This window comes from Meriones unguiculatus, chromosome 2, assembly GCF_030254825.1.
Source record: "Meriones unguiculatus strain TT.TT164.6M chromosome 2, Bangor_MerUng_6.1, whole genome shotgun sequence".
Lineage (NCBI taxonomy): Eukaryota > Metazoa > Chordata > Mammalia > Rodentia > Muridae > Meriones > Meriones unguiculatus.
The window spans coordinates 71791133-72059722 of record NC_083350.1 but is presented as its reverse complement, the minus strand read 5'-3'; the positions used below and the strand labels follow the sequence as shown (position 1 = coordinate 72059722).

The following is a 268590-nucleotide window of genomic DNA, read 5'->3' as shown; positions in this document are numbered from 1 at the left end:
CAAGTGGGGTTCCTAGTAAGGGGAACAAGGACTTTCTCTGGCATGAACTCACTGGCAGGCTCGCTGATCACCTCCCCCTGGGGGGTACAGCCTTGTCAGTCCACAGGAAGACAATGCAACCAGTCCTGATGAGACCTCATAGGCTAGGGTCAAACAGAAGGGGAGGAGAACCTCCCCTGTCAGTGGACTATGGGAGGGACATAGGGGGAGAAGAGGGAGGGAGGATGGGATGGGGAGGAAATGGAGGGGCCACAGCTGGGATACAAATTGAATAAAGTATAATAAATGATAATTTCTTTTTAAAAGTATCTGACCTATGGGGTGACTGAGAATTTAGTAAATGTATGTGAAGCACTCAGACCAGCATATCACAGTGTAATGAAGGAATAATGTTATTGTTATTTGGAGTTTTAAGTGACAGCTTTACTTCCTGCCTAACTGTGGTACTTGGCTAAATGCACAGCCTTAGTGTATTATTTAAATCTAACCTAAGATTTATAAATTTCTGTGTGTGCCATTGGAAGCCACAAGAAGATTGTGACTAACATAGAGACGTTTAACAGCCTCTCCCCAACCCTCTCTTTGTGTGTTTGGTGCTGAAGATTGAACTTAGACTTGCCATATGAAGATTCTACCACAGTACAGCTGTATCCCTGTATGAGTTTGTTGATGCAACAAAATACCCAACAAGAGGTCACTTAAGGGAGGAAGGTTTATTCTGGCTCATGGTATAAGAGATAACAGCAATCCATCAAGGTTGGGAAGATGTGGCAGTAGGAATGTGAAATAGATGGTCACTCGGTGTTTGCAGTCAAAACAGATGGATGCGGTGCTCATCTCGGTCTCCCCTTATTCAGTTCAGTGCCCCCAGCAAGTGTGAGGATGCAGCCCATAACAAGTCTGGATCTTCCCTGCTCAGTTTAAAAATTTCTGAAAATTCTTTTATAGACACACAGAGAAGTGTATAAACCCAGTCAGGTTGACAACATTTACTGTCACAACCCTTATCCATTGTTCTGGAGAGTTTTATGTCAACTTGACATCTGAGAGGAGGGAATCTCAATAAGATCAGTCTGTGGCTAAGTCTGTAATGCAGTTTCTTAATTAGTGATTGATGTGTGAGGACCTAGCTAATTGTGGACATCGCCATCCCTGGCCTGGTGGTCCTGGGTCCTGTAAGAAAGTGGGCTGAACAAGCCAGTAAGCATGGCCTCTGCAACAGCTCCTGCCTACAGGTTCCTGAACTTTTGAGTTCTTGTCCTGACTTCCTCCAGTGATGGACTACAATGTGGAAGTGTAAGCCAATAAACTTTTCCTCTCCAACTTGTTTTTGGTTGTGGCACTTCATCACAGCAATAGAAATCCTAACAAAGACATCAACGTTCATGATTTTGTCTACTAAGTTTCGTGTCGGGTTGGGAACAATAATTGCCATCCCTTTCAAATGTTTAATTGAAAACGTTACAGAAACATATAGGGCACATTGCAACAGTATAAAATGGCACACAAAATGCCTCCATCCCTTCTCAAGATCCATCCATGTTTGTCAGTTTCATACATCTCACTGTGCAGTCACTATGTTCTTACCCTCTTACTTGCAAATGAGAGCATACTGATTTATCTTAACCTGTCTTCACAATTCATTTATTCATAATTCCACCTGTCCTATTTTCCAGACCAAGTGTGTTGGTAGAATCTTGCTATAATCTTTATGGGGAAACAATTTCACTTGAGGGATTCAGTTGTTTGTTTGTTTTTTAAACTATTTTGTAAATATCACATCTGTTGACTTTTATAAACACTATTTCACTAGAAAAAATCCACCAAAATATGTCTATGGATTCCACTATTCCCCCACCAAATAATTACTATAAGAACAACAAGAGAAGAGGAATATCCTATGCATATTATTCTGGCGGTGGTGAGGATAGGGAAAGAAGAAAAATCATTTACAGGAAGGACCCACTATGTTGGTTATAACTCTGAAGACTCATTGAGCCAACCTGAATTCAAAATCACTCCAACATCATACATACATACATGTATACCATCATCTCATGGAGGCATATACATAATACATACATAATATACATACACACACACACACACACACATATATATATACATTGTATGTGTGGTGTGGTGAGTATATTTGGTTTTTCAAGACAGCGTTTCTTTGTGTAACCTTGGCTATCCTGGACTCATTTTGTAGACCAAGCTGGCTTCAAACTCAGAGATCCACCTGTCTCTGCTTCCAGAGTTCTGGGATTAAAGACATGCATCACCATGCCCAGCTGAGATTTATATTTAAAAAAAAAACAAGTGGGTCAGAGCAGGAATGATATAAAAATTTGTCATTCATAGGCATCATAGATGGGTTTGCCTGGACACCCAAACTACTCATTAAACAAGCCTCTAATAATCTTCTGTTGGTGAGGTGACGTGTATGATAAAGAAGCAGGATGCAGTGGGGTCCTGGAAGTGTGCTCTTTTCAGAAATGCGAAGCACCTGCCTAAACACTAACACATGGCCAGGTGCACTCTTCTCCAAAAAATGGTGAGGAGGTTTTCACAGAACCTTCAGGACGAAGTACTAAGTGGAACACTCATGTGCAGTGAAAAATAAAAGTTGGTCTCAGCTTTGGAAAGAGACACTTTATAAAATGTGTACCACAATGATTATAGGAAAGGCAAAGGACAACACTCTGGGGTCCATCCTTTCTTTTCATCTTTACACGGGTTCCGGGGATCAAACTCAGGTTATCAAGGCTTGCTTGGCTGAACCATTTCACCTGCCCTCATAAGAGTTTTAAGTCATATGTTTTGGGCTTTCTGCAAAGCAGAATAAAAAAAAAAATTAAAAAATAAATAAATAAATAAAACATTAAGGTAAAGAAAACATTTACTTTGGCTGATTTTTTTAGAATCATGGAGGGGAGAGAGGCGAGATAACATTGGAAATGAATGGAAGGTTCAAGTCATATATTCATACTGTCCAAATTGTTCCAAAAATCAAAGAGTACATGAGACTGCTAATGAATCCACCTTGGTCTAGATAAAGTCTTTACAATTTGTGTTTCAAAGAAATTATAACAAAAGAACTAGAAGTGTCACCTGTAAGCTTTTTACCTCTCAAAGATTTTTCCTTGATTATAAGAACAATATAGTCTTACTTAGGAAATTTGGCAAATAAAAATATAAGAGAAATGGAAACTCATGACTGTCATCGCTTTGGCGCATTTCTCTCTAGGCTCCTCTCATGTTAACCATAGGTATTTTCAATCTATCGATGCAGCACTCTGTCCTTGTGTACATACCACAGGAGACACTAGGGGAAGAGTGAGGACCAGTACCAGAAAGAGAGAGAAATAAAGCTGTGCAGATCCATCACTCAGTATAATATGGAGGGCATGTTTCTTGTTCCCTCAAGGAGCACATAGATCTGCTTAAACTATTTCATCTTTCTGACCTGAGGACAAGACGAATGTCTTTCCTGTGTCATTAATAACAGTGGTCCCTTACATGTTGAGGTAATGTGGGAGAAAAAAATACTATAATTCTGTGCAAATTATTTAGCATATTGAAAGCTAGTATAGAAATATAAGTCTTGAGGTTGATGCCATAGGACCCAGAACTTTCTCTATAATATTAATGAAGGCTTTTCATGAAAAGGAAAGAAAGGGACTCTGCTTAGCTTTTTGAAGCTTTTTTGTTAGGACACCAATCCTAAGGCTGAGAGGGTCTCTGTGGTGGTTTGAATGAAACTACCACAAGCTCCCATATTTGATTATTTGGTCCTCGGTTCTTAGGACTGTTTGGGAAGGCTCGGGAGGTGTGGCTTTTTTGGAGGTGTGTCACTGGGGCTTTGAAATTTCAAAAGCACAGGCCATGAAAAGTTAGCTCTTTCTCTCTTCCTTGTGCTTATGGATCCAATGAAAGCGCTCATCTCTTACCCCTCGACCATGACTGTACTCTCCAAAGAAACTAACTTTCAGTTGGTGATATAAATATCTCTTACCATACAGCTCTTAGTAATGCCAATTTTTATAAAATTATATCTTTACTGCTACTCCCAAAGGGAGGAAAACAGTTGATAAATGGTAAATGAAGTCTTTTCTGTGACTTCTTTCAGCAAGGCTTCTGGTCATAAAAGTTCCGTGACTTCTACAGAGTCACCAGCTGTTGACTAAGTGTTCAAATACATGAGCTTTAGCAGATATTTCTCATTCAAATACCACAGCTGGTTAGTATTAATTGTCAGCTTCATAGAATCTTGAATCATCTGGAAGATACAGCTTGAGGCGTGCCTATGGGGGATGATATTGATGGCATTAACGTGGGAAGACCCACCCATCATGGATGGCACCATTCCCTGGATGAGATCCTGGACCCTGGAAGTGGAGGGAGGGAGCTGAGAGCAGGAGTGTGCATTTGTCACTCTCCAAATCCTGAATGTGGGTGGGATGTTTCCAGTGGCTTCAAGCCAGTGCCTTCTTGGCTTCCCTGGACTACTCCCTTGAGCTGAGGGCCACAATAAACTCTTTCTCCCTTAAGCTGCTTTTGTCAGAATATGTTATTACAGCAACAGGAAAAGAAGCCACGTGAGATAGCATAAAGAAACTTGTTCTCTCGTTGGATTTGGGGCTGTGCTTGTTCCAGTATGACATCATCCTGAAGGAACATCTGCAAGCACTCTCTTTTATTTCCAGTAATGTATTCTGAGGTTCCAGTAGACATAACTTTTGCAAGAACACTCTTCAGCCAACTGTAGAAGCACACTATATATGATTTTGTATATCTTATAGGTCTGTACCTTCAATCTCTGACTTCAGAAATAGATAGTGAAATATCTAAAGTTTGTTAAGATAAGACTAGGTTGATTTTGTGTCTCCGTAGGCTGGAAGCCTAAAATTTTAAGGTCTGCAAAGATGATAGCCATTGCTTTTTGTACCTTTCTGTTCCTAAAGCCAGACCCAAATGTTTTCCTAAATGGATCTTTTCTGAGAAATGTCTTTGTTGTGGTTAAAACAGTGCCTTCTTTGTGTTTATAGTCATATATATAGTTATACATCTTCAATTGATCATCCTCAGAAAACTTTTCCTATCTTACATGAACCTTATGTTCTTAAGGAAGTTCTTCATCAGTCACCATTTAGTGTTTGTATAATCTTAGTAAGGGGGGGGGGTTGTGAATTTTATAAATTTCAGAAACTTCCTGAGACTTGTGAGTTGTTCACTGAGGTTTGTAAGATTTGTTTACTTTTACTTTTTGGGTCTTAATGGGTGTCTCTCTAGGATAAAATGCTTCAATTCAAAGGAAATTGCTGCACAACACCTCCTCTTCTAGCTCTTACATTTTTTTTCTGCCCCATCTTCCATGATGTTACCTGAGTCTTGGAGAAAGTGATATAAATGTCTGAGTATTTTTCTCTGTCTGTAGCTGAGCACCAGACCCTGCTGTCACTGCAGTGATCATTTCTTCTCAGGAATTTGACTAGTTAAGAAGCCTTGTAGTAAACCTTTCACTGCAAAATAAGAGTTTTCTTCCATGACCAGTTGAGGCTGACGGTTTCAGTGGACTATGGGCATAAACATATGTATAGAAGGCAGTTTGACAGGTTTATCACGTTCACTTGAAGAAATAGCCGTGGTCTCCCTACTGGGACCTATGACATTCCCAGCCACATGCTTATACCCTGAATACAGCATCAAGTGTGAGTTCTCTCCTGGGAAGCAAACCTCAAATTTCTTAAGAAAACTCTTGGCTGCACCCACAGCAGTTATGCCCCTATTTCACCAGTAGGTGCCTATTGCCTGACATGTTGCTACTGTAGCCACGCAGGACACAGAGCCAAGAAGAACTACGGGTGAAAGTTCTCCCTGAGCAACCCACTTGGTGCCCTGCAGCACTATGGAGGCCACGTAGGAGGAAGTAAGCATCTAGTTCTCTCTCGGGGCGATTTTTAAAGTATCCTGCAGCTGCAGCTGCTAGTGCCCTCAGCAACAGGGTTCATCTCCCAGTTCTGGCATGAATCTAATAGCAGTGTCGCTAACTCTGCTGAAGACTGATGAATCTTCAGCAGCCCACCCGATACTGGGGTTTCCACACAACAACCTTTTCCCACTCCTATGAAGTGCCTATATTTAAACTCTTTTAATGGCTTTTGTTCATCCACACGCTTTTACAAATATACAAGACACCCACAACAACATCATTTTAAAAACTTTTTAGACACTCTGAATGTTCACCATTGTCTATTCAAGTTGGCTTTGGATGGCTAAGAGGATATTAAAAATAAATGTTATATGGGCCCAATATAGTCTCAGGAGCTATGCTGTTATAGGAGCTTTCATTGCTTATTATAAAATCTTTTTCAATTCAAGTAGTTCAGGTGCCAAATATTCCCTGATCAGCATAGTTTCTTGTATTGGGTCATTGTTAAGGCTCCTGTCTACATATTCAATATGGATTTTCCTTCTCTGTTGAAGCTGAGGTGTTTCTTTGTCAACTTCACCATGTTCTGTTCTCGCTGTCTGATTCTTGATTCCAAGTTTTTGGGTCCCAGGAGGGGCTTCTTAAGAGATCTAATCTGACCTTTCTTTCCCATTCACTCTCTCAGCTGTAAGACACAGCAGACCAACACCTCCTCTTCCTCCTCATCCAATTTACAGGCTGAGTCAGAGGCTTCTGTGAAGAGTGCAAGGTGCAAGTCCCATTTCCATTGTAATTCCTTCCTTAAGTGGTCACGTTCTTCCTGGCATGACAGCTGAGCCTCTGGTACGTGTATTGTGGCCCACAGCAAAAGCCATGCGCCTGACACCACTGCCTGCTTACAGTCCCGGCACATACTTGGCACACTTCCTGGAATCACAATTTAATCCTTATTTTAGAGGATGTGCTCAGGACGTCCCACTGTCACTGATGAGGACATCTGAGTTAAGCTAGTCAGGCAACTACGTGCTTCATTGGCCTCTCAGCCAAAAGTTGTGGTTGTTTTGACATAGAGACTCACATAACTCAGACTGGCTTTAAACTTACCGACTGCTGACGTTGTCCTTAAACTCCTAATTCTCCCTCTCAACCTTCTGAGTGCTAGGACTGCAAGCATGCACCGCCATACCCAGCTTCAGCCTCATGTCTTCCAGAGTCTTCGGAAGGATGCCTGCTGTGTTCACTCCTTGTCCATAAATGTGTTGAACAAGACAGGGCCAGTAATAAAACCACAAGGCATGTCATTGCCCTCCAACATTAATCCACTAATTACCACTGCTATCCCTTCATGGCCAACTGTGACTGTATCTAATTGACCATACTATTGCAGAGTTCACAGAGTTGTCATGGCAATTGCTACAGTGATACCTAGCCCAGTGATGGTTTTCCAGCCCAACAGCCATCTCAAAGAAGGACATGACAAGGTGAGGGGCTGAATTGTGACACATACAGCCAATCCTATGTTGAAAGCCCAACTCCCCAAGTAACTCAGAATTTGACTGTATTTGGAGATAGAGGGTTTAAAGAGTAGACTTAACTGAAGCCATGAGAACAGATCCTAATCTATTATGACTGATGTATTCTTAAGATGAGATTAGGATGCAGATACACAGAGGGAAGGTCACATGGAGACAAGTAAGGTGATGGCCATCCTAAGCCAAGCCAAGGACAGTTGGGTTGGTTCATCCCGGCCCAGCTTGGGTCTTAACTTTGGGTTTCTAATGTCTAGAACTATAGGAATTAATTTCTACTCTTAAGCTGCCAGGCCTATTGTACTTTAAGGGATAGTACCCTATCCATTCCATTTTCTTCTATTTGGTGGCACTGGCCACCCTAAGTGTGACAGGATGATCTGGAATGAGATCTTACTCTCTGTGAGGGAAGCATGACCATAAATGATTCTACACTTAAACCTTTTAAATTTAGATTTTTTTTGTTTTGCCCTATTTTCTATAGCAAAATCATATCTAAAGTAAAAGACTGCCTCAATGTGAGGTCCTTCACTGGGGTTTCAAAGTACAGTGGGATAGGCAGGGTGTCTGTAGTCACGGGATTTAGCGAAAGGTTACAGAATATACCATTCTTGAACAGTTTCTATACTTCTAAGCCAGGTGTCAAAGACAACAAAAACCTTTCATCAAAGAGCAAAAATTGTAGCCACCTGTCATGTTTTTGTTTGTTTGTCTGTTTGTTTAGTATGTTATGAAGCTTAGCATGCATGTGGCTGTCAGAGAAAAACCTTTGGGAGTCATTTCTCTCCTTTCACAATGTGGGTTCTAAGGGATGAAACTCAGGTCCCCAGTCTTGGTAGCAAGTATCTGTACCTGCCGAGCCACCTTGCTGGCCCAGCTTGCTTGTTAGCTATCATTTGTCCCTGCAGTATCGGAATCTCTTCCTTGAACTCTGGTGTCCTAGGTGCTTGGTCTCTGTCTATGACCAGGTTTTTGGCTGCTGCCTTTGTTCTCTATTGAGTATTTTGGCCTGTGTGTCTCATCTTCAATTCTTGACCTGTGAAATGTTCTTCCTCTTGAATACTCGTGCTTTAGAGAGTGCACTCCTGCTAGACTATCTCTTCGGTATCTGGCCAGGCTAAAGATGACTGTTTTGGAGTCAACTTTGGAGCCAATGGACAATTCCCACTGCAGACAACTTGGCCAGATGGCAGTGTCACAGGTATAAGGAAAGGCTGACCACAGAGAAAGGCACATCTTGTGTTTGGTGGAGAGTCTTTTGCCTAGCAGATAGGTTACTTTGATGAACCATGGGCCATCACCTCATCACCTAGAAGACTGTTATAAATGCAGGCGCTGGGCCACGCTATCAGAATCTGAATTTTAGCAAGATGTCCAGATGATCTGCATGTGTGTTATAAGTGCTAAGATCTTCAGTGCAAATACACTCTCACTAACGTATAGTAAACCTGGACTTCTCAAGATGAGAGAGTTGTCGATAACTATATAACCTCATGGGTCAGACCACATCCAGGCTTAGGAATCTTAAAGCACAACTGACCTTTGGCCATTATCACTTTTCAGACCCAGGAACGGATACCCAGAGAGATAAGATCACTGGCCTAATGACATAGCGCTAGTATGCATTTTGATTTATGAACAAATTCTAGAAACACAAGCACTGTTTAAAAAGATTCAGTAGCGACCTAGCAACACAAGTCAGTTTCCAAACCAGCCATGTTTAGGAAGTGGTTCTAGACCTAAAGTAAAGGATGAAGTAGCTGAATGCCTTCTTCACCTTCATGCAAAGTGCGCTGAGAGCTCAGGTGAAGAAAGGACCATCTCACAAGGAGACATACTGCCTGTTGCCAGCTGGGGGGTTCAACACTCACCTGTGAACTTTTGTCATCTTTCTGTCAGAAGAGACATTAGCATTATTTGTCCTGTTTCTAAGCAATTCCTCTCGTCTTTTATTATTTTCAACTTCCATTTTTCTCACATTTATTTGCACATGTCTATGTGTACCTGTGTGTTTGTGTGTCTGTCTGTTCATGCCATGGTATGTGTGTGGAGGTCAGAGGACAGTTTATGGGAGGTGCTTCTCTTCTACTTTGTGGGTCACACAAATTGAACTTAGATCATCATGCTTGGCAGCAAGCGCCATTACCTACTCAACCATCTTACCTGCTCAATCTCCATTTTATTTATTTATTATGTATACAGTGTTCTGCCTGCATGTAGGCCTGCAGGCCAGAAGAGGGCACCAGATCTCATGATAGATGGTTGTGAGCCACCATGTGGTTGCTGGGAATTGAACTCAGGACCTTTGGGAAGAGCACCCAATGCTCTTCACCTGTAAGCCATCTCTCCAGCCTCTCTTCAATTTCCATTTTAATTCCCATCAGAATATCTTTGGGCTCGTGTGGAGGCCATGGGTGGATGTCCATTATTCAATCATTATCACTCTCTGCTTCTTCCTTTGAGACAGGATTTCTCACTGGGACCCAGGGATCCTCCTGCCCCTCCCCACATGCATCCCAGCACTGGGACTGCAGGCTCACACAGCCATGCCCAGCTTTTCCAGTGAAGGCTGGGGATCTGAACACAGGTCTTCACACTGTTATTGCAAGCAGTTTGACCTGTTTGCCATCTCTCCAACCCCTTATATATTTCCTGCCCAACTTTTCATTCAAATCAGCCATCGTGAAAATAAAAGCAATTGTAGTAGTAACTGTTAGCATACAGAGGTCCCGCTGGCCTGCCTTTAGGGGCCTGCCAGTGTCATCACCTGCTAGGTGTAGATGACCAGTAAAAAGGACCTGCCCACCAGCCTGCACTCTCTTACTTCTCTTTCTATCACTCTGTCTTGTTCTGTCTCACTGTCAGTTTCTCTTGGTCTGTCTTTCTGTCTCTTTTGCTCTCTGCCCTCTTCTCTTAAATAAACCTCCTTGTATCAGACCTGTTGCATGGCATGCAGTTCCTCATATATAAGAGTATCACTTGAAAGGGTTAAACTAACTTTGTAACCTATATGTCTTCTAAAGCCTATAGTTTTGAGTTTTAGGTCCAGGTTAAGCCAAAGCCTCTTAGTACCTTTCCAGAGAACGGAGGGATGTGACCCTATCTGTGAGGACAGATGTAAAAAAAGGCTAGCAATGACCTTCACTCAGCAAAAAGAACAACCAGACCCTTGTCTTCGAGATATGTTTGTTAACAACAAACCCAGACGGCCTCAATCCTTCTTCTGGGTAGCTCCTGACCTCCAGCCAAAAGCCAGCCTTAATCTTCAAGGATGAGCTAACCACCCCACCTTCAATTGCAGCTGCATCCACACTTGGCAGGACTGGCCAAGCTTGAGCACCGAAGACTAACCAATTATCTTACTTTATAGCTTCCTCATCCAATCCTAAATTGCCAAGACTGCAACTTCAAATTTACCTGCATTTTGTTTTTTAAAAACCTAAAGGCTTTGTCTCCTGGGGCCACTCTTTGCTGACCATCAGGGGTGACCCCACTGCGCAATGGTTAAAATAAACCTCTTGCTTTTGCAATGAGTCTTGGTCTGGGGGAGTTTCTGGGAAGGGCGTGATCTTGAACTCCTGAGCTGTGAGACCCCAGGTCTTACACACGAATAGTGATAAAATAACTAAAGATTTTCATTTTTGAATGGGCTTTTGGGGAGTTATTAGCATGGCATCATGATTGTGAAAAAACTGTTATGTTCTTGTTAAGTTTTCTCCACTGCATTTTCTGTTTGATTCATAAGTTGATCTAATTTTTAAAAACTCTTCTTCTTGTGTTTCGTAGAGGTCCTAGTCATTCATTATTAGCCACAGAATTTTATGGGGCTTTTGAGGTGGTACAATGCATATGTATCCAAATGAGTTTTAGACCCTGACACAAGCAACTCATTTCATAGGTGAGCAAATGATGCCTGTGTGTGTTAGCTTTGTAAGAGAACACCTAAGATAATTTAAAAACAGAAAAGCTTTATATTAGCTCATATTCCGAGTGTCAGTCCTTGACTAGCTGCCATGTTGCTTGGGACCAGTGCAAGGAGGTCCACCATACTAGGAGCACATCATAGAAGCACCAGCTCTCAGCATGACTGCCAGGGAGTGAAGAGAAGCGGAGAGCTTCTGGGGGAGGTCCCAGAGTTCCCTTCAAGGCCAGATCCCATCCCCTTACTTCCTCCCAGAAGGTACTGTCTCTTAAAAACCATATCAACTGATCTCATCACATGCTGGCAAGCAAGCTTGGAGGACATGGGACACAGGGGGCAATGATCCAAGCCAAAGCACTATATGAGGTCACATACATGTGGCCACAACAAAGCAAAGACTGGCCCAGCAAGGTCTGGATCACCCCCTGGGGCTCCTCACATGCCCTGGGCCCTCAGGACCAGGCTTGGAAGCTGCCTGACCCTGAGCATTTGTTCAAGCCACCTGGTAAAGCATTGACCACCCTCCTTCCTTCCCCAGCTACAGGGCTTAGCTTCAGCAGCCCTCCTTCCCCACTCGCAGTCTGTAGGTTTCTGATTTGTGAGCTGGATGGATTTCACAGCCTTCTTCCACTGACCCTCCAAGTGTGGGACTACCATTCTCATTCCCCAAATTCTCATGTTCATTGGTTTCACACGAATGTAGCACACTTTAATAAGCACTGTACCAGATGGTACATTTCATACGACAGAGCCCAGGAGAAAGAGCAGGGCTGCCCCCAAGGTACACCTCACAGTGGGGGCTTAGAATAGAGTGTCTCAGGAGTAAAGCAAAAACCAAGCGTCAGGAGATATGTTTGCCTCGAATGCCGTCCCTGTGACTGTCTGCCTTCTTTCTCCTTCTTCTTCAGACAGAATGAAGGCTTATTAAACTTAGGCCTGGGCTCAGCAGTTAAAGGCACATGCTGTCAAGCCTGATGACCTGAGTTTGAATTCTGGAGCCCATATGGTAAAAGAGGAGAACGAACTTCCTCAAGTTGTGCTCTAACAACACACACACACACACACACACACACAATCAAGCAAGAAGTGTAATTTTAAAAAATGAATAGCTTTCACATATAATGTCTTTAAAAAACTCTTATCACATGCCTGTCACCATTTTGAGGAGTATTCAGATGACCCACATCAGGCAGACGAATGCCTTGCTGAATCTCTACGGGAGAAGAACCGCTACCCATTTGACTGGATGTGGAGATACGTGATAGGGGTGTGCTCTTAAAAAGACAGAGCCTCCGTGCTTTTGTGCTGCCAAGAAGAGGAACACACACAGGTCAGTTGTTTAGAATGAGCCTGATTTCGCAGGCATGGCAAGGAGCCATGATGTAGCTTATGGGGGGGCGGTTTTCTTACGAAGGCTGGGACATATCTGGTGCAGTTTGGAGAGACTGCTTTTTGTAAGCCATGAACTAGGTTGAGTTATCAGACATGTACAGAACGCTTACCTTAAATTCTCTTGATCCTAGACACTCTCACATCCTAGCATGTTGACCAGAAGGAACAGTACCTAGAGCCCCTTCTGTCCTGTGATTTCTTATCATTCATGCTGGGTTACCCAGTGGATCTGGTCTTTGCTAGGTTGCAGTAAGCTGCTTGGACATTTCCCAGCAGCCCTGCAACCTACCAGGAAGCAACTCGTGGTTTTGCCTATTCAGTGTCCTTAGAAGGAAGAAGAAAATCGGAGCACTTTCGACTAAGGCTGAGATTCAGAGCTGTAATCTTCAAAGCCATCATGGTAACGATGGAGGAAGATGAGGGAAGGCCTTAGCCAATTGTGAAAGAAACATCAGGTCAGGCAGTTGAGGTGTTCTCTAGGTTTATGAATTCTAGGTTTGCATGTGAAGGTCAGGTAAGAGCGGACTTCTCACTGAAGTGCTGTTGGAGAACACGGTACTCTATACCATCCTTGGCTATCTCGCTCCTCATCCCCTTCTCCATGCCCCACCCCTGCCCCTCTGCCCTGTTCTTTTAGGGGTAGTCTGTTTCCGCCACTTGACTGCCGCTGGAAGCGTCTTCTTCTCTTTCAGAAGCAAACTCACATGGTTCCTCTGTTCACGACTGAGTCTTTAGGTGACCCCCTCTTGCTCCCAGTCCATATCATTCATGATTCCGTCTCTCAGTGAGTCAGGGCGTTTGAAGGGTCACCCTGCGGAGCCCACGGCATCGTAGAATTCTTAACCTTCTTTCTGGGACTCTTCCACCTCACTCCATGGTCCCCTCCTGGGTGGTTTAAACACAAGGAGTTGGGCAATTGCTGCCCCAGGGGACTGGTGTTTGGTAATATACAACAGTACAACCCACAGGGGACAACACATCTCCCTTAGGGATCAGGACGGGACAGGGTCAGAGGTCCTGGCACCTGCAGGGCTCCTTGGAGGAGCGCACTCAGACTCTCAGCTCTCAGGGAGCTGGAGGCTGGTGTGGGGGAGGACACAGAGCCGTGGTCAGGAACTTCGTTAACTTTTGTTTAGCTTTGGAATAGTTCTGAACTCAGCAGGAGTCAAGCCGGAGCTGCAAGGGCCTGGCAGCTGTCCCCTGACTGTTGGTGGCAGCACAGGCCACCTTTCCGAACACAAGCTCCTAACCCAGGGCGCCTCGCCAGCGTGGCTGGGTAGGAACTCCAGGTGCAGAACCATTTTTATTTGCTTTATAAACCTCACAGCCAGCAAGCTCACGTGAGCCATTTAAACCAGGCTCCCCGATGATGCCTGTCCCGGCGAGTTCTCTAGTAAGATTCCCCGGAGCTCTTAAGTCCCAGCGGTACTTCCCAGAACACAGGCTGCCTTGGTGTCTAACCTCCCAATAGCAACATAGGAAGCCACTCCTCACTTCACACCGGATGGGGCGTGCCCACGGCGGAAAGACGACCAGTGGTCCTCATAGGCCTTTCATTCCCCAAGCCAAGCCACACAGCCCACGGTCAAAATGCGCAGACCTTTTCCTTTAGACCCTCCTACCCCAGACCCCAGGGTTTCCGGTGTGATCCCCTGGCACCACGGGACCACTGACCGACAGCTGGCTAACCGCAGCATTGCCGGGGGGACTAGCTTGTACTCTAGGAGCCTCCTCTGCCCGCTGTGGAAGCGGAAGCTGAGAGAAGGCATCCCCTCTGAGACTCCTGAATGAGTGGGGTCCCGGGCCTGCAGATCCCCACACGTGTGGCACTCACTGTGCAAGCTGGTAGAAAAGGCCTGAGCGACGGTCAGGCTGTAGGCCAGCCTGCAGAGGGCAGAGACTATCAGAGAACCAGCTGTCTACCTTGGGGCCTCTTCTGAGGTGGGGCTGGACTGCCAGTTAGGTGCCAGCCAAGTCACTCACGGCTCAGCCTTGTGAGCCCAGAGCACAGGAGGGTAAAGAAATGTCACTTCTGTGCCACCTCTCCGGACGGGCCCCGGCGGTAGCTGCTCTGGAGTGTTCCAGCCAGGGTCTCCAAGTCGAGGATCCACCCCAAAGGCAGATGGGTGGTCTCTGTGGCCACACCCCTTGCTCCATCCCTATAGAATGAGGTGTTCCCACCCGGATCGCATCCGTGTGTGTAGGGGGAAATCATAATTCCTGGACGTGCTTCTCAGGTTTCGCCAACCTGGTTGGTAAGGGGCCCCAGGACGGAGACCAGAAAGAGTGTTTTGGGGAAAGAGCAGGAGGAGGGCTATGGACACCAAGGGGACATCCTCCGCGCAGGACACACACTGATGAGAACTGAGCTTCGAGGATGAACAGGGAGTCTTGCCTGACAAAGAACGGAAACACTCGGCCTGCCGTGGCCTCACTTCCGGGGCGGTGCTGGGGCCGGGTCTGAAGGAACCAGGTCCAGCCTCTTGTCTAAAGCAGAGGCCTGGAGTCTTGTCTTCATCCTGGTTCCAACCATCTCAGACTTTCCTCTGAAGTTTTCTCAGAAATGGAAGGATTAGGGCATTAATACAGCGGACTGCCATGTCCTCCTAAGAGCCAAGGCCTGGGGCGCCTGAGCTCCTGCGCACTTAGTGTAAACATCAGGGCCGCCAGAACCCCTTACTGAAAGAGAGGCCTCTCGAGGTGTAGAGAGTAAGCTTGTCACTTGTTGCTCCTCACAGAGTCCTGCTGAGACCGAAGCAATCGTGGAATGTTGGTAGTCCTGTGAAATAACCTTAGTTTTGCCTGGAGATATTTATAATAAAGCATGTGGACACTGATTCTTGCCGATTAAAACTTTAATTTCCCTCCAAAAGACTAATGTATTAAAACAAACAAAGAGTCTCCACAGCCGGAACTCTGAGGACTCTGAGTTAGTCATGGCGGCTCCTGCACTCTTTTATACAGATACAGAGCCTGCACTGGGAAGCCGAGTAGGCCTGGCTCCTGGAGGTGCCTCAGGCACCACCTCCCTGCCCTGCTCCAGCCTAGTAGAGGATGAGTGGCCTGGGAGGGGTGGGCTTGTCTTTCTGCCAAGAGAGAGACAGATGTCAAGCTTTGCTTTAGGATGAATGAAGGCAAAGCAATGACTGGTATTAGGTGAGGCAAACACCCTCTAGACAGGCCCAGCAGGATGGAGGCATTTGTAATTTGTGCAAGACACTTACAAGGATACCAGGCTGGCGGAGCCACAGAAGCCTTGCTCTTTCCTTCCCAGGTGCTCATTTAGCAGGCGCATTCCGGGGCACCATGAAAGAGGGTTCTCTTCCCCACATCCACTGCTGGTGCAGTGAGCATTTTCTTGGGGTGCTATGGTGAGCTTTCTTGTGACTCCATACATTCTGGGCCTGTTGTTTGGGGCATTAATCAATGTCTCATCGTCTCTATTCCCTTTTCTTCAACACTAGCCCTGGTACCACATATGCTCAAACGGAAATCATTCTTGAGCAATCAGTGAGAGTTTCCCTGAATGTGCTTCAGATGGAAGACATGTTGAAGAAAAGAAAGACAGAGGAAAGGGAGCAAATGGGTCCTTTCTTGTTTCTGAGAGGCAAAGAATGCTATAACCCTGTCTCCCAAGGCCACCTGGCAATGCTTAGACCAGAGAGGTGTCCTGTGGTGGCACTTCTGACCATGCCAACTGCCAATCTTGGGGAAACAAAGCAATTATGACTCAGTGCATGCCTGAATCACAATGAGCATCCAGTGTCCAAGATTAATACATGACCATTGCTTGTTGAGACAAGGTTTTGCTATGTAGGCTAGGTTGGCCTTGAACTCGCGATCCTTGCCTCAGCCTCCCAAGTGCTGACATTACAGGCATGCACCACTATGCCCAGAAGTCAGCTTTGTATCTCATGAGTGCCCCTTATGTGTTTTTATACAGAATATAGATTTATGTACCAAAACCAAAACAGAAGAACACTGTGCTGGTCGTAGTGGCACATGAATGTGGTCCCTGAACTAGGGAAGCTGAGGCAGGAGACAATAAGTGTGAGTTCGGTCCTCTAGCACCCACAAGTACCCAGAGGTGACTAAAAGACCATCGGAAAATGGTCTAGGTTGATCTTGAACTCCTGAGCTGAAACTATTCTCCTGCCTCAGCTGCCCAAATGGCTGGACTATCGGCATGTCCCACTGCACCCCAATAACAAGCCCTTTTATGTAAGGAACTAGAGCACCCACTGATTTCAGTCGTCCTTGGGTCGGAGGCTTCTTGGCCATAGTGTCCCTCAGGAACGGAGGAACAACTGTCCTTTCCATTGGCATACTGTTTCAGAACTCACTGGCTTTGACCTGTGAAATTTCCAGTCTTTCCCTTTATAGTTTATAGGATTGTGTTTAGTTTCTGGAATCCTACCACACACACACATAGAGACACTGAGTGTCTCTATGTCTTGGTCAAAACTCTACTTCAAGACACTGGCAACTACTTTCCAGCCATAAATCTTGGGGTTGGGATTTAACTGAGTGATGTGGAGTATGCCTAGCAATCGCAAGTCCCTGAGTTCTGGGATAAAAAAGAAAAAATAAGTTACAAATCTCATCCCCTAGGACATTGCTTTGGAAAACTCCACGTGATGATGGTGAACTTGAGTGCTGCAGACAGGTTTCAGGCCTGGATGGAGGTGGAGCTGGAAGGCATCTGGTGACATCACAGGCCTAGTGCCTCACTTAGATGAGCTGATGGTGGAGTAAGGAGAGCACACAGCCGCACACAGAAAGAAGGAAGGGGAGGGCACATCCATTCATGACACGGGCCTGTCACCTTGCCGCTTGGGGCCTCGTATGCTGCTGTTTGACCAACCCTGACAGCTATGTGGCTTTAATCTAGTGCCCTTTAGGCTCTTTTGCGCTGGGATCTGTGCTTTTTCTCCTTTGCTTCAAATCGTCCGGATCTGTGGCTCAAGGTAACTTCTCCTCCATTCTCGGAAGCCCCAGGTAAACCACAGAGAACTGCAGGTGAGGGGTGGGGAGAGCTTGCCCTTCCCAGAGGCGCATGGTGAGGGCCAATAGTGGAGACCGAAAATCTTTTGAGTGAATGGCTGTCAGAATCAGGCCAGTGGTTCTTGGGTTGTCCCTCAGAAACAGTCAGGCTTAAGGAGTGATAAACCCCTTTCTCCAGATGGTTCCTCTTGTTATTATTTTGGGGGGTAGCTCACTACAGACTACTTGGCATGTCTGTGGGAGGGGACTCTCCATTCCAAAATGCTCAGGACCAAGAGCTTTTATATATGCGTGTCTAAAACCTCTTGGTCCTGAGCAGTTCTAAGACCAAGAGGTCTTAGACACGCATATCTAAAACCTCAGTGTTTTTCTTTCCTACTCATTCCTCATTACAGTAGTTGGGAAGTCCACTGCTGTGCGTTGCTGGACACACCTCTGTCAGTTTGACCATAGCTTGCGGTCTGGTGATGGCCAGCCTGAGGCAGCATGTTTGAGAACAGTGTCTGCTGCTGTGCTATGGGTGGAAGGGTGCATGGCAGGCACGCTCTAGAGATTCTCCAAGAGTCTCGCCAGGACCAAGGACGTAGACAAATCCACGGGAGTGCATTCACATAAGAAAGCCTGGCAGGCATTTTCCAAAAGGGTTTGTGGGGGTGAGAAATAAGTGGATAGGCATTTTGCTGATTTCTTGACTGATATCACTTGCCCCTTTGAAGAAAAAGAAAAGAGATGGGGTCTCATGTAGTCGATGGTGGCCTTAAACTTACTGCATTTGAGGACGGCCTAGACTTCTCAATCCTGCTGCCTCAACCTTCCAAGTGCTGGGATTGCATGTATGAATTATGACATCCATCTCTTTGTTCTAATTATAGATCAAGGCAGAAACATTAATTATATTCTCCAGTGTGCTGGACACGGGACTGTAAGGGGATTTTTCAAGCAGGGAAAAGGTATGTGCAGGTGGATACATGTATGAACGCCCAGGCTGAGGCTGATATTGGAAGTCCTTCTTGATTGCTTTCCAATTTATGTACTGAGACTGGATGTCCCAGCTGAGCCCGGGTCTCACTGATCCAGGTGAGTCTAGCCAGCTTGTTACAGGTGTCCTGTCCTCAGTTTCCAAGCACTGAGATTATGGGTGGGCTGCCGTGCTCACCCAGCCATTTGTCTGAGTTCTGGGATCCCGAACTCTGGAACTCAGGCTTGCCCTGTAAGCGCTTTAACGACTTCCACATCTCCTCATTCCCTGGCCATGAGTTTAAAGGTTGAATTACCTTCGTCTTCCTATTTTCCTATTTGTGGCAAGGGAATGGTGCTCCTTTGTTACAGAGCTGCAAATTGAGGCTGAGTAAGGCTAAGTCCTATTTTCTGTGTGACCTGAGAAGGATCCTGGCCCAGCACATTGAGTCATCTCCCTTGCCCAAACTCTTTCCTGGATAATTTAGGGAGTGGATTTCTCTGTGAAGTCCTGGCTAAATCTGGATTATGTTGCTATTAAATAAGCATACGTCGGATTCTAGGCCGTGGCGGCTACTGCTCCGTCTTGTTCCTTGGCTCCAGTGGGGCGCTTCAGGCCTTCTCTTGGCACAGCAGGAGGCAGATTCAGAGAACAGGCCTGTGGAGCTTGTTTCTGTCAGCTGATCGATTTATAGATGGAATGACATGTAACATTAAAGGAACAGAAATTTTGCAATATCCCATTGATGCGTTTAATAGATATTATATTTAGTATTATATGTATTTACATATATATAATATATATTATTCATTTATTATATAATATCCATTACATATATATTATATATCTTCTATTTGAGGAAAAAGTAAAATATCAGCTATATAACAGTACAAGTGTAAGGTCTGTGCTGGTCTAGACAGTGAGAACAATGATTGGTTGGACTACCCTCAGCTACCCCCAAAGGTGGCTTCCCAGGCGTTCAGTCACGCTTTGACGCGGGCCCCAGGGCAGGCTATACTTGGCCTACCCCTTCACTTTTATGAAGTGCTGAGCTTTTTGAACAAGTCCTTTTACTTTCATTTGCTCTGCGGATCACGTAGGTCTCCTTCGCTGCATAGGCACATGCCCGTCTGGGGAGCCCATCTGGGCATGCTCTGAACGGCAGCCAGCCTCACCCCATGAGACGCGTACGGCAAGAGAGCCCAGCGGCACCGGGCCTGGGGAGACTCCACAGAGTCACGCCTTCTCTCTAGCTAAGCCAAGGCTTTACTTTTTCTTCCTCACACGCCCTCCTTAAGCCAAATGCCTCTCCTAGCCCAGAGCAGACATCAACTACCCGGCACTTGTGCCGGGGTGCACCTGTGTGTGTTCCTAAGAAGCCCAGAGATTGAAGGCTTTTCTTCTCCGCCCTGCCTCCTTCCTTCTCTTGACGTTACACTTGTAGGGGTGCGTCAGTCGCTCTGCAGACAGCGCATCTCTCATTTATCCTTTCAGCCCTAACACGGAGGGTTTGTTTTGTTTGAACCACTGAACACCGGAGGGGAAGTGGTTGGCTCAGGCTCAGAGGACTAGCTTTGGACTGTGACGGTCTCCAGGCTCTTTGAGCGGTCTGGTCCCAGGGCCAACTTCTTCAGCATCAGCAGGCGCAGGGCTGAGGGCCCACAAAAGTGTTTGTTTTAATTGCTTTCCGTCCAGGAAACAAAATGGATAAAGTTCATATACTCAGTGTGTACCGTGTCATAATTCCATTCATTCAAATTTGGTTTGTGCGTGCAGACAGACACACACATTGTGTACTATATGCCAAGTCTGATTGTGTTTGTTTTCACGCTAGTAGAAACATAAAACATTGTGTGCGTGTGTGTGTAGATGCATGTATGTGTGCATTTTTTTTTTTTAATTGAGGAAGGACTGATTAGTAAAGATGGCTTGCACTACCGGAAGTCAGTGTGGCCCGTATGTACAGCCTGACCTAAGGTATGAGGTGCCTCAAAACTTCTGCTTCAGGCTCACTTAGTGCATGGTGAAGCTCACCAGTGTTGAAGGCTTGGTAAGACGCGATAGGGGAAGTGTCTTCTGACTCTGAGCCCAGAGAAATGCTATGATGTGCCTGTGCCACTGCAGACTCCACAGGTGTGTGTTTCACAGCGTGGCTGGCACTCCATGGGCTGGGCTATGTTGCTTGGTACTGTTTGTTAGCTTCATTGGGTCTTAGCATCCTTAAGAGATAATCCTTATGGCCATGTCTATAAGGAGTGCTAGGTTTAGATTAATTGATGTGGGAGGGACAGCCCTAAGTGTGCCCAGCCATTCCATGAGCTTAGCGCCCAGAGCAAACAAACACTAGAACATGAGCTTGTCAGGATCACTGCCTGACTGTGGGTGCAGTGTGGCTGGTCATCTTGCACTCCGCTGGCCCTGGCAGGCTGAGCTGTACCCTCCCACTGGGAGCCTAGCTAAACCCATCCCCTCCTTACATTGTTCTTATCAGGTATTTGTCACATCCCCAAGGAAACTAATGAAAACAGGTGCCTGTCCTTGGACCACACCAGCCTGTGGGCAAGGCATGGAACAAACACTCCTCTCCCAAAAATATTTTCTGTAGTATGTACCTCTTGGGCAAGCTTTGTGCTTTATCTGTATATATATATATATTTTTTTTTCAGGAGATTTTCTTTTAACCCTTGGGATAGTGAAGTAGGAAGAAGGAGCTGGATGGAGAAGGTTCTCCATGCCTCCTGGGTAAATCCCTTGACTCACCTTCATCCCAAAGTATCAGCCGTCTTGGGACAGATGTCCACTAGTGAGACTGAAAGCGTGTCTGTGTCTGAGGTCTAGTGAACAGAGTCAGCAGGACACAGCAAGATAGCCTTGTGTCCCTGAAGAGCTATTGGATGAGTGCCAGGCTGTGGCATGAAGTCCAGTGTCTGCACATCCAGCTGTGGACAGGGCAGGACAATCCATTCAGTGCCTGCAATAGAACTTCTGGGCAGACTCTCCATTGCCATTGCTACAGGGTTCTGAGGAAGGCACCAGCACACCCATTTACAGAAGGAACAGAAACTTGGGTATGCTAAACTAGTTGTTCAGTGGCAAGTTGCCCGGGGCAGGTATATTTTCCTATCTCTGTACTCAGACTACCCAGGACCCCTATGAGATTTGTCCCTTGCCCTTAGTCCAGCTCACTCTACGCTGTATAAGAAGGGGAGTACTGGGAGGTGGGATCTCTGTCTGGGATACAGTGATGTCATTGCCAGGCAGTGTTTTAAGCAGGATGCCAGAGACAAGGCAGGCAAGCCCTGAAACTCACTGAGCCTTCTCCTGGTGATGTCCACTGGTTTCTTGTGTCCCTTAGAATAACCAAGGTCAAAGAGTGTTGACAACGATACAGCTGTAAGGGATCCAGTGCAGGCTGGAGCATTGCACTCCACCTGAGGCTTTCTTCAACAAAGAACAGCCTAAAGAATCCTCTTCTGGCTTCTAGAAAGGTCTAATGACAGAAGGGATGCAGAAGCACCCTGTGCCAGCTTTAGGAACTGGTCCAAGCAGCCCCCACACTTCTTCAATGTGCTTCAAACTTTCCATTCTCAAGTCTTTATGTTTTGGAAGTTTAGGGGTTATTTCATCAAGGGATGATAATGTCTTAGCTAGGCTTTCTATTGCTGTGAAGAGATACCATGATCACGGCGACTCTTATAAAGGAAAACAGTTAATTGGGGCTGGCTTACAGTTCAGAGGTTTAGTCTATTGTCATCATGGTGGGAAGCATGGTGGCCCACAGGTGGAAATGGTGCTGGAGAAGGAGCTGAGAGTTCTACATCTTGATCCATAGAGCTGAGACACACTTCCTCCAACAAGGCCACTCCTATTCCAACAAGGCCACACCTCCAAATAGTGCCACTTCCTGTGGGCGTATGGGGGCCATTTTAATGTAAACTACCACAGATTATAACAGGAAGGTTGATTTCTAGCTTCTCTTCCCTCTCCCCACTTTTTACTCCTTTTCTCCCTCTTTCCCTTCCTTTCTGTTTCTTCTCTGTGTTTTACTCTTTCTTGACTTTTCTTTCAGAAAATACTCTTTGAACCGGTACTGTCCACACCATGACATTCCGTGGCACTGTTCCAGGTTTCCGTGAATGAAGAATATTAGAAAGCTCCTCTACAGATATCCAGGCAAGAAGAGCAGAAGTTGCCAACACATTCTCCCTTCTGATCATTTCCCAGACCATACACATGGCTACTTATGTTAACTCAACACACGATACTCCAGAAAGATGTGTGAACATTGTGTCTCGGTAAACAAGCAGGGAGCAGCCCTCCCAGGAGGCTGGGAGAATGGTATGATGTGAGGAAGCAGGAAACAGCCCCCATCTGTTAGCATCTTACTAATGCACAGAAATCTGAAACATTGATATGATATTATTTTCTCAATTGCTAAGGACTGAGTCTGTGTGTACACATAGGAAGTATTTATAAGAGAAGATGGTGGAAAGAGAATGTCACTAAGATTTTTCTAGACAAGCTCTCTGAGCTTATCAGACTAGGCTCTGGACTTCTAAGGTTGAAGCCAGAATGGGAATAAACGATCATTAAGATCCTTTCATCCACAAAGTGATCCTAGGGAGACGGGAGAATGAATTACTGTCCTGAAGGAAAGTTAGACTTAGCAAGGAGCTGCCAGATGCAAGGAAGATATCTTTGAAATAAATCTTTTGTGATTTAAAATGAGCCTACTCTCCTGACTGCTTTTCATAGCAGAACTATTCGTTTCCATGTAAAAATTATTCCTGCAAAACCACATATTCATGATTTCATCTGTGTGAAATGTTCAAAAGAGACAAACCTAGAGAGGCAGAAAGCAGACGAGTGGTTGCCAAGGCAGGAGGACTGGAAGACCCTGGGAGGTGGTGGGTGAAGGAACTGTTATTACTCCCTTGAAGAGTTACAGCTCTGATCTAGAGCAGTCACACACCGGGGAGAGCACTCAGAACCATCTGGTTGCATGTTTCAAGTGAGTGGATCATATAGGATGTGAACCCAGAAAACTGTTTTGGAAAGTGAAAAGCTGTTTGCTACCTTCTAACTCCCAAGTAAATGTAGCATTTCTGGAAGATGAGTCATTCGCTGTTGGTCACTGCTGGGGAAGCTGGGGTCAGATGTGCTCAGTGGAAAAGCAGGATTCTGCCCAACCCCATCAATTTAGGGTTTTATAGAGGCCTGAGGAAGTAGAAGGACTTGGCCACCCCGGGGAGAGAAGACAGCTGGGTCTCCTAAAACCCTGGTTTGGGGCCATGGCACAGAGCTGTGGGTGGCGTTGGCACTGCCCTTGCATTTTCCTTGGGCTTCCCTAAATCAGACTTAGCAAGCCACGGCCTCCAGGTGCATTCAACCCTCCCTCTTGGACTTTCTCTGGCACTCCACAGACCAGACACCCCAGCTTCTACCTGTAATCCTCATACCTGCTGTCCACTGGAGGGCTGGCCAGTGTGGCGGACACAGATTCGCCACACCCATCCTGCCTGAGCCTCCCCTGAGCTGGAGGCCAGCTGTGCGAGGGGGAAACTGTGGGAGTGAGATCTGCTATCTGCTTCATCACGGAAGAACCTGAGGTATCTGGATGGAATCTCAGCCAGGACGCTTTCATGCCAGTCTGCCTGGTGTTGGGCAAGCTGCGAAAGCGGATGGCTGGGAGCAGATGTGAGGACAGATCGTGTAGAAACCTGCCAGCCCATGCCAGGGACACCATAAGTGTGTCCAGAGAGTAGTGGCTCCCAGCCAGGCCAGGCCTTCTCAGTGCCCCGCAGGTACAGAGGCTCTCTGGTGATGTTCCCCTCCACCCCCACCGTCTGGTGGCTCTATTCAGCTCTAACATCCAGCTTTGCCTATGACCACCACTGGGTCCTATGAGGTAAGGGATCTGGACACTTTAGGGATTGTCAGTTTATCTGCCAACCAACGAAGGAGCAGGTCTGCTCTCTACTCCTGGGCCAGCCTATTTCTACCGCATCCTGAGCTCTGTGGCCCATGAAGAGTGCTCTAGGAGGCTGCCTGTGGCCTGTGATGGCAGCATGAGTATTCCTCCTCGTCTGTCACACCTTAGGGATAATGTCATTTCCAACCCATGCCGAGGGCAGTGTCGATGAAGAGCTGTGCAATAACAGCTCTTCATTCACACAGAAGAGTCTCTTAGCCACTGCTTCGCTCCACTCCTGCCCCTTAGAGGCTAAATGGTCAAGCATCTGGAAGGTGAGCAGCCAGCTCAGGAAGACCGTGGAACCTTCTTCCTCACGGAGCCCAGAAGGAAGCCTGGGCAGTGTGGGCTCCAGAACATGAGGTCAGGTGCCGTTATACTCCCCCTGTTAAGTGAGATTGCCTGCCCTTCTGATTCAAGGACTAGCTGCTGTTAGGTTCACGGGCTTTAAAATGATCTATTTCAGAATGTTATGCATGTATAAAAATATACAGTATGTCAACATAGAAATGTAGATGGGGAAAATTTCGTAAGGCCCCCATGCTTAACGAAGAGCTACAGGCAATCAATGGCTGCTGAGAGAGGGAGAATCAGTTTGTTTTCCCCCAGGGATTATTCCATGATAGGTTGTCCCATCTCAAGTGGTCAGCCCTAGACTCATGTATATATGAGCAATTCCAAGTGGGCTCAGTGGTGTGTGTGTGTGTTTATGCCTAAAAAGATTATAGACAGATTATGAACTTGAGAGGGGTCATAGAGGAGTTGGAGAGGGGAAGAGAGAAGGGTAGAAACAATATAAACAGTATTCATGTATGAAATTCTCAAAAAATAGAAATTTAAATTTAATGATGTACATCACCCCTTTTCTCCCACTGCACCCCACGCTGCAACTCTAAGATGAAAGGAACTCAGAAAGGAAGCTTGGAAGATGAGCTACCTAATAGCTCTGGCAGCTTCTGAGAATTCTGGACTTTCTCTTCAAACCACTGATTCAGACTCCCGTTTTCTAAGTAGGAAATGAAATAATAACAGTAGTCAAGACAATGTTTTATCAAAGTTTGAAGACATACACAGATATTTATTCTTACAACCTTCCAAATGCTGCTTTCTTGGGTAACCAGAAGAAGAAGAAGGTCAGGAAGGTTTAGAAAAAAAGTCCTAGGTTACCTGACTTCTGTCTTCTCCATGCCACACCTACACACATAGACTACAACACACACACACACACACACACACACACACACACACACACAGAGCGTTCTTAGGGAAAATTAGGACATTTGAAAGCATTCTGCCCAATGCCCTGGTTTTATAAACTTAAAGAAAATACTGTAGGAAGATGTAGAGAAGAGAAGAGAAAGGGAAAGAAGGGAGGAAAGAGAGGAGAAGGCAGGGAGGAGCAGTAAGGGGAGGAGAGAAGGGGGCTCCAGAATAGGTTCATGAAGTTGCGGCATGTTGGCACTTGCTTTCAGGACAGTTCTGTAGATAGTCCATGACCGCCAGTAAGAAGCCGCTGTCTGTCAGCAGGGTTTGGCGATATGAGCCACATATGTGAAAAACACATCAAAAGACCTTCGGCCATGGACTCAGACTAGTGGGGTGATTTGGACATGAGAAAATAATCCCGGGTTGGGGCTCAGTCTAGAAGGCTTGCTTAGCATGCAAAGAGGCCCAGGTTGCATCCCCAGCACCACGTGGGTGAAACCTGGTGGCACACACCTGTAATCTCAGTACTGGGAAGTAGAAGCTGTAGGATCAGAAGTTCAAGGTCATCTTCATCTACTCGGGAATACAGGGCCAGCCAAGAATACATGAAATCTGTCTAAAAAAATTATCACCAAACAGTGGTCTTCAAGTGTGTAGGGTCAGTGATGGAACTCAATTGCTAGAATACTTGCCCAGGAAGACCTAGGCCCAGGCTTTGCTCTCTGACACCACACAGGGTAATCAGTCATAGTGCATGCTTGCAATCCCAGCACTCACAAGGTAGAGAGAGAGCAGCTCAAGGCCATTCTCAGATATACGAGTTCAAAGCCAGTCTTGGAGATATAAGACTCTTTCTCAAAAAAGTTTGTAAACCATGCAACAGGGGAGCACCGTTGTTTTAACGATGCTCCCCAGGGCAAATCTCTTTGTTTCTAAATTATAGGCATGTGTTTTTTTATAAGTCTCTTCAACTAGGTTAAAGCTATTCTTCAAAGTAGGAAATATTTTATAAAAAAAAATGCATACGGAACTCCTAATTTTCCCTCTTCCCAGTCGAATGTGTTTCGGGATGCCCTCTTGAGGGAAATCTGGGCCAACTGCTCTGCCAGCTGGGATAGTTAGGCACTCCACTGGACTGCATTGCGAGCTCTGCGGACAGAAGTTCAGTCCAGGTCATTTTAAAATTCATAGCCACAGCCTCCTCTTTTCTATGATCGCTTAGTCAGTTTTTTGTTGTTGGTGGTAAAATAGTCATAAGACAGAATGTAATACTTTTAAGCAGACAGTTCACGGCATTAAGCACTCACACCCCCTTCACCTCCAGGACTTCATTCTCTCACACTGAAGCTCTCTGTCACCAAACAACCTCCCTTCTCCTTGGTCCCTCCTAGCCCCCTTCTTCTCTGACTCTGAATGGGGTGGCTCGTGCTCTGTTCTTGCTAGGGAGGTCCTATGACAATCACAGTGAGTCAGCACTGGAGACGCAGTGCTGAGCAAGGCAAATGAATGCCCTTTCAGCTGCTAGCCCGCTCTGCCTGCAGCCTCGCCTAACCCAGCTTGTGCTCTCACTGAGGAAGAGGTTGACTGTTCCAGCTGTGGCTGAGCTTAGAGACATGAAAGCCACAGAAGGTGAGATACAAGCAAGAGACGGGAGTGCTGAGCCTGGAACTCAGTGAGCTATGACAGGTGACTATAGGAGAAAAAGGGAAACAGCTTTCAAGGAGTCCTGAACAACTTGGAGGAGATTCTTTGTGTTGTATAGGCTGGGAATATTTATCTTAAAAATAGGCCCTCTGCACATGTGTAGCTGATGGGTGGCTTGGTCTTCATGTTGGTCACCTGGCGAGTGTGTGTGTGTGTGGGGGGGGCTGTTTCTAACATGAACTCTATTGCCTGCTTTTGGATCACTTCCCCCTGGCAGGGCTGCCTTGCCTGGCCTCAGGGGATGAGGATATGCTCAGTCCTGATGTGACCTGATGTGCCAGGAAAGGTTGCTATGGGGGAGGAGGGCTCCCCTTTTCCTGGGAGGAGAGGAGGACGGGGCCACCCTTGGGATATAAAATAAATAAAAAAAGAAAAGAAAAATAAACAAATTTAATTACATTTATTTATTTGTTTTGTGCACGGAATGCACACATATCACAGTGTACACATACAGGTCAAAGGACAACTCTTGAGAGTCAGTTCTCTCCTTCCATCACATGGGCCCCGATCAGACTCAGATCATTAGGTTTGGCAGCAAGCGCCACTACCCACCGATCCATCTTACAGGACCATATTTGCTTTCTGAATATTATCAGAAGAGTGACTCTTATCAAGCTCGTGTGCCTGCTTATCATTATAAGCCACGACCTTAAAGAACTGAGGACTCAAGGCTTGGGAAAGTCAGGCTCCAGGGCAAGAGTGGGAGAGGGAAGTAGGTTGGCCTGCCTGGGTCAAGCTTTGCTGTAAGCTGAGAGCTGCCGCGAGAGCTGTCCAGATTCCACTGTGCTGCCTTAGCCTGCATCCTCAGATAAAATTATACATTTCTAATTATGGGTCTGGCTAAAACCAACACAAACGTGGGATAAACTCATTTTCTTATGGCAGTGTCCACTTGTATTAATTGTTCAGTCGTGCTGGTTGCTATCCATCACTGGCAAGGCTTTGAGGTGCCTATCAGCATTGAGCATGCTGGTTGATTCAAGAGAAACTGGCTCGTAAGGCCTGCTGTTGACTTTTAGAGGTTCTGCCTGTTGAACAGGCTTCCACATTCTTGTTGGTTAAAGTGTGCTTTGAAGCATCATGTTTCTATTGCCCAAAGCTAAGTCCTGACTCTATTGTGGAAATTCTACTTTCAGTTTAAGCACATGCTGAACTTCCATTGTGTGCGTCTTCAGGTGTAGGGGTGGGCTGTTTTGGCGTTCTCTGATAGTATAGTTTGTTTGGCTGTGTGCTTTGTGAAGGGGGCCAGTTTTCGGGCTCTGCAGCTTGAGGTCTGGGATAGAAGCTGGGCAGGACCTGTTTCTTGGCGCATGATCTGCCTGCACTTTCTGTGTCACTGGTTTGTTCTTAATCTTCTCCCGTGGCTCCTGACCTTAGCCGCTTCATTCTTTCAGAAGCCGAAGCATCTCAGTGATGCTTTCTCAACACTTGCTGGGAAGAGTGTCCTCAGATGGTCCATTGATAATGAGCTCATCCCCAGGGCAGTAGCACTGGGAGATTTTGTAGTTCACTGGCTAGCGGGGTCTGGATCTGAGCCGTGTACAGTGCCTTGTTTAGATTGGACACGGCCTGAAAATGCCACCTCTGATGAGTCTGTTTCAGTCCTCTCTCTGACCATCCTTTTGCAAGCCCATGTTTGTGCAGGTACCCCTGTGTGAGTGGGTACGCCCACATGCATGTACGAGTGTGTGAACAGCAGAGGTCAAACTTGGCTGTCTTCTTTAGCCTCTGACTACCTCTCTGAGACAGAATTGCTTAGCTGAACCTGGTCCTTACTGACTAGGCTAGACTGGCTGGGAAATCTCCAGTGCCCCCCTGGTGCTGGGATTCAAGAGTGCACCATCCCAACCAGCTTTTTAAATTACTTCTAGGGACTGAACTCTGATCAGGATGTATTGTAAGACCTGGGGTCTCACAGCTCAGGAGTTCAAGATCACGCCCTTCCCAGAAACTCTCCCAGACCACGACTAGTTGCAAAAGCAAGAGGTTTATTAACCATTGCGCAATGGGGTCACCCCTGCCAGTCAGCAAAGAATGGCACCGGGAGACAAAGGCCTTTAGGTTTTTTAAAAGAAAAATTGTTGGAAATTTGAAGTTGCAGTTTTGGCAATTTAGGATTGGATGAGGAAGCTATAAAGTAAGATAATTGGTTAGTCTTTGGTGCTCAAGCTTGGCCAGTCCTGCCAAGTGTGGATGCAGCTGCAATTGAAGGTGGAGGTAGTTAGCTCATCCTTGAAGATTAGGGGCTGCGGACTTTTGGCTGGAGGTCAAAAGCTACTCAGAAGAAGAATTGGGGCCATCTGGGTTGGTTGCTAAGAAACAGTATCTCGAAAACAAGGGTCTGGTCCTTTTTTTTGCTGAGTGAAGGTCATTGCTTGCTCGCTTTTTTTTTATCTGTCCTCACAGATAGGGTCACATTTCTCCATTCTCTGGAAAGGTACTAAGAGGCTTTAGCTTAACCTGAACCTAAAACTCAAAACTATAGGCTTTAGAAGACATATAGGTTACAAAGTTAGTCTGACCCTTTCAGTATGTATCTCAGTACTTTCCTAACTCAGTCGTCTGCCCAGCCCCGTATTATATGCTGGGTGCTGTAATTCTCTTATTGAAATTCCTGCTCCCCATATTACTCCTCTTCCGTGCTGTTTTCTTCCTCGATCTCAGATGTTCCTTTTGGGTCTCCGTTTCTGGAGTTGGCAGCCTTTCTAGGCATAAGCCACTCCCCTTCTGAGCTCTCCCAATTGCTTGTCCATCACCACTCTACATCCCCCGTAGTTAGCGACCACTCCTCCTCCGCTCCAACATCTGACTCCCTAAGTTTCCTCACATCTAGTTGCCCATAGCCTCACGTACCGCATCCAAGTACATCCACATCTGAGTACCAGCTGCTTCTTGCATTCATTTCCTTTTTCCTAGAAGTGGTCCCAACTGTGTAAGAGCCCAAGGTGGCAACTTTCGAATCCTTTCTGCCTGTCACCAGCCACATCTAATTGCTCATTAAAGTCTGTTGTTTTTCCACCTTGGAAGGATCCCATGCATTCACCCTTCTCCTCCCTCCCAATTGCTTCCATTTATCATCTCTCTGTAAGACGGTTTGAATAATCTCCTGTCTGTTCTACTTCCTTCTCCATACTCTCAGAAATAGCATATATATACATATATATATATATATATATATATATATATATATATATATGAATCTAGTTACATCACATTAAAATGTCCAGGGCTCCTTATTGCCAGTTTCTGGTTTCTATGCTGGGTCTCAGAGGTACCTGGGTGTAGATTTCTGGGATGTACTCAGGATCCTAAGTCAGTGGGTAGGGTCTAAAAGTCTACATTCAAAAGAGTTTCTTTTAGCTGGACATAGTAGCATAAACATGCAACCCAGCACTTGGGAGACTGAGTCAGGAGGATCATGAGTTCAAGGCCAGCCTGGGCTCCCTTCCTAACTTCTTCCCATAGGTTTCCTGTCCCTGCCCCACAGGGAACTTGCTATTGGCATGCTCAGCACCATGCTTGCTCAAGTGCCTATGTGCTGCAAGAGGCACTTTGGGGTAAAGAGTGTCTGAGAGTGGCCACAGGGGAACTGTGTCTCTTCATTTGGTCTCAGCCATCCTGCCCAGCAAGCTTCAGCCACTCTGCCATGACAGCCTAGAAGTGCAGACCAAGGGTCAAGAAGTGATGGGATGGAGAAGGGCTAGGTCTGTGAAGGAAATGCTACTGTCTCTGAACCCTTTGCTTCCCCATCATATTCCCTTGTGTCCTTGATAGGATCATTTTAGATTCCCACTTCAGCCCCTGCAAGGTCTTCTCTGACCTCCTACTACCAACAAGAGCCTCTCTCCCTGTGTCCCAGAGCTGTCTGAACAGCTATGGCCAATGCATGGCTATTGAATCCGTATGTTCTTCTGGTTGAGGGACTTTCTTGGGGAGTTGTGAGCATATATCTCTTCACCCCACCTAGGTTACCGATGATAGACCAAAGGTATGATTCCCCCAAATCTAGCTTGTGCCAGTAAATCTGATGGAGTCGCTTCTAGGAGCATGGGCAACGGTTATTTCTGGAAGCTTGCTGACTCAGGCAGCCGTATCACAGGCAGCCTGCCCATTAGCCGCATCCCTGGAGCTCTGTACATGGTTTACAGGCAGCTCCACCAGGAAGCCCCACCCAAAAATCGTTTACTGTATGGATAAGCTAGGGATGGACTTTGTGACTCTGGTTCTTTTCCAGTGCGTTTGCTAAAACCTGAACTAGGTGCTTACACATCCACTGTTAAAGAAAGCAGATGTCGCAGGCCTGGATAAGAAGCCCTCTCATCCCTGATGGACTTGCTGAGCGTTGAATTGGTATTTTTGTGGCCAAATAACCTGAAGAGAAACGCCTTCCAGAGGGTGTGCTCCCTTTCACATGTCTTGAGGTTACGGTCCTCCACGGTCCGGAGGGCACTGTGAGAGCAGTTGGCAGTTGCGGCAGCAGTCACGTGAGGTGACTTGTTCGCATCTCAGTGAACCAGAAATCAGGGGCAAAGGGATGTTGGTGCCCAGTTTGCTTTTTCATTTTCCCTTTTCTTCAGTTTGGGACTCCAACCCATCAGCTGCTGCTACCCATGCTCATGATAAGTCTTCCCAGGTAACTTAATCCTCTCTGAAAATATGCTTGCAGACACACCCAAAGGCGTGCCTCATTCATGTCCTAAGTGTTTCTTGATTCAGTTGGGTCAGCAAAGTTAACTGGTACAGCATCTGGCCGTGGAAACACAGTAAGGACACTGGCTGTCTCTTCATCATTGAGGGCCCGGTGTCAGAGGGCAGTGGTCACAATAGATGCTCTGTAACCTAAACCAGTGAATGAGGACATGGCTGTGTAGAGGGACAGCTGATTCCTGTGAGTCATAGGTTCTGGGAATGCTTGTAGTCAGAGCAATTAAGCTAGTGGCTGGGGTGAGGCTGGACATGGCCATAGCATCCTCAGGGGACTCAAGTCTTGAAGGAGCCAATAGCCTGCTGGGAGACAGGTGTAAGCTTTCAAAGCACCCAGTGGGCACATATTAAAGACAAATTGTGTGAATTTCACTGGGAACCATAGTGTGATCCTTGTTTCCTCTCAATTGTCATTTTTCCAGATAAGACCCTGAAGTTGAGGCTGAGATGATGTCTGCTCCTTGGCCATCAGGCTAGGTATAGTGTCCAGATTGAAGCCATACTTTAAAAGGCAGAGGATTTGTCTACTGTGGGGATAAAACAATACTGAGAGCAGTGGCAATATGCCGCGGTGGAGTGCAGGCTTAGGCTGGCCTGTATGTGTGCTTTCTTCTTTGTTCCCCCGAACAGCTGAAGCTGAAGGAAATAGTGACTAAGTGTTCCTAGAGAGAGCAGAGAGGTGTGAAAATCGACAAGCAGTAACTTCTGCAACTGTCTAGAAGCGGATTTGGGGCAGATGATGTGGTCTCCTTAGTTAAATACAGCACATAGTTGTGAGCACTCTGCCAGTGTGGCTACGCTCAAAATTAGTTCAGAAGCAGCAAAGCCAAGACCCAACCATTCTGGCTTCTAAACGGAGGGACCCTAAACCCTAAAGGGGAAACTGGGACAGGGATCCCAGGAATCCCAGGGTAGATGTTAGTTTACAGTGCACTGTGGAAGGCATTGTGTCAGGAGAGGCTCAAGGCTGTGGCAATCAGAGAGGGAAGCTGTGCGTTCACACCTTAGCTGACCAGGAAGTAGGGAGGAGGAGTGCTGGTTTTCAGCTGGCTTCCTCCTGGGGCACTACCACCCACACTCTTAGGTCTTCCTCCAGATAATTCTCCTCTGGAAACAATGCTGTCTGTGTCTGCATTCATGATGAGCAGTTGCAAGCAGCCACCCAGAAAACAGCACTCATAAGGGAAATGGATGATTTTCTCCATCATTTCGGAATGGCTCGAATCCCTTATTCAAAAGGATGGTCTGGGGCCATGACCTATGGCTTTGGAATTAGCAAGACGTTGATTCGGCGCTTTACTTTTTAGATTGTTACTTTTGAATTAAGTAGAGAACCAAGCTTTCATTTATCTGAGGTTTATTAATTCAGAGTTATCAGTTCAAACACCCACACTTAAATGTGGGCTGAAAGTTCTCGACAACCTGACAGTGAAATGCGTAATCCTTGACTGATTCCAGAATCAGCAAACAGAGCAAAGCCGTTCTGAAAAGCGGAGGTCTGGATATTAGCCATTTGTGCGTCTGCATTAATATTAAACTCCTGTCAGTGTTTTAGAAGCACGTCCTTGCTCTAAGGAGATGCCATCTAAAAGTACCTTGGACCGGACTGTCATGATGGTTGTAATTTACTTCCCAGTAGTTCAGCGAAACCAGAACACAACAAATAGAAAATGTGGTTGGATCTGGGTGAACAGTGTGTGGGGTTACTTGTAACACTTTGGTTTTTCTGTTGGTTTGAACGTTTTCAGAAGGAGGTTGGTGTGGAATGGGTAGGCCCTGAAGTAAAACTTTAGTCAGAAACGGCTTTCCTTGTATGGTCAGTCTGACAATGGGGAACTTCTTTGTCAAGCCGGCAAGTTGAGGCAGAGCATACTGGTGCCTTCCTTCTCCTGATCGTGGGAAGCCAGCAGCTGGAGAAGAAAGCAGAGGCAGTTTTACATGGCAGGTCAACTCATTCATCAGGCACATTTCAGACAGAAGGCGCCCAGAGAGAGATTAACCTGTTAAAGGTTCTTTTTTCCTATCTCACCAATTCTTACCTAGTCAGAAACAGCAGCCCAACCTAAAACTGTAACACAACCAGAATTACTGGGTTTTCTTCTTTTCCTCCCCTTCCCTTCTGTTCCCTTTCTTCTCTCCCTCTGTCCTTTTCTTTCTTCCTTCCTTTCTTCTTCCCTTCCTTTTTCCACTCCTTCTTTTTTTTTTTTGACAAATACTTGTCTTTGGAAAGAAGTACAAAGTGGCTATAGTAGCCCATGCTTAAAATTCTAGCAGCTGAGGCAGAAGAATTGCCATGCATTGAGACCATTACGGGCTACATGGAAAGTACCAGGCTAGTCTGGGCTATAGAGTGAGGCAGGCTGTTGAAACTTTTCTTTCTCTCTCTCTCTCTTTCTCTCTTTCTTTCTCTCTCTCACACACATACATACATGCACTACAAAAGTAAGAATCTGTTTTTAAAAGTTATTTTAATGTTAAAGTCAGGGGACACCTCAAAAAAAAGTATAGTGCTTGGTAAAAATGTATTACAATAAATAGAAAAAGAGAAACAAAATAAACATATTACAAATTCATCTACCAAATAACAAAATAACAAGATTCTTTATACATATGTTGCTGGGAAACATTTGGATTGAAATGTGTTAAAGTCATAAGTGCTAGAGACACTTCTGCAGACTCAGAAAAACTTTAAATCAGGCCTGCCCTGGTCTGTCTGGCCTGTGTCCCTGAATTCCTGGGAGTTCCTGTAGGTCTGGGCTACACAGCTGGCCAGGGCTGGGTTATAGCAGAACTCCATCAGCTCAGTTTGACTTGGTCCTGCCACATACATCCCTGTCACTTGCCTTTTTCCTTTGCCATTATTGATCTCACTGATTTTATCCAAGAGCCAGGATCACAACTCTACTTTTTCTCTATTTTTAAAACTTTTACTGATTTCCATTCTAATCTTAATTGAGTCCTGCTCTCTGTAGATTTCCACTGTGCTTCTGTTTCCAGTTTCTTAAGGAAGAAGCTGGGGCTATTTATTTGAAAAATTTCTTCTTTTCCTAATCAAGACATTGGGTTTGGAAAGCTCTCTACAGATCCTTGCTAGCACAATGCCACTCATTAAAATTTGTTTTCAGATTGATTTCATTTCTGTGTGCTTTTTCTACATGTATGACCACATACCATATGTGTGCTGGTGCTTGTGGAGGCCACCAGAGGGTGTTGGATCCTCTGTGGCTGGAATTGTGGATGATGGAGCCAGGATGTGGGTGCTAGGAACTGAACCCAGGTCTTCTGAAAGGATGAGTGCTTTTAACCAGAGCCATCTCTCCAGCTTCATACTGATACAATTTATGATATGATATGATATGATATATGATATGATATTCTATGATATGATATATATTTGAGACAGTGTGTCCCTATGTAGACCAGACTTGCCTCAAAGTCACAGAGCTCTGACTGCCTCTACCTCCCAAGGTCTCGATTAAAGGTGTGTGTCATTGAGCCCAGCCATTATATCACATTTTCATTCCATTCAAAATACTTCCCATCTTGGTTTCTGTTTTTGTTACTGTGATGGAAGATCTGACAAGAATCAACCTGAGAAGGGAAGGCTTTCCTTTGACTCACAGTTTGGTTTGAAGGTGTATTTCATCATGGCAGGGAAGTCAGGGCATGGGGGCAAGAGGCAGCTGCTTACATGAATTCCACAGCTGGGCAGCTAAGAGTGATGAATGCTTATGTTCAGCTTGTTTGCGCCTTTCCATTTAGTCCAGGACCCCAGTCTGTAGAATGGTATGCCTGTGTTTAAGTCTTCTCAGTTTAACCTAATCTAAATAATCCCTCACAGAGAGGCAGGCAAAGAAAGATTCTGTCAAGTGAGAGTATCATTCCTCTAAATCATCTTGTTAATTTCTTCTTTAACATGCAAATCATTTGGAATTGCATTATTTAGTTTTAAATGTTTCTATCCTTTTTTTTTTCTGTCACAGTATCTTTCTATACATCCTAAGTGTGGGAGTTTAAATGTGAAACGTCCTCCATAGACTCCTATGTTAGAGTGCTTTGTTCCCTGGCCCAGGGAAGACTTCAGCTAGCTCAGCTCCACTTCCTGTCCTCCCTTCACTCCTTTACTGCAAATGAAAGTTGACCAGCTTCCTCATGCTCTTGCCACCATGTCCTTTTGCCAGGATGGGCGGTATTCCCTTGAAGTGTAAGCCAAAATAAGGTGTTTTTGTTTTATTTTTTTTCTTAAGTCCTTTCACTTCAGGCATTTAATTGGTCACAGCAATGAAAAAAGGAACTGATACCCCAGGGCTGTCCTCAGACATGCTATGTATCATACTTACTATCTTCCTGCCTTGACTACCTGAGTGCTGAGATTATGGGCATAGGCTACTGCTTCCAGGTTGAATGCTGGGTGTTTGTGTGTATTCCAACTATCTTTTGGAATAAAGTTGAGTTTTCTAGAGTTTGGTTCTTTGGGGACATGCATTAAAGCATTCTAGGTGAGCCCAGAACTATGCATAATCCAGGGTTAATTTTTTCCCCACTACTGTGGCATTCTGGGCACTTTAGCCAATGACTGTGACTTGTGAACGTTTCACTTGGCCTGGTGGGAACAGGACTAATATGAGTATCACTGTCCTTAGTTTCTCTCCGTGGTTGTTTGCCTAACCTTGGACCATTTCCATGTATCGATTGAAGGCTCCAGGGAGATTCTGTTTGTGTAATTCTCCACTCTCCACTGCATGGCTGTTGTGCTTTGGATTTTGATGGGCATAAAAGAAACAAGTGTGGTAAGATAGCAGCTGGAGAAAAAACTTCTTCAACTGCTGATAACAGGCTGTCTGTCCAAACTGTGAACGAGCAGGACAGTGGGAAACTGACTGTCCAACTTTGCAGAGACTAAGCGGTCAGCCCATCAGAATTCCTGCGTTATAGAAAGTCTGTCAGATTTCTGGGCTGAAAGGCTGAAGATGCGATGCCCCAATGATACAGAGGAACCTCTGGCGACTGTCCAGGAATTCAGCTGTCTCTGTCATTTCTATAATTCTGGAAGCTGCTCACGCTCTGCTTCCTACATACTTAGGTAATATTATTTCCTCCTCAAGTCTCTGAGGGGGTTGAAGACTAAATAGTTATGGTCTCACTACAAGTAAGCTTAGTTGTTTAGGAACTAAGACAACATTTTAGGTATAAAAAGATGTTTTAAGGTCTAGACAGATGTTTTAGGTTGATAAATGTAAGACATGATGAGAAAGTGATTTAGGTATACAACTTTGGACTCCCCAGGATAAAATAGATAGTGGAATATTTTTTCTAAGGGTACAAAATACTACAAATGGACTGGACGTTGTAAATGCAATTCTTAATTAATAATTCTAATAGTTAATCATATTGCATATAGTTTATTGGTGTTGGGGAAAGGTCATTTAAAAGGGGGGGATATAAAATGGAAGTTTCTGGTTTCTTTGGAAACTCGATTGTGTCATGTGACTATGTTTTTTGTTTGGGTCCCACGTGTGGGATATGGGAATGGTTTGCTCCCTGTGAAAAGGTATGTGGTGTTGGTCAGCTGAAAACTACCTTTTTAAGGGAGTGCTTTTTGTGAGCTGGGAAACACCATTATGTGGACTCTGAGAAGGGATAAATAGAAGCCCACAGACTGTGAGACAAAGCTTTCCGCATCTCTACACTTCTGTATTGCTACTCTTTGCAGCAGTTTGTAACCTTTGCTGGTCTTCACAGAGAGAAACACTCCAGAGAACTTCCCGGGAAGTTTTGGCAGAGTTTTGCCACTTCTGTGGACTTGTGCCATTTGGGTGGAATCTAACTGATTCTCCTGAGTCATTCTGCTGCCGCTGACCCATGTTGTGGCTGCTGCTTTGCTGTTTGACTAGAGTGTATTTCGTCTGACTTGCTTACAGCTTCAGAGCTTGAGTTCATGACCACGGGAGCATGGTAGGAGCATGGAAGTGGGCAGGCAGGGTGCCGGAGCAATAGCTAAGACCTTATATTTCATTTATAAGTTGGAGGTAGAGAGAGAGAGAGGTAATTGAGGATGGCATGAGCATCAAAGCCTGCCACATACACCTTCCTCAGTAAGCCTGACCCTTTCTAAACTCTTCCACAAACTAGGGGTCAAGTCTTCAACCATAGGAACCTATGTAAGTCATTCTCATCCAGACCACCACAGCTGACTGAACCAAGTTGGGGGAGTGTGGGGAATGGCCCCTGATGCGGAAGGGGGTAGAGACAGAGATCTGAAAGCAGCAAGGGAAGACCCCAGGGTTCTGGGCACTTCATGAAAATTCGCGGCAAATCCGACACGTGCCATTGCTTCTGACACAGGGTGTTGCAATGGTGAAATCGTATGCTTCATCCTCTTGCTTGCCAAAAGGTGACTGTCAAGGCTACATCTCCTCACCTCTCTGTATTGTCAGGGTGGGCACCATGACTGAAGCTCTGGGGATAGATTGGCCACTGCACACATGATGGGGAGGCCATAGATGCAGATTACCCAGAGAGGGAGAAAGGGATAGGCTTCAAGGATCACGAAATGACATTCACACTGGAACAAGAGTTTGAGAATTGAGTGAGCCTGTGGTCTCCGGTTGTCATGCTGGTCCTCCATGGGCTGATGAAATGTCCTTCTCACTGCCTTTGTTACTGCTTAGGGAAGTCATTTCCTATGACCATTTTCAGTAAGAATACAAAGATGTTCAGTGACTGCACCGAAGCCACTTCCATTCACTCTTTGGGTGATTGTGTAGAAGCAAAGTGAGGACTGGGTTGCAGAGATTGGTTTATTGAGGTTTATTGGATGGAGGCAGAAAGCTATTGGGAGGATTCATCGTGTGTGTGTGTGTGTGTGTGTGTGTGTGTGTGCATGTGTTTAGCTTTTTCCCCTCTCACCTAGAACTATGAGAAAATAACCCTGATTTTGAGATTCTAATGACAGTAAAGTTATGCAGGTCCACATTCTGTTATAGAAACCCATCTAACTCTGTTTAAAGTAAGAGCCATACTGAGTTGTTTTCATGAATATGCAACCAACTTAGACTTTCAAATTCTCTCTACGTCCATACTTCAGAGGCCAAACATTTGAGGATATGACTTACAGAACAATTGCCTCCCCTCCCCCACGCGTGCAGGGCCTCACTGTGTCGAGCACGCTGGCCTCAGATTCAGAGAGATCTGCCTGTGTCAAGAGCGCTGGGATCAAGGCACTCTTACAGTCGCACCACACAGCGCCAGAACACTACCTTAAACACTGAAACATTTTCAGTGAAAAGCAGCAATAGATAAAAATTACATTCTGGTGCTTTTGCTCCATCTGTGTCTTACCGTTTCTCTCACCAGCTGCTCGTCATGCTGACTAATCAACGCCTGCTGTGAGCTGAGTTTCGGACCTCTGATGAGCCTTTCCGTCTCCCTCACACCGGAATCAGCTCTCCCTGCCGCTCTTACTTCTCTTCCAACTAATTCCATTCTTCCATGACAAGGATTTGATCTTTGGCTCCTAGGACCTGCTTTCCCTGTTGACTTCTCAAGTTTACAATAGAATGTACTTTTTTTTTCCCTCTGCCCTTTTCAGTCCTATTAGTCAGCAGTCTGATCTAATGCTCGCACACTCTGTTCTTCCTCCTGACAAGTGGATTTGAAATCAAGACAGATCACTGCGTGAGTCACACTCAGAGGCTGTGTGGAGAGGCTGCAGGTGGGGCTGTGTGAGATGAGCCTGGCTGAGTCTAATGTGCATGAAAGGATAGCAAAGGAGTCTGTCATAAAACCATAAGATTATAGATTTACACACCCCTGCAAACTCTGAGAGTTTGAAATTGCGTTTAAGTTTCAAAGCAACTCCAAACAGATGGTTCTAGGTGGATCTCTGCTCACCCACTAAAGGCGTAGGGGCATTTAGTTCTTTTCCGTGCTGGCGTCAAGCAAGTGGAATGATTCTGTAACCAGGCTATTGCCTCATGGCAGTTTGTTCTCAACCTAGTTTGGAAGGGGTGAAGACTCTTGGGTTAAATTTTGGCTGAGTACAACCCCAAATCATACCACCCCACCAAAACCTCCTTGGAAACACTCAATTCAATATGGCCTTCAAAAGAATGAGAGGGACCATCTGGCTTGAATGAGCCTCAAAGGTCAGGTGTTGCTGATTTGGTCACCAGCCTGTGGCACTATTGGGAGAATGTGGGACATTTATGAGGTGGGGTCTGGAGAAAAGAAGTCAGGTCCCTGGAAGTGTACAGTGAGTGAAATGTGGGGACACGGTGTCTTTTTTGGTTTTGCTTCCTGGCTGTTGCTGCCAGGTGACAAGCTCACTCATGCAGTCCAAAGCAACAGGGCCCAGTGTTATGGACTGACCCGTGAAACAAAATAAGCCTTTTCCTTCACTAAGCTGTCGGGAACACTGATATCGCTTTTGTAAAACAGCAAAGAAGAGTCAGCACCCAGTCTCTTCAGAGCTTTCAGTGCAGGTTTACATTTGCTGCTCAAGAACGTAATTCTTATCTGGACACTTTCCTCTAGTGTCATATAGTGACAGACAACAGAGTTGCTGGCAAAGGACAAAAAAAATCACCTTTTCATGAATTGGGAAATAAGAGTTAAGTCCAAAAGGTGTGTATGTGTGTGTCTGTGTCTGTGAAAGAGAGAGAGAGAAAGAGATCATGTAATCATTGTTCCAAGTTTCTTGTGGACTTGGGCAATTTTTGTTTTTAACATACCAGTGTTCTCACACATAAAACTGAAATAATAAGGCTAAAGTTCATGAGACTCCTAGGAGGACTAAAGGAGCCCAGATGTGCAAATCCTTTCGACAGTGCCTTTCAGGTCACACACCTAATGGGGCAGCAGATTATGATGGCTGTCAGTAACAGGCCAGGATCCAAATATATGTGATTAAATAGTAAATGATAAAAGTTTCGCATAGGTTTTTTTCCTCTTTTTATGAAAGTCATGCCCTCGGACAAGTTAGTTCCTATGTGTCATCATATACTTCCACTCAAATGGGATTTTTATGGACTGTCTAAAATTGTTTTATTATTCATAACTACATTACAAGCTGGGAGTCTGCAGGTGCCTTGCTTGGCCGATATATTTTAAAGAAGAGTTTGTTCCTGTCTTTATTTATCTAGATATTTCACACACACAAAAATAGATTTCTAGGTATAAGAAATATCTTTTGCAATGTTATTATTTATTATTATTTTATGAGTATGGGTATTTTGCTTGCGGGTATGTCTGTGCATCATGTGTGTGCAGTTCCCATGGAGGCCAAAAGAGGGCGTCAAATCTCCTGGAACTGAAGTTATAGACTGTTGTGAGTTTTAGACTGTGTGTGCTGGGAATCAAACCTGGGTCGTCTTCCAGAGCAGCCAGTGCTTTTAACTGCTGAGCCGTCTCTCTAGCCCTGGTTTCTTGGTTTTGCCAAAAAGAAGTTTGAATTGCGGCTCCCTGCAGTTCGGGAGGGGCTGACTCTCTGAAGGTGATACCTGCCACAGGTTTCTGCCCCCTGCTAATGTAAGACCTGGGGTCTCACAGCTCAGGAGTTCAATCGCGCCCTTCCCAGAAACTCCCCCAGACCAAGACTCGTTGCAAAAGCAAGAGGTTTATTAACCATTGTACAATGGGGTCACCCCCGCTGGTCAGCAAAGAGTGGCACCGGGAGACAAAGGCCTTTAGGTTTTTAAAAGAAAAATTGCGGGAAATTTGAAGTTGGAGTTTTGGCAATTTAGGATTGGATGAGGAAGCTATGAAGTAAGATAATTGGTTAGTCTTAGGTGCTCAAGCTTGGCCAGTCCTGCCAAGTGTGGATGCAGCTGCAATTGAAGGTGGGGGTGGTTAGCTCATCCTTGAAGATTAGGGCTGCGGGCTCTTGGCTGGAGGTCAAAAGCTACTCAGAAGAAGTCTAGGTTTGTTGCTAAGAAACGCTATCTCAAGGACAAGGGTCTGGTCGTTCTTTTGCTGAGTGAAGGTCATTGCTTGCTTGCTCTTTTTTATATCTGTCCTCACAGATAGGGTCACATTTCTTCACTCTCTGGAAAGGTACTAAGAGGCTTTAGCTTAACCTGGACCTAAAACTCAAAACTATAGGCTTTAGAAGACAGATAGGTTACAAAGTTAGCCTAACCCTTTCACTAACAGTTGGTGTGGTTTGCCTGAGCCCCGAAGACTTCGTTTCTCATGTGTCTTAACGGTCTCCAGCTCTGAGACTGTTTTTGCAGATTATGGATGTGTGGATGGAGAAGGCGGCCACTTAATTGTCCTTTCCACCAGGAGACGCCTCCTAGTCTGTCAGACTTGGTTCTAGACCTCCTCCTGGGCCACGGGTTCTCAACCTTCCTCACACTTCGGCCCTTTAACGTAGTTCCTCATGCTGTGGTGCCCCCAAACATAAAATTATTCTGCTGCTGCTTCCTAACTGTAATTTTTCTGTTGTTTTGAATAGTAACGTACACATCTGGCAATGCAGGACAGCTGATCTGTGACCCCCGAAGGGGTTACAACCCACAGGTTGGGAGCTGCTGCCGCCTTAGGTGAATATCGGTAGGGCCTCTTTCCATGACTTTCCAGCAGGTGGGGTTTGGACTCAAGTTCAACCCCACCTCCCCTAGTAGGTTCTACTTCTCTTTTCTAGTCTGTGTGTCTTGTCTCCTGTGCAGCTGAGCTTCACCCTACGGTGTTTTACCCCGACTTCTCTGAAGCTCGGGGGCAGCCTTCCTCTACACCCTTTGCAGAGCCTACATACCTTTCCCTCCTCCCACCTCCCTGAGGATGTTTTCCTTGATTTTTTTCTCTCCCCTGTGACCCCTGATAATTTGGCACCCTTCTAGTTCATGGTTTGTAAATAAGAAGTGATCCACATCCCAGTGTGCTTTGGACCATGGTTAGGTCTGTAGACAGCCCCATTCTGCCATGGTCGTGAGAAGCCTGCTTACCATGCCCCAGCAACCCAGGGCAGAAAGCATGTCAGAGTCATCAGGTATAACCCAAACCAAGGGTCCAGTCCACCATACAGGATGCTCGAAGTGTTTGTCTCTGGGAGTACATTTCCAATCTCAGGACCCACCTGATAGGCAAGAACTGGTTCCCACAATTTATTCACCGACCTCCACACAGCATGGCACCAGTATGCACACAACATATAAATAAATAAATGTAATACTTTTTTTTTTTTTTTAAAGAAGCTTTTATACTCCTTTGGTGTTACACCTTGAAACTTATGATCCCTCAATGGTATGGTCTCCTTTGGCCCCTCCTGTAAAAGCCCAGTGGACACTAACTTCCTCTATGCTGTTTACTGGATCTCTCCGTCTTAGTGACTTGGGAAGCAATGTAACACCTGTGGGCTCATGAAGACAAAATGAACCACCAGAGTTAAAAGATTCAGCTTAGCTCCTGGCACACAGCACATGCTCAGTGCATGGCTCTTATTTCTATGTGGAAAAAACTCACCCACGATTTGGAAACCAGTTTAGGCTTGCTCTAGTTTTCCAAAGTATTTCTTAAGAAAGAACAGGTCAGAGATTGTAGTTTGTCTGCCCCAGGCTAAACAAATGTATTTTTCTTTTTTAAAGAAAAAGTTATTTTAAGAATCAATGGTTTAGCCATTCAAAGAAGTCCACTTTTAAGATTTTTTTTTTTTTATATAAGCAACAAGGTAAAGATTAATTGAAAATCCTGCCAATGAATGGTAAAACCATCAGACATACATGTGGAGGAAAAGGAGATTCACACAGTCTTATACTATCACCCTGTGGATTAATTAATTATGAAGAGGAAAACTAAGTTTTCTAGTTCGTGGAGGTCACTTTATCCAAGAGGCAAAAGCTGGCCAGCCATGGTAGCATATATCTCCATTCAAGGTTCTTAGGAGGCAGAGGCAGGCTCTACATAGTAATTTCCAGGACAGCGAAGGCTATACAGTGAGGCCTTGTCTCAAATTATAACAAGCAAAACAAAACAAACAAAACAATAGCTACAACAAGATGGACATCAAGATGGACCAAGCCAACTCTTAGGATGTGAGGCAGTAAGAACATGACATCAGCGATGCAGTGTTTCTGCAGGAACAGAAAATTACCTCAGCCAACTCTACCAACTAGGGAGCAGTTAGGCGAATCCAAGCCTTTATACCATGTTACAAATCAAATGAGCTAGAGTCTTCAGGTGAGTCCATATGGGGACTTTTTGAGAGTCCTCCCCTCAGAGGAGAGCTCAGGAGTCTAAAGAGTCATCATTAACTCTCATAGGCAATCCTTGATCAGACCTTCAGGGGGGGGGGGGAAAGCCACAGCTGTCCAAATTGCCACCAACCCAGCTCGTCAGATTTGTGTATGAACTATATGTGGGATAGTGAAAAGGGGGTGAGAAGTTGAGGGTGTGGCCAGCTTACCTTTTTGTTTCTGAAGCAGTCAGTACCCGGGAATCTTCCTGGAGCTAAGAACGTGGAGAGCACAGCGGGAATCTTCCACTGCGCTGATCAGTCTCCTGGCGTGGGGATCTCATGAACTGTCTTAAGGACTTAGAAAGGACCATGAAGTTACAGTTGGGGGACACTATTCTGTGGGGGCACATGTACTTAATTCTAACTGTACAGACGGGGTGCTGGGTAAATATCGACTCTCCCGTTCATGTGTGTGCAGGTGCGTGTGTGCCCTGCATGTGAGGGCCGTGTCATCTCCCCCTGTCATCTTCTGCTTTCTGTTTGAGGGTTTCCCCATAGCCTGGAACTTTGCTGAGCTGACTAGGCCAGCGAGGTCTAGGAGTCCTCCTGTCTCTACCTCCCATCTCATTGTGGTACTGGCACCAAGCCCAGCTTTTTGCATGGGGTCTGGGGTTCAAACTCACATCCTCACGTTTGCAAGGCACACCGACCGAGCCATTTCCCCAGCACTAAGTACAAACTTGATTGTAACCAGTGCAGGGTCCTTGTTTTACTGGTTTGGGGCTGTCTTGCCTAATGAAAATAGATGGCTAGAAAAAAAAAAAAAGCAAAAGTTCATTCTTCAGTAGGATAGGGATGGTAGAGCAGCTGGCGGGGCAGCTCTGGCTGGCTACGTCAGATTCTGTGGTTTATTCGTCTCATGTGAAGAGACGTTATGGGAAGAATGTGGCAGCCTGGTTGGCAGTCCCCAAAGAAATTCAGTGTTAAGGCTGCCTCTGTGTTTCAGAGAGGGGCATCGGACATGAACGGCTTGCTTTTAGTTCTAGTAGCAATGATATTTTCATTACTGGTGTCCTCAGGCACAGACTTTTTAATTTCAAACGGGAAGGTAGGTTCAGGATGGAAATAGCCCATCACCACGGGAGTGTCGCTGCACCAAAACCACATTTAGCTTACCTGCCAATCTTAGCAGCATTTCAGGTGGCTTGGGGTGTCTGAAAGGAGGGGCTGAGAAAGAAAGGTAGCCAGGTGCAGTGGCACAGGCCTGTAAACCCAGCACTCAGGAAGGCAGAGCAGAGACGTCTGTGAGCTCAAAGCCAAACTGGCCTCCAGAGTGAGTCCAGGACAGCCAAGGCTACAGAGAAACCTTGTTTTGGAAAAAACAAAAACAAAAACAAAAAACAAAACAAAACAAAAAAACAAAGATAGAAAGAGAGAGACACACACACAAGGGGCGGGGAGAGGAGAAAGGTATTGGGAAAGAGGCTGGAGTCACCATCACCCTGAAAGCTGAGGACTCAGGTGTTTTTTTTTTTTTTTTTGTTTGTTTTGTTTTTTGAGGACTCAGTTTTGAACTAAGATGGACATCTCAGGCTTTATACCTTCCTGACTAGTAGGAAAGTGATTTTTTTTTTTTTTTTTGGTTCCAACATTTCCCTTATCACTTGTAGTTATAACACCCTTCGTTGAAGGCCTTTTGGCTAATACTATAGCAGATTCAAGTTGGCTGCAGGTTTGTTGTTACTCTCCTCAGCAGGTGGGGTTTATGGCCTTCTCCGCAGTCTGAACTGGTTATGTCTGTTCAGAAAACAGAACAAAGCCACAGCACAGGTTGGGTGTGGCCTCTTACAGGACTGCCCTTTCCACAGCTGGCTTCTCAGAGCACTTAGAGTGGCAAGTTGCTGAAGAGGTCTGTGCCACAGGGAGTCTGAGGGCCCTATGATTGGCAGCTACCTGGGTTAGCTGCCTTGGACAGCAAAGCCCTGCCACTCCCCTGGATGACATCATACGGAACAGGATCAGACCAGCCAAGGCCAGTGTGCGCTTGAGGATCCTAGAATCACAAGCGCGCGTTAAGCTACCCAATATTTCTCTGGTCACCTCTGCAGCAAATAACCTAAGAGTGACTGAAACATTTGCAGGACTAAAGATTAGAGTCTAGGTGTGGTGATGCAAACCTATAATCCCAGAACTTGAGGTGGAGGCAGGAAGATCAGCAGTTAAGACCTCTTGGGTGACAGTGACTCTGAGCCCTGCAGGGGCTACAAGAGGGGAGGAGGCAGGAGGCAGGAGCCACAGACTTGGAGTAGCTCAGTGGCAGAATTCTTGCTTCGCTTGAGCCACGCCCTGGTTTCAATCCTCTGCCTCCTCCTCAAGAAGAGACAAAGTGATTTACCTCATTCAACAAGGCAGAATAACAAAGGGCAGGGAACAGTGGCTGAGTTGGAAGAACTCTTTAGGACAGGTGGCTACAGCCTTATCTTTTTGTGGGCTTTTGACTTTAAAGCCAGCTCCAGCTGTTAAGACCGCTTTTTGATGCTCAACACAGAAGGAAGGGGAAAAAGAGGGGGAAAAATTTTTTCATTTTAATTCATCTTTATCCCAACAGGTGTGTTCTACACAGAGCTCATTTTTTAAACAGAGTTTATTGTATTTAATACATTATAAAATCTGAAAAAATTGTAGGAAAGCAGCAGACTGAAACTGGAGATCTCTAGCAGGTAATAACTCTGGCCCCTCTGCTGAACGATCAGCATAAAAACAAAGGAAAGGTCGCGTCTGAGGTGGACAAAAAAAGCGTCAGTCCTATACAAACTACAGTTCCGGTGTCCGGTCTACTGTACTTCCGGTGCAGTGTGCTCTTGAGCCGTCCTCTGAATTCCCTCCTGGTCCCTACCTGACCAAACACGAAGCCTCCACTTGCAAAGACACACCAGCCAAGGTGTTTCGTTAAAAAAAAAAGAAAGAAAGAAAGAAAAGAAAGAAGATAAAGGGAAAAGAAACAGTGGGTGGCTGCCGGCAATTGAAACCATAAGGAGACTCTGCCCTCCCTGTTCATGGCTTATTGACTGGGCAGAGACCTCAGAGGCCCGGGACACCCACGGCCATCACAGCCCCCACTGTTTCTCTCTCTCTCTCCCTCTGCATTTCCTACCTTTTGACATATATATATTTATTTATATATATTTTTTTACATCTTGAGGATATCATGATTCCAATTGTTCCCATATGAATACAGGTGTGATTTCTAGTGGATATAAATGTCTTTTATTCAATTTTAGGTTCAGAGCTTGGTTTACTGTCCCAGCTGCACACAAATGTCCCTTTTCTCGTATTGTTATCGGTTGTGTTATGTTTTCTTTTTGCATAAGAAATATGTCTGTTTAGTCCAGCGGCTCCTGTTTTATCCGGATGACAGAAGGTACTCGCGGTGTCCGCCTCAGCTCCCGCCGCAGGACGTATTCACTGAACTGGGACGAGTCCACTCCTCCCCCACAGGAACCCACGATTTCAAACCCTCTTTGCTGCAACCGCTCGAGGACCTGTGAAAAACAAAACAGATATCTGCTTAGGGGCAAGGCAAGTTTGTCAGCCACATAAACATACTGAAGGAGCGTTCCAAGGCGCAATTCCTGCACATTCAAGGAAGAAAACAACGTTTGTTTTTTTTTTATTAGAAAATATATTCCAAATTAAGATACTTCTAGCTGGGGCTGCCACTCGGTTGAAGGGTGCTTACCCAGCATGCACAACGCCCTGGTTTTTGACCTCCAGTACCGCAGACAAGAAGATACCATGAAGGTCTGGTTTAGGCTAAAGGATTTGTTGTTGAATTCTAAAGTCAAACACTAGCCAGATCCTTGCATCTGAGACATGTCTGACACTCTTCAATGCAGGAAGCCATCCCTGCAACTCTGAGATAGAGAAAGGCCGGAAGCTGAGGGCCGTCTGTTTCGTTAGCAATCTAGCAGAGAGTTCACTGGATACAGTTAAATTCCACACAGCTCTAAAGGAAAGGGACACCGTAAATCGTAACTCAGAAAATAAGCTCGTTTTTGTTTTCTTTTTAAGTGGCGTGAAATGTTGCTAAATACTCCCAAAATGTCAATAATATGGGAGGCCGAGGCAGGAGGATCAAGAGTGTGGGACCAGCCTGGGTTACACAGTAACAGGCTGGCTGAAAACAAGCAAGCAAAACCCAGTTATCACTAAGCAAGACAATCCCAGTTATTTTAAGTAAATAAATTACTTACAATTAATTAATTAATTAATTACAGTGCTGGGGATTGAGCCCAGCATCTTGTGCGTGCTAGTCTTTGGACTACAGTTCTTGCTTCTTAAATTATTGTGTGTTTTGTTTTTTTTTTTTTTAATTTTATCACCACCTTTTATACGGAGCACAGAAGCAAAATAATGCATTAGAAGAGACTGGAGACACAGAAGAGTGTGGGCTCCAAACATGCAGACTGAGAACAGTCTCGAGCCCCCCCTACAGGTGGCGCCCAGTTGGCACGGGTGAATTCACATCAGTGCTCACTGGCCGAGGGACAGGGTGATGGGAGCCATCCCTAGGTTCACTTAAGATGCTCTGGTGGGTGGTGAATACAGGAGTGAGAAACAGCTCTCTGAGTGGAACCCTCTAGCACAGGGAATGGAGCCCGGCAGTGGGAGCCGCCTCAGTTGGCTTTGAGAGGATCTTCTGCCCCGTAAGGAGGGGGAATGTGAGCATGAGGAACCATCGGACGGTAATGAACCCTATTTTCATGCTTCCTTTCCCCAGGGATATGATGGACACCGAGCTGTCTTCCTCCCTAGAGGTTATGATGCACAGAGCATGTCGAGTAGCTGGTGCGATCCGGTGCTGGCTGGATGTGGTCAGAGCTGGTTTCAAGGCCATGAAAACAGCTTAGGTATCATTGCCTTTTGTTCTACTTATTTATTTACTCATGCATTCAGTGTTTGTGTGTGTGTGTGTGTGTGTGTGTGTGTCTGTGTCCATGGAGGCCAGATAACAGCCTGTGGGGAGTCACCTCTCTCCTACCACGTGGGTCCCAGGAACTGAACTCAAGTTATCAGGTGTGAAGGCAGGCACCTCTTCCAGCTCAGCTAACCGACAGGCCTGGACTCATTCCTGGACAGACACCATAGCAAAGTCCATTGGTTTTAGAAACCTATTGAGAATGTATAAATGACTGAATGCAGCAGCAGCAGCAGCAGCAGCAGGTGTCTGGGGTCCTGTCCCTGAGTCTCTGTGTACGGGCGGATGGGTGTCTGTCTCTTGGTGGTGGACAGCGTGGAAAGCGAGAACAGGTTGGGGCTGGGCTGAGTGGTGACGGTGATACAGGTGGAACATCCACAGCTGATGTGGCCAGTCAGGCGTAGGAAGGGTGTTCCCTGGCCAAGGGGTCGGGCTGAGATCTTCTTACTCTGGCTCTCGATGCTATGGTTGGCTCTAAGGGGCACCTGGCAGGGTGTGTGGGACGGAGAAGGCTTTCAGGCTTCACAGGCATTTAGAAGCCACATAGCCACTCAGGACTGCGTCTGTGTGTCGTCCTGTAGGACCACCTCACACCTCCAGGAGGTGCCATTCACACAGGTGAGATGCAGCTGTTGCCCTCTGGAACCCTGGTAAGATGGGGTGACTTTCTCTGGATGCTGGCAGATCTCATTTTCTGTGCATTTCCTGCTATCCTGCTCTGGGACAACTGTTCATACATTTTAAAAATTATAAACAGTGTGTAACAGTTCCCTGGAGGCAGCACGATCCCGGGGGCGTTTCTAGCCTTTATAAACTCCTGGACAGCGGGTGGTGGTGCTGGGGAGGGAACAGAGACAGGTGTTGCGGGAGCCAGAGAAGCACATGGCCACTGAGCTGCATCCCAGCTCTGCAGACTACATAGTAAGTCGTGGGCCAATTCCAGCTCAAGAGGCAGGAGGTTCTCAGCCTGCCCCCTTCTATCAGAGCTCGGCAGCACAGAGCTCCATGGGGAAGACTCAGGGGTGCCTCTGACAGGCACACGAGCAAAGCTTACCTCCTCCAGTTGTCAGAGGACACTGACCCACTGGCCATAGTCCAGGGAGGCAGAACTTATGCTCAGAGCACCGAGCTATGGAAACAACATCCATCAGCATCAAACGCACACAGTACCGCATGTGGCCTAAACCAAAATCCTGAATCCCACCTCGATGTTTTCTTCTCCCAAAGATGTCTCCGACTCAGAACAATGACAATCCCACTCCAGTTCTGTCGAGAACCTGTAGGGCTGCTTCCAAAAGCTTGAGACTTTCAAGTGTCTTCAGACTACTTTGCATCCTGCCTCCTCCTTTCTCGACTTTCATTTACTGTTAGAGGTTTTTGTTTTGTTTTGGTTTGGTTTTTTTTGAGACAGAGTCTCAAGTAGATAAAGTCGGCCTTGGTCTTGCTAATTTAATTAGCTGAGGATGGCTTGAATTTCTTTTCTTAATTTTATTTGTTTTTATTTATATGTATATGCATGTCTGATTCTTAGTCTGTGCATCATTATGAATAGTTGCCCAAGGAGGCCAGAAGAGAAGATCCCCAGGAAGGGAGTTGCAGACAGTTGTGAGCCAGTCAGTGTGAGTGCTGGGCACGGAACCTGGGTGGTCCTGACCATTTCTGTAGCCCTGACCTGGAATTTCTGATCCTCCTGCCTCGACCTCCCAAGTGCTAGATTTATAGGTATGTACCACAGCTTATGCAGTACAAAGAATCAAACTCAGTGCCTAGTGCATGCTGGGTAAGCACTCTACAACGCATCTACCTTCTTGGGCCCTGGAATATTTGTTTTAAAACACAAGATCGAGTGGCTCACATTTCTGTTCAAAGTCCCCCATTGGCTTTCTGCTTGTCTCACACAAGCAAATGAACCCTAACCCCTCAATAAGACCCACCACAAGACCCAGAGTGCTGACAGCTCTCTCTGAGGCTCACCAGGCTTGTCTCTCACCAGCCCTGACCCCATGCCCTTCTATATACTCACTCTGACTCCCTCTCTTCATATGGCATTCCTGGCAGAACTAACATGCCATCCCACTGAGGGCTCTTTACAGTTAATCGTTCTGCCTAGAGGCCCACTGGGGAGTTGTGTGGGCATTGAAAGCTTGGTCTGCAGCTGGTGGACAGTCTTTGAGGATACTCACCTCGTTGATTCACTGATGATGTCACACTATCAGGAGGAAGTAGCTCGCCTGAGGGTGCACCTCTAAGGAATACATCTTGCCCAAGCCCCTTTCTATTTCTCTGCCCTCTTTTTGTCCAGGCCATGACGAGATGAGCAACTTTTCTCTACCACTCCTGTCAGCCACGATGTTCTACCACAGCCCAAGATACAACAGAGCCAAGTGACCACCTCTGAGACCATGAGCCAGAATAAATCACTTTAAGTGGCTTTGCTCAGATGTTTGTTACCGTGAAAAACACGGACAGGCTCTGTGACCCAGGTGTCCTCTTACTACTATTTGGACAACATTTGTGTTGGTTATGATGTCTGGGACACAACCTCCACAAACACAGAGCTACTGTCTAGGTTGTTCTTTTCTGTATCCCCTGCAATCAGAGTCAGTAGCACACAGTATGTGCTCAATAAAGACTTGTGGATTTATGGGATGGAGGTAGAGGCTGAGAAGCCAGATACCCAATGCAAGCCCTGCACATCACAGTTCCTTAGCTCCCTTGAGGAAAGGCACTAGTTGAAGCAGTGTTAAGTAACAGCATTAAGAATGGCATCAAAGGGGCTGGAAAGATGGCTGCTCTCCCAGAGGACCCAGGTTCAATTCCCAGCACCCACATGACAGCTCCCAACTGTCTGTAACTCCTGTTCCGGGGGATCTGACACCTCACACAAACATAGTTGAAGTCAAAAGCCCAAGGTATAGCAAATGAAAATAAATAAATTAAAAATAAAAAATGGCATAAAAAAAGAGAATGACCATACACATCAGCGGTCACATCGATGCCACACGGTTCTCGGTGCCTTACCTGGACTGAGTTGAGGTGACAGTAGCCATTGAGAGGGAACCTGATGACGTGCGTGGAGTCGTGATTCCAGCCTGCATTGACGGAGTTGCACATCACGTCGCCGATCTCCGGAAACACTTCTTCTATCAAGGACTTGTCCCCGCTGAGCGTGATCCTTTCTCCAAGGTCCGGGGCCACACGCACCACGAGGCACTCGCAGGGCCGCGAAAAGCGGCCAGTTTCTCTGTCCTGTTTCCATCGTTCCATCTCCAACAACATTGGCTGGAGTTGAAAATATTTTGCCTCTTCATATAACAAAGTATAGTCCTGGAGGAATAAAAAGGCATTTCACAGTGGAAAACAGGTGTGTAAGGTGCTAAAAACAGTCATGTCTTGTTTGCTTAGGATCATTCTAGGCAGACCAGGTTGGTCTCGAACTCATGATCTTCCACCTCACCCCTGCCCCTGCAAATGCTGAGACTACAGACGTGGGTCACATGTACACATTAGAAACAGATGCTTTTTAGTGTCTTCTGGACATGACAGGACCACTGTAGTCTCAAACTCACAGCAGCTGTGGCTTGGCTGCACATTCTAGCAGGGAGGGGAAAAGGCTCAAAGGGCCCCACCCTAGCTGAGGAGCTGTTGAAAACTGATGGCTGCGAGGAGAGCAAGACTGTGCTCCAGTGGGCAACTCCACATTCCTGTGTGTGTGGACAACACAGCCTGGACTCCGTGGGTTACAAACACAAACCAAAACAAAAATGAGAAACAAAAAACAAACACCCAAAACCCATGAAATTGGAGTAGGCTGTAGGGAGTGGATTTATGAGGAGTTAGAGGAAGGACTGAAGCAGTAAGATCTTTTTACATTGTAGTTTGCATGTATGAAATTTCCCAATGACTAATTAAATGTCATATTAAAAAGAAATTGTTGTTTGTTTACTTCTGTTGTATTTCAATAATCAAACCTAAATGCAAACTTAAAACACATTGGTAAAGACTCACTGTGCACTCATTCATTCATTCATTCATTCATTCATTCATTCACTGTGCTGGCTAGACTTATGTCAACTTGTCACAAACTATAGTCCTTCGAGAGGAGGGCACCTCAGTTGAGAAAAATGCCTCCATAGATTGGGCTGTGGGCCAGCCTGTAAGGCATTTTCTTAGTTAATGATTGGTGGGGGAGGGTGCACCCATTGTGGGTGGTGTCAGCCCCAGGGTGGTGGTCCTGGGCTCTTTAATAGGCTGAGCAAGCCTTGGGGAGCAGGCCAGCAAGCAGCACTTTTCCATGGCCTCTGCCTCAGCTCCTGCCTCCAGGTTCCTGCCCTGCTTGAGTTCCTGACTTCCTTTGTTGATGAGCTGTGCTGTGGAAGTCTAAGCTGAATGAATCCTTTTTCCCCCCCGAAGGTGCTTTGGTCATGGTGTTTCATTACAGCAATAGAAACCCGAACCAAGACATTCACTCATTTTGTTGATGATACAGGGGACTAAGGGTCAGCAGACAGGTCTGTTTAAGCGCTTTCCATGAATTGAGTCCTCAAGTCCCCTGCGAAATCAGGCACCATCATTATTCCCATTTCAAAAGTGAAGAACAGAGATGAATTCACTTTCTTCTTTTAGCTCAGAAGCGCACCTCGGCGTTTCCAAGCTTCCTGGTGATGGTGGGATTCCAAATCCATTCCTCTCTGCTGGAGACCATGCGTGGGGTTAGGCTCAACTGCAGAGACACTCACTCATGGGAGCCTGTGACACACGTGAGGTTAGGCACAGCTGCAGATAACCTTCCGGGAGCCTTGCATCCTTGCCACCTTCAGAACTTGTGGTGGGAAGGTGGGGGTAGCAACGTAGCCTGGGAAAAGGCGTGAGTGGGTGTCCGGAGGGTGTTGGTATGTGATGGTTTAGGCGAGGCTGACAGAGATTTGGAAGTTCTCACCCTGCCCCTGGACAGGGTCCAGGGTTCGCATCTCAGAGATGCGAACATGCAGCTCTGACTCCGGGGGACTGGGTAAGAAAAGGGAGACCTGTCCATTTCTGAAAGATACAGCAACTGTACACAGCTTGAATTAAAGCCTCGCATCTATGGAATAGGTCCTGAAGCACACACAGGAGCTACTGAAAGAGCAGACAAAAGAGAGTGGGGCCAAGGGGAGGACGGACAGGCAGTGTGAGAAGCGATGTTGACGAGTAGGTCAATGTTATGTCTCAGCGTAGCTATGGTCACAATCATCCCTGGGTGTGAGGTAAGTGGATACTTGTCCAGACACGTTGGTTGAGAACGCTTTAATCAACTGACAAAGCCATTTCTGCCTTCCTTCCGTAGGCCCAGGCTGACGAGTGGTGCTTGCTGTTTCCTGTAAATACATGGCCTCCTGCTTCTAAGATCAAGGAACAGCTCAGAAGCAGAGGATGGCCCAGAATTGCTTTTACAGTTCTTTCTCTGTCTTCTCTCTCTCTCTCTCTCTCTCTCTCTCTCTCTCTCTCTCAGAATTGCTTTTACAGTTCTTTCTCTGTCTTTCTCTCTCTCTCTCTTTCTCTCTCTCTCTCTCTTTCTCAGCAGTAACCATGTCAGCAGCTTCATTCACATCTTCCTGAGAGACCAGGGGAGTGGTTCAATGGTTGGTAACAGTGGGCCTCTCACTGGACAGTCCATTTGCCATATGGGGAAGCGGGGGCAGGTGTGAGAGGCAGTCAAAGACTCATCTCGGCAGGAGCTGCTACTTCTCCACTCTGCCTTTCACCGGGCACCCCGGAAGAGTCAGTCCTCCCCAGCAGAGGAAGCCGAGGCTCCCATAATCTGCCCAGCACATGTTCCTAGCTGCATGGCCCCCTGACCCTCAGGGATATGGCTTGGTTTTAGGGAATTGAGAATTAGCTGAGGTGTGCCTGCTCTCAACATAGGGCAAACCCAAGCTGGGCATATTTGCATAGCTACAATCACAGACTTTTTTTTTTTGAGGTGGAGGCAGGAGGATCAGGTGTTCAAAGCCAGCCTAGGCTACGTGAGACTTTTACAAGACACAAGAACAAAAGAACATCAGTAACAAAATGCCCATCCTTAAAGCTAGGAGACAGGAGAGATGGGTTTTTGCCTGGCGACCAGGGATCTCCACTCTGGAGCTTTGTCATTTCTAGATTATAATGCCTGCAAGATACTGACCTTACATACTTATGAAGAGGAGCGTTCTCAAGGAGATTTGAAAACAGTGTGGAGGGCTTAGGGGATGCCCTGCCAGGAAAATGCCTGTGGGAGGACTGAATTCACCCCCCAGAACACAAGTGAGTGAGCCAGGCAGCACTTGTCACTCCAGCTCTGGGCACGTAGATACACAGGGATCCCTGAGGCTCACCGGCCTACTGGCCTGACGCCAGCCAGTTTCAGGACAGTGAGAGCCCTGCCTCAGTGACGTAAATAAATAAGGCGGACAACACCTGAGGAACAGCTGAGGCTGATCGCTGGCTTCCAAGTGAGGATGTGTTCCTGCGCGCGCGCGCACGCACAACCCCCCTAAAGACACCGTAACTGAGTCACACAGGTCTTGGGAGAGCTGCCTCCACTGCCTGTCTGCCCATATGCACACGTGTGTGTGTGTGAGGAAGAACCTGCACATGAGCTTTCTAGAGCCACCAGGCCTTCCCGCCGAGTAAAGTGGGAACAGCCTGCTTGCCCAGCCTTGGCCCCAGGGAGAGTTCTGCCTCATACCACTGCACAGTGGTCCTGGGGCTCTGACTGAAAGCTCCCATCAGCGGGCAGCCGGCTCTCTGACAGGGCAGGGCAGGGCACTTCCAGGTTTTGGCAGCTTTGGTTGTCATAAATGGCGGCATTAGACAGACCTGAATTTTCCCGTGCTACTAACTTTTTTTCTAAATTCTCTCTGTAGTTATGGAAATTAAGAAATGTTTTAGTTTAAAAAGTAACGGAGTTCACTGTGACATTTCCAGGCAGATCCCTCTCCATGTGGGGATGGTACTTGTCCCCTGCAGGACCCCCTCCCCACTTCCTGCCCTCTTACATGTCTCCCTTTGCCCCACAAACGGTGCGCCTCGTGCTTCCATTTCCTTCCACTCCATTCAGACTTCCTTCCTCTCCCAAAGCCCTTCTCCCTCTCGCAAACCCCTAGAACCTGCGAGTGAGAGAAAATGAGCTTAATTCGCTTAACGTGACAATTTCTAGTTCCACCTGTCCTCCTTGCACGCTTTTGTGCCTCTTTTCAGCTGAATACAGTTTTATTGTTGCGTTCGTACTACACTTTCTTCATTTTTTTTTTTTTTTATGGTGGGTTTATGCGTGGGGCACAATGTGTGTATGGGATCAGAGGACGATTTTGTGGAGTCGGCGGGTCTGGGGATGGAACTTTCTCAGTTCGGGGCTGGCATCCTGGCGACCGTGAGGCCTAGCATGGGTGAGCAGATTCCTTGGGGAGCTGACAGAGGCTCCTTTAGCTGCTCGAGCAGGTCAGGCGTAGTGGTCTCCTCTGGTAGTGGTAGTTTTAGTTTTTGGTGCCTGCGCAGTGATTTCCACAGCGGCTACAGCCACAGTGTAGCCGCTGTGGAAATCATTGCCTTCCCCCAGCAGTAAACTCTGGCTTTTCTCACCCCCACATCCTCACTGGCATTTGTTGACAGGCATTCAGACAGGGCTGAGATGGGACTCTAAAGCAATTTTTAACCACGTTTCTCTGACAGCTCAGGATGTTGAACGTGATTCCAAATGAATAGCTTTTATCTTATTTAAAAAAAAAATCCATTAAAATGCACAAAAACCTGACTATAAGACCCAAAACTCTAAAATTGCTAGAGGAAAACATAGGCAAAATGCTTTGAGAAATGGACTGGAAGGGCTTTCTGAAAATGTCCAGGATTACACAGATAGAACCGTCAGAACTGACCACTAGGACTACATGATGTCAAAAGATGTCTGCACAGCCCGGAAGACAGCAGAGGCAGCCATGACGTGGGAGTGACAGAGGATTAATGCCTAAAATAGGTAAAGAGTTATAAAAAGGCTGACGAACTGAGTAGATAGGTCTCAAATGGCCAAAAAAAAAAAAGCAGAAAGAGTGTTCCCCACCCTCAGCTGTCGGAGCCTAAGGGATCTGACCTTTTCCTGACCTGCCCTTTAAACACTGCAGCCTTGCCCCACACAGGCTGAAACTAACCTTCCCGCTCTCTTGCACTTGCTGTGGCTCCCACGGGCTTCATCGGCCACCTGCGGTTTGCTTGCTGATATGCGCCCTAACACCCCAATGGCATAGGGCACTGAAGGTGTCACTCAGGAACGTGCAGCCTCCCTCTGCTCAGCGGGAGGCTTTGTCACTGTTAGGGACACTGTGTTTCCAGTTGCTGCTGGCCAGCACGGAGGAGGGGAAAGGGAGAGCCAGATGGCCGCTAGCCTCCCCTTTGTCTCCGGCCTGCACGATGTGAACTGGGCCATGCATTCTCCACCACGCTGAATGAAGCCTTCTAACGCCGTGAGCCAAAACAAATCTTTCCTTAGTGAAAAGAACATACAAACACTGTAATAAAGGTCATTCTCATCGTCCTGGCCATGGGCTGAGTAGAGTCTACAATGGTGTATTAAGGATGAGTCTTTCCAGCTTCCAGAGGCTGTCTGAAGTCTGTGGCTGAGACCTCTCAATCACACCTCCCTCTCTCATTGCCACACATCCCCTTCTGACTCTGACCTTCCTGTTTCCTCTTGTACTTTTAAGACCCCCCCCCCCCCAACACAGCCCACCCAGGTAACATGGATCCTTTCACCAGCTCGGCTGCCTTACTTGGAAAGTTTTTCTTTGCCATGGAAAGGAGTTAGGGTTCGGCTACCAATGGTGCTGTTCTGCCTGCCCCGCCCCCGCCCCGCGTGCCCCAGTGCAAAGCTTATCTTCTCTTGGCACCCCGCCTCTGTTTGCTTTCTTTTTGCTTATAGAGGAAATCTCTGACCCCCTTTGACAAGGGCTGCTGTGGTCTAGGTCCTCATTTGGTGTCTGGGAGTGTTCTGAGATCCTGAATAATTTACCCATTCCAATCTCCATGCTGTAGGCTTTGAATTTGTTCTAACTGAAAACCTCGATTCCCTCTTTCATGCCCTGAGTTTTTCCTGTTTCCATGTTGTTCTGAACTGCATGGTCAGTGTGAATCATTGTATAAAGGAACCAGACAGCAGGGATGGATCCAGCCCTCTGTGGGCTGGACTGGCTAGTCCAGCCGTTATCAAACTATCATTCTTTAAGACCATAGGCTCACTCACAGTTACGGCATTTGGTAGAGGGCCTGTTGGAATGCTACTGTTTAAAGTGGGATTCTGAGGGGGGACAGAAGACATTCTGGAATGGGGTCACATCTCCACACTGCCCCAGGCTTCTCCTTGACCTCAGCCTCTGTCGGAAAACCGGGGGGAACAAATTATAGTAAATCCACTCCCCGCCCTGAAGTGCTGTATCTACAGCGAAACCACAACGTAGCTCTCTATCACAACCCAAAGGTGATAAAGCTGAGGGTGATAACACACTTGAGTTCATCATTATCTTCATTTTCTCTTGAAATGTGTGAGAATCAATCGCTGCTTTGATATTTCTAGCCTTTCTGGCTAACTTCTGAAGGATTTCTGTTGCTGGTGAAGAATCAGAATGCCCCCTGCCCCTTCATCTTGAGTCGTAGGACATTGTCCTGTGGCCTACACTGAACTGTGCATCCTTGTGAGGAGAGAAGTGGGCGTGGGCAAGAGTGACATGGTCTCTGGAACAGGGTGCATATTCAAGGTGGCAGTGACTGGTGGGCTGGCAGAGGTGCCCTGAGCGGGCGTGAGGTCCCTCAGCTCGCTCTGCTGGCTTCTCTGAGAACGTTCTAACCACGGAAGTAACTAGAAAATTGTTTGTGTCACCACAGTTGACTAACTTGAGAGTATCTCAGTGGAACCAGGGTGGAAGAGAGATCCTGCTCACTGCTGGGGTGGATCCAGGACAGTGACAGCATTTTAGGAGAAGCCAGAAAGTTCTAACAACCAGTCCTCCAAACTGACCGGCTGCTCTTACTGGTGCGAGAAGGCTTTCAAAATTTCCAGGAGATAAACTAGCAAAACTCTGTCCCCCTCTCCCATAAACACTCCCTTTTCATGAGCTAGACCACTTTAAGCTGGGGTCATTCTCATATGTGATGGTCTTTAGCAATGCTATAGCCGGCGGGTAGGAACACTGCTGCCTCATGGTGGGAAGAGGCTAGGAAAAACCATCAAAGCCCTACCCTGTACAGGACAGTCCAACCTCAGAGAACTATTTGGCCACAAATGTTGGCAGGGTTGAAAACTAGGCCTCACATGGCTCCTTTCGCTGCAGCCTCGGCACCTGGCAATGTTCAAGTCCAGCATCATAGGCCGGCCACATGCAGAGGGTATGTGTTCTTGGTAAGACATTTAACCTACAGGGCCTTCAGATGTGACTTCCAGGTCAAATGAAAGAGCAAATGGCCGAATGAACAAAACTGTATGAATGGCAAAGCTAGATGACAAGCCATTCCGTGGGACAGCTGGCCCAGCCTCGTTGCTAAGTGAGTGGGAACCATACTAGACAGTTCAGAGAGCAATGAGCTGCAGTGTCTCAGAAACACTACGTGTTCAGGGCATTTTTGGAATCAACCAAGTAAACTTCTATGTGATCATGGTATTACACAAAATAAAATTTAGTTAAAAAAAAAAGATGGTAGAAAATTGTTAAAATGAGTACAGAAAGTACAGGAAAAGGTCCAGAGGGCTATTAAAGGTTCTGTCATCATTCCCTTCTGTTGTCCACTTGACATACCTGGAATGAGGGGTATTAGGAATTGCCTCCCTCAGACAGGAGTTTGGGCTGGGAGAATTTTCTTAATTGTTAATTGATGCAAGGGGGCCTATCCTACTATGGGTAGTGCCATTCCTGGGATGGTCCTGGCGCCGTATAAGCTGAGCAAGCTAGAGGAAGAAAGCCCGTGAGCAGCACTCCTCCATCATCCCTGCTTCATTTCCTGCATCCAGGCTCCTGCCTTTGTAGTGGAAGTTTTGGTGTCTTTAAAAACTCAGTTATGTTATGTAAACCCACTTTTTTTTTTGTTTTGTTTTAATCCCAGGTATGGGATAGGGGGCTGATTTAGATTGTCCATGGCAGCCAACTATTTGCCTCCTTCGGGTTCTGAGATGAGCTCTTTGCCAGCTGCAGATAGTTTAATTCTGAGGACCCTAGAGAGGGAATAAAAATCAGAGCCCAGAGAGAAAGGGGGCTCTAAGAGAGAAGGCTGCTTCCTGTTGCTCTTGGCTGCTTTTGATGCAGCTTAAGGAGAAGTTAGAGATATCCTGAAGCAAAAATTGGTATTGCCCCAAAGTACCCAATGATCCTAACCAACAGGAAGTAGCCAAAGAGAACTATGTCCCCTTTCCCTTCTACCGATTGTCTCCTACCTGGTATTGGGGTGCTGGAAGGATTTGGGCTGGAGTACAGAGAAAGAAGCATTAAGGAATGCAAATAAAAAAAGTTTTAAAAAGTACGTCAACGTGCCTTGAGTTCTTGGCTTCCCTTCATGATGGACTGTGACCTGTGAGCTAAGCAACTCCCCCCCCCCCACAACCTCAACCCCAACTGCCAAGATGCTTTTGATAACGGTGTTTATCACAACAACACAGATGAAAACTAGGACAGGTTTAACATTGGCCGTCTGAGTGGGGCCAATGGGTGGGGATACAGTGCATAAATGGTTTTTGCTTCTTTATATTTTCAATGTTTCTACAGTATATGCATGCTTCTATAATATTAAAGAGCATCAGAGTTTTGAATATGGTGTAGATAGATAAGCTAGGCCAGCCTTACAGTGGATTTGTCTAAATCTAGGAAGGGTGGATGGATATTCAGAGAGCAACCTCAGCCTCAGCTGTTGCCAGAAGAAGATGTTAAAAATAACAAGTTGGAGGGAGAGAGAATCGTAAGGATCCCTATGAATAAAAGGAAAGCTCCCGACTTCCGGAGGATTGGGAATTACAGTCACACATCCGTGTTTGCATGCAGGCACTGCAGTAGCAATGAGCAAATCATTATAATTGAGGACAGAATTAGGAAAGTAAGGGCAGTTAAATCCGCATAGAAACACTTAGAGAAGTTCTGCAATCATGTACACAGATAACTGGCTTTCAGTGGAAGCTAGAGCACAAGCTTCTGGAATATGAAATTATCAAAATTGCTAAGTGGGTATTTAGCACACACAACATTATTTGTGCAATTGGATTTTAATGGGTGCAGGATACTAATACTGCAAGATTTCACACCCTTGTTTGCCCAGCACTAAGTGGCTGGAGCCAGAAGGAAGCAGTCAGAAGCTGTTCTCCCTAGCCAACCTGTAAAAGCAATTCTTTCCACATGAAAAGGATAACGTCCCATTTGCCAGGGTCGGGAGGAAGGCTCTGGCACACTGACCGCTCACGTGGGCACCTGTGATTGCGATTCCCAGGAACTGAGCTGCTGTTTGTGGTTTAATTCCACCAGGGCCACACAGCTGAATGTCCAACTCAGCTCCCAGTCTTCTTCCAACTGCTTTCCATCAGTTCCAGAACACTCTGTGTAGACAGCCCATCACACAGCAGTCCCCAAGGAAGCATTTTAAGGGCCCAGGACACATGGATTTCTTTTGACAAGTGTTTTTTTTTTTTTTTTTTTTTTCTGTCCAAGATTGGACAATGACCAACTAAAGAATGTGTTCTTTACTTAAAGTTGATGAACAGCTGATACTTAGGGTCCAGGAATCCTCAGTGAACACCCAAAGGTGTGGTGGAGCAATGGGCCCAGTCCTCGGTGACTGGGTGAGGCCCCAGGGCTGCCTTCTGGGACTGGCCACATCAGCATCTAATTTGAATGCTCTTGGATGTATACCAATGCTTCCCATGGGAGCTTGTGATGGAGGTTAAGCCAAAGTATGCGTTTAAAATACCGAGCTCCTTTCTTGGAATATGCTGCCATTAAAAAAAAAAAAAAAAAAGCTATATCTTGTTCTAACAGTTACTCCCAATTGACTATCTTATGGTTCCCTGGAGTTGCACCCCTGTTAGAAATGAGAGTTATAAATAAGGACATTATATAGATGCAAGCTTTTGCTTTTCAGTTTAGGCCCCTATGATTTTAAGGGAAATGTATAGAGTCTACTGATACTCAGCATTTGGCCTGCCATGACTCCTGTAGCTAAGTAAGCAATTATCATACTGTGCAATATCCTTTAGAGAAAACATATGTCTCAGTCTGTAAACATATTACCATGCGGCAAGTTAGCCAGGCGAGTACAACATACTTAGGATTATATGCAAGAAGGTATGTGGCTGGGGTTTCTCTCTTTGTTTCATGTGTTTACTGCGTGTTTGGGAGTGGACATGTGTGCATGTGTGGGTATATATACAGAAGGCAGAGGGCAATGCTGATTGTCTTCTATCAGTCTCGACATTACTATAGTTATTGGCAGTTTCTTGAGACAGGGTCTGTCACTGAACCTAGCACTCACCACTGTAGCTAGCTCAGCTGGCCACTGTGCCCTCAGCTCTCTCTGTGCCCCTCTGTGCCTGGCATCTATGTGGAAACTTCTACGGGAACTCAGGTCTTCATGTGATCACCCACTCGGCCTCCTCTCCAGCCCATACGAACCAGGTAAGGGGCTAAGGGGCCTTTCTTTCACCTTCTCTTTTCTGAATCGGAAGCAGAGCCCACGTGCCAAGGGTTACCAGACAAATGGACAAGAGTACGGAGGAGCTACGCCAGGGCATGTTTGCTTTCCATCAAAAACTAGGCCCCTTTCATAAGAAAACAAGGAGGGTGATGGCACCTGTACAGTGAACCCAAGGACGACTCATGAGCCTGCTGCTCGTGGGCCAGCAACGAACTCTGAGGGTCGCTCAAGGGCGCTAACTTCACTTTAGACTCCAGGCTCTGAAGACTTGGCTGACACCTCACAGCTCTAAAGTGCAAGTGAACGACTTCTGTGTCTTGAGAAGATGCCATTTCAAATATTCACAACATATATAATTCTTTTACTTAAAAAGAAACATATTACATATCACTTTATAACTTGCTATTGTCATTGAATAATAAAGATTCGGTTTTCACCCTATATGTCAAGGGATAGAGATGAACCACACTATTCTGAATTATTCCATAATATGGATATTCTATATTATTTCCAACCATCAACTATCTTTGAACTCCCTTTAGGTACGTTAAGTTTGCCTCCTATAAACATGACTATCAGACATCCTATGTACAGACACGTTTATATACCTATGTGAATATCTATAGAAAATAAATTCATAAACATGAAATTGCTAGATAGCTTGCATGATTCAAATTTTAATAGCTATGGCTGAATTATCCTCCAAAACCATTTACTCATTTTCCCTCCCAACCACACTGTACATTCCTCCATACTCTGTCTTTAAAATTGTAGTCAAATTAATGTATAAAAAGGAGTATATCATTTTATTTTTGTACCTTTGATACTAGAGGGAGATTGACGATCATTTTAAATATTTACTGGCAAAATCTTTCTTTCTCCCTTTCGGAAAATCTTGTTTATAGATAGAAGTTTCCCCTCAATTGTTTATATACTTTTATAGGTTTGGAGGAACTCTTTTATGATGGGTATTAATCTTTTGTTGCAAATATTTCTTCTACTAAGACATCTTTTATTTAAATACGATCTGTTTGCTTCATAAAGATCTTTTTAAAAAAATCTCTCTGTGTATAAAAAAATCTTAACTATACCCTTTCTGCCTCAAAATAGAAAGTCCTTTTAAGAAATGTACTCTGCCCACTTCTCATGATGCTTAGTACGACCTGGTCATTACAGTTTGTTAGACTGACTCTTGCTCTTTCTATGACTGATCCTTGCTGTTCTGTAGGCAGCACAATGACAGTAGCACATTGATTCTGAATTTAGATACTTTAATCAGTTCTCTATTAGCTCTAATAGTATTCAGAATTCGTAGTTTAAAAAAATTCTATTTAGGGAGTCATTACCAGCCATACAAATTCTATTTTCGTGGATTCCCTTCTAATACTAACTTTCTATACATTGCTGTGTTCCAATTCCATTGCCTTCCGGGATCCTCTCACTGCGCTTAATACCAGCACTTGCTGCTCAGTTTACAGGGAACAATTCTAAAAGCGTATTGCTAATATCAACCTTAGATTTCTGGGAGACAAATTTCCATTGAGTTAAGAAGTTCCTCTTACTCCCTCTAGCTTGTTAATACATAGCAGAAATTAAATTTGAATTTAACCAACTTCTTTTCAATTTACTAAAAGAAAGTATAATTCGATTATTTAAATTAAAAGCAAATGTTCCCTGATCCTGTAAAACGTAAACACTCATCTATTCTGCTTCATGAAGACAGTAAAGCCATGCCAAGAGGGTTACTGGTACCGTTAGGGTTGGTCTATGTGGCAAGGGTATAGAGCTAGAAATAGTTTTTGGAGAACATCAAAATAAATAATATATTTAATTGTTAACACGGATTTCCTCACCTTGAAATCATCAGGAATGAGGAGTTTTGATGTTCGTAGAAAATTCAAGATATATCTGAACATCTGCCCGTCTCTGTCAATGAAATAGTGCTGTTTGAGGCTGTCCAGAACAATGGGCTCTGTCCCATCAAAAAGTCTTCCGATTCTGTGACGAGAAAGAAGGAACAGTGAAGACAGTTAGATCAACTGTTTGGTGGCTTCAGCTTCGAGTCAGTCAATGGCAGCACTTCAAAGATAGCTGATCGTGGAAATCATCTGCTCAGCAGTGATGGGCCTCTGAGAAGTGTTGGTCCCTACTTGATAAATCTCTTAGGATGAGAAAACTCAGAATCATCTCAGTTTGTTTAAACATGCACCTCTGTTTCCCATCTCTCACCTGCAGAGGAAATGTTCCTGACATGGCGATCATGGCAAGGGGCTGTCACTGCGACTGGAGATCCTGTTTTTTTTCCCCAGTGGCACTCATTCTCTGTTCCTTGCAAAGTGTTGCATTTCCCATGTGTCTGTTAAACCTATTCTGCTCTAGAAAGGTGCCGTTTTAAAGAAATGTATTTTAGCATTTTCACAACTCCTAAGTCCCAGGCTTCTTAAAGTACAGTAATAGAGAGTGCTAGCATCTATTCTAAGAGTGAGCAGAGGGCTAGCGACACTGCAGCACACCAGAAAACAGGACTCTATGTCCTTTACCAGTGGCTCATTTGGCTTCTCACTAATAGTATAGCTGGACGGATGCTCCATTTTCTTAAATACTCTTTTTCTCTCATGATCTCATAACATGCCTGTCTCTGTTTTGGAATGTTCTTTACTGCTTTAAAGATTATTTTAAAATAATGCATTATCTAATCCTATGTTAAAATGTGACCAGGGTCACAGAAAACCAAGTGTTCTACCCCTTAAACCATGACAAATCATATTTTCCTCTCCTCTGAAATCAGTCATGTGAATTTTTGTTTCAACAACGATATTTTAAAGATAATTCTAAACCTCTCACCCTACCTAAAGGTAAATCAGAGAAATCAAAGACAGGTTGCATTTCCCAAGCCTGGTCAATTTTTTTTTTTTTTTTTTTTTTTAGGGTGCAGATGACAATCACCCTGGGACTCTTTCACTCTGTGACTTCTCATTCATTTCTCATTGACACATCAATCAAACAGACAAATCCACCAAGTCACTTATGTGTAGTCTTTCCGGGACAGCCTGCTGCAGGATGGAAAAGAATGAGACCTGTTTGCTTCTCACTGAAACATTTTACTCTTCCCTTAATAACATGATAAATGTACGGTTGACAGGGAAAGAAAGGAGGCTGCATTAATTAAGCGCTTTCCCGGCGCCTTTCACTGTCCTCAGCACTTTCTACAGGTAAGAAATCCATTATCCTCTTCTTAGTGATGAAGAAATCGGCTCGAAAGTATGAGGAACTGGCCCGACTAGTTAAGTAGTGACGGGGGTGGGGGGGGGTGGGGGGGGTGGGGGGGGGTGGGGGGTGTTGGCGGTGGTGGCGGTGGTGGTGGTTTGGCGGCTGCTTAAGGAGGAAGGGCCCTCCTTACGCTCTCGAGAATCAAAGAGTTGCCACTGTGCAATGAATGCTTTCGTTTTAGAGTTGTTTCTGTCAATATTTGTTAAACAAGAACTTTACAGTGAAGCCCAATCCCCTCTACTGATTCATTTAGGGGCCTGAAATAAGTCAGTATCGTATCGATGGTTCCATCATTTTAGTAAACAGAGATGGACTGTACTCTGTTTTAGTGAAGTACTATGCTTCAGGACTCTCCAACACTCACTTCCAGCCTCCACCTGGAAGTGCAGGGGCACAGGATGAGCCACTAGTACCACGTGGATGGAGCAGGGACCTGCTCACTCTTGTATGAGCACAGTGGAGCAGAACTGTGGCTGCCAGTTACTTGCTATAATCAGGATGCATAGCCTTACTTGTATCTCCATTTTTTTTTTAATTAATCTCATTTTTTTAAAAACAAGCTTTTCCCCACTCCAGGTTAGTGAGAAAAGCCCAGAAAAGCTCAGAGAGTGCACAGGGAGAGATATTCCAAGACATCAAATGTTTCTATACTTATTAACATTAGTAAATCAATACATTAACTTAATAAATTTAGAAATATAGATACAATTCTCTATTAATTTATTAAGCTGGACATAAGAAAGAAAAGGGACATCGTTGGCTTTTGACTTCTGCAAATTAGGAAAAAAGTGGCAGTGAAATAGTTTTGGGGGTGTAAAAACCAAAACCAACCAAAACAGGAAGTGTGGCATGGATGCAACAAAAGGTATCTTGGGAACACGAGAAAACAAAAGAGGGAAGAAGAGCTGAGCGGCCGCAGCCCAGCCAGCACAGAATCTAAAGGCTGCTGGGCCTGAGGCAAGGTGGCGGGCAGCCAGAGTGGGTTTCTGGAAACAGAAGGAACTGACCACCACAGAAGACGAGGAAAGCCAGCCAGGGCTGCAAGGGGCACGAGCCAAGTCCAGCACCAAGGCTCTCATCCTTTGTGACCCACCAGGTCAAGTCACGGGCTCCTGGCCTCGGAACCTTTATCCAGACCTATGATCATGATGTGGAAGAGCACGAGGCAACTGGAGCACTGGGCAAAAGGAAGTGGAAGGGAATAGGGCCACTGCTGGGAAGGACCAGGCAGAGCTGGAGTGCCCCCAAGGAACCGGAAGCAGCAAAGGCCAGGCCGATGGAAGTGCTCCCAGGAGTCTGGGGCAAAGAAGGGCATGAACCTTTGGGTGGAGGAAGGTGATGAGAAACTGTGGGCTGTTTAGGAGAAAAAAGGCTATGGAGCAAGGGTCAGGACTGTGGAAAGCGTGTGCGGGAACTGTAAAGAGTGTTGGGGCCTGGACACACATTCCTGACCAAGGTGAAAGCCCTTGAGAGAGGAAGGAAGTTCCCTATTTCAGCAACAAGTTTTGGAAGTAAAAAGAGATTGCAAGGCTTCACTTTCTGCCAGCCTTAGAGGAGGAATGTTGTGAAACAGAGCAGAAGGGAGGGGAAGGAGGTGCCGAGATGTTGTCTCCCGGTGGGTTTTGAGATGGGGTAGTTTGTGCTGTGGAAAAGTATGGTTTGGCTGAGTAAATAAAGGGGAAACTGACAGGCTATATTTCTTATGGACACATGAATGGGGCTACAAATCACCCTGCAGTGACGTGGACGCTGCTGCCTGGAAAGTATGTGGGACTGATTACAGTGTAGAGGCCTTGGAGAACATTCCTGGTTTCCAACTGACCAGGACGGAGCTGGCTCCAGATGACATACGGCTGGCGTTTTCTTCCTTTCCCTTTTAAAAATATATATATCCACCGAACCAAATGGCAACGCTGGGAACGACCTCTATGATGTTTTAAAGGCTGATAGCTATTTCAGCTGGCATTTTGTGTCTTCCTTAAAAAACAAATTTAACTTGGACAATTTCAATGTCACACCAGAGCAGACAAAATAATGTAACGGATCTTGCAAGGGAAGACACCGGCTTCAAAATCTATCAGTGCTTAACTAATCCTTTTTTATGTCTACCTTCATGCCTCGCTGCCCCTCACCAGGAGTTTTGAAGTAAATCTCAATCATCTTATCATTTTATCTGAATATTTGTTTCATTAATTACTAGAGTTATAAAGAGCTGCTAAAATCTGAATAAATAATGTTGAATATTATACTTCTTTGGTGCTTTTTTAATATGAGCATTGTCGATGCCTCTTGCTTATCGCTCAGGGGAGAGCCTGCTGCTGAAGTCAGGCTCCTCCGGGTGAAAAGTCAGTCTGGTTTCCAGCTCTGATGGGTTCCCCCTTTACTTGGCATAGTTGTGTTACCACAGTGTGCCCATGAATATGAAAGGGCTAAAATCTGATTTACCTGGCTCTGTATGGATCTATTCTTGTGTATTCACTCATACTCAGGACCTGGTTTCTGTAATTTACTGACTTGGTCTCTTAAGAATTTCCCTTTCCTTCATTCTTGTGTAATCATCTAGTTATTCATTCAATATCCGCTGAGCCTGACTATACCAGTAATGGGTATGGGGGTGGGGGAGGGTGTGAGCAAGACACAGCCCTTGCTTTTGTGGAATTTGATAGTCTGTGTGGTGGAAGCACAGGGTAACTACAGCATGGCTGAGTGAATCATTATGTGTGGTGTGGACAGTAAGGATATAAAGGAGGCACACCTAACTCATTAGACTCAACTGTGGGCTGTCAGAGAAGAAAGAAAGGGCCCGCACAAGTCCTGAAGGGGGAGGAAGTTAGCCAAGCACAGGGTAGGAGGTAAGGGTGGGAGAGGGAGCAAGAGATAGGAATAGGGAGGCTTGAAGCTGAAAAGGCTTCCCATGTGACCTCTGTGGTGGGTCAGGCTGACCGAAGCAGCAGAAGACAAACAGTGGAGAGCGTGGTACATCAGGTGATGGAACGTAGATGTTCTGAGGGTGATGGGAACTGAGGGCTGACTGTTCTCTTGGGAATCTTACGGAAAAGAGCAAATTTTGAAGTGAGACACCATTTTTGAAGCCACATCACCTCACAGCCACAGCTCCTCCAAACCCTGGGTCCTGTGCCTGCTTTTCACTCTGTCCTGTGAGGTGGATCTCAGCCCTCGCTGATAACGGAGATCCCTAGGGAGCCTTTACAAATACTGATCTCAGTCCTTCCACCCCCAGTTATTCTGATGCAGTTAAGAATAGGCCTAGGTTGTTTCCAGGTTCTGGCTATTACGGATAAAGCGGCTACAAACATGGTTGAGCAAATGTCCTTGTTGTGTACTTGAGCCTCTTTTGGATATATGCCTAGGAGTGGAATAGCTGGATCTTGAGGAAGCACTATTCCTAATTGTCTGAGAAAGTGCCAGATTGATTTCCAAACTGGATGTACAAGTTTACATTCCCACCAGCAATGGAGGAGGGTTCGCCTTTCTCCACATCCTCTCCAGCATGTGTTGTCACTTGCGTTATTCATCTTAGCCATTCTGATAGGTGTAAGGTGAAATCTCAGGGTTGTTTTGATTTGCATCTCTCTGATGGCTAAGGATGTTGAGCATCTCTTTAAGTGTTTCTCTGTCATTCTATATTCCTCTACAGAGAATTTACTGTTTAGCTCCATACCCCCTTTTTTAATTGGATGGCTTTATTTATCGCTTTTTAACTTCTTTAGTTCTTTATATATTCTGGATATCAGCCCTCTGTCAGATGTAGGGTTGGTGAAGATCCTTTCCCAGTCAATAGGCTGTCGTTTTGTTCTGACAACAGTGTCTTTTGCTTTACAGAAGCTTTTCAGTTTCATGCCCAGATGTCCATCAATAGAGGAATGGATACAGAAATTATGGTACTTTTACACAATGGAATACTACTCAGCAATTGAAAACAAGAAAATCATGAAATTTGCAGGCAAATGGTAGATCTAGAAAAGATCATCCTGAGTGAGGTATTCCAGAAGCAGAAAGACACACACGGTATATACTCACAAGTGGGTACACTAGACCTATAAGATAGGATAAACATACTAAAATCTGTACATCTAAAGAAGATAAACAAGAAAGAGGACCCAGGGTAAGATGATCAATCCTCACTTAGAAAGACAAATGGAATGGACATTGGAAGTAGGAGAAAACGAGTAACAGGACAGGAGCTTACCACAGAGGGCCTCTGAAAGATTCTACCTAGCAGTGTATCAAAGTAGATGCTGAGACTCATAACCAAACCTTCGGCAGAGTGCAGGGAATCATATGAAAGAAGGGGGAGTTAATATGACCTGGAGAGGACGGGAGCTCTACAAGGACCAAATATATCTGGGCACAGGGTTCTTTTCTGAGAGTGATTCTTCAACCAAGGACCATGCATGGATATAACCTAGAATCATGTCAGAAATAGTCCCTGTTCCCCTTACTAGGGAAACCCACTTGGATACTGATGGTAGCTCAGTATCCAAGTGGGTTTCCCTAGTAAGGGGAACAGGGACTATTTCTGACATGAACTCAATGGCTGGCTCTTTGACCTTCCTTTCCCCCACCCCCGAGGGAAAAGCAGCCTTGCTAGGCCACAGAGGTGGACACTGCAGCCAATACTGAAGAAACCTGATAAGCTAGGGTCAGATGGAAGTAGAGGAGGACCTCCCCTATCTGTGGACTTGGAAAGGGGCAGGGAGGAGATGAGGGAGGGTAGGATTGGGAGGGAATGAAGGAGGGGGCTACAGCTGGGATACAAAGTTAATAAACTGTAACTAATATTTAAAAAATCAAATAAAAAAAAGAATATGGCCTAAATGCCTGTAGTTTTTAAAAGCTTTCCAAGTTCGTGTGTTTATTTGTTTGTGAGACAGGATCTCACCATATGGTCCCAGCTGGTCTCAGACTCGGAGATCCGCCTGCCTCTGCCTCTCCTCCCAAGGGCTGGGATTATAAAGGTGTGTGCCACCATAACCACACCGGGCCACCCTGAACTTTTGGCGTTCCTTTCCTTCCTTTTTCCATTTCCCAAGTGCTAAAATGACAGGTGTGCACACCACAGCTGGTGTCACTGAGCTGAGACTTAGTGTGAAGGAGGAGGCGCAGAGACTTCTCGGAAAGCAGGTCACATCCACCTGCAGCTCATTCAGTTAGTCATGGTTATCTTCAGCCCTCAGTCAGAGAGCCGACCACACTTTTGAAAAGTAAAGACTTGAGCCCATTCAACCTCTTGTTTTACAAATGTAGCGGCAGTCCTGAGTACATCCTCCAAGAGGCACCGCTGGGGAGACACAGGATTTCTCTAAATCTCATCTTGCTGTCCTGTGGTGGCCCGCAGAAATGGGCACATTCAAGGCTGGTTACTAGGAATGGGTGCCATCCCTCAATAACCTACATGTCTTACAAGCCTTAGCTTGGTCCATCTCACAATAACCCCTACAGGTGGCCTAGCATCTCATCTCACAGGTAAGGAGCCCTTCTGGCCAAAGGGACATATTTAAATGATGGAACTCAGGTGACAATCTGGGTCTGACTTAAGAGCTTTTCTTGATCACTACATAGACGACCTCCTCATTTGTGCTTTTAAAAAAAAAATCTGAGAGATTCTTTTAGGAAATGTACAATTTTTATAGTTTGATAAGGCATGACAGCCCAAGACAATATGTTATCTGGTAATTATCTATTGTGTAGGGAAACTAGTTTATTTGATATTTGGCATATAAAAAGCTGAGATCTAGGGCTTCTAGTGAAGATCAGTGGAAGAGATGATATGCTACAAAGCCACCACATTCCAAGTCAAACCCACCGAAATGAAACATTCCAGGACATCGGAGGTTACTGTCAGAACAGTTAGCAGACTTGTCTAGGAGGGCACAAAGGGAGGGGCCTGAGCACTGGCAGGGCAGTGAACGCTGCTCCTGGAAAGCAGAATACACAGTCGACGCCATGACTCACCTACTTTGTCACTGTGATCCCTGGACACCACCAACTCTGGAATATCTACGGGACTTATGGCTTCACAGCATGAAAACGCAACTTGGGGAGATTTCCAGCCCTCCTGAGGCCACCTTCTGTCCCCACCTCTCTACACTTTTCCCACAATGCCTGTAGACGCCTGGTCGTGTCCTGTTACCAGACATAGAACAGGACACCATGCTCTGTTTACCAAGGGACAAATGGAATAACCCTTCTAGCTCTCCTAACCCCGACTGCCATGGTAGCTAGCGGGAGTAGTTATCTGCAGTTTCTGTAGGATGGACTTGAACATGGAGGATGAGAAAGACTGATGGGGTATGAAATGCTAAGACTGACCAAGGAGCAATGGGGAGAAAAGGAAGGAAAGGACACTAGGTGGACATTTACACCTAGACGGAAGCTTTTTTTTTTTTTTTTTTTTTTTTTTTGCCAAAAAATGCCCTCACCTCTCAGTTCTAAGAAAAACAAGGTTTGGACTTGGGAGAAAGATTCCATTTGGTTTCTGTTCCAGATTTATTTTGCTGGCTGGCAGGTTCAGAGGCAGCTCCCAAATGATCTCTTTAGCATTTAGGGCTATTTCAAAGTTCTACGAGGTACCTCTTAGCTGAAAACTGGGGAAGTACAGAGGGTGGAAATGTACATTAACAGAAAATCTGTCATGAGCCTACCACCTAATGGGGCATTAAAAACGAAATCCCATTTTGGATATGAAAAAGTCCACCCACCTCCCACCTCCATGTGCACCCCAAAGGTGCACGTGCTGAAGGCTTGGTCCCCAGCTGGTGGTGGAAGTATGGGGTCCTAAATTCATCAACATATTAATGAGCTCACGGCCAAATAGAGTATTAGGAAGAAGGACCCAGTTGGAGGAAACAACCAGTCACTGGGGATGTGGCTTTGAAGAGGGACATTTGTCCCTGGGCCCTTCTTCTTTCTGTGCCCCTGGGTACCAGGAGGTGACTGGTTTTTGTTCCATCACATGTTCCTCGCTAAGATTCCAGGCCTCTCCTCAGCTTAAAAACAATGGTGCTGGCTACTGTCCGCCAAAATAAGCCTTTCAGCCTATGAGATGATGTGATTCCGGCCAGGCGTTCTGACGGCATGGAGGACATGAAGCTTTACATTCTTTTTATGTCTTCTCTCTTGCCTTCCCAACCAAGTTTCTTTCCTAATATTTGAAATCTGAGATAGATGGCAAACGGGGTAGAGGGATGGGTAAGGTGTGTCCATGCACAGTTGTGTGTGTGTGTGTGTGTGTGTGTGTGTGTGTGTGAAATGTAGTGGGAACTGTCAGCACAGGGGTTAGCTAGCCTCAGACCATCGGGGGAGATGCACACACATGAGCAGAGGGGATGACATGCAATCACAGGATTCCTTCTGCTCTTCTCTGCAGAAACTAGAGAGGAGGGAAAGCGGGAGTGAATGAAGTGCAATTCTGCATTAACGATGGATATGCCTGAAACATGCTGTTCAACTGATCGAGGACTCCATGGCACCTTCTCTGCCATGGTGGACTCCGTTTCTTGAAACTGTGAGCCCAAATAAGCCTTTCTTTAAGGCTGGAAGGAAGGGAGGAAGGGGAAGGAAACCCTGAATGATCAGAAGCAACATTTAATTTCAAGCAAATAAAATGTTGTTTCCTGATCATTCAGGGTTCTGGAATAATTCTTTAACGTTTCCATTCTCGGGGAATTTCTTGTTTCGTGACTACAGATAAAAACTGATTTAGATCTTGTTATAGAAATTGATAGAAGTAATTTAAGGGAAGAGAAAAAATAATTTAAATAAAAACAAAGCAAATTGCATCCACCTATGGGAAGCTCTGCTTCCAGGACCTGTTCCCTGGGGCAGCATCATTTTCTTATGTGATACACGGAACTGGAGACAATAGGGGAGAAAGAAAGGCGCATTTAAAGCAGGGTCTGTGCAGTGCCTGCATGCTCAGCACTTCAGAGAACTGGTCCCCAAACTGATGGCTCAGGGTAGGCCAAGACCACCGAGATAGGACTTAGTCTACAAGAATCTTTAAACGCTTTTACTGTCGTTGCATTCACATGCACACACAGGTGCCTAAGGGTCCTCAGCTGCAAAGTGAGGATAACGGTACAAGGTCAGCGCCAGGAGGCTTCCTCAGGTGCTCTTCACCTCACTTTTTGAGGCGGGGTCTCCCACGGAGCCTTGAGTTCGCTGACTAGGCTGGCTGGTGAGCAGGCTCTAGGCGCCTGGCTCTCTTTACTTCCTAGTGCTCGTACTGCAGGTGCACACCAGCACGCTGGGTTTGGTGTGTGGGCACCGAGGGTCCAAATTTAGGCCCTCATGGCTGTGCAGCAGGTGCTCTAGCCACCTTCCCAGTACGTCAGAGAGTTCTAATTTGTTGTTGCTTTAACTAGAGAAATGGGATCCTCTCAGACGTTGAATTCTTATAAGGAACACATGGACGCGCAGTAAAGCGTTCAGTGTTCTATTTGCGGCACATGCTATCAAGTCTACATAACTCTGTGAGGCTCCCTACTCTGCAGGCAAGGTACTGTACTAACCTGTTAGAATAATGATGCCAGAACTCCCATAGGGCAGCCGGACTACAGGGCCTGGCCTGGACCTTCTCCTTTTACTGCCCACAGGTCATTTTGTTCCTCTGCACGGCACTGGGTGCTCCTGCCGCAGGCTCGGTCACTGCTGGCAGATGCTCATTCTCGGAAGATGAAGTGCTGTGGCCCCCAATGAGAATGTTTCTTGTCTATAGGATCAGGCTGGACCGGATGAAACAAGTTAGGGTCACGTGTGCTTGCTCCTGGTTCAAGCAAGTTTTCCCTGGTTTCTAGAACCGGTGGCTATTTTTCTCAGATGAGCCCAGGACAAAATCATCACGCCTTTTCCTGGAGCCCAGCTGGGTATTTTCAGTGAACACAGTCTGTTGAGGTTTTTGTCTTGCTTTCTATGTGAGCAGGCAAGCATGAACATGTGTGCAGGAGCCTGCCTCCGCAGCCACCCCCTTCCTCCTCCCGACAGTCTGTTCTATATTTAGAGGTATTTTTGACACACTCCTTAGGCTTTTCCCTTGATTTAAGAACTCTAGAATATGTTTTCCATTTTACAGTAATAATCCCTATTCAGAGGGGAAAACGCTCTAAGAGCTAACGTTTATTGAGAGTGTGTTCAACACTGCTGAAATTTTTACAGATTATCTGCCTGAATTCTCACCATGGTAATACTACATATATACATATATATATATATATATATATATATATATATATATATATGCTTAATACAAGGAACATCTTGATTGGAGCAGTGAAGAAACTGAGCTAGTGGGTCTGCTTTCCCTAAGAGTGGGGGCCAGTCCAGTTTTGAACTGTCCCAAGCCCTTCCACTGCCCAAATCGTTCCAGCACACTAAAATGTCAAGTGGGGGATACAGATCAGAGGTTGAGTCCTTGCTCAGTCAGTATCTGCAAGGACCAGGGTTCTTCAGTTCCCAGCACTACGGAACAAACAAAAGACAAGAGCAGAAATGCAGGCCTGCAGGGCTGTCCCAGCTCTGTGCACCTGCCTCAGAGCCCTGGCTTCTCCGCCTGTACCTCTTGTAATTGTGTTTTTTCTTCTTCCCTCTCCCTCCCTCCTTCTCTTTTTCCATTCCTTCTCATTTTCCTGTCTCGGATCCTCCATCTCCTATTCCTCCTTTCCCCTCTTTCTCTGTGCTTTCTTATGGTGTCAAATCCTCAACCCCAGCATGTACCGCATGCTAGCCAAGCACTCTACCTCCAAACTGTACTGCTAGGCCTTCACATGTCTCGTGACAGGAAACTTTCGAATGTGTCCTGGGTGAATCCGAGTTGCACCTGACTTCTACCCTTACACCTGGGCTGCTTCGTCATGACAAACCGGACGGTCGGACTATAGAATGTGATGCAACAGTCTTGAGTCCTCCCCCAAGTCTAGCAGATCCCTGGGGCTGTCCCCGGGAACTGCTGTTTCGCAGGTGGCCCCCTCTCCCCGGACTCTGCGGCGAGGGTAGGCTGTGGAGCAGCGTGCGCCCGCGCTGCCTTTGTTGCTTCACTCTTCCAGACTGTTGGGAACCACTGACAATCTGCCACAGTCACCGCTCCACATAAACGCGCATCATATTGATTACACAAGAGGACGATGGCCAAGCCAGCATTTCTATTTCCAACTTAACAGTTTTCCCCACTTGTGATCATGCCAGCAAAACAGTGGCTTGTAATGAAAGTATTTAAATCTTTTGCTTAGTATGTTTAAATAAAAAAATCCAGAATTTTTTAATGAAAAAGAATGAAAAGAACAAGAAACTACAAAGAAACCAGGTTAATGCTTTGTTGACATCTTCAGGAAGATGGATGGAATAACTGAATCCACCCTGACCCTTTGCACTGCTTTCTTATGCTCCCATGTTCAGGGACACAAATGCAGGAACCTACCATATGCATAAATACCACACATGTACACAATTGCATGTACAGCATACACGCCACACACATACACAAACACACGCACAACTTATCCACTAATTTACACACAGCAAAAATACCGCATACAAAAGCATGCACACTCACATGCAGACATGTCACACACATACACAAAAGCACACACCATATATATATATAAACACCACACTCACTTACGTAAAATAATGCACATGGACATGCATGGTTGTCATAAACATACACAAATGCACATACACACTTGCATATGTGCCACATGCATACATAAAGGCACACAGATACATGCATACATGTCACATATACAGATTCATGCAAACAGACAAATGTGCGCGCGCGGGTGCTCACAGACACACACACGCGCACACACACAGAGACACTGGCTTAGTTAAGGTTACTATAGCTGTGATGAAACACCATGACCAAAACAACTTGGCATAGAAATGGTTTATTTGGCTGATACTTCCATCATCAGAGGAAGTCAGGACAGGAACTCAAGCAGGGCAGAACTTGGAGGCAGGAGCTGTCTCAGAGGCCATGGAGGGTGCTGTTTATGGGCTTGCTTCTCATGGTTGCTCAGCCTGCTTTCTTATAGAACTCAGGACCACCAGCCCAGGGATGGCACCACCCACAGTGGGCTGAGAATTAAGAAAATGCTCAGTCGAGAATTAAGAAAATGCCTTACAGCTGGATCTTATGGAGGCATCTTCTCAAACTGAGGTTCCCTCTTCAGGTAACTCTAGCTTATGTCAGGTTGACATAAAACTATCCAGTATATACAATGCACCCACACACAAAACTTTATTACTACCACCATTCAAAACTTTATATAGCAGAAGTCTCAAAAGGTGGTTGTTGAATGAATGGAAATAAATTCATTCTGTGATTGTGTGACTTTAGAGTGAAGAAGTTAAAAACCCATCCAAGAAATGGGCTCCCCAATGAAAAGTGAAATTCCTGTCACAGAGTCAGTAGCACACAGGCACGTTAAAGGGCATGCTGAACATCCCTGTCACCCCACAGCCTTCTCAGAATGTCCCACTGCTTCTTCTGACCACAGTGGGGTGTGCCTTTTTGGCTAGAGCTCTGAAGCTCTGTGTTTCCAGGTTATGTTGTGCATGAACTTGGTAGTTACCAACTCAAAGCCTCATGTGCAAAAAAATATGACCCACAGGGCCAGGCACAGTGGGCCAAGCCTGTAATCTCGGCACTTGGGAGGCCAGCCTGAGATACAGAACAAGTTCAAGCTGTCGTTAACTAATAATGAGACCTTCTGTTAACTGCCCCTCACACACACACACACACACACACACACACACACACACACACACACACAAATCCCTATCTGCTCATGACTTAAAGACAAGTCTTACTATTGTGTGCCAGGAAATACCCAAGGAGGCCGCTGACAGCTCTCTGCGGAGCCAACAGCGCCTGCTCGGGAGGTGTCCGTCTGGGGCTATCGCTTGCTCCCTGCTGGGCCCACGCTTTCCCCACATAGTTCAAGAATTCCCCCAGAGGCAGCGTGTCGGTCCTACAGCACACGGGACGACTGATGCCTCTCCAGATATTTCTCCCCAAGCCCTCCAACACCAAAACCCAGAGCCAAGCCCCAACCTGCAGGTCAGCTAGAGACGTGTTAGGTGCTGACACGGCTGCTTCCCTGGACGTGTGCTACCACCTCCCTGTGCAGAAGTCCCAAGGAGAAAGGAAGTTTTTGTGCTACGCTGGGAACCTCTGAGGCAGCGAGCTCCTGAGCCTGCCCAGCATGCTGTGCCCTGGGGAGGGCAAGCTGCTGCTCTTCTGTCCAGCTTTCTGATCACTGCAGACACCTCAATGGGGTGGAGAAAGGCAGGTGTTTATTCGCACACGGTTCCATGAGTTGCTTGGTTGTTATGACCTTTAGCTCAATAACTTAACGCGTCTTAGTAATTCTCTTTCTGGATTCTCCCTTAGGCCAGCTCATTCCTTACAGGATAAATTATCAAAATGCTGAGGTTTCGGTGAGGCCTCTTACCTAAGGAGTTTCAGCTTATAGATTAATGGGCCAGTCTTATGCTATTCCTTAAAGAGAGAAGGGGGAGGTGGTCACCTACGCATATAACTCGGTTTGTTTGTGCTTACCCAGCATTCCCAAGGGCCTAGCTCAATCCCTGGTCCCACGTACACACCTCTAATCCCAACACTCCGGTAGAGGCTGGAAGATCAGGGGTTATCCTGGGATACGCAGCCTACTTTACCTGAGGCCCTGAAGAGGGAGAAATGGAAGAGGATTTTTTTTTCTTTTCTTTTCTATGGATGGAGCTGTTTTGAGATCAGGAGTGGTTGAATTTTGGGGTGAACTCGGAAGTCCTTCAGGCCTTCTAGGTTGCTTTTCAAATGTCGATTTTGGGATGGGGGTACACACTGAGCTTAATGAGGCTGGGCGTGGATCCTAGAGCTCACCAAGTTCAAATCAAACAAATAAGATGAAATGAGCTCAAGTTCACCTTTCTGTGATGAAGCATGCCTTGCCCGAACACTCTGCCATTGTTGAAAAGTCATGGTTCACTGTGAGACTCTCAGCTGAGCCCCTCAACAAAAAGGGTCATTAGAGATAAAGTGTGATGCCATTGCTAAGCCGCCTGACACTGGCATTTATGAGCAACCTGAAGCTATGTTTCAGGGCCGTCATCCCTTCCAGGGACATGGTGTTGGAGCTGTTGTTTTGTTGCAGTGTGCATGAGCACACACTCACAGATTTAATCGTGGGTGTGCACAGAGGTCAGAAGAAAACCTTGATGTTAGTTCTCACGTCCACACTGTGTGAGATGGGTCTTTTTGTTAGCTTCCACTGTGGACGCCAGGCTAGCTGGCTGGACAGCTTGCTGGATTCTCCCGTCTCGGCTTAGCATCTCAGGTACACGCACTGAAATTAAGGTACAAACTACCACACCTGTCAGCTGTTGGCACAAAGTACTGCCACTCTGTAGGCATCTTGCAATTAATCTCTCAAGAGCAGAGCACTGATAACATATCCAATCAAGGCAACACGTTCTAAATTCTGGATTAAATGTTTTAAACAGGTGCTCTATATGACAACAGACAACTATATGGCTGATATACTGTGTGGGTGCTTCTTTCTCTCTACAGTCTGAATGTGTCCAGTCTTGTCTTATACATATACGGTAAAAATTTTACAAAGGACTATTTATACATATATATTATAAAGGACTAAATATATATTTAAATATTAAATATATATATATTATAAAGGACTAAATATATATATATATAAATATATATATTTAGACTGGCCCATGAATCTATAAGCTTAAACTCCTTTGGTAAGAGGCCTCACCGAAACCTCAGCATTTTGATAATCTAGCCTGTAAGGAATGAGCTGGCCTAAAGGAGAATCCAGAAAGAGAATTACTAAGACGCGTTAAGTTATTGAGCTAAAGGTCGTGACAACCAAGCAACTCATGGAACAATACTACATAAGAACCCTGTCCACAGGATATAGTGGTGTGTTGGATATATTCTCCCTAGCCACACCCCCACCCTTCCCCTCACTCACCCTCCTCTTAAGTCCCCTCTGCTCCCCTAGACAGTGTTGCTTCTACTTTCGTGTCATCTACACATACACGATTTTATGTATCTAGAATCCAAAAAACCCAGTGACGGAAAACATATATTAGTCTGCAAGCAGAACGCTCTATTTTCATCTTGCAGAAAACACTGACACCGTGGGTCCCTGCGATGCCTTTTAATGTGGTGTTACGATACTAGCTAAGGGAGAGTTCATTTCTAAAGCTAGTTAGTTAATATCTTTCTCTTTGTGATGCTAGGTTCACATGTTGCGCAGGCTGGTTCCGAACTCCCGGGTGGTCTTAGCCTCACAGGAAGCTGGGACGACAGGTGCCAACTCCATGGCTGGCTCACAGACTCAGATTTTAAAGGAGGCTTATACCGTTATGCTTGGGTATGAATAAACGCTTCTGTTTGGAAACATTTGTTTTCTGCACGAGCGTGAGACAAGCTTGCCATGAACACACACATGGCAGGGTATCATGCGACAGAGGCGTGCTTGCTCACCAACAGAGAGCTGTCCTGTGTGATGTCACCTGTGACAGCCTGGGAGGAAGGCGTAAGAACCACCAGAAGACGAAAAGATAAGGCTGTGTGGGGTGTGACAAGTCTTACATTCAGAAGTTCCCGGGTGACAAAGGGGAAGTTGGCTTTTTGGAAATTCCTGTAATTAGTTATTTATTTGTTTGTTTATTCACGAATTCTTAATTACTAGTACGTGTGTATGTAATGATGTGGGTGAGAGAGTGTGGAGAATGTACATTCATGCCACAGTGTGCGTGTGCGGGTCAGAGGACAACTTAAAATGTTTTTTATTTTTTTTTTATTCTTGAGAATTTCATTCTGTATACAATAAAATATATTCCCCATTTCTCTCTTCCAATTTTCCCTCATTCCCTCAATGTGTATCCTCTCCAGCTTGACCATAAATATATATAACAACAGACATACATATAAATATATATGTAAAATATATTTATATATAGAATATGAATATGTATACACACACCCATCAGGTTATATATGGTGTCATATGTGCATGGCTATTGGACCATCCACTGGAACATGGTAATCCTATCAGTACCCACATCCTGAGCGGTCCTGCCAGCAGCTAAAGAGGACAACTTTTGTGAGTCAGGTCTCTCCTTCCGCTGATGGTTCTGGGCATTCAGCTCAGGTTATCACTCTTCACAGCTTTTATCCACTGAGCCATCTCACTGGTCCTAAACACTTTCATATTGGCCATTTTTTAAAATACCATAAACCCTCTCCAAATCCACATTTGTGACTGGCAGGGTTTGTTCAAACCACAGTCGGCTTCTGAAAAGCAATAACCGAAATCTGTGGGCTGAGCTGCATGAAGGAACTGTTTAACAACTGAAGCTTCTTTAGTAGAAGAATACAGTGAGATGGATCGTACTTTTCACATATTAACCTTGTTAAGAAATTAACCGAATTAATTTTCAAACAGATGAATAAATCAGGCATTTGTTATGGTTTTTTTCCTTGTATGGTGAGTATAAATATGAAACTACTGAAAACAGTAAAAATAACCTTGGCATTCTCCCTGACACTATTTATCACGGCAAACAAAAACTGAGAACTCTCTTTGTCCCAAGCAATATGGTTCGTGGCATAATCAGCAGGAAAGGCCTGATTTTCCCAGACTGTATGTGGCTATACCGTAGAATGCCCAGCCCAGCCCGTGGACACTTATGCACAGCTTTGTCACTGAATAGCAGGTGCCCAAACTCCTAGATACTTGAGGATCCCGGTCATTTGTTAAGCCTGAAGAGTTTGACTGCTGAGGAGGCGGCGTAGCCGGTAGATGGTTTGACTTGCACGGAGAGGCCCTGTTTCCTCTCCAGAGCCCACATCAAAGCTGTGCTACTGCACGTCTGCAAACCCAGGGCTGGGGTTGGAAGAGAATGAGGATCTCAGGGCATTCTGGCCAGCCAGCTAGCCAGTTTAGCAAGCTCCAGGCTCAGTGAGAGACCCTGCCTCAAAGACCCCGAGGCCATGTGGGTCATGGGCCCTATGGGAAAATCCGTTACCATTATTCTATTAAATGAACAGCACAATCAAATGACTCCTGCTGGAATACTGGCATTGTCATACCCAGGGATCACGGTACCACTTGGCCCCCTCAGAGAAGTTTCTTCTTGAAGTAAATGGTAATTAACATAGGCACCCACAACTGGGCACAAAGAGGAAGTAACTTTAGAATGTTCAGCCCTAACTGGGATGTCTTCATCATAGCTGCCCCGCAAGGCTCAGGGATCTACCCGGAAGAGGGGTCAGAAAGATTATTATAAGAGCCACAGGTGGCTCCAAGGACACTTTCCAGATACGACTGAGCAGATGCATGGAGACCGGGACAGCATGTATAAGATCGCATGAGCTCAGGCCAGGCGAAACCCCAGCATGGAGAAGGGGAAGTGGGCATGAAGTCCCACCTCTAACCACGGGGTGCTTGACTGGGCTGGATAAGGGAAAGCCAATTCAGTGAAGTGACAATGTATCTCCATGCTCCAGGGTGAGCCCTCTGTCCAGGAGTAATCAGCCAGCAAAAACTGGACTCCATGGTTTTTCTTTTTCTTTCTTTTTTTTTTTTAAGAGAGAGAGAGAGAGAGAGAACATGAAGTTGGATGGATAGGGAGTTGGGGAAGGATCTGCAAGGATTTAGAGGAGGAGAAAGAATATGATCAATTACACTGTATAAATTTCTCAAAGGATAAATAAAAAATAATATAGAAAACAATAAAAAAGACATCCAGTGTCAACCTCTGGCATATGCACACACACACACACACACACACACACTAACATGTACACTCAAAAGAAGTTGAGGACGTTTTCTACTCCCTAAGAACTATACAGTAAATGAATGAATCGCTGAGTACATCCAGCAATCTGCATAGCCTGAGATGACCCTGGGTGGAAGGTGAGAGAGCAGGTATCAATCAGAGAAGTCAGGGCTCACCATTCTGTTATTCTGGTTCCTTATTTTCCCTGGAGAAAGCAAGCCTGAAACTAAATCCTTCTGGTTTGTGCCTTGCAGGAAAGAGGCTGTCAGTCCTCACTACATAGTACTGGCCCAAGGACATAAGGCTGGGAAGCAAGAGGGAAGGGGCTTTGTAGAGATCACTTTCTACCAGGAAGATGTCAACAGAAAGTTGAGTTCATAGCACATTAGTGCATAGTTAAAGTACACAATATGACCCAAAGTTCAGCCCTGAATCGTTCTGACTATTGTTCCCAGATGACTCTAACACCAGGGCACCAGCAGGTACATACACATTGGTACCTTCTTCCCAGATCCAACTGGGAAGAATGAGGAGAGAGCTAAGGTGCCATTTGCTTCTGTGAGGCTTCTACACACACCCATCTCAACAACTTTCAATCCACTGCTTCAGTCAAAATCAAACATGACTTTACATGCAAAAATGGAAGAAAATGATGATGACAAACAGCAGTGTGGATGATACAGTGAAGAAGCAGTGTGGGTGATACAGTGAGGGGACTATCCCACACGCAGGGCCGGTAGCAGACATCCTGTGGGTTCCTTTCCACTAGGACAAAGGAGCAATGCAGAGATTCCCCATGTATGCCCTACAGGATAAGCCTCAGGACATGGGACAAACCTGATGTGACTCAGCACGCTACAGTAGCAAAGCTCTTCTTCCAAGTGTAAATTAAAATGCAAACTGGACCTTTGTCTTAATTTTTTTTTTTCAGATAAATAAGGATGTTTCTTGGGGGAGGAGAGAAATAACTATGTGAAAATAAAATTACTTTTAGATTTAATATAGGGGCAAGTGAATTCTCCAGAAAGCTTATTTATCTTGTGCATTGACCTTTTCTTTTCTTTTTTAAAGAGCCTGGCTCACATAGCCCAGGCTGGCTCAAATTCATTTTGGAGCAGACATAGCCATAAATTCCCGATCCTCCCTCCGCCACCTCCCAAGCACTGGGATCACAGGTGTGCTCCACCATTGCCAGCTGTTGTATTTCTTAGTAGCACTGAGCTACTGGGTGAGAGAAATAGTGCTTACTGACCGTTTATTTGTTTGCTGTTTCTTTCTGCTACCTCTCTCTGATAGGCTATGGAAGCCGTTGTAACAGAGTGGGGACTTTTGAAGGTCACTGTGTGCTCTCGTGGAAGGGAAAACAAAACAACCCGTCCAGCGGACACCAGCACGTGATGGGAAGATGTGCAGACACCGTGGTGCTCCTTTCTCTACATTATACTTTTAAGACAAGACTCTCCAAGTCCGAGCGCATTGGAAGCAAGGGCCCCCTTGTTCTATGGTGGCGAAGGGGTTGTGCAGTTAGACAGCACGTGTTACTAACGGATTAGTCCCCCAGCACTAGACAAAAGAGCTGGGCTGATTGCTTAAACACGGGTCTTTTCAACTTTTCGTTTGTTCACCTGCATCCCAGAGGCACAGCTGTGGAAAAGCAAGATGGTAAAATGAAGAGCGATGACAAAGAAGCAAGCACCCTCCCATTACCTGGGGGAAACGCCACCCTTTCTCTTTCTAGGGCCTTCCTTGCCTCTCCCCAGAGTCTGAAGCTCCTCCAGTCCTTGCTCCTCAGTCACTGGGTGAGTCCTTTCCCAGCAATAGTGGTGTGATCTCCCTTCCCTGTCTGCTGACACTCCAGGGCTGGCCTACCTGGAAACTTCAACATAGCCTCTGATTATCCAGCCCGTGGATCAAAGAGCACGGCATAAGAGAACAGTCACTAGTGTGCAGGGGCTTCGTGGTGCTTTGTTCTGTTTCTCTGTTTCTTAGGTAGATTCTCTCCACGTGGCCCAGGCAGGCCTTATCTGGGACCCTCCTGTCTCTGCCTTCGATATATGCCACCAACCCTGGCACCATGCAGTAATTCTGAAGAAAATTTTGGTGAACTATTTGGCAAATAGGTTGCATGTGTTATAACAGCATTTTTTTGAGGTCTTTGAACATGGGTTTATATGGTAACATAGCGGGACCCACATCTAGGAGTGAGAGCATCAGAACAAGACACGCTAAGGTGGGAAAGGTGACATCGCAGAACCCCCAGGCTTAACCCAGGGGTCCAGACAGTTCCCTAGGCTGGGGCACAAGTGCACAGAAATGAAAACTCTAGATTTGTTTGTCTTCAGGACACAGGCTTCAAAGTTCCTTTTATTTTAGGGTTTAAAAAATTATTGTATTTAAAAATCATGTGTGTAGATATGTGCATCTGTGTGTATGCTCATGAGTGAGTTCCAGTGTCTGTGGAATAGAGAAGTGTCAGGTTCCCCGGAGTTTATGAACCACTCAACACGGGTGCTGGGAGCCAAACCCAGATCCTCTGGAAGAGCAGAGGCGCTCTTAGCCACTAAGCCATCTTCCCAGCTCCATATTTCCCAGCTCACAGTCCTGGCCTTCCTAAACTTCTCATGTTACACTTTCCTGCCTCCCCCGCTTGGTGCCCCATGGACATGATCCTGTAATGTCTAACACACGTGAGGGTGATGCTGGCCAGAAGGTGGATCTCTGCTGGTGATCCACCCTGAAGCTTGCTTGGCTCCTCCACCCTGAAGATCTGAAAGCACACACCCTTTGGGCGGCCACGGGCAAGGTCTCCAAGGCTGTAAGGACGCTCTCTTGAGTTTTGCAGTTACCTACCTATCCCTGTATGCTTAGTGACTCTGAAACTATTTTGGAGCTATCCATTTAGCATAATCAACTTACGTGGGAGTTATCATGTACTGGGTTTAAAATATACAAAAGTTCTGTCAAGCCATGGGCTCAAGATGGCTCAGGGAACTGAAACCCAACAGCTCCCTGGCAGGCGGTGAACTCTTTCCACCGAGACCCCCACTTTGTTACCACCCCACAGATCCCCTTAATTGTTTGTCTCAGCCCACTTCCCCACTTGAAAGAGTTCGAGTTTGAATAAGCATAAACAGAGCACAACTAAAATTGCTTTTGCTCGAAGTGACCGTAACAACGGATGTGAACTCAGACAAGCCTTTCTTAAAATGATCGCAGGACGTATGTTCCCCATACACGTATGCCCAGAGCAGATCTTCAGGGTGCCATGTAATTTGGCATGGGGCATAGTGAACAAATTATTGCAATATTTAAGTTTCTCATTATCAGTGGTGTTGCTAAAGCGTCTTCGGTTTTTCTGAGCCAGTCATAATCAGATCTGCCCTTCAAATCTGCCGAGAGGAAGAGATCAGCATCTACAGCCATCTCCCATGAGATGCTCACACACACAGATCAAGTAGGCTGACCATCACAAAAATAGCCTCATCACATCCACTTCTTTCCTTTCCCTTCCTCTCTTTTTCAAAGCGGTGCTGGGTCTAATCAGGCATGTGTGGAAAGTGTCCTACCACTGAGCTACATTCCCAGAGCTTTCTCCACCCCAGCCCTGCTTTAAAAACACTTTTATTTTGAGACATGGTCATGATATTGCCCAGGCTGGCCTTGAACTCACAATCCTGCCTCTTTGCAGGTCCAGATGAAAATATCTGACGGGGTCTTTTTCTTTGTTGCTGTCCCTAGTAAAACTTTATTTGTAGAAATGGCCAGCAGAACCATGAGTTCTAGTTTGTTGACCTCTGACTGCCTGCTTTTACGTATGCGTGGCTGTTTCCTCAGGTTTTTTGTTTTTGTTTTTTACAGTGCCTTCCTTGGTAAGCCAGTTTAGCCTTGAACTCAGTATGTTCTATGTCAGCCTCCCAAGCGCTAGGGATATAGTGTGAACTGCTTCTCTTGCTCTGGTTTTTTATTTGTTTGAGGGCTTTTGTCTTTGTTTTTGTTTTTCCTTTCAATGTGATTGTGGTAAAGCTATTACAGATCAAGCGGGTGTGCTTGTGGACCTCAACTCCAAGCTGTAACCCCACTTGGAGATTTACGGCCTTCTCCCTTCCTTTCTCTGCCAGTGCTTGTGTGCAGACTCAGCTCCTTGCAAACATGTTGGACTCCCCGCCTGTGTACCCATCTCCCATCTTTCACCTCACACCTTTTAAGGTCATTTGTGACTTACAAATCAGAATGTGTTTAACTATAGGTCTTCCCCGAAGTTCTACAAGTCCCTCTTCCCTCTGGGCCACTCCACCAGGAGAGGTAGCTAGAGAGGAACCGGGGGCTCTAAGTGAGGAAAAAGGGTTCGAAGCACCCCAGAATCTAGCGAATTGCTAATAATCCTATGGTCATGAATAACCCAGTTGTTCTGTCTGGGGTTTATTGACAGAGTGTGGACTAGGTGGTAGATCTTCAAGACACCGAAGGGACCCTTGATGCCTACAGGAAAAATCACCAACATTTATTCTTCTATGTCTCTGACTGCTAAAATCTGAATATGGGTCCATTTCTGAATTTTCTTTGAGATGAATATTTAATTGCTTACAAAAGTGTCACAAGAATCAAGGAGGAGCCAAGGAATACACAGTGGCTGATTAGGCACTGAGCCAGTGTTATCTGACCAATGTCATTGGCTTTTAGGTGTAAGCCACAGAAACAGAAGTTTCTTTGAAACTTGACATAAGCTTAAAGCTATATCTGCTTGGAAAGGACGAATGTAAAGTGGGCGATAGAAGAGAGGCCACAATACCAGATGCAAGGAAGGAGACCCCAATGTCAGGCTGTCACCTGGCTATGAAAAGGAAGGTGTGGGGTACATTTAGAATTTGGAAGACAGTTTGGGAGGAAGCAAGTGCTGAGTTTGGCAGAAGATTACCATGCATTGAACACAGGGCTATGAAGTGCTTTCTATAATCCCGTGCAAAGAGTAGCCTTGTAAGATGATGTACGTGTTTTGTAAGATGGAAGGCAGGTGTTCAGCCATTGGATCCTACCTGGCAAACGGCAGAGTCTACATCTAAACACAGATACAATTATCAAACTACTTTTTCTTGGGCTAGGGGTGAGGCTTAGAGAGACATTTTCTTACCACTTACAAGAACCAAGTCTGACCTCTGAAACATCAAAAGAAAAAAAAAAACCTATCTTTCTTGTTGCTGCTATGATACTACGGGGGACTGGAAATGAAAAGAAAAATGAGGAACATGTTGAACACTTCTACCTCTTAAAATTATGTTGATGAGGAAAAATTCAATTTTTGATGCATGCAAGTATTAAGATGGTGAAAGGGGCAAGTGTAATTCTTTTCATAAAGGCATATATTTCTAATTTAGTGCTGCCACGCAGGAAAGAGGACACAATCAATTTTACATTTTGTAAAATGGAGCCATATGGGAAAAGTAAGAACAAACAAAATTTGTCTGAACTATATTTCTATTTAACTCAACATATCATCATTACAACATGAAAGGAAAACAATATAGAAATCATTGAGCTATTTTACGCATCTTTGGTTTTGGCTCTGTGCCTCTAAGTTCGGTGTGTAATGTTCACCAAAGGGGGGGCTTCAATTTGGACTGTCCACTATTTGAGTCCTCGCTAGCTGCAGGTGGTGGCTGGTTACTAAAAGAGATGAAGCAGGTAGAGACAGTAAAGAAACCACATTTCAGGATATGGACAATGAGAGTCAAAAACCATGGACTTGAGAAATACTCATAGAAAGATAGTCCAGGGACGTTTCCAAGGGAGACATTAGCTGAGGTCGGTCCCTATACTATGCAGCTCCAACAGGAGGTAAATGGAAAATTATGTGAGACATCAACAGAATGACGGGAGTGATTAACCCCTTATCTTCCACCACTGCCCACAGTCTCAGTGGATCCAGAACTCTACAAAGGGTCGAAAACAACCCATGCAGTCAAGCCGAGCCACTGGAACAAAACCAGCAGCTTAAGGTACAAGCCAGCTGTCTAAGAAGTTCCAGACTCCAGGATCGTGGTATGTGCGGCTATTTGAGCGTGTGCCCATCTATGTCCATGCATGTTTGTGGGGGCTCCAAGGGATGCACATGAACATGGTGGCCAAGAGTCAACCTCAGGCGTCATCCCTCAGGAGCTGTCCATCATGCCATTGGAGATAGGGTCTCTCAATGGCCTCGAGCTGGCCTGATTACCTGGTTGGCCGGTGTGACCCAAGGATCCACCCATCTCTGCCTCCCTAGTGCTAGTGTTCCTATTCGATTCTGTGGCTGTGATAAAGTACCCTGACCAAACAGGAGACTTAAGTACCACAGCCTTGTTGGCCAGCTGGCTTGCTTGGAGGCTCATGCTTAGCCATCTTACTCACGTAACCCAGGACAACTGCCTGGGTGTGGTGATGCCCACACTGGCCTGGACTTTCCTATGTGCACTAGCAAGCAAGACAGTACCTGCACAGACATGCCAGTCTGATTTAGGCAATTCTTCAGCTGAAGTTCCTCTTCCCAGGTGACTAGGCTCTGTCAACGTGACAGTCAACACTAAGTAGGACAGACAGCTGGAATTATGGCACACTCCAGCTTTTTCACGTGAGTTTTAGGGATTGGACTCAGGTTTTTGTGGAGAGCACCTTATCAGTTTAGCTATCCCCCAAATCCCCAAGACTTTCGAGTATCAGCGTAATACCGCTACATGGAAAATTGCACAACATGAAGCTTTGTTTCAGCCGCAGAATTATTAAAAATATGATATGTGTTATATACATATGTATACACACACACACACACACACACACACACATGAAATATACATGAATTTCATGTTCAGACTTGGGTCCCCTTACCCCAAATAGCTAATTATATATAGAGACAAATATTCTAAAATGTGAAAATCAGAAACACTTCTGTTCCACGTATTTCAGAAGGAAGCCCTGCACCCTGCGCTGACTTCCCCATTCCATGAGAAGTTTAAGAGCAAACCAAAACAGAAGGACACCAGACCCGACCACTGACTTGCCCTACACTTAGGGATAGGATTCAGTCCTTTCTACATATTTTATAGCTCACCCTGGATTTACCACCTCACCTGGAGGGCCAACAGCAGTTTTCTGTAGTTGATGTTAGTATGAATAGAAGGTCTGGAAGAACACAAATAGCTGCTCTTAAAAAAGAACAATATTTATGGAGACATATTCTTGAAGACTATAGCCGCTGTGGCCATGTGACTCTGTGTCACCTTCTTAGGTTTTTTTTTTTTTTTTTGGTTTTTTTGGTCACACTGCCCTGACAGCTGACAGGATCACATCACTGTAAAATGCACAGCTCTGTGGATAACTTATAAACCTATATTTTAATCATTTCATTTTTATTGTGGAAATTAAATCTGGGAATCAAGAGAGAAATGTTTTCTACCCTTTTCACCTCAACTTTCAAATTATTTTATAAAGTGATATGTAGCCAAGAGAGAGCTGAAAAACAAAACACCAATCTTCATAACATTTTTACAGTAACTATGATTTTCATTCAAACTCGTCTGTTTAGTCGACAGACATTATTCTCTCTCTCTCTCTCTCTCTCTGTGTGTGTGTGTGTGTGTGTGTGTGTGTGTGCGTGTGTGAGTCAGCCTATTCACACCACAACATACATGTGAAACTTCCGAGTACAACCCTCTGGATTCTCGCCTTCCACCTTGACATGGGTTTGCACGCAGGCCATTATGTCTGCCCTGAGCCATTTCACCCTGTCCCCCACCATTTTTAATTTTGATAAAGGATCTCACTCATAGTCCTGGCTAGCCCTGAAATCATTATATATCCCCAGCTTGCCTTGAATTCATGATCCTTCTCCCTTGGTTCCTGAATGATGGAATTACATGCATATACCTGTCCTCAGGAAGTGACATTTGGACATACACTCCATGTCTCAACTTGTGTAAACCATATAACCATGGCCCTGAGCATGGCCCTGAGCTCTACAGATCATGTCCACACTTGGCATTGACCAGGCCACACTGTTCATCTGATGGAAGGAAAACCAGACAAGAGCATCAAACACTGTACTTCTGGGGATGACATCCCGCTTTTGCAGTTACCTTGACTCGGGGTATTTGGTGAGGGTGGCCAGGCTGCTGGTGTACATGTGGCCGCCCACATCGATGTGGACGGGTGCATTGGATTTGGTGAGCTGCGCTGGAGTTGGAATGCCTTGGTTGTTCAGTGGCGATGCAGGGGATCTGGTGATCAGAGGTCTTGACATATTGGGCCGACTGTCCTACAGAGAGAGAAGCGCATTTAGATATGGTTTCCTTCGTTAATGTAAGCAGGAAACGTAGGTCATAAGGAATGGGGGAGCACCAGTGGTAATCACTTGGTAATAGAATCTGGAAAATCAGCAGGTTCTCTCACTTTTGTAACGACTGTAAGCAAAACAAACCCTGCAACAGAGAGAAAACGTCCTGTGCTCAAATCCAATTCTAATGACTCTGGGGCTTATTGTACAAATGAATTTTCACTTTATGCAAATAGCAAGTGGCTTGTGGAGAAATCCCATTCATTCCAAATGAAAAGATAATCAATGCTTAAAACAATATGCACCCAAATAAAATATGTGTGGTTTATTCTTCTCTTTGAAAACTTCCTCATTGCTATGCACAAGGAACTAAAGGAGATCTTAGCTGTGTGTGTTCTGTAAGACAGTTTCCTAAGGTTCTATTTTTTTTGAATCACAAAAGAGAGTGTTTCACAGTCCTAGCCATCAACTGTTCAAAGAGGCACCACAGGTTTGTCAGTCAATAGATTTTTAAAAAAATCAAAAGCCAGTTACTTGCTCCCCAGTTCTCTTCCCGGGAATCTGTGGCTCTGGGGTACTTCCAAACAAGAGAACCCTCAAGTGATAAAGATGTGCTTGCGGATCACGGAAAGGCTTCTTGCTGTGCTCCTGACTGCCGAGGAGATCGGGCTTCCAAGGTGAGGATGAGGCAGATGTAGCTGCTACGGTGTGTAGTCGCCACAGCGGAAGATGTGAACAAATAGGCCAGGATGTGGGCAGCAGGTGGCTGCAGCAAGAGCATGCTCGAGGAACTGCACTCCGAAGAACAGAAAAGATGCCAGGCATCCCAGGAGACAGCAAAAATGCTTAAATGACAAGGTGACTCCCAACCACAGGCAAGTCATGCCAGGTTTATGGCACTCATGAGGGCCAGCTACTTAGAGTCATCAGCTTGATGATCAATTGAGAAACAAACCAAAAGAGCTTTCTGTGAGACTGACCACACACACACACCCCCTCAGATCTGTAATTTAGCCAGGGACTGTTTCCAAACATGCTCTCCATGCGTGCCAAAAATAGGGATGGACATGCTAAGAGGATTCTGAAAAATGTCGCTGGTGGAGAGTTACAGAAGGGAAGCTGTTCAGTGCTGTTCTTAAAGCGCAACATGAAAAGTCATAAATTTGAAAAATGTCATAGGTTTCTTGACCCTGGAACGGCTGGAGGAGACCTCTTGGCTTAAGCGTTAACACAAGTCCAAGGAGGTGGTGACTGGGCATGCTTTCCCACACAGCCGCTATGAACAGGGGAGGTGATGGGCCCTTGCACGAACCGTTTACCATCTGTGTGGTGCTCTTCTGCATGGCACATGAAACACAGCCCAGAAACTGTCACTTAAAAAAGGTTTGTTTTTCAGCTCCTAAATCGCGTGGCAAATTCGCGGGTATTCACTAGAGTATTTGTTCCTGTAGTTTTCAATAATGCAAAATAGAAATTAAGAACACAAAAGGGCGCTCTGGAACACACAATGAAAAGGAGCTGAAGGGGTTATGAGGCAGGGGGAAAACGAAACAAAATCACAGATGGTAGACCATATTAAGGTTAGGGAATGACAGAAAACCTACTTTAGCCTTAAGAAGGGATCGAGGGTTGTGGAGATGCAGTAAATAAGACGCTAGCTCTGTAAGTATGAGGAATGGAGTTAGAATTCATACACAGCCTGGCCCAGCAGCCTGAGTCTGTAATCCCAAGGTTCCCACCGTCCAGTGAAAAGGAGAAGCTGGAGCCTGCCTGAGAGATTCAGAGTGAGCTAGCCTGGTGTAGGACATACCCCACCCATCAACAAAGGAGTGGTCCTAGGTAGCATTACTATCTTTCCGATGAAACACCATGACCAAAGCAGGTTGGGGAAGAAAGGGGAGCTATTAGGCTTACATTTCCATATCACAGTCCATCACTGAAGGATGTGAGGGCAGGAACTCAAAACAGGGCAGGAACCTGGAGGCAGGAGCTGATGGAGGGGTGCATGGAGGGCCATGGAGGGGTGCAGCTTACTGGCTGGCTCCCCATGGCTTTTTCAACCTGCTTTCTTATAGAACCCAGAACCACCAGCCCACAAAGGGCAGAGCGCCCGACCACCCATTCATTACTAATTGAGAAAATGCTGTACAGGCGTGCCCACAATCCAGTCTTATGGGGACAGTCTCTCAATTTCCGTTCCCTCCTCTCAGATGACTCTAAGCTTATGTCAAGTTGACATAAAGCAGCCAGCACAATTGACCCCTTGTCATCTTGACACACAAACACATCACTGTTAAGCCACAACCTTCCCTTTCCTGTGTACCCCCAAGGGCACACACATTAACACTGACATCACAAGTCATACAAATTTAAACACTCACAAAAATCATTTTCTTTTAAAATCCAAGGTTTTTAATTAAAAACATAAATGTTTTAAAAATCCAAGGTTTTAAACTGTGGGTTTCTGTTTTTGTTTTTTTTTAAGGTAAATACCTTTTTATTTCAAGAATAAAGAACCAGAGCACAGTCACAATCAAAGCAAAAATGAACTCCAACAGTGTCAATAATTCAATGTCCGGTGTCTGGGATCCACCCATGATCTTTTGAGCTCTTCCCAAGGGCTTGGGTCATTGCTCTGGCTTTGCCCACTATAGCACACACAGCCTCCATGGCTGGCTCCATTCCACTGCTGCTGCTGTTTTGGGTGGTCATTGCATGGTATGGTCAGCTCCAAAATGCTGGGGTTCCGTGCTGTGACTGGGCTGCACATTCACCAACAGCCTCTCCTGGGCTCTCCTCAGGGACTCCAACAGTGCCCGAGCCTCAGCTGCTCTCCATGGCCTTCAAATGCAGCACCACCTGGAGACCCTTACACTACCAAGTTCAGCTGCCAGCACAAGCCACAGCCTTAGCCACCTCTGGAACAGCTTCTGTGTGCTGACCCTCAGAAAACACTTTCCTGAAGACTTCAATGATGTCAGGCTCTTCTTAAGCCCAGCTGGTCCTTCAGTCCCAGTTGGTCAGCATCCATTGTCCCATCCAAGCAAAGGCTTCGCTTTAGTGGTGCTGGTCTCTTGTTAATCTCAGCCAATTCTTCAGCTCCAGCCGAATAGATAAGCAAAGATTCTTCGCACAAATGGCCTGGCAGCGTCTTTGCTTCCCTCTGAAGCTTCACAAGCCGGGCCTCCGTCGTCTACAATGCTCTCAACATTATCTTTCAAGCTCCTTCAGAACAGCCTACTGAGCTCTGAACACTCAATGACTTCTCTGGCCTAAAAGTTACAAAGCCTTTCCACGGTCCTCCCCAAGACAACACGGTCATCTGTCACAGCAATACCCCGCTATCCTGGTATCAACTTTTGTGTTAGTTAGGGTTGCTAGTGCTACAACGAAACATTATGACTAAAAGCAAGCTGAGAAAAAAAGGGTTAATATTTGCCTTAGGTTTCCACATTGTGGCCCACCACTGAAGGAAGTCATGGCAGGAACCTGGAAGCAGGAACTGATGCAGGGGCCATGGAGAGGTGCTTTCTTATAGAATCCAGGGCCACAGCCCGGGGCCCTGCCCACAGTGGACACTCCCACTTCAATCCCTAATTAAGAAAATGCCTTAGAGGCGTGCCTCCAGCCCAATGCTATGGAAGCATTTTCTCAACTGAGGTTCCCTCCTCTCCTGTCCCTGTGGCCAGCACAGGGTCTCTGCCCCAAACAAGGCTGAAGGTAGAGGATTAGGCCCCAGATTGCCCTCTGATTTCCACATGTATGCTGTGACTTGTATGTGCGCACATTCACAGACTCACACAGGAAGGTATCACACCCACACTTACACTGCACACCTATACACCTCACAATGCAATAGGAAACCACTTTTAGGAAATACCCATGTGGCTTCCTATTAGAAAGTGATTTCCTGATCCCCGCCCCCACACGCACACACACTCACACACCTGTTACAATTCAGCCCATCACAGCCCTGCACCGTCTGTAATAGCTTTTCAATTGGACACATTCTATATCCCGCCTGAGGGTGCTTGGGTGGAAACGAACAGATTTGCAGGGTTAATACTGTAGTTAGACTGTGACCTCATTCGGCACAGCTCTAACACTGCTGGGTCTGCACAGAAGAAGCGAAAATTCAAAGCATAACTGATTGGCTAAGGATCCCAGGCTTCTCCGGATGCCTGTCATTTACACTGTGAATCACAAATGTATGGCTGCTGCTAAATTTAAAATGAAGCCAGCACTTCTTCAGGTGGACACGGCGTGGGAGTGGGGCTCGGCCCTAAAGGGTTAAGGATTAGGACTGGTCTTCTGACCCTTCCTGGGGTTCCTCCTAGACTCCTGCCCCTTCCTGGTTCAATCAGCTCTTTTAAATTGTTTCCTTTTGTATCTGTGTGCAGGCGCATGCAGAAGCCACAGGTCACCTGGGCCGCCATCTTGTTTCTTGAGACAAGATCTCTCATGCATGTGGAACTTGTCGGGTGGGCTGTGCTGGCTAGGCAGTGAGCCCCAGGGCTCCTCCTGTCTCAGCTTCCCTGGCACCGGGTTCACAATTGTGAGCCACCACCACAAGTGGCTTTTCCCCCAAAAAGCTCTGGGAGTTGAAAGTCAGGTCCTCAGGCTTTCGAGGCAGGTCCTTTACTAACGGAGCCACGTCCCCAGCCCCCAGGAAGATCCAGGCAGAAGTGGCCAGGGATGTGCTTTCTCGTCATGTAGACGCAGAGCACGCAGACAGAACTACAGTTGCCCGCCGTGGAATGGCTGTCCCCAGAAGCCTGAAGACGAAGTCCCGGTCCAGGGTGGCGCAGTGGAGAGGCACAGGGAACCTCGCTCATGCTGAGGCCTGGGATCTGCCACCCTCTGCCTCTGTCTCTGGATTGCACATTACACGGGTAAATGAATTTTTGTGCAAGCTGTAATTTCTGTCACTAGTCCTGGCAGAGAACCTTTCCCATCACACAGCAGCCTCCCTCTGAGGCAGGCTGTCCTTGGGAGACCGGGCCTGTCATGCTAAGGTGCCACAGACGCACCAGCATCCTTCTTCAGTGCTGCTTTCCATCTGGATCTCTATGTAATCATTCACCTGCCAGTCCCGGAGTCCGTACATGTCTGTCGATATTATTGCTACAGACAGGAAAACCACAGTCTTGTACCGGAATGAGTACAGAGGACTTAGATTCAGAGTTGCTTTCCTGAGGAACCAGCACCGAAGCATGTTTTGAAACTTGGTCTCTCTCTCTCTCTCTCTCTCTCTTTCTCTCTCTCTCTCTCTCTCTCTCTCTCTCTCTCTTGGTCTCTCTCTCTCTTTCTCTCTCTCTCTCTCTCTCTCTCTCTCTCTCTCTCACACACACACACACACACACACACACACACACACACACACACACACAATGTTTCTAATAACTCCTTTCTGCTGCTCCCACCCTAAGCTATGCAGTTATTGTTCTGTCCTCCTGTGGCCTATCGCCCCTTCCTCCCTTGATATTAATTAACATCTCCTAAGTGCTGGGGATGGTTACCACGTGCTGAGCAACACAGTGAAGGAGAAAGGCTAGCCCCAGGCTGTAGGTCCCTGGGAGACATTAGCAAATGACTGTGGTCAGGGAACAAGAAGGCCGGATCACAGGGCAGCTTCAGGAGATTCACTTAATCTTGGCATGGGCTTGGGGGTGGGGATGATGGGAAGGTCCAGGAGGCATAAGCTGAGACAGTGGATAAGATACTGACAAGCACTGAGATGCTAACAAGAGTGCTCCAAAGAGCCTCACCAAAGTTCCAAAGAGGGAAAGCCACATGCTAGAAGTTAGAATGTCAGCACAGCAGAGGTTTTAGCCACTTATTTGACCCATCCCTCAAAATGGCTCAATAAAGCATCCTTATGCCTATAAGTGAGGAGGAGGAAGGGGCAGGGAGCTAACAGTTTGCTCCCTGAACATCGTGAAACTGTCTGTAGCAGTGTCGCTCGCTGCGGCACCTGATGGCCACAGCTGGCTGCCTGAGCATCCAAACTGTGTCCAATGTCACGGAGAAAATGGATATTTAATTTATTGGTTTCTGTAGGGAGTAGATTTCCTGTAGCTCAGGCTGTCCTTGAACTCCTGATCCTTCAGTCTCAGCCTGGGAATGCTAGTATTACAGGTGTGTGTCACCATGCCTAGCTTCTGAATTGTTAATTTTAATGTACTCGAATTGGCTTGTATGTTAGTTTAAATAGCCACCCTGGACACTGGCTATCATCTTGGGCAATAGAAGAAAACATGCTTGACTTTTCCTTGCTACTTTGGAAGAGCAACTCACGGCCAATCTGCAGTTGTCTTCTGTAGGCTGAGAAGCAGGGCTGTGTTTCCTGCCTGTCCTGCTTGTGTATTGTGCTTTTGTTTGGCGCTGCTTGGTTGGCGTTTGTTTGTCTTTTGACAAACCAGGTCCTAATAGTAGCCCAGCATGCCCTTGGAACTCAAGATCTTCCAAGCAGGGGAATTTTTTAATTGAAGCCAGCAGCACAGGGCCCTACCATACATTCATTTTCCTCATTCTTTCCAACAGCAATTCTGTCCTCTTTATTGGCATTATGACAAAAAGGAAAAAAAAAAAAAGAAAAAGAAAAGGAAAGCCACATGACGAAGAAAGATGACAAAAGAATGGGGCCTTCTGGATAGGGCAGATGGCCATCAGATACCCGAGAGCACACGCTGTGTGTCTGTCCGTGAGAAGCTACAGGCAGACAGGCCGGATGCATCTGTAAAGATAGAGGTCAGAACACTGGTGGGCTCCGGAGGCCATCCTCTGGGAGAAGAGGGGAAAGCCTTCGGAGAGCCAGAAAGTTCTGTGTTCGTTTGGGTGTCGCACAGGCACACCTAAGATATACGCACACTCAAGATTTTGCTTTTCATACTAAACTCCAGTTAAATGCACCAAATTAAGCAAAAAATAATCTCAAACAAACAAACAAAAACCAACCCTACTCTACTCAAAACACTCTTGATCAGATACTTAAATTTCAGTGAAATGCGGCCTAAAAAAAAGTGAAGACAAACAGACGAAACAGTCAACAAAGACTGGAGAGCTCAGTGGTAGGGCACTAGTCTACCAAGTGAGAGGCCTTGGGGTCCAACGCTAACAATGGGGGGTGTGGGGAGGGAGTTAAAGGTGTTTATTCTTTCCTTTCACAGACTTTGCTAAATCTAACTGAAATACTCTGGCACGCAGCCGCCCCGAGGGATTTTATTTCTAATTCCGCCTTTGCCCATATCTGGCCCACACAGATTTTCCAGGCATGTCAATCGGTTTATCTCTACATTAACATCTCCCAGCTGCTTCACTTTGCTGCCTCTCTGTAGCTTAATCATCCATCTCACCTACCCAGTACTGGTTTGGGGGGGAATAGAACCCTTCAAGGGATTTCACTTCAGGCATCTTCCCAGAGAAGCTAATGAAAAATTTGTCTCCTCAGCCTAACCTGGTTGTGTGCTGTTCAAACAGGAGCCCCGAGGGCTCTGCCTCGAACAAATGCGATCAAGTTTAAGCTGAAAGTTTTAATGACTCTATCTGTTAAGAATGCATGCCCCTGTCATGTTAGGCTCACTTTCAAGTTGGACTCTATCAGCTCTTTCACTGGGGAAAGAACCAGGCGATAACCTCTAGAAAGGCACGTGAAGAACAAATACCTACATTATTTTATATTTTAATTTATAGTGTACAATGAGAGGAGGAAAGAGATCTGATATAGATTAGACCCTTTCCCCCAGTTTCAACTAAGATGCACGAACCAACCCCTATTTCTCTGTCTCTCCTTCCCTGCTTGCCTCCCTCACCTAACTCCCCACCAACTGAACACACACACACACACACACACACACAAACACTCACTCCCTCCCCTACCTAACCTCTATATCCTATGGGTGGTATACTCAGGGAAAGCAGCATTCTGATTCCCTTACTTCAGACATCCTGACAGACATTTGTAGCATGCTAAGTATAACCAATGGCTCCTCGGCAAGAATCTGCTCTGAGGGATGGAACTCTGTGGCTGACTTGGGCATGTTCTTTCAAGAATGACACAACTCGACTGGCCTCTCCGTGATTCTTGTTAAAGTCATCACTTTGCCAGCATTGTTCCTTAGCCCTGTAGCAAGCTTCTCAAACACTGTCCAGGCACCGAAGGAAGCCTCCTGTTTCTCATTCTCTCCAGCCCTGTGACTATGCATTTCTCACGTGCTAAGCTCTGCTTTCTATTGACTTTAAATGAAGAACAGAATAAGCGTGAGCCCAGAGAAACAAAAAACTCCTTACTGATCATTACATAGGATTTTCAAAAAGGGTCAACAAGCACCAGACTGCTTCAAATTTGATGACTACTACATTTTTAATCTACTTAGAGGACAGTTTCCATCAATCTCAACCATCTGGAAGACAGTGAGGAAGGAGTTCTCAAAAACCTGAGCATCCAAATTTCATGTCAAAACTTCCACTTACTTAACTCATAGGCTCGGCTCCTGTAAGTTCATAGAGCCATTTTACTATTTTTTTAAGAGAGAGAGAGAGAGAGAGAGAGAGAGTGTGTGTAACATGCACATAAGCATAGCGCCTGTGGAGGCCAGAAGAGGGATTCTGGTTCCCTGGAGCTGAAGTTACAGGTGATGTGTGTGAGGAACCGAGCTTGGCTCTCCTCCAAGAGCAGTCTGCACTCTCAGCCGCTGACAATGTCTCCAGCCTTGCAGGAGCCAGCTCAGCCTGTTGTCACACACTGTAACAATCTCAGTATTGCTTTTGTAGCTTGTTACCAGAACCACCCCACATTCACCGGAAATCAAACCGCAGACTAGTGCAGGCTAGAAAGTGAGAAGTATAGTTAAAACATAGTTCCATCCCCATAGTGTAATAAATCGTGTTCTTTTTAAGTAGCGGCCATCTTCAAAAGTTCATGTGTCTGGCAAAGTTCCTTATATGGGGTATATTTAGTGTGAAGAGAAAGAACCTATGTGTCTGGAGTGGGAGGACTTGGGTTAGGCTCAGCCCTGTGCTTGCCACGATCCCAGAGAAATTCCCAGACCATCTGCTTCTAGCTGCCTCTCTAAGATCAACAGAGATAAACCTTCCGACCTTTGAGAGAGGCAGAGATGGCAGGAGAAGCTTTGAATAGTAAGTAGCCCATGCCAGTAATTCCTGCACTGGGAAGGCTGAAGGAGGAGGACTGCCTCAAGCTCAAGGCTAGTGTGGGGTACACAGTGAGCTCTAGGGCACACTCGACTACTGAATTGTCTGTGTGTGTGAGAGAGGAAGAAGAAGGAGCTGGGGGTGTAGCTCAGTGCTCGGCTAACACAGGTAAGGCCTGTGTCACTCCCCATCACTGTATAAGCTGGGCATGGTGGCACACGCCTAGAACCCAGCACTCAGAAGCTAGAGGCAGAAGGATCTGGAGTTCAAGGTCATCATCAGCTACACGGCCAGACTGGGCTCCATGAGACCATGTCTCAAAACAGTGAGGCTTGACAGAGGCTGAGAGAGTGCTCCTGGAGGGGTACAGTGAGCACGCTGCCCAGAGAAGGGACAAACAGCAGTCACAGCACCTTCTGCCTCTGGAACTGCACACCCAGAGGGTCAAAGGAAGTACACTGGGCATCCACGAATGTCTTCCTCATCACCACCCCTTACACAACATTGCAGTACAGCCCTTTACACAGCATTTACCCAATGAATATGGCAAACTGTAACCCAGATGCCTGGAGCCTTCTGCAGACCCAGCAGAAGGTATAGGAAACATGCTAATGTCTCCAGGGACAGTCCAGGAAAGGACTGCAGTGTGGCGCTTCGGGCTGTAGAGGAAGAGGAAACAGGTCAGAGCACACCTACCAAGGTGACAGACAGAGCGCACCCTGGACAAAGTGCAGAAAGTGGGAGGGGGAAGGAACGAGGCCGGCCCTACCGCTGAACTGTTTCTTCTCAGAATAAAAATCTGAGTTCCACGGAAAGGAATACATGAAGAATAAGGTGTGCTTCAAAGTTCTTTTGAAATGACCTCTAGCCCTACACGGGTGTGCAGGTCCTTCCTAACTTGAAGCCGACTTGCTCTTCTGGTACTGGCCAGGATGAGGGTCACCGCTGCTCCTGTACTGCAGCACACAGGCCTTCTCGCAGACGTGAGGTAAAGGCCCCCCACGCGCCCCTCTTTTTCTTCTTTGGAATAATGAAATACGCATCTGCAGAGCTCCATTATTAGATGAGCATGCCAGCGTCAGGAAAAGAATGCCCATGTTTTTCTTTTTTCTTTTTTCCAAAAGGAAAATGAACTTGAGAAAAAAAAAAAAACTGATGGAATTTTGTTAAGTAATCTTAAAATTGGGTTGATTTGTGATATATTTAAAATACAGTGTTTTTAAATGTAGAGCTCTAGTCTGTATATTATTTTTTTTTTTTTTTTTTACAAATACAAATGTAGTATTAAAGTGGCAGAGTGAGCCCGGGGATAATAATTTTAGAGAAAAAGGCTGTCTGTCTATCTGTTGGTTTAAAGAATATGAACAACAAACCCCCGAAAACTATTGCATCAAACCATTTGGAGTTTGAGAGTAGGTGGTGATGTTACAAGCTTTTAAAAAAGTGTGCGCGCGTACACGTCCACGAATGCGGACGTGTGTGCATGGAGGCCAGACACAGGTTGTCCTTCCTCAGTCCTCACCTTAAGCTTTTTTCCAGAAAGTTTTCCACAGGCTCAAAACCCACCAAGTAGGCTAGACCGAGCCCCACCCCGTCCCACCTCTCCAGCCTTGAAGCTGCAAAGGGAATAGCCCTGGATTCTTAAAAAAGGGTTCCAGGGATTAAACTCAGGCCTAGAGCTTGGATGGTACTCACTATACTGCCTGAGGTATCTGTTGGCCTCTTAAAAATTAATACTACGAGAAAAGAAACAGTTATCACTTTTGAAGTATTTTTTTTAAATCCTATTTTGAAAAGAGTAAAAAATCAAGATGCTGTTGCTTGATGACATCAGTTGGGAAGGCTGTCAGTGGCTGCCGAGGCCTGCCTCTACAACAGAGATTTTGACAATGTAGAAGGAAGTGGAAGATGGAACTCAGAAATGGAACTAACTTCGGAAAACTGCTTCCTCCCCTTTCTTTTCTTGCCAGAGCAGAAAATCAAACAGGCCTCAGGTCACAGTAAGCTCATATCCAGCAAACACAGGGCCCTATTTAGTTTGATCCTGAAGGCCAGAGGCAAAAGCCCATGGCGCCCACACTTGAGGCCAATCTGGCTGTCTGTTCCCTCTTCCCAGATGCCTGCCTTCCAGGCTCTAAGTCTCAGGAAGGGCAGAATGATTCAGGCCAAGGGTCAGACAAAATCTCCCATGATCCTGAGAGGGGTCAGGGCTCTACAAGTCTCAGAGGGACCATATGAGTGGCAAAAAGGGTTTGGCTATGACACAGAGTCTAACAGAGGGCCTTCTAGGCTGAAACCAGAAACCTCTGTGCGATGTTAAGCATTATTGCCATTTCACAGAGAAGGAAGTTGACTCCGGGGTCAAGTGGCTTAGCCTGTAATTACCTAGTAATGAATTTACCATGCTAGTTTACATGATGCCCTTTGTGTAGGGAGATAAGGTTGCCATTCTCCTATGACCCGTGTGCTCAGGCTTTCCCAGAAGGGGTGGATTTGCCATTTGTACCATCCACATTCTTTCCACCAGTCTGTCTAGGGAGGGTTCTAGGAAGTTCAAGGACCGTTACTGGTCACAAAGGAGGCAGGAGCCTGCTGTTCCTGGCAGTGGGCCTCCCTTTCCTTCATGGACTCTGTTTACCCCACCACAGGAAAGTGGCACTCTATTTGCCCCCAGCTCCTGGTTCTGTGGGCCATACCTGCCTCTAAATGGATACCGATATGACTACTTACTGACTGCCCATATGGACCCATAAACATCCCTTGTCCAGGGAAGGGGAGGGGGCTCAGTTGACAAAGTATCTGCCTTGAAAGCTTGGGGACTATGAGCTATTCTCTAGAACCCACATAAAACCTGGGCTCTTAGTGAGTGTCTGCACTGTCAGCACTGAGGAGAAATAGGCAAATAGACTGCCCCTGTCCCAGGGCCCACTGGTCAGCCGTCTTGTCTTAGCATACCTGGCAAACTCCAAGCCAGTGAGAGACCCTTTTTCAAAAAATAAGGCAGAAAACACCACACAAATATGTCTTCTCAAAGGAAGTGGATGGCATTTCTGAGGGTGATAACCTAAGTTGCTCTCTGCCCTACACACACACACACACTCCCTTGCCCAGTAGAGTATCAAGAGCTAAATGCATTTCCTCAAACGCTGAGTCACTGAGAACCCCTGATAGATTTTGAAATGCTCAGTTGCCTGCCCTATCTGTATTAAAAGAATAAAAATTTAGACACACAAATTCATGTTTTCATTAAAAGCTGGTTGGCTCGTTCACTTTGAAAATGCTCACTGGCTTTTGGCACCAGGCTAAGGCACTGTGGCTGTTAACAGCTCGGAGAGTTGAGAGTTTGCTTGATCAACGGCTACATGCTCATAAATTCTTGGTGACAAGAGATGCCTATAAATATAAAAACCTTTTTGAAATCGTCATGCTTTAAATCAGGTGTGTCCAACTCTCAGACATTCTGACATAGCGCTGTCATCACCAAATGTGTCTGTCCACCTCCATAGCTATGCTGGGACACATGAGGCCCGTGGCCCACAGCTGGACCTGCCTGCTATGAGGGCTACTTCTCGGTGCCCTTACCTGAGTCCCTTTGAAGGCAAACGAGACTGTGGTGCAGAGAATACACTTTGCTGGTTCCATAAATCTAGGGCATATCATTTTTAAAATACAGCATACCTATATTTAGAATTTCCACATCACAAGAATGTTCTCACTTTGACCCAATTATTTTCTTGGTTGCCGTGTTTTGTTGTGTGCCTGTGTTTGTGTGCAGGTGCAAGAGTATGCAAGTGTGTGTGTGTCTGCAGGGGCAGCAGTATGCATTGTGTGTTTATTCAGGTGCATGGGTATGCAGGTGTCTGTGTAGGTCAGAAGGCAACTTTGGGTGTTGCCCTCAGGCATGCCATCTACCTCCTTTGAGACAGGGGCTCTCCTGGGCCTGAAGATCACCAGTTATGCTAGACTGGCAGGCCAGTGAGTCCTCAGGATTCTCTGGAATGACAAGCATGTGCCACCACGCCCAAACCTCCTCCTGCAAGTTCTGGGGGATAGAACTTAGGGCCTCACGCCTGTAGGATAAGCACTTTGCCCAGTGAGCCCCTGCCCCGGTGCCCAGCTACCTTGGAAACAAGAAGCCTAGTTGGTGCCTCTGATGGTGCAGGTGTTGATACGCAGATTCCTACACTCAGAACTGTTTTTTCCAAGGACACAGTGAAGAAGCAGCTAAGCTTCAGTCTAAGCCATGCCACCAGTGCATATGGCCTTGGACAATCACTCTGTCTCTTTCTTTAGTTTCCCCTTTATAACACATACATTTGGTTAGAGCAGATGGTCCACGATGCTCTTTCCAGTTCTGAATTTTCACTACTCTATGATCTTAAAAAAAATACAAACCTTTGAGACTCAAACATCTTAAGAAAGCTTGCAGTTTAGGAGGTCAGAATAAGAGTTCTAAATTCCTTTGCAAGAATAAAGAATTGGCAATCAAATGAAAGGCACTCCCAAAATAGCACAAGCAGAAAAAGAAGCCAAGTCAGAGAGAGTGCTCAGCAACCACACTGATTTCTCCAGCTGATGGGGAAGATTAGGTTTTAATCACTATTACTTTGTACTTGCTTTCACTTGCAGGTGGAGCAGCTAAGAAAACACTGTGCTTGGCTGTAGAATGCCCACTTTGGAAAGTCTTTCCTGAGCAGCCTCGTATTGGAGTGTTGCTTGTCTCAGAGTATGGGTGAGATCTCAGCACTTGGGAAGCTGAGGCAGGAGGATTATGAGTTGGGAGACAGGGCCGATACATAGTGAAAACCTGTCTCAGACAAATAGAACATGGAGCAATTTGTATGCTTGTGTGGGTGGTGTATTATGTATATGTACACACGTGTGCACACGTGTGCTGAAGCTACAGTGATATCAGGTGTCCTCACCGGTTGTTCTCCAGCTGAGAGTTTGAAACAAGGTCTCTCCCTGATCGCTGATCTGGTCCTCCTATCTGTGACTCCCTAGGACTGAGGTCAGAGGTGTATGCCACCATTCCTAGCTTCTACATAGAGCCTGGGGATTAGAATTCTGGTCCATGTGCTCATGTGGCAAGCAGTTTTACTGAGTGAACCATCTCCCCAGGGCCAAGGGGGTCTTAAAGGAGCTTGCCTGAAATTCTTTAACAGAAAAAGTCTGCTTTAAGCAATATGAGGCATAGTTTATAAAATAAAGCAAGCGTCGCTTGTAAGCAGAGTCAGTGGGTATCTTCCCAAGTGAGCTAGGAAGTGATTACTTAAATAAATAGACAGGAGACATACACAGGCTTATTTTCTCCTGCTTGCTTGGGTCATCCTAATTCTCAGAGGCTCATCCCCAAACAGGACCTGGCACTAAGCAAATAAATGTGGAGGTGGCGAAAGCTGCATTTCCCACTTCCCAAGTGACTCTAGCCTGTATCAAGCTGACATGAGACTAGCCAGCATAACACCACCCTGGTTCAAACATCACACATCATCTGGACTCCAGAGACCTCCCTCCCCGAGACGTTTGTACTTCGGGGTATAACTTACACCAAGAGCAGCCAGCATGGCTAATGGTAAGGCTCCTCCTTACGCTGTGGCGGGAACTGCCGCCACATCTGCCAAGTATGACTGTGAGGCCCAGCAGTGCCCGTAACAGAGCTGCTGGCCCTGGAGACAACAGAGAGGATTCATGTCTAGGGAGCAGTGGGAGAGGACAGTGGTCTCTAGGACTTCTGGCTTAGGAGACAGGGTTGAATGCAAGTTGAGTTTAGGAAAAGGGACACAATGAAGTCATCCTTGGCCCCCAGCACGTTGTCAGCTTTTCTTTACAAGCTTCCCACTGAACAGGAGACATCTGGGTTCTAGGAGACATTGCTTAAAATAAACACCAAAAGGCTAAAAAAAAAAAAAGAACCAACATTTTAAAAACAAAACGACAACCACAACAAAAACCAGGGTCTCATGGAGCCCAGGCTGACCTCACTATGTAACCGATGATGACTTCACATTCTTGACTCTCCTTGCCTTTACCTGCCAAGCCCTGGGATTACAGGCAGGGGCCACCACCCTGCAAAAACCGTTTTTAAAGTGCAACACGATTGGGAAGCAAACTTTACTATGAAAAGGAAAATACCATGCTTTCTATTCACACGCTGACTTATCAGAGTAGCTGCTTTTGAGATCTGAGCATGCCAAAGACTATGAATAGCTATTTGACCTTTATGTCATTAGAGGGTAGAGAAGGGGGAAGGCAGGGTCTGTTATTGTCCTTTACAGAAAAGGAGCAGCAAGACAGCCATCTGTAGACTGGGGGCTGGAGGCCAGCGGAGGCTGCAGGTTTGAAGTCGGAAGCTCAAGGGCTCTGAGATTGAAGCTCATACCCTCCTGTCTCAGACATGCTGTCACTGTGGGGTCCATGTGATATCCAGCCCACCAGGCCCTGAACTGTATTTCCATTTGCACACACTAGGGAGCCCTGACACTCAAGATAAGAATGTGAAGTCTTTCTTAGTCACTTGTAAAAGCTTTGACTATGTTTTATGACATGGTTATTTAACCATAAGCCAATAAAAAGATGTCAAGATGGTGGAACAGTGTGGTGGCTAAATGTGACTTGTGTGAGAATAAAATAGCTAGAGAGATGGGAAAGGCCAGAAGAATGAGCAAGGGAAAAACGAGAAGCAAAGGAAGGGAGGCAGGAAGTGAGGAAAGGCTGAGAGTGGGAGGAAGATGGGAGGGGAAACTGAGGAAAAGTTGAAAAGGAAGGACAAGAAGATACAGAAGAACAATGTGTGTTGGGCGAGACCACTTTTACATTCTGCTGAGACAAGGTCTCACATGTGCCAGGCTGACCTTGAACTTGTTCTGTAGCTAAGGGTGACTTGACCATCTTGGTGTGTGTGAACGGACCCATGCATGCATATGCAGAGGCTAGACATACCATCTGGTGTCTTCCTCTACTGTCCTTCGCTTTTCTTATGGAAAAGGGTCTCCCAGGGAGCCAGTAAACCCCCAGGCTCCTCATGTCTCTGCCCACCAGCCCTGGGGATGCTCTTGTGTAGGTGACAAGATCTGAACACTGGTCCTCACGCTTACATGTTACTGGCTGAGCCATCTCCCTAGCCCTATGACTTTAAACTTCAGCTTCTCCTGCCTCCACCTCCAAAATGCTGGGATTACAGGTATTTATCACTATGCCCAATTTATGCGGGATGGGATCAAAGTCAGAGCTTTGTGCTAGGCACCCTGACTGCTGAATGCACCAGAAATTCTGCCAGTTTCTGTCTACTGCCCCTTCGCTTGTGGGCAGGTCCCCTCTCTGTTCCCAAAGCAGGGTCCTACTCTGTCCCTCTGTTCATGGGCTTCTGTGATGAGCAGTCTAGAGAGATTTGACTCCCCTGGGTCTTACAAATTGCTCCTGTCATCTGCTAACATATCTGGATGACAGGGTCTAGGCTTAAATTTTGGAAAATTGGGTAGATACAGTTTTAGTTCCAGTGGGAAGTTTGCCGATGCAGACTCATGGGTGAATGTTGGCAAACAGAATGGAAGAAGGAAGCAGTTATAAGCAACAGGTGCGCCGGAGAGGAAACCATGGAGTGAGTTCCCACCATTTCCTGTCAGCTCTGCACAGAACTTCTTTTTCCTGCACGGCAGAGAATGAACAAAGTGACAACGACGGAGCCAGTCCAGAGTCTCTGCAGCTGAGTGTTCTGGTCTATTTTCCAATAAAATGCCACAGCGTTCTGTCCTTTAGGGTAATGGGTAGTGGCCCTCAAATGCCTTCTGGTTTGTTCCACTCCCGTCCCACCCATAAAACAACAACAACAACAACAAAAACCTAGCTTCATAGCTTCTTGGTGTTTGCTTGTCACACAGTGTACAGGTCAGTAAGTAAGAATGTCAACGGTAATGAGAGTCAGAGTTCTGTGGACATGAAGTTAGGATATTAATACCACCCAGGACAAAGACAACAGTGTCACAGGGAACTGGGCAGCCTGCCCTAATGCAGGAATTACCCAGGGTGATGGGGTGTCGGAGCAGAATATTAGGAAGCTGGGTATTGTGTTGGTTAAAAAAACGACAAAGAGGTTGCCAGACTGCTTCGTGGGGATGATGCTATACACTGCAGCAAAGGTAGGGGGGGGAAGAGAGAGAGAGAGAGAGAGAGAGAGAGAGAGAAGACAGCCAAATTTCACCCCAGTTTCTTACCCAAGGTTTCTTCACCAATGAAATGTGCTATTCAAAATCATGCTTGGAAATCGACCAGGCTGGAGGGTTGTCAAGGGGGAAGCTGTATGTTTTACTTGCTGGGCCCCCTTTACAACAAAGCCGGATTTAGTAGACACAAAATAAGCATTTGTGGACTGCAGCAACCCAGTGTGGAGTTTCAGACGGGGATTCAAAAGATGCTGCATCATAGTACCCTCTCATTCACCTTCCTTCACAGAGATTGTTCTTCATCTGTCAGTAGCCACTCAGAGCCAGAACCGCTTCAAGATAGAGAGCAGAGGCAGAGAGGGAAACCACAGAATTCACCCTGGGATGGAAGAGATGCAGCGCCTCAAGAAGCAGAATGAAGCAATGCAGGCTCCTGATACGTAAGCACCCAGACCGTGAGACAGGCTCCAAGAGCCGAGGTGGACCTTTACTCTGTGATGAAAGGAAGAACATCCTAAGATGAAGTGAACGTTTTAAGGTACAGTACTGCGAGCTGACAGCCAAGCTTCAGGTTTTTCTACTTGGAAAGCTGCTGTCAACACCTGAGCAGCATGCGGCAGAGGCAGAGAGATACAAGCACACTGTCGCTCTCCCCCCCCTCCTGTAAGAGCACGCGCTTTTTACCTCAGTTTAAGCATCTTGGCAACAGTAGTCATCAAAGATTTTGTGGTTATTATTTAAAAAACAAACAAACAAACAAACAAAAAAAAACTTTACAAACAAGTAACAAGTCACAGAAAATATTTGTCTAGTGCCTAGAACAGAACTCAAAAAACCAAACCAAAACAAAACTTGTCACTTCTTAACACTGGTTTTCAAAATGTTGCAAATAACCATTATTTTTTAAATTACTGATGATTTTTGAGGGGTATAAAATTTCACTCTTGCATATGCTCATCCTCCATCCTTATGTCCTTATTCTTTAAACTGGACAATCCCAGCATCTTCTATTCTTCACAGAAGACACTTGCAACCCAAACACCTAGAAAGCTAAGCCCTTGGCAGTTCGTGCAGAGCGAGTGCCCATGGGCTTTTGAGGTGAATCATCAAGAGCATGAAGGAGAGCCAGATGTGGGAGGACACGCCTGTTATCCCAGAGCTCGGGAAGCAGGGGTGGAGGGAGTGATGAAAGTTTCAGCCCATCCTGAGTTACATGTGACAAGTTTCAGGTCACCCAGCACCACACAGTAAAACCCTGTCTCAAAAACCTGGATAAATACATATGCAGTGAAGTGATTCTCTTTCTGGATTTTACTTCATTCTCAAATCTGTTTAAATACAACTTGGATATCAATTAACAGCTACACTTAGGGCAGGAGAGATGGCACCTTAGGGTTACTACTGCTACGTGAAACACCATGACCAAATGCAACTTGGGGAGGAAAGGGTCTGTTTGGCTTACACATGCAGAAACACATTCCACCGAGGGAAGCCAAGGCGGGAGCTCACACGGGGCAGGAACCTGGAGGCGGGAGCTGATGTGGAGGCCACGGAGGGGTGCTGCTTGCTGGCTTGTTCCTCAGGGCTTGCTCAGCCTGCTTTTTCATAGAAGCCAGGACCACCAGCCCCGGGCTGGCCCCACCTACAATGGGCGCCCCCCATCACTGACTAAGAAAATGCCGTACAGGCCTGTCTACAGTCAGATCTTACGGAGTCATTTTCTCAGCTGAGGTTCCCTCTTCTTGGATGACTGTAGCTTGTGTCAAGATGACATAAAACTATCCAGCACAGGCAACGAAGAAACTATCCAGCTTGGCAATGAAGACCACACACTGTTCTTTCACAGGACCCAAGTTTACAACCACTTCTATCTCCAGCTCCAGAGGAATCTGATGCCTTTTTCTGCTCGCTGTCTCTGTCTCTCTCTGTTCCCCCTTCTCTCCCTTTAGAATCCAGAATGCCTAAATCTCCTAAGTATTGTTCTTAGCCTGTATTCAGCAAACTCCTTATAGCCTCAACTAATCACTGTGTAAGGAATCCTCACTTAAACAGAAATTATCTCAGAAAACAAAACATCATCCCTTGGTGTACTTCTTGAAATCAGACACGTGCCATCCAGCACAGGCTAGCCTCAGACTCGCAATCCTCCGGGCTCCAGCTCCCACCAGCTGGGATTTCAGGCATGAAGTAGAACCCCTGTCTCCTCTCTGTGCATTAGACACACAAGCACGCCAAGCTAAGTCTCGGGAACGGTGAAACAGTGACTGATCATTTATGTACCGCTCTGTCGCTTCTATGGAAAAGGGTTTTTTGAGACCAATTTTTAAATACGCTCAACCTTTATATTTGAAGACGCAATGGCCCTCTAATTGTTTTAGGCAAATGGTAATATAATTAAGGTGATGATAGTGGCTACAACTCTCTGGTCTGTTTTCCACCGTCTGGAGAAGATAGCCCCAAATGTAATACTCACTCTGCCACTTATATAAACCAAGACTCAAATTCCATCATCGGAATAATTTTATAATTTTAATAATATACTTGCTATCCTGTTCCGTGCACTTGATGTACGGCTATTAAAATGTTAAACAAATTAAGCAGTGATGGCTGTGTCTCTTTGTGAAGCTATATTCAGCTGCTCTAACATAATTTGGTTGGATGATAATAAAGAGAGGGATAGGAGGAGGTAAGGCATTAACATAGTCAAAATGTAAAAAGTAACCGTGGAAAGGGATTGTGGCTGCCCTCAGTAAAAGCCTGTGTATTCAGAGCCAATTGCTGCCATTTGTTACTCTTAATTTAAAAATCTGTAAGAAAGCGTCAAAATCAATTCTGCTCGGTGTTAATGAGACAGCTCGAGCAGGGGACTATTCACGTTACCTGTCCTAATTAGCATGAGTATGTCCTCAGTGTCAAATCTGACAATACACTTAGCTAAATTAATGCTCGGCTCCTAACACAGAACCATATTTGAGTTAGTAGCTCTGACACAGAATTTGCATATGAACATTTTGATAATGAATAGCTGGTGAGGCCGAGGCTGGAAGGAGGAGGAGGAAGAAAACTGAGATTCGGCTGAGAAGTGCCTGGCAAAGCACTGCTGAGTTCCAGCACAGTAGACGACCAATGTTTCCTTCCTGCTCCCCGGTGCAGAGGAGCTGTGCAGCCCCGTACACCTGCATGGGAGGGGGATGCTACCCACCCACATTATTGATGACGTGAAAGGATCTGCTCTGTAGCGGAAGACCTCGGATACCCCCACGGAGGTTATTAAGTTTAATCCTTACTTTTTAATTGCCACTTAAGGTGAAATTATTACCTCTTCAAGAGTGATATGAAGATAATTTAGAGATTTAGTTTGAGGTGGATGTCGACACACATGCTAATTGACCTTAATTCACATGTATTTCTAAAGTGATATGAAGAAAAGAGTGGGAAAACTGTAACAAATGAGAATTAAAAAAAAATCACTCTAAAAATAACTACTAAAATGATGGTGCCAGACAATTTCACACCGTTGCTCTAAATTGTTTAATATGTCTCCAACCTCAGACTTAAATGACCATCCTTTAGGGTGTATCTTCTAGAAAGTTCACTCTAGTTTGCCTGGAGATCCTGGAAGGGTAGGAGCAACTCTGTTTTAATTAACATGGCGTGGACTACCAAAGCATTGGGCTGGCAGCTTCCACTTTAACTTCCAAAGAAGTTAAAGTCTGGGGAGCCAGATTCAAGGGCTCCTCTAGACAGCTGATGCCCGGCTCACTGGTCCTCCCATTAGAACAAGGAAGCTTGGTGGTACGCTGGCCACATGGGCTCAGAGTGAGACCTTCTCGGTTTGAGCTTGTTTGTTTGTTTGTTTGTTCTCTGACACAGTGACTCTTTTATCCTAAACTGGCCTCAAACTTCATAGATAACCAAGCCTTGAACTCTTGGTTCTCCTGTCTCTACCTCTTAAGTGCTGGGATTACAGGCATGTGCCATCATACCAATTCATGTGGTTCGGGGAGTCAGGCTTCGTGAATGTTAAACGAGCACTCTACCTACTTAGTGAGCCATGCGCTCAGCTTCTGGAACCTTCTTATTAAGGGAAAAATGCTATTTTAATAGCCAGTGAAGAATGAATTTACAACAGTACTATCTCTTCCTGGAGCTGGCCAAAATGGCAGAATTCTAGCAGAGAGCATCAAGGAGAAAGGTGGCTTTCACAGGGACATCCTCTGAGTCCACTGGTGACAGTTCTGATAGGTAGTGTTTTGAATATGACATGTGCCCCACAGGCTCAAATGTTTAAACAATAATAACACCTGGTTGGTGGTACTATTTTAGAAAGTTGTGAGAGCCCCTTGGACATGGGGCCAAACATGTCCATACGTTTACTGGCATAGGGCTTGTGAATTACAGCCTTGCCTTTTCCACCCAGAGGCCTCTGCTTCATGGTCTCCAGCAGCACGCAGCCACTAACCACCATGTCTTCTCTGCTGCGACTGAGCGTGTGCCCTCAAACTATGAGCCAAAAGAAATCCTTTCTCTTTTAAGATGATTCTTCTCGGGTCTTTGCTCATAGAGTTGAGAAAGATGACCAATGAAGTTTGTCAAAGACAAAGATCTGGATATAGATGTGCAAAGAATGTATATAATTAAGGCACAGGACAGAAGGGTGCATCTACAAGGACCACCAGGGCAGCCAGGTGCTGTGGTGCATGCCTGCAGCCTTAGGCCTTGGGAGAAATTGCCATCCTGGGGCCAGTCTGGACAACACTAAGACCACATCTCTTTAGAAGAAGGAGGAGGAAGAAGGGGGAGAAGGCAGAGGAAGGAGAAGGAGGAAGGAGAAGAAGACAAAAGAAAGGAGAGAGCCATCTACATCACTACCCTCAGAAGGAGCCGCCCTACCAACACCTCAGTTTCTAGCTTCCAGCCTCCAGACCTGTGAGACAAGAAATTCTGGTTACAGCCTCCATTTGCTGTGGCACTTGGTGTAAAAGCCCAGGGAAACTAATATAGTCAGGTAGATTTTTCTCCCCCTCCAACTTCAAAGGATGAGACACTTTTGCCCACTTTCTCAAGTCTAATCAGAGCTTGATGGATCTCTTTCTAGACTTTTCCATTGCTGTTTTCAAGACAGGGTCGAAGTCCAGACTCTTCTTAGGAGCAAATCTGCTCAGAGTTCACAAATTGCATCACCCACGTTGGAATTTTCTGAGCACTCCCTGAGTTAGTTAGACATGCAATCAAGGGATGTGTGCCATCTAGACCAGTCAAAGACCATGGTGTATGAATGAACACTATGTTGTTTTCTAAATTAAAAAAAAATGTATTTATTTATGTAGCCTCCATAGATGTCTGTATACCATGTGCCTGAAGTGACAGTGGAGGCCAGACAGGGTGCTGGATCCCCTGGACTGGAGTTACGGAGTTCCTCGTGTGGGTGCTGGGAAATGAACTTGGGTCCTCTGGAAGAACAGCCAGCACTCTTAACCAACGACTGTCTCTCTAATATCACGAGTTAATATTAAACCATTTCCAAAAGAACTTTAAAAACACTAAGTAATTTAGCCAAGTCAAAAACTCCTAAGTGGCTTTAGGAACTTCTGGAATTTCTATATTGTTACTGAAGTCATTTTAAACAGTACAAACTTAAAGAATTCTTTGAAAGTTGGCGAAAATTTATGTTTTCCCCATGGTGATGGGTTTCTCACAGTGTTAGAAGGTGTTTCCTGCCAGTTGTCAAGTGGGGGTGAGGGATGGTTAGAGAGCAGATAAACCCGAGAAACACTGAGGCAAACAGGTGTCTTTCTTTCTTGCTGCCGGGGACCGAGCCCAGGGCCCTGCACACGAAGCACACGTTGCCACCTGACCACACCCATGTAAACAAGCCAATAGGTGTCTCTCTTTTTTTGTGGATTATATTTTTCGGCTGTTTTGTTTGTTCCCATACAAAGTCTCATGTCGTCCAGGCTAGCCTTGAACTCATTATGTAACTGAGGCTGATCTCAAACCCTTGGTCACCTTGCCTCTACCTAAGAAGCACAGGGGTCCCAAGAGAGCAGCATGACATGTGGCTCAAATGGATACTGAGTATCCAAGAGGGCGGAACCTTTCCCTACACTTACCTGACCCTGAAATCCTATTTAATTAATTCGTGAATTAATCTTACATCTAATAGAGCTAGTATCCCCTCTAATTCAGGACGACATATCACAAAGATTTATTCTCTGTTTGACATTGTCACAGGACTTGACTGTTTTGAGTCTCAATTTTTTTTTTTTTTGTATCAATATAATGAAAACAGTAGCACCCCCCCCCCCATCTCCCGGAGTTAGGTTTATATGAAGACATGAAAATCTGAAAAATCCTACTTAAAAGAAAGCAGCGTGGTACTGTGAGGAAAAAGAAAATCTATCTGTGGGTAACTTTCTATAACCTATCCTGTCTCCTCTCCTGTAAAGTGTACACACAGTACATGGAGTGTCACAGGATACACGGGACACCATTCAGGCATAAGCCCTCACATGCTTGTGGGCATAATTACAAAGGAGCCCTGGGCTCTGGGGTCTGAGCATGCTCACTGTGGCCAGGGCAGCTTTAACAGTGACAGACTGCACTCTACTGTCCTGGAGAGGCTCCCCTGGACCAGGACGTGGGAAGCTATAAAGTGACTCTGGGGGAAACAGGGCAGGAAGGGGGCATTTTTCCACGTTGCTTGGTGAATTCAAATGCAGATCCCCCCCCCCCCCCCAGTCACCCACTAGGGCATCCTGCAGAGGGGTTAGGGAGGTACATCCTGAAGCATCTCTACAATGTTGGCCGTAACAGCTAGATTAGGGTCTAACCTGGGATGAAAATCTGGCCTTCCTTCCTTCCTGGCCCTCGGGAAGAGCTCCTATCTGAGCTCTTATTCCTCTGGCAGCTGTGTACATGCCTGAGTGAAGGGCCCACGGGACAGTGTGTGGGGGCTCCCCTCACTTTCCAGTTTGCATGAAGAGGAGAGAAGGACTCCAAAGGATTCAGTCCCCTTCCGCAGGTAAGATGACTAAATTCGGGGTCTCGCTTGATTTCCAAACATTCTGCCTTTGCAGACGGAATTAGCTCAATTTCACAGCACACTTATTTCCGTCTCGTTTCATAGCATGTTTTGTTTGTTACTTCGGTTTACACGAACCTCCAGACACACCACAGACACCAATCTGTCGTCCCGCTCGCTATCCAGTTCTATTTGGTTGGAACCTGTAAGCAGTGACCCCACACCCAAGCATGAAAGGTCTGTGAAAAACCCATAAGAAACTAACAGTCCTTGTCTCTAGGGAAGAAAACAGGCACTGGCAGTCAGAACCCAGAGGCGGGTTCATTTGCTGCGGTATATTTTGACATTTTAACACAGGTGTGTGTTAAACTTAAGACTCTTCACTTTTTGAAACATTCAAGGTACAAACCATCTATGCTGTTCAGAGCTGCAAAGTTCATTTTTTCTTCTGAAAACAAAACCGAAAAACAACCCAACTTGTTCTCATTATACCCCTCTCCTGTCCAGGTGAGCTGCATTCAAAACGGTCTCCACAAATGGCAAGGTTCAACAAGAAGGACAGCAAACCCCTCTCTTCTAGAAAACAAGACGACTCCAGCTGTGAGCCTTCAAAGACCTCCTTTGATACGTGTGCCAGAGCTGAGTTACCAACACCAGCTTTGGAAACGTTTCTTCTCATGTGCAGCTTGCTTTTCTCCCCCACCCTTCGGGAAAGAGTAGAGAGGCTAGCCTCCACGAGCTATCCCTCTGTCTGGTCAGACCATCCTCAAACCACTACCCCACGCTGGACTCCTTACCTAACGGCCTGTCTAAGCAGCCCCACTCCTCGGCTGAGCACCTGCCGTGTCCCCGTTCCCATTTTCTGTAGAGCCCTTACTGCCTCGTAAAATTTCTTTCTTGTTGCCTAGTTCTCCCTTGCCTCCATCTAATTCTTTGGAGGCTAAGCTCCAAGAGGGCAGGAGCCTTGTCCCGTTAGCTGCCAGCTGTCATTTCCAGCCCCCACAATGGGTGTTCAACAAGGAACACAGAGCAATGCGCCAATTATTGGTTTGAATTACCACAGCCCTGGGCTCTCTTTTGCCCTGGAATATAGACCCTCTGCTGCTGAGGCAGGAAGCCAGGTGTCAATTACACTCCTCACACAGACAGAAAAGAAAGTCTAAGGATGCATGGAAATGTGACAGTTACATGTGAGAGAAGAGACCAGCAAGTAACCAGCCATTTCTCAACACGTGTGCTATAGTCATTCATTCCTGAGAATCCTGGAACAACTTGAGGAGGAGACCCCATCACCTCACACAAGGAACTTCCGGGGCTCCCAACAAATCCATGAAATTAAAATCTTGTTCATCTTTTTCATCTCTGAGATGGTGATACAGATGGGTGGCCCCAGGTAGGTCACACCTCTCAGCAGAGCTGCAGGGAGGAGGGGTGTGGACAGCTGCCCCACAGATTCCAGATAATGTGCCCGGTTCTCACGGGTGCTAGAAAAATCTAAATATCATTCCAAACCGGCGATGCTGTTAACCAGAAAAGAGACACCACCTAGAAATGAAAGCGGTAAAACGAGAAGGGGCAAAAGCTGGGCTGGAGGTGCCTATTTCTCTCTGCTCCATCCGTTCTTCAAGGTTGCTGGGAACCCAGAAGAGACTCCATCTCTTCTTCACAGATAAAGCAGCTTAATGAGGGAGCCTTTCCCTGGCCAACTGCTATCTTGGTCCAATTCTTGCACATTTTGAGTTTCCTCCCCTAAGAGCTTCCCAACCACCCAATTATGCAAAGACCATTTTCCCTGGCTTTAAAGCGACGTGGTGTGTGTGTGTGTGTGTAAAGCAGGAGGCATAAGGAACTGAATCATGAACCCTGGTGCTTTAACTCCTTAAGCCCCACATTGCCTTTCTGTTAATCCTTTAATGTTGCTACCTCCTGCCTCTTATGCTATAGTAGATATCTTAAATAGCCAGAGGCATCTTTCTAGAGGAGGAGATTGGGGAGGGGAGACATTGCCCAGCCTACAGCCGTTAGGGAGGGGCAGGGCATGGGAAGGGTTTCTTCCTCCATGGCCAAGAAGGAGAAAGATGTTTCTGCTGAAATGTTAACTACAGAGAGCTTTAAAGAGGGAGTGGGAATAATGACAGAGAAGAGAACAAAGCTGGCATTAGATAAGGACAATTACACAAATTAAGGGACTTGCTGCTTTAAAGTCATTAATTCCAGGTCAGTGACTAAATTTTTCTTTTGTGTACTCAAACCAAAACAAACCTATTAATAAGGTTGCACCACAGGATCTTCCGGAACGGTGAGAAGGGAAAACAAATTGTTGTGTTTACATGGAAGAGGACTACAGCAAATGATGAATGAGTTACTGAAATGGGAGGGGGAAGGATGCAAGGGAGGAAACCAGAGGGCTCTTAAAGCACTATTGCTGCTATTCAAAGTGACGCTCTATTAATGGGACACTATTGGTGGTCCCGTTTATCCAGACTGATAGAATGTGCCAGAGTGAGCCGTCACGGAAGCGGCGGACACTGCGATAGGCGTGTTCAGCTGAAACCAATGTGCAGCTCCAGGAACAGGTATCGGAAGGTTTTCTTGTTTTTTCTCTTCTCTTTTTTGTCTTATTTTTGGAAACAGGCTGTCCCTAGGTAGCCCAGGCTGGCCTGGAAACTCTGTATGCAGCCCAAGCAAGCCTTGACAACTCAAGGCTCATGCTTCTGCATCTTAAGTCCTGGGCCGGCAAACCCAGCTTGGGAGGTTCTCCTTATATAGAGACAGGAGATCCGTGGAAACTCTAATTTTCTATTTAGTTTTAAGTGAACTCCAAGCTGGTCTTAAAATAGTTTATTAACAAATTAAATAAGCCGGGTGGTGGTGGTGCTTGCTTTTAATCCCAGCACTCAGGAGGCAGAGGCAGGCATATCTCTGAGTTTTGAGGCCAGCCTGGTTTACAGAGTGAGTTCCAGGACAGCCAGGACTACAGTGAGAAACCCTGCCTCGAAAAGCCAATAAACAAACAAATAAATAGAAACAAACAAACAAAAAATTAAAGTTGTTGCAAATCAGAGTAATCTTTTTCCAGAAAAAGTTGTGTGTCTTGGGGGGACCGCTAGAAGACTGTCTTTTTCCCTCTATACGTCAAGTTTTTACACATGCCCAGCTCAGCCGGAAACGTAGACAGCCACTCTGTTTGCACATGAGCATCTTCCTTAAAATAAACTAGTAATGTGACCAAAAGCCAATCTTATTTCCAAGAAACCCCAGGCCCAGTGTGCTGCACAGAAGGCAGCTATGGGCTTTTCTATTTCAGCAACATTTTCCATCAATTTCTGTATGTACTTATGTGCTTCTTGATATATTTGTGGTCAGGGACAGGGTCTCACTGGGTAGCCTAGGCTTCCTTTGGACTCTCAGCCGTCCTCCTGCCTCAGCTGCTAGGATAACAGGCATGAGCCAGGTTCCGAGTTCTTACTTTATTGAGCTTTGTTTTCAGTGGAGAACTGGGTCCTTCGCTCTGACCCTAGCTGATTGCAAATTCCAGTTAAACTCAAGTTGATTGGGAACTTTAGCAAATAGGAAGCCAGGATCATTTACCAGAAGAACTACACCATCCTACCCCAACCCCCACCCCATGCCTTCTCCACCGACCTCTACCACACAAATCCTGCTAGGGAGGGCCCCTCTGACCTAGTGGAGAAGCTGCAGTGCTGGTCTAGCCTGGGCTAATCTTTTCTGCCTGTAACTTTTTGCTTTCAGCTGGGGGGGGGGAGAGGCAAAGAGAATAAATTAATAGTAAGTGATGCTAAAAAAAATGTGGTTTCTTTTTCCACAAATGCTCTCAGTATGTGCTGGGCATGGGAAAGAGAGCAATAAGCAATGGAGCAATGTCCATATCCATGGCATGGACTTTATCTAAAGAACAGATGACTAGAATTTATGAATATTCAACCTTTTTGCCATACTTTCGATTGAAAACAGAACCTCATGCATGCCAGCCTTACTACTAAGCTATATCCACAGCCCTCATTTTACTTTTTATTTTGAGACAGTGTTTCACTGTTTCCCAAGTGGTCTGCTGAGTCTGTAGCTGGAGTGGGCCTTAAACTTATGATCCTCCTGCCTCAGAGTTCTGAGCAACTGAGAAGACAAGCCTATACCATAAGGCCAACTCATTGACCTTTATTCTTTTAAGGACTATTCTGCATACATCAAATTAAAAATAATTAGAACATTTCAACCACTGATTCAAATGCATTAAGTCCAATGCTTATAAAGTATATTATAAAAGATACCTCTCCCTTTCTCTCAACTAGAAATAACAATAGATATTATATCCCAGAGTACACACAAATGTTTGGCATTAAGAAGGCTGACCTAGGGGCTGGAGAGATGGCTCAGTGGTTAAGAACACTACAGGTCCTGAGTTCAATTCCCAGCAACCACATGGTGGCTCACAGCCATCTATAATGGGATCTGGTTGCCTCTTCTGGTGTGCAGATATACATAAAATACATGACTAAAAAGTCTGATCTAATACTGAAATTCATACCAGGGACAAACAAATCAGAACTTTGAAAAAGTATTTCCCTCCAAGTTATTATTATTTTTTTTTTAACCTAATGTACAAAGATTTTATCCGCAGATATTTTGCTCAGACAGAATCACAGGTTTTCAGGTCAGGAAGAGAGTCTCTGTCATCACTAAGCAGACACCATTTCTTGATCCTTCTGGGCCTGGCAGTCAGCTCCCCAACCTTGCCTGGTGGTCACCTGATAGACTGGCAGGGCAGGCTGGAGCTTAGCAGAGGATAGCACCTCTCCTTCTTAAAAGGTATCCCATGATTCAGCTATGAATCAGCATTTCACAGGTGAGTGTGGACTTATGCTGTTGGTCCCACGGCTACACCTAAGATGCTTTCTTTCACGGGAGTCAGAGAGAAAGGAGCAGGTTTCAGGGGGAAGCACCTGAGAGCAGAAAGACCCCCCCACACACACACATGTTTAGTTCAGTTTTAATTTCATTTAGTTTTCTGGGTGGCTTGGCAGGCTCGTCTGTGATGAGAGGCGGAAATGAGGCAATGCCTCAGCATCCTCAGGGTCCACGAGGAGAGAGGAATTGTCATCAACTTCTCATCACAGATGGGCCTCTGACCCAAACAGGAGCTTGGCTAACACGTGTTCCAGAGTTTACCTTCCCCTAATTAAAGCCACCATTCTGAGGAAACGCAGCTCTTAGGAGCTGGCTCAGCTGGTACCTGCTGACCTGGCGCTCCAGAATCCACATAGAGCCATAAAGACAGTGCAAGTGGTTTATGTCTGTAACCCCACAGCTCCTAAACAGAGATGGGAGATGAAGACAGGAGCACTTCCTGAGCTCAGAGACTAGTTAGTCTCATTTCCGGAGTGCTGAACAACACGTGACCCCAATCAAGGTGAAAGGTGAGGAATGGCACCCAAGCTTGTCCTCCAACCTCCAAGTGTACCAGGTCATACACCCACCTGTACCCCCAACACTCTACATTTTATAAATCTCAAGCAACAGCAACCACGTTTACGGGGAAGAATAGATGAAGCCGGTCACAGCTTCGCCTGCCCAGTGTCACATGGATCCTTCCTGTGACAATGCCAACACAAGTGAACACTGTGAAAGACTGCTTATGTGGGGTGGGACCCAAGTGACGGAGGACACCGCACATCTTGAGGCAGGTGCAGTGGCTTCAGTCTGTTTTAAAGAGCAGTCTTGTCAGTTTCCCACTGGAATGTTGAGTCCATGAAAAATAAGCCTACACCTTTTACTGAGTCTTCCATGATGGACACACAGTAGGGACCCAATGAATAATTGCTAAATGAACAAACAAGTGAGAAAACTAGTCCTAGTTTTGGCATTCAACAACTACTTGCAAGAATACATTATTTAGCATTCTTAGCCTATAAGATTTGTGAGGATTATACATACTGCAGAGTGAGTCTTTATGGAAATGCATGCATGCATACATACATATATACGTAATACATTCACACACAAACACAAGTATAGTCAGCCATCGATCGTGTAGTCAGTTTTGAGGATGGACTGCTCAGGGAGCCCTGAGCAGTTTATAGGTTTATACTCCTATCAACTAGCAATGCCTAGAATACTAATCTAACTGGTATCATACTTCATGGTGTAGACAGAGCTGGTATCAAATCCAATCAAGCTACTATAAACTAAATCAAGACCCAGATGTGAATTTGCATGATTTATGTCTAATCCATACTTTCCCTTAGGTAGGAAAGAGAGGGGGTGCATCTGTGGGACAGAGGAGGCTCCCAGGAGTCTATGGGGGTGACCCTAGCTGAGACTTCCAGTCGCAGGGGGTTAGGGAGCCTGAAGTGGCCACCTCCTGTAGCCAGGTGGGACTTTCAGTGGAGGGGGGGACACCACCCATAAAACCTTAGATCCCAAATTTGTCTTGCCTACAAGATGTGCAGGTGTAAAGCTGGAGCAGGGATTGAGGGACTGGCCAATGGCTGGTCCACCTTGAGACCCACCCCATGGGAAAGAGCCAACCGTTGTCACTATTAATGATATCTGCTATGCTTCCATATAGGAGCTTAGCATAACTGTCTTCTGAGAGGCTCCACCCAGCAGCTGATGGAAACAGATACAGAGACCCACAGCCGAACAACAGGCCATGCTAGGGAGTTCTGTGGAAGAGAGGGAGAAAGCATAGAGGGAGCCGGAGCAGTCAATAACACAAGAAGACAGAATAAACTAAGTTGGGCCTATGGGGCCTCACAGAGACTGAACCACCAACCACAGAGCATGCATGGGCTGGACCTAGACCCCCTACACATATGTAGCAGATATGCAGTGTGGTCAACATGTGGGTCCTCTAACAATGAAAGTAGGGGCTGTCACTGACTCTGTGGCCTGCCACTGGATCCCTGTCCCCTAGCTGGGCTGTCTTGTCAGGCCCCAGTGGAAGAGGATGTGCTTGTCCTGCTGTGACTTGAGGTGCCTGGGTGGGTTAGTAACCCTGAGGTTCCCCTCTTCTCTGAGAAAGAGGAGGGGGAGGATGAAGGGAGTGAGGCATGAGGGTGGGACTGTGAGAAGAGGAGGGAGGGGGCTGGGATCAAGCTATAAAGAGATTAAATTAATAAATAAATGGAAAGAAAAAATACTATTCTAAAAATAATATATAGTGATGCTACAAAGAAAGAAAAAAAGAAAATGACATTCTATATCTTGGTTGTAATTTTTTTTTTTTAACAAATAATGCTGCTATTGTATTCAATACACTTAAAGACAGCCTCATATTCTTTTTGTATTTGGGTGAAATCTTTTCTGGTTGAATGACCAGACCATAAGAATATTCTTAAAACTATTATTGCAAAAAGATTCACAAAATTTTTTTAATGATGAAACCTTAAAAGACCCTAGACAGTTAATTGTTTTTATTTTAATTTACTGAAACAAATTTAGATTGTTTCACTGGTACCAAACAGCCTGATGGGAAAATGCCTGCTATAATCCCATTGATAATAACTTGGAAAAAAATGACAAGTGTTTCTCTTTTCTCTAGCAAGATGGGTCATGTCACCAAGCACCAAAGACATACTGCTGATACCCAGAAATTATTTTAAATTTTAGCTGGTGAAAATCTCCAATATTATTCTTTTAAGCATTTTTGTATAAATAGGAAGTTATCTCTGTCGTGATAAAATGAGAAAAACAAAAGCTTGGTCCCACTTTGCTTGAGCTGGGAAGCCTGTAACTTAAGATCTTCCTTTTCACTGAACTTGCTGGTATTGGTCTTTTGATCATCATTATCTTATTTTTAATACAGAGTTTTATAACTGCTTCCTGGATATACTTCCATTCTGTCACTGACTGTTTTGTGGATCCTTTGTCTTATTGTTAAGAGACTATTGGAAGTTGGGAATAAATGTTATATAATCCTTATATTCCCTCCCCCTGCAACTTGTCAACCTCTGAAAAACGGAATTTTCAAGCTATAATTTATTATGCACTTACTTCAAGACTTTCTTTCTTAATCCTGGGGATCAAACTCTTGAGAATCACGCCCGTTGGACAAACATTCCACCAAGTACCCATATAACCAGCTTCACTGTGCACTTAGAATAAGTTACTACATTCACACCCCACGCCTGCGATCCGGTTCTCAAGGATGTCTGTTACCACGATCAACTATTGTTCAAAAACACTCAATGGAAAACTCGAAAAAGTGAACAGTTCATAACTTCCAAATTACACACTGTTCCCAGTCCTGAGCATCCTGAGCCCTTTCATCACCCCACTGCTCCCCACCTGGGATAGCCTATCCCTTTGCCTAGCGTCTGGATTGCTGTTCCCTTAACACTAGACCATCAGCCCATTAGACCGGCTGAATGGCATGTAACCCACACAGGAAGTCCTGTGGTCATGCCATTCATTTAATAAACACCCTGAAACACAAGAGCCACGATTCTGGGACTTCCGATAAGCCAAAGAGAAGTTGTGAACATGTCCTCTACAAGGTGGACGCTTTTGAGTTGTATAGACTTTGGGTCTGGTTTCCTGTGTCATGTCTCTATTTTCAAGACTTAAAGGGGAACTGTTTTTATTTAATATGGGAAAGAAATCCACTGAGGTTGCTGAGCTCACCTGGAAGACTTCTTCTGAGAAATGGTGCAGAAGGAAAAAGAATGTATGCTACTGCACCTCACATAGAAAAGAGATGGCCAAGGTGTCTGGTGCGTGCTTCCTGTATTAGAGTGGGCACCGACCACGCACAATGTGTAGGGGAAAGAAGCCCATTATTTGTTTGTGACACTCTCTAGGGGTCTAAGAATATAAAGGGAAGCTGCTACGCTTCCGGTGTCTGCTTTAACTGAGGAGAAGTGCCTGGCCCTATAGCCACCTAACATTAGTTATTTACATAACTTGAATCCATCCTGTGCCATGGAGTCTATCAGAATCAATAGGGAATCCCCAACAGGTGCAGCCTCTTCCTGCAAGCCGCGGGCAGCTTCCCCTGTTGCCTTCCTCATGCTTTCTTTTTACTCTGTCTTTTCCTTGTTTCCTTCTGGGCTCCTGGGTCACCAACGTGGCCTTTATTCCTTATGTACCACTGTCACCAGTGAAAGGTCTACAAATCTGTGGTTGTCACTTCCCGGAGATGTTCTTGCAGCAGACACAAGTCAGGTGGCTCCAGGAGGGCTGTGTCGTCGCACCAGCATGTTCCTGCTGGGCAAGTACTGCCTGCCAAGAGCCAGCAAGACAGAGGCCTTGGTGGGGACAGCCTGCCATCCATGCCAGGAGGCAGATCCCTGCCCACTCAGCACCGTGCTGTTATTAAATGGCTTCTATTTGTCAGGCGCTTTATGGTCATTTTTATTCGTTTTTTTTTTTTTTTTTTTTTTTAACTAGTTACAACTTTGCGACAGAACTGTTTATTTTTTTTTCTTTTAATTAAATGCTCTTGAGTGCAGTGAGTGGAAAAGCCTGAAAGTCTTGAGGACTGAGCCCTCAACTGCCCAACAGAGAAGTTGCCTGTCCCATGAGTATCAGACCGAAGTGACGGTCGGGTTAAGTGACGGTCGGGTTAGCATCCCACCACTAAGGCCGAGGAGAGCGGGCTCATCTTTGTATAAAAACAAAAACTCCCCACTCAACCTCAGAGGGTAGCTTCCGGCCACTGACAGCTGAAGTGTGACCAGGACCATTCAATCCTAATCCATAATCCTCTTTTTCTACAATCTCCAAAATCTAATTGCTTTCCAAAGATATGCCCAGCGCGTGCTGATGATTCCACCCTTTCCTTCTTCCCCTTCCTCCCCCCTCCTTTCTTCACCCCTACTCCCTTCCTCCATTATTTTTAGCACTGGAGACTAAACTTGGTTTCTCAAGCTACCTGGCTACTACTCTACCACCAAGCTATACAGGCGGCCTTTGCTTTCATTTTTTTCAACTCTTTATTTTGAGACAGGCTTTAATTAATTTGCCCAGCGTAGCCTTGAGCTTTGTAATCCCCTTGCCTCAGTGTGCTTTTCCTCGTATAGAGTATCACAGGCTTATCACACCGTCAAGACTTACTATTCTGGTTATTTATCTAACCCCCAAGGAGACACATGTGTGTCCCAATGTATATCTAGCCTGGTACTAGGCACTAGACAGTGCCCAGCAATGCTTCCTGTGAATGAAAGCCCACATACACTGCACAGAAACACTCAGACCCATTTCATAAAGATACCCTGCCAAAGAAGCCAGCACTCTAGCAGCTATAAAAGTTATAATTGGCAGGTAAACCATGCCATGCTTCTGAATTCCGCTGCACAAGTACACATACACTCAGCCATACAATATGCGGATTAACAGGATGGTGAACACCTAGAATGGCCCTTACGTCGTGAAATACAGCCGTTCACTCTGTCTGAGTCAGGACATTTTGATTCCAGTGTTCACACAGCTGGAGCGCTCTTTGCCTGACCATCCAAACTGTTCTGAGCACTGACATGCCACCAGAGTGGCTGTTCCACATCTCATCTCTTGTGCCATATCATACTCCAAAGACTGGCATGAGTCAGGACTACAGAAGCAGCCCTAGGCTGGATGTCTAAGAGATACATGGAACCTAAATGAATTCATGTACAGATGTGAGTCCTATCTCCAGAGATCCTACTATTTATATGAGAAAGCTCTAAAATGCCCAACCTGCACTAAGCTGGTCTCATCTCAAACAAAAGGCTTGTTTTCTGTTGTTTTGTTTTTACAAATGTGTTTTGTTTTTTTTCCCCAGAGTTTCCATATTCTACACAAACTTAAGGTTAAATTTCCAGGTTGGTTTGTCCACCTTCAATCCTGTTTCCCGGAGACTAACACAAGCTACTTGCTCTCTGGGGTTAACCTGTGATTGCTTGTGAAGCCAGAGACAGCCTTCCTCTGCAGCCAGACGCCTGAGCTTGTCCGAGGCGCCCACTGTGTCACTCCAGTGTCCCCTTCTCTCAAGCACATCTACCTTCTTACTCACTTCCAAATTCCTCCAACCCCTGCACATAGTGAGTGTGCTGGCTGCTCTGTGTCAACCTCACAGAAGCTAGAGTCATCTGAAAAGAAGGACCCTCGACTGAGAAAATGCCTGTGACATCCAGCTATAGGGCATTTTCTCAATTAGTGGTCAGTGTGGGAGGACCCAGCCCATTGTGGGTGGTGCCATCCTTGGGCTGGTGGTCCTGGTACTATAAGAAAGCAGGCTGAGCAAACCATAAGGAGGAAGCCAGTGAGTAGCACCCCTCCATGGCTCCTCTGCATCAGCTCCTGCCTCCAGGATCCTGTCCTGCTTGAGTTCCTGTCCTGACTTCCTTTGACGATGAGCAGCAATATGGAAGTATAAGCTAAATAAACCCTTTCCTCCTGAACTTGCTTTTTGGTCATGATGGTTTTTTCACAGCAATAGAAACCCTAACTAAGATGGTAAGTGTTCAACAAACACCATCTGTAAATTAATCCAGATGTAGTTTAGTTGGGAGGAAGCCTCTCTAACACACATGATGTCCTCAGTTCCATCTCAAGTATTAATAAAAATGAGTGTTGTGGCTCTTACCTGCAATCCCAGCACTTAGGAGGTGGTGCCAAGAGGATCAGAAGCTCAGGACCATCCTTGGCTACATAGCAAATTGCAGGCTAGCTTGAACTACATGGTGCCCTATCTTAAAATAAGAAATCAGCTTTTCGGAGCTTTTCTGCGTAAGACTCTCCATCACCGTACTCCTCGTGGATAACAGCTCTCATTTCAAAAAACATCACCAGCAACAGTAGGCAGTGCCAGGATGGGGTTCATGATTCCACTCACCTCCAAGTTTTCCTTTTCTAAAAAGTCCAGGGAGATAGCTCAGTGGTAAGGGCATTTTCTACCAAGCCCGAGGACCTGAGTTTAAGCACTAGAACCCACATGGTAGGAGAGAACTGACCCACAAGTTGTCCCTTGACCTTTACATAGGTGTTATGGCATGCACCATTGGCACAGTGCACACACACACACACACACACACACACACACAAAATATGGTAAAACAACTACCTTAGAAAAAAATTCCTGAAACTTCATCATCACTAGTCTGAGAAAGTCTCCTGAGAGGGAGAAGTCACCGGTGCTGTGAATGTCCTGCCATTCATTCTCAGCACGTGAACAGACACTGGGCTGTGGGGAAGAGGGAGGGACGCTATCATCATCGGCTCTCGAAGGTTCCTGCTAGACTTTTCTTTTTGTCTGTTTCCACAGCAACGTATTTTTGAATTTCTATCTCAATCCACTGAAAGATAAGTACTGTCCCCTCTTTCTCTCTCCCTCCCTCTCTCTCTTTCTTTCTTTATGTCCCTCTTAGAATAAAAAGAAAAAAAAAAGCCCACAATAAGATCTTTGTTCAAGGTGGAAGAAAATGCCTAAAATACCTAAAACCTATTAAGATAAGTTTTATCAGAAAGAAAGCCAAATACTAGAAGCCAGTGCTCTAGATGAGCTAGCTATCTTACCAAGAAAAGCTAATTCCTAAAAGCCTGCAAACTTATCTTTCAAGGACTGTATTGGCTGTGTATCATGGACTCTCGAAGGGCAAACCGAAGGCAGTAAATCCCTGAGCTGTCGCATCAATCATTTGTTTTATAAGCACACACATGGTCACACTGAAAACAAGTCACAAAAGGTCACGAACTGGTTAGCAGTGTTCCGTTAAAGCTCCAATCCCCGTGACCCTCGAGTCTTTCCACAACACTGGTGTACCTCAACATCCAGTGCGGCTTCGTTCGTTTATATGGTATCCAACACACAATGGGGTTTCAAGTCTAATTTCCATTTAGAAAACTGAAGTCTATTTATGCATTGAGACATACAAACAGTCTAACATGAGATCTAGACAACAGAAACCCTACCTCTGGGGCACTTTGAAATTCGAAGACTTATAAATGTAATTGCTATAACAGTTTTCATGGTTTAAGAACAGCAGTATGGAGCTGCTGAGATGACTCGGGGGTAAAAGCTTCCAAGCCCAACAATGAAAGTTCAGTCCTCCCAACTCACAGGATTTCTGCAAGTTATCCTCTGACCTACACACACACACACACACACACACACACACACAAATACATGTACAATTTTTTTAAAGACTCCCAGTATGGTGAGCCTCTGACCCCCAAGCCATTCCAGACAAAATTTTATCTCTTATAAAGAGCTGTTGGTTTTGTCTAAGCCTGTATTGCCAAATCACAGGAAGTTGAGCAGCAGTTAGATCCATCTGTGGGTTTCCCAACTCCCTTCACCTTTAAAAATCCCCAAGTTTCTATAAAGAGGAATAGGAAAGGCCGGCAGAGCAAGCACTGAGGTTGCAGAGTGAATTTCTGCTTGGGATACACAGACAAATCTTAGAAACAAAGACAAGAAAAGGGTTTGGGGATCAGGATGCTTAAAGATGGGCTCGGTGAGATACCTGTGAGAGCACAGGTCCAGAGGACCAGAGACCACAGGCTGCAACAAACTTTCACCTCCTATCAGGAGGCCAATGGTCCCCAGTGTTCCCTGCCTAGTCCATAGAGAAGAGATCACACAGAGGGCCCAGCCCAGCCCTGGACCACTAAAGACGGACATGGGGCTTGACTCAAAACTTGCATCTTTTCCCACACGTAATATTTTGAGCTCACAAAATGACAGTAGCTATTTCCAGAACGGCTATGCCTTGAGAATCAGTCTTTCCCCTGTCCCCCCCGCCCTTTTTCTTTCTTCTTTTGGTGTTTTGGTTTTTTTTTTTTTTTTTTTTGAGACAGCATCTTATGTAGCCGAGACTGGCTTTAAATTCACTATGTAGCTGAGGGTGACTCTGAAGCCTGATCCTTTGCTTTCAGCTCCCAAGTTGGGTTTATAGACGACAAATACACTATATTTCCAACCAGTACCTGAATGCTGTACATGTTGATGGGGCCCTCGAAAGCCTCCAGGAAGCCCTGGTCATAGTCACTGCACAGCGAGGGACCGTGAGCACTGCTTATACTAGGACACTGCAAAGAACGAGCCCACAGCCCGATGAAGCAAGAACACAACACGTCTACTCTCCCTCCTGCCTCTACTTGGCTGGCTAGTCTACTCTGTGACCCCTGACAGCTGGGACTGTGGAAACAGCTCAGATGCCCACATTGCAGCCCTTAAAACTACATTTCCAAAGCAGGAGCAAGCAAGGGTACGGGAGCTAACCACGTTTAAGAAGCTTGCCCTAAGTAATTACTTCCCACGCTATAACGCAACGGAAGATTGTTCTTCTAAAGTATCAAAGCCAAGGTAGGTATGGTGATGCACAGCTGTAACCAGCGCTCAGGAGGCTGAGGCAGGAGGATAGCCACAAGTTCCAGGCTACTTTGGACTACATAGCAGGGAGTTCCAGGCCAGCCTGGGATTTTACATAGTGAAACCCTGTTACAAACACACGTACACGGAAAATTAAATTTATTTGCGTGTATGTGTGTCAAGATTATAATCACTTTTATAAAAGAATAAGGTAGATAGATCTGCAGCTAATACAAGATTTTAAATTACTACGTTTAATATGTTAAATACATAGAACACATTCTAATGGAGCTTCCTAGCTCGGTACACTAGTCAGCCCTTTCCTTGTGTTAAGGAAGAAGGAAAAGCTGAGGCAGTGAACTAACTGCATTAACTTTGACTGCAGGCATGAAGTAAAACTAAAAGCTGACAATCACAAGCTTCCCAAACTGCTCTGACATCTTAATTTGGTAATTGAACACCTCATAAAGGAAGTGGCATTCCCGGGCCAGGGCTCCGCATCCTCTTCTCAGCCCATTTTCTCCGGGGGCCTGCCCCCATCTACTATCTTAAATCTGTCAGCCCCTTCCTGTGGCACATTCTTGCCCCCCCCACCGACCCAATCAAAACAAGTCTTCCAGGGTTCACCCGGAGCCAGGGGAAAGCAGTGATTCCAGGTGTGGATGGGGCCGGATGCTCAGAGACGAGGTTTGTCCTGCAAACGGGGTTTTCTAACAGCACAGACTCTGCTTGGTATACCGGAATAGGTGGGCTGGGAGGTGGAGATGAAGGCCGGGGTGGGGGGGAGTGCTGGGGGAGCAGGAATGAAGTAGCTCTTCTGGCCTGAACTCTTTTTTCATTTCAAGGTCACTCAAATTCTCTCAGGTCTTGGGGTGTCTCTAGAGGGTTCACCATGGGAGACTGATACCATCCCCCTATGCTTCAGAGGATTAAAAACTACCAAAGTCGCTACCTGGTGGAGGTCAGGAGCTCAAATCACTAACAATGTGGACATTCCAAGCAAACGCAGAGGAGCACCTACAGGCTAGCAGTCGATGGGGTTCGTCCAAGCTCCTATCCTCCGGCTTCACAGCGTTCTACAAGAGCGCCTACTTTCATAATAATAATAAAAGGATCAGTTATCTAAGACTTGAGCAAAATTTAAGCTATGATGTAAGAACAAAAAATGTCACCAGATTCACTGTTAAATATAGATGGATGTCTCTCAGACTGGAAAGGCAGCCGGGCAAGAAAAGTGTGGGTCAGAGGGACCAGGAGGATTACTGAAAACCTTAAAACCCCTCATGGGGTCTGGCCTTCTGTAGTGCACTGTACCAAGAGTTCTTATCCAGTCCAAAAGCCTGGGCATGAGTGTTCACTCTCAGTCACTCACTGCTCATTTACAGACCACACAGAAACCATTCCACGCCCTGTCCTCCCTGGAAGGGAGAGCTACCTCAGCGGGGAGGACCAAGCGTGAGGAGTTTATCCGCTGCCATTGTTTCCACCTCCTGCAAGCCTGCACAGAGGGCCTGGACCTCCCTCCTCTTTGTAGCACACAGCACGACACTCAATTAAAACTGGCTGGACTGAATTCTGCATGGCAGAACATAAAAGTTACATGAACTAGGCCACTGCAGGCTGCTCAGTGAAGTGCTCGCCCTGGGCACGAGGATCTGAGTACAGGGCCCGTGGAACAGGCAGGACAGAGACAGGTATGCCTACAACACCAGCACTGGAGGGGACCGGGCACACACAAGAGGATCCTGAGACGTTACTGCTAGCCAGACACATCAATGGACTCCAGCTTCAGTGGGAGACCTGATCTCAAAAACTAAGGTGGAGAACGAACAAGGAAGACAAGGTCATCTTCTGGCTACACACACACACACACACACACACACACACACTCACACACACACATACACACACACTCACACATACACACTAACATATATACACACACACACTCACACACATACACACTAACATACACACATACACATACACATATGCACACATGGATGGACCACTTCAAAGTTTCAAGTTCTAAAACTGCATTTTTTGTTTTGTTTTGTTTTTGGCTTTAGTTTATTAAGATCAATCAATATTCCTTCGGGAACGATGAATTCAATTACACTCCCCCTATGTCTACTCTCCAAAGGAGTCTTTTAACCGGTGAACCGTGAGTGGAGACTGGCTGCACGGCTTCTAGGAACAATAAGTCTGGCTCAGGCCCAGATTGCTGGCTTACACACTTGCTCCTGAGTCCTGTAGTGCGGCCAATTACCCAGGAACTCCAACACCGGTGCTTTTGAAGCGGCAGGTAAAACACCAAAAGAGAACCGGAAACGGGGACCTGCAGAGCCGACGCGGGCTTCCTCACTAGCCAGGCTGCCTCAAGAGCCCCAGTGATCGCCAGTCCAGCTAGCAGCTCTGAAAAGAACCCCTGAGGCTAGAGGTGTCTCTCAGCTTGCCTCAAATGCGTGACGCAGTGGGTTCAACCCCCGGCACCCCATAAGCTGGGAGCAGTGGTGGGTGCCTGCAATCCCAACTCAGGAGGGTCAGCAGTTTAAGTCATGGCCTTAGAGCGAGTTCAAGGCCAGCCTGGGCTGCAGGAGGCCGGTCTCAGAAAACCAAAAAAGGGTTGCGAGCTCCTCTCTCCATTCGAAATCTACTCTGATTATAACAAGTGAGTGTGCGCAGCGGCATCAACCAGTTTCAAAACAGAGCGATACAGATATTTTACATTTTATACCCGGGGTAGCCAACACGTGATCCAGAATGACTGTAGGTGAAGTCCAGCATAAACTGGACTGACTTACTTACTTAACAACACCCAAGCTTTTGTTTGCCAGTACATCTTTCCCTGGTTTACCTATCTGCTTTAACGTTTAGAGAACTGGCCTTTGATACTGATTTGTATACGTCTGCGGTATTAAACTTCTCGGTGCCGTGGTGTGCCCCTCCTAATTCTAGCTGCTCAAATGGCTGAGACGGCAAAACGGGGACCGGCCTAGGTGACACAGTGAGATCCGATTTCACCAACAGGAATGAAAACATCCTCATCAGTACTGATAGTAATATAAACATGTAAGACTTCATAAAGGAAACTATAAAGCTAGATCGCTTTCCTCCAATGAAAGCTGCAGAACATTGAGTGTGTCAACCAGGCAGCATGGCGAGTACTTGGGCAATAGAAACAGGAGGCTTAGGACTTGGAGACTAGCCTGGGCTACATGAGGCCTTATAGTATCCTCCCCACCAAAACAAAAAAACCCACAAAAAACAAAACAAAAAAACCCCACCTTTTAATTTTTTTTAATTTTGATCTGGTTTTAATATGAAGTGAAGCTGAAACCTACTTGCCAAGGACACTACTTGCCAAAGTAGAAAATCGATCAATTTATAAATTCCTGGCACAAGGCTGACGTAGTCAACACTCCTGAGTGAAAACGATAAGCTACATACGCACTTATGCACAAGATGCAGAGTTCCTCTGCCAGCTTGAAGTCTCCCTAGAAGAGCAAACATCTTACCGTAGAAAGGAATGCAACCCCACACCAACACTAAGAGAACAGGAAGATCGCCGCTTTTAACAAGGCAGTTCAGCCTAGTAACCAGTGCAAAGGAGTCTTGCTTTCCCCACTGTCTCCCACACCTGCACGATTTCTCACCTTTACAAAAAGACATTTCTCCTGCCCAGTCTTCCAACCCATAACACAGCCTCAAAGACAATCTCAGCACTACATCCTTCAAACACAAGTGCGGCACACAGCAGCTACCTCAGCACGACCACAGCACGACCATGTATGAACGAGAGCATGGCGCCGTTGTCTGCTGTAAGGACCAACAAAAGAACAACACCGTGGGGCAGGGGTTTACCCCACCTGAAGCAAGTGTAACCAGACACTTTGGTCACAAGTCTGCAAGTACTCCAGAAGTTGGGGGGGGTACTGCATGGGGCTCTGTGTACGTATACTATAAAAACATCAACGAAAACTATGACAAGTAGAACGTTAAATTATTAATATCTTTGAGCGATGAAGAATACAATTTCAGGGCTGAGATACGGCTGAGCATTAGCCCCCCCAGCACAGCAGACAAACGTGCTACCAACTTCCACCATGTACTTAAGCAGGTAAAATGCTGTATTTTCGCACAAAGGGAATAGTTATAATAATGTAGAATATAGTGCTATGTCTTCTGTTTTTCCTATTTAATATTTTCTAACTTATTTTTGAGGTAGGAGTGCACTATAGAGCCCAGGCTAGCCTCACACATAAGACCCTCCTTCTTGAACTGTCTCAGTGATGGGCTTGCAGTGTGTGCTGCCATGCCAAACTTTTTAAAATGGAGTATGTCTTCCCCCTCTTCCCCCTTAACAGAGGGTTCTCTGTGTAGCCTTGTCTGTCTCTGGACTTTGTAGACCGGGCTGGCCTCGAACTCGTGGAGATCTTCCTGCCTCTGCCTTCCTGAGTACTGGGATTAGAGTTGTGTGCCACTGGCTGGAAGTATGCCTTTAATATACACAAAGTACTGGGTTCAGTTTCCAACACCGAAATAAATAAGTAAATAGCAAAGTACAGTGGAGCATGCAATTACTAGCAGAAATTTGATCAGCATGACACTTCTATGGGGGCGGGGGGAACATAAAGTACTTTTGACTACTAACAACGTTAAAGACAATTAGTTGGCCAGTTGGAACTCGCGTCGCCCCTCCGGAAGACAGGTGGCCCGGGGGACCGTAAGTCGCATACTGCTGCACTCGTTTTCCTGCCGTCCCCGCAAATGAGGGCACTTGTTAACACCCTCAGAGGCCAAAAATTGAGACAAAAGGAAAGAGGTTTTTCACGCTTAAATCATAGGTCTCCTTTCCAAGGTCAACTATGGTCTAAAAATACTAACTGAAAAATTCCAGATAAGTCATAAGTTTTCTTGTAGAACATTGTACTTGTTCTATTTTTATCAAAAGATGCTCCTGTCCACCTTTTATTGTGCCTGATATATAAGTCAAACTTTATGACTGGTGTGTAGGGAAAACACAAAACAAAACAGGATATATCCATGGTTTGGTGCTATATGTGAGTGGCGGTCTTGGAATGTGTCTCCTGAGGATAAGGGCTTATTTTGTCAGTTCATCTCAATTAGTAAACTCTTCATCTCCCGGGGAACGAACTCGCCCTATTAGAAGAGACTTGAGCACCAGAGTGTGACCTCTGCCTTAGGAAAGTCTGTACTAGCATGGCCACCAGTGGCCACTATTACGGTTAGAGTACCGTATTTATAATTAAGAAAATTACAGACAGTAATGCGCAAACATAGGGATTTTAATACACGCCAAAGGTAAAAGTTTAGCATCATCTTTCTCCTTAAGACAAGCATCTGTTTCCTGCTGAAACCCCTTAAAGCGAGTTCAGCAATTTAAAGCTCTCTTTGATATCTTACTGCTGGTTTCTTTAAAAAGAAAGATGATTTCTACTCTAACTGAAAATTTGACTATTAAATACGTGCAAACAGGGCTGGCGATGGGGTTAGAGTACAGCACCTGCCTATACAGAGCTCTGGAACCCCCCTCCCCCGAAGAAGTACAAACAACCCCTTTTCTGCAGTTTTAACTAAAACAGCCTTATGGCTAAGGCACTGTTGTATAGCCAGTTAATAATAATATAAGCAAAATATAGCCAGATCTCCATTTAACTTGGGAGTTGCCTGACAATGACTTGAGAATAATAAAAGTGTCAGTATAAAGTTTTATAGGCTGATTTATCCCACTAGAGTGAGCAAAATACAGCGACCAGGGGAGTGCACGAATAGAAAACAAAAGCCAGGAAAGAAGAGGAAGAGGAGGAGGAGGAGGAGGAAGAGGAGGAACAAGAAGAAGAAAAGGAGGAGGAGGAAGAAACTGTTATGGGCCCTTCAATCACACACCTATATGACACCAATGCCCAGAACTGACAGATATCAGTAGACAAACCATTTCAGTATTATTCTGCATGCATACATTGTTAATACACATTCTTAATCTTTAAAACTCTTAATTAATCAGGTGGGACTCTAACCCAGGGCACCTTGAGGGTATTCATTAGGAGAATGTGACCATTTCTGTTTTACCTCCAAAGAAAAAGCAAACCCCTAACTTACCTCTCCACCCTTAAAACACTTTTAAACAACCTGTCAGGATGAACCACACAGGGGCGCACAGGACACGGCCCACAGGCCCTGTGTAGTTTAGAGGCCAGTGCTGCTGAGACCCTTCCTGCCCACCTTTGAGGCAGGCCCATCGGAAAGGGTCAGCTTATCCAAAACTGGAATCTCCACTTGGGAGAAAAAGCACAGGGTGCTCCAGACGTGGGGCAGAATTCCTATTTCTGCTGATGCGTAGGGGAGGTCAAGAAAACTTCCTGTGTCCCGCCTGCGGAACGGGCCACAAGAGACTCCCCATGTCTGCCTTCTGGAGAAACACCCAAGACAGGGCCGTAACCCTAACAGTGCTGGTGAACAGGTGCCTCCCGCAGAGGAGCAAGGGAGAGTTTCTGACATTTCAGTCCCCAGCCTGTCAGCACTGTCAGGAATTGACAGCGATTGCCGGTGGGTTTCTTTCAGATTTAATGACAATACGGAAAGCCCAAGTTTTACTCTTGTCCAGCTGTTCACTTACTCTGGGGTGATGACTCTCCTCCCAACCCTTCTCTCTCTTCCTTGTTTGGGCCTCAGCTTCAACCGTGCCAGCGCCCATGGCCAACTTGGCACCCCACAGCTGCACGCCGGTGTATCATGTCCGTAGCCTAGACATCGCTTTCCCATCTGAGCAAGGTTAGCAAAGGCTAATGGGAATGGTACCCCCAAAGGTCACGTTACCCGCGGCTGCACGTTGAAAGGATAAACCGGCACTCCTCCGCCAGCCGCTACAGTCTCCGCCCCTTTTCTTTAACAACAACAACAAAAGCGATCTACAGGAAGTGGGACTGGAGAGTTTTCTCTGCCAATAATCTAGAAGTGTTCTTTTTTTCCCCCCTACCTTCAGAAGTTATGGCAAGTACGTAGCGGAGCATTTTAAACGTAACTCCATTCTAATGTGATTCAGGTAACTACCTCTACTGAGCGCTCGGGCGGTCGCTGACTTCCGAAGCTCAGGCATCAAGGAGAGGCATTTGCAAGAGCGAGCTTAAACCTTCCGTTCTGAGAACTTGGAGGTTTGTAGCTTCACTCCGCTGCAGCCAGCGCCTTGGAAGCTAAGGATCCCCGGCATCTTTTAAGGTTGGATGTAAAGTTTTCCCCCTAAACGTGAAGAGTTAAAATTTCTAGGGATTGTATCAAATCCGGTGCCCTATAACAGCTACTTAAAAAAAAAAAATCCTCGCCACAACCCCGATCTAAGGGAGCACAAGTTAGCCCCGAACCGGTACCAGACAAATATTTCATGCACAGACGTTGGTTTGGTTACCTGGGTGGGGGAAACAATAGCAGGTGAAACTATGGTGGGAGAATTGGTGCTTCGGTGCCCATTGACTTCTGGAAGAAGAGGCAGGGGGTCGTGTTTCACGGAAACCACCACCACCGCGTCCACGGGTTCCGAGGAGGGACGGATACAAAGTCTTTTGGGGGAAGAAGGGCCGCAGATTTCCCCGGACCCGAACACTGACTCGTACAGCGCGCGCTTGGGCGCAGCCTCAGACTTCACGTCGGGCCCGACCTGGCTGTCTTTGGGGAGGATGTAAGTGCTGCCCAGCGAGGGCGGCTGGGGGCGGTGGTGGTGGTGGTGGTGGTGGGAAGGGTGGGTGGGGGGATGGTGGGAGTGGTGGTGACGAGCTGACCCGTTCAGAGCCTCGGTATAGCAGCCCTGCGGGGCCGGGGAGCCCAGCTTGGTCCCGATGCCCGCGATGCTGTTGAGCGTGGCGATGGACACCGCGCCGATGCAGTGGTTGGTGTAGGTCTTGGACAGCTTGGCCGCCTTGGAGAGCATCTGCATCCTGGTGCCCAGCAAGTTCTTGCCTATGGCTTTGTTCTCGTACCAGGTCACATCGCCCTCGCTGCAGTGGTCCCGGGGCCGCTGGAAGAACGCCTTGCACAGGGGATTGCGCTTCGACAGGTACTTGACGAAGCTGGCGTAGGGGCAGAACTCGGTGCCCGTCTCGTACATGCGCGGCAAGTTCTCCTCGTCGCTGCTCTCCGCGCGCTTCTTGCTCCAGGACGAGGAGCGCGACTTGTGGTAAGGCCCGAGCGACTTGAAGTAGACGAACTTGCGGCCGTCCTCGTCCATGGCCAGCCCGAAGGAGTCCTCCTCCAGCTCGCGCTGGTTCTCGCGGCCGCGCGTGCAGAAGTACATGCACGTCTCGAACCAGACCTTGTTGAGCAGCCCGAAGGGCGTGTTGGTGCTGAAGACGCTGGAGGTGTAGAGCTTGCGCAGGTCGGCGCGCGTGATGGCTTGCTTCTGCACCACGGGCCCCGCGCCCTGCTCCTCCAGCTTGCGGATGACCGCGGCCAGCGTCAGGTTGGCGCTGCGCAGCTCGGGGTCCTTGGTGAGGTCGAGCGTGCGACAGTACGGGGGCTCGTTGAGGTAGCGGTTGAGGGAGCTGCGGATGCTGATGAGCGACGACTTGCTGTAGAGCTGGCCGCTCTTGGAGCGGGCCTCGGCGTAGAAGGAGCGCAGCACGCGGCACAGCGCCCCCTTGTCCATGGTCTCGAAGTCGGGGCTCTGAGCCTTCTCGCTCAGGTACTCCCGGAAGATGCGCACGGCGTAGCGGGTGGCCAGCCGGGTGTTCTCGCTCAGCCGGGCCCGCTCGGGGCGCTGCAGCACGTCGGGGTCCAGCTCCGCGCTGTCCCCCGGCGGCCCCACGCGGGCCCGGGGCGCCAGCAGTCGCGGCGGCGCCTCGGGCTCCAGCGCGGCGCTCTGGTCCATATGGATCATATGGACCGGCTCAGGCTCCAGCTCCTCCCCGGCGGAGTCCTCCGGCTCCAGAGGCTCTTCCCAGTCCATCCCCATCTCCTCCTCTTCCTCCTCCTCCTCCTCGTCCTCCTCCAGCCCCCCACCTCCGTCCTCCTCCTCCTCGTCCCCCGTTATCTGCACCTCCTGGATCTCGTCCTCCTCCTCTTCTTCCTCCTCCTCCTCCTCCTCCTCGCCCGCGCTGCAGTAGTGCGGGCGGCCGTGGCGGCGGCCACGGCCCCCGGCCCCGCGCTCGCCCTCACCCCGCTCCCCATTGTTCTCGGCCGCTGCGGCGGCGCTGCCGCCCGCGCTGGTGTTACAGTCCCCGCTGCCAGGCATTCTCGCCATATTGCCGTCTCCCTGCCAGTCCTCGGGCAGGGCGCATGCGCTATATTGGACCGCAGCGCTGAGAGCTTTTGTGTTTAATGACCTTCAGCTACCGGGAGGCAAAGCCGGGCTCTTAAAGGAGCCGCGCTCCAATTGTCATTCCGGAGCGCCTCTCGGGAGGGGCGAGGGGATGCCAGGGAAGGAAAGTGGGGGGCGGGGGATAACTGTGGCCAGGAGAGGGTAAAAGAGGGAGGCCAGCCGGACCTTCTTACTCCCCCAGCCCGATTCCCCACTTCTAGGAAAACTTTGGGAGGAAAAAAAAATAGCAAGGGGAGGGAGAGCTGTCGGTGGGGGCGAATCACTCCCAACTTACCCTCTGGCGGAGCCGCCGCGCGGGCCCGGGCGGGCGCGAGGGAGGGCTGGCGAGAGGGCGGGGCGGTGTCACTTCTTTAAGTAATGCCGGAGGAGCGGTGCCCCCTCCACCGCCCCCTCATTGCCCCCCGGAGCCGGGGGATCCGGGCGGCTGCTGCAGGGAGCCGGCTGCGGGTGCTGCTGCGAGGAGCCGGTGTCCGGGACCGCCCGGAGCAGGCAGGTTAATGAGCTGGGTGGAGGAGGCTCAGTGAGGCCCAGCACCCTCTCTGCGCCCGCGGCCAGGGCGCAGCGGGCGAGGCTTGGGAGCGGGATGGGGCTGGCGGCAGCGCCGGCTCCCCCACCTACTTGCTGGCGGCGAGGCGCGGGGGCCTGGGGCCAGCAGCGCGGCTCCCAGCTCCCATCCCTACTCTCGCTAAGGAGCGGAACACGCCCCACGTCAGCCTCATCTGTTTAGACTTTTCCAACTGCCACTTTTAAGCTGTCATTAAAGACCCGGGGCGCTCCCCAAAGGTCTGGGGCAAGTCCGCACCGGTCTAGCCAGCCCCGGGAAAGTGCAAAAAAAAAAAAAAAAAAAAAAAGAAAGAAAGGCTGGGAGGGGTTGGTGGGAGGAGAGCTGTGGGAAGAGTCGCTTTCCGGGACCCCAGGGACCCACCCGCCACCCACCAGGGCCGCCGTCCTTCCCGCCCTAGGGCTAAGTAACACGACACCCCCCGGGGCAAGGAGTGCCCAGGTTAACCCTAAAGGATAAGCTGGAGAGGGGGCGGTTGGGAAAAGTGAACTTGGGTTTGGATCGCCCCCGCTCTTGCCACAATTCTGGTAACTCGGATCCCGGGCGCGCTCTCTTAAGTTTGCCAACTGCCCTGCTTTCGCCCTCGGGGCTGCGCTGCCTCCGGCGCGTGGGGGCGGGCACCTCGGAAACTGGATAGACAGCCAAAGAGCTCGCCGGGTCCCGCTTTCCCATAGGAGATACTGTCCCATTTCCAGCCAAACTCCCGCCACGGACGCGCCTAGTCCCTGGGCACGTCCTCGAGTCGCCGTCCCCCTCCCCACCCCCTCCCCGCGCCCTGAGGGTAGCGCCCTAGGGGTAGCGCCCTAGTGACGCCGCTGTTGTTTGGTGGCAGTGGCCAGAGCCACTAGTTAAGTCATCCTAACTTTCTCCAACTCCCTGGGAAGCCCGAGTGTCCCCTTGGTTTGCCAGCCAGGTCCGAGACCCAAGGCCACGGAGAACCGACAGAGGCAGATCCCAGCAGTACGCCCAGTGCCGGGCCAGACCTCCCTGGAGGCCGGCTCGCTGGGTCCTCACCTGCGTCATTGGAATTTGCCTCTGCGTCTCAGTTCGGCTGTGGGGAATCCTGTCTCAAACTATTTGTTCCTTTTTTTTTCCCTGTTGCCTGTTCCACCCCCTACCCCCACCCACCGCGCGTTTAACATTTTGTGCCTCAGTAGAAATCATCGATCAAATTTAATTTACAAGAAATGTTAAATAGGAAGAAAAGGCGAAGTCTGGGCCGAGTGGGCATCTAAGTGGGAGGTGACAGTGGCTTTTCTGCGGCCATCTTTCGTCACCCTCTGAGAGCCTCCTCAGCCCTGGACACCACAGAGCGTCGGGGAAGTCATGCCAGGTGTGAAACAAGCTGTAACAAGTCCCTGTCTCGCAGGTTCCCTCCAGCTCCTTTGGGAAACACACACACACACACACACACACACACACACACACGCCCACGCGCCCTCTCATCACCAACAACTGTCCAAGGATAAGAGGATCCTGGAGGTTATACTTGTGGGGAATCCTTCCCCAGGTGCTTCTAGAGAGGCGGTTTGTCAGATTTGTCACAGAGTTCTGGTCTGTGTCTCAGCTCCGGGAAATATGTAGAGATGTACGAGCTTCACAGAGCGTGGAGCAGTGGGCAGCCGAGTGGACACGCTTGGCCCAGAGCTCATCTCAGGAGCCAGCACGGCGGAGTTGCACACCGCCACTTCCGGAGACCCCGCATTTCGTCCCATGACGGTTTCAGGTTTTGGAACCTCAGAGGATCGCTATAGTGCTAAGAACTCCACTGGGCTCACTTAGCTACCAGTGGCCTTGACCTCTTAGAAGCGCTTTGAACCGAAGGTCCGCTCAGCCTGGGGGGGATCCAGTTCCCTGCTTGGGCCCACCAGAGCCCTGCAGGTCTCCCCACGTCTGCAGAAGATCGGTACAACCTGCTCCCACGCAGACATCGGCTCCCCTCCCCTCTAGGGGAGCTGCTTCCAATTGCTTGCAGTTTGCCGGAGGCGGTGTGCTGGGTTGGACGCTCCGGGAAACAAAGCAACCAAAAACAGCTTCCAGTTGACGTCAACGTACTTCCAGAAAAGAAAATAGTTTTGTGTTCCCAGGACAAAATACCCCCCAGGGCAAGTCCCTACTGGCAAAAGCCAGGCGATGGGGGTGGGGAATGGCAGGGCTGAGGAGGGGAAAATGTCACCCAGGCACGAATCACTTTTTAACGTACTTAAAGAAAGCAGTTTCAGGAGCTGCCTTGACAATGTCTGAGCAACAGGCAGGACCCGAGTTTAAACTAGGGACGAAAACACACCTTGGAAAGTATGCTTTGGCCTGATTGTTGCAGAACTGTTCATTCGCCTGCTCGCACTAGCTTCTGACCAGCTACCCAAATCTTACGCCAATAAGGATACTTCATCAAATACCTCTCCAGGTCAGTAACCAACCTAGTTTCCAGGAAGAACTACCAGAAACAAAACAAAATAAAACAAACACAACAAGAAATATGTGTCCTTTCCCCACTGCTCATCAAAGGAAAGAAAGATAAGGAGAGAAAGGTTGCTTAATTTTTAAAACCAGTAACATAAAATTACAGTTGAATTCAGAAAAGAGCTCAGTTCCACGTTTACTAAATGATCTCTTAAAAACATCCTATAGTTCCATATACTCAACTTGGAACCGAAAAAAATTTAAAAATGCTCTCATTTTAGTTGATACAATACTTCTTGTTTAGTCTGTCTTCTAAGTCCTCCAACTTGACTTCACATTATGCAGTTCGGCTCCCCACTTACAACTGTGCCAGAAGTGCAATTGATTACAATTTATTACAAAAACAATTCAGTTCAGTGTGGAGCTTTTGCTGCAACCATCCAACTGTCAGAGTCCTCACCATATGCCACCTGAAGATCGTTGCAACCTCCACAAGATGCCTGTCCACACGAGCTGTCTCTGTCCACACCATTAGAAAGCATCACAGATGCCTCCCTGTGTTTCCCCATCTCAGAAAGTAGACACGCACATTTCAGGAGGAACTCTTCCACACCCGCAAGCCCACACATATCTGCTTTTATAAACCATGGATTTCCACATCACATTCTCATAGTTTTGCTGTCAATATCAATTAGGATAGCCTTTTAAGAAAACCACCAGGCAACCTCTTCAAAAAGCCATCAAAATGCTCAGGTATTGCTTCCAGTTTTCGGAGGTTCATCTGCTAAGAACTTGCTGTGAATGCCTTGGACCTGCCTTGTTTCCTCTCCTAACCCAATTCACTTAAGAGTCTCAGAATGCTGCCCAGGACAGGATGAGCTCTCCAGCCACTTTTTACAAACAAACAAACAAACAAACAAACAAACAAACGGGTTGTGTTTAGTTAAATCCAATATTCATCGGGATTTTTTAAATTTGAAAGATCTAAAATACCATGAACAACATTCTACAACTCAAAAGCAGGACAGAAAACAATGATTAGACAACACCTGTCCCTGAGACTTAAAGAGAGTTCAATAACTGTTTTAGATTAATATGTCCATCATTAATTTTTTTCCCTTTAGTGGAGCATTTTGTAGAAAGTTATGTATAGCAGCAGAGAAAGGGACCACCTCCCCTGTCCCTAGTGGGGTTAATGAGTTGTTGTGTACTCTTTGAAGGCAAGTCTAGGGAATGGAGGTGTCTGTGTATTATGAGAGGTGAGCTGGAGAGGATTTACATTGCTAAATCCATTGGATTTTGTGGGCTCTTGGGCAGAGGCCAGAAAAAGCATTTAGTTAATCACTTTAAAGAAACAAATCAAAAGAGAAAACCATGCCCTCTTGATTTGATTACTTAAAGATTCATAAAGTGCTTTTGAGGCTAAATATCAATTCAAATTGAAGCTAGTTTGACATGTCTTCCCCCCCTCCCCAATTTCACTATTAATTCTGTTGCATTCAATTGAGGATCATCTTGAGTAATGTTTTTTTAACTTGGATGAAATTTGAACACATGTAATCTAACTCTACAGAGTGGAAAAGAAGTAACTCTGAAAGTACAAAAATATGTCTTATGACTGTAACCCCATTTATTTCCCCCAAACATTTTAGCAGGGTGGCTGAGATATAGTAAACACTCAGTAAATGTACAGATGCTCCCATATAGCAAGAGAGCTGCAGGCTGTAGAGGGGGGCTGCTGGGAGCTTCCTTTCCGAGCCCAGGCTGTCTGGGCATTTAATGTGGTTTCTGAAACATTAGTAAACATTTAATTATTGGCTCACTTGTTTTGTTTTGATTTTTTGAGACAGGAACTCATGATGTAGCTCAGGTTGGCCCCAAACTCAAGACCTTCCTTGCCTCAGCCTCCCAAGTGCTGGAATGACAGACAGGCTGAGCCACACTAAGCTGAGCCATTAGCCCTTAGCTTTTAGAGCTCCAATATTTCCACACTTCATTATAAACAAGGAAACTAAGGCCAACACATTTTTAAAGTTCAAGCTGTGGTATGCGGTTAGGGAAAGAATACTCTTGCATGTCAGGAAAGAGGCCCTCAGTTTGATTCCCAACATGTTAGAAACACTTAAAATAAATGTTAGAAAGTTAAACCATGTGGCCCGGGTCTTCCAAACCTCACCTGGGTAGGCAAGCTGGTTCCATAGCCCATGACCAAACTTCTTTACCTCATGCAGCTTTTAAGGAAACAAAGGACAAATGTGTGTTTGTACCCACACACACACAGACACACACACTACTCACTCTTAAGGAAGTGATTCCCTGCCACTCAAATTTCTGTTCATGTGACTTTGAGGATTTGGGGAAGACAGTGTTGCTAGGCTGAGTCCCTGGACTTTGGGTATTGTAGAAATGAGCTGAGAAGTGTCATAATCTTGATCAGACAGTGGTTCTATTTTTCTTAGTTTATTGGAAGTAAAGCCCCATTTGTGCTTTAGAGAATTCAGAATGAAGCTTTTGGAGACAAAAGGAATGCTCACTCACCCAACCAGACTAGCCTGCAAACATTCTACTCAAGTTCTGGGCTCCTCTGTGTGCATCTTTGGGGGCAAGGTGGAGTGTTGCACATTTTTGTCTTTGATGCTATGCCAGAAAAACAGGTCACAGTAAACCTAACATAGTGATTGACAGGAATAGAAAGTTTAGATTCTAATTGCTGCCAGGCAAGTGTAATTCTGGACCTTTCCAGCTACCTACCAGGTTCCTAGGTATTTTTTAAATGAATAACATGCAAGAGGAATGTGATTTTCCATAAGCAAGTTGTGTGTCTGTGGAATCTGAAAACGTGGTGTCTCCCTTTGTTATAATATCCAGACAATACAATGTCACTTGGCCAATAAAGAATTCAAATGCAAAGATAGTCAAGCCCTACTATTAACAAGGAGAGGCATTTCCTTATCTTGTAGCCATGTGTTTCCACTGAAGCGTCCATCAGTACTGTTATTAAGTAATATAATTTCCATTTCATCACAACACTAATTAAAGTGGTAGAACAACTAATAATATTGGTTAGTGTCATATAATAAATGTTTGTGAATAATAGTGATTTACAACGGTTTTAGTATATAAAATATTTCTGAAACTTTGCTATCTTCATATAGCTTATTGAACTAGTGAGGTCAAAACAAAATGAACAACAAAAATTAAAAACAATACTTTACCTCCAAATGTTGATATAAACTTTTAAAATATTTTTCATTTTTTTTTTTTTTTTTTGTCATTACCAATAGGACGGTCTCTAAAGAAAGCACTTAGGTGAGCACTTCACAAGCCATGACAATGTTCATAGTCATCGGAGGCCATTTTCTTAAGAGATACCTTGTTCTATTTCTGTTTGGTTTCATTTATTGTGTCTATAACATCTCAGAGACCTACCTTTATGGTAGATTCACAAGGTCTTGCTAAATAAAGAAGAAATCATACTTTCTTGGTAGCCTTGTTAGGCACCTCTTGGTGGCTCATGATGATGAAAGTGAAGATAAGGAATGTCGAGTAAAGGGGCTTAATGCTCACGACACATTCAAAGCCCTGAGACAGTTTAAGGGCCAGCATTTGAAGCTCCAGGCACCAGAAACTGGTATGGGGTGTTTGGGGAGGCTCCTTGAGGGATGTAAGGAGGAGTCGGTATGTACCCGCCCTGAGGCTGTTTCTAATGAACTAAAAAAAGAAAGAAAAAAAGATCTCCTTTTAAATACCCAGAAGCGCTAACCCACATTTTGAACTAATTGACTTACTTTTTCTTAGAAAAGCTTAATTTAACTGATGGGGGCACATGGGTTTATCTGCACATTTCAAGAAGCCGTGGGATGCGTTTGTTCCATTTCTTTAACTCGATGCTGGAGCTTCGCACCTGACAGAGAGGACGGCTTTAGGGAGGAGTGGGGAACTGTCCTGTGAGCCACATAAGCCGAGACAGGGCAGCCTTCCAGCAGTGGCACGACTGGTGGAAGACTCCCAGCTCCTCGTGGTTGCTCTTTCTACAGTCTGTCCTCTGACGCAGCCCAGGAGCATATGTGACTTCGCCCAATAAAACCAGATTCCTCTAACACCGATGGCGTCCACTTTGCCATTACTCCCCTCGGTGGTTCCTTCCTGAAGTTAAAAAGCACAAAACGAGACTGTGGTTTATGATGTTTTTCCGGCCATAAGAGAAAATGAAGATGTAGAAACAGTAGAAATCTAACCTAGGTAGGTGGGGGTGTGTGTGGGGAGGTAGTGTATGTGTGTGTCATTTCTGGTTCACATTCAGGGAGTGTTTGCTAAGGGCTTGGGCTTGGAACACTCTTTCTCACTAGTATATGTGAGGCTGACTCCTATGGTACAGGTGAGGAGGGCTTAAATAAGTCCTCCTGTATCTCCCCTGCTAGTTAGGGCAACTCTAGAACACACACACTCTTTCTGAACAATTCTCCAGCACCGTCTCTTTTGATTCTTTTTTTTTTTCCAGAAAAAAAAAAAGTGTGTATTTGGTAGATTTCTACAGATTTCATCCTATAGCGTTTACTGCTTTAAGTCCTAAATATTAAATGTTTAAACATTCAGAAATCAAAACATGTCATCAGCTGGTGCTGCGGTTTGACTGTATCTTCCAAATTTTATGCGCTAGAGACTTAATCCCCAAAGTGATATGTCAGTGGCACTTGAGAGGTGAGACCTTTAGGAGAGGACTGGGTCATGAGGGCCTGGCCCCCATGGACTGATTAATCCACTCCGGGATTAGTGGCTTAATGGGTAATGGAGGGAGTGGCATTGTCACAAAAGCCAGTTCTCTCTGGCACTGTTGCTCTGTCTTGCATCAGACACTGTACTCCTTCAGGCCTCTGCATCATCCTCACCAGCAAAAAGGCTCTCACTAGGTTTTGTCCTCTTCATTGATCTTAGACTTCCCAGCTTTCAGAACTGAAGGAAATAAATCGCTTTCTTTGCAAATGACCTACTCCGTCCGTGAGGTTCGGTGAGAGAAAATAAGCTGATGATGGACTTTGTCACCGTTTGCCAAGCATGTGGTAAAGCAGGTGGGAAGGGGTCATGTCCAAGAAAGCACAGGTCCCCTGGCTCTAGAGAGGACGTGGCTTAGGTAGGCTGGTATGGTCATACATAGTTTTTCCTTATGCCTTCCTTCTGGTTATCCTATTTCCAAATGCCTTAGATCTCATGAGGCCGTTCTGCATCTTATCCTGGAAAGCTGTTTTGAACTACCAGGGTTTGAAGGCTATTGCAAGCCAGGCCCCTTCTGCAGCCATATGGTGACATACAGAAGACAGCTTTAAAGGGATGATCACAGAGAGAGAGGCCCAGGGATGAGCTTGCTATGGCGTCAGTCCCAGTTTTGTAGCATTTAGGTTGATTGATAGCAACAGTGTTTAATACCTTCGCACCATGTTTTGGTGACTACCATGTATTCCAAACTCATAATTTAACTTATTCTCTCTCTGTCTTTTTCTCTCTGTGTGTGTGCACATGTGTGTGTGTATGCAGGCCAGAGATCAACCTCGGGTGTCATTCCTCAGGTCCTGTCCACTTTGTCTTTTTAAAATAGGCTCTCTCACTGGCCAGGAATTCACAGAGTAGGCTAGATCGACTGGCCGGGGCATCTCAGATGTCCACAGGTCTCTACCCGCTCACTGCTAGAATTAGCTCTAAGTAGGCTGTACCACATCTGTGTTATCCATGTGGGTTCTGGGAACTGAACTCATGTTCTCATTGCTTGCAAGGCTGGCACTCTACCAACAGAGCTGCCTCTCAGCACCAGCATCGCTGGCTTTTAGATTTGGAGCCTGGGGCTGCATCAGAACCTCCCATCCACCTGGAGAACGTGTTTAAAAATGCAGACTCTCAGGTGTCAACTCCAGGGGTCACGAATGTGGCTCAGGGATGCACATGCCAAACTCAGCACAGATCATTTTAATACCACTCTGACCCCACGACAAGAAACACTGCTTCTAAAGCTAATATAATTTATTAACCCAGAAAGCAATTTCCTCTCCAGCCATGGTAACTAACCACATTGGGACTGTGAATCCCCCTGGAAAATCGGATGAAAATTATGAAACCTCTTCCTTAGAAGACCCACATGCTGAACCAGTGTGACCTGTCAATCTCTTAAAGGAAGCATGCAAGGCTGGGGTCAAGGCTCCCTAAGCCCTGATTTTCAACACCACTGCAAAACATGTCTTCCTTCCCCTGGCCTAAACATTACCATGTTTCCTTTCTTTAACTCCAAGTCTGACTTCTCCAGGACTTACTTGCAGTCTAATCACCCCACATCCTCCGTAGGATTTCCCTGACACAAGTCCCCTGTACACGAGGACTCCAAAGAGAACAGTGCTGTAAAGTCTACACACTTGGGTAACACCTGCCTGGCAGTCCCAGCTGACTCTGATACTTGACTTGCCTCCAAATGGCCCAGGAGGCTGATGGAAACCGGGAGTGCTGGACCTTCTCCTGATGTCTGATGGAGCCAGGCCCAGGTAACACAAGGGGGTTCAGGCTCCAAGAAATTGCTGCTGCTGGGAGTGCACATCGCTCTCGAGAACCACAGGCCAAGGAGGACGTGGATACACACCGTTCTGGTGTGAATGTCACGTGTTCCCTCTGAATCACTTGTGAATATGTGATTGTTTTTGCAATGGTATTGGAAGGAGGGGACTTGGTGACTTGATCATCCAGATCATCCATAAGGTCTGGGGCTGTAACTCGGTAGTAAGGGCTAACCTAGAACGCAGACAGCCCCTGTTTGCTCCAAGATTGGGTTGTTAGCCCTTCTGCTTTCTGTCATGAGTTGAAGCAGGCTTTTGCCATCACCATGTTTGTGGGTTCCCCAGCTTCCAGTGTCATGAGCCAAAATAAACTGCTTTTCTTATAAGTCATCTTCCCTCAGGTATTTTGTAACAGCAGTAGATAATGGACTAAGACAACATCCCAAAGAATGAATCAGCAAAGGAGGGAAGATGGAGTGAGGGTCAAGGGCATGAAGCCTGGTGAGCCTCCTTAGGTTGGCCAATCAGGACTACGGTAAGGTATCTTTTGTGGTTCTTCCATGGCCAGTGTGAAAGAGGCTGGTAGAATGCTAAGTCTGAGCTGGTCCAGCCCGAAAACCCTGGTTTCCTTTCTCACTGGGAAAAATCTTCTTTCTCCTCTGCTGATTTAAAGTGTCTTTGTTATTTTATTTAATGATTAAATTTTTTTATTATTATTTCATTTGATATGTCTGGGTGTTCTGCTTGTATATATGTCTGTGCACCGTGTGGGTGCTTAGTTGCCTACGGAGACCAGAAGAGGGTGTGGATCCCCTAGAACCGTAGTTGCAGATGGCAACGAGCGATTGAACCAGATTCCTCTGGAAGTGCAGCCAGTGTTCCTGACTGCTGAGCCATTTCTCCAGCCCAGTCTTTGCTCTTAAAAAAGAACTGTTTTAATTGTATTTATTTATTGTTGGGGGGAGGTCATGTGCACGCAACTTGTAGGTGTCAGTTCTCTCTTTCCACAGGTCTCAGCAGCAAGCACACTTACCTGCTGAGCCATGTCACCGGGTCCTATGTACTTGTTTTCGTCTCCCTCAGGCCTCTCCTCTACTACTTTGAGTCTGGTTGTGAGTTAAAATCACAAGTAGAGATTGTAGAATCTGCTGACCTAAAGTTCCATCCCCGGGGAAGCCTGAAGGACTTGGACTGGCCAGTGGTCCACAGCAGGAACGAGCCCAAGCTTTGCAGGTGATTCCAGTGGGCAGTTAGGATGGAGACCCATTCACATGTGTGCACTGAGAGTTGCTTCATATCAGAGGGCAGGCTCCTGGGTGGGGAAAACCCACAGAAACTATGTGCAGCACATATATGTTACATCTGCATATTCATCTAGAACACAGAGAGACCCATAGTTTGCAGAAAAAATTTGAAGGCATCCATGACCCAAAATAACACAAGTTGTCCATATTTGGAGTAATAATCATGTTTCATCCATTATGCTAAAAGTGGATGTATTGGTCTACCTCATAGAGGATGAGTGGCAGGTGATACCAGTGGGCAAGATGTGTAAACTTTCCAACCCAGTGGCTCATTTCTAAGAATCTGGGCTGTTTTCAGACTTGTGCACCAGAATGCCATTGGAGCCCGGCTTCTAATTCAGAATCGCCGGCCTGAAATGCTAATTCATGCTTTACCCTCAGCTTAGGCCCAGCTGCACCTGAAACTCCAGGAGTGCCACCGTAACTCACCATCTTCTGTCTAAGATTTTCAACAAGCTCTGCACCCCTGTCAGGTGCTCTCAGCCTCTTTCCTTCACAGGGGTAGTAAGCTCTGCCAGCTCAACTCACGACTTGCTTTCAGTCCATAGTGGGGCTTCATCAATAAGTGAATTGACTGTTGTTCCAATTGTTTGGGGCTGCTTTAGCTGCCATCACAAAATACTTGAGACTGGATGGCTTCCATGACAGAACTTTATTTTCTCATAGTTCTGAAGGTTAAAAGTTCAAACTTATAGTGCCAGTAGGGTTTGGCTGCCTCGCCTCCGGTTGAAACAGTGTAGAGAGCTCGCTAGAGTCTTTCTCTCTCTTTTTCCAAAGACCCCAGCTCCACCAGATTAGGGTCTTACCCTCTGGACCTCATTTTATCATAGTCGCTCCCTAAAGTCCAAATGTCTAAATAGAGTCACGTGGGGGAGGGGGCGTTACTTCCAGGGTACCAATCAGTTGGGATGGGGGCACTTACGTCCCTCCACACCTTCTCCTGTACTCCCGTCTTCACAATGCCTCCAAGCCAGGAACCTGCAGGTGATCTTCTTTGTACTATTGTATCCATGCCCAAACTATCCCATTCACTTCACACTCTCCTGTTCCAACATCATGTCTGCCGCTAACCCAGGCTAATTCGACAATTTAGTGATGGATGGGCCAAGTAAAGGGTGGAGCAGTGCCCTCCCCCGGAGAGTGTGCCACTTCCTGTTGTGTCCAGGCTCTGTTCGACTTCTTGTCTTCGGATGTTCATGGACGCCTTTGTGTGTGTGTGTGTGTGTGTGTGTGTGTGTTTTACCTTGTACTATTATTTATTGTTGGCACTGACCTTGCCTGGCATAGTTACTGACATACAGAAAATACTCAACAGATGTGCATGCACGTATATACCTATGCTCACGTTATCCATTAATGAGCTACTGTGTCCATCCTACTCTTTGAAAAGGAGAGTCAGTGGGTTGACAAGTTACGTGGACCCAGAGCCTTGCTAAAATCAGTCACTGCTGTCTCCTAGCTGTGTAACCGCTAAGACCTTTTCCCAGTCTCAACTCACTGAACTTGATGCATATACCCAGACTGGGCTTTAGTCTCACTGCGGTGACCTTATAAACAGGGTCAGCTATATCTGCTTATGTTGGAAACCTTTTTCCAAGTGTCCCCACTACCCTCTCTTGCCTTACTGTCTGGTATGCTTGACATATTCTTAATTATCTGTGAAGATCCCAATGGCTTTCACAAAACCATCTCTAACGCTTTTCTCTGTTGTTACTGTTTTTGAGGCAAGAGCTAACCCAGATTTGATGTAAAATTAAGAATAATCTTGAACTTATGATCCTCTTGCCTTTTTCTGGAATGGCAGGTCTGGGCCACCACAGCTGGTTTGTGCCATGCTGGAGATGGGATCCAGGGCTTTGAACATGCTGGGCAACTGAACTACATCCCCAGTCCTCAACTCTCCTCTAAGACTGATGGCAATGATTCAACATTTTGTCATAATTATATCTCCACAGAGAAGATTTGTGTGTGTGTGTGTGTGTGTGTGTGTGTGTGTGAGAGAGAGAGAGAGAGAGAGAGAGAGAGAGGTGGGGGTTATCAAACAAATTTTACAAGGCTGAGCAGGATACATTAGTTCTTGAAAACCAGGCAAAAGAAGAAATCACAAAGCAACAAAAAAACAACAGCCCCTGTATCTGTTTCCTAGGATGACAGGATTGTGTGAGCCAAGTCTCAAAAGTTGACTCATTTTCCTTTAAAAAGCAGCTGTCCAGGAGAGGATGAGAGGGAAAGAGGTGCAGAATCCGCATTGCTGGAAAGAGAGAGATTTTGGAAATAAAAATGTGCAGAGGAGTGCTAAGGACGTCCAGTTACTACATAATTAGGGATCCATGTGACTTTGGTTCTGCAAACTGTTTAATTCTTTCATTTATAACTTCCCTCTTCATATGGTTATATTCCTGAGGGTCAGACACATCAAATTTTCTTACTGACTTTGTCTGTCATGCTGTGGAGATTAAATCTTGATTTTTCCCTTCTGGTGTGTGTGTGTGTGTGTGTGTGTCTGTGTCTGTGTCTGTGTGTGTGTATGCAGGGGTATGCACATGTGTATGGAGAATATGGAGATGCTCTTTTTTGTGCAGGTGTGTTTAGAGGCTAGGATGTCTCCATCAATTGTTTCTCTATCTTAATTTCTTGAGACAGTGACCTGGAGATGGCAGTTTTAGCTAGACTGGCTGGCTAGTGAGCCTCTGTCATCACCTGTCTCCACCTCACTGCGGGGGTTACAGATACAGGGTACCACGCCTGGTTTTTACATTGGTCTGAGGTTCCAAACTTGGTCTTCACAGTTGTATGGCAAGCAGTCTTTCTAGTGAGCTAAACACCCAGCCCATTTCTTTTCGTTTCTGAAACCAAGCCTTCTCAGAATGCACCCTGGACTCCACGACTCTGAGACATAGAAAGCCCGGCAAGAGTTCCCAAGGGAGCTGGGGATACAGCTGAGTGGCAGAGCACTTGGCCAGCATGTGAAAGTCTCTGTGTTCAAGCTCTGTAGAAAAAAACATCAGAATGCCCAAAGGGGCATTAAAAATAGCCACCCACCTCCGGGAAATAAACGTGCACTTTCTTCCTGAGTACTCTGCAATTTGTGAGCACTGTTGTGATTTTTCTCTGAGTCCCACCTTGCTTTTCTGGATGAATTAATTGGACCCTAAATGTTGCTGCTGGATGCTTCTCAAGTGGGTGAACATGCATTGTCTCCAGAAGCTCCTTCCCTGTGGGGCATGGAGATGATCCCGCCAATTCTTTTTTTTTCTTTTCTTTTTTTCCCCTTTCTTTCAAAGAAGCATGGAAGAGTCAGCTTTAGTAGCAGAGGATTAGCCCAGCAGTGTCTGCTAAAGTCTTTGAAATCAGTAGATGAAAGGGGAAGAACAGAGATCTGTGCTAAGAACATGCACCGTCGCTATTTTTTGTTATTATTGTGAGGAATTACCCACTCAGACACTTTCTTATGCCTGGATCATTTTGTCCCTGGATTTATGATGTTAAGTTTCACTTGGTGGGTGTTGGGGGGGGGGAAGCATTTTCTTCACAAGTGGTCTTTACATTTCTTACCCAAGATGATACCTGTGTCTTGGTACAGTGTGAACCCTACAGTTTGTTTTGTTGTTTCATTACACACCCAATGCCCAACACAGATCCAAGTGGATAATGACCAAGAACTACACTGTGAACTAAATTAAGTGCAATGGCTTGCCATTTCATTGCTGCAATTAAACCTTGTTTCCTCTCAATCTATTATTATTATTAAACCATTATTATTTATTGCCTCTACTATTACTATTTTTTCTTCTTCGTCTCCTCCTCTTCCTTTTCTTCTCCTCTTCTTATTTTCTCTCCCTCCCCTAACCTTCTCTTCTGGGAATCAAACATGCCGGTATGTGTTCTGCCATTGAATTACACACTGGACCCAGACATTTGGCTTTTCAGAGTGTTATGATCTGCCCAAGGCCACTGGGTTCTTTATCTGCGACCCCAGCTGGGAGGGAGTAGGAAGCTAGATTCCACAAGGACGGCGGCTTCTGCCTTATGTTTTCCCTGGCTGCGTCTTCTATGCTGTCAGCCTCACACCTGCACCTCAAAGGCATCAGACCAGTTCCATCAAGCTTTTTCTGTCCCCAAACAAACTGACAGGACTTGCTCCTCCCACCACATTGCCAGGATCTCTGAGCTGGTTAACAACCCACAGAGAAGGTTCGCTGCCCACCAGGGGCTCTGTGAGTCTTTTTCCGACTTGATAGGGAGTCGGACCTGGCAGCCTGGGAGGGTGGTTGCTCACGGAGCGTCGGCTGGAACACTGCGTGGGGGGAGGGGGCAGCCCCTATGCCATGAGATCCCAGGCATTGGCACTGGAGGTTCAACTTGACTCTACAGGCTCTGTGGGCTCATTCCAAAATCATAGCCCACACAGCAGGTGTTCCCAGAGCCTAAGACTACAGTCCTCAAACCTTTGTCGGGGGAGTGGGATCTTGAAGGAGGAAGAGAAGGAATGATCTTAATGTTAATTTTCACGGGAATTGCCAGTGTGTCTCAGGTTGATAGAGGTATCAATGTGGATGTCACCATTTTAGGCTGCCTGCTGAATCAAAAGAGGAAGACACTTTCCCTGGCTGCAGGAAAGTCTGGTATAAGAGAAATGAATGGAAATGACCTGGACAGTCTCAGCAAAGCTCGTCTCTTCTTGGAATCCAAATACCCATCACCCTTCCTTTGATACTCGCTGCCCGATATGCCATAAATCACTTATCCAAGAGATCTAGACAAACACCACTCAAGTCTATATTTTAGAATCTTCCCCCCAGAATAGGGAATTAAAAGGCTCCTGCTAATCCTTACGTTGGGATAAGGACCCCAGGCATGTCTCAGAGCGTCAGGAAATGTGCTAGCAATTCAACGGAAAGTTACTTACATTAAAAAAAAAAATTATGTAACAGTGGCTGCCGCATCTACTTGTAACTTCTTGAGAGTAAGGGTATAATTCATCCCTGTAGCTCCATAGGAGGACCCTGTCTGAGGGTTGCCTAGAATGTGAGGGCCTTATACAGACACAGAGGCCTGGGCCTTGCTGATCAGAACAAGAAATAAACATACACTTTGAAGCTGGTGACTGAGATTTCCCTTCATCTGTTTTAAAAAGCTTCCGTCTCTATTCCTCCTTAGGCTGTATTTTCACGTAGGACCGGCTCTCACTCTGTCAGGAGAACACAGCAGTGGAGTGATACAATTTCAGAGAAATATTTCCTACGAAATCCAAACCAAGATGATCAAAGCCTCGTTTTCTTAAGCATTCTCGGGATTTTAAGTTAGAGTGTTTGAGGTCTTTTTCTTCTACGGTAATAGACAACTCATTTCCTGCGTGCTTAATGAAGCACATTGGCAATGCTCTGGAAGGTGATGTTAAAGAAAGCTGAAATACAGCAAAAGGAAGAAGAAACAGAAGCAGAATTAGCAAAGTGGAGGGTGGACTAGTTAACAGATAATAGCCAGCTCAGGCTTCAGTTTCCCTTTTTGTGGCCTTGTGCCTGCTCAGCAAACAGTCCACCCCTTAGCTGCTGAAATAGTTTTTCCTTTTGACATTAAAAAACAACAACAAAACAACCCCCCCCCGAGATGGGGCATAAAATCAGTTTTTTTATATCACCTTGCATCTAATGATTACATCCTAAAATAATTCAAGTTTAAAAAAAAATCAAATTAGCATGATCCCTTTCCAGCTCAATCAGGGCTGACATTCTGTTCTAGCTAATTTGCAGCTGATCTGCTGCTGCTGACAGCCTTTTGATACACAGCTCTGACGAGAAACAAAACACTGATGGTTCCTGTTCTGCACTGACACTGCCTTATGCCAAAGTGGCCTTCGTGGGTTGCCTCTGTGGGTTGCCTCTGGGGCTGAAAGCAACGTTGCTCTTCTAGAGGATCTGGGTTTGATTTACAGCACCCACATGGCAGCTCACAACTATGGGGATCTGATGCCCCCTTCCGGCCTCTGAGGACACCAAGCACAAAACAAGTAAACAGACATGCAGGCAAAACACACATAACTATTAAAAGAAAAAAAAAATGCTTAACTGATAGAATGCTTGCCTGCCATGCCTACAGCTCTGGGTTCTAGCTCAGCTCTGAAAAACAAAACAAAACCAGGCACAGAGGTGCATGCCTGTAATCCCAGGCACAGAGAAAGCAGAAGGAGGACCATCCTTGTCTACAGAAACATAATGGCAGCATAAGAGCTTGTTCTAAAATAAACATCTCTAAAGCTTCATTCACATGCGTTTTCCTTGCGAAAATGAACGGTTCAGTTTCCTTGTTTCCTCTCCTCCTTCCTCCCTTTCTCTGCCTTTCACCCCTGCCTTCTCCTCCTCCCCCTCTTCTTTTTTCAATTTGGGTGTAAACATTTGATTTGACTTGGAAGGAACAGAGAGGAATTGAGTATTTTTTGAAACGCATGGGCTGCTTACTGACTCCACCTCCATGGCCTAAGTAGTACTTAACACAGGCTTGAGCTGAGCACACCTTCATACTGACGTGGAATGGAGTTTTGTGTGGTGGGTTCCAGTTCACAAAGCACTTCACATGTGTGATTTAACTACATTCCGCAACACACTGTGAGGAATACTTCCGTTATCCCACACTTGGTGAATACTGAGAGCACCGAAAACAACTTGCTACCGAAGACGCCATCTTAAGCCGCAGGCTGAAGAAGCTGGCAAGATGGCTCAGCAGAGCAAGATGCCTGCCTTTGGGTCTCACAGAAGAAAACCAGCTCCCCAAAGCTGTCCTCAGACCTCTATGCATGTGTGTGCACACAGCCTTGCACATGATAACAGAGATAAATGTAATATGAAGGGGGTTTTGTTTCTTGTTTGTTTTTGCAAGGTGAAACACTTAACTCTGGGTTTAGATTGCAAATGCCATGTCCGCCACTGCGCTATTGCTGACGCCAGGTATCACAGAGGTTCTGCTGGAGGCCTGGGTCTGCTCAGTGCCTTCCTGTGCTCAGAGCCTCACTAAGTATGGAACAAAAGCCCACTCAGAGAGCCCTCCCTTCCTGACAACTCACAGCTCAAATGTCATGGAAAAGAAACACTTCCTACCTCTCCCCTGCTTTCCTCCCACCCCCAGTAACACTCTTCTATTCAGGCTGTCAAATTCTTCTTGCAGAAAGCATTTGGGACTTGTATGGGGAGGAGGGAGGCACACATTGCCTGGATTCTTATGACAGTGACGAAGACGATGGAGCTGTTAGGTTAATTGTTGAGGGGGAAGCAGGGGTGAAGATCATTCTTGAAGAACAGGTAACTTTGAGTTTACCTAGGGTCAGAAAGACCTTCTGAAAACTTGGTCTTCACCCCCTCCCTTCAAACAGAAAACCATCTACTGGAAATTAATTTTAGATAGAAAGGCACACAGCACATAAAGTATATAATGATAATGATCATAGTGTCCAAGTGTCTCAGTAAATCCCAACAGTCTGTTAGTTACGAGAACAGACAGAGCTGGCACCGAGGCTGCTTTCAGCCACCTGCAAACCAAAGGTACATGGAAAGTGAAGAGCAAATTTGTCAGTAAGAACGACCCACTGGTTAGGAACTTGGCTGTCACTCAAAATCCTTGGCTACAAGACTGAGTGAAGACTATGAAGGCCGGTATAATTGCGCTGCCACTCACACTCTAGGTAGCAAAACTAAGCTCCCAGCAGAGAGAGTTAAGTAAAACATGGAGTAACGCCCAGGTGCTTCATGGATACAGGAGGGGTTTTTTGAAACATTGGTTAGGCCATGGTCAGTATCAAATCAAGGAAGTGCTAAGGACACAGAGAAAGCTGTGTTCTGAGACTATTAACATCCTGAGAACACACGGAAATTCAGAGAAGGATGCTGAGGAAGAGCGGAGATAAAGATAGGCCTGATCAGAGAGCCGCTGCAAGGAGCTGCTTCTAGCCTATGGGGTTGGTTAGAAATCCATTTCAGAAACACCCACTAGAGGACTTGGACTCCTCTGAGCACTTTGCTGATGAGACTTCTGACTTCAGGCTAACCGAACTTTCCAGGTTTCAGCCTCATCATCTGGAAACAAACAAATTGCCTTCTTTCTCTAACATTCAAGAATTCTATGAGTCCCATGATTCAGACCTTAGGGACAGAGAGATCATGCTTCAGTTGAGTGAAATAAAGAAATTTAATAAGAAAATAATCTTCAGAGATTTATGATTCCATAATGTCTGAGGAGGGTCCAGTCAGACACTAAGGACAACTCAGTATCTGTCCTGGAATATTCCAGTTTTTCTATCATTGTGACTCTATTGCTGAGCAAACTTCCACCCTGTATTCTGAAGACAACTCTATAGCTCCCCAAGAAAGTCCTAGTCATGGATAGTGCCATCTCTCTGCAAAGATGTCTCATTCATTTCCTGAGTGTAATCCGTTCACTCACTGGGTTTGTTCTAGCCATTCAAAGGACATATATGCAAACACCATTTCCAAATCCTTCACTTCTATTGTTATTACTAATTATAAAACAGTTTTATTGCTACATAACCATTCCATCCAAAATCCCTCTGCTTTTGTTTAGAGACTCTAAGGGCTTATTGGCACATTTCCAAGTAGCCACTAAGTGTGGGAAAGTGTTCTCACTAGCTGGAGGATAGGAACTGAGTCTCCATCCATTATTGCACTATCAGGACTAAGGATTGTCTCTTACTCAACAGTACAGTCCATGCTAGCAAGTGAATGGCTGGGTAAGTACAGAGATGATTGCTACACCTCAGTTCTCTTTGGGAAAGTGACACTGAAAGGGTTAAACTAACTTTGTAACCTATCTGTCTTCTAAAGCCTATAGTTTTGAGTTTTAGGTCCAGGTTAAGCCAAAGCCTCTTAATACCTTTCCAGAGAGTGAAGAAATGTGACCCTATCTGTGAGGACAGATAGAAAACAAGCAAGCAAGCAATGACCTTCACTCAGCAAAAGAACGACCAGACCCTTGTCCTTGAGATAGCGTTTCTTAGTAAAGAACCCAGACTTCTTCTGAGTAGTTTTTGACCTCCAGCCAAGAGACCGCAGCCCTAATCTTCAAGGATGAGCTAACCACCCCCACCTTACATTGCAGCTGCATCCACACTTGGCAGGACTGGCCAAGCTTGAGCACCAAAGACTAACCAATTATCTTACTTCATAGCTTCCTCATCCGATCCTAAATTGCCAAGACTGCAACTTCAAAATTCCCACAATTTTTCTTTTAAAAACCTAAAGGCCTTTGTCTCCCGGTGCCACTCTTTGCCGACTGGCAGGGGTGACCCCATTGCGCAATGGTTAAATTAAACCTCTTGCTTTTGCAATGAGTCGTGGTCTGGGGGAGTTTCTGGGAAGGGTGCGATCTTGAACTCCTGAGCTGTGAGACCCCAGGTCTTACAACACAATCTTAACAATGACAGAAAAAAAGAAAGAAAGAAAGAGAGAGAGAGAGAGAGAGAGAGAGAGAGAGAGAGAAAGAAAGAAAGAAAAGGGATGGGAGGAGGGAGAGATGGAGGAAGGAAGGAAGGGTGAGAAATAATCAAGAACACTGCATAACTGCAGTTTTAAAACATGCCCACATTGGATTATTTATAGGCGCTTTTGACTCATGTGTGACAATTGTGCATATAACCCAACCGTCACACTTCAAATAAATGTTCCTTAAAAGAAGCTGCAGAGTAGCAAATGTAACCTTGGAGAAGGTGTACCTTTTTGCCCTGCTAAGACAAACCAAGTGAATTCATCCAGTGAGAGGGAAAAATAGTGATGACACTCAATTTACATCCATTTAAAAAAAAAAAAAACAGGCCTCAGGCTAGTGGTAAGGTTTTTATTCGTAGCCTGCGCTGCTATGGAATGACAAACAAGGTTTCTCCGCGTGTAAGAAAGTTACTTCCGGAAATTGAAGGGAGGTAAACCATCTCAGGCTCGGTGCTCAGCAGCACATGGGTCAGGCGACACCTAGCACTTTAGTTAGTTTTGTTCTGTTTTTTGAGTCAGTGTCTCACATATCTCAAGCCTGGAGCTTGTTATGTCTCCCTAGACAACCTTCAACTGCCAATCTTCTTATCTTTCAAACGCTAGACTCACAGATGTGTGTGTGTGTGTGTGTGTGTGAGAGAGAGAGAGAGAGAGAGAGAGAGAGAGAGAGAGACTCTACCAACTGACTTATGCATGCCCCTCCCCAGCTCTTTTTTGTTGCTTTAGAAGGGTTCTGCTGGGGCCAGAGGATTCAGCGGTGCTGGTGGATATGAACTTTGTGAGACGACTGTCAGCAATATAGCAACCCCATCAGAACTGATCAGTGTCGGGTGCTCTGATTATGGGTGGCAACTTTGGGTCCTTCCAGAAGCAGAAACCGTCACATGGAATGTGGACAAACCTCATGAGTTGGTTTCCAACCACACCAGGCTCCTTCACATTAATCTATCTTCAACCAACCAACCAACCATTATTTATCCAGGAATGGCGTCATGGTGGTAAACTACCAAGACACTAAATAAATTAGACCACGGTTTCTTCATTAGGGTGAGGACTTCCTGTGCAATCATGTTACTAAAGGAGAGGGTGTCAACAGCAAAAGGGTTGCGAATGTACAGAAACCAAGGGTCAGAAAAATCAAACTCCTGTTTCTGGCAGCACTTGCCTGTGTTGTGCCACACAATGTTGTTCCCTGCAGCCTTGGCTCTGCAAACACAACACGCATACATTTTAACCGCGCATTCCATCACCCCGAAGAACACCAATAAGTTGCCCCAAACACCTCAACTAAGAACTGAGACGACGGTATTAACTGGAAATTTTATTGACTATATACACAAAATTTTTTCTGTCTCTATAAAACATAATAAGTTATAGGGAGCTAAGACTTTAAAATTTCCTTTCTGTCATCCCTCACTATCACAGGAGTGATAATCTCCAGATTATGTTGTGCTAGAATGTTTGGTTTAAGAATAACATGGGAAATGCTCAAGTACTCAAAAGCCCCGCCCCGAATGACTTAGGATTGCAGGGAAACATTCTGTCTGTATGTATGTGTTTCTGGTTGGGAGAGCTGCAAAGAGCCTATGAATGGATGGAATATAACATAAGTGTGTTTAATATTGCTTCTCTGAAAATGGCTAGGATGGGAAATACTGTATGTATGCTCCCATCATTTAAAAGGTCATGATCTTAGGTTGGCATGATGGCTCGGTGGCTAAAAGAGCCTGGCTTCTTGAGTTCAGTCCCTGAGACCCACATAACAGCAGAAGAGAACGATTCCCAGTTATCCTCAGACCGTCACTAGTTCACTATGGTACACACACACACATACACACAAATTCACACCACCACACCCCTCCCACACTCAGACAAACGCACGTTATATAAAAATGTAATAATCTTGTCCTGTTTGTAATACAAAAGAAAGATAAAGGGAACTCAAGTTATTCTGAAACAAACAACAAAAAATAATGTTTGGGCACAGTGATGCCAAGTGAGGTGATGGGGTGGCAAGAAGTTGTTGGATCAGCATGACTACGAATACACTGCATACAGCAGGTGAGGACTTCTCTGGATGGATACGGTTGGTTAGTTTTTTGGAAACTGTTTAAAATCTTACGAAAAGAATGTTTATGTACAAAACGGGGTGAATTTATTGGCGATAAGATTTTCTTTCCACCTCTATACTTTGATTTCAAAGTCAGGAAAGACGCAGGAACAAGCCTTTGGCATTTGTCTCCCGCTGAGATTCCTTTCAGTAGCACTCCACAGTCACGGCGGTCATGGTGACTGCCAAAAGACCCCCTCACATAGCCATTATGGCCCTCCTTGAGAGCCGCTGACACAGCCTCCTACACTCTGGGTAGGAGGTCCAGGCGCCTTTCCACGGGTGCTGGATAGGGTTTGCATCCCACCATTTTCCTCCTTCTTGGTGATTATAATTCTGTTCTCTTTTACTGATCATAATAAATACATAGTAAGTTAATTTTAACAAGCTCTCGTGATTGGCAGAAAACCAAACAACAGAGAATCTAAACCCCCTACCCCCATCGCCTTTGATAAAAGGTGACCAACAAGTGAACAGAGACATTGAGTGTGTGTTCCAAAGATGAGTGCTCGGTACTCAGTGCGATGGGAATCCACGCCGATATCCTTCAAGCATCGTGGCATCCTCTACTGAGCCTAACTCACATTCAAAACAAGGGCCAACACCGGCGTTTCCACAGGCACACATATATTCTTAAGAGCTCAAGCCCCGCGGGGGCTGGCTTTCCTTATATTTGACCTTCTCCCGGTACGTAAATGGCCCTCCTTTCAATGTATCTGTTGAAATGAAATCAATTTGTTTATGGTAACTACAGATATTAAATTATAAATCAAGGGCTGGAGAAACGGCTCAGCAGTTAAGAGCACCTGCTGCTCTTACGGAGGGCCAAGCTTGGGTTTCCAGCTTGGGAACGCGGCTCACAACTGCCAATCACTGCCTTCCCAGAAGGTCAGCCATGCTCTTTCTGGTCTCTGCAGGCAGCAGGAACGCTGGCAGTACAAATATATGCATGCATGCAAAACATATATATATATATATATATATATATATATATATAAATCTTTACATTAACCAAAACACCGAAGCGCCCACACTTCCAGACATACAGCCTCAATGGTCACATAATAGTATGGCATCCTCTCAGTGGGGGGCACAAATGAGTGGCACTGAACATCAAAACTCTTCACGTGGCTGAACCAGCGATTTCCTTGGCGGTAAAGTGAGGTCACCTGAATTCTGCAGCGTAATTACGCTAGAGAGCCCCGCGTCATCATCAGTCAACCCCAGGAGAGAACTGCCTTTCCTAGGCTCCATAAGAAACAAACCCGGCTGAGACAAGCAACCTCCAATTACCGTGATATCTTGGCGGCGGAGGAAAAAAAAAGAAAAGAAAAAAAAATACTAAACGTGTAATTAAAATTTGCAGGTGCAACAGCCCTGCTCCCGTGAACGGGAGGAAATCTGCGAAATTATCTTGAGCAGTTTTCTCTAGTGTAATTTGGAAATTAGCCCACCTGGAGACACAAACCCACAGTTTCCTCTGCTGTTGTCCCATCAAGTTTATCTTGTCTTAACGGCTAAAGACTCCTGCTGCAAAGAGAAACAGGTTGGGACACTCCAACCTCGCCGACGGAGGGGATGTCAGAAGTCTGAATTCCAGGCCCACTGACTTTCACAGTGGCTTTAAAAGACCATAAAATCCAACCGAAAGTACTGCAGGGCATAATGAACCTGCCAGGAAGGCTCTGCCGGGGCCGCGGTAACTCCCATACACGCATAGACTTGAACCGGTCCAGCCGGAGCCAAGGCCTGCGTCCCCTTAGGCCACCTACAGCGCAGCGCGGTGTGCGTGGGGACCTGGCTCAGATGCAGGGCTGGCTCCCGCCCACTGCAGCCTCCTGAGCAGGGCCCTGTTAGATTCTCCTCCGGTCCCTTTGGTGAGATGTGGCATGCTATGTTTGTGTGATTTTTTTCACTGTCCCTGTGACCCGGGAGGCTTGCTCGGTCCTGAGTGCATTAGGCAGACCTCCGGGAATCCTTAAAGGAAAGCTGCTTCGTTACTGTTCCGGTGTTTGATCATCCTTCAGGCTGAACTCAGTCTCTAATACGCTCCCCAAACTCTCCGGGAGTTTGCAGGCCTGAGAACGTTACAAGATCGTCTTTGCTTTCTCCTTGGCCTCTCTGTGAACAAGCTTCTGGCTTTATCGTTTAGAATTCTGGAGCAGCGCCAAACATGATGGCTCTAATTGTGAGCTGTGGCAAGGCTTGGCACGCCCTTGCTATTACTTAGCACACTTTTGTGTCATCTGAATACTTGGACATCCTAGACGCACAGGCATTACACACCTACAGAGTGACATGCCCTGTATGCTCTTCCACATGGATAGCTCTGTACCCCTCTGACATCACCACTGTGAAGGGTCACCTGCCCTCCGGGGCCAGCTTTCAGGTGAGCCTTGAACTCCTGATTCTCCTGCCCCCACCTCCCAAGTTCTGCGAGGTGTGATGCCACATCCGGCATCTGTTTTATTTTTGCCAACATTCATTCTGTGCCTACACCTATCAGACCATTTATCTCCGTGTGTGAATTCCTCGAAGACGGGTGACATCATTTACGGCCATTTCTCTTGTGTTGAGGACAACGTATCGGGGGAGAGAAGGAAGAATCCAACATGCCTGGGAAGTAAGTAGGTGCGTGTCCATGTGTGTTGATGTGTATAGATTTTTCATGTGCTCTTGACAATCTCTTCATTTTTAAAAATTCACTGATTAGAACTTTCTATATATTTATTGGGGTGGAGGCCACATAGATGCCAGAGTGCTTGACAGGAGGACACCCTCCGGAGTCCTTTGTCCCCTTCTCTAGGATGGACCTCAGACCAGCCTGGCACTGTCACCCGCTGAGCCATCTCATTGGCCAGCTTGTTGGTTGTTCTGAATTGTGTTACACCGCTATAACTCCCAGGTGCTCCCGGCAACTCTTTTGAACAATCAGAAGAGCGGTGGTTCTCACCTGTGGCTGGAGACCCCATTGGGGCCAAACGACCCTGCCACAGGAGTCACCTGAGACCTTTGAAAAACACAGTATTTACACTATGGTACATAACCGTAGCAAAATCACAGTCGTGAAGTAGCAACAGAAATAATTTTATGGTGGGGGTCCCCGCAGCATGGGGGGTGCTTAGAATCCTACATACTTCATTTGTTTGAGAGACTCTTACACTATGGTCTAGACTGGCCTGGAACTCATTATATAGCCTGGGCTGGCCTTGACCCTGACCTTTGGGCAGTCTTCCTGCATCAGCCTCCAAAGTCCTGGTATCAGAGGCCTGAGTCAATATACTGGCCATGCCTGCTTTTAATATACTGAGTGGTTATCCCACAAGTTCAAATTATTTCTTCGGAAGAAAGAAAGAAAGAAAGATGTGTCAGTGCCGTCTGTGTCTGTGTGAGTGTATGTCACGTGCTTGTGTGTGAGAAGAACCAGAAGAGAATGTCTGATCGCCTGGAGCCATGGTTTCAGGCAATGGTGAGCCACCTGACATGAGTGCCGGGAAGCCAACTGTTAAGAGCAGTGTGCGCTCTTCACCGCTGAGCCATCTCTCCAGTCCCACAGTATTTCTTAACGTGTCAACATTAGACAGGGTCTGTTCTGTCCTTGAAGGATTGGGAATTTGGTGTTTTCATCCCACTGTCTCTTCCCTTCTACCTCCCGACTTGCTTTCTGTTGCGCTGTTTAGTTCTTTTGGTGGTTACACTGGTAACATTATGCAAAGCGCTTGACATTCTATGTAGTTCCATCAGCCTTCGAAGCCACTGGTCCCCTGCTGGTGCCTTGAGGATGTCAGAGCAGCTAAGCTCTCCCTCCAGCCTCCAAACCTCTCCCCCGTACACCATTCGTCACTGTCACGGTTTACGATGTTTACATCCGGCCCTTAGCAGTGTTCATTTCTTCTGTGCAACGCGTCTGTTTATGGGTTCCCCAATTTTCCCCTCCTCCCTTCCCCCAGTCCTGCCCTCTTCTCAGCGTGGCCTCCTGCTGTTTGGTTTCTGAGGCTGCTCTCAGACTCACAGTAATCCCCCTGCCTCTGGGATTACAAGCATGAGCTACCGAGCCTGGCTCTTTTGCGATTTCTTGTCTGCAAATAAAATCTGTCCTGGAGTTCATTCATCCTAGGATGTCTTTGTTATCGTGATACAGGCTTTGGGAGTCACGAGGATAAATTCATAAGCTTAGACTGCCAACCTGAATGGGGTCCTCTGTTTCTCTTGAATGTGATCTTTTCTGGTTAAGCTTTTTTTTTTTTTTTTTTTTTAAATTCTGATTTCCCATTAAAACAATGGTGTCTATGGCTTGAATTGGTTTGGGAGCACATTAAAGGACTGGGAAGAAGCCGTTGGAAACAATGTTTTCCATGTTGTCACTGCCGCCCACCCTCAATGTACTCTTTCATGAACAATGGCTTCCAAGTCCTATAAGCAATCATGTGACACTGTGTTTACACACACAGGTGGTATATTGTTGTTTGTAAAAGACACAAGCTGGCCCTAATAAAAATACTCTTGCACTCAAGGTTGAAGTTAAAATTCTATGAAGGGGCTGAGAATGCTCAGCTGGTAAAGACACTGGTTGCCAGCCCTGACAGCCTGAGATCAGTCCTGGGGCTCCACATGGTAGAAGGAGAAAACCAACTTCTGCAAGTTGTCTTCTGGCCTACACACACACACACACACACACACACATATTCACACCACTCTAAATAAAATAAGTAAATTAGCAAGTAAATAAATAAATGAAGTAAAACATTAAAAACAAAACAAAACACTCCATAAAGGGTTTTTTAAAATTCTTCCCCTAGTGTTGGAGATCACAAAGATCTCTCCCATTAGCTACATCTGCAGTTCTTTTTTTTTATTTGACATAGGGTCTTTCTAAGTTGCCAACACAGCCTTGAACTTGCTCCATAGCCGGAGTGAGTGTTGAACTCACCATCCTCCAAAGATTCCAGGCCACTAGGTGTGGTGACTGTCAGGCAAACTGCTCGCTCTTCACTCTTATTTTCTATTGCCAACTGTAGTGAGCTGTGAAAAGGCTTATGAAGAACTTCTGTGGCTGTGTCTTAACTGCTTTGTTTCTTTGTTTTTAATTTTTCCTTTTCACACTGAATGTTGGGTTACCTGGCCTCATCTAAACTCAACTTGATAATTCCTGTTGGTCCTGCCATACTGCCTTCTGGGCTCTAGGCCATGAAAGTGTCATGGTTTTCCCCTTTTGTCTATAGGTAACTACATGAGGGAGCCCTTGAGATTTGGAGAAACTCCCCTTTAATAGCAATTTCATAATTTCCTTTCTCTTTCTTGGTATGCCAATATTAAATGTACCAAGGAAACTGATTTCAATTATAAAGGGCACTTCCCCTTCCCATTCATCAAATTACACACACACACACACACACACACACACACACACTCACACACTCACTCACACACTTCCATGGAACTGATCCAGTGTAATTCTCAGTGCAAGGGAGCACGGACAGGGTGCCAATTACTTAAGAGGTGCTCATTAGGAATGAAAAAGCAAATATAATTACCACATGCCAATTGCATAGGAAATAAGAATGCTTTTCAACAAAGCCAGGCTTATTTTATGTGGCCCATATAGCTCCCACAGGATGTGTTCTTGCCTGCTTCTCCCTGACTCTATGAGACACTGAGTACACGCTGGCGAGGTAGACTCAGGAGAAGCACGCTAGACTGCAAGCTCCGCGTTTCTCTCAGTTGTCGCTCTAGCACTACAGTGGGTGTCCCATGATGCTCTGCTGATCTCCGTGCAACCTTTTGAACGCCCACAGTTAAAAGGAAGCTGATTTTTATGCAATGTGAGCTCTTTCTTGCTGTCACACACACACACACACAAATTCATCCAGAGATTTGAAGGTGCCCGCACAATGTTTACATAAAAAGCTTCGGAGCTGGGACATACTTCAGTGATGAACTGTCTTGTCCCGTTTTCATAACGGGTGAGATCAAGGCTCCGTGCGTCAGTGTGACTCCATGCCAAGGAGCTCCTTTCCTGGGTTCACCTCGTTTTCCTTCCTTCACTATAACTGCTCTACAGGTCAAGGCTAAATCAAGCATGCCTCTTCTGTCTGCCCCAGCCTCACCCATATATATCTCCCCCTGTCCCAGTCAGTGTCCTGAAATGTTGCCTTACATACGTGGCGATCAACATACACTTGGGGGTTAGTGACTTCGGTTATTTTGTGTGATATTTTAAACCGATGGTGCGATTGTTTGGCAGGTGCTCTCTAGATGCGTGGAGGCATGTCTGTGGAAAACAAGACATAGGAAGAGGACGTAGCTTGGTTGGGAAAGGGGTTGCTTAGCAGGCACGGAGCCCTGGCGTCAACCCTCAGCGCTGCTCAAACCAGCCATGGAGGCAAACGTCTGCAGTCTCACACATGGAGACAGAGGCCGGAGGATCACAAGTTCAAAGTCAGCTTCAGCTATGCAACGAGCTGGAGGCCAGCCTGGGCTACATGACATGTTGTCTCAGAGAGAAGATAGATTTCCTTCTTTTTTTTAATTAAATTTTTATTTATTATATTAATTACAGTTTATTTACTTTGTATCCCAGCTGTTTCTAATTAAGGTAATTAGACCAATTCAACACCATTTCAATAAAGTTAGCTTGGGTTTTATACTATTTCTGCTAAGACGCCTAACTGCCTTTTGAGAATTTAGTGGTACTCTCTTCAAATGAAAACACGATACACAAATATTTGGGGGAGGGTTAGGGACATGGCTCAGGGACACTTGCTTCCCAAGTGTGAGGACATGGGTTTGGGGCCCCAGAACCCATGAAAAAACAAAAAGCTGGGTGTGGTTCAAGCTTGGAACCAGGAACTATGGGAGGCGGGCACAGGAAGGCTACTGGGGTCCCTGCCAACAGCCTAGCTTCAGCTTCAGTGAGAGATGCTGACCAAGAAAATAAGGCCCTCACCAAAGAGAGGGACAGAGCAAGACACATGATGTTTTTCTCCAGCCTATTCGTGGATGTACACACACACACACACACACACACACACACACACGCACCACACGTGCATTCACACACAGAGAAGAAATATCTGGGGCTAGAAGGTCAGCTCTGCATGAATTCTGTGAAATACTGATTTTCCCATTGCTCTTGCATCAGCATGAAGAAACAGGAGCAATAATGAGATGGTACAGGACTGGCCCAGCATGCTTTGAGGGACCGGTTAGGTTTGGTTTGGTTTACTTATACCCACCTTGGACAATTCCAATGCTAATGGGTGTCCACACGCTCTGGGGGCCCTGTTTACCTCTTGGGTCAAATGAGCAAGTGGGGCAATGAGGAAGGTGAGCCTTTCCATCTTTACACGCCGTTCCTGTCTGCTCGGCCACACAGACAAGTAGCTAAGAGTGACTCGGTCTTCATGGTGTTCCTTTGAGTCCCTCGTTTAAAACATTATTTATTTGCTGGGCATGGTGGCATATGCCTTTAATTCCAGCACTTGAGAGGCAGAGGCAGGTGGATGGATCTCCGGGTTTGAGGCCAGCCTGGTCTACAAAGCTAGTTCCAAGAAAGCCAGAGATACACAGAGAAACCCTACCTTGAAAACAAAAACAAAATTAAATAAATATTATTTACTATTTTTTTTGTATATGTGCCTGTGTGTGTGCATGCGTGTGAGATTGTCAGGTCTCCTTCATCAGGTGCTGTCCACAATTATTTTATTTTTAACTTTTTAAAATTAAAGACAGGATTTCTCACTGACTGGGAACTCAGCAAAGACACTAGCCTTGCTGGCCGGGGTGCCCTAGGGCTCAACCTGTCTTTACTTTGCCTCCAGCTGCGGGAGGTGTGAGCTGGCACACCTGGCTTTTTTCAGATGGGTCCAGGGATCAAGCTTCGGTCCTCAAGTGTGTTACGGACTAATAATCTAGTTTATTAGATGTTGCTGGTTTGCAGTGCTGGGGGTGGGTTCCAGGCCCCCAGGCATGCTGGGAAGAGCTCTCCGGCCAAGGTGCTGCGTCCCCACCCCAGATACTTTTTAAACTTGTTTGTTTTTCTTTGTTTGAGTGTTTGTTTGGAGCTCCGGCTGTCCTGGAACTTACTCTGTAGACCAGAACTCACAGGAGATCGTCCTGGCTCTGTCGGAGCGCTGGGATTCAAGGTGTGCAGTGCCACCACTCTCGGCTTTTTGACTTTCAAACCTCTTTAATAATGGAGAGAGGGTTTTGTAAGGTGCCGCGGTCGGCCTTGAATTCGGCATGTTGCCTGGCACAATTTCATCTTCAGTGAGGCTCTATACATTTATGAGCATGCAGGCTCCATCAGCCCAGAGACGAGTCATTGATGTGGGAAATGAGATGACTCACGACGCCAACCGCCTGATGTCCAGCCAAGTCCCAGGCTGTGTGTGTGTGTGTCGGGGGGGGACAAACAGTGAGCAGAACAGACCAAGTTCTCACACCGATTCCTGCAGGGACTTTCTGGTGCGGTGTCGGGCGTGAAGCAAAGAACTGCAGAGGCTAGGCGGGTCTATGAATGCAGAAGAACCTTGGGTGGGCAGGGCTTGCATCCAATAGTGGAGGAGCCAAGGCTAGAAGGCCTCCCCGGAGCATCCAATTGCTCTACTCTCTGCTAAGGGCGGGCACACCGAGACTGCTCCACAGGTGTCATCTTGGAGAGAGCCTGGTTTGTGGCATCAACTGCCCAAGGACGGGACTTATTCCTTTGTTATTACTATCACTGATGCTTTGATCTCTGCCGACCTTGGCTAAGGCGACTCCATAGTTTCTAAACCTGGCTCTGTAAGAAGCTGCAGTCACATCCTGGACGACATCCGAGAGGCGTGCAGTGGGAATGTTTACAGTTCCGGTCAGCAGCCTGCGGCCTGCAGGCCAGTCCAGCCCACTTGGTATTTTATAGGAACCACAGGCTCAGAATGATTTGTTGTTGTCCCCACCCCCTCCCCCTTTTATTTGGTTTCTCGAGACAGGGTTTCTCTGTGTAGCCTTAGCTGTGCCAGAACTCATGCTGTAGACCAGGCTAGCCTCGAACTCAGAGATATGCCTGCCTTGCCTCTCAAGTGTTGAGATTAAAGGCGTGTGCCACTACTGGCTGGCTGCTTTCCTTTCATTTTTAAGATTAAAAAATAAAATGAAGACTATGTGAGACATGAACATTTTATGAAATTCCACTTTCAGTGTTCAAAAATTTTTTACTGGAACATGCCCCAGTATATACTGTGTTTCATCCATGTACTGTGTTTCATCGTGCAGAACTGACAGCTACACGTGGTTCATAAGACTCAAAAATTTATAATTTTGTCCTATAAGGAGAAGCGTGCTGATCTTTTGCTGAGAGTGTCGTATGATTATAATGTGCTGTGGAAAGAATACTATACAGTCATGAAAAGTAGCCTTTAATGGTCAGCATCTGCACTGGCAAGAACAAATCCAACAAATCCAAGCAATACTTTTGGCGTCTGTACCAGCAAAATCCCAGCATGCCAAGTACCTCTTTGCCATCTACGGTACATGAGTGAATGACCACAGCACAGACATCCAGAGAAAAGGGGCATGGGCTTTTTATTTAGAGGCACCCGTAGGACACTCTGCAGTGGCTTTTATCATGCACAGTCTCCTGAGTAGCTCATTTGAAAATAAAAAAACAAAACGACCCCCTTTTCTGTTTAAGAAAATGTGCTGGATTTATCAGGATAGTGATGTATTAAAAAATCAGCCCTTAAGGACCTAGAGGGACCTTTTTTATGTCTGTGTGCCGGAGACAGCTCTTGCTATGTCGCTCTCATTGGTCTGGTTCTCTGTGCTATGAGGTTGGCCTCAGACTTGTATCAATGGCCCTGCCTCAGCCTTCTGTGTGCCGAGATTACAGGTGTTCTCCACCTCGCCTGGCATGAGAGTGATTTCTTAACACAGAGGGCAGCCATCCAATTTCCCTTTTTGATATATGCCAACTTCCTGGATTTGTAGTTTGGTCCCTTGTATTGTATCCTCAAAGGAACATGATTCTACAAACTGTAGACTGTGGGTATAGCTCAATAGTAGGCTCCGTGCTGAGAGCTCAGGACATCTTGGGGAGCTGTTTTATACACACACACACACACACACACACACACACACGCGCACACACAACACACACACAAGCAAACATCTTCTAAACTGTGGTCTCTCCATCTTCCCAAAGACAATTAGGTTTGGTAGTATCCCAGAAATTTTGATCAGTTTGAGGTCATTCCTGGTATGAAAGGTCAGGATTCAGAGACAATACTGTTGTCATGAGAGTGAGTTCTGAGGCCAGAGAATGTGATGTAATATCCCAGACAGAAATTTCTTTCTTTCTTTCTTTCTTTCTTTCTTTCTTTCTTTCTTTCTTTCTTTCTTTCTTTCTTTCTTTCTTTCTTTCTTTCTTTCTTTCTTTCCTTCCTTCCTTCCTTCCTTCCTTCCTTCCTTCCTTCCTTCCTTTCTTTCTTTCCTCTTTTTCTCTGTTTCCAGACCAGGTTTTTCTGCATAACAGAGCTCTGGCTTTCCTGGATTCAGTTTGTACAGCAGACTGGCCTTGAACTCACACAGACCCTCCCGCCTCTGCCTCCCAAGTGCTGGGATTAAAGGTATGCACCACCATGCCTGGCCTTCCAGACAGAAATTCTTAAAGGGAATCTATATTTTGCCCTGTTCAGCAGTGTTTGGCTGTGAAATGTGCTTGGTACAGACTGAAGACTGGTTATGCCTATGAAACGCATTTAAAAGATTGAAGACAGGACACAAAAGCTTAAAAGTATCTTACTATCAACGTCTTACTGATTACATGTTGAAAAATGAGCTTTGAGCAAGTGTGATCACATGTGTCTGGAATTCCATCGGCTGGACCATGCTGGGAGGAGGATCAAATACTCAAAGTTAGTTCCAGCTACACGACTTTAAAACTAGTTTGGATTGCATGGGACTCTGTCTCTGAAAAAAAAAAACAAAAAACAAAACATGCAAACAAACAAAAACAACAACAAAAAACCTGAAATGGCTCAACAGATGAAGTTGCCTGTTGCCAAGCTGGCAATCCGAGTTCAACCTTCCATGTAAAACCTACTTGGTGGAAAGCGAGAACTGACTCCTGTGAGCTGTCCTTTGCCCTGTACACTGTGCACTGTGCCATGTTACTATACCACACTGCCCATGTGCACTGTGACACACACACACACACACACACACAGAGAGAGAGAGAGAGAGAACTAAATACGTAAACGATAAATGTAATTTAAAAAAGAAATTTTAGACCCAATGGATTAAGGAAAACTTATTAATAGAATCATTTTTCATTTGCTTCTTGCTTTTTGAGGGTTGACCACAGAAAACTAAAATGTGTGTGCCTGAATTCTATTTGTATTGACAGTACTAAGTTGAAAGCTTACTATGTGCTAGCTCAGCCAAGCATCCTTTCAGCAGTGATCCATAAGGAGATGACTACGTACCAGGTACTGAGCTGGACCCTCGAGGCACTGTGGTGAGTAACCCACACGGCCTGCCTTCAGGAGCAATGGCTTTTGTGCATGAGGAGGATGGTGGGCCTGTGAAGACAGGCCCTCACATCTATTTTGAGTGCATGTACAGAAGAACTCATGGCTTAGCCCACGTAGGAGGGTGTGGCGACCCAGGCTAGAGGACCAAGGAGCTCTAGAAAAGATGTAGTACAGGCTGACAGCTGGGAACTGGGAGGAGTTAACAAAGTGCCTTGAGAGAAGAAGTGTAAGGGCCTGAGAGAAAGTGAGCGTGGGCTGCCTCACTCTAGTCAGGTAGCAGAGAACAAAGCCTACAGCAGGGAGGCCGGGCCCTGAGGATGGAGGATGCCTGAAACCTCATGCAAATTTTCTACCTCTACTTTACTTGTTTCTTTTGGTTTGTTGGAACACTCTCTTACTACATAGCCCGTGCTGGCCTCAAACACAGGCCTACTGAGAGCTGCTGTGACAGGATTATACCACAAACCTCAGTTTTCCCTTCCTGTTGTTACCGTGTTAGAAGCTGCCCCTGAGAGCAGAGGAGAGAGGTGATAGCTAGAGCCCCATTGCCCATGTGTCATGGCTGGCCAGACTGAGGTCTGTTGCTCATTTCAGTCATTGGAGGATGACTTTGCAATTATGATAAGGTCACCGTCTGTGTTCATAGTTTATTTCAAGCCTAACACCTCTATTCAAAACCAGAATTCTTTTTGAAAACTCTGCAGTCGTTTGTTTAGTGTGCATGCATGCATGGTCACACTGGACACTTGCATGGAGCTCGGAGGGAAGCCAGAGAAGTGAGTTCTCTCCTTGCACGTGTGTCCTGGGATGGACCTCCGGTCATCAAGTTTGGCTCCAGAGCCTTCACTTGCTCAGCCATCTTGTTAGCCCCAAATGTAATTCTTTGTCCACACAAAGAATTTAACGTTTGACCAACATACTGCAATAAATCCTGGCGTCAGAAGTTCTTCCTCACCTACTTAATGAGTGACCTTCAACAACATAATTAACATGCTGGTGCCTCTTTTTTGTTTTGTAATGACGGGTTTTACACAGTGATCTGTAGTTTTCTTTGGCTTTAACTTTCAGAGAGTCTGGTAAATGGTACACATCCAGCAATGAGTTAACTAACTGGGAAATGTCCAGGTACAATGGCAAGAAAGCAAGAGAGAGAGAGAGAGGGAGAGAAGAGAGAGATTCTATTCCCCTCAATGGGCCAAGTCAGAGGAGTAATTACATATTTTTCAACTATTGTTCAAAGTGTCATATTTTATTGAATTATGCTGTGTTGTGCATCTGGTATTTTTAAGCAAAACTGGCAATCGAGAACAGCAGTGAGCCTTGGACAGAACGCTCCTAACACTAGTTTTTACATCTTGAAAATTTAAAAGCATCATGTTTCCATAGCAGTATTTTAATTAAAATATTAAATAAGCAAACGTGACTGGCAAAGTGGCCCTCTTCATGGCACTGGGTTTGAGCCAGGGCTTCACACACACACCTGGTGAGCAAGCGTTCAACTGCTCAGCCATACCCTCTGCCCAAGATTGGGAGAGCTTTGACAGACCTTCCATTCTCTTTGGAGCCTTTTCCAACCTGTTAATATTTAGCCACTGTAGTGGAACTTACTTCTTTGTGGAAAGTGCTAGAGTTCATTGGGGAGTATAAAGGCACTGTGCTGGGAGATCCTAGAACATGGTGTCACAAAGAAGCCCTGGCCGGCTTGGCCTTGCAATGGCTTTACCTTAGTAACAGCCATTCAGAGCTGGTGAGAGGGCTCTGCGGGTAACAGAAGCCCGGAAACTTGCGTTTGCTCCCCCAGACCTATGCAAGGGTGGAAGGAAGGTATCCTCTGACCTCCATACACCTGCAGTGGCATGTAAACACACACACACAACCAAAAAAATACTAATAAATAAACGTAGTTTAAAATTGAAAATAGCTTTAAAAATGTGGTTTGAATTAAACAAACTTGAAAACAACATGCTAAAGATGTACTCAAAATACTTTGGCTGATGTGATGATTCCTTCTCCCCACCTTCATCCACACATCCAGTGCCTAGCTCTGTCACACATGCTCCCTCCTCTAGACACAGTGACTAGGGCTTAGCTAGCAGAAACTCAACAGGATGGCTCCAACCCCTTGCCAGAAATGGACACACAGGATGATTCTGGCCATCGAGGCAGGCCTTTACTTGGAAAGTGTTCCGTGCCCCTGTTGATAAGGAGATAGAGAGGAGGAAACATCATGGAGTCAGAATTGCATGTTAAAACCTGGGTCTACATCAGCATTGTGAGCACAAGGAGAGCTATGTGAGAGGCTACAGTGGAAAGGACGCAAAGATTTTGTGGTTGAGATGCTGAGGTTTTTATTTGTTTGTTTGTTTGCTTGCTTGCTTTTGAGACAAATCTTGCTATGTAGCCCAGGCTGGCCTGAAAGTTACCATGTAGCCCAGGGTGGCCTCAAATACAGCCAACAGACTTTAAAAGGCCTAGCTCTGAGCTACAGAATTAGCAAATCCTGGAGAAAGAGGAAGAGAGGGAAGGATGGGGGGGGGTGAACAGAGGAAGGAGGAGTGGATGGAGAGAGAGGACAGTCACATGTACATTGTCTGTGTGAAGGTCAGAGGCCAATGCCTGGCATCTTCCTCAGTTGCTCTCCACCTTATTTTTTGAGCAGGGTCTCTCACTGAACTGGGAGCTTACTGGTTGGACTGGACTGGCTGGCCAGCAAGCTCCAGGGATCTGCCTGTCATATTGTCCCCTCTCCTCCCTGCTCATGCTGCAGACAAGCACTCCTGAGCCCAGATTTTATTTGGGGCCTGGAAATCTGGACTCAGGTCCTCATGCTTGTATTTCGGACACTTTACCAACTGAGACATTCTATGAGGCACTCTGTACTTCTTATGTAACAATAAATCTTTTCATGTGTATTAGGAACATTTTTATGCCATTTTTATTATGCCATTATTTTCAGCTCACAGAATCCTCCTTGACGAGATTCTTGATCAAGCAACCTTTTCAGGTAGAGGGCTGTTCTTTCAGCTGCAGTCTTGTGTCCCTGCATCAGGACTTCTGCTGAGGCTGTGTGCAGAGCCAGGTTAGGGCTGCATCTGCCAGCAGCTCAGTCAGTCTACTCTGCGTGTCCTGTTACGGGTGGAAACTGCCACATGCATTCTGGGTGCTCCGGACTCCAGAACTCTGGATCCGGCACACCTGGGCAGTATGACAGTAATAACGTCCTCAGCGAGTTGTGGCTAAGCCACACTGTATCTTTTATAGGGACCCGTTTTTAAAAAGAAATCCACTTACTGATTTAGAAAAAGAAAGTTTCTATCTAGTTGCTATAATGCTAAACTCTGGTTAACTGCTGGGTTATATATATATATTTTCTGTGTTAGGGTTAAGAGAAAGTTAGTGCCTCAGGTTAGACAATGAATTTGAAAATGCCTTGAAAACCTCTTTCAATCTCTTTTGTACTTCTTTTAGGGACCACCTGATCCTCTTTTACGTGGTTCAAGGTCTCTTGGCTCACATAAGAGGTCCTGAGCTGGGATTGGAGGTCAAGTCTACTTGGCTTTGGAACATAGTCACATGTCACGATGTGTCCCAGGTTCTAGAATTACCCACCCCCCAGCCGTTAAGTACAAGAAATACACAGGAGTGGGCAGGAAAAGACAGAGTCAACACAGAGGCAGCAGGGCAAATCTCTACAGATACATTACCACCCCATCTAAAGCCATAAAAAGAAAATCCTGGGCACGGAATTGTCTTTTTCCCAGCAGAGATAAAACCACAGAACACTCAGTTACCATGACTACCCGTTGCTTTACTTTAAAGGCAACTTCCGGCACTTGTGCATATTCATGTTGCTTTTGTCATGCCTGCTAGAGCCTATGTCACCTGCCAACTACATACATGACGGTGGTTCCATAAGAGTAGAGCCACCTGATTCCCACCACCTACTAACATGTAGCTGCCATGCGGTGCAATGCACAGGTCACATGATTGTGGTGGTGCTGGGTAAATAGCCTACTGTGCTGGTGGGCGTATACAGAACACAGCATTTGGGTCAGTAATGGAGCTCAGTGCTCAAGTGTTTGCCTAGCATGTGCAAGGACCTGAGTATAACCCCCAGCACTGAAAATACGACAGAAGCAGTAAGAAGAACATTTTATATATAATTTTATTTTTGAGACAAGATCTGCAGAGCAAGCTAACCTTAAAATCTGTACAGAGCTGAGGGTGATCTTAAGTTTTTGCTCTTCCTGCTGCCTCCTTCCCAGTGACCTGGGCTGGGATTACCTGTGTGTGTCATTATGTCCAGGCAACGTAGTGCCAGGGATTAGATCCAGAGCCCCACTCACACTAGGGCAAAACATAGCTTTTAAAACAGACAGCACATGGAATTTTGCATAGCATATGATAGTTGTTAATGATAATAAATAACTGTGTTGATTGTTATGTGCGTTTGTTATGCTATGCTTTTTATTATTATGTAGGAGCAGCATAAACATCAAAAAAGTTTAGTGTCCAAGGGAATACTGTGTGATGCTCGCTGCATGCAGTCCGTCTTCTGCATCTTGACAACCCTTGAGTGTATCAAGAGGTCAGAATGACTGACCCCAAACCATGTAGGCCTGTGTGTGTTCACTGGTGTCCACCCAGCAGTGAAACTTCCCAATGACAAATTTTTAATAGCCTGTCCCCATTGTTAAGGGATGAACACTTGTCCTGCCTCACACGGCCATGTTGCCTGCACAGGAGTGAAAATTAAAAGGACCGAGTTTTCAGTTCCCATCTCTTATAGGTCAATGGGTTGATTGATTTGAGTCAGGGCCTCCCTATGTAGCCCTGGCTTGTCTAGAACTCCTTATGTAGACCAAGCTGGCCTTGAACTCACAGAGATCTGCTTGCCTCTGCCTCCCAAGTGCTAGGACTAAAGGAGAGGACCACCATACCTGGCTGACTTAAATGATTCTTAAAATCGTTCTTAAAACGATCCTAAATCCTTTAAAATAAACTTTCACAGTATAAAACTGTTTCATTTATTTTTATTTGACAGCGAAGATAATTCAAATAAACTTTTGGAACCACTTAGTTTTCTGCAGGGAAGGACATGATGATGCCTATGGTCCTGGGAAGGTTTGTTTGCAGTGGATGATGGCAGACAGCATCTTCCTGGGATAGTCTTGTGCCCAGCATCTCATCGTTGCCATTCTCTCCTCCCAGCATCTACTCTTGGCTTTCTTCCCTGAAACTGTCCATTCACCTGGATTCTGACCAGCCTGCTGGACAGCCTACAACTGGTCCATCTAACACAAGACCCATGTGCTCTTGGCCTCACCACTTCCATGCCCACACTCCTGTCTTTGTCTTTACTTGTGCCAGCTGTAGCTCTCAGGATTGAACTATTATAATCCTTATTTCTTTGCACTGTCCTATTTCCTTCTTTGCTCATGACCCTGGAGGCAGCTGAGTAATGGGGGAAAAAAACTAAAGAAGGAAAAGAAAAGAAAAGGAAAGGAAAAAAAAGAAAAGAAAAGAAAAGGAAAGGAAAAGAAAAGGAAAGAAAAGAAAAGAAAAGAAAAGCATTTAGCAGCAGAGAGATCATCTAGCTTGAAATAAGGGCTCTGCCCTTTGCTGGTGTGTGACCTCAGACATAGTCTTCCTGTGTCTGAGCCCTCTATATTCTTTATCCTGAACAGACGACTAATAGATGCTCTTTTGTCAGGACCAGCAAGTGTGCTTCGTGGAGCTGGAAGCACCTCGCAACAGAGCGCAGAGACGCTGTTCTTCCACTCCTTGCTCTGCACCACCCCCACACAGACACTCAGGTCTCAAAGATGAGGCTGCTCTCTCCAGGCTCTTCAGCCCTCCGTGTGGCTTGGGGCATCCCCAGCCCTGGAACAATGCAGTTCTCCCATGCTTCATTCTGTGCCCAGTTGCCAGAAACATTTAGCTTGGTCAGGAAGGCCCTGGGTGTTTGGTTTCAGACTCTATCAGGTAGAAGAGGAGGAGAAGGAGGTTGGAAGGAGGAAAAGGGAGGGGAAGGGAAGAAGGAGGAAGGGAGAGGAGAGAGGATGCCCCATGAGGTCCACTGTGATTTTTATGTGTCTGATACAGGGCTAGACAGTCATCATAAATTATATTTTTAACCTATAAAAGATGTTGTTAAAAATATCTGGGCCTAGGGGTCTTTTCTGAGGCTGATACTCCAAACAAGGACCATCGATGGAGATAACTTAGAACCTCTGCACAGATGTAGCCCAAGGCAGCTCAGGGCTCCCTAGTAAGGGGAACAGGGATTGTCTCTGACATGAACTCAGTGGCTTGCTCTGTGATCACCTCCCCATGTGGGTGGAGCAGTCTTGCCAGGCCACAAAGGAAGACAATGTAACCAGTCCTGATGAGATTTGCTAGGCTAGGGTCAGATGGAAGGGGAGGAGGTCCTCCCCTATTAGTGGCCTGGGGAAGGGGCATGGGAGATGAGGGAGGGAGGGAGACAGGATAGCAAGGGGAGGAGGGTAGGGGCTACAGCTGGGATACAAAGTGAATAAATTGTAATAAATAAAAAAATATTATTAAAAAGTTGTTAAATTGAAACTTTATGATTTTTAGGAGATCCCAATAAAAATCATATCTCAGTTAGGCATGGTATTATCTGCCTGTAATCAGGATCCAGACTGCTGAGGCTGGATAGTTCAGGGCCAGCCCTGGACTGAACTACACAGCAAAGCCCTTTCTCAAAACAACATAGCAGTAAGATCAAACAAAACAAAAATGTCCCAAACTGGAAACATCTTCACCTGACTTACAGACATCATCAAAGAATGGGTCTGAGCATGATGCCAAAGTTTTTTCCTCATTACTAAATAACCATGTGTTGAGAGAGAGACACACAGAGAGAAAGGGAGATACAGAGAGACAGAGACAGAGAAATAGAGTTCCTTGCTCTGTCTCAGGCATCACTTGACCTAGGTCCTCAAGGACTGACTAACTTGCCATTTCAGCAGAGTGTCCTCCTGCAATGAAAACCAGGGAAGGGCCTGGGGTAGGGCTTCCCATAAAGATAAACATTTCAATTTCTGACCAAACTCTTATCTGTTTTAAAGTGTCTTTTTATTGTTGGGTCACAAAAGTTCTTTATGTGTTGAGGATGAAAAGTATCTTAACATCATAATTTATAAATATTTTCTTCTACTTTATAGGTTATCTGTTCAGTTCTTGATATTTGAGGGGGGAAAGAGGGTAAGAGAGACATCCCCTGTTGCTATGTAGCTGAGAATGACCTTGGATTTCCAATCCATCCGTCTCTACCTTCCAAGTGCTGGGATTATAGGCATTCAGTCCTGGGGAATCTAGCCCAGATATTCACGAATGTTAGCCAATCAACCCCAGCCCATGAGAATATCTCTTATAGCAAAACTTTTTTTAATTTTGGGAAATTCTAACAAAGCTATTTTTCTTTTGTATTTGTGGTTTTGGTGTCAACAACAACAACAAAATATTCTCAAATCTAAGAATATGAAGATTCACTTCATCTTCTTGTATGTGTTTTGCTGCTTAATGAGCCATTAAACTCACTTTTGTACATGATTTTCACGTGGTACGATGCATAAAGCCTTCAGTTCTCTTTTTCGTCTTGTCTCTTCCTCACAGATACATGGTTGTCCACCTCCTGAAGATTTTGTCCTATCCTCATTAAACTGTTCTGGCATTCACAGACATTCAATTGAGGATAAAGCTGAAGGCCCTGGAGTCTTGAGTTGACTCCATTCATCTACATGTTAATCAGTATTACTCATTTTTCATTGCTGTGACAAAATAGCTGAGAGACAGCAGAAAGGGGAAGTAATTATTTGGCTCATGGGTTTACTTGTCTCCCCTGCTTCTGGAGATAAGGTCTTACATGGCCCAGGCTGCCTCAAACTTGCTACTTGGCTGGGGGTGACCTTGAATTTACAGGCTTCTGCGTCCACAACCCCAGTGCTGGAATTGCAGGTGTGCAGTGCTAGGAATCTAGCCCACATTTTCACGAATGTTGGGTAAGTACTCTACCAACTGACCTACAACCTTAGGCCACTAGAGCATCTTTTAGGGGAGGAGAGTCTGGGGAGAGAGGCAAAAAATTATAGGGCACATTTGATAGAGTAGAGTGGTTCAGCACAGGGGGGAGGGCAGGCAGAGAGTGATATCACAGAACAGATAGGCTCACTCCAACAACAGATCATTCAGCTATGAATTCACCAACGGCTTAATCTCTTGATGTGGTCAGTGTCTTCCTGATTCAGTCACCTCTCATGGAGGCTGGGGACCAAGCCTTCAACATACCCAGCCTGTGGGGACCTTTGATCTCCAAACTATAACAGAATCTTTATGTCAGCACCCAATATCTTGATTCCTATATCCTTGCAGTACAGAGGAAATTGGGGTCTTTCACTTTTGTTTTCCCTTTTTCTAGGTGGTTCTGTGGAGGCTCAGAAGGTACAGCTCCTTGATGGAGCACTTGCTTTGTTTGTGTAAGATCCTGGCTGTGACACCAGGACTGAAGCATTTTGGTCATTGTGGTGCTTCAGATTTTCCTCTGAATGTCAAGACCCTCATGGTAATCTCTACCACAAAGGCCCCTGGGACTCTGGCAGAGATTGCACTGAATTTGCAGGTCGATTTCTTTCGCCATCTTGACATCTTTCAAACTGTGAACATGGGGCATTGTCCCTGTTTATTCTTCCTTCTTTCATTTCCTTCCATGTGATCTGTAGCTTTCAATTTACAAGTCTGGTGTTTCTTTCACTGAAATTATTCCTAGGTATCTTTTTTTTTTTTTTTTTTGATACAATCACACACGAAGTTGTTTGGGAAATTGTTTGGGATCTTTTGCTTCTTTCTTTGTCTTTCTTTTGGTTTTCTAGTCTAGGCTGACCTTAAGTTTCTGGGGTATCCCAGACCATCCTCAAACTCATGGTGTATGCTACCATTCCTGACTGCATGAGATTGCTTGGTGATTTAATTTCATTGTTTCATGGAACTGCTCACTATTAACATATAGAGTTGAGTTTAAATATGGAAATTGTATATTAGAACCTTCCCTAACTTACTTTTTAGTGGATTTCTTAGTGTTTTTACATACACAGACATAGACACAGACACAGAGACACATAACACACAATGTCATCTGCAAATAGTTATATCATTTCTAATCTGGGTGCTCTCGTTTTCTTTTTCCTCCTTAACTTAATTTAAAAATCTTTTAATTGTGTGTGTGTTCTTGCACATGAGTGTAGGTACCTGCAGAGAGAGGTCAGAGACATTGGGTCCTCTTGGACCTAGATTTACACATGGTTGTGAGCTACCTGACATGGGGCCCAGGAACTGGGCCCAGGTCCTCTGAAGCTCTCTTAACTCTCAGCTTCTAGATGTTTTTTTTTTTTTAAATGTACATTTCGGGGCAAGAGAATTGGTTCAGTGTTTAAGAGCATCTGCTACTCTCAGAGATGATTCCCTTATAATGGCTTGAAACCATCTATAAATCCAGCCCCAGAGGATCTGATACCCTCTTCTGACTTCTTTGGGTACCAGGTATGCACACGGAACACATGCATATGTGCAGGCAAAACATTTACATGCATAATATAAATAAATCTAAAAATTGAAAAACAGAAATTAGGACAAAAATTATTTACTTAAAAATAAGTACAGTGTGTGTGAGAGCATGTGTGTGTGCTTCTGTATCTGTAGGGAATGCCAGTGTCATTTTCCTGCCTTGGATGTCTTTATCTGAACAATATCAGAGTGATGTCATTTGTAGACCAAGCTGGGAAGCATTCGCTCCTCCTTGCTACTTCCTAGAAGTGTTTGTGATGTGTTGGCATTCAGTTATTTGTGCTTAGGTAAAACAAGCACACAGCATAGCAGAGATATGTGAAAATGCTTTAGTATTAGGCTAAGAGGCCTCAGGCCTTCCCCCATGTTCTCTTCATACAACTCTGCACCTTAGGAAACCTATCAGCTACATGAAAGAACTCAGAAAAACAGTCCTGGGTTGTCCAAATACTCAGAGAAGGCTCACTCATGAGCGAGGACTCCACATTCCAGAGAGCCCAGGCACAATGAGTTTATTTCTCTTTTATCTGGAAGTCAGGAAGTAGGTGGCAGTCCAGAGTTAATACAGTGGCTCTTTGGAATCTGGGCTCCCTCCAACTCAGCATGCTATTTCAGGTATTGATTTTATTCTCCTGGCCCCAAATGGATGCTCATATTCCAGGAAATAAGGTAGAGAGTGGAGAAACTAGACAAACTGCTTTAGCAAAAATTCAGGAAGCTGGCACTTGAAAGTTGGCTGTTGCCGGGTGACCGGAGTGGGCTTGCATGATGTGCCAGTTACTTCTCGGTTGTAACCAAATCCATCATAGAAACAACTTCAAGGAGGTGATTTATTTTGGCTCACAGTGTGAAGACTGATTTCATTCCCTGATGGTGGGGAAGATGGAACTGTGTGACAGAAGTTTGTCACATGGTGCAGGCCAGGAAGCAGAGAGCTCTGGCTAGAACCAGAAGCAAGGATGACCTTCAGAGTCTATTCCCAGTGACCTTTTTCCACCAGACTAACCCACCTCCTAAAAGTTCTACAGCCTTCCAAAGCCGGGGACAGAGTGTTCCGAACACAAACGCACTTAGGATACTTGATGTTCAAACCACATACGATCTTGCTTAGCTGCAAGGGAAGCTGGGAAAGATGGCCTCTGCTTTGAGTCAACATGGCCCATTAAAATGGGAGGTGGCGTTAAAATAGAAAGAGAAGAGCAGCAACAAAGGGCACTACCGCACATTCTGTGCCTACATTTAATCATCATTTCTGATTCCCTTGTCCAAATACTTATCATTTCTACCAAAATTAGCACAGATTTCTCCCTGCCCCAAGGCTGGAAATGGAACCAGGGCCTCTCACTCTTAGGGAATGTTCTATCACTGAACTATCACCAAGTAATTTTTTAAACTGATTTTTAAACTCCAGTCTCTTCTGGGATATTTCCTTTATAACTCTTCTAAAATACAGATGTAATCATCCAAACCTATGATGATCTTGCAGTTCCCCTGCCTCCACCAACTAAACCCTTACACTTGCTCAAGTCTGGATCCTAGTTTTGGTTCTTTTACTCTTTAACTCTTACCTGGATCCTATTTTTGATTCTTTAAGCCAATGTCTTTTATGTCTTTTTAACAGTAGGCAGATCACCCATCCCAGTTTACAATGTGACTTACTTATTTCAGTTGCGGGGGATTGGTATATTTCCTCACTCTATGGCTGGTCTGTGACTTTCTTTGTCTGGCCAGGTGTGTATAGAGCTGACTGAGTATAGTCTTTGAGTCTGGGTCTAAACAGGCTTCATTTGCCTCTATTGCCTCTTGGGCCACCATCTTTGTCATTAGCACAAGCCCAAGATAGCTTCCTGGGCCATGAGAAAGCAAGAGCTATAGCTGAGTCAGCCCAGCCAAGATCAGCTCTGATTATTCAACCCTCAACTCACTGGCCTGTTGACCTCGGGTTTTTGAGCAAGTCAGCGTGAGATAGGTCTGGCCAGGTGCAGATCAAGGATGGCCTTGAGACATACTAAACAGTTGCTGGGTTGAGCCACAATACCTGACAAGGCTTGTTAGGCAGCATCATGTTTTGTGTGTGTTCCTCCTTCTCCTTGAACCCCACCCCCACATACATGCTTTCTTCCCTCTTAGTAGATTCTTAAACTTCTCTGTAAATCAAGACAGGATCTTGGTCAAGGTCCAGTTGCTCCCTTTGAAGAATGTCACATATCTTTCTGAGCATGTGGCTTCAGGTTTCTCACATGTACAGCCATCTCTCTTGTAGTGTGAGATTGCTGAGGACAGAGATCACCTCTTGTAGGATGTGCACCAAAAGTACTTATATGAATAAAAAACTCTCCCCCTTTCAGTGGACTAGGGGAAGGGGATAGTGGGAAGAGGAAGGGAGGCTGGAGTTGGGAGGAGTTGAGGGAGAGGGCTTCAATCTGGAAATGTAATGAATAAATTGTGAAAACTAAAAATTAAAAAAAAAACACCTCAAATTATAGGTGGTAGAGCAAATTAAATACTCCTTCCTTTCCTTACTTTTTCTTCTGAACTCTGTGTGCTGCCTGGTTCTTTTTTCTGTGGTGTAGGATTATCACCATTAGCTCAGTGATTACAGACTAACTGATATATTTCTTTTTTCAACCCCCCCCCCTTTTTGGTGCTGATGTAACAGAATCCTACAGATCTGGTAGTTCATATGGAAAGTAATTTATTTGGTTCATGGTTCTAGAGGTTGAGTCATCCTAGGTCAATGGGCTTCAGCCTGTGAGAGCCTTCTTGGTGTATTGTAAGAGAATAGAAGTGTTGGGACAGAAAGATCAAGAGAGGTAAGTACTTGTCTTTATAACAAACCTCCCTTTGAGAGAACAAACCCATCACCACAATAACGACAACAATCTACCCACGAGGGCAGATCACTGGTCACCTCTTAACGGTTCTGCTGCTTGGTGCCACTGCACTGAAGATCAAGGTTCCAACATAGACTTGAGGGAGCCACTCAGAGCGTCATCCCCCGTGAGTCTCATGAGGCTATACAATGGCACAAGTTGACTGGCAACGCCCCATATTTGGGAGTCATGGGGCTATGAAATGTTCAGGTTCTTAAAGGTTTCTTGATTGTTCCGCTTACTTTTCAGTTCTACTACGTACGGCAGCTGAAGGCTACACATTTAAATGCGTGAACATTGGCTTCCCAGAGAGTCAACAGCCCTTCTGTCTGAGCTCTCAGCTTATGCACCTTGCTAATATTGTGGTGATGCTCTTCTCCCCAGGGGCCTTTTGGAAGTCAGGTGGAATTCTGTGTCCTGTGGCTTTCAGTTCTTCAGAGTTGTCCCATTCACTCAAGGCTCAATTGTCAGTCCTTAGCGAGAGATGAGAAATTTGTGACAAAAGACCTGAAGAGAGGCCCAATGGTATTCTCTGGGTGATAAATGCAGTGGTTGACTGTCCACCCTGCACATTGTCACCCCCAGTCCCACGCTCCCCACTGCCCTTTGCTCTATTTGATGACAGTTTCAGAATGTCTTAATTGTAATTATAGCTGAAGATGGGCTATGCTCCCCTGAGAATGCTAAAGTCCAAGTGCTTGTGAAGTATGAACATCTGCCTTATCTCACACAATCTCCAGATGAATATGATTCTTAAAATATAATGAAAATGCTAGGGAGTTAGTTGCTATTGTTTGGGGAATAATGACAAGGGCATTAAGTTGTGCTGACATGCTTAGTACACATGGTTTAGGGATTATCATCCAGTCGTGGCTGGTTGTATCAGTGGGTATGGAACCCTAGGCTGACTGTAATCACGAACCGTGTCCCCCGTGTGCCCGGTGATGTATCACTGACTTCACAATAAACACAGGTTTTTGGTCATCCTGGAGAAGGAGCTAGAGGAACAAGAAGTGTGTTGCAAAGTTCCATTTCATCAGAAAGTTGTGCTGTCTTCCACACTGGCTGTTCCTGACGTCTGAGGGAGCAACCGTTTCACACACTAACGCAGCAAAAGCATTTCGTGCCTGTCCTCGAGCCACACTACAGACTAACTAGTTACACTTCGCTGCATTCTGGTGGGGCTGCAGCGTTTGTGGGGCATGTTTCATGGATACTCAAGTGGAGATGGGAGACGAGTGGCACTTGCCTATGGGTCCAAAGGAAGATGTCACAATTGGGGTCATAAATCTTGTATCCTGTCCACTAGATCTCTCTGGATAAAATTTTCAAATAGTGGCATCAGTTCATATCAATGCAACGAAGAAATCTTGCCGTATCAGCCATTGCATCCTGTATACTACATGGAAATAAAAATCCCTAAGCATTAATTATTTAAGAAGAAAAACATTTAATGAAAAGAGTAAACATCTCAAGTGCCTGGCCATCACGGACCATGGCCTAATTCTCCCTAATAGGCTATGAATTCAGAATGAACTCAGCTCCGGCCTCTCATACAGTACGCTGCCATGCTGGGGAAACGAAGATGAGTTCAAGAAGGCTTCTCCTTTAAACACCAAGTTTGGCTCCTTTTGAAGGTTCATGGAGTCATAGAACCAGGTGTTTAAAAGTTGTGTCTCAACCACAAGTTAGGAGACAGAGAAGCTCTTCTGTAAAGTTCTTTGCCATTTATAGTTCTAGATTCAATTCGCGTTTTTCTTTAAGTTTTTATTTAACTTAATTTTATGTGCATTGATGTTTTGCTTGAATGTATGTTTGCATGAGGGTATCAGATCCCTGGACCTGGAGTTATAGACACCTGTGAACTGCCATGTAGATGCTGGGAACTGAACCCCGGTCCTCTAGAAGAGCAACAAGTGCTCTTAAGTGCTGAGTCATCTCTCCAAAACTCAACCCTTATTTTAAATCATGGATTTTTGCTCCCCTCTTTGAGCTCTGAGGAGGATTGTTTGGGTCAACCCAATAGAAGATTACTACCACCCCTGCTCACCTCACCCCTAGTGCTGTGGTCTCAGATTCTGAAAGGAATTTTTAAGACATGAATTTTACAAGTACAATGTCAATCATATTTCACTGGGGTAGGGGATTTGTTAAAATGTCACTGATAAACTTCTAAAATGAGGTGGCTAAAAGTGAACAAGGCTTGATATACACAGTGTCACGTTATTGTTTGGTCTGTGAGGTGCACACTGAGTGTTCACACTTAAGATGGTTAATTTCTGTCACCTTGACACAAACTGGTGTCACCTGGGAAAGGGACCCTCTTTTATTGAGGAACTGGCTCCACAAGATTGGCCTGTGGGCATGCCTCTTGGGGCAATTTCCCAACTAATTATTGATGTGGGAAAGTTTAGCCCATTGCAGGTGTGGTCCTGGGTTGTGTAAGAAAGTAAGTTGAACACTCTGTAAGGAACAAGCTCGAAGCAGGGTTTCTCGGTTTCAGTTTCTGCCTCTGGGTTCTTGCCTTGAGTTCCTACCTTGGTTGCCACTGGCGAAGGCTTTAACCTGGAAGCCAAATAGACCCTTTTCTCCTTAAGCTGGTTTTTGTCAGAGTGGCTTATCACGGCCACAGAGAAGCAGACTGATACAACACTCTACCTCTCCCATGAGTGATTCTTTACCAAGCGTTCAACCACTCACTGAAAATACTTTCAAAAATTCCCTCCAGAAGCAAAATAATGAGGCGTGGTGTCATAATGGTTATGAGAAAAATGCAGGACACAGAGGTGGCTATGGTGTCTGACCACGTTAAAGTTGTGACCACATCTATAAGCAAATACTTTCACCCTGGCGAGTGTCCGGGAAGGAAGTACAGTAGATCGGAGATGATCACAGCTTCTATATGCATGTGCATGCGCGTGTGTATGGTGTATGTGGACATGTGAGGGTACATACATCAAGAGTCCTGCTCTCTCACTCTGCTTTGTTCTCCTGAGACAGAATCTCTTACTGAAACTGGAGCTAAGCTGGCAGCCAGTAATCTTATTGTCTCTGCTCCCCCCAGTTCTGGGGTTACAGATGAAGTATGTCCACACATGGCTTTTCGTGGGGATGCTAGGGACTTGAACTCGGGTCCTCACACTTGTGCAGCATGCACTCTTATATAGCGAACTTCCTCCCCAGCCCAGCCACCATCTTTTATTCTTCCTTTCAATGAGAGGCAGAATTGATCTTCTCTGACCGTGAGTCTGACCCAGGCCTCTGGTTTTCCTTGTCTGAAAGAATGTTGCAGAAACTGCATTCTGGCAGAAGCTGGGCCGTCAGAAAACTTGCACGGGATTTGTTGATGGTTCTTGTTCTCAGGATGTCCACACTCAGGCTCCAGCTGTGATACCCACACCCCAGGAGGATTCATCAGATGCAGCTGGTGGGCAGACCTTAGGTAGCATGTGTGGGTATCATATTAAATGCCCCTGCTCATTGGCAGCCTTCCTAGTGTCCCAGTCAGCACGGCACAGGGCAGAAGCAGCCACCAAACTCAGAGAACGCTGAGTTACAACTGGATGCTCAAAGGTGCTGCATTTGGGGGCAGTTCTTTACATAGAATCAGATTGAGAAAATAGAAGGGGAAAAGAGGATTGTTCGAGTATAGGTATAAACCGCCACAAAGTGTGGATTCTAACACTATCTTTAGGTAGGCACATTACACCATCTGAGTCCTATGAAGATATCATGAAAAAAAAAATCTACTCACTCATGCAACAGAAAGAGTTCTCGTAGACAGTCCCCAGATTCCTGTATCGACATCTAGTCTCCAAAGTGGTGGTGCCTGGATGTGGGGCTTTGGGGGGTGGTTAGTCTCCACACACACACACACAAAAAAAAAACTCTGGAAGACGCACTCTCTGGCCCCTTCTGCCATGCGGAGACAGTGAGGAGAAGGTGGTCTGTGGACTTGGAAACCAGCCCTCACCAGGCACTGAATTGGTAGGCGCCTTAGTCTTGGATTTCGCAGCCTCCAGAACTGTGGGCTATGAAACCCCGCTGTCCAGACGCTGCTTGCTTCGTGAGAGTCAGTGTGGTAGCCCGTGGGGATGGTGGTTGGTCCTCTTCTCTGATCTTTGCTTCTGCCGTGCTTCTGTCTGGAATCTCTCTCCAGACATCAGGTCATTCCAAATCCTGCTCTCCTCTCTGGATGCAAGCCAAGTTCCATCTCTAAGAAGGCCCCTCCCATTCACTGTCTTTAGGCTCTTGTCCTTTTTCTAACCCACGCAGAAGGCCATCATGTAGACTAGTCTAAACACAACACAACATAACACAACACAACACATCACAGTAGCTTCACTGACGGTGAACAGATATTTGATAAGTTGGACATATGTGACACACACAATTTGTTGTCTTGTCCTTTCTTTCTTTCCCTCAGCTTTCATATGCGTCTGTGCAATCTTGTCCTTACAACCTCTTGGTACTCTGTGTCATTACTAACCTGTGCTAGGTCCCTACAAATGAGTCTACAGTTTCTCAAGAGCATCACACAGCATGACTCTGTCTGGTTCCTTCCACTCAGCTTAATTATTCTGAAATCCACTCACAGCACTGTATCAATAACTCGTGGCTGTATATATACATTTTTCTCCAAGCAGTGTTCTATTGTATAGAACACCAGACATTTCTAACACTTTCACCTGTATACAGGCATTTGGTTATGGCATATTTCTGGTATGAGCTTTAATAATAAATAAAGTTGCTATAAACAGTCACATCCAAGTCTTTGCGTAAGTATAAGCCTGGTGTCCTCTTTGAGAAGTATTTAGGGTAAAATGGCTGTATCTTGGGTGAGACACATTTTTCATCTTTTTGAAATATTTACCAACTTATTTTCCAAAGCGGTTGCACTGTTTCCACTTGACCGGGACTGAGGTGCAGCTCTACTCTGCCTTCTTGCCAGTTCTCAGTATTTCCAGTCTTCAGTTTCACTTGTCAGGATATAAAGTGGTATCAGTGTGGCTTTACAGTTCATCCCCCAATGGCTCACGACCCAGAGAGAGCAGCTTCCCGTGAGCCTATTTGTCATCAGAGCTTTGTGACTTCTTTGGTGAAATTTTTGTTCAGATCAGATATTTAATGCATTTTGAAGGGGTTTTGATTTCCTTACTATTGGAGATGTTTTGCCTTTCTTTTTGGTTTTATGGAAACCTGTAGTTCAGACTGGCCTCAAACCCACTACACAACAGAGAGTAACCTTGAACCCTGGTCCTCTTGCCTCTCTCTAAGGTGCTTGGATTATAGGTGTTTACCACTTCTTTTTCCTCTTTGACAGACTGACCTTTACCTCAGACTGCCTCAGAGGACCGATTATCAAGTTGTAAGAGATCTTTATATACTTATCCAAAATGTTGTTTTCTGTAGTGTCAGTCACCTATGGCCAACTGAATTTCAAAAATATTAATGTGAAACTCCAGAAATGAACAATTCAAGTCTTTTCAGTTCCATGGAATTCTTGTAGTATTGTCACATCTCATGCTACCCTGTCTTATCCTGGCTTGGCACAACCCATTCTTTCACCAGCATATCTACACTGAGTGTATGTGCTACCCGTCTTGGTAGCCCAGAGGGCTTGGGCTGAAAATGAAAGTAGGTATTACTTTCAACCCATTTCTGCTAGCTGAGTCCTATGTCCCAAAGATCCCACCGACTTCTAGAATAGTACCAAGAGCTGGAAATAAGTTTCCAAAGCCAAGAGCCTGGGAAGGACATTTCATATTTAATACAAAACATTGTGCCAATGGGGTTATAAATTTGGAGTTAGAGACCATATCTAAATTTCCTTATACCAACCACCATGTCTGGGCTAATAATATCCTGATCGCTTCCTAGCTCAACAATTCTGAACCAAACAGCGTAGTTTTCCGTTCTTTGGACTCAGCACACTAAAGATTGGCTCACAACAACAATAAAAAAAAAAATCAATGGATGAGTAATTTTTTTATTCCACTTGATAGTTTTAGAGTAAAAATAGCCTGAGGACAGTGTGTAGTGGCAGTCACCTTTGAACCCAGCTCTTAGGAGGCAGAGGCAAGCACATCTTTCTGAGTTCCAGGATAGCCACAGCTACATAGTCAAACCCTGTCTCAAAAACAAAAGCTGTACTACAGAACAGTTGTAATAAAAACTGCATGGTACTGGCATAGAAACAGAATGGTGGATCAATGGAACCAAATAGAAGATCCAGAAATAAACCCACACACCTATGGATACTTGATTTTTGACAAAGAAGCCAAAACCATTCAATGGAAAAAAGACAGCATCTTCAACAAATGGTGCTGGTCCAACTGGATGTCTACATGCAGAAAAATGAAAATAGATCCATACTTATCACCCTGCACAAAACTAAAGTCCAAGTGGATCAAAGACCTCAACATAAAACCAGACACACTAAATCGGTTAGAAGAAAAAGTGGGGAAGAGCCTAGGACTCATTGGCACAGGAGACAACTTCCTGAACAGAACACCAACAGCACAGGCTCTAAGAGCAACAATCAATAAATGGGACCTCCTGAAACTAAAAAGCTTCATTAAAGCAAAGGACACTGTCGTCAGAACAAAACAACAGCCTACAGACTGGGAAAGGATCTTCACCAACCCTATATCTGACAGAGGGCTGATATCCAGAATATATAAAGAACTAAAGAAGTTAAACAGCAAAAAACTAAGTAATCCAATTTAAAAAATGGGATACAGAGCTAAACAGAGAATTCTCTGTAAAGGAATATAGAATGGCAGAAAAACACTTAAAGAACTGCTCAACGTCCTTAGCCATCAGGGAGCTACAAATCAAAATGACCCTGAGATTTCACCGTACACCCATCAGAATGGCTAAGATCGAAATCTCAAGTGACAACACATGCTGGAGTTTGTGGCAAAAGGGGAACCCTCCTCCATTGCTGGTGGGAATGTAAACTTGTACAACCACTTTGGAAATCAATCTGGCTCTTTCTCAGACAATTAGAAATAGCACTTCCTCAAGATCCAGTTATACCACTCCTAGGCATATATCCAAAATATGCTCAAGTACACAACAAGGAAATTTGTTCAACCATGTTTGTAGCCGCTTTATTCGTACTAGCCAGAACCTGGAAACAACCCAGATGTCCCTCAATGGAGGAATGGATACAGAAACTGTGGTACATTTACACAATGGAATACTACTCAGCAATTAAAAGCAAGGAAATAATGAAATTTGCAGGCAGATGGTGGGATCTAGAAAAGATCATCCTGACTGAGGTATTCCAGAAGCAGAAAGACACACACGGTTATATATTCACTTATAGGTATTAGACCTATAAGATAGGAGAAACATACTAAAATCCAAAAAACCTAATGAAGCTAAACAAGAAGGAGGTTCCGGGGTAAGATGATCAATTCTCACTTAGAAAAATAAATGGGATGGACATTGGAAGTAGGAGAAAACAAGAAACAGGACAGGAGCCTACCATAGAGGGCCTCTGAAAGACTCTGCCTAGCAGTTTATCAGAGCAGATGCTGAGACTCATAATTAAACCTTGGGCAGAGTGCAGGGAATCATATGAAATAAGGGGGAATTAGTGAGACCTGGAGAGGACAGGAGCTCCACAAGGACCAAATATATCTGGGCACAGGGGTCTTTTCTGAGACTGTTTCTCCAACCAAGGACCATGTAGGGATATAACCTCGAACCCCTGCTCAGACGTAGCCTATGGCAGCTCAGCATCCAAGTTGGTTACCTAGTAAAGGGAAAAGGGACTGTCTCTGACATGAACTCAGTGGCGGACTCTTTGACACCTCCCCCCCCCCCGAGAGAGGAGCAGCCTTGCTAGGCCATAGAGGAGGACATTGCAGCCAGTCCTGATGAGACCTGATAAACTGGTGTCAGATGAAAGGGGAGGAGGACCTCCCCTATCAGTGGACTTAGAGAGGGGCAGGGAGGAGATGAGGGAGGGAGGAAAAGATGGGGAAGGAGGGGGCTATAGCTGGGATACGAAGTAAATAACCTGTAATTAATATAAAAATTAAAAAAAGAAAATAAAAAGTAAAAAGAAAGAGAAAAAAAGAAAGAAAAATAACCTGAAATGAAAATACTTTTATTCCTATCTTGTTTTCAAAGCAGTGATACTTTCTTTATTTCCTTTTAAAATTAAAAGTCATGTCTGCTATAGCACAGAGCCCTGGAAGAAACTCTTGGACCCCAAACCACCCAGGCTGCCAGGCAAAATGAGCAGCCTGCTGGCATTCTTCTACATTTCCAGCCATCATTGTTTGCATCTTGGCTCCTTTGAAAGAAGTCTGTAAGGGTTTGGTACCCTGTGTTCCATCACAGAGATATGGAAAGCACTGGAGACAATCTCATTTCCAGTTTTATTCAGGAGCTTTAAATTCACTCTGGTTTTTTATATTATTGCTAAAGAAAAGTATCCGCTGAGACCAGAGACTTGCCAAGTACAAGCTTTTAAGATTCGTAAGTGGGATGGGAAAGACAGCTCAGTGATTAAGAGCACTAGCTGCTTTTTCTAGAACCTAAGGCTCCCAGCATCCATATGGCAGCTGATAGTTCCCGAGAATCCAAGGCCCTTTTCTGTTTTCTAGGGGTACCGGGCACACACATGGTGTACTATGTACATACAGGTTAACACCCATACACATTTTTAAAAAGGATAAATATCGCTATGTGATGGAATCCTGATGTTAGCATGTTAGTGACAAGGAGGGCAGTCCTGTCTTAGTTTTATCAAAGAGGGAAAATATTTTTTTCAAAGGAAGCTGCGGATAGAATATGTTACTAGATGGGGTTTAGGTGGTCAGGGTCAGCCCAGGATACCAGAAGCCCTCAGTCTGATCCTCAGCACCACCTAGATGGGGGAGGGGTTGCAGCACATGGGGAATTCATTGTGGACACTGATGGTGGAAGCTCTTCAGGCTTACCTTGGGCATTGGCTGCTCCAGGCTCATCTGAGCTACATTTTACCCCCTCTCAAACGACAACAGACTGTGCTAATATCATTTTACATATTTAATCAATAATTATTAGGCATGCCCCCATCTCAGGGCCTCACACACTGCTTCTGTTGCCTGGAGTTCTCTTCCTCAAGATATCCACAGGGTTGCTGGCCTCGCCTCATTCGTGCCTAGGCTCATAGGTCACTTTCTCAGTGTGGTCTTTCCTGACACCCTATTCCCGAGAGCTTTACCACTCACACCCACATAACATTTCTTTAATTCTCCCTGATGTCTTTTCTTGTACACATCACTTGCTCCTTCTGCCTTGGCAGTCAAAATTAAATATGCATATGTCCACCCATTTGTTTAATGCACAAGCATTTGTTCAGTGTTTGCCTTCTGCAGTGTGTATGCGGCTCATGAAATCTGAAGCATGTGCTTCAGCTATACTATAGTCTCAGTGCCTAGAACAGCACCAGGATGTGCTCAACAGATACTGATGAATTGATGAAGATGTGCTTGCTGACTCTCTCTTGCATAGCAAATGCCTCAGGGGAGAGGCTGTGGTGTGAAAGGCTCCGTCCCACTCCTTGTTTCAAGAAGTTTCTTCTTGGGAGCAGGCAAATGTCACAACCTGCATCTCCAACGCACAAGAGTTCATTAAATAACATATTTTGAAAGCACAAAGGAGGAAGAATGGATAAGGAGATGCAGAGAAAATGATGGCAGAGAAAAGAGGAATGAGTCTAGCCTGGAGGTACACACCAGCAGCTATTTGGAACCCCAGGAGAATGCTGTAGCCCTGGGGAAGCAGGGAGAGCTCTGTGTGGCGAGGTCCATGGAGACAGAGCGGGAGATGAGGTTGCATTGGAAGTTTAGGGCATTATCTTGGCTTTGGGGGCAGTGTTTAGAAATCATCCTAAAGGAGTTAGGCAAGGTAGTATTTCCAATCCACCCCTAACTCTCCAGCCTCTGATCTGGGATATAGGAACGTCTATTCAGTGCGGCGCTGAATTGTCAGTGTGGTGCCTCGCACGCATCCTGATACTTTACGTATACTTCTGGGTGCTGTTTCTCTTAGCAGCTTCCTTTTGTGCTGCTGTGACCAAATGCCTGACAGAACAACTTAAAGGCGGGAAAGAGTCAGTGTGTCCGCTCTTAGAAGGTCTGGTCTGTGGTTGCTTGGCCCCACGCTTTGCTCTGGCTGCGGAGGCAGCACTGTGTGGCAGAGGTCACTCTTCCCTTCTTGGGAGTTGAAACACAGAGAGGGGGCAATGCCTTCTTCACTCAGCTGCTTTTCTCTCTTGCCCTGTTCATTTTGTTCAGGACCGTGGGATAGAGACACCAGGATTCAGGGTGAGTTTTTCCTGCCTATCACTTCTCTCTGAAAACATCACTTTCAGCAAGGGCTTGGGGGGAGGGGAGAGGGGCTTGCCACAGATCTCTAAGGCGATTGTAAATGCAGTCAAGCTGGTCATGAAGATGGACCTCCCCGGCAGGTCTATACCGTGAGATTACAACCTTGCGAGAATCATGAGTACCTTTCACCGATGGCTGGCTAAGTGGATATTTAAAAAAAAAATACGTGAATTTTTATTTATGTTTCTGTTTAAACCTGAATCCAGCTCTTACTCGAGGAAGTATGTGACCAGGTAAATCATAAGTGACCTGTGGAAAGGCAGAATAGTGACATGGGCCATAAATCCCAATACTGTCTCTGCCTAAGCAGGACTTTACAGATGCCTTATTGACTAAGTTATCACACAACTTTGCAAACAGCTTGTCTCTTGTTTCCCATCCAACCCCACCCCACACCTGTACTTCATGGTGGAGAGGCAAGCTTCAGTCAGGCCAGTGGTGCTCAGTTGCCTGCTGGCTGAATGAAACCTACCTCTCGGGTGGCATCTCTCTTAACCCCCTCATGGCGGGGAGGGCACGAGTCCTCATGCTCACAGATAGGCACTAGAGATGCCAGAGATGCTAGGCATACATGAAGGAAGGGAGGTGAAGACCTGTCCTCCACCCGGAAGGCTAGACATGGATGTTAATAGCCTGGTGATCTTTGCTACTCTGGGTTTTGCTGGAATCCCCCAGGCCTCTGAGCACTGTTCTTCAGTCAATAGAACTCCACTCTTGTGACAGAGGTCCCATGTGCTTTGCAAGAGAGTTTACTATTATGCTTATTCCACACCCTTTCTCTGTGACCCGTGTCTTGAGCACTGTCTCTCGGTCCATAGAAGGACCCATTTGTAATGGAAGAGGTCACAGGTGTTTGCAGAAGAGTTTGGGTCCAGTCATGCCTTAAGCTTTGTTATGATAACTGTCGGAAGAACTTCTCCCCAAAGTTGTACTGTGCTTACGTACGTCAAAAATAAACTGCTCGGGTCAGACTCTAGAAGTTTGAACTAGCCCAGGTAAGTAAGTTGGGCTGAACTGGATTTCCGTTTTGCCTCTTGAGGATCGTTTCTCGACCAGCTGTAAATTTGCAGGGACCCCTGCATCACGGCTGTGATGAAAGGGGCTACTGGAATGGCCACAGCACCACCTTCCTGGTCTGACTTAGCTTTTGGGGGAGAGAGCTTCATAGAGCTAAATGACTTAAGAAATGGGCAGTATTGAGTATTGTAATGTCCCAATGAGGGCTGTAAAGAATTGAGTGTGAAATCAAGCTTGCAGTTAAAGTTGGAGCTGGAGATGTTGAAGAAATGTTCACTTTGGGTAAGTCCCTCCATTCTCAGTACTATTCCACTTCCAGTACTGGACAAAGCCCGAGGCACAGTGTCATGCCCCATTTGGAGCATGAATATCTATCTGTCTGTTGTTAAGTGGCAGTGTTGGCACTGACTGGAGAGAAAAGAGAAGTCTACGCAGGAAACCTAGACTGTCAGGCATCCGTTCAATGCTACACATGCGCCCTGAAGCTTTCATCAACACAGGAGACAAAGGTTGCTTAGTGTTTTGGTTTTTGTTTGTAAGCCTTTGTTTGTTTGTTTGTTCCTTTTTCCCAGTGGACCTCAGGTACTGACTGGAGCTAGTTAACTGCTATCCAGGGCTTACTGTCAAGCGTCTATGACATAGGGATTGGTAGACTGAGTGTCTTCGGTCCTTGTTCTCCCTCACTCCCCCTAACACAGGCAACCTTGCTCAGGAGTAGTCAGGAGGCTATTTCCTCGTTTTGTGTACTGCTACCAGGCGACAGGTGGTGTTCTGTGTGCCCATTCTGTAATTCCTCCTTAGGCACATCCAAAACATTATCTTGATGTTTAATACATTGTTTTGTGGTTTTTGTTTTGTTTTGCTTTTGAGACAGGATGTTCTGTATCCTCGGTTGGCAATAAACCCATTTTTTAGCAAGGATGACTCTGTGTTTCTGATCTTTCTGCTTTCACCTCCAGACACTGGGGTTATAGGCACGTGGCACCATGCTTGGTTTCTAATAGGTGCTAGAGCTTGAGCTTAGGACTTTATGAAGCACGCCACCAACTGCATCCCTAGTTCCTAATATACTCCTTCTTGTTTTAATTAATTTTAATATATTTATGTATGTATGTATTTATTTATTTTGGCTAGTTGATTGTGTCCGTGCACAGGTGTACCATGCAGAGGTCAGAGATCAACTTGAGGAGTTGGTTCTCTCTTTCTAGCTTGTTGGGTCCCAGAGACTAGACTAAGGTTGTCAGGCTTCATGGCAATCATCTTTACCCTCCTCTCCAAGACACCATGCCTAACATAGCCTAGAGCTGAATCTATTTTGCTTATTCATGGCCAGAGAGATGGTCGTGGAACTTGGCTTGCTTTGGGGAGAATATTGCAAAGAGATAGACTTTGATGCATAAGTTCAATATTTTGTACTTTGCCGATGTGGAGAACAAGCAAAATCTGCCATTATTTTGACTGTTATTGGAGCATCTGTTTTCCCCGACCTTGACCAAGTACAGTCAGAAAAGGAAGAAGGGCAGGACTTACTCGCTTGACACCTATATGAGGCGGGCATGAGCATTTTAAACAAATTGGCCATTCCAAAGTAACCCTCAAGGTCACTTTTCTAGCTAAGCCCTTTCAAAAACAGCGCTGAAAACACTGATTATGTTTGGGGATTGCCAGACTCGGGGTCAACCAACGGCATTGCCATTGGTTGACCCCAGCAGGCATTACCGAGCTACTGCTGTCAGCCGGGAGGAAGGTGGCATCAGCCGCCGCACACAGATGTGTGTCATGGATGGGGCTTCTCAACCTATTTCTTCCTCACATGGCCTTGAGAAGAAACAGCTTTCCAGAAGTGAGAGCACTAACAACTTAGCTTTTGAAATATGAGACGGGGAAATCAAGATGAGCAGGGTTCTTTGGCCTTGCTAGATACTTTTATTGTTGAGCTAAAAATAGGAAAAGGGTGGGGAGGATCATCTTTTATAAATGATGAGAGGCATTTTAAGTTAACCAATGGTATCAGTTTTCTACTTTTAATTTTTTCAAACTACGCCACAGACGTTGATGTGGTGCAAAATGGTTTGGCACTTAGAATGTGGTGTCCTGGTCCCCTGAATATTATAACTGAAATGAAGTGAAAGTTGGACATATGTATATATACATGTATATTGTATATCTATATAAATATATGTGTTTATGTATATAATACACACACAGAGTTGGACACACACAAACACTGGGTTGGGAGAGACAACTTAGCTTAATATAGTTGCTTTTATCTCTAAACCACAGCTCTGAGCAATAAGAGATAGGAAAGGAGGAGAAAAAAGAAGGAAAGGAAAGAGAAGGAGGGGAAGGCAGGGGAAGGGCAAAAAAATATAGGAAAAAGAGACAAGAAAGTCAGCTGCCCATGTGAACTTTTAAACTCTAACCCTCAACTCAGCTCAGAAAATAACTCTTTCTTTGTTGTCTGTTCTTCCTATGCTGGGCATCAAGACTGTAGTCATGAGTTAAAAACACCCATTAGAGTTGAATGAGTAAGAAGTTAAAAGGTTAGGGAAAAAAAGAGAGAGAGAGAGAGAGACTGTGCCACTGAAAGCCATATGGCTGCAAGCAATTCATTTTATCTTTTAAAGTCTTATTTTTCTCATCTGCAAAAGAGGTGGTACGAGTCTCTTCAAAGCAGCTGTGCAGATGGGTGGTGGCACTGTGGGTGTGGCCCAAGTGGAAAAGCCCTGGGGCTTGAGCTTACGGGATGCTAGCTGGGTTCGCCAGGAAGCAGTTGGCTCTCTTGTTTGGTCAGAGCCCCTAGACAGTAAGCTGGACAATGCTTCAGAATCCCACCAAGCAGTTCTGGACCAGAAGACCCCACTGCCATCTTCAGGAACCACAAGACAAGCACTGAAGGAAATGAAAACACAGCGCCTGTGTGTCCATCTTCCTCCATCAAGGCCCCATGACAAGGATAAATGTGAACAGGGAGGGACCTAGAGACAAGAATCGTCTCAGCACGGACCCGGCTGGTCAGTTTCATTTGGATCTGAACAGAATTTGATGTACTGCAGAGCCGGTTACTGTTCTCCCTCTTCTGGTTTTCCGCTTAGCCAATCAGGGAGGGCTCCTATCACCCGGCTAGAATTAACATAACCTGAGAAGCTATACACGGTGAGCGGTGCTTTGCGTTGGATGCGTGTGGATGTTACAGTCACACCCAGCAAGCGCTCTGCGGCAGGGTGTGGCCCAGTCCTCCGATGCCCAGCACCAGAGGACAGAGGTTAGCCTCGACATAGTTGGCATGCTTGTCTCTGCCATGTCCAAACACTTCAGAGCAGCTTGCTATGCCAAGCAGGCCGGCCGGCTCCTTCTGGTTAGAGCCACTGTTGCTGGCATGCCCCGTGCAAGCTTTCTGTGTGAGCACATCCCTAATAAACCCCTCAGCCCTACCCCCCAGTGCCAGCAAGCCCCCAGCAATAACTAGCCCCTCCCAGGCAGAACTTATTTCTTGACTTTGTGTGCACATTTTACCCTTGTCTCAAACAGAATATGTGCTCAGTTTTAAGTTGGTAAGTGAAAAAACGTCCATCACCCCTCCTCCAGTGACAGCCATGGTCCCGTTTGGGTGGATGTCACCTGTGTGATGCTCACTGGATAAAGTGAACATCATCACTGTCATCAAGACTGCAGGCTTCCACTCACAGCCATTTCTCCCCATTCTCACTGCTACTGGAGTATAGGTGTGTGGGGTGTCGGGGGGGGGGGGGTTGTATAGGTGTGCTGGGTGTGAGCATCCTCCACACCCATGTTTGAGCACTTGGTGAGCTGCTGGTGACACATGTGTCTGGAACATGCCTGGATAGTAGGGAGACTGGCACAGGTGAATCCCTGGTTGGGGTGGCCCCTTCCAAGGCACGGTCTTGCCTGCTTCAGGCTGAAGCGCTCTATTTTCCAGTCATCAACTGGGAATAAGACATTTCACAAGCTCCTGCTGTCATGGACTGAACTGCTTCAGCCAGCATGCCTTCTCTACCATGAAACTGAAGTAAACCACACCTGTTCCCATAGAGTTAAAGTTACCTCTGTCCAGTATTTGGTCACAGCAGTGACACCCACATCACAGCCATCATCTGTTCCTAAAGCCACTTCTCTAGGCCGGCTCTATGCCGGCGCACTGAGAGCATGCTGTTTACTCCTTGTCTTCTGGACATGAGGCCTTGGAACCCTTCCACTACTCTGGGGTGAGTGCCAAGGTGGGAAAAGTGGATTCTGATTGGAAACAAAGGGTGTGTGTTAATTTGGGAGTGTGGCAGGTTCTCAAAGAAGGTGACATTTAAGTGAGACCTGAAACAGGTGTAGGAGCCCACCAGCCCACCAGGATAGAGATGGTGACATCTGGGGAGACGCCCCGAGGGTCTTGGGTTTGTCAAGGGCACATCTGAGTAGATCAGAAAAGGTGGACATGACCTAGGAGAGAGGGGTCACAAGACAGAAGTGGCACCCAGGTCTTCCTCAGCAGATGGATTCTTCTCAGAGATGTGCACAGCTTCTCTGCCTTTGAATTCACCACATAGCTTGAGGTGACCTCAGCTCCTGCTTCTGCCATTCTAGTGCTGGGACTACAGGTATATGCCATGTCTAGTTCATGAGGTGCGTGGGCTGCACCCCCAGGCCTCTGAGTGCCAGGCAAGCGCTACGCCATGACTAAGTGGCCAGCCCCACCTCTGCCTTCTAATTTTCTTACCGTTGTGCTTAGATTGCTTCCTAAGAGGCTTCCCAGGCTCCAGATCTTTTCCTGTCTCCAACAGCCCCTCCCGCCCCCTCCCAACTGACATCTCCTCTCACCGAGTCTGCAGAGTCCTACCAACATTTCCCACGACACTTTTTCTTCATTGGATGATACGGCACTCAAGCCTTCCCGGGCTCCGTCACCCACCAAGTGATGACTCAACCCTCCCTCTAAGGTCGTCCACACGCGCTGGACGTGGAACCTCACCCCTGTAATCCAGGCAGTCAGAAGGCTGAGGCAGGATCACCATGAGTTTGAGGCTTGCTCGGGCGACACTGCAAGCATCTTCATGCTAACGGGGCCCGTCCATGCATCTCCATGCATTCAAGTTATCAGGGTAGTTAGCACACGCCTGTCTCTGCAATTCGCCTTCCCCCAAGAATTTCCTTATTGTTTTCTATCTCTGCACCCTCCACCCCGGCTCAGAAAACTCACACGGACTCTCTGCACCTACTATTTTGGCTTTGAAGAAAGCATAGGAAAAGACTCGAGTCAGCCCTATCAGAGGCATTCAGGGTTCCTCTTGAACCATTGGAAAGAGTTCCCCTGTACCCTGGAGAACGTGTATACGTGAAGCCTGGAGCTGCTGCAGTCATTTTGCCACCATGAGGTTCAAGCTGAAGCTGACACTGTGGCAAACACTGAAGACAGAAAGAAACTGGATCTTTCTTTAATGACACAGGGTATCGGACTTAGAGCAACCAAGAAAATAACTTTATTGTTGCAGCTAGTTCAAATGGGCTTTCTTTCGCTTACAACCTAACTGCTTAAGCCTGTGCTAGATAGGCCCTCTTTCATGAAGCTATGCCCTCGTCACAAAGTTTGGAGGAGGCATACCAAAACTAGACAGCTTATATACTGGTGATGTCTAATGAGGAAAAGAAGACAGAGTAAAGGAAAGAGCTTGAGTGCAGGCAGAGCTGCTTGAGTGGGCAGGCGGGGGCTTGTTGGGTGAGTGATGCTTATTGACAAACAGGAGCTGAGGCAGATGGCAAACGAACAAACATTTCAGGCAAAAGCTGAAGCCCATGCAAAGGCCCCAGGCTAGGAAGTCACTTGATAGATACCAGAGACAGAAAGAAAGCATCGTGGTAACAACACACCTGAAGCTCTGGAGGCCTGACTTGTGTTCCACCTCTGCCTGCAATGTTCCCTGACTGGTTTCAGGATCCTTCGGTTGGGCTACAGGATTCCCAGGTTAGGCCAGCTTGGTACTCAAACTTCACACTGAAAGCAGCCTATGTGCCGTCTCCTATTGCCGTATGCTTTTCTTAGGATTTAAAATTTTTAATTTATTTATGTGTGTGTGTGTGTGTGTGTGTGTGTGTGTGTGTGTGTGTGTGTGTATTACTTGCCTTGGCAAAGGTGTAGAGATAGAGAACAACTTTCAGCAGTCAGTACTCTCCATTTACCATGTGGAGGTCCTGGGGATTGAACTCAGCTTGTCAGACTTGGCGGCAAGCACCCTTACCAACTGAGCTGTTTTGCTGACTCCCTTTCCTTATGTTTTTATTGCTTTTGGGTCTTAGATCGCATCCCACACCTGTTGGCTTGCTCATTACAAAACCCCAGGGTGTGTACTCTGAGCTACTTTGGAAGCGCCATGCTCGCAGGCTCACTGGGCCCCTGCTGGATGCACACGGCACAGCTGGACGGAACAAGTGGACGGGCCATGTGCTGTGTGGTCAGAACAACGGGGCAGCCTGCAGCACCGTTCACAGTAGCCAAGCTATGGTGCCAGCCTTGCTGTTGGAGTGGGTAAGGAGAATGTGGTGTGTTACCGCACTGGGATTTCTCTCAGAAGAATGAAATTTTGCCCTTTGTAGGGAAGTCATCCCAGTAAGGGAATGATGAGGTCCAGCTTAGAAGAACCGGCATTGTAGGACTCCTCCCGTCTCTGGGCCCCCCACCCCCCAACACTAGGGATACATAAAATCAAATACGCACACATGTCAGGAAAATAGAAACAAAACTGCTTGGGGAAACAAAAGAGCAGAAAGGAGAAAGGAGCAGGTGTGGGCGGGGGCATCAGTGTACAATCACGTATTTGTGTGAAAATGTAACCTCGTATAATGCAGTTGGAAAATATGAGGGGGAATTGCACAGCAGCAAGTTCATATGGACTGGCCCGTACTGTAGCATCATTTTAAATGGCGCCATAGTCCAAAGCTACAACTCTCTCAGCTTCAGAAAAACTCTCTGTGGAAATGTTGCCCTGTGACCCAGCTGGATCTTCGGTGGGTCACCTGACTGCCTCTTAATTAGCTGTGGTCTTAATTAGCCATGGTCGGTAAATAAAAGAACCACAACGGGAAACTCCAGCACACATGCAGTCTAGCATTCGTTTTAATTTAGGCTTGTGCCTCTCTCCAATTTTCAGCAATGTAGTTGGACAAAAGGGAGGGTTACTTGAGCATGGATGACCTGGTCTAGAATCTCCTGGCCATGCCCCTGCCTCTTCCTTAATGGTAGGGATTGAACCCAGGGCCTGGAGCCACTGCTCCATCCCTGAGCTTTATTCTCAGATCAATCTATTTGTTAGTTTCGGACAGTCCAGCTAAGTTGGCTTGAATCTGTTCTGTAGCTCAGGCAGGCTTTGAATTTGAAACCCTCCAGCCTCAGCTTCTGAGTAGCTGGGCTTGCACACTACTGCCACGAGGCCTAGCTCTTGGACATTTTTGTTTCATGTTCTTTCTGTTTTTGAGACAGCTTTTGGGTAGTCCAGGCTGGCCTCGAACTCACCGTGTATCTGAGCATGACCTTGGACTTCTGATCCTCTTGCCTCTACCTCCTAAGTGTTGGGATTACAGGCACGAGCCACATCGAGGGAAGTCGTGACTGCATTTACTCCCACAGGAAGAAGCACCTGCTGTCCCTACTGAGACTGGGAACTCTGGTGGCATTGATTTTCCACCCATGGCTGGATGGAGTCGAGCCGGTGCCCACAGAGGCAGGCAAGCTGCCAGGGCTCCTCCCATTTCCCTTACATGATCTGCCAGGACCAGTACATCCCCTGAGTAATTGCCAAATCTGTGTGATTATAACCTTCCCCTGGGCAAGGGGCCCTCCAAAATCCACAGGGCACTCTGTGTGAAGTGCCCGCTTCCTCATCACTCACGTTTTCACTCGGGCAACAAACTGGACATGATTTCTCTCACTATACAACAAGGACCTGACCCACAGACTTCTGAGGCCATTTCCTACCAAGGCCAAGAAACTGACCAATTAACACAAACATACATGGATACACACACACACACACAGCCCCTTTTATTGTTTTATAAAATGATTTTATAATTATAGAAGTGGTTTTATAATTCCCCGTAGACCATTTCTATGCTAGTTGCCTTTAAAAAGTGGAAATGAATCTCCACCTGAACAACATACATTTGGGAAACAACTTCATTACAGCTCAATGGAATTTCTTCATACATGCCAAAGGCACTGAGAGAGGCAACTTGAAAGTTCTTAAGAAATCACTTTGCATTAAGGGTTTTTTTTTTTTAAGTGAAAAAAAAAAAGTATCTGAGTGATTTCTTAAGTGGTGAAATTCCCCCCTTTTGCCCTTTCACTAGGATTTTAAAAAATAGCCTAAGTGAAATCTTACTCAACGGTCTACAAGAAAATATACCTTTAGGCTGAGTGGCAGCATGAATTTCATCCTAAAGAATTATTTTTTGGAGGTGGGGTGGGGTTACAAGTGCCTAGAGACAGAGGCTTCTAATTAAATTGCCCTCTCGGCCAGAACTGCCGAATGTATCCGGCAATCACCGCAACTGGGTTTAAATCTGGGGCAGAATGATAATTTCATAAGTTCAGAGTGTATTTTCTTTTTTAAACTGTGGCTCATAATGGCTGGAGAGTTTCTGATGACTTTTCAAGGTTCTGCAATGTATGTGTATTTGCTGAGGGACCAGGGGACTTTCACTGAGTGAATAAATAAGAGGGATTTTACAGTCTCAGGAAGTCGGAGGCAGTCCCAGATGAACAGGAAAAGCTGGGGTTGTCTTTATGGCTCACAAATGATGAGGAGCCCAAGGCACAGTATGAGGCAGGAAATTTGGAACAATTTCCTATGGGTAGTGATGGGTCTGCCCTTAGTCACCTCCACCCCACTTCACTGGCAATAAAAGCTGGAAAAGTAAAAGATGGAGGGAAAAGAGGAAGTTGTCCTGGTTGATTTTTATTCACTTAAACATCATTTAGTATGGATATTTATGTCTTTGTTGTGTGTGTGTTGGGGGGGTCATGATGGGTGTGGAGGTCAGGGATGATGGCCTCAGGGGTCCATTCTCTCTCCTTCCACAATACGGAGCCCAGGGATTAAACTCATGTCATCAGGTTTGGCAGCAAGCGCCTTTACTTTACCCACGGAACCATCTCGTGAGTCTGCTTTATTTTATTTTTGAGGCAGGGTCCGAGTAGTCCAGACTGGCCTGGAACTCAAGAAAGACACTGAACTCCTGATCCTCTTTCCTTCCCTCCTCCCCCCGCCCCCATGGCCTAGAATACGAGGATCATAGGACTGTCCTCTGTACCTGGTGTGGTGGTGAATCCAGGTGCTCACCTGGGTTGGATGGAGGGTGGACCAGGGGTGAATAGAGCACAATTCCAGTCTGTGGTGTGTGTGTGTGTGTGTGTGTGTGTGTGTGTGTGTGTGTGATATGGCATCTCCAGAAACAGTCAGCTCCTAAAGACTGACCGAGGAATGGATGAATCCACGGCCAGGATGACTTGGGGTGATGTGGGTCTGTGGAGGGTGGGCTTGGGCTGAGGGAAGGCTGTACCCAAGGACTCTGTCTGACCTCTTCCTGTCTGCCCTGCAGACTATTAAAGCAGATGCTGAGACTTATGGCCAACTGTTGGGCAGAGTGCATGGAATCTTATATAAGAAGTGGGAAATAGTAAGATCTGGAGAAGATAGGAACTCCACAAGGAGAGCAACAGAACCAGAAAATTTGAACACAGGGGTCTTTCCAGAGACTCATACTCCAACCAAGTACCAGGCATGGAGATAACCTAGAACCCCTGTACAGATGTAGTCCATGGCAGTTTAGTGTCCAAGTGGGTTCCATAGTAATGGGAAGAGGTACTGCCTCTGACATAATCTGATTGGCCTGCTCTTTGATCACCTCCCCCTGAGGGGAGAGCAGCCTTACCAGGCCACAGAAGATGACAATGCAGCCACTCCTGATGAGATCTGATAGAATAAAATCAGAAGGAAGAAGAGGAGGACCTCCCCTATCAGCGGACTTGGGGAGGGGCATGTGTGAAGAAGGGGGAGGAAAGGTGGGACTGGGAGGGGAGGAGGGAGGGGCTTATGGGGGAATACAAAGTGAATAAAGTGTAATTAATAAAAATAATAATAAATAAATAAGTTTGTGTTTATAGATAATTTCTAAAGAACAACACAAACAAATCCTGCAGTCCATCTTGCCATGCTTTAAACTCGACATTTGATCTGCAGGTCTGTGTCCTTTTCTGGTTTCCTAAAGTGAACCTCATTCCTCTCAGGGTTACAGAGGAGCGACTGTGGCTTGCCCCAAAGAACACGATGGGGAAGGATGGACCCTGGGATTTAAAGCTAGACAGTACAACTCCTCAAGCCACACATCCAACATTCTCTCAGAGCTGTAGAAGAGACCACAGTAGTGATATTTAAAGGGCTTTCAAAACACTTAGGGAACGAGAGGGAGAATTTGAGACCTATATAATTATTATATTTTAAATCTATGCTGAGCTGGAGAGATGGCTCAGAAGTTAAGAGCACTGGCTGTTCTTGCAATGGTCCTGAGTTTGGATCCCAGCATCTATTTGGCCCATAGCAGACTGTAACTCTATTTCAAGGGGATCTGACATCCTTCTGGCCTCCTAGGGCACAGCAACAGGTACTCACACATAGACATACAAACAAAATCTATGCTAAACAGAAACACTATCAATAGAGAAAGACTCCTGGAAATCAGGGGCAATGAGCTCAGTAGGTAGAATGCTTGGCAATTAGGGACATAGCACACTAGCTGGAATGCCTTCCCTTCACGCCTTACGCCCTCCGTTCCATCCCAGAACTGCATAAAACTGGCTGTGGTGGCAAACACCTATGATCCCAGCACTTCAGAGGCGGAGGCAGGAAGATCAGAAATCCAAAATCATCTTTGACCGTGTAGTGGATTTGAGGCCAGCCTCACCTACATGAGTGTCTATCTCAAAGAAACAAAAACGAGAATCCCGAGCTTCCCTTGCCTCACTCCCGTCCCTGACTCCAGCTACCTTAGACCCTATCTTGATCATCTCTTTTCATATTTTGTTTCTCATAGCTTCTTTGCATCAATTTTGATTCCCAAAAAACATTGTGTTAAACTCTTGCTCATCCTGAGCAGGACATAGTAGTGTATTCCTATAGTCCCAGCTAGCAGGAGTACCACAAGGCCGAGATGGGTCTGGAGGCCTCCACAAGACCTTGTCTCCACATTAACTCAGGAAAGCGCTATGGATGCAGCCCAGCGGTTGTGCTCTTATCTAGTTTGTGCCAGTCCCTGGGTTCAAACCTTCAAGAACTGACAAAAGAAAATGTTAATTACTTATTTCCGTTCCTGAGGGTTTTGGTTTTTCAGCCTTTAGTATATACCACTTGTTTCATCCTGGCCTCTGGCCCATTTATCAGTGTGACACCCTAGTGAAACTGAACAGAGGACAGTGAATCTCCGAAGCCTGAGTTTCTCGTGTACAAAGTGAGAATTGCAGCAATGATGAACTCCGTGCTGCTTCACAGGGCTGGGGTGAGAAAAGAAGAAGATGCAGATATGAACATGCGTCTGCCATTTCTTTCTTCTTGGTGCTGGAGCTGCTCATGAATGGTAGGTAGTCTCACTCACCCATAAGGTCCCCAAGCCTTGGACGTACTACCTGACCAAGCTTGGTCTGCCTACACCCACTCCTGGGAAATCCCCAAGAATCCGGTCGTTGTTTAGATTTGTTTGGGCAGCAGCTTCTTTAGCTGTGCCCATTACCCTCATCTGAAGATGTGACAGAAGGTAAGTCTCGACATCACAGCAATGCTTCTCTTGAACACAAGAGAGACCCCCCCCCCCCGACAAGCAGACACCCACAATCTTGTTCAAAAGCTACGCTGGGGCCTGGCAAGGTGGCTCAGTGGTTAAGGGCACCGGCTGCTCTCGAAGAAGGCCTGGGCTCGGTTCCCAGCTCCCACATGGCGGCTCACAACCTGTAATTCCAGTTTCGGGGCGTCTGACTCCTTCTTCTTGAGGGCACCAGGCATATGGCGCACACATATCCATGCATGCAAAACACTCGTAAACATAAAATAAAACTTAAAAATCATCTTTAAAAAAATCTTAAGCCAAAACAAAACCACACTGGGAGCTGAGAGTGTGGCTCAGTTGGTAGAACACTTGCCCCTGCCTCACACGTGAAGCCCTGGGTTCTTCAGTCCCCGACACTGCATAAACTGGACACGGTGGCCCACCCTGCTAACCCCAACACTGGCAGTAAGATCAGAAGTTTAAAATCATGCCTGCCATGCAGCACTTGAGGCCAGTCTGGGACACATCAGATCCTGTTTCCAGAAAAGCACAAAACCAAACCCCTCAATGCTAGAACATGTGCGTAACAAGTGCAGATCTGGCCTGGGACAGAAGAGTCTGCCTCCCCAACAAGCCCCAGGTGACATCCTAGTCATTTGTCCCCATGCCTCACTTGCTTTGAATACTGAAGAGTTACTAGGGTGAGTAACTCTTCCAACAACTGGCCCCCTCCACGCCAGGCATAGCTGTGAGCTGTTCATCTTCACAATAGCCCCGCTGGTGTCCGCCAGCCAAAGACTACGGAGAATGCACCTCTTACAGTATAGATTTGTTTACCCTGCCACAGAGGGCAAGGGTTTAGAGGAAGGTGAAAATTTGGGGGCGGGGGTTGGGACGATTTAAGGGGGTGAGGCTGTGGGGGGGGGATCTCAGCGTGGTGAAGGAAAGGTGAAGCTAGGATGGGGCTGGTGAGATGCAAAAACCAGGACATTTGGGTGGTACAGAGCATCTTTTTCAAACGTGTGTACGTGCCTCTGTGTGTACGTGTGTGTTCCTCTGTGTGCGGGTGCACGTTTGTGGCGGCACATGTGCGCATGGGTACTCACGGGTAGGGAAGGCAGAGGACAAAGCTAGCTGTTGCTCTTCATGCCCACGCGCTTGTCACAGGGCAGCCTGGCGAGCGGACTATTCCCACCATCCACAGGGCTTCTTTTGCAGGGCTGTGGGAGGTTTGGTTGGTAGACCTGTCCCAGAACGGCAATTTGGAGTGACTCAGATCACTTATATGGGGGCCGGGAGGGTTCCTCACTTGGTAAAATGCTTGCCACAAGGCGTTGCGCACTTTGAGACAGGGTTTCCCACTGGGTGGGGACTTGCCAAGTAGGCTAGGCTGGCTGTTGTGAGCCCAGGGGATGGACGTTTGTCTGGGGAGATGGACATTGAGGTTGAAGCAGGAGTGTGCTTGGTCACAAGACAGACATCTCTGCTAGTGGTTGCAATATTCTTCTTTTCTGAGGTGTCCATGGATGGCAAAGGGGTTTGCTCTCTCGTGGCCATTGGGTGACCTCCCTGGTGGCTGTTTTGATTCTGAGAATGAAATCCATGTTCCTTGAGGAAAGGTACAGCCAGTATTATCATTTGACCTGGGTAAGTCAGGTCCCTCAGGCTGGAGCGACTTCCTTAGAATCTTCTAAGTCCTTTCCCAGTGACAGGCTGGGCTAGCTGGTACAACATACCCCTATGTCCTGAACCCCAATGGAACTCAAAAGAACCCCAGGGCCTGTTTTCCCTCAAGAGCCTGTGTGCATGGCTGCTCAAAGCCCAGGGGAGGGCTCACCATCACTTGTTCTGTGGCTCTGTATCTGGACACGTGTAGGAGAGCCTAGCAACCAGACGGAATTGTGAGAATGGTCTCAGCGTGACAATTTGGTTACATAGTTTCTACAGAGAGGGCTCATTTGATAAAGTGCTCACTGCAGAAGCATGGGCTCCAGAGTTCAGGCTCTAGAATGCACATTCCCTCAGGCCTGGGGATGTAGATATAAGCAGATCTGTAGGGCTTGCTTCCCAGCCAGCCTAGATCAGTGACAAATGCTAGGCCAGTGAGGGACCCTGCTTCACACACACTGTGTGTGTGTGTGTGTGTGTGTGTGTGTGTGTGTGTGCGCGCGCTCACGCACTTTAAAATAGATGAGAATACCACAAAAATCTTTGCTTGGGACCCCCACACCCAGGACTGGACCCTGTCACATCCTCACCTGAGATGCAGGTATTACTTCACATACTCATCATCACCTCTCCAATGAATAAGAAGAGGAAACCAAGGCCCAGAGATGTGGAGTAAGGCCGGCATGATTCCCCAGCAGGTAGGTGGTAAACCACGGTTCTGTCTAAATCACGGAGTCTGCCCCTGGGCTCCTGAGCCAAACACTGCTTTCCTTCCCTTCTCTCTGCAGGTGCCCTCTGCAGACCTCTCCACTGCAGCTGACGCACCAGCTCTCTCCTACTGCGCTGAGCCGAGCTTCAACCTTTGCCTGCACGGGGCTTGGGAATCTCTTTCCCTGCTGCTCTTCTCCCGCTCTTTCAGTCTCCCCAGCCCTGTTTCAGCTTATGGCTGGGGTGGTCTCACATGATCCCTCTGAGTCCCCATTTCTCTCCCAGTCCCCATTTGCTCTGCGATCACAGCAACACTCCAGAGCTTCCACCTTGGCTCTCTGGCCACCAGAATCTCCCTCCCTTTCCCCCCAGCGCGAAGGCAGTTTTTTCACACGGCAGGCTGAAGATCCAGATTGCTGGGGGTGGTGCTGAGGTTAGCTGTGAGGAGGAGGTGGCGAGCATGTGGGCAGGGCTGTGAAAGGCGCTAAAGTCTTCTATTATGGGGTCAGCCCACCGAGTGTGGTCACCCTCCCGCTTTGCCAGTTTCAGGAACTGGAGACAGAAGTTGAGCTATGATAAATTCCATTCATTTCCTCCTCATCAGTCCTGGACTGGGTAATAAGGGAGAGGTGAGCTGGGAACCAGCATTCACCTCTTTCTGCAGATGCTGTTTGAACAGTTTCCTCCTTCCCTGGCTACCATCGCTTTCTTGTTACAGTAGACTGTACCTTCAAATGGAGCCCCATCAACCTTTGATCCCTGGCATTTGTCGGGTGTCTCCTTACAGCAGTGGGGGAAGTAATCTAGTCCACTAATCCGGCTTTGGAGCCCACTGGTCTGAAACCTCAGCTCTGCTGTACTCTGAGCTGTGCGAGCCTATGAGAACAACACAACTCTTTCGGCTTCCGTTTCCTTATCTGAAGGGTGAGGATATCAACCCGTAAGCAGCTGCTGTGGCGAGCCCCCAATGCCAGGCCCAGCACCAGGTCTTACAGGCTGCTGACATCACTGTGCTCATTTTAGATGTCTCAACAAGGCCGGGTTTGAGCCACAGGGCCCTAGCGTCATTTCGGAAAGTTGTAGTTTTCTTTCATAGGTATACTTGGGTTTGAAATACTGTTTGTAGATCATTCGCCCAAATACACCCAAACTTTCGATATCCACCGTACACCTTCAGCCCTGTCATCTCACAGGTGATGAAGTTCAAAGACTTTTCATCCCTTTACTAGAAGCTTCCCAAGTCCCTATTCTCCACCTTCAAGTGGCAAGCCACTTGGTAATTCACTCTAATTACACTTTCACAATCTCCAATCTCCTCGTGCATTAATTACTTTTCTTTTGCTGTGATAAGACACCAGGACCAAAGCACCTTCCAGGAAAAAGAAAAAAAAAAGAGTTTATTTGGTCTTATGGCTCCAGAAGGTCGGGCCTGTGACAGGGGGACAAAGGCAACCAGCAGCAGGAGCGAGTTGCTGAGGACTCTCATCTCAAAACCCAGGCACAAAGCAGAGAGAGCAAACTCCAAATGCCATAAATCTTTAAACTCCCCCCAGCGCACTTCCTCTACCGGGCCAAGCCTCCTAAGCCTCTCCGAATGGCGGCACCAGCCAGAGACCACACATTCAAATGTCTGAGACTGTGGGAGATGTTTTCTCATTTCATCACCACACCTGGACAGTTAATGCTCTTCTAGTCTCACAGCACTTTATCTGTCTGTCTCCAAGCTGTTTCCGGAAACTCGGGGAGATTCTCTTCTTGTAAACTGATTGTGTGCTCTAGAGCATGGATTTGGATAGATGACAACAGCACGCCACAGGGGCAAATGGCTGAACACACCTGCACAAAGATCCGTGGGTCTCGCCTTCCCTGCTGCCAACCACCTCCTGCCCGCCTCCTCACATGGTCCATGTTTGTCAGTCTCCAAGGGGAGACACCTTCAGGGCAGGCTCAGGGGAAAATGTCAGAGAAGGCAAGCACTGTGAGTTGGGGGGAGGGGGTCTCTAGATCCTGGGGAGGAGCCAGCAGCATCTCAGCCCACATTCCTCGCCTTTCTTTCTCACAGCCCACATTTGTCTCTGGCCAAGCTTTGTGCTTCTCTAAGCCCTCACAGGTCTCTGTTCCCTCCAGTAAGCCTTAGACACTGCTGGGATTCTGCCACTTTTTGTGGGGGTCCTCACCTACCCCTGTTGTCTTTACTCCCTTCCCCCAAGGTTCCAAGCCTGGAGAAGAGGGGCAGTTCCCTCAGCCCAGCCTTGCCCTGTAACAGAATGCTGCTGAACGGGCGCTTGCAATCTTCAGCATAGGAAACACCCCGCCTGTACAGTTTGCCTTTCTAAAGTACGCCTGAACGCCACAGCAGAAGCTCCTCTGCCCTTTTTAGCTCAGTCACAGCTCTGAGAGCTCTTCCCACGACGGGCCCTTTCCCTAGCAGGCTGGCATTTTCTATCTCAGGCAGCCGGAGCGGAGCCTCATTTTCTGCTCACTTTGCTTTTTGAAACACTTCCCTGCTGGTCTCTGTCATAGTGATTTTCCCCAAGTCTCCTTACCGCCAAGTTAGGAGAATTCTCCTCCCTGGAGTCCAAGATGCATTCCATCCGGCCTGCCGGGTCTAACCACTGGGCTCTCTGTAGGTACTCGGCACTCTGACGGCCAGCATGTTTTCTTCTGATCAGTGCCCCACTTAGGTACAAAGCGCAGTGGCCTTTTGGCAGCTTTTTCAGCAACTCCAGTGGGAGGCAACAGTTCAGGATGCAACTATCACAATTCCGTTCAGTGTTCCTTCAACCGCCGTAGCTCAGTTGGTAGAGTGCTCACTTATCATGGATGCGGCCCTGAGTCTGATCCCACCACCACATAAACTGGGTGTGGCGGCTCACACTTGTAATCTTAACCTAGAGGGTCAGAAGTTCTAAACCATCCTCAGCTACGGAGACTGAGTCAATAAAATAAAATAAAACCAGACCAATAGGTTCCTCTTAGAAGCAGAAAGAAATGCACAGATGATGGTGCATACCTGTGAGCACAACATTTGGAAGGCAGAGCCAGGAGGATTATCACAACTTTGAGGCCAGCCTGGGCTACATAGCGAGACAGACAAACACCTCACGCATATACGTGTGCATGCGTGTGCATGGGTGTGTACGCAGCTGTGACAAGTGTCTTGCGGTGGTTGAGGTGAAATTGCTGCAGCTGTCTGAGCACTTACCAGGATCCAGACATGGAGTGCACTGTGGGTAAAGCTCCCTGCCCTGCCTGCCAGCTGCCCTTCCTGGGCCTTGCCTTTGATTCGCCGTGAGCGATGTAGAGGGGTGCTTCCCTGTGGGAGCGCTGGGGCAGAGCCAGGACCTCCCTATGACCTGCACAGGAGCGGCAAGTCACTGTGGCAACAGATGACATTCTATTGCCTCACCTCTACCATTAGACTGTGGCCCAAAATTTATGTCACAGGTTGACTTGGGGAAGTGATGATATCTATCCTATACACAAACAGGCGTGTGCTGTGACAATATTCCATTAAGTAAACAATGGTTGGGATATTAATTTGACGTTTCACATACGATCTCGTGCACACACGCTCACACACACACATACTCACTCACACACATGGGGTGGGGACACACACGCCATCGGAATCTTGGAGGGAACCTTTCCTTAAACCATCTCCCCGATTTTGACTCCAAAGTTGCATTTCTGCTCCAGCTGGAAAGTGGCAGGCAACCAACAGGACAGATGTGGAATCATATGAAATTTAGTAATAGCTTCCCATTTCTCTAAATCGCTTGGTAAAGAAAAAAAAAATCAGTTCAAGAAAAAGACAGCACGCCAGGAAATAGTCCGAGATGCAGAGACAAGCAGAGGCCAAATTGTTCTTCCGGGTCAATTAAGTGGCACGAAATGCTGGAAGACGGCAGAGGTTTCTGCTCCAAGAGGAGGTAAAGCCCCTTGGAACGTGCTCCACCGGTGTCTGTGACCCGCTCAGCGGTGCCACCAGAACCCACGAGGAAAGGAGTGGATCGGAAAATCATATATATATACATATATATATATTTTAAGAGTGTGTGTGTTTTATTCAAATTGGGTTCTGTCACAAAATACTTTCAGACAGGTTGGTTTTAAACAGCAAATTTATTTCTCATGGTTCTGGAGGCCAGGGCGTCCATGATGGAGGCCAGCTCAAGTGAGCTTTCTTTTCCTGCCGCGCAGTCTGCCACCTCTGGGTGGGTGATCTTTACCAGACTGGAAACCTGAGTCTGGGTGTCCCGGTGAGGTGAGGGTATTTCCAGGGCGGTTTAATTGAGGTGGGAAGACGCGCCCTGCAGGTGGGCGTGGCACCTGTGGACTGAGGCCTCAGAAGAAGTAAAAAGGGGAAAGGGAGCGCCACCAAGCAGCGGAGTTCAGTGCTCTGAGCTTCCTGCCCGCAAGCAAAGTGTGGCATGACCAGGGGCCTCACACTCCAGCCTCCGAAGGCCAAGCTCCGCCTGCCACTGCGCCTGCAGGTGAAACACGATGAACTGTGTTTCTCAGAGCTGATGTAAACCTTTCTTATCTTAAGTTGCTTTTGATAGGTATTTGGTCACAGCGACGCCCAAAGTTCCTAAGGCAAAAGCAGAGAAAACAGGCCTCCAATGCTAACCTGACCCAAATAAAGACTCTAGGCCCCCATGACCCTGTCTTACCTTAATCATATGCCCAAAGGCTGGATCTCCAAATGGAGCCACCCTAGAGCTTAAAGATGAAAAATCTGGGGCTGGGCGGCACACACATACGGATTGTTTTGCAGTTGTAAGCTGAGGTCAAGGACCACTGAAGAGAGGAAGGGAAGCAGCTATGCCCAGAGACAGTGATGCCATCCAACCCTGGCTTGGTGCCACCTCTTCACAACAGCCTCACCCCATCACCTACTTTACCCCTTTGTAGGAGTACCTGTATACTCGTTCATATGTGTGCATGTGTGTGTGCACTCACATCTGTGTCCAAGTGTGCGAGCCAGTGGGCATCCTTGTCTGCCTTCCTCAGTCACTGTCCTCCTGGCTTCTGAGACACTGTCTCTCACTGGCCTGGAGCTCTCCTGTTTGGCTACGCTGGTTGGCCAGTGAGCTGTAGACATCATCCTGTCTCATTTCCCCAGCACTGGGATAACAGTATGTACCACAGTGGTTTTTGTTTTGTTGTTTTTGTTTCTGTTTTGTTTTTCGAGGCAGGGTTTCTCTGTGTAGCCTTGGCTGTCCTGGACTCACTATGTAGACCAGGCTGGCCTTGAACTCACAGAGATCCTCCTGCCTCTGCCTCTCTAAGTATGCGGCTTGTGGCTGGCTTTTAATGTTGGTGCTGGGGATCAAACTCAGTTCCTCCTGCTTGTATTGCAAGCATTTTACTGACTGGGTCTTCCTCAGCCCTCAAGTAACTTCTTATCCTGTCACCCCAAGAATGAAAATGAGACCCTGATCACTCTGCCTTGTTCCTTACTATTTTGTAAAGTTTTAGGGTAGTACCTGACACAGGCAAGAAGGAGAAGAAGGAGAAGGAGAAGAAGAAAAAGAAGGAGGAGGAAGAGGAGAAGAAAAAGAAGAGCCACACAAACAAAAGATAAAACACATAAATCATGTCTAAATGAATAGATATTTTAAAACATTTTAAAACTACATCTATCTCTCTGTCTGTCTATCTATCTATCTATCTATCTATCTATCTATCTATCTATCTATCTATTGTGAGGGGTGGGATGCATGTGCCATAGCACCCTTGTAGTGGTCGGAAGATAACTTGTCAGACTGGATCCCTTCCTTTAACCAGTAGGTCCCTAGGATAGAACTCAGGTCTTTGGGTGTGGTGTCAAGCTCCCTTCCGCATGGACCCCTTTTGGCAACCGAAAACAGATGCTTTTTTAATGGCACCATTCAAAAATGGTGACAAACTGCTATCATCACTCATGTCCCTAAGATGAAAAGTGGGCCTCAGAGAGCCAAAAAGGACAAAGAGATCCAGGAAATAAAGCAATGACGGGAGCTGTTGAGGAACAGGCTGGGTGAGGAGGGGGAAGCAGCAAGGAGCAGGAACAAGAGCTGAGGAGTCCACAGGAGGGAACAGAGAAGAGTTTCTAGGTGGCCCTGGTGTAAAAAATGCAGATGCAGTGGGAACTGGTGGAAGAATCGTGCACTCTGGTCAGGAGAAGGCGGGAGTGGGGGCTGGAGAGATGGCTCAGTGGTTAAGAGCACTGGCTGCTCTTCCAGAGGACCAGGGTTCAATTCCCAGCACCCACGTGGCAGCTGACAACTGTCTGTAACAGTTTCAGGGGATCCGACACCCTTAGGCAGACAAACGTGCAGGAAAGACACCAATACACATAAAAGAAAAATAAATTATTTAAACAAAACAAAACAAAACACTGGAGTGGCGGACAGCCGAGGTGGAGCAGTGGCTGGGTGTCACTGGGTGTCGCTGGCTGTGGGTGGCCATCTGAAGAGGAAGTCAGGGGTGCCAGAGTCTAGCTCTCAGGGGCACCGTGCCACGAGCCAGCCTTAGCTGATATGTTCCAGAAGCAATGGTTCTGAGTTCACGGGTCTCGAGAGAGAATAAAGGGCTCTGCAGTCGGATGCGTTTGGAAAACACCAAGTTTGGACACTATGCCTTCGTATACACCTTCCAGAAACCTGAGCATGCATGAAAAAAGACTCCAAACGAGACTGTATAAGGTGTTCCCCAAATGTGTCTGGCTGGCAGATCCTGTTTTATTGCCCTCCTGGGGCATCTCTACGGTTGACTGTCCCCGAGAATAGATGTTCTGCTTTAAAAGTTATTTTATGCGTCTGTCTAGTGTGCTTACAAGTGTGTATATGCCCCATAGGCACCCGCAGACGTCAGAAGAAAATGTAGGATCCCTGGGGACTGAAAGTACAGGCGGCTGTGAGGTGCCATGAAGGGGCCGAGTATGGAACCCGTCCGATGGAAGAGCAGTGCTCTTTTCCACAGGGTCATCTCCTTGCCCTAGAACACATGTCTGAGAGGGAGGGTCTGGAAGCAGCAGTGACCAGTGTTCACCAGAGACTGTTTGAAATGCAGATTATCAGGCCTCCCCCTACACCTCCTCAGAAACTGGTGGTGGAGCCAGGAACCAGCTTTTATGCACCTAAGCTTGATGCATACTGGAATTTGAGAGCCACCCAATTACAGGATGTGGATTCATATTCACAAGCAGCAAAGGCTTTGTTAGGGGATTAGTTAAGATTAAACAGAGGTCAGGTTTTATAACCATTGGTCCAACAGAGAAGAAAAGTTGTGAGTCTGTGGCAACGTGCAAATTACTGGATTGCAAATTTTACTACCAACCTAACTGATGCCACCTTGACATATTAACAAATACTTTTAGACGGAATGATTCCTCGAACCATCCACACTGTTTGCCCCTTAGCGTGAACCAGGAGGGGATTGTTTCCAACATGGTTTTCCAGTTGGTAGGGGCAGAAAAAGAAGTAAACATAGATTTGGGGTTTTTCTTTTCCTTTCTCCATCATCCTTTGACAGAGGCATAAAAAAAAGGAGAAAGGCGTTTTTGTTGTTTGTTTTGCTTTAAGTATCTTGTGCAAATTAGTCTTGAAATCACTATGGAGAGTAGGATGACCCTGGACTCCTGTTTCTACCGCCAAAGCGCTGGAATTAAAAAGGCATGCCCTACCATGTCCCAGTCTGTGCATTTCTAGAGCTTGAACCCAGGACTTCCAAATAGGTGGCAAACGCTCTACCACCTCAGCTACATCCTAGCGCTGGGAGGCAGAACACTTGTAAACTCCATTATCAGCTCTTGACAAACCACGAAGAGATGCTATGCATGACTACACAAATTCTTAATCTGAGGTTAAAACCAACTGCATGCAAAGAGCTTTACCATCAACCAGCCTAGAAGTCGTGTAACCACTGTCATAGGATAGCAAGTTAACACAGAGATTTAGCAGAAGAGATATTTTTTTCCTCAGGTGTGAAAAAAAAATTATCTGTCTTAGTCTGTAGTGGGGTTTTTTAGAAATGTTCTTCCCCGGCATCTGTAGTTTGCAGAAGAGCTGTCAAAAATAACTGAAGTACATGAATATTGCAATTGTACAAAGAAAGAAAGAGAAAAGAAATCTAGGGGCACATTTTCAAACTCTGAATCTATGCCTGAAGTCTGGAATGCGTTTAAATTGTGTTACTTTTATTTAACTTGTGAGCTTAAGGTGTGCGTGCCCTCCACTGAGTCCATCTAAAGTTCAGAGAACAACTGTAATTGTTGTCACCAAGTGGGTCCTACAAAGTAAACTCAGGTTATGAAGCTTGGCGGCAGCTACCTTTACCGCATGAACCGTCTCTCTGGGCCCAGAGAAATATTTTGACTCACACTATCCTTAAACTGGAGCAATGACCATGGAAGACCCTTAAATAATTATGCAGAATGAACCGGTTGAGCTTTTTATATGATCCGAGCTTCAGCTGGAAATATTCATAGTTTCTAATGCATTTAGACAGAATGACACACCAGAAGCAAAAGAACAGCATTGTGCAATGGTTTGCATAAACACAAAGGTTTAATTGCAAGAAAAAAAAATGATAAGAAATATCCCTGATTGCTTAAGGTGGATGTCTGTAGAACTTCCATTCCATCTCATGTTCTCAGCTCTGACTCATCTCTTAACAACACACACAACTGTCAGGATACCCATGATTCCACTGGCCTTGAACTGTCATGGTTTTTCCTGCTCAGCAGTGATAGGTGAATTGGGTAAAAGTTAGATCAAGATCTGGTTTTCTTTCAGAAAACCACCTGCTTCTTATATAGCTAGTGTGACTTATGCAACCTTGGGATGATTCAACACTTCTATTCTTCAGATCTCTTGAAATATGTCAGCCACCAAAACCAAAGATTTCATTCTGAAATTCTACCTTCCCTTTAGAGACTGATGTGTGTAACCACCTTATCTGATGCTCCCACAGGCCGTGGAGTTCAACCCCATGAAAGTTCTGTGCCTAAAAACAGCCTTGCCTCCTAGACTTCAAAGGGCATTTGGTTTGTCAGCCTGTTTAGTTTTGAGATGGGGTCTTGATAAATGTAACGCCGCTGGCCTGGAGCTCAGAGCCTCTTGCCTCCGTGTCTCAAGGCCTGTGTCCCATGTCCCAAGCACAGGCCTGCCTCAAGGAAGGGCTAACTTCCTTTCACCATTGTGTGCTGTCAACCCTTGTGTAAAAGGCTTGTTTTACTGGCTGTCCCTCACAAATGATGGAAAGGAGAATGGCTGCAGTCCCAAGACTTGCAAGGTAGAGGTAGGTTTAGTCATCTTTGATTATTTAGCAAGGAAAGGAAGGAAGGAATGAAGGAAGGAAGGAAGGAAGGAAGGAAGGAAGGAAGGAAGGAGGAAAGGAAGGAAGAAAAAAGATTCAGCAAATCATTTGACCTTTTCCACTTCCTTGGGAGATGATGAGTGGCAAGAAGGAGCCGTTGATGGGAGTGGAACCTTTGCTAACATTTTATATTTCTGAAAATGGCTTAAAGGCTATAAATGTCTAAAGATCTCCCCTCATTAAAAATTTAAAAAGATATTTTTTAAAGTGTTGATGCAATATATCACATACAACTGGAACACAATCCCCATACATTCTCATTGTTGATTTCCCTCATCTCTAAATCAAGTCCATCGCTATCAAGGGGCTCACAGCTTAGCACTTTATTATATGGTTGGATCGCCATTCATTTGTTTTCCTGTGTATGAATTATAGCCAATATGTTTATGCTTCATTTGAAATGCTCCCTCTCCCGCAACTGCTATAGAGTCTCTTGCATCTCAGGCTGGCTCAAATTCTCTACATAACCAAGGATGACCTTCAAGTTCTATTTCTTCTCCTAAATGCTGGGGTTACAGGGCTGGGCCACCATCCCTGGCTTATGATGACTCATGGGTTCCTGCATGTGAGGCTGGCACTCTACCCACTGAGCCACATCCCCAGGCCCTAAAGCACCTTTGTGTGTGTGTGTGTGTGTGTGTGTGTTAATGGGTCAAGGCATAAATATTTCCCCCGTTTTACAGAGTGGCTTGGAAGAATGAAAATCTTGATTGTAAGAAAGTACTTAATGAAGCCAGATTTAAGGTCATAGAGTAAACTGCGGACCCAGAGTTCCAAGCAACCAGAAGACCAAGTTTTCAGTACCCTACAAGACAGCACTGCAAATAGTAACACTCTTCCCTTCGTAGATGGCACCTGAGCACTTTGAGTATCACCGTTATTAAATTCCAGATTTCTGATGACTGATTGGCCTCAAGTCCTTTTGGTGGAGCGTGTGATGATATGGCTGAAGCTGGAGGATGGTAGCAGGTTCCTCTGTTGATTTCATTAGGCATTCAGCTCCCCCCGCCCTATACTCCCCACCCCACAATAATCCCTGTCTCTGAAAAATCATAATCAGTGGATGCTACACTTTATCACTCCTCCCTGGCCTGCCGCCCAGGAGGAAATAGGCTACTTGGAGGCTCTGATGCTTCCGGCTGTCCCTCTGAGCTACAGTTGTTTCCATGAAGGAGCCAAGACAGGTTTTGAAAGTTGGTCCAACCTAGCTTTTCTCTAAGAGTGGGAAGATGCCAGAAAATAAAAGACCACAGGCTTGCAGAGACCAGGCGTGTGCGTCACTGCCATCTGCTGGCTGGAATGGACATGGCACCAGCTCCGGAGCAGCTCTGCTGATTGCCAGGGTGGGGTCAGAACAGGGAGGCATACTGGCTTGTCTTCTGACACCAGCTCTACTTGTCTGCAGTGTTCAGAGACCCTATGACATTTGGACCCAGGAGGAATTCCCTGTGAGTGACCAAGAACTAAAAGGGACCAGGAATGTCGTCTAGCCTGCCTAACGTCCTGAGTTCAGTCTTCAGCAAAGCTTAAACTCGTTGTGGTAGCACACACCTGAAATCCCAGCACTCAGGAGGTGCGAGCATGGGGATAAGAAATTCAGGGTTATCATTAGCTACATATCAGCTGAAGATCACCTTGAGCTACATGAGAGCACCCCGTCTTTAAAACAAAACAAAACAAAAATACTCTGCTTGAAACGAAGTTCCCCATCAAAGCTTGTCTGTACCAAATGACTGATGTAGTTAATTAGAAAAAGCCTATAACTATCAGGCCAGGGCATCTGGCAGAACCTGGACCCTCCGGTCACTAGCAGAGGGCTTACAGAAAAGCGAAGCCAGCACCTGGCTTATTCTGTGATCATGTATCTGAAGAGTATTTATTGAGCATTAATACTGCATGCCTTAGAGAACTGAGTAGGGCTGCAAACAGTGGCAAACCTAGAACTTGGGAGACAGAAGCAGGATGATGGGGGAGTTCAAGGCCAACCTTGACTAGTAGCAAGTTGGAGGCCAGCCCAGGCTCTGTGAGACCTTGACTCAAAGAAGTAAACAAACAAAAACCCAGGGGCTGGAGAGACAACTAGGCATTTCAGAGTGTTCTCTGTCCTTGCTGAAGACCTGGGTTTGGCTCTCAGCACTTGCATGAAGGCTCATATCTACCTGTAACTCCAGTTCCAGGGGATTTAACCCATTCTTTTGACCTCAGAGTATCAGATACATGCATACAGTGCACATACATGCATGCGCCAAACACACACATACGCTAAAGTAAAAGTAAAACTTGGAAAGAAAAAACACAGAAACTGGTTGCTGGCAGGTTAGGCACACATGCTGCTCTTCCAGAGGATTGGAGTTTGCCTCCCATCACCCATGTGTGGTCCTAACTCAGCTCCAGGGAATCTGAAACCGTCTTCCAACCTCTGTGGACACACACACACACACACACACACACACACACACACACCAACTGAAAAGAAATACTTCAAACAAAACCCAACCTAACAAAAAGAACTAAAGAGACAGGGAAAATAAACAAAGCCTGTACTCTTAATAATAGAATATGCTATCTTCTGAGAGCCAGTACAGGCTGGACATATGTCCCTCACTTACTTCTCACAATCATCCTCAGTCACAGGACAGAAAGTCACTGCCACCTCCTTTTCGGTTCTGAACACCAAGGCTTTGAAAAATGAACCAGTCAAGGCGGTACAGTTAGGAACTGATGGAGGCAGGTGCCAATATGGACGGTGGAGGAGGTGGGATTGGAAGAGAACTGTTCATGCCCTGGACCAATGTAGTTTTCTATTTCTTTCACACAGAGATTTTTGGCCTTTTATTTTACACACATTTCCTGTTCCATTAGCTACAAATTCCCAGCCACGTGAAATTGCTACCCCGACAGCAAGGGATGATGACAGTGGATGTGTAGGAAGGATTCATCAGGAAGAGCATCCCTGCCTCTAGAGAGCTTCTGAAATCCGTCCGGTTAACATTCTCCTCAGTTTAGGAGACTTTTTTTTTCCCAGCAGCAGCCTGCGCCAGAAGCAGGGAGCCAATCAGTGTCAGCTTGCTCTGAGAGGAAGACAACCCACATTTTGATTGACACGGCAAGAGTGTGGATGAGTATACCCTTTTTGTTCAGCAAGAGCTTTACAACTGAGATGCCCTGGCGGCAACAACCGCAAACCACTTTGTTGCGCGCTTGTAATGGGAGGGTTGCGTACACTGGTGTGCGCATGCGTCCTGAGTACGTGTGAAGGCCGCGGTTCCTGTCTGGTATTTACCTCACTGCTTCTTCCTCTTACATGTCCCACTGACTCGGAACCTTGCTGGCTTGGCTAGACTGGCTGGGCAGTGAGCTCCTGGCATCTGCCTCCACTCTCTCCGCCCCCACTGCTGGAGTCACAGGTGAGCACCACACCAGACCTTTTATGTTGGTTCTGGGGACCCACACTCAGGTCCTCATGCTTGTCCAGAAAGCGCCTTTGCCCGCTGAGCCATCTCTCCATCCCTCAAAGCATTTTTATTCTTTCGCTCTTCTCTTATGACTGGATAGCAGTGCGAGGAAAGTGGGGGAAGGGAATGGGTGGGCGCTGGTGGCAGTGCAGGAACACTTTGCAGAGTGCCTATGAGAAATGTGGCGGCGGAGGGTCACGCTTACTTTACAGCCAACCAGGTCTACACAGTGAATCCACTTAAGCTACATGGTGAAACTCCATCAGAAAGAAAGAAAGAAAGGAAGGAGAAAGAAAGAAAGGAAGGAAGGAAGGAAGGAAGGAAGGAAGGAAGGAAGGAAGGAAGGAGAAGAAGGAAGGAAGGGAAGGAAAGAGAGAGAAAGGAAGAAAGAAGGAAAGAAAGAAAGAAAGAAAGAAAGAAAGAAAGAAAGTAAAAGAAAATGAAAAAATTCTGAGATTAGCATAGATTGGCTAGTGGGCTGGGAATGTTCATGAAACAATAATGAGATTAGTGCTAAGATTTGGCTGTGGTAATGTATTATTATACAAATACCTGTTACATTCAACGGGACTAGAACTTTTGCTGGGCCCCATAGCCAAAGTAAATAATATACCTTAAAATCACTAAGACGTGGACTGTTGTTGTATTGCATACTAAGCCTGTTTATTTAACCTGCCTTTAAGAGAATAATGTAAAAGCCAACTTTATTTGCCTTGGATTTCCTATGTAATCAACTTTTATAACCTAAGATAATGCATCACTGTTCCCAGACCCAATAATGTGTGTTTGTGTGTGTGTGTGTGTGTGTGTGTATGTGTGTGTGTTAAGATAATGAATTCTGGAAACAGAAAACAGGCTGGAAACATCCTTATAAAACAAACATTTCCTGCAAATGCTGGGCAGAGTGTTTGGATAGTGCTTGACAGTGTTTGTTTGTTCATGGGGTCAGTTAGTCAGGGACTTGTGGGACTCTTTTTAAGTATTTCTGTAAGGCATCCCATTCCTTCCTCATGTGACAATTTCTGTTCTGTTAAGGAAATATAAAGCAAAGCCCTCTGTTAGGGATGGACAGACACAGACATGCAAGGCCACACACACACTGGAGGGGAGTGAGGGGAAGAGAAGGGAGGGAGAGAGACAGAGAGACAGGGACAGACAAGACAATGCAGCATTTAGGCAGGCCCAGATTCAGACTCATACAGCAGACAGGAAGGAATGAGAGAGGACACAGGGAAGGGAAAAATTCAAATCTAGGCTCACTCTTGGGTTAAGTTACACCAAGAGGAAGCTTAACAGTTTCTTCTCCTTAATTCAATACCAACACATTATTGGTGACTCTAAGTTTATCATTAATGCTTTTCACCGGACACATCTGATAGTTGGTCTACTGGGTTAGAATCCCTGCTCTGCCACTACCCCAGACTTATACAATCCCACAGAACCTTTGTAACTACTGTTATTTGAGGGGTTCAGTGAGGTATGATGGGTTTGCTCCTTTTAGTCATGGATGTTCCCTAGTGTCTGGGCATTCATGCAGCCATACTGTGGAGCTCAAGAACACAGAGGGGTTGAGCAACCAGAGGTGGGGTGGCTTTGCCAATCGTGTGCCTTGAGGTATTGGCATTGTATGTACTCTCAGCAAACACCCAGGTAAGTTGGAGAGAGATGGAACTCCAGGTGATATGGCTGAAAGAATGGATATTTATATAATTAGAGCTTGCATCCCCTAAGGCTATCTGCATGAAAACCATCAGAAAAAAAAAATCTTAGCCATCCAACTGTGTATTAAACTCCCATGAAGAGAGAATGGTATTCATATTGTTTCCTGGAAATAACTGAAGCCTGAATTTTCTGGAAGGAGCCCCAGCCTGGAATTTTCTGGAAGAAGTACAACCAGAGAAGGGAAACACTATTATAAAAGATTTATGGCAGGCTTCTTTAATGGAAATTCCCTTCCTAATAAATTTTGATGTTGAAAGCAAAACCACCAAATGCCCAGTTCTAGATTATTTAAAAATTAATCAACAGTCAGTAGTTAGCGCTGTTGGTGGTGAATAACATGCTGGACAAAATGACTTCCTGGCTGTTTTACGTTTTTTGTGAATCTAGACATCTAGGAATAAGTTTTCAAGAAATAAGAACGAATTAAAGGAAGGAAAAAGAAACAGAAGTACCAAAATGTTTACTTTTAAAGAAATATGAAAAGCATGGAGACCAATCTAGCCAAGGATCAGTAGAGAAAGTTCTAGATGCCTTGGGGATCATTATGGGTTGAATCTAGAATATCCCTTAACTGGTTCGTGGTTTGGATATCAACTCTCCAGTGGGTAGAAATATTTTGAGGGGGCTGTGGATTGTTTAGGAGGTGGGTCTAGGTCATAGAAGTGGGTTACTAGGACCTTTGTAAGTTGTACCTGGACTCTGGCCCAGTCCCGATTCCTGATTAGCCACCACATAAACAGCCCCTACAGGAGCCCGTGGCCCTGAATTAAACCTCTCTACCATGTCTTTCTTGTTATAGGTTGAAACCATCTGAAACCATGAGCCAGCATGAACCTTTCTTCTCCTAATTGCTCCTATCAGGTATTTTGCAATGGCAACAAAAAAGTCACTGTGGTAGTAAGAATGGTCCCAATAGGCTCACGTATTTGAATGCTTGGTCGTTAGGGAGTGGCACTACTTGAAAAGGATTAGGAGGTGTGGCCTTGTTGGGGGAAGTGTATCACTGGGGGTGGGCTTTGGTGCTTCAGAAGTGCAAGCCAGCCTAGTGTCTCTCTTTTCCTGCTCCCTCTGGATCCAGATGTAGAACTCTCAGCTCCTTCTCTAGCACCGCATCTGCCTGCATACCTCCGTGCTGGCTGCCATGCTGATAAGAGACTAAGCCTCTGAAACTGTAAGCAAGCCCAAATCAAATGCTTTTTTTGTTGACAGTTGCTGTGGTCATGGCGTCTCTCCACAGCAATAGAACACAAGAGACAGATGCACAAAAATCTAAGTAGGAGACAATCTAAGGGCTATTTATATCCTTACAAGTTTCTTTCTCTGTCTCTGACTCTCTTTCTCTCTTTCTTATACCATGCAACGATTATATTATCTGTATGTTAATGACTTCAAAAAGCAGAGTTGAACAGCTAATTTTTGAAAACTATGTGTTCATTTATTTTATTCATGTGTATGTGTGCTTTGCCTGCTACAGTTTATGTGCACCACGTGCAATGCAGAAACTCACAGAAACCAGACATCACGTGCCCCTGTGAGCCAACCTATGTATGCTGGAAACCGAACCCAGCTCCTCTTCAAAAGCAATAAGCAGTCTTAACCACTGAGCCAATTAATTTTTCTAGCAACTTAACACTTTCATATTTCCAAAAATTGTTATTAGCATAATCTTGTTGTGCTCAATAACAGATTTCACACGTGTATTCTATGTATTATATTCACCCTATTTCCTTCCCTCGTACCCTCCGCTCCTGCCCATCCCCTTCTCTTCCTAACCAGTCCCCCTTCTACTTTCATGTCATTTTAAATGACGCAATGAATTGAATTAGACTGACTTATGGTAGCACGGGTGAGAGGTTATTCATAGAAGAATGGGTAGCTTGCCAGTGGCTACACCACTGATTTTATGATATTCTTGACACAAGTCATGTGTGTTAGAAGACACTGACCTGATTTTGTTCCAGTCGATTAAACACAAGCCTCTCTCAATGACGACACCCAGCCTATCGGGAGCTAGTTAAACAGACCTCACAGGGCAGTTCCCAAAGAAGAGGGCGCTTGGAGAACAGGCCGTGAAGTGCAGGCAGAGGAGCGCCCGATGGACCGCCAGCACTGCACAGTACTGTGGAACAAACGGAGCAACTAAAGAATGACAAGACCAGATGCCACGGTTGCCTTTGTGAATTCAGATACACTGGAGGTGAATGAGGCTTCTCGTTACTACTTTCTCTGGCCACTGGAGAGGAAGCAAAAGATACTAAACCCAGCCTTCTGATGCCAGCATCTATTTGGTTAACATGCCCTGCATTTATTACTCTTCTAGCTGTGACCAAATACAGAGCCAGAAGCAACTTGTGGGAGCAAAGGTTTGTCAGGGCTTACAGTTTGAGGGGTGCAGTCCATCTCTGAGGAAAAAGCACGGTAGCAACGGCTTCACGGTGTCAGGGTGTGCCCAGTCCTCCCCACACCCACACCTCTTGGTTGAACAGCTTGCAGAGAGCTCAGGAAGCGGGACCACGATTTGAAGCTCAAAGCCCACTCCCAGTGACCTACTTCCTTGGGAAGGGCTCTACCTCGTAAAGGTTCCACAACCTTCAAAGTCAGCAACCTTCAATGGCGCTACTTGGAGGACATTTCACATTCCAGCCCCAAGCCCCCAAACCTTGACATTCTTCTCTCTACACATGCTATAGCCAACCCTTTCCTCCGTGTTTACCTTCTAAGTGGATCTCAAATCCTCCCGCCACTGATTCTCCTGCTACATCTGCTCTTGCCTAACCCGCTGGAACAGCCGATGCAAGGGTACACATCACCCACATTAGTCTGTCTAAGCACCTGCTTATGCGTGTCCAGAACTGCCCTTCCAATGCACAAATCTCTCCATGCCTCTGCCACCCATCTCCCCATCCCTCTCACCCACCTACCCCTTGGTGTTATTCTGAGCGTGAAAACCAGGTGCAGCCCAGCTCTGTCACCTGCCTCTTCAACATTTAGATCTCAGTCCCTAGAGTTTTCTTTGGAAATCTGACCTCAGTCTTGGCTATTTTTGCCCCTCTTAGGTTCATACTACTAAAGTTTTTCTTTTCTTTCAAAGCACTAATCTTCATCGGCTGTTCAATTATTCAGCTTATATCTATCCCTGTAATCATAAACTCCAGGAAATCACGGTGCCTTCTGTCACCATGGTGGCTCCAGCATCTAACGGAGTTTTCTGGACAGCCAGAACAAATAAATATTGGTTGAATGAATGGATGAGCTCAATGAGAAAAGACTTCCAAAAATGACACTTAAGTGATAATCTCATCTTACTCTTTTCAGAGCTCCCAAAGTCTTCAAAAGCAAAGCGTTAGTTGCAGCTGGTACATTTTTATGAATGAGAAGTCAGGGAGCTCTAACGGTATCCAGGGAAGTCAAATTGTTTCTCAAGCCTGCATGAGTAAGCTCTCTAAATAAGCACATGCATTCCAATCTGAAAGCCTTTGTTCCCAGGAAGTTTCAACTTAAGGATAGATAAATGATTTATTTATTGGAGAATGAAAAATTAGTTTTAAAAAGTTGAAAAAAAAATCAGTTTAACTTTAAGCCAGGCGAGGAGGCACGCACCTGTAATCCCAGCACTTGGAGAGGCAGAGGCAGGCGAATCTGAGTTTGAGGGTGGTCTGGTCTACAAAGTGAGTCCAGGACAGCCAGGGCTACACGGAGAACCCTGTCTCGAAAAACTGGAAGAAGAAGGAGGAGGAGGAGGAGGAGGAGGAGGAGGAGGAGGAGGAGGAGGAGGAGGAGGAGGAGGAGGAACTTTAAAAAGCCTTGTTTGAGTGCAACGGGGATAATCTGAGCAAATGAGGCAAATGTTTCAGGACGGTACAATAATCACATTGCATTTAGAAATGTCAAGACCAGAAAGCATTCGAACAAACAAGTTTTATGTGCTAAATTCAGAGCCAAAAAAAAAAAAAAGTTTAATTTCAGCACACTGTCCAACAAATACAACTTTCACTTGTTATGTTTGCATTTTAAAAGAAACTGCTTTGGATAAATAGTCTATGTTGAAAAGCCTAAAGCTTCAATGCAGTTAGTACATTGTCACCAATCGGTAGAAGTCGTTCTTACTGTAGTTACTTTCTGAATGCTTGGGTGGTTACTGAATACTGTCCCCCAAAGAGACGCCTCACGTCAGAACATGGAGAATAACCAGGAAGGCAAAATTACCAGGCCTTTACTGAGCACCCCACTCTCCAAGCTCCGCCAAAGAATTACAAACCTAACAATCGCAGAGATAGAAGAGAGACCTCTAGTGTGTGTTCCGGGACTTTGTATTGTGCTTCGGGCATAATTAATACAACAAAAGCCGCTGCAGTCATTCTGCATGCTGTGGTGGCAGATTTCCCCCACCCCCCGACCCCCACACGTTATCAGTCATAGTTAACGCGTGGAGAGATTTCTTACCTACAGACTATGGTACTTTAGCCTAGTCAGTCACATCCTCTTTACACACGAAGGCCCCATCCCCTGAAGTTTACTCTGTGATGTGAAGTTTTCAAGTTTCAGGGTCACCTCTGTAACCTCATCAGTAAACACTTAACCTACTGCCATCCTTACAACCACCAACAGCTCTTTTCCATCTGCACCAGCAGGACTGCTTAGGGCACAGACTCCTAAACTGCCAGCCCCTTCTTGGAAGCCAAATGCCACCAAAAGCTAAACACGAGGAAGAAACTGGCATCTCGCCCGTTATCCGGGGGACAAATGGACTCACTGCTATTTAAAATTCGCCAAATTGCCTGACTATTAGCTCCCACAGCATCCCATACAGGCAGGTGAATTCCTTGACGTGGACTCAGATTTAATGAATCATTCCTGGCATCAGGCTCAGCCTTTAAAAATCCTTTATTTTCTCTTTTCCACATTAAAAACATTCGAGCTAGCACACAGAAGATGCTTCTCCCGGAACACACACATAACACACGAAACAGGAGGTCTCTTAAGGAGTCTACTGCTGAGAAGGTAAAAGCATTTTGCTCATTTTTAATTTGCTAAAACAATCCAAGCATGCTTGGTACCCAGAGGGTATTCTCAAATAAACTTGTATCTCTAGCTGCCAGCTTAGCTGATTGAAAACAGAAGGCAAACGTTTCTTAAAGAATGAGTATGTTAAATTGTTGTGTCTCCCTGAGTGCCACAAGGACACACACATACAAACGCGCGCGCGTGGGCGGGGGGGGGGGGGCGGGCGGCAGCAAAGATTTGCTTGAAAGCAGCCAGTCCTATGCTCTAAACAGTAGTATAATATTTGTACCAATTACTTCTGCCTACTGCGGTGCCCTAGAGGGTGCCGGACAGCCCCCTCGTGCGATTCTAAACCACGCATAAAGCCGACAGCCCCACCGTAACTTTGCTAACTTAGTTCGCTTCAGCCCAGCCGGCCCCAGAAGCAGTCACGGTGAAAACGTGTTGACACCAGAAAATCATTTCCACGAGAGCCTAAGTGTTGGAAGGCACAAAGGCGATCCCTGACGGCCTCCACCGCTAGCAAGTTTGCGCCTGTGCCGGTCAGGCGTCCAGGTAAGGAGTCCCCGCACACAGGTCCATCCTCCTCTATTTGGTCGTTCAGGGGCTCCACCTCACTTTGGAAGCAATTCACCACAACGCGTCACCCGCCCCGTTCCTTTTCCAGGAGGTGAGGACTCTTTTTATTTTCCAGCCAGGTCCCTCTTGGGGGCAGGAGAGGAAGCGCACTCCACATTTCCATCCAGAGGGGAGGCAGGCTTGGGGGTGGTGGTGGGGGTGGTGGTAATGGGGTGGTGGTAGAGGAGGAAAGAGGTCAGGAAAGAGCCAAACGCCAAACTGCGGCCCTTCCTCCCACCTCTGCGCCCGGCGCGCGGGGAGCGACGGCGTACACCGGCGGCAGCCGGGCAACTCTGTCCCTTTAAGGGAACGGTGGCCGCCAGAAGAGGAGGAGGAGGAGGGAAGGACGCGGGCTCCGGACTCGGCGCCGCGGGCTCCGAGGAGAGGGGGGCGACTGCCGTACAGCTACCGCCGTTACCTGCGGCAACCGCAGCCTTCCCCCACCCGGGCGCCCCAAGCCCGCGCCCGCCTCCCAAGGAGACTTCTAATTCTGAGCGTGTGCCTAGGTCTCTATCGGGGGAGGAGGTGGGAAGGAAGAGGAACGGGCGCTTTTTAAAAATAAATGAAACATTTGCACCCAGGGATGGGGTTGGAGGGGGGGAGGGGAAATGGGAGGGGATGGGAAAAGGCTTTAAAGGCGCCCGAGTGGGCGGAGGCGACGAATCTGGATCAGCCCCGGGGTTGCACGCGGGCCGGCTCCGGGCACCAGCCGCGGCTTACAAAAGGGCTCGGCCCGGGAGAAAGGAGAAGGGAGAAATGAACAAATAAATAAATAATAAATAAAGCGCCCCGGGGCCCGACCCGCCCGGTAGCCACAATGGCGTCTTTGAGCGGGTGTCCCGGGGGGGAGGGGGGGCGCCGCCAAGACTGGCTGCGAGCACGGCGACGGTCCCCACCCCCACGCGATCGGCGCCGAGCCCCGGGGGCGCCCCGGGAAGAATGGACGCGCGCGGCTGGCGGGAGCAGGGACGGGACGCTGGGGTCCCGGAGCCTCGGCGACGAGCTCGGAGACGCTGGACCCGGCCGCGGGGACCCCCGGCCCCAGTCCGCGCGCCTGCGACCGACCCCGGCGGAGCTCCGGCCCGGGCTCCCGCCGCCTCCACCCGCGCCCTCTCGGCTCCCTCTGCCAGGAAGAAAACCGAGGAGGAGCCGCAGCCGCAGCCGGTGCGAGCGGATCCCCAGCCGCCGTCCGCGCCCGGCTGCGTGTGTGCGAGTGTGCCGCGCTCTCGCCCCATGCCTGGCACATGCGTAAAAGCGAGTTGCGCCCAAAGTCCCAGCCATACCCTCCTTAGCAAATAATAACAAACCCAAACCGTCAGATCTTACCTGAAACATTGAAGCACAAAGTCTCTCTCCAAGTCCCCTTTTCCTTTTCCTCTCCCCCCTTTTCCGATTTCTCTCCCAGCGATCTGCTCGCCTCGCCACACCAGAGAGAAATGCAATAGCTTGGCTAAGGTAGACAGAACAAAATACAGAGGAGAGTTGCTCCAGGGCTTTGAAACCCCTCAAGGCAAGGATCAGGATACAATTAGCTCGCGCCTCTACCTCCAGTCCAAATCTCCAAAATAAAACTTAAATCAAATTAACCGATCACAGGCGCACAGTTGATCTTCAAAAATAAAGCCTTACATAGGCATATAGAGAAATATACATATAGGAAATTTTTCCCAGATTTTTTTTTGTTGGAAAAACAGTCTCATTTCAGCCTCCAACTTGCTTTTTACTCTCCTCTTGCACAGAAAAGCTGATTTTAATCGTTGTGATTAGTTTTGATGTAACGTGTCCGCGGGCGATTTCTACAAATGGATGGAGTGTTTCTTTGCCAAAAGAGGGAAACGCGGCAGATGATGATAATTATAAGGATTGTTGGTTGTTTCTTTTTATTTGTGTTTAGGGCTCTCGCTTCACTTTCTCAAGTTGACCAGGCGTTGCTATTACAGGAAGGTCGCACAACTTGTTGATGAGGCTCACCGCCCTGGATGATCAATGGCTAGGTGATAATTTGGCAGCGGGACGGCATGGTTTTGGTTCCTTTGGCGACAGAAATGTCCCAAATGACGTGGATAAAAATAAGCACATGCAGTCTGCTTTGCCCCAATCAAGTCTGAACCAGTGCCTCGGGGTGATACACAAACTCATTTCAAATGTTCAACCATGCAGAATTGTAAAAAGATTGAAGGAGTTACACTGAATTTTTATTTTATTTTATTTTATTTTATTTTATTTTTTTAGTGGCGAAATTAAAAGAAAACAAAACCTAACATACCTACTACTGAGGTTTATTCTGTCAACCTTCTGAGCATAGCCCCTGTGTTCTCCCTGCTTGCCTCCCTGTGGTCACTTTTTATGGGGGGTGGGGGTGCTGTATAAATCCATTATCTGACTGAAGGACTCCATGGAGGCAAAAAGACTAACATAATAAACAGATTGCAGCTCCGAGTTCTGAGCCACCCCATCACTTCTTTCTCTCCAGTTCTCTGCTCAAAGACTTGCTAAGGATTAATTCTGTTCAGTTAGAGTGGGATGTTTGGTTGCTCAAGGGTCACCTCCCCTTAGTGTTACATCCTGGATGGATGCTTTTTGAAATGGTATGTTTTTGAGCACTTCATGGCTCATTAATTCAAAGACTTCCCTGGCATTTCATACACACACACACACACACACACACACACACACATATATACATATATATACACATATATACACATAAACATATATATACATATATATACACACACACATGTATATACACATGAGCATGTATACACACATGAGAGAGAATACACACACATACACAGAGAGAGCAGGTTGTATGGCTTAGGATACCGAAACAAACAAACAAACAAACAAACAAAAACTACGCAGAACCAAATATGCCGTGCAAATATTTGTAGCTGCAACATTTTACAGGAAGTGAATTTTACTGATCATTTTACACTATGGTAAGGAAGTGCTACAAAGACAATAGAAAGGGGAAGAATTAAGTTTTGGTTGGTTTGTTTGTTTTTGCTATGGTCCAAGAAACCAATGCTCTAATGACTCAAGAGATTGATGTCATAATGAGAAGAAGAGGTAGTGGTAGATTTTTATCTTTAATGTGTAAAGTGTACTGGGGCATGGACATCTGCTTTGAGTACACCATTCTCTTGGAAGAAGAAAACAGAAATATCTTACAAAGCAATACAAAAGAGACTGGTAGTTTTCTTTGCATATTCTCTTTGGTAGGTATATTCTGTGACCTGCAATAAAATGTTTAAAACGACAACAAAAATCTACAATTCAACTGAATGAATGTTTCCTTTCCCAGATGACATTAAGGTAGAGAGGAGCGGAGGAGGAAGGGGCCTCAGCGGAAACAGGCCCAATTGTTTGATATGGTAACTTAGGCAACATGAGCATCTCTGACCTGAAACATTTAGAATCAGAAAGTTCATTTAATAAAGCATAGAGACATATGAACTGATGGGACCCGAGTCTGAACGTGACGTTGACTTATGTCTTATGTAATACCTTCCACACGCAGCCTGAAGGTAAATACACACATACACACCACACATGAATGTGTGTGGGTTGTCTATGTGTGTGTTCATGTGTGTATGCAGATGTATGCAGTTGCAATTCTGTGTGTGTGTGTGTGTGTGTGTGTGTATGCATGTATGTGTAGGCCAGAGGTCAGCATCAAGTGCTTTCCTTCCAGTTTAGTCTTTTGAGACCAAATCTTTTACTGAAGTCCACTGATCTAGCCAGACTGGCTGACCAGCAGGCCTCAAGAACGCTTCTATCTCTGTCTCCTCAGCTCTGGAATTATACATGTATGGTGCTATAATCATTCTTACAAGGCAAACATACTAAGTCAATCTCCCTGGAGTTGTGCAATATATTTTAGAATCTTGGCATCAAACAAAGTCTCACAGTGTAGAGTTTTCTGCAGCCAATCACAGTGTTACTCGGAGTTTCAACTTTCGGAGCATTGATAGGTTGAATTGTCAATTTTCCTAATCTAGAGTGTTCTAGAAAGAGAGTTTCAATGACAGAGTGTCTGAGTCAGGCTGGACATGTCTGTGGATGAGTATCTTGATACATTAAGTGAAGTGGGAGGAGGAGCACACTGTGGGCGGCAACATTTCCTAGGCAGGGGATCCTTAACTGTGCAAGAGTAAGGCAAGCAAGCTGAGCACAGGCACCCGTGTTTTCATTCTTTCTCTGCCTTTGCCAGTGGAAGTGACATGATTGACTGCTTCAAGTTCCTGTCACTCTGACTTCTCTCTTGTGATGACTGTACCCTGGAACTGTGAGCTAAAAGCTAACTCTTTCTTCCTTCAGCCGCTTTTGCATGGCCATTTATCACAGCAACAGAAAAAAGAAACTAAGGCACAACATTACAGAGTGTTTGGATTAGGAATGCTCCACCTGTTTGTTAAAGCTGTGACTGAAAGAACTATTCATTAAAAAACAAAAAACAAACAAACAAACAAAAAGAAATAGAAGCACTACCCCCCCCACCAAAAAAAAAAAAATCTCAAAGTCACACATCCTCTGGAAAGCAATGCGTCGCTATCCTGGAATGTTTGAGCTAGAAGCTTCTTTGCAGACTGGCATGTCATCTTTATTTTGGGGATGAAGGTAGGAAGTAAAGCAGCTTGCCTACTAGTTGGAAGGGTTTCATTTTTATTGTGTGTGCATGCTGTATGAAAGGGGGTGCTTAGGTGGAGGTCAGAGGACCATTGTCTGGGCTTCATTTACTTCTGTGTTTACATGGATTCTGGGAATTGAACTCGATCAACAGGCTCAGGCAGCAAGCATCTTTTACCTTTTGAAACATCCTTCTGACCCAAGATGCTCTTTTTAAACGTTAGGTCATTGATATTGTGAGGTAGTCCAACCTTTGAGCTCATCTCCAAATCTGTGGTAATTCCAGCAGCAGGCAGTCTCCAGAAAGTTGCTCATTTTCACCATCTTGAGAATGCATTTTGTTTTATGCAATACAAATAGATGAATGAATTTCAGACCCTTCAAACAAAGGGTGAAGATGATGAACTTTAAATTTTAAAACAGACTGTTAACGTTGAGCCTGGTGGCATGAGAGTGCACCTGTATAATTCAGCACTTGGGAGGTGGAGGCAGGAGGATTACCAGTTCAAGTCATTGTAAGCTACCCAGGGAGTTCTAAGCCAGCTAGGGTTAACTACAAATAGGCCCTTAATGAAGAGTCAGGCCTCCGACTTACCAAGTATGAGAGGCAACTTAAGTTCTATTTGCAGTCACAAAATGACTTGAAAATACCTTTTAAGACTGGTGTGGTGGCACATGCCTTTAATCTTAGCACTCAGGAGGCAGAGGCAGAGGCAGAGGCAGAGGCAGAGGCAGAGGCAGAGGCAGAGGCAGAGGCAGAGGCAGAGGCAGAGGCAGAGGCAGAGGCAGAGGCAGAGGCAGAGGCAGAGGCAGAGGCAGAGGCAGAGGCAGAGGCAGGTGGATCTCTGCATTCTAGGCCAGCCTGGTCCACATAGGGTTCTCCAAGACAGCCAGAACTACATAAAAAGACCCTGTTTCAAAAGAGAGAGAGAGAGAGAGAAGGAAAAGAAGAGGGGTTGGGGGAGGATATTTTTTCCTAATTGATACCATGTCTATAAACGTTAGCCACTTTGGATTGGAATTCCTGCAATGGGTGTGTGAACATGAGTATTTCAATTAAAAGGTAAGAAGGAGTACATTCAAACTCTTTCTAAGCTTTTACTTATCCACAAATAACTGAAGTACAGTGGTCTAACAAACTCTAGCAACAGCTAATGGTTTTTGTTTTTGTCAGCAAGGCAACAGTCAGGGTGGCAGTGCCTACCAATAATGCCAGTACTCAAGAGGCCAATGTCCTGGGATACCTTAAAACACAAAACAAAGTTAAAACAAACAAACAAACAAACAAACAAAAGCAGAAAATATGAAGGAAAAACCAGTGAGAACACAAATATAGCCTTTTTCTGAGAATATTCCAAGATATCAGAGTCAAAATCAGTTCTAGTGTTGAAATGCACTTTTTTTTTTCAAGATAGGATATTTTGAATCGCAGCCAGGAGCTTGCCTGAAAACACTGAGCATGATGACGGCTGCGGAAGAGAAAATAAGATGTCCTTTCAGGAGGACATGCTTCCCCTTTGCTGTGTTACTGCGGGACAGATCATTTGGTTGCATCGTAGGCACTGAACCCTCAAATCGTAAGTTCCTGCTGAACATTGCAGCTTTGTCCAGGGCAGCCCTGAGGTGCCTTCGTGGTGGCGATTTGACAGGATGTGGACATTAGCTGCTGAGATGAAATGTGAAATTGAAGAGGCCTCCACTGAAGCAGCCAGACACCCAGATGGAGTTGAGCAGTTCAACTGCATTCTTACTAGGAAATGCAAAGAGACCTCAGAACGTGGCTTCAACCTGGGTGTGCTGAGACCTCATTAGCTAAGGCTGTGCGGCCCGGCTTTCTCACTGGCATGCTCTCTGGATGAAGATCTCACCGACACGGCTTCAGCAGCCTCCGCCTGTGACGCCACAAGAGGTCCTGCCACACAGGAAGGACAATTATGCAGCTATATTTTACCCTTGTGTCAGTTAGGGGTTGGGGCAGGAGATCACCTGTTTTTTATCAGCCAACCTGAAACTCCCTGTAATGCTGTGGAATGCGCCTTTTTCCTGGAGTTGAATGGAAGCATTAATGAACTGAACAGAATGCATTTGTGATTCCTGGAGTTTGGCCCCAGCTACCACCTGTTTATAATTTGCCTTTGCACAGCGTCATAGCCTTGTGCTTCGCTGTGGACGCTGGGCACTGCTCGCTGATCGCTTCTCCCTGACGAGGCGGATCTTCTGTCACTTGCACATCCCCTGATGGGTGTCATTTTCAGCTGGTCTGTGGTTCTGACACATGTCAAGCCCTCCTACAGAGGCCCTTAAATCAATGTAGTCTTTTGTCAGAGTTTCTTCTCATTATAGTTTCACATTAGAAAGCAACACAGATAATATAAGAAGAAATCAAACACAATCACGGTCAAATCACCAATTGTAGTCGTTCTAGTTAATGGGAAAATATCCTTGATCACAAGGGAGAGAAGATGTATATTCAGGAAAGGTGGCATGTACTTGTAATCTCGGCACTTGGAAGGCTGAGGCAGGAGTTTGAGGCAAGCCTTGCCTGGAAAAACAAACAAATAAACAAACAAACAAACAAACATGTTTTCAAGAGAGGAGACTGGGGTTGGCTCAGTGGTAGGTTGCTTACTTAGCATGCAAAAGGTTTTGGGCCTGATTCTGAGCACTGCAAATAAAATAAAATATTTATTTGTTTGTTTGTTTTTGAGACAAAGTCTCATAATGACTGGTGTGTTTTTGTTTTTGTTTTGTGTGTGTTTTGTTTTGGAAGGAAGCAGAGGCTGGGCCGAGTGCTGCATGCTTTTGATCCCAGCAAAGGCAGGTGATCTCTGTGAGTTTGATGTTAACCCGGTCTATATTGTGAGTTCCAGGACATCAAGGGCAATACAGAGAGACCCTGTCTCAAAATAGATGGATGGATAGAGAGAGAAAGAGGAAGGAAGGAAGGAAGGAAGGAAGGAAGGAAGGAAGGAAGGAGGGAAGGAAGGAACAAAGGAGAAAGATATATGGAGATCATAATTGTGATGAATAAAAGGGCGTGTATTTTTTACTGGCTTTGAAAATTCTTCACCAGGACGGTGAGATGGTTGAGCAGATAGAGGTTAATGGATAATGGATAAGGGTTGAGCAGTTAAAGGATGATGGCCTATGTCTGATCCCGGGGACTCACATGGTAGAAGAGAGAACTGATACCTTCAGGTTGCCCTCTGACCTCCACACATGCACAGTGGCACAGGTGTGCACGCACATCCATGCGTATACACACAGATAAATGGGAAACGATTTAAAAATCAAAATCTCTACCCAAGCATCATCTGTTTGTAATAAACACTTGTAAATAAGTTTCCTGACTCCAAGTTACCATCCTAATCCTGCCACCCGAACGTGTGAAGAGAGCCTGAGTAATTTTAGCCATAAAATAGAAATAAGTATAATACATATATAAATATAAAACTCAGAAACATGATGAAACATTCTATTGGGGGGGGGTTGAGTTTATGTGGGATTAACATGTAGAAATTGTTCAGAACTCTAAGCAGCCTGGCAACACTCTCAGTCAACGACAGCAATCGCTATCGTGGTGGCTTCTAGAACCTGCGCACTAATTAACTGTGTCCCGGCCAAGTGCTGCTGTTTAAGTTAAAGGCACAGAGGGAGACTGTTCTTTGTCGTATTATTATGGCATCTGGAGGTCATGATGATCCTTTGTTTTTTTTTTTTTTCACGTGAAAAATAATGAGAACGAGTGAGACCTCCTCCCCCCACACACACTTTCTTGAGGTAAATCCTAGCCGCAAGAAAATATACACAGCACTCATGGTCGCACCAGCAATCCTAGCACTCAGAAAGGTGAGGTAGGGGGATTGTGAGATGACATCAGACTAGACCTTGCTCAAGACCTATTCAACAAACCAAGGGCAGGGATGTGGGGGGAAGAGGAGGGAGGGGAGGGGAAGAGGGTCCTATCTTTATGGTGCTGCTTCCTAGCAAACATACTTCCTGTCTGCTCCTTTGAGTATACTTCATTCTGACAAGACTGCCTCATGCACATAAAACAATTAATTAAGCGTTTTGTTTAATTGTTTGAATAAGAAACAAGACTTGACTAGAATTCTTCCACAACTTCTTTCTTCATAATTATTTGCTTCTGCCTTTCAGGAATTACAAAGCTCCTTAAAATAAAAATAGAAAGAAAAGACAATGCAATTTTTAAAATAGGCAGACATGAAGAAAGGAATGAACTTTGGGGCTGATGCCAGTTTCTCAGGAGCCCCATCAATCAGTCCCATGTCTTTAGTCTCACCTCCCAGTCTGTGCAGAGCCCTTTCCTAACCTCTAGACCTTATCGTGGTCCAATTGTCCTGTGTAATCTGCCAGGGTATCCATTTTAAAATCACACAGCGGCTCTTTTAAAAGAAACACTTTTAATAAGATAAGCATTTCATTAGATGCACACGCATTCCCATTTCAGCGCCTCATAGGAACAGGGCTGGCGTCCAGGCTGCTTCCATTTGCCCATAATTCGGCTCATGGACAGCTCATCCGGTTCAGAACCACTTAGCTTTGCTTGGCTGTTCCACTGAAGCTAGGCTGTTCACGAGAAACCCTGCAATACAATTGTGGCACCTCGGGGGACCATATACATTTATGTAAGTTATCTCCGCCTGCACCCTTTGGTGTCAGAACCTCTCAGCTTTGCTAACCATAAAAAATCTGCCTTAAGCATATTACTAACTTTAAAACCCTAATGATATGGATGTCATATTTCAATTTTTAAAAAACCTCTTCTTGCTCCACCCTTGGGAAAAAAAAAACTGCAAAACTTATCCAATGGAATCATGCTAAGGTTAAAAACAGAGGATTTATTTAAAAGAATGACGGATTCGCTCTACTTTAAAACACACACACACACACACACACACACACACGCACACGCACGTTTGCTCATACATACACCATTTAGTCAAAATGTAGTAACTAAATAAGAAATAAATAGACCGCTCTCCAACACGAAGTAAAAACTTTAATAAAAAGTATTGCTAATGGAAGCACAACTCTGTAGTTTCTTTAAAGTTAACAGAAAAAAAATGTTTCTACGGGGCTAATGAGTCTAGGCCTGATTAATTAAAGTGAGTATGGGGGTAGCAGGTCCATGGGACTTTTTAAATGGTTTTATCACGACTATAAATAAGAACATCCATAAGAGCCATAAGAAACAATTCTGAGCGATAGTAGGAACCTCCACTCCGTCTGGTTTGAGAGGCAGAGAGGAAATTCTAAGATGCAGCCTTCAGCCTGTCCCTCTGAGGTTACTCTGTAGATAATGGATTTCTTAATTCTTTAAAAAGAAAAAAAAAATCATTGTACCAAGCACATTGCAATTCCTGCTGAGAAAACACAAGTCTTCCTGTGTATTTCTAGAGTCTCCATGAAAGGCATAGAAGATAATGATAGTAACTCATTAGCCATTTGCTGTATTTTATTTTATTGCTTCTGAAGATTTTGATAGCTATACTATTGTTATAACCTTGCTACTTGCTCGGCATGGTAGAACATTTCAATAATCCCAATAATGGAGGCAGAGGCCAAGAATCATGAGTTCAAGGCTATCCTTGGCTACATAGTGAGTTTAAGGCCAGCCCAAGACCCTATCTCAAAAACAGGGCTGGAGGGATGATTCAGTGGTTAAGAGCTCCTACTTCCAGAGGACCTGAGTTTGGTTCCCAGCACCCATGTCAGTGGCTCACAACGATCTGTAATCCAGCTCTAGGGGACGAGACACTTCTCCTAGCCTCTGAAGGCAACCATGAACACATGGCATACATTCATACAGACACACAGTTATACATACATTAAAATAATAAGTCTTTTTTAAAGAGCTCTCCAGCAAAGTGTGCTTGCAATTCCAGTATTCAGGAGATGAAAAGAGGAGGATTAGGAATTCAGGGTCATTTTTTATTACATAATAAGTTCTAGGCCAGTTTGTGCTACAAGGGATCCTGATTCTCCCACTTATGTCTCCCTTCCCCCCTCCCCCCAATACAGAAAAGGAAGGAAGGGAGGGAGGGAGGAAGTAAAGACATAGGGAAGAAAGAAGGGCAAACAAACTCTAAAAGGACTGAGAAGGCTACTAGAAAGAACCAAGCCTATGGTAGAAACTTATGAAACAAATATTAAGAGATAATAGCCCACTTAAGGGACAGAACAGGCTGAAGCAGCTGACCTCTCTTCAGAGTTGGGGGCCCAGGACCAGAACTGAGTGGTAGTGACTGTGTGGAACCCCTGTTCCCTTGCTTGGATCGTAGATGTTAAAAGTTCTCCCCTCTGGAGGGCTAGGTGAGTAGATGAAGATGAGGGTGTCAATCATGGCTTCAGCATGCTTACTCTCACAGCATCTTGACCCAGATCTCAGTCTGTATTTGAACTGGCAAGTGTCTCACCTCAGAGCTGGCTCTGACATTCTTCCACTCAGTTCTGTTGATTATGCTATTACCACTCTCTTTGTTTATGGCTTTTTTTTTTTTTTTTTTTTTTAAATCAGAGGAACATTATCACTTAGCAGGCAATCTCACCTCTGCCATCACTGGGTGCTTCCCTCAGGGCTCTTATCCCCATTGGGTGGGAAAACAGGAAGAAGAGTCCAGCTAGAGGCATCTGACTCCAAGAAGAGGGCTGTCCACAGAGCATACCATCTTGTCAGCCCATACCCCATCACCTAGCTTTCATGTCTCTCTTCCATAGCTATCTTTGGAAAGAAAGCAAGCACACTCTTTAGCAAGTGTTGAATCACTCAATATGGTTTTCAAATAATTAACTCTACACCACACTATCCTTCAAGTAAGACAGAGGAAGTCAAGTTAGTAAACTATAGCCAGGAGGTGAGATTCCTTTTGCCTATTTTCCATTCCAAGGAGACTTTGCCTTGTTGAATTGCCCTCTCTGTGGACAGAACCTGGTCCTTTGGAACAGCTAACTTGCTCTTTGTGCAGCAAGACTTGGCTATCCTTGGGAAGACCTGTGTCCTGTGGGTGAGCAGCAAAGCAGCAGATTTTCCATCAAGGATGAGTAACAAGCTATGGTGGGGTTGAGGTTTTTATTTTTTTAATCTCTGGAAGGAAGGAGGCAGAAAGGTAAGCAGGTGGGAAAGGAGCAAAAACATTTCCGGGTTACTGTGCTCGTAAACTCCCTGGGGAATGGTGTGCAAATCCCAACCGTGGCTGGGTGGAATCACAGGGTCCATCCAGGATGCCTGGAGGCTGAATGAAGAGACAGGACTTGGGCATACAGGTCCAAATTCTTTGAACAATCCATTCTTTCTCTAGTCCTGTTTTCTTTTTTCTCTCTCCTTTTTCCTTCCTCAGCCTCTCCCTTCCTCTCTTTTTCTTTGTTGTTCTTTTCTCCCCCTTCTCCCTTCCTTTCTTCCCTCTCCCTCCCTCCTTATTTTTCTTTGTTTCTTGTCTTCCCCCTCCTTTTCACCCTTCTTTCCTTCTTTTCTCCTCTCTCCCCCTTTCCTCCCTTTTCTTTTTCTGTTTCTTTTTTTCATCCCCTTTTTCTTCCTCTTTTCTTTCTTTTCTTTGTTCCTCCCTCCCTCCCTCTTCTTCTCCCTCTCTTCCTTCCTCTCTTTACTCCTGTTCTTCTCTTTGACACCTTCTTTCATCCTCTCTTAGTGACAAATAAAGGGAAGGTGTTTCCCAACCAAAGCTTGTTCTAGAGGAAGATCTTCACAGCCTAATTAGCTGGCTCTTAATTTGTGAGAAGCTTGGCTGTGTATGTTTCCTAATTAGACTAGGAAACCCTAATGGGACTGCAGCAACCGGCTCCCCCAGGCAAGCTCTGCTCACAAGACATCCCTGTCCCAAAGAAAGCCTGGGCACTTTCTCTTTGTAATTACCCTCCCATACACCAGCTTCGATTCAACCTAGTGTAAGGGGAAGGCTTTTCATTCTCTGCTGGTTGACTTCAGATGTGTGGAAGGAGGACTGTGCCCACGTTGACTCCTTTGAAGCTAGAAGATTGCCCCTGTTTTCTCTGCCCACTCTGTCTTTCTGTACAATTCTCTCTGAGTTCCCCACTCAGCTAGCTATACATTTCTTGCTGAAGAAGAAAAAGGAAATTGCTCCCACAAAATGAAAACAAACCCCATTATTTCTTAATGAATCTAAGATTCCCAGGGCTGAACTGGACCCTGCTCTGGGGAGTTAGGTAACTTGCCTTGGGCAGAAGCCACTACACCATCCGTCAGGGCAGAGGGAGGAGAAATTGTGCCAGCGGCACACAAAGCCAATTGTATATTTTATATACAACAGGAAATATCTCTCTGAAGCCCCACGGGTGGTCTCATAGCCTAAAGCAATGAAATTGATTACCCATGGCTTGTTTAATTCCAAACGTCCTTGATAGTTGACAAAGGACCATGCTGATATAGGATTCTCAGTGCTCGTCTGTGGGAGGGCAGTTTAATAGTGAGAAATCAAAGGAAAATCCAAGAAGATTCGGCATCCATGCCACTGATTTCCAATATAGAAAATGAGCCTGATGCACCTTAGACCCTTGTTTCGGTTGTGTTTTTTAGGGGTGTCAGGTTTCCGCTCTATCTCCAGGAGGCATGTTACCACAGTGCAGGGCCAGAGACTGTAGCTTCCTGCTGTCGTGAGCGTGTACACTCCTAGAGTTCATAGACGGGGTCTGAACCGTAATAACCCAATGTTAAATAACACATTTCCAAAAACTCTCAAGGCTTTGCTTGGTCTTGCTCATCTCTTTCTACACCCTCAGGAGGTTAGTCTCCCTTGCTCTGGATTGCCTTTTCTACTCCATAGCTTTTCCGACTTAACTTACTCACTGCCCCAGGGCCTTTGCACAAGAGGCGTTACCTGAATACAGAATAATTTTCCCTCCCCTTATCTAGTTCCTCTTCATCCTTCAGCTCAAACAACTATTTCTTCCCCTTGGGACCATCTCAGAGCTTTCTATTATAGTTGGCAGGTCTTTTCCTTTAACCTAGAAGTCAGCTCATGTCTGTGGAGTTGGGGTGTGATTATCCTCTGCTTCCATAAGGTAGGAACTATGTCTGAAGTGTCTCTAGGATCTAACATAAAGCTCAGCAAACAGCTGGTGCCCAGTACGTGACTTGAAAGGATGCACTGACTGGATAGATGAAGGACTGGATGAACATAGGGAATGAGTCATTAAAAAAGCAACTGGAAGGGTGAGGGAAAAAGCAAACAAACAAACAAATAAAAACAGGTTGCTAACAGGTTGAATAAGGAAAGACTATATGCCAGTGCCATTTGGTGATGTCATGAATATGGCATGACTGGGTTTTGCTATAGGTTTTCAAAGCCCTGAGAATGTATTTTAAAACCTAAGGTCCCAACTCAGAAGAGCCAGAGGCAGAGACGCAATTGGTGTTCACAGAATTGTTATAGCTAAGAGGTATACATGCCCAAATATCACAGATGGATGAACGGGTACCAAGTTGTATATCTTGGTGATGGCACGTACCTGGAACCCGGCGCTTAGCATAGGGAGGAAGGCCGTTCTGGGCTACGCAGTAAAAATTTTGTCATAGAAAGTACTCATATAGGGGCTGGGGAAGTAGTTCAGTGGGTGAGAGTGTTTGCTGTGCAAGCCCAAGTGTGAGTACCTGAATTTGGATCCCAACACTCCTATTAAAACCTGGGTGTAGTCATTCATGTAACCTCAACATGGGTGTGGGTTGGGGTTGGGAAGGGGCAGGACAGGAAAGCCCCTGCACAGCTCCAGGTTTAGGGAGAGACCCTGCCTCAAAGGAATAAAGCAGAGATCGATAGAACAGGACCTGACATCCTTTTGCCTCCACGTGTGCACGGATGGGGACACACACACACGCACAGCTCCATTCCTGCTTCCACATAGTCTTTATCTCACACAGGAGATAGTGTTATTTAATTTTAAGAAGGAAAAACATTCTGACACTTGAGCTAACACCTCTGTTTGCAAAGGAATTGTGGGGACACATGGGTGGTACCCGAAAATGGGCTTTGAAGACAGAAGGGACAAGCGCTTGCTCTAAGATTGCCTTTCGTTTGTCTACTGTACCCCTGACAATTTCCAATCCTTGGTGACTTCATCTGTGAAATAAGAAAAATGATGTTTGCTCCCCAAGGTATTATGAAGATTAAGCAAGATAAATTGTATATAATATGTGAATGTATATTATAAAGACTAAGTAAGCACCACACACACAAACAGACATGCACACACACACACACACACACACACACACACACACACATACACACACGGAGTGTAAGTGTTGACCCAAAGTAAGATATTGGCAAAATGACATGTTTGTGTATCTCACTAAGTGTGAGTCAAAAAACATCACAGAGCGGTAAGAATGTGGGAAAACTATAATCCTTGCATCCACTTGTGAGGATGTGAAATGATGCAGCCACTTTGGAAAAAGACTGGGAAGTTCCTCAATGCATTAAGTCTGGAATTAGTACTGGAGAAACAGCTCAGAATTTAGGAATATTTGCTGTTCTTCCAGAGGATCCAGCTGCAGTTCCTAGTATCAACATGGTGGCCTACAAATGTCTGTACCTCCAGTTCCAAGGGATTGCCTCTTCTGACTTCTGTGCACATCAGACATATATGTAACACATAGACATACAAAAGTCAAGGACAACAAAACACCAAATTATCCAACCCAACAATTATGCATAAGAGAAATAAAATCATGTGTACATGTAAAACCTCTACCTGCACACCTTAGCGATAATATTCATGGTAGAGGTCCTCTGTGGTAGGCTTCCTGAACTGTTCACTGTTTTCTCCCTCTTCTGATGTCCATCCTCTTTGCCTTTCTGAATGAAGATTGAGCATCTTAGCCAGAGTCCTCCTTCTTGATTAGTTTCTTTTTTTTTTTTACCTCAACGTGCTTGTTTTTATTAAAATATGAACTTCTTTTGAAGCTAAGGCAGAGATCCTTTGCAGCGATTGTTTCTGTACTAAACTGAAGGGAACTTTATTAGGTGACGAATATGAAAACCAAAATTAGTTTCTTTAGGTGTACAGATTTTAGTATGTTTATCCTATAAAGTTAAGATTTTAGTATGTTTATCCTAAAAAGTGCAGCAGCATCTAGATGCCCACCAGATGATGAATGAAGGTAGTGCTGACGTATACTACACTGGGTTTTTGTTTGTCAGTTTTGCTGGATTTAGAGTCACCTAGGAGACACACCTCTGAGCTCGTTTGTGAGAATGTTTTCAGAGAAGTCTAACAGCGAGATGAAGAGTCACCCACAGAAAGGAAAGCAAGCTAAGCACTACCTGACTCCCTGCTTCCTGCGTGTCAGCTGCCCCGACTCCTGCTACTGTCCAGACCCTGATGAGCTACACTTCCAACTGGGAGTCCAACTACTCCCTTCCTTCCTCAGGTTGCTTTTGTTAGGTGTTCTGTCAGAGCAGTCAGGAAAACACCATGTGCTAAAACACGCCTGGACTTTGCAAACTAACTGAGTGAAGGTAGCCAGTCAGGAACAGTCTTTGGCGTCATGTATGTGAAAGGTCCCAGGTAGGTGAGTGGTGGTTTGAACAGGAATGGCCCCCAAGGCTCACATATTTGAATGCTTAGTCATTAGGGAGTGGCGGTTCTTGAGAGAGATTAGGAGGTGCAGCCTTGTTGGAGTAGGAAGTGTGTTACTGGAGGTGAGCTTTGGGGTTTCAAAAGCCCAGGCCAGGCTCAGAGGTTGTCTCTGCTGCTGATTCCCCTGAATCTGGATGTAGAACTCTCATCTTTCATGGCTGCCTTCATGCTCCCATGCTCCCCACCTGGAGGACAATGGACTAAATCTCTGAAACTGTAAGCCAGCCCCAATGAAATGCTTTCTTGCATAAGGGTTGCCGTGGTCATGGTGTCTCCTCACAGTAATAGAACACGGACTAAGACAAGGTGAATCATCTGACAATCAGGAGGGTGTCAGTGGCTACAGTGGGTAGGGGGAGGAAGGCATGAGGAAGTAGAGGAATGCTGTTGGAGTTAAGGCCAGAATTAATGATGATGGTTACTTAATATTGTTAATGTACTGTCACTCAATTGGATGCTTAAATAGGCAATATAGTATGAAATATTTAATCTTGTCAATTCTATTAAAAGTGAGAAGCACCAGGGACACTGGGAAAACCTGGCTTTGTACACACCTCTGGGGTGTGTCTCTTGGAGTGTTTCCAAAGAGGTTCAAAGAGGAAAGACCTACCCTCAGTGGGCAAGGAAATACCTCCTATTCTGGTGGCCCAAAAGAGAGAAAAGAGGCTACCCAGAGTGCAGGCTCTCTTTCCCCTGCCCTCTCTCTTCCTCTCTCTTTTGCCACCATGATTTGAGTGTTCTGCTGTACCCTGCCAAGATGAACTAAAATTTCTGTGTCTTTGGCCCAGATTCTTCCCCCTTTAACTGATTTGTTGGGTGTTTTGTCACAAAGAGAGAAAGTTAAGTAACACGCAGCACAGGAAATGTATTTCAATAACACTACACAAGAAGTGATTTTTTAAAAACAATGTGGGGGTCCGGAGAGATGACTCCTGGGTTCAGAGCCCATACTGCTCTTGCAGGGGACCCAAGTTTGGTTCCTAGCATCTACCTCAGAAGTCTCAAACCATCCATTACTCTGGCTCCAGGAGCTTCAACTTCTGACCTCCTTGGGTATCTGGGTACCTGCACTCCCGCCACACAAGTACACAGAGACTCACAAATAAAAAGACTGAAGAGAATGTATTGCTTAGCCTGGCCGAGAGGAGCAGGAAGCTAGAGTAGAGAAAACGTATACGCTGAAACTCAAGCACGTGGTCTTTGATTTGAGCAACGGGAGAGAACGCGTGCACATGGACCTTTACGGGGTGAAGAGCAGAAGCTTGAGAGGGAACAACACGTCAACTCAAAGATAACCAAGAGGCCTCCTTGGGGTACTGGAAGGCACGGAGAAGAAAGCACGAACTGGGGTGAGGTAGTGAAAAACTGGAGGTGGAGGACCTGAGTGGATTTTGATGCTAAGGAGACTGTGGCACTGGGGGTACAGACAATGGACACACCTCTCTGTGTGTTTGTGGCTCTGACGTAGCTGGATCCTGGTTTGAGTTGTGCAGTGAACGCCACCGTGAAGAGTAAGGGCCTCTGGGATTGTGTGTGTGGGAGTGTCTCATTGGGCCTCCTTGTAGCAGGTGTCAGGTGGAGGGGTTCTGCGTGAGCTATTGTGACAGTGCACCCCCATTTGAGCTGCTGTAAGAATCCGCAGAGAGACACCGTCGTCCCTCACAGTGTGCTTTGCTCTCTGTGAAAACTGTCCTTGGGGTAGGAAGAGCCTCGTTTTTGGGAGAGAACAAACACAAATACGATATTTCATATCCTCTCTGCCGTTCTCACCTCTCCCTGTAATTGGAAACACTCGCCGCCAGCCCCACCTGTAGGATTCCGTCTTCAAAGGCAGAAATCGCTTCTCCTCATCAACTCCTCCCTTCCCGATTCCCTTCCCCCTTCCAACTTCTTAGGATTCTTTCTTTTCTTTTGATTAAGGATGGGGTACGGAGCAGGGAAGACAGGCAGAGAGCCCGTCTGTTTGATCGGTTTCTGATAAAGTGTACAGCTTCCGACTTACGCACCCCCAGCATGCTCTCTGGGGGCCTCCACTTCACACTCCGGCTGTGCGCTCGGAGGCAGGCAGGCAGGCGCTCCGCCGGGGCTCTCGAGCGGCGGCTCTTCTGAGGGTCAAACACATTTTTGTCCTTCAGCCTGCTGTTAACCCTCTTCCTGGAGCTTGTGCCTTTTCCTCAAGCGCACCCTGATGGAGCTTCTCCTGACCGTCACATTCTGTGACGGTCTCAAACTTGGCAGCCTAGGGTTTGTCTTCGTTCCTCTTCTCAGGGCCTTGCCCAAATAGGCTCATCATTTGAAGATGGATACAGTCCACCGTGGCAGGGAAAACATGGCAGCAAGAATGTGGCGAATAGGTGGGAAGCAGGCAGCCCATAAAACCTCACAGCTCTCACCACGAGCCTTCGCTGCCTATCAGTTGGGGGGACAAAGTGTTCAAACACGTGAACCAGTGTGGGCCTTTTCTCGTGCAACCCAGGCAAAAAATCCATTTGCCCTGTTCGAGTCTCCCACTCCGGATCCTCCCTCCGTTGATGGCACCCGCATAGGTTGCATTAAGGTATAAAGCATCCTTCCTTGGGGGCAGGGATATGGCTCAGGGGTTCAGTGCACTTGCTGCTCTTGTGGAGGGCTCAAGTGCGGTTCCTGACACCCACATCAGGCAGGTCACAACCACGTGTAATTCCAGTTTCAGGACACCATACACACATGCACACACACACACACACACGCACACACACCATCATCCATCCATCATGTCCTTGGCAGCCTCTAGTGTGCTTTGCCCCAGAGACTCTTGGTCATTCTAATCCCTGTTATTTTAAGAACTCCAGGGCTGAACATGTAGCTCGGTGGTAGAGTACTTGCCTTGCATGCACTAGCAAAAAAGAGGCAAAAGCAAAGCAAAGCAAAACAAACAAACAAACAAAACCCTCAGTTATTGCTGAGTAAGGTAAGGAGGCATTTTTCTTTAAGATTTTAAATTTGGATGAAACCCAGCAACTTAAATAAAATTCGCTTGTGAGTTCTTTCCGCCTTCGAGATGTATGCTGCTCAGGCTGGTAGGGCCTAGGGAGGTGAGTGGTGTCTCCAGGCACCTGTTCTTGGTTAACAAACGTCCCAGATTGCTCTCTCGGGCTCCTGGCCAAGTGTCTTATTCTGCAGAGCTCTTTTCTCTTCCTCCCTTCTCCATCCCACCTCCCTCCTGCCTTTCTCTCTTCTCTCCTTCTCTCTAGCACTCACAGGCTTTCTTTCCCTTCATCCTAGCTGGCTTTCCTCAACCCAGCATCCAGACGGTGGTTAGTTTATTTTCAAAAGTTTTTATTATTATGCATGGATTATGTAACGGGCTTCATGATGACATTTCACTCATGTATATAATGCATTTTTCATCACAGTCCATCTTCTCCTATCCCTTTCTTTTCCCCACCAGTTATCCTTCAACATCTACATCTTTTTGCTGTTCTTGTCAAACCAATGAGTTCATGCAGATTCTTTACAGCAGTTCAGATGGGGCTTTATTCACAGGCTTATTTACACTGACTACAACGTGGAAAAGAATGCCTCTTCTTTCCCCAGCAACTATTAAGTGACTGTAAGTCCTCACGGAAGGCTTGTGCTCTCCCCTTCTCATCCACAATCTTCGGTAGGTCCTCAGCAGGCACTTGGAGCTGCTGAGTGTTCCTGAGTGTAACCGCCATAACACACCTAGGTGGCAGTGTTCCTCGGCACTGGCACCCCCCCCTTCTTCCAGCTCCTCCATTCTCTCCACCTCCTCTTCCAGTGTTTTGGGAGTCAAGAGGAGCAGTAGCCAAGTTTCCTTTAGGACTGAGTATTTAACTATTACTTTATGATATAAAAGGCCAACATAAACTCTTTCCTCTTGACTCTGAACCATTTCACATGCCATTCTTCTTTTCTTTCCAGAAATGCTCCTCACTGCTTTTCATTTTGGAAGACACTCAACAGCAAAGCAGCCTGGAGGTTTTTTTTTTTTTTTTCCATCTTTGTGTCTACTCAGATATCTATAGCTATACACAAAATATTCAGAATTTCTTTGGAGTTCTTAGGCCAGAGAATTTTCTGGAAATCTTCACCTTACTATTTGAGCTAAGGCACTAGTGAACATAATCCTGTGTCTACACCCTAGAGTTGACCAGATATCTTTGCTGATTCCCAGAACCCCCAACTCTGAACATTCTCTTCCAAAGTGTCTCCTTTCTGGACTTCAGAGATTTGAGAATAGTGTTTCCATCTCATTGAGTCATTCATCACTTATTCTTGCAGTTGGTCTACAAATATGTGAAAAAGGCCCAAGAGAAGCTGTGATCTGTGTGAATATAAGAATTAGAAGAGGGCTGGAAATGTGTCTCAGTGTTAGAACACTTGACTAGCATGTGTGAGCCCTTCAGTTCAATTCCCAGGAGCTAAACAAGAAAATTGAATAATAGTGGTTTCAAATGGTAGCACAGGGGTACCCAGACTCTTGGGAAAGGGAAAACCACAGACCTGGTTGTATTGTATCTGCTTCTGCATCATAAGATAACACTGGTTCTGTTTACATAACTCTGGGTAAGCTTAATTCTGTATTGACCTAGGCTCAAGTTTGATAAGAGGTATCAGCAGAAAAAAAAAAAATCAATCAGGGCTGGTCCTTGTGTGGGAAATGGTCTCAAAAAAAAAAAGTTTCCCCATGTGATGTGCTCAGAACCCCACTCTATTAGTTGCTTGCTTGCCTCTGTGGCAGAAAATTTGGGGAACCTTTTGCCTTATCTGTGACACAGCATGCTCTGGGGATCTGCACACTCACTTTTGGGGTGAAGAGAGGGAAATTTGTTCTGGGGGCTGCCTTTCCCTTGTAAAGTGCATGCAAACCAGTTTGTCCATCACGGCTTCTACCTATGAGGTGCAGCGCAGTGCAACAAGTTCCTCACCCCGAGATTCCTCCTGACAGCAAAAGTTTCAGTCTCTGAAAAGCCTCCTACTCTAGTCCCTCCCACTGGAAGCATTCTTCTAGGTTGTGAAGTGATCAGAAGTGCTGGAGAATATTTTTTAGGAGGCAGAGATTCTCTTTATTGACCTGGTAGTAAGTTAAGACACTAGAGATTCAAAATGTCATCAGTCCTAAGACATAGCATTATTTTATTTCTGTCTCAGTCAGCTTTCCATTACTGTGACAAAAATCACAGTCATCTTAATATAGACAGTCATCTTAATATAGAAAAAGGGTTATTTTGGTTTATAGTTTTAGTCCATGTGTTTTGGGCGGGTGGGGCAGCAGTACAGCATGATGGGAAACAGATTATGGAGGTTTGCTGGGAAGGCATTTCCACCAGGTATAACATGACCACCCAGACTTTTTAATTTTTAAAGATTTATTTATTCCTGTTTTGTGGGTATGAATTTGCCTGCACGTACATCTGTGCACCACTGTGTGCCTCGTGACAGCAGAGGCCAGAAGGGAGCATTGGATCCTTTGGAAATGGAGTTACAGATGGTTGTTAATTACCATGTAGGTGCTGGAAATTGAACCTGAGTCCTCTGAAAGGACAGTCACAGCTCTTAACTGCTGAGTCATCTCTCTAGTCCCTCATTTGGATTTTTAAATTAGAAAAAAGTTGTTCCGGGAATTGAACCCAGGGCCTCATGGATGCCGACTCAGTGCTCCACCACTGAGCTAAGTCCCCAGCCTTCCAACTGGGATTTGCATTAGATACTTTTTGAAAAACCTTTTTTAGTTAGTTTGCTCATTGGTCTATCTCATTTATATGTCATGCATATACAAAAAAAAAAAACATAACTAACTAACTAACTAACTAACTAACTAAATAAATAAATGTGGGGTAGGAATTTCTAGAATGCCATACTCTGAGCCTGACTCTCATCATTCTCCAGCTTGGCATTGTCAAGTCCAAGTGCGCCTGCATGGGTTTCATAAACGTCAGTACGTCGATGGATCCACCACCCTGTTTACTGGACATGGGAGTGGCCTCTCGCACCTGTCTCCAGGGTGGCTGTTTCACAGTGCTGGGTTCAATCTACCTTCTCAGCATACCAATTCTTACTCAGCTGCTAACATCTTTCTTGCTCCTGTCTAAGCGTCTAACAAGGCAGCTGGGAGCACACTGGCTAAATGTGAACCCAGGAATCCCTCCTTCGGTCGGCGGCAGCAAAACTCGACTGTTGCAGCACTCCCGTGGAGCGCGCAGTGGCAAACAGCTTAACGGAGAGCCTTGTAGCTTGTAAGTGTAGAAGTTTTCCATTTGAGACAGAAAGGACGAGAAAAACCACACATCCTCCTCAATGTGGTGGCTCCTGGGGAAGGGACTGTGGCGAACTTCCTTCACGTATGTCTCTAATTTCGGTTTTCATAACCTGCCACGTGGGTGGATTGGGTAGAAGACTGTCGTAGTCTGATGTGGTAAGAAGCCTCATGCTGATGGCATGGAACGCCTCACCCCGTAATCCGACAGTGTGGCTAAGACAGGAAGCTTGTCCTGAGAAGACAGGGAGGTTGTCATGAGTCGGAACAGAGTAATTTCCAGGCCAGCCTGGGCTACAGAGTGTGACACTTGTTAAAGAAAGAAAAAAAAAAATCAAGCGAAGTGGCTCAGCGAGGAAATGTGCTTGACAGGGAAATCCTGACAACCTGAGCTCTCTCCCAGGACTGTGGTGGCTGCATCTGTAATCCTACGGAGAAGTGAGAGGCACAGGTGGAAAGAGCATGCTGAAGCTCACTAGCTGGCAAATCTGGAGTACCAGAGCAATGGCAGGACCAAGAGAGCCCTTGCCCCAAGGAGATGAAGGCAGAAACTGCAAGCTTTCCCCTTGTTTCCATGCTCACACATGCCCACACTTACATTGCACACACACACACACACACACACACACACACACACACACACACAATTGTTCAGAAAACAAAACAAACAAAACCAAAACAAAACCTGAAAACCTCTTTTTTCTCTGTCTCTGTCTTTCTCTGCGTTAGCACCTGTTCACATGTGGCCAGGTTCGTGTTTGTGTTTGTGGGTACAAATGCACCTGTGTATACACACATTTGGAGGCCAGGAAATTTTGGTTGCCGTCCTCTGCTGTTGTCTCTCGTTGGCCTAGAGGCTGATCCGCACAGCAAGCCCAGAAATCCACTAGCCTTTGTGTCCCCAGCTCTAGGCTGACAAGCATGCGCTACCAAGCTCAGCTTTTCACCTGGGTTTCAGATACAGAGCTCAGAACTCGATGCTTGTAAGGCAAGTGTTTTCCAGACTGAGCCCCTCCCCAACCTCACACCTCAGTTGTCACAGAGAATTCTGACTGAAGAATAGATGCTCCCTTTCATGGTACCCAGGAAAGGACCCCAACGGCCTGTGCAACGGACCCGAACATACATCTGTGTACTCATATTCGGTTTTTCCCCATATTCGGTTTTCTTTGAGCACCGGGGTTTGTTTGTTTTCTGTTTTGGCGGCTGGGGACCAAGCTATTTGTCTTCTGTTTGTTTCTCTAACTCTTTTTACAGTTTAACAAGTCAAATACAAAACTCAAGGGAGGCGATGAGCCTCACACTGGTCTTGTGCATAGCATCATATTTATTGATTGGGCATCCTGCACTGGAAAGCCTCGGAGAAGCCCCCAAACCAAAATCTCAGCTGCCTGAAGCTTTGAGCTTTCCAATTAGAATGAAGGGTTCCCCTGATATCCAGTAATACTGGAGCTCTTAATATTGTTCAGCACTACCCGCTGTCAGCAAGGCTTTCTGGTTATGAAGGCCAGAGGCTCATGTGATGTCAGCCAGGTGGCACACTGAACGCACTTGCACACTTTCTGATAAAATATCCTACCTAAAAAAATAAAATAAAATAAAATAAAAACTTAGGTCTAACAGAAAGTGGCCATAATTGGGAACAAATGCTTCCTGCCCTTCTCCGAGGCTGTCTTCTCCTGGGCAGCCTATTTTGCATCCAAAGATACATTTGAAAGTCGAAATCCCTTGGAGCGAAATATTCTAAGCTAGCAGGAGAACTCGGAGCACGTCTGCCTGGAGCAGTGTTTTTATGAGGACGTCACTTTCTATTTTGAAGCTTCAGCATGCACCCTTGCTTTCTTATTGCTGGGAGCCATGCCACATCAACTTGCCTGCCTTTCAGCTTTTAATGTTTTCTTAATGGAGTCCAGTTTTCCACCTAAGTTATGGTTAGCTTTCTGACAAACCATCAGACACCTAAGTAACCATAATGGAGGAATCTGGGTCCGGCGAGGGAGAAGTCATGGTGAACTGTGATGCCTTTTCAATGCACCCACATGCTTTCTTTTTTCTTTTTTTCTTCCTTCCTTTCTTTCTTTCTTTTTTTTTTCTTTCTTTTAAAGCCTGGCCTTTGGGTTTACCACACAGGTGGAAGGGGCCTTAGGAAACCATTTTAAAAATGGATAAGTGATACGAAAGCTTGGCTTGTCAGCCAGGAACTAAGCCGGCCGGCTCTGCAGCTGGCTGGGCAGCTCTGCTCTGGCAGCAGCGGTTGCACGTTTTGCTCAAGTCTGGAAGTGGCACTGGGTAGCTAATGAAAAGAGTGAGCATGCTTTGGCAGGTAACTGGTTGTTAGGCAGAATTTAAGAAAACAACAGTAAATTAAAACAAATGGTGGGCTGTCGAAGATTCCAATTCACCAGGGACTTCCTGCTGATAAACAGAGGGCCCTTGAAGGTCAGTGCTTTATACGGCTTTATCGCTACAATTTGAAAGACGTTTGCAGAACATTCCATAATTAAATAAAGTCCTCAGCTGAGCTGTGATGCCTGGGGTGGTCCTGCTGGTACGTGAAAAGGGAGTGCTTTGTGGAGATTAATATTTCTACTTGTAGTGTGTTTAAGAGTGTGAGTGTGTGTGTGTATATGTGACACTATGAGGTTCATAATTTATGTAGTTATTTGAGTTAACAACACTAAAGAACTGATTAGAATTCAAACCCAACATGTCTGCCTCCCCAGTGAGACCTAATCATCCCTTTCCATCCCCCACTATCCTCTTCCTCCACTATCTTCTTCTACCCACTATCCTCTTCCTCCACTGTCCTCTTCCTCCACTATCTTCTTTCTCCACTATCCTCTTCCTCCACTGTCCTCTTCCTCCACTATCCTCTTCCTCCACTGTCCTCTTCCTCCACTATCCTCTTCTATCCAGTATCCTCATCCATCCCCACTATCATCTTTTCAAGGATCTTCTTTCACTAACCACTGCTGGGGTGGTTGTCTCTATCTGTTGTCTGGCTTATCAATGTCTACCTAGTAGAAAGTGAGTGCTGGCATGTAGTTCAGTTGGGAGTGTGCTGGCCTAGCCTGCAGAAAACCCTGGGTTCAGTCTAAAGCAGAATTTAATGCTGGTATTGTGGTGCAGGCCTACAATGTCATACTTTGGGAGACAGAGGCAGAAGGATGAGGAGTTTGGGATTCCTTGACTTCATAGTAAATTGGAAACCAGCCTGGACTACATGAATTAAATGTTTCAAAATTAAAAGAAGAAGGAAAAAAAGGAAGGAAGAAATAGATTTGAGAGTAAGATGTTACTTGTCTCTTTCATCTTTTAGGTCCAGTGATAGCACACTTTAGCAAGCACAGTGGATAAGTGAATGAATGGACAGTGGATAAGTGAATGAATGAATGAATGAATGGCTTATGTTGCTGGTGACAGTTTTGCTTCAGAGACTTCGAGGATGTTGGATAACTGAGGAACTTTGAGGGAGATACGGATAGTTATACAGCATCAAGAGGGCTGCCATTACCTTGACACTTGAAAGAAGTTCCCACAATATCCTGCACAGAGTCTTATCTTTTATTTTGAACATTAGGAAAGGATTCGAGTAGGACTAGGTGTAACCCATGTCAGCCAGGAAGAGGGAAACAGGAACTTAGAGGGGGTGTGGTGGTGGAGCATCTCAAAAGAGAGGGCTAACGGGTCTGCCCCCTAGACAATTCCATCATCTCCAAAGGCCTTGAAGAAAGGTTTTTCCGGTGTGTGTGTGTAGGGGGGCACAAACTTCTTTTTTTTAATTAATATTTTGGTTAGCATTTTTGGCTGCTTTCTGCCAAACCAACCTTGCTATCTTGTGCGTGGTAAATTCATTCTTACCAAACAAGCTGATGGTCTGAGATTCATTACAAAGATTATTACTACCTTAAACAGAAAAAGATACCTCTACCAGTTTCATGTATTTTACAGGAATGGGCCTGGACTTATGTAACCTGGCTTAACTTTTCATACAAACTGCCCTGAAGGGACATCTTTTAATCAGATGCAGTTTTATCCCAATCTTCTGAAGTGGAATTTTCTCCACCTTCTCTCACCCCCAACAGGAGGGTAGAGTATCATGAAAAGTATCTTTATTCATTCAAAGGACGTTTCACTTATACACAGCCAAGGGCGCAACGGGCCTGTGGGTATCCGTGTCGGCCTCAGGCTGTCATGGGTGTGTGTGTTTTACTTGGGAACTCGTGGTTAGTTTCTCATGCTGAGAGCATGTTTTCATCTGTGAAGTCTTGGGCCTTTATTTCACCTTGTTCCTTGCTGTGTTCCCTTCATTGCCTTAATAAAGACAGTTCTGAGATGGCACATTGGCCTGTAAACCTCCCCCGCCCCCTACAAATGCAGATTTCCCCATAAAAAACAGTTTCTCTACGTATTATAATTCCAGGCAAATCAAATATAAGGTTTTCGCTTTATGTATCTTTTGTAGTAGAGACAGAAAATAAGGAATCAGCACATTCCTGTAGATTCTGTTAAATGTGGCTACCCAGGGAAGCCCATCTGAAGGAATGGTTTAAACTCTCTCTCTCTCTCTCTCCCTCTCACAAACATACAAACACAGACACTCACAAACACAGAAACTTTTCTGGTGCTGGAACTTGGGGCCTCATGAATGTTACATGTTATGCAGGCTGCACCACTGAGCTACACCACAGACTGACAGATTCAACTAAGTAAGGGACACACTGAAATGTATACTCTAATATAGTGTTCTCTCTAGGACAAACTCATTAATATGATGAAATCTGCATGTTTAAAACTCTTAAACAACGAATTTAGGAACTAGTCACGTTTGTGCACATCTGTAGGCCCAGTGTTGGGGATTCTTGGAAGCCTGAAGCCAGCCCAGGATATATATATACATATATATCAAGACCATGTTTATTAAAATAAATAAAGAAAATTAAAAGATACTTTAATCTTTGTGTCCAGTTTGTAAACACTGACCACATGGTGTTTCCTGGACACTATAGTGAGTCTAAGGGGTTAAGTTACAATGTATGTATTATGAACTGTGCTTTAACCACAAGTGCTTAAATGTAATGAAGTCACAGTCCGCCTCTATATGGTGTCAGTGTGGTGGATTAGAGTTTACCAGGCTCCAATTACAGGCAGACAATAAAATAGAATAAAAACAGTAATATAAATCAGCTTTTAGGAAGGGACACGTAAAGACAGATCAATTATCTTTTTTTGAGGGGGAGGAAACCCCTGCAAATTTCCCGTTGCTCTATTTATTTTAAGTAGCCTACAATTTTTTAAAATGTGTAGAAAATGAAGCTATCGGATCAGATTGAGTCTGTGTCTGAAGGACTCATAAGATATAGCCTTTTTGGAATTTGTCCTTAACAAGAGACTTACACTGGGGTGGGGGGTAACCGGAATTTAGGCACACCACAGAGCCAGTCTCTGTAAATTCGCAGCCGAGAGATCCCTTAAGAGTTTGCTTGTGATACTTCACTGGTGCATTCATATAACATCTTGACTCAATAAAGACACCAGCTAAAGGAAAGGAAGAAAAGAAACCCGCAGCAAGACAATAAAACGCTTCCTCCTCTCCCTCCACCGCCTCGGGGCTTTTTCCTTTGAGTTTCAGAGCTCGTCCCACTGAAACTCATCAATTTTTGCTTTTATGCTGGAAATGCCTGAAAACATTTGAAGCTCCACAGCTGCCCCTTGGGGTAAGAGAGTTCCCAATGCTGCTCACAGCATGTCCTCAGAGAAAGCCAGGGGCCAGGATGCCTGGAGCTCCGTTCTGAGGCTGGGACCCAGGACCCCTTTCTCTGCTGACCTGGGAACAAAGGACAGAATCTGAAGGCTCCTGACCTCAGGCCAAAGGCAAACTATTTTATCTCTGGGTCCTAGTGACAGTAGCTCCAGGGCACCGCAATCGTGGTTTCTGACGTGACCAGAAACCTTTGATGGCGGTCCTCCTGCCTTCTACTTCTCTGCCGGGCCATTTATTATTCTGTATCTTTTCGAGAGCTGTGGGAAACTTTCATAACCAGAGCCTAAGCCAGGCGAAAACTTGTTCTATTTGGAATTCGTAATGAAGGCAAAACAGGCCCTGGATTCTCTGAAAGCCTCCTTTGCTGCCTGCAGAGCCTCAGGGCACAATCAGACTGGGGTGGAGGAGGCCTGCGAGCAGATTGGTTACCAAGAATAGGAGGGAACAATATTTGCCTCCCAAACACTGGGGCTGTTGTTTACCTTCCAGCTGCGAGGAGGAGAGATAAATGCATAGTTCACATAGACCGTAAACGCCAATTTTTCTCATTTCTGATTTTCAGGATTTTTTTTTTCCCTTTTGGTTAAACTCCCCCCTACACAAAAGGTTAGGGAGAAAGTTTAGCATATTTGATTTCCCGCCCCGAGGGAGAAAAATTCTTTATTTTGAACTTTTGACCCCAAATAGTGCTGTTACTTTTCCGGAGATGAAAGTATTATGGGGGTGGAGGGTAGAAGCTGTGGATGCATTTTAAGGTGATCAGGTGTGGAAAACACCTACTACTGGTGGACAACGGATGTAAGGTAAGGCTGTGGAAAACGCTCTCGCTGTGCTTAGATGGAAAACTTGGCCTCCTTTTGAGAAGTTCTCACAGATTTTACTGACGGCCTCAAACAATGCTCCCTTAAAAGGGAGTTACACTGCCCCCTGACCCAAGTAGCAAGCCTGTATGATAAAGTTCTTAATTTTTATTTAAGTCAAAGGTTAATGGAGAGAGGGCGGGCTGGTCCCTCACTCTTTCAAGTTAATGTTTATTTTTTTTTCCCTCCACCATTTAAGGAATTTCCTAAGGCCTTCATTTCACTGCTGACAGGAAAGTAGGAGAACTCAGACTTCATGCCCCAGGGCCCGAATAAAGAAAGAAAGAAATCACAACATTCGCATCTATTTAACTGGCTCAGTTCTGGGAGTCTTCTCACAATCAGAGGAAAAAACTATATCTTTAGGTTAAATGAAACTATTCTGGGAGATAGTTGCCAAAAACACAATTCAGAGAAAGGTAATTATTGTTAGATATGACCTAGGAATCTAAGACTTGTGTGATTAAAAACAAAACTTAGAGACGAGCTTTGTCTTGCTTCCATTCCTGCTCGGATATCAATGAACAGCTAAAGGTGGCTGAAGAGCCAATTTCATGCGTCTACTGTATGAGGAAATGAACTGAGCCAAGGGCAAAAATAAAATTATACAAATGTTATTATAGACTAGCCTGCTTCTGTCCTAGTTTAATTCAGATTTTAGTGCTGGGGGCCTTGCTCTGGGCAGTAGCCTTCCTGAATAAATCAACATTTGCTTACATCTAAATTATTAGGGAGCATGTGACTTTGTTTATTGTATAAATTATACGCAAGGTTAAAGCATTAACTGCACAACTGGCTTTGTTCAGCCACCTCACCAATTCTCCCCCAGATCACCTCTCCCCCAACTAGAAAACAGAACAATCTGAAACAACTGATTTCGCTTTTCCCAGACAAACCCAAAGAGCAAAAGCTGGAAAGCATTACTAATCAGAGGTTGTTCGAGGTGTTGTTCGAGGGAAGATGGGGGCAATCTGGATAGCCAGGAAACAAAATAAAACAAAACAACAAAGCAAAACAAAAAACCCCCGAACAACAACAACGGCAACAAAAACCCAAATAAACATCATCAAAAACCCTACAGGAGCCAGGGAGGGCCTCAGCAGTCACTCCCCTGAACTCTGCGATGGGGTGTGTGCAGGGGTACGTGGCGAGCTGGTAAATAATCAGTTAAGTTGACAAAGGCAGCCAACCAAATGGGATAATTTAATATAAAACAAAGAAAGCCTTTTGTCTAGGATTTTCAGTAGGAAAGGAATTTAAACCATAGTAAAATGTTGGGACCCAAATGTTTTAGTGTCCTCATCTGTTAGGAAGTTAGAGGCAGATTCTGGAAAATAGACCTAAGAATAATGAGGTGTCTATTAATTTTTTTGTTTTTCTCTGCACATCACTGTGAATGACTTCTTGGAGCCCATCCATCAGCATGTTTGGGAAATAAGGGTGGGATTTGGTAAATAGACAACGGACCTTCCCAGCATTGAGACAGGCTAGAAGTCAGGTATGTCTCACTGTGAGAACAATCTAATTTAAATAAGCATCAATGTTCAAAGTCAACAGATCAGAAGGATGCTGCTATTATCATAATCATCATCATCATCCACCACCATGCTGGGGATGAAACCTGAGGCTTCTGGAACCCAGGTTCCATGCTAGGCAAGCACTCTTCCACTGAGCAGTCTCCATTCCAGAAGCTAATCATTAGTTTTACAAAAGGTCTTTTAAAATATGAATATAGGATCATTTACTCTGACATTTTCCATATTGTTTCATTTAACTTTTAGCATTGATTTTAAATTCTAATGCCTCTCTTTCTCTCTCTCTTTATATATCCATATACATTCATTATATATAAATATATATTCATTTTATATTTATATATGTACATATAAATATATAATGAATCACTCGCAGGAGTCACCCACAGAAGTGGAGGTGGGAATCAGCCTGGTTTATGTAGTGCTGGGGATGGTACCCGGAGCTTTGTGCATACAAGCAAGTACTCTCTCAACTGAACTGCATCCTCAGCCCTCATTTATCATATGTATATGTAAAACGTGTTCCATCCTCTTATAAGAAATAGCCTGTGTTGATTTTTTACTGTGTGTTTATATGTGTGCACATGAGTACAGTTGCCCCAGGAGGTCAGAGCTGGTGGATCCTGTGGAGATAAAATGTCAGACAGTGCTGGGAACTGGACTTGGGACCTCTGCATGAACAGTGTGTGCTCTTAGCCACTGAGCCACTAAGCACCCACTCCTTTTAAATAACAACATGTCAGAGTAGAAACAACAGAGAGACAGCAAATTAGTTTCACAATTCACCCTTGTGTGATGCTTGGCAGAAAATTGGGATTTCTCTGAGCTCAGTTTCCTTGTCTGTGACAAGAATAATAACACATGAGCATGCCAGGTGTTGGAGAATAATAACTAACATGCATAGAATTTGGGGAGATGATTTCTCCCACGCAGACAGTGGTGGTTATTCACAACTGACTGTGAGCTTTTTATTCCAACATTGGAGGATATGGAATTTTAGGTATTAAAGGGCCAGGCTTCTGCTGCTGTTTGATAAAAATTATCAGGGAATTTTAGGGTATGTAGGTAGGGTGCCCCTTCAGCATGAAAACATTTCTTTTCCAACCCTGGAGTCTCTAAGCCTCTCTCAGGGTTTCCCCAGGGAGGAGACAGGAAGACCCAGTGTTCAAACAGCAGAGGGGAAGTGCTTGCAGAGCTTTCATGCGCTGCTGCTGTGTACATCTGTGTGCCGAAGACCTTGTGCATGACATGGGGCTTGAGGCTGCTGAAGACAGAAGCTTACTTCTTCTATAGGACCGATCACAGTGATTACTAAAGAGGTAGAATCAAGGAAGTTGCAGAGCATACAGGCTGCACAGGGAGAATAGACCATGGGGAGAAGCAGAGCAGAACTGAGGTCTGCTCACCAACTGGACACCTTCCAAGGCCAGCAGAGATACTAATGATGGCCACATTTTTGGTTTCCCTGATGCTTTTGTGAGCCTATATTGTATAAAATGGTGCCATTCGTGTGATATTTTCATAATGCACAGAATAATACTTTGGCCATATTCATTCTCCATTCCCCTCTCTTGTCTTCACTTTTCTTAACATGCCCCTTCTACTTCCATGTCTTTTTCCTCTCCACATTTGAAAGAACACAGGCTTCCTTTTGAGTGTGACTTTTTTTTTTTTAAAGCACAGTGACCTCTATTTCCATCCACTTTCCTGCAAACAGCATGATCACTTTCTTCTGTAGAGTTATGTAATACTCCACTTTATCATACACTCTATCTTATGTACCCATGCATTCATTGATGAGTACCTACTTTGAGTCTATAACTTGGCTATTTTGAACCATGTGACACTAAACACTGGCATGTGGGTTTCTGACTCTTATTTCCTTTGTTTACATATCAAGAAGTGGATCATATAGTAACTCTAGTTTTGCTTTTGAGCAACTTTTATAGTGATTACCATATGGCTACACTAATTTACATTCCCACTGACAGTGTCTGAGGGACCCTCTCTCAGCCTCATCAGCATTTGTTTTCTTGATGGTAGGCATTCTAATAGGACAGAAATGGTGTTGACTTTTTGAGCTCTTTATATATAGTGGATATGAACTTTCTGTACTGTTTCTTTAATATTTTGAGAGTTTTCCATGTGTGTGGGGCCTTTTTTTAATGTAATGAAGTACCATTTGTCAATTTCATCATTTCCTGAGCTGTTAGGCTTTTTCCAAAATTGCTTTTCTTACCTATCTCATGAGGCATTTTCCTCATTTCAGTGGTTCAGGCCTCATTATAAGATCTGTGATCCACTCTGTGTTGCTTTTGTTACTAGGAAAGATAAGGATGGAGTTTTATTGTTCTACATGTGGAATCGATTTCTCCTGCACCAGCTGTTAAAGAAGCTGTTTTTTTTGCTCCAATGTGTGTTTAAACATTTTGTGTGTGTTTCGTGTTCATGTGCACACACACACATGCGCCTGTGTGTGAAGGCTATAGGTCTATGTGGTGTTTTTCCCAGTTAATCTCCACCTTTGTTTTTGAGGCAGGGTCTTTCACTGAACACGGAGCTCACGTGTTGATTCAGCTAGAGGAAATGGCAGCAAGGCCCAGCCAAGGTTCCTCCTGTTTTCCTTTCCCAAACTGTGGGATTACTGGCGTACGTTGTGGGGGCTCCAATTTTCTGGAGTTGGAGAATGACAAGCATTTTGCCGACCAGCTGTCTCCACAGTGACACGTTGGGCACTGTTGCTGAGACTTGGAGGGCACTTAATTCTGGGTCTTCTCTCCTAGCCCACTGGTCTGCGTGTCTGTTTTTGTATAATCCCATGCTGTTTCATCTACTAAGACATTGCAGGGTAGCTTAACATTAGGTATGGTGTTATCTTCTGCATTGCCCCTATTTTTTTTGGTTTGGTTTTATTTTTGTTTTTTTGAGATAGGTTCTTATGTACTTATGTAGTCTAGCCTGACACTATGCATTAAGGATGTTCTTGAACTTCTGACCTAATTGTTTCATCTCCCTAGTGCTATGATTACAAGCACATGGCACTCTGCCTGATTTATCAGTGATAGGCATCAAACCCAGAGCTTTCATGCATGCTAGCTTGAGCTACATCCCAGCCTCTCTGGCATGGTTGTTTCTGCTGAGGGTTGCTTTGGCTATTCAGAATCTTTTGTGCTTCTGTGTAAACTTAAGCATTGCTTTTTCTGTGACAACATTCTAACAATCTGATTTGACAGAATAGATGATAACATTTGTAGAAAAGCTTTTTTTTTTCTTCCTACTTGGAGAGTTACTTTCACATTTTAATGTATATTCTATAATTTAATATTCATATCAAGCCTGTGAGATTGCTTTTATTCTAGCTCCACTCCTAGGCATCGTGTTAGGAAATACTTGAATTTTGAATCTTGAAAAATCAAATCAAATTTTTTGCTGTGTTTAATGTATGTACCCTAGACATGTGTCTCTAATATTCATTTGCCATCTTCAAGTTAAGACGATACCCCAAATTCTTTTTGAGAAACTACCCTCTCCCATTCTGAGAGACAGTGGGACTTAAACAGCTCCTCTGGCTAATTACATTTGACAATAACAAGTTCCCCATGCTTTTTGCTCTTTGCTCTTTCCTCATTGTACTGTCACACTGTGGGTGTGTTTCCTGGAATTCTGTCATCTTACACCACGAGGTGATGGCTCATTTTCAGAAATGTCAGAGCTGTTATTACTGGACATTTTAAGATCAGAAGCTGGACTCTGGCAGCTACAATAAGCTAGGGCTGGCCACCCACCCTAACGTGCCAATCGAGGGGAAAAAGAATACTGACAAGCAGAGAAAAGCAATGTGCTTAATGTGGTCACTTTGGGAAGACAAGGGACAGATCAGAGGGTCCAGTCAGGGATACTGACCTGAGGTTTAGGTTTTGTAGAGGGCAAGTGGTATGCATGGCTAAGCAGACATGGTCAAGCTATTATTGACCCATTGCTGTCTCAGCTACATCTCCTCTGCAGGGTGTAAAGTTGTAAGGGCTGTGAGACAAGATCCTTCTCTCTCTTTTCCTTCTCCTAACGTAAGGCTTCTGGGGAAAGTTTCATTCTTTGAAGATTATTATTTTAATAATCTGATCATCTAAGGGAGAGACATAAATATTTCTAGACTGTCTCTTTTCCTGCAGTCTTATGTTCCTAGGCCTTCAGAGAGAAAGCAATCTCACAGTGCTGGTTTGATACATCTATCGCATGCGCCTGCATTCTTGCTTCAGGACCAGACCCCTCTTGTGTTGGAATCACTGTTGAGTGTTTGCTAGCAGTGCGCCTCATCTTCCCAATAATTCCCCATCACTGGGAATGTTTTTATGAGGCATTTGATTATTTCCTCAAGCACTTACTATTGTGAAAACAGAAAGCGAGGACAGTCAATGTATGCAAAGTCCATAGGATGTGAATCTGCTCTTTGATACATATGACAGAAAACGTGGATCAACATTCAACTTAAATTCAGTGCAAGGAGGAATGACTGACTTCTTCAGGAGCACCAAGTGCTGGACTAGTCATTCTTGTTATAATAAAAGCAGAAATTAACTTCATGTGCTCATCTCAAAATAGGTAATACTAAAGCTGACTGGCTAATGTGTTTGTTGCATGTGTGTACAAGTGTGTGGGTAGGTACACATGCCATGGTTTGAGTGTGGAGGTCAGATCCTAATCTTTTATTAGGTATTTGAGTTGCAATTATTCTGTCCCCTTACTTACTGCCTTTTAATTTTGTTGATTGTACCTGTTGCAGAACAAAGATTTTTTTTTTAAAAAATGCAGTTTCACTTTGTTCTTTTATTACATGCATTTAACTTTATACCCAAGAAATTGTCACCAAAGCCCATGTAAAGATTTTCCTCTCTGTTTTCTTTCGGAACTTTTACAATTACAATCTTGTGTTTAAGCAACTAGTTTCTCTTGACCTGATTTTTATTTATGGTGTAAGAGAAGGGTCAAATTGTCCCATTTCATTCTGTTATATGTGGATACCTGCTTTTCCTAGAAGTATCTATTGAAGAGATTGTTCCTCCCTGTTGTTTATTCTTGGCACCCTTGTCAAAGATCACTTGCATGGCTGAGCCCTCTATTCTGTGACATTGATCTACATGTTTGCATTTTAGGTCAACACTGTACCATGCTGTTTTGATTACAGCAGCTTTGTGAGAGTTACTAAACCAGGGAGTGTGATGCCTCGGCTTTGTTCTTTTGTGTCATTGTTTTTGAAGGGGGTTTTGTTTTGATACAGGACCTCATGGAGGTCAGATCAGCCCTGAACTCTTCATCTTTCTGCCTCTGCCTCCTGAGTTCTGGGATTAGATTCATTATGTGTGGCTTTGGCTTTGTTCTTGATAAAGGTGAAAAAATAATAGATATATTCAAGTTTTTTTTTTCACAAATCAATTAAGTAATGCATTGAAATACTTATCCAAATGGGGTATTTTGTAAATGAATGAGAACCAAGGGACCATACACATGGTTGTGATAGGTGCTGTTCATGATGATCTTCTTTAAGGACGGGTCCCTCAGAGTAGCTTTGGGGCATTCTCGGTAAACATTGATGCCAATAAGCCACAGGGAACCAATGTATTCAACTTACTCATTCTACAGAAGTATTTCATGTAACTGGGTGGATTTGAAAGAAAGCAAGTATTTTTCAGCTTTAAAATTGAGACATTAAGTTTTAATGTGGTAGAGAATGGCTGATTCCAGCATTCCAGAGACAGAAGTAGGTGGATCTCTGTGAGTTCAAGGCAGAACACGAACAAAAACCGCAACAAACCAAAACTGGCAAAGAACGGAATTAAGGAGCTGGAGAGATGGCTCAGAGGTTAAGAGAAGACCCAAGTTCAGTTCCCAGAAGCCACACCAAGAAGCTCCTGGCTGCCTGAAACTCCAGCTTCATAGGCACATGCACACTTAGCTCTCACGTGCACACACCTACACACATATACACATAAATAAAATAAATCCTAAAAAAAAGGGAAAATTAGAAAGGTAAAAATAAAGATAAAATTAGGAAGCATAATATATTATATAATCTATGGATAATTTTAAATTTACTTTAATCTAGTAATTTCCCAGTAGTAATCTGGGAGGCGATTGTAGAAACTGGAATTTGGAGCCAGTGATTGGGTAAACAGGTGAAGGATCTTGCTGTGGGTTCGGATCACTTGTATTCAATACCCAGGACCCACATGTTAGAAG

At 45.8% G+C, this 268590-nt stretch overlaps 1 protein-coding gene across 4 annotated transcripts; it reads right to left on the bottom strand.

Moving 5' to 3' along the window:
* Positions 1–47126: 47126 nt before the first annotated feature.
* On the bottom strand, positions 47127–233147 carry Kctd1 (potassium channel tetramerization domain containing 1). Of its 4 annotated transcripts, none has more exons than XM_060377650.1 (5): positions 232999–233147; positions 91355–91533; positions 65000–65144; positions 52500–52805; positions 47127–48042 (listed from the first exon to the last, which is right to left on the bottom strand). In XM_060377650.1, the coding sequence occupies exons 1-5, from the start codon at positions 233005–233007 to the stop codon at positions 47884–47886; spliced, it is 798 nt and encodes a 265-aa protein (XP_060233633.1). In that variant the 5' UTR covers positions 233008–233147; the 3' UTR covers positions 47127–47883. The 4 variants fall into 4 exon arrangements, with proteins under 4 accessions (XP_060233633.1, XP_021495603.1, XP_021495600.1 ...); XM_021639928.2 differs by lacking the exon at positions 232999–233147 and adding an exon at positions 139804–140294; XM_021639925.2 differs by lacking the exon at positions 232999–233147 and adding an exon at positions 137625–139753.
* Positions 233148–268590: the final 35443 nt, after the last annotated feature.

What these genes read in the sequence shown, in the direction of transcription:
- Kctd1 (XM_021639925.2), bottom strand. Translation starts at nt 139,451, where the DNA reads ATGGCGAGAATGCCTGGCAGCGGGGACTGTAACACCAGCGCGGGCGGC. An exon ending in TCATTCCTGATGATTTCAAG is followed by an intron (nt 52,806 to 64,999) that starts GTGAGGAAATCC and finishes TTATTCCTCCAG; the next exon opens with GACTATACTTTGTTATATGA. An exon ending in GTCACCTCAACTCAGTCCAG is followed by an intron (nt 48,043 to 52,499) that starts GTAAGGCACCGA and finishes TGTTTTTCACAG; the next exon opens with GTCCTCGAGCGGTTGCAGCA.